This window comes from Sceloporus occidentalis, unplaced genomic scaffold, assembly GCF_023333645.1.
Source record: "Sceloporus occidentalis isolate IW3139 unplaced genomic scaffold, rSceOcc1.0.p SCAF_1, whole genome shotgun sequence".
Classification (NCBI taxonomy): Eukaryota; Metazoa; Chordata; class Lepidosauria; order Squamata; family Phrynosomatidae; genus Sceloporus; species Sceloporus occidentalis.
In genome coordinates this window covers 278,273,580-278,561,937 of record NW_028316981.1, presented here as the reverse complement: position 1 = coordinate 278,561,937, position 288,358 = coordinate 278,273,580, and the positions used below count along the sequence as shown (strand labels likewise).

Here is a 288,358-nt window from a genome sequence, read left to right as displayed (position 1 = left end):
AGTTGTAACTGTCCAGCAGGGTCAGTGCTTACAGATTAGGGTTTTGGAGTGGTGAGCCCTTCAAAGTTGTCTTAAAATAATATAAAATGAAATCTGCTTAGTTCCTGCTTAGAAACTTGGGCGGGTTATAGACCGCCCATTTGGGGCGGTCTGCACCCGCCCCTTTCCCCGGTGTATCGGGGCCTCAGCGTGCAGAGCAGCAGCCGCTGAGGCCCTGATCCGCCGCTTTTCAGGCTGCGGGGAAGCAGCAAAACGCCGCTTCCCCGCAGCCTGAAAAGGAGTGTCCCTGGGGCTTGAAGCCCCAAGGATACCCCGCAGTGGCGGGGAGAAGGAGAAAGGGCTCGCCCTGAAGGCTGCGCCCAGCGGACTAAACCAGGAAGGAGCTCCGAAACGGAGCTCCTTCCTGCTCCGTGTTCAGGGCGCACTAAGCGCCCTGGCGCGGAGCAAGGACGTCACGTCCGCGCTGCCCTGTCTAGAGGCGGCGCGGCCGTGACGTCCTCACGGCGGCGGCCGTATGGAAGGGCCGCCGCCGTTTAGTGTGTGACAAGCACGCACTAGGGTTAGGGCGGTGCAGAAGCACCGCCCTTTTGTAACCCTAGTGCGTGCTCGTCACGCACTAAAGTGCCGGTCTGTAACCGGCCTTGGTGTCCATTCTCAAAGGCCAGACACTATGAGCTGGATCTAGACTAAGGCACTGAGTGCATAGGGAGGATCCAGCCCATTCCTGCCCCCTGCACTTACCTGGTGTTCAGATGTAGAGTCTCTACTGCCTCACCCATCACAACCACCACTGCCACCCTACTTGTAGACCCCTGCTTTGGCCCATAAGGGTGGAAATGGAGCAATTGGCTTCATGTGGCCAGGCCCCCCTTCTGACATCACAGCCACAACTGGGGCCTGAAGATAGAATGGAGGCTGCAGGTAAGTGGGCATGGCCATATTGTCTATTGGTTGTTGCGGCAGAGTTTCTTGGAAACTCCATCACAAACAGCTGCTTTATTTTTTACACCAGGCTAAGGTCCAGTTGGACCAGGGTTGGACAGGATCTGCTAGAATGGCATCTGGTCTGCCTGTTCCTGGCCTGGGGCTGTTGGCTTGCATCATCACATTTGGCCTGTGTGTACAGCCCCATAGTCAGCTGAGCTGAACTTAGTTCTCATTGACATCTACAGGACAAGATCTGACTATCATTGCTAAGTTGTCCCATTGATTTCAGTGGGAGAGGGAGTGGTAGGTCAGTTCAGGTATGTCTGAGGATCCAATTCTGTGTCTCACCCTCAGTTCTGTTCAATGGGTTAATGGTGATCTATTTGTCCAACAATTATTGTAAAGATGAGAGAGATAACCACCAAAATCCTGCATCAGGGTTCCATACTGCAAATCTCTATATGGAGTTATGTGGTGATTGTGCTACACCCATCATCCAATGTTGTCCAACTGAAGAAACACTAAGTACCACCAGTTTCAGCAGCCTCAGGAGAAGCAGGAGAAGATGGACATGCATCAGGCAAGAATGCTCATCTGTTTGCACAACAGCACTGCATGTGCAACCCCACTTTTGCAACACTAAACCGAATGTTGTCATTGTACAGAGGATGAAAATGCCCTCACTATTTCTGTAGGAGAATTTTGCATCCTTAAGACACCAACAGGATTCCAGTTGCAGACACTACTACGCTTTACAAAACCTGGTGTTTCTGTGTCAGCTCTTCCATCTCAGTCTTGTAAGAGAAGTGTAATTCTCAAATTATTCTAGAGAAAAAGATTATAAATTAAGGATGGGGAATGTTTGTTCCTCCATGCCTGGAATGAGTAGAGCCATTTAATTAATTGTTAATGATCAGCCACATTGTAGGTAAATCTAATTTATTTAATAGCTTTACTCTGGTTGGAATTAACAATGGAATTTAGGTCCAGGTGTCATTTGACTGCAACTCTTATCATCCCTAGCCAGCATAGTTTATGGTGAGGATAAAAGAGGTACAGTCTAACATCTTGTTTAGCATAAGTCATTTCCAAATTATGGTTACCCTAAGGCAACCCTATCATGGGTTTTCTTGGCAAGATTTGTTCAGAGGGGGTTTGCCATTGCCTTCCCCTGAGGCTGAGAGAGTGTGACTTGTCAAGGTCACTCAGTGGGTTTCATGGCTGAGCTGGGAATCAAGCCCTGATCTCCTGAGCCATAGTCCAACACTTAAACCACAACTCTTCTACACAACCATTAAAAGTAAAGAGCCCTCTCCACTTTTCACTCTGGCAACTCTAAACTCCAAGGCTTGCATGCAGAATTTTTGGAGTAGGATTCCCAGAATCCTTCACTCAGCAGAGACAGGCCAGCTCTATGGGAATTTAAGCTGTGCCATGCTAACGGGGGATTTTAGGGAGTCGTAGTAAAACAAAGGTCCCAGAAACAACTTGAAAGTAAACAACAACAATAGAAGAGGGAATTTTAGCAGGTCTGGCTTGTTTCCCCATTGCATGGCAAGGATGCTGACATTCTTTTACACCACTGTTAAAGGTACTGCCAGAATGGTGAAGGGGTTTGAGGGTCAGACTATTACTCTGGAAACCAGAGTTCAAATCCCCGTTCAGCTATGGAAACCCCCTGGGTTACCTTGGGCAGGTCACATACTGTCAAACAAAGAAACAAAAAACCTCTGAACAAATCCTGCAGAGAAAACCCAGTGATAGGATCACCTTGGTGGTGGTGTTGTGCTTCCAAGTTCTTTATGATAACTCTAAGGAGCCCCTATTCCCAGAGTCTTCTTGGCAAGTTTCTTCCGAGGAGGTTTGCCATTGCCTTCCTCTGAGGCTGAGAGAGTGTGACTCTCCCAGGATAACCCAGTGGGCTTCATAGCTGAGCCAGGATTAGAACCCTGGTTTTCAGAGTCATTGTCCAATGCTCAGACCACTACACCATGCTGGCTACACTAGGGTCACCTTGTGTGTGTTGTGTGCCTTCATAGGGTTTGGGTTGCTTTAAGTCAGAAATGCCTTGAAGGTACAAACCACCAACAAGAAACAACAGGGTCAGTCTGGCAACCTTGGACAAGTCACACACTCTCAGCCTCAGGGAAAGCCAGGGCCAAACCTCCTCTGAACAAAACGTACCAAGAGATAGGGTTGCGCTGATTTGGAAATCACTTGAAGGCACACACGAAAAACCTAAACCTTGGACAACTCACACACACACAGCAGCCTCAGGGAAGGCCAGGGGAAGGAAGGCTCTTGGCAAGTTTCTGAACAAACACTTGCCAAGAGCCAAGGTAGGGTTGCTCTGAGTTGGAAACCACTTGAAGGCACACAAGAACAAGCACAAGAAGAAGAAAAAGAAAGAAAGTCAGCCAGTCTCTCCAGCATTTAGTCTGGCAACCTTGGTGAAGTTACACACACTTAGCCTCAGGGGAAGGCCAGGGCCAAACTTCCTTGGAGCAAAACTTGCCAAGACAGGGGTTGCCCGGGGTCAGAAATGCCTTGAAGGCACACACCAGACACCACTACCAAGAAGCAGTAGCAGCTGCCCTCTCCAGCGTTAAATCTGACAACCTTGGGCAAGTCACACACTTTCAGCCTCAGGGGAAGGCTCATGGCAAAATGTGGCAGGCAGGGTAGGGCCACAATGAGCCAGAGGCTCAGGCTGTGTGCCTTGAAGTCAAGCACATCACCAACACAACAACAAAAATAAAGCAAGAGTATGTAGAGAGATCTTGTAACCCCTTTGAGACTCTGAAAGAAAGAAGTTGGCAGTATGAGCCTTCATAGGCCTAAGTCTATTTCCTCAGATGGATTTGGTGGAGTGGAAGTCAAGGACAGACATATATATGCCATCAGTTGGTCAGTCGGTCAGTCTGTCTGTCTGTCCTGGGTTCCCATTCCACCAAATGCATCTGAGGAAGTAGACTTAAGTGTAAGAACGCTCCTGCTGCCAACTTCTTTCTTTCAGTGAGCCTCACAGGGAAACAGTGTGTGAAGAGGTCTTGTAGCCCCTTTGAGGGTCACTGAAAGAAAAAAGTTGGCACCATGAGCCTTCCTAGACTGAAGTCTACTTCCTCAAAAATCCTGTACGAAAGCTCATGTTGCGACTTCTTTCTTTCAGTGAGTCTCAAAGGTGCTACAAGATCCCTGTAGATACTGATTCTACAGACGAACACGGCTATATCTTTGGATTCTAGCGCTGTTAGTCTGCAAAACCAGTCTGGAAAGAGAGTCCCTGAAAGAAAAAGGAAAAAAGGTTGGCAGCATGAGTTTCCCTAGACTTCGGTCTCCTTCCTCAGATGCGTTTGGGCACAAATAGAAATGCATCTGAGGAACTAGACTGAAGTCCCACTTCTTTCTGTCTCCAGGGGTGCTGCCCTCCTCCTCCTCCTCCTCCGTGGGTCCTCTGCCCTCCGGAGCGATGGAGGGCTGCCCCGGAGGCCGCGGGGGCGAGGTTCCGGGGCTGCCCCGCTCCCCCTCCTCCTCCTCCTCCTCCCCCCGAAAGGAGCCTCATTAGCGCCCCTTAATGAGACCCCTTGGCTCCGTGACGTGCAGCCGCTCCATCTCATTAAGGAAATCGCTCTTCAATGCTGATTATTTTATTTGCAGCCATAATTATATTTCTTTCGGCTAAATCACGGTTTAATGGAGCCCACATGGAGGGCAGGGCAGGAGGAAGGGGGCGCTATGCCAGGAGGCGGAGGGGGGCAGAGGCGGGACGGGAGCGGGGGTCCGCACGCGCCTCTTGGCCCCGGAGCAGAAGGAGGGAAGGAGGAAGGAAGGAAGGAAGGAAGGAAGGAAGGAAGGAGAGAGGGGAAGGAGGGCGGCGCGGGGGGAAAGGTGGCCTGGAACACAACAACTTATTACTTCTAATTCCCCGACTGTCACCAAATCACCTGCACGAAACAAGAATCTAATTTGTTAAGCTGGCATTTCTGCAGATGGAAGATCGATTTTCTCTTTAGATTTCTCTAATTGAGTGAATATAGACGCCCCGAATTAGCCGCACCTTCAGGGCTGGAGGAAGAGGAGGAGGGAGGAAGGAGAGGAAGAGGAAGAGGGACAGGGAGGAAGGAGAGGAGGAAGAGGGAGAGAAGGAAGGAAGGAAGGAAGGAAGGAAGGAAGGAAGGAAGGAAGGGGGGAGGAAGAGGAGGGAGAGGGAGGAAGGAGAGGAGGAAGAGGAAGAGGAGGAAGAGGAAGAAGGACAGGGAGGTAGGAGAGGAGGAAGAGGGAGCGAAGGAAGGAAGGAAGGAAGAGGGGGAGGGAGAGGAGGGAGAGGGAGTAAGGAGAGGAGGGAGAGGAAGGAGAGGAAGAAAAGGGGAGGAAGAGGGAGGGAGGAAAAGGAGGGGAGGAGGAGGAGGAAGAGGAAGAGGAAGTAGAGGGAGGGAGGGAGGGAGGGGAGAGACAGGAGGGAGGGAGAAGGAGAGGAAGAGGAAGACAAGGAGGAGGAGGAGGGAGGAGGGAGGGAGGGGAGGAAAGGAAGAGGAAGGAGAGAGGGAGGAAGAGGAGGAAGAAGAGGGGGAAGAAGAGGAGGACAAGGAAGAGAGGGAGGGGAAGGGAGGAAGATGAGGAGGCGAGGAAAGGGGGGATGAGAGGAGAAGGCAAAGGAAAGAAGAAGGGAAGAATGAAGAAGAGGGGGAGGAAGAGAGAGATGGAGCGGGATGGCTGTGGCGGGGGCTGTGGAGGGGAGCTGGGGGAAAAGTCAACCCAAGCCATCCTTGTAAACTAAGCCGCCTTGCCTCTCCCCCCCCCCCCCCGCGGCCTGCCCCCTCCTTCCCGCCCAGAGTCCCCAAATCTGAAAGGGCGCCGGATCGAAAGGTCCGGAGGCTGAGTGACAGCCATATTCCTGGCGCTAACTGGGTTTTAAAAGGAAAGGTTTAGGACGGCAGGAGAATACTAACCAAGCGGGAAAGAGAGAGAAGGAGGGAGGGAGACAAGAAAGAGAAAGGAGGGGGGGTTGATCTCTGAAATTGCTTACAGAATTACATTTGTTTTTTCTTGTGATTTTATTAAAAGTCACTCCTCATCTCCAGAATGCGTGAAAATATCTACTTTCCACTCAGATACACCGCATTAACTTGTTGGAGGCGAATTTGTTTGTTTGTCTATTTTATTTCTTTGGCTAGATAAGATTGATGCAGTCTTATTAGCGCTATATCTAGTTATGGCGAGAGATAAGGATGAGATGTTTTCTTTTTATTCCAATTACGAGCCTTGTCACCGAACGGAATAACTGATATATGATTATTTATCCTGAGCAAATAGAAATCAGGAAAGCGGCCCAACTTAACACAGACAAACCAAAATGTGTATGTTTCTGATTATAGCCAACCCGGGTAATTGGCCCGATTAACAAGGAGGGAAAGAGAGAGAGAGAAAGAGAGAGAAAGAGAGGGAGGCTCAAAGGAGAGGAAGGAGAGGAGGCTGTTTTAGGAGGATCCCCCCCCCCAGAAACATCGGGGGCCTGGCTTCCCTCCCAAAAAAGAAAGAGAGAGAAAGAGAAACGGAAAAAGAAAAAGAAAAAGAAAGGAAAAACCCGACATCAGGAGGGCCGGCCTGGTCGGGTTTACACACCTCTCCATCTGTCCAGAAAGAAAGAAAGAAAGAAAGAAAAGAGGAGGAGAAACCCGTCTACTCGGGGAAGAACTGGAACTACTTGTAATTACTAGGACATCCCTAGATAAATAGATCTAAATGTAGATATAGACATAGTTTGGGGAAGATATATACAGTACAGTATGTATGTGTGTGTGTGTACACACACATATATTTTCATACACACACACACATATATATATTTATGCATATATATATATATATATGCAAACACACACACATATATACACAAATATATACATATGCATATATATGCAAACACACACGTATATTCACATAAATACACACATAAATATACATACACACACATATACACTCATAAACATAGACATATATTCATACACATATACATATGCATATACATAAACATACACACACACACCCACACACACACACACACATATATATACATGCAAATATACGTGTGTGTGTGGGTGTGTGTATGTATATATATATATATATATATATGTAAACAAATACAGACACACACACACACACATACATTGGCATATATACATACATATATGCATCTTTAGATATACGGACAGAAACACATACATATACACACACACATATACACATATACATATAGCCGCACACACACATATATACTACACACACACATATCTTTATACACCTACATCTCTATTTCCTCAGGCGTCACACCTACACACTTATTGATGCCTTTACACTCCCGGAGGGAAGAGGGCTTGCCAGCAAGCTCACAACAGTCATGATGGCCATAATGCCAGTGCTCCATGTTAAGAGGCTTCTTGGGGGGTGCCTTTGGGGGGGAGGCGACCCGGCGGCGGGGCTGGAGGGGGGGCAGCGAGGACGGAATGAGACCCGACTTCGATTAAAACAGCTTTTTCCCCGCTCGAAATCCGACTGATGAAAAATTAATTGAAAGGAGGCAGCCTTTTGGAAAGCAAACAGCCTCGCCTGGCCAGAAAGAGGCCCCTCATCCCAGGCCCCCGTCTGTCCCCGGGAAAGGCCTCTGGGGTCAGAGGGAGAGGAGGGAGAGGAAGGCTAGGAAGAAGAGGAAGACAAAGGAGAAGAGGAGGAGGAGGAGGAGAAGAGCAGGAGGAAGAGGAAGAAGAAGAGAAGGAGGGGAAGAGGAAGGAGAAGAAGGACAAGAGGAGAAGGAGGAAAAATCAGAAGAGGAGGAGAAGGAAGAGAAGAGGAAAAAAGAAGAAAGAGGAGAAGAAGAGGAAGAGGAGCAAGAAGAAGAGAAGAGGGACAAAGAAGAAAGAGAAGAAGAGGAAGAGGAGAGGAAAAAGAAGAAAGAGAAGAAGAGGAGGAAGAAGAAGAAGAAGAGGAAGAAAAAGAAGAGAAGTAAAAGAAGGTGGAGGAGGAGGAAGAAGAACGAGATGGCCTTTTGCCTTATGCCTTATCTGGGACAACAGCAGCCATTTTTTGAGGGGCAGTTAAGGCAAAGACAGACAGAAAAGCCCCTCTCTGTTCCGGGGGGTGGTCCTTAAGGTGGGCTTGGTACCCCTCCATCTTCCTCTTGGAAGCTCCGCTCTGGGGCACCACAAACGACAATTCCCAGAATTCCACACCATTGAGCAGGGACAGTTAAAGCGGTGTCAAACCAGGTTATTTCCCCAGTGCGGATGCAGAGGGACCGAATCTGAGGAAGATGTGAGAGGAAGCACTGAGAAGCGAGGATTTCCCAGCGTTTTCCCTTCAGCCCTTTGGCAGGCCTTGTCCTACCAAATTCAATCTCCTTGCGAGATATATATATAGATATAGATATATATGAACGAGGGGTGTGTGTTTTTTCTTTCTTTTCTGATGAGAGGTAAACCATCTAAATAAATGCCATTAGGGGCAGCCAATATCTGTTCCCGGCCTTCTCCCCCTTTTGTTTCCCGGCGACGTGTGTCTGAGCCTCGCCAAGCCTTCATTGGAGGGGAAACCGCCGGGTCCGTCCTCCTGGAAATCCTTTTGGTTTGCTTCGGGAGGGATTGGGCTTCTTTCCTCTTTTTCCTCTCTCTTTCTTTCTGCTTTTACACAACACAGATCCCACACAAAGAGAAATCCAACCTCTCTCCTCATAAGGAAGGCATGGTTTCCAGACCCTTCACCATTTTAGTCGCCCTCCTTCGAATACACTCCAGTTCCTCAGTGTCCTTTTTGAATTGTGGTGCCCAGAACTGGGCACAATATTCCAGGTGAGGCCTGACCAGAGCAGAATATAGTGGTACTATTACTTCTCTTGATCTAGACACTATACTTCTATTGATGCAGCCTAAAATAGCATTGGCCTTTTTAGCTGCCGCATCACACTGTTCACTCATGTTCAACTTGTGGTCTACTTGGACTCCTAGATCCCTTTCACACGTAGTTTCATTCAGCCAGGTGTCACCCATCCTATATCTGTGCATTTTATTTTTCCGCCTTAAGTACAGTAACGTACATTTCTCCGTGTTGAATGTTGAAATAACCCGGTTTCTCCCCTGGCGGCTCTATGCTCTGGAATCCTGGTCTCGGGGGTTGGCTGACGCATCTCCCCTTCCCAGAATTCCATAGCAAGGAATTCTTCCTCCTCCTCCTCTCTCCCCCTCCTTCTTCAGTGGCAGGTTCAAGCTGGGATCGAACCGGGTTTAATGCTCCAGTGCGGAGGCAGACTTCGGGAAAGCCCTTTCGCACTCTGGTGGCCTAGCCAACCACCATGCCCACAATTCCAGTCAGTCAGGATCCAACCGGATTTATTTCTCCATTGTGGAAGCAGCCCATAATAATAATAATGATAATAATAATAATAATAATAATAATCATCCCACTGAAGATTACAGAGGATCCTTTCGCTCTCTGGCGCCCTTACTAACCACCTTGCCTACAATTCCAGTCAAGCGGGATCCAGCCGCATTTATTTCTCCAGTTTGGATGATGATGATCATCATCGTCATAATCATCATCATCATCCCATGGAAGATTTCTGAGGGTCTTTTTCTGTCTGGTGCCCCAATCAACCAAGGACCATGCCTCAAATGCCATAGTTCGGTTCCAGTGGGACAGAACCGGGTTATGATCTGCGGTGCGGATGCAAGCATGGGTCCTCCCTTTCTCTCTCTCTCTCCCCCCCCCCCCCAACCCTTCTCTCTCTTCCCTCTCCCCCCGCAGCCCCTGGCGCTTTGAAGCCTCGGAAGGAATGATTTAGTTTGTTTATCCTGCTATAAAAATCAAGAGCAATAGAAAAGTCATAAAAGGGAGCGCGCCATCCATCACGCCGCCGCCTGCGCCTCCTGCGCCTCCTTTCCCCGCCGCTCCTAAGCGAGATGGATCAGCCCCAGCATAGAGCCAGGATGCCTCCCAGGATGCCCATTAAAGGGAGGACGCCCAGGACTGGCTCTGCGGAAGGCTAAGGCTCTCGGGGGCCCACTGGGAAGGAAGGAATAAAAACCTGGGGTTTGTGTGGGGTCTTCCGGCTATGTGGGTCATGTTCTAGAAGAGTTTATTCCTGACGGTTTCACAGCATCTGTGGTTGGCATCTTCAGAGAATGCTGGCATGGAAGAGAGTGGGGTAGAGATAGAGACAGACAGACAGGCAGACAGACAGACAGAGAGCGTGGCCCTGGGCTGGACAGAGTGATTTCCATGTTAATCTGTGTATAGTTCTGTTGTTGAATGGCAAGGCCTCAGGGAGGGAGGATATGCAAAGAGGGTTTGTGTCTCTTTAATTAGAGATCCGCTGTCTGCTGGGAAAACCCCCTGACCCTGAGTGGTTTTCATTTGCATTTGCTGGGTCTTGATCTTAGTGTTTTTCAGTCCTCGGTGTCTCTTGTGTTCCTTGAGTCGCAGTAGCAGAACTTGTTATAAACCATCCTGGGCATAGAATGCTGTTTGGAAATGCTGAAATTCTGGAACGTGCCAACAACTATCAGGTCAGAATGCAGAAGGAAGCCATTGAAATCCACAAACACCTGGGCAACTTTAACAGGAAAGAAGAAACTCTTAACCCTGCTCACTTCCATGCCAGTATTCTCTGACGATGCCAGCCACAGATGCTGCGAAAACCACAAAAAGCTATGGATGCCAGCCATGAAAGCCTTCGACTTCACAAAACCCAGGGAATTAGGCTGGGAAGAAGGGGCTCTATGCAAAGCCAGGGTCACTTTGCAGAGCCCCCCGAGGAAACTGGGCTCTAGCTTCATCTGTGGAACTCCAGGAGACTTGATGCTCTCCATGAATCGCTTGTAGCCCTTCCTCTTCGGCCAGCCTGAGAGGGGAGGAGAGAGCCAAGGGGGGGGGGGGGGCAAATGGCAGCCTCTTCCCATTAGGAGGACCCCCCCCCCGCCAGCATCTTCAGTTCGCCCTCCTCCCTGGCTCCTTGGGGGCGATCTCCTAGTGGGAAAGGGGCTGCCATTTGGCTTCCAGTCTTTGGAAAAGGGGGGAGGCTTAGGCTGGGCCTCATTCCTTTGGCCTGTGAGAATAAAATAGTAGAATCATAGGCTCATAGTTGGAAGAAACTTATTATTATTATTATTATTATTATTATTCGGGTAGGCTTTTTAAAACGCCACCACTGGTAGATGGGTATTATTTGTTTATTTAGTTAGTTATTCAAAGATATAGCCATGTTAGTCACTAGAATCGGTATATAGAGAGCTCTTGTAGCCCCTTTGAGTCTCACTGAAAGAAAGAAATTGGCAGCATGAGCTTTCCTAGGCTTTAGTCTACTTCCTCAGATGCATTTTTATATGGCGCGCGCGTGTGTGTGTGTGGGGGGGTTTAAAGCAAAGATATAGCCATGTTAGTCTCTAGAATCGGTAGGTAGAGAGATCTTGTAGCAGCCCCTTTGACACGAGTTTCAAAGGCCCTACAGGATCTCTCTACACACTGTGTGTGTGTGTGTGTGTTTTAGTTATGTTTCAAAACTTCCGTATGGGGTTTCAAATACTCATTGTGTACTGCTTTAACCCGACGATTTTCATGGCTTTTTTTAAAAAAAATTGTGGTCAAGTTTTTAAAGTGGTCTTTTTTTTAAATCTTGTGAGCCGCCTCGAGTCCTTTTCTGGGGAAAAAGGTGGCATAAATAAATGAAATAAATAACTAAATAAATAATTGTGAGGAAAAGAGAAGCCAAGGACAAAACGGCATTAAAAGGAGGGGGAAATGGTCTTGATCTCCTACCCATTGCATCCTAGATTCATCTCCCATCACCCAACACCCATAAAACCCTAGTAAACTGGGAAGACCCTCTCTCTCTCTCTCTCTCTCTCTCTCTCTTCCCAGTCCTAGTTTTAAAAAGTGCCAAAGGGAGATGGATGCAAACTGGAAGGCAAGGGGCGGGGTGGAAACCTCCCCTCTCCCTCCTGCCATTCTGGATGGGTACCATGCCCCTGGAAGGACCCTGGCCCCTATAGGATCAGGGTGACCAGACGCCCTCCATTGCCAGGACAAGTCCATTTCAACCTTTTGTCCAGGAGGGATTCCAAAGGGGTTTGGAGCACGGATCTATAGGTCTAGGAGCGGAAGAAGAGGAGATGTATAGCTCTGGGAGCGTATCTTCTTGGTTGCATTTCTCCTGAAGGTCCTCCATTTAGCGGTGCCTGGTCCTCCTCGGACATTTGGGTCACCTTACTACAGGATAGGGACCCCCCCTTCTTGATCCTAAACCCCAGGTCCAATAAAGACCACGTCCTTCTGCCAAGAGAAATACCCCTGGCATCCTTAGAGATGGTACTTTTTGGGGTGAAGGGGTTGCTTCCCCCCCCCAGCCCTCTCTTCCCCCTTGTTCTTGAACGGAGGATCGCCCACTTTATGAAATGTATATAACACACACACAAAACACACAACACACACCCAAGTTCTGGCTTCCAGGGAGCTGGCGGCTTACGTATAATAAGCCTGATTTTTGTACTAAATGAATAATCTTAATTGCATCACTTTCCGAATTAAAAATCAATGTTAATCAAGATGGAAGGAGGAAATATCACTTTTCATTGTGGCTGGCTTTGGTGGCAATGCCTCCCTTTCTCTCTCTCTCTCTCTCTCTCTCTCTCTCTCTCTCTTTCTTCTGAGGAATGGGGCGGGGGAGAAGGGGAGAAAACGGAGAGAGAATCAAATAACTTGAAAAGGCCATTTCTGTTCTGCTGCAAATACAATTGAAACGGATTGTTTAGGAACGGATCAGAAACGGCACAGGGTTTTTCCCCCCCTCTCTTTTCTTTTTGCACTTAATTCCCCCCCCCCCCCGTTATCATTTACAACGAGAACCTCTCGCCTTGACAGCCGACTCTAAACAGTAGTAAATTAGTACAAATTTATACTGATTTTTACTCTAATAATCGTAATAAAAGCTTATAGATTTGGCACTAATTACATAAATGCCTAATGATCTTGAAAATTACTCTGGTTAGAAATATATTACTAATCTAAACTTTGTTGTTGGCTGGCTTTGAAAAATCAGAACATTAGGAATGGTTCGCTTCCCTTTGTGCAAAAAAGGAAAAGAAGAAAAGCCCTTGGAATTGTTGGGATAGTTGCAACGGATCAGGGAGGGAATTCGGGTCGGGGTTCATGTTTATGTTCATGTTTATGTATATGTTTACAAAAGCATTTATTTACTGCCTTAAAATTTAGTTTGGAGGCAAACTGAGCTTGTAAACTTCCCCCAAGTGAAGGCAAAGAGGCGACTGGAGATCTCTTTTGCCCTCTTTGCCTTAAATCTAAGACAACAGCTGGGATTATTTCTATTTTATTCAAATGTATAGTTCATGGGGAGTTGAGATCTTTGCTGCAGAAATATATGAAGGAGGCAAAGCACGGTGCAAGGGCCCAAATCAGTGCAAAAAAGTCATTGTCGGGTGTCCAGAGACTCTGCATTTTAATCCTTTGCATGCTTTCTTTGCAACCAAGGCTGGTCCCCAGGACTGGAGATCAATAAAGCCATCCCTCTTCTCCCCCCCTCCTCTTCCAAAACCTCAAAGCAGAGGCAAAGGTTTTGGTGGAAAAGGGGGGGGGGGGTTGCTTTGTGGATTTGGGGCGGGGAAGGAAAAGAAAGCCCCATCCCTCCCTCCATAGGGACACCCAAGATCCCAGCCATTTCACACTCAGACCCTTCCCAGGGTGGCCAGCAGTCCTCCTTTCCGCCCTCCATTTCCACCAGGAGCGATACCAAAAAGTCCTCCATCATTTGGAGCCACCAGGAGGTCCTCCATCATTTCAAGCCGGACTCAGAAGCGTCAATCGACACTTCCAGGAGCGTTCTGTGGCTTTTCTTTGCTCAGATCCTCCATACATACATACATTCTCCCTCCTGGAAGGTCCTCCACTTTATGGTGGTGGGTGGTCCTCCTTGGCGGGAAGGACACCTGGTCACCCTGCCTCCTCTCTTTCAAGCCCCCCAATATTGAATATTGTATTTATTAATTTCTGAGTTGTTTTCCACTCTTTAGATCAGGAGGTCACTTTGGTCAGGAGAAGAAACAAAAAGAGAATAAGAAGCAAAGAGAGGGAGGGATGAGTGGGTTGGGGTCCTCCATTTTTTTTGGTCCTTCTTGGCGGAGAGGACACCTGGTCACCCTGCCTCCAGTTTTTCAAGCCCCCAAGCTATATTTGTGCTTTTGGCTTGGGCTGGCTTTCTGAGTCCTTTTCAACTCATGGGATCCGGGGGTCACTTTTGTTTGGAGAAGAAGAAAAAGAGAGAATAAAGAAAAGAGGAAAAGAGAGAGAGAGAAGAGGAGGAGGAATGGAGTTGAGGGTCCTCCATTTTTGGATGTATGGTCCTTCTTGGCGGGCAGGCCATTTGGTCACTCTCCAGTCTTTCAAGCCCCCTTATATACTGTATATATGCGCCTTTGCCTTGGGTTGGCTTTTCTGGGTCCTTTTCAACCCGTGCCACCAGGAGGAGGTCACTTTTGTTTGGAGAAGAAGAAAACAAAGAGGGAGAGAGAATAAGTGAAAGAGGAAGAGAGAGGGAAGGAGGGATGGATTGCGGGGGGGGGGGGGGGCGATCCTTCACTTTTTGTGATGCCAAGACCCTGCCTCCAACCTTTCATGCCCCCCCCCCCAAATATATTTTGCGCCGTTGCTTTTCTGAGTCGTGCGATGAGAAAGAGGGAAAAAAAGAAAGAGAGGGTGAGAGAGAGAAAGAGGGAGGAGAAGAAGGAGAGAGAGAAGAAGGAGAGACGGGTGGTGGGGTTTGAGGGGGTCCTGAATTTTTTGTGGTGCGAAGACCCTGCATCTAACCTTTCAGACCCCCAAATATATTTGTGCCTTGGCTTTTCTGAGTTGCGTTTCGATCAGGGGGAGTTAAGAAAAGAAAGAGAGGGAGAGAGAGAAGAAGTAAAAGAAGAGAGAGAGAAAGAGAGAGAGAGAGAGAGAAGAAGGGATGGGTGGGTGGGTTGGGGAGAGAGAGAAGAAATAAAAGAAGAAGAAGAAGAGAGAAGGAGGGATGGGTGGGTGGGTGGGGGTGGGCCAGGTGCCCTCCCAGGCCATCGCTCGGCCTAAGGGAGAGAGAGCAGGGCCTCGGGAAGCCCATGCCGGGGCTGGGGCTGGGGCTGGGGCTGGGGCTGGGGCTGGGGCTGGTGGCGGCGCCGGGGCCGGTGTCCGGGCGGGTGGAGCGGGTGGAGCGGGGCTTCTTTGGGCGCCGCTGCTGACATTTCCCGGCCGCCCTCCTGATTGGTCCCTTCTCCGAGCTGCTGACGGGTTCACTGGAGTGTTAAGCACCTCCCCGTCTCTCTAAAGGACATTATAATGCAAGACACACACCGAATTTTCTTTCATTTAGGCGATCTATATATATATATATATATATATATATAATCTATGTGATCTTGAGAGAGAGAGGGAGAGAGAGGGAGAGGGATCGAGCCCGAGCCCTAGTGCAACTTTATTTGTTTTCTTATTAAAAAGGCCCCCACCCAACCGCTAAAATTTGGGGGGGAACGGCTTTCGCCCTGGAGCGGTGCGCGATGCTCTCTCACGCCGACCTCCTGGACGCCCGGCTCGGTGAGTTGGCCCCCCAAAACGCCTCCCTTCCTCCTCCCTCCTTTTTCTTCCTCTTCTTCTTCCTTTCCTCCCCTCTTCCTCTGCCCCCCATCGGCCTCTGCAACCCAGGCAGCGGCGGCGGAGGAGGAGAAGCTCAGCGCAGGAAATTGACAATTTGGGCCTCATTTCGCCTTAATGCCTCTAAATGGGCTAATTTCTTTAAAAGTAATTGTACTGTATTAAAGTTTAATTTGATTTAACATCGCCTCAAAAAAAATAATTCGGTGGGATATGCCCGGGTTGTTGTTTCCCCCCCTCCTTTTTTCCCACTTCTTCCTTCTATCCTTTCTCTTCCTCCGTTGTTTTATTTTATTTTAAGCGATTTTCCCGCTTTCTCCTGAAAGGACCGACTCTTCAGTCACCCGTTCAGATATATCTATACTTATATCTACATGTATCTATATCTAACTATATTTATTTATATAGATAAATTTGATATATCTAGAATAGATATAGAAGATATAGATAAATAGACAGATCTATCTAGATATATCAAATTTATTTCATTCAGATTTAGATCTAGATCTGGCTCCCAACTAGATCATCTATATCTTTAAATCATATACATATACATACATACATATATATATATATATATTAGTGATATGATCTAATTGGGAGCCGGGTCTATCTCTAGATCTAAATCTGAATGAAATAAATGTGGATTCCTATATCATTTATATCTATATATAGATGCCTGTGGATAGATATCAAATTTATTTCATTCAGATTTAAATCTAAATCTAGACCCGGCGCACAGCTATGTCACCTGTATGTATATCTATATCATCTACATCTATATCTAATAATTGGGAGCGGTTCTATTTCTAGGTCTAAACCCGCGTGAAATAAATTAGAGTTCCTATATAATGTATATCTATATAAATGATAGATGATCTAGTTGGGAGCCGGGTCTAGCTCTAGCCAACTACATCATCTACAGCTATAGATGATATAGATGTAGATGATATAGGTACCCAATTTTATTTCACTAAATCTGAGTGAAATAAATTCGGGTTCCTATATCATGTATATCTATGTCTAAAGCATTTGTATCTATATCTATACGTGATCTAGTTGGGAAACGGGAATAGCTGCGGATCTAAACCTGTATGAAATAAATGTGGGTCCCTATATTATTTATACCCATCTATAGTTGATCTAGTTGGGAGCCGGGAAGAGTTTTGGATCTAAATCAGTGTGAAATAAACCTGGGTTCCTATATCAGCTATATCTATAGCTATAGATTATAGTTGATCTAGTTGGGAGCCGGGCATACCCTTGGATCTAAACTGGTGTGAAATAAATTTGGGTTCCTATATTATCTCTATATCTATAGATGATCTAGTTGGGAGCTGAGCATAGCTTTGGATCTAAACTTGTATTAAATAAATTTAGGTTCTTATATTATCTATACCTATGGATGTTCTAATTGGGAGTCGGGAAGAGCTATAAATCTAAACCTGTGAGAAATAAATTTAGGTTCCTATATCAACTATATCTATATCTATATGGACGATAGATGATCTAGTTGGGAGCCGGGTCTGTCTGTCTGTCTGTCTGTCTGTCTCTCTCTCTCTCTCTAAGCCTGAGGGCAATACACGGGGGTTCCTGTATCCATTATACCTCTAACTATCGATGGTAGTTGATCTAGTCGGGAGCTGGGTCTGTCTGTAGCTCCAAGCCCGAGGGCAATACATGGGGGTCTTGGGGGGCTCTTTGGAGGAACTGGGTCCAGTGGGTCTGAGGGGGCTGCTCTTCCTCTTCCTCTTCCTCTTCCTCCTCCTCCTTCCTAGGGATGAAGGACGCCGCCGAGCTGCTGGGCCACCGGGAGGCGGTGAAGTGCCGCCTGGGCGTCGGAGGGGCCGAGCCCGGAGGGCGCCACCCGGGAGACCTGGCCCCCAACTCGGACCCAGTGGAAGGGGCCACCCTGCTGCCTGGGGAGGACATCGCCGCCGTCGGATCCACGCCCGGAGCCCTGGTCGCCGCCGCAGCCGCCAAGGACCCGGAGAAGGGCCCCCCTGGAGCCCCCGGGGGCCAGGGCGCCGGAGGACAGGCCCAGGGCCAGCAAGGGCCGGCGGGAGCAGGAGGAGGAGGCGGCGGCGGCGGCGGAGGGGGGCAGCAGGGCGGGCAGCAGAAGCAGAAGCGCCACCGCACTCGCTTCACCCCGGCGCAGCTCAACGAGCTCGAGCGCAGCTTCGCCAAGACCCACTACCCGGACATCTTCATGCGCGAGGAGCTGGCCCTCCGCATCGGACTCACCGAGTCCCGCGTCCAGGTACCAGCACACGCCCCCCACCAGCCCCGGCAGCACTCCTGCCCCCTGCCTGCCTGCCTGCCTTGCCCTAGATCAACTATCGGGACCCAACCGGGCCAGAAAAACTTCTCTGCCTACCTCTTTCCTCTTTCTTTCTCCTCTCCTCTCCTCTCCTCTCCTCTCCTCTCCTCTCCTCTCCTCTCCTCTCCTCTCCTCTCCTCTCCTCTCCTCTCCTCTCCTCCCCTCTTCCTTCCCTTCCTTCCCCTCCCCTAGATCGTTGGCTTCCCTTCTCCCACCCACGGAGCCTTCGGGGCCCAGCCCGGCTACTCAGTCCAGAACAAGTTGTCCGTCTGCTTAACAATAGCATTTTGCTTGTTTGCTTATTTCCCCCTTCCTTCCTTCCTTCCTTCCTTCCTTCCTTCCTTCCTTCCCTCACCTACGCAAGTGCTATAAGCTTGCTTTTGTTAGTGTTGTTATTGTATAAACAGTGCCTTATTGTTTAGACAGTGTCTTTCTTTTACCCTCACACGGGGAGACAGACATCGGGGCCTAACCAGGCCACTCCAGAACAACTTGCCCGCCTGCCTGTTTCCCCCGCCTGCCTGCCTGCCCTTCTTTCCTTTCCCGTTCTCTTCTCTTCCCCTTCCTTCCTTCCTTCCTTCCTTCCTTCCTTCCTTCCTTCCTTCTTTCCTTCCTTCCTTTAAGTCATTTCCCCCCTTCTACTCACGGATCCATGGGGCCCAACCCGACCATTCCAGAAAAAAACTTGTCTGCCTACCTGTTTTCACTCCCTTCCTCCTTTCTTTCCCCCTTCCCCTTCTCCTTCCGTCCTTCCTTCGATGATCAATTTCCTCCCTTCTCAACCACGAGCCATGAGGGCCCGACTAGGCCACTCACTCTAGAACCACTTGCCTGCCTGCCTATTTTTCCTCTTCCTTCCTTCCTTCCTTCCTTCCTTCCTTCCTTCCTTCCTCCCTCCCTCCCTCCCTCCCTCCCTCCCTCCCTTCCTCCTTTCCTCCCTTCCTCCCTCCCTTCCATGTCCACCAGGCCTCCCCTCCCTCCCGCAAGCAAAGAGTAATTGAACAGCCGCCTGACCTGAAATGACTTCCAAAGTAATAACAATAACTGATTAATCAGGATCATTAAGCTGCTCAGGCTAGGGACCCAAAAAAGAAAGAAAGAAAAAAGAGGACTAAAGTTAGCAAACACAAATTCTAACTAAGCTTTTTCCCCCAAGCAGACTGCAAAGAGAAACAAACGTGGATTATTGTGAGTTGTGCTGTGTCTTCGTTTTGCTTTGACGTTGTCTCAAAAAGCGGAGAGGCTTTTTAGACCTAAGGAGGAGAGGGCAGATGTTAGAGGGAAAGGATACTGCAGAGAAGAAAGGCTTGGGTCGCCAGGAGGTGGAACTGTCTGGGTTTTTTTCAAAGGGAAAATTAAAAAGCCAATCCCCCCTCCCCTTCCCTCCTTCGGCCCGATTTCAGCACTGAACAGCTCAGGCGCCTCTTTGCCAAACTTGGGTTTCTTTCTAGCAACCTGAGAATTTCGGTTCCGTCAATTCAATAATAAAAGTGGCAAGGCGGGCAGATAGATTTCTAATGCAGCAGACTGACAGGACGATCCCAGGCACCTTTATCTGATTTCTCTGGCATTGATTTCAATGGGATCTCTGTCTCCCCAGAAAGGCCTTTGGGAAAGGAGAGGGGAGAAATATTCGGAAGATGACCAAGTGAAATCCCCAGCCCCAACAACATGTTTAGTTATATTATCGTTTCATGTTTAGGACTGTTGGATAACCGCGCTTCCAGTTCACCAAGGGAGAGGTTTAATGCGTTTCAGAAAAGGAAAAGGAAAAGGAAAAGAAGGAAATTACTTCTGGACGCATTAATCATAAAGAATTCAAATCGAGATCTTTCTCTTTTTTTCTTGCTAGTTTTCCTAAAGTCGGACTCCCAGTTTCAATCTCGGATTAATAAAAGCGCCTATCCGCTGTCCTGAAGTTTTCCTTTCTGATGCTTTTTTTAAAAACCCAGTTTGGGTTATTCTAGTTGAAACTATTCACATCTAAAGAGAAAGGATTACAACTATTTTAATAAACTGGAACTATATTTCCATGGATCCCTCTTTATTTTAGTGGTGTTTTTTTAAAAAAAAGACCTTAAAAAGACTTGTTAAATACAGCAATCGCTTTAGTTTGATATTATAAACAGGCGTGTAAGGAACGTAGTTACATGGAAATCTAAGAGATTTACTTGCAAATAAGACTCTAATTTATTTATAGTCTAAAAATAAAGAAGATTATTGAGGAGATGAATCCAAGTTTAGGATTTAGGAAATAGTGTTTTAAATTCCTAGATTATTTTTTCGTGTAGTTTTTATAGAAGCCATTCAAAAACGGGTTATGGCATCAAGACCTAACCAAAGTAATTTTAATTAAGTAAAATAAAATATTTTTTCTATTTTAAAATTTAAAATTTAAATTTTATTTTAAATTTTAAAATTAAATCATAATTTGATATGCAAAAATATTATGTTTTCTTTACAATATGGTTATTTATTTGACACACTTTTTTTCTGGAGCTCGTATGCAAAATGAATTATTTAAAATTAACACCAAATTAGGTTTTAAATAAAACGTAATTGGACAAAGGACTGGAAGGAGGAAAGCGAAAGGAAAGTCTATTAAACTGCACTAAAGTTTCTCCAGAGGCTAATGATAGCAATTTCATTATCAGGAATGTGATCAACGAAGCGAAATGTATAAAATGGGATGGAAATTCTTATTCCTCGCCCGTTTCTCTTTTCCCTCCCTGAAGGCGGGAGACCATTCTCAAGCCAATAATCACCTAGGCCTTTTACTGATACTAAAAGGAATAAAAGCAAATTGAGAAGAGTTCAAGGATTTAATTTTTGGTTTCATGAATGCATACATATCCATGTTCGAATTTTCAATCGGTAGCAAAGCAAAATAAAATACAGAAGTCCCAATAAATATGCGTTCAAAAGCCCTTTAATCGTTTTCCACGGTTCCCAATCTTGAGTGGGAAAAACCAGATTAAAATATAATCGGTTTCCTCGATTATTGCCTTTCTTTCCAGGTAAAGGCGAGCAGAATCTTTACCCAAGCCTTTTCTTAACCCTATTTTACTCTTCTGGTTTCGAGCTTTCCTTGTAAATTAGGTCCAAGACGCACTGCAGAAATAATCCAGTTTGAAACCGCTTTAACCGCCCTGGTTCAGTCCCGACAATTCTGGGAACTGTAATTTTGTGAGACGTTTAGTCTTCTCTCTCAGAGAGCTCTGGTGCCACGATAAACCACAGTTCCCAGGATTTCCTAGCACTCAGCCAGGGCAGTTAAAGCGGTCTCAAACTGGATTATCCTTGCAGTGTGTTTCGGACCCTGGTCCAAAATCCCATCCCAATGGGATTTGCCTCCGAAATTAAAAAAGGAAGGCTCTTTAATGCCCTCCGCATAATCCGACCCGCCGTTAATGGCTTCAGGCGGCTGCGTGGAAGAGTTTAATCGAGTGGCAATTTAAATATTCTTTACAATAATGTTCTGCAGTTTAAAAAGTAATCAAATCAACATAACCCTTCTTAATGAACACTTCAGGATGATTGAATGATTGGTGTAAGCGCGGGCAAAGAAAAAAAAGAAAGGAAAATAAATGTCGGGAAAAGATATTTACTTCCCAGTTCATTGTATTCTTTGCTCCTTGACCGAATGGGAACGGAAGAGTAATAATGGATGGGTTTTATGGGTCTGGTTTACACAAGTTTTCGGCTCCACGTCGATCCGAAAAGGCTCCTTTAGTGTGTAATAAATTATTTCTTGTTTAAAATCATTTTCCTATCGACGTGTTTTAAAAAAGCGACTCAAAAGAGGAGGCCTTGTTCCCTTTCCCTTTTTATTCTCCCACCCCCCCCCAAAAAAACCCTCTTTCCAGACCGAGTGTAATAAAAACCATTCTCTCTTTTTTAATTTTTTTTATAGTATGCCATTATTAGAAACCAATTTCGGAATTATTTATAACCCGGGACGGCTTATTAAGCAGCAATGCGAGAATCATGCAAATGACAGCGATCCGAAGGCAATATAATAAGCATAATCATTAGTCTCCCGCGCTGATTAATTAACTTTCAATATTTTATTTACATAAAAAGCAAATCAGCGGAATAACTCCTTGCACCAGCCAAAGGCTTAGCCTTTCGAGGCTTTTCTACACTAAAAAATAATGGCCTGGGGGGCTCCATTGACCGCGCCTGCCCCCTCCTCAGTCCCTTCGGCCGTGTCACCTGCCACGTCTTAATAGGGACAAGCCGAGAGTATTTTCTAGTTTTCTAATGGAATGAGAAATTGCATTTTTCTCCCTCTCTCCTACTCCTACTCCCAGCAACTATTAAAGCGTAATGAATTCGGCCTAGAGTTTCACGGCTGGCTGAGCGAAATGAACCTGAGATCTGAGGTTTTTTAATGCAGCTCCCTAGATTTCCGACCAAATCTTCGCATTAATCATCAGCTGGATTCCAATGAGATCTTCATTATATATATATATATATATATATAGAGAGAGAGAGAGAGAGAGAGAGAGAGAGAGAGAGAGAAGGGGGGGAAGACCCCCAAAAATAATAATAAAAGGGAAAGTAATATCCTCTCTCTTCTTCTTCTTCTTCTTCTTCTTCTTCTTCTTCTTCTTCTTCTTCTTCTTCTTCTTCTTCTTCTTCTTCTTCTTCTTTCTCCTCCGTTTATAGCCGGGGGAATTAAACGGGCTATATATTTCCAAATACATTTACAGTATGTCTATATTACTGGAACAGCCGGGATCATAAGGAGTAGAGCTGGAAATTGCAAACTCCATTAGAGCCTCAGTCTTTTGGATTAATACTCTCCAATAGTGTTGCTGGTGGACAACTTGCCCAAAGGATTGCGGGTCATAGATTCCCAGTTTGGACCAGTTCTCAAGGGAGGGAGGGAGGGCTTTGGAAAAACTCCTTTTCGTCGGTCGGGCTCCGGTTTCCCGACTGGATCGGTTTCCGATCCAATATTGCATTGGATCGCGGTCATTTTCAGCTGATTGAGAGGCTTTTACAGCCCCAGGAAACCGGAGCGAAGAGAAAGGGTTTATAAAGATGGACCCTAAAACATCAAGGAACAAGAGTCGTCCTCTCTTTCTCCCCCGGAAAAGGAAGAAAGAGGATCTATCTATCTATCTATCTATCTATCTATCTATCTATCTATCTATCTATCTCCCGGCCCCATCTATGCTGGATAGGAAGAAAGGGGATATCTATATCTATATAAATCCCCTTTCTTCCTTTCCAGTATATATAAATATATATGGGGCCGGGAGGAGGAAGATATAGCTATAGATATCCCTCTTTCTTCCTTTCGATTATTATTCCTATAACATTTTGGGTCCTTAACAGCTGTTCCTTGGAGCTCAGGGCTGAGTATATTTTCCCCTTTAAAGGAATGCATGGAAAGGATGGTGATATTTTTCCAGACTCCTTCCACTCAATGCTAGGCTTGCTTTTTATTCTTTCTTTCTTTCTTTAGGGGATTTATATCCCTCCTTTCCCCCTCCACAATGGGATGGCTTTATGCAAGGGCCCCTGAGCTTGCCTCCCAGAGCCACCAGTAAACCGAACCCTAAGTCGAAATAGATGAATCCTCTCTTTTTAGCAGCCTTTTGACTGCAGGAGGACAAATTAAATGGGTATACAACCCAATTCGCAGTCGTCATAGTAATATAGTAGTATAGTATTAGATATAGATTCCTCAGCCTCCTCCTTGGAATAAAGTGTGGCTGGCTCTGGGGCATATAGTGGGATGAAGCCAAGATTTGTCTATGGGACGGATAAGGCGCAATCTAGCGCCAGAGCCATGATCCTCCATGGATGAGACTAAAGTTCCTGTGAATTCGTTACTCAAGGGAGTAACGGGAGCTAAGCTTCAAAGCAGAGCGAGACAATGGGGAAAAGGGAGAAAGATCCAAGCCAGGAAACAATGGAAACAGGGGGTCGGATCCATCTAGGGAAGAAAGGTATCTGGTCAGAAACATCCTATAGACTAAACCCATAGACGTGATCAATTCGCTTATTATATATCATTTCTTAATGCTTAGACCAAACGCCATGTGCATTCAAAGTGTTACAGTACAATGCATAATACAACATGTAGGAACAGCATAATAAAAACACAACGTAAAATAAATTACGTACACAATAATCTTGCATGTAAAAGGATTAAAATTATCTTAGTATTAGGCATCTGTAATATTTGTGTCGCTGAATTCAAAGACAGAGTCGCGTTAGTCTGTAGAATCAGATCTTGTAGCACCCTTGTATATATATTGGGGTGTGTGTGTGTGTGTGTGTGTGTGTGTATCTGTGCCTGGCTTCCATTTGTGTTGTTGTTGTTACTGTTGTTGTTGTGTGCCCCCAAATCCTTTCCGATTTATGGGGTGGGGTTTTCTTGACAAGATTTATTCAGGGAAGGTTTGCCTTTGCCATCCTTGGAGTAATATTTCTAATAATACTATTTCTAATAAGATTTCTAATAATATGGATACCTAATGGATAAACCTGGAGGGAGAAGTGTGTGTCGGATGCATGCGTGGAAATTAAACGGACAAAGAAAAGGAAATAATAAGAACTGAAACGTAAAGGGAGAACTTAAGAGTCTCTTGGCCATTCGTGCAGCCTGATTTTAAGTAAGGTTATTCCGGAGTTAAACTGAGCCTGTTCGGGAGTGGAGCCTAAACCTGGGACCTCCTTAAGTCTGTTTAGGGCTGCTGTCCCCATCCTTTTGGTTTTGCACCATTCCCTCAGCCTCCTTAACCAAGGAAGGATATACTGAAGGGAAGCCAGACTGGTGGGTTTTTCTTTTAATTTTATTATTATTATTTAATGCTCGGGTTTAATGGCTGAATGGAAAATCAGAAGCGGCTGGCAGAGAGGAGCACAACAGAAGCTGAGGCTGATGAAAGCTCGCTTGATTAACGAAGGCATCCAAAGGAAACCTAAAACCAAATGCTTCCCGGTTATAGCAGCGGCCAAGCGCTTGGAGGCAATGGTTTTAATGCAAGGTCCTTGTCGCATCTCCCGAACGAGGCGTTGGGGCTTCACTCCCAGGGGCACCCCGATATTTTTTGTAAAACCCCAAAATGGGAAAGGAAAGAGGTCAGCTTCTCTCAGCTTTCAGCCTTTTGGATGTAAATCTCTAAAGATGTTTCGTTTCCCCCCACAGCTCAGTGAAAGTTTGTTTCAGCCGAAGGAAATTTAAATGGCAGAACGCCCTAAAGGAAGTGAATTATGATTTTTCCCTTTACAACTCAACAACAACTACAACGTGGAAGCTTATATAAAACAAATTAATACCCCCCCCCCCTTTCCCTATCCAACTGGATTCTCTAGAAGGCTGGAGATGGGGATAAATGTTGGCTCCTGTCTAGATACTTGTTTCCAAACAAATTTCGGGATCCATTTGAACGTGGTGTGTGTGTGTGTGTGTGTCTATATATATATGGTATATAGATTCTTGATAAAGGGCCAAATCAGCTGAAAGTTGGGTGAAAAGCTCATGGTTCCATACTCTTTATGCATCTGGACGTTTCCTTCAATTAATCTAGCTTTATATGTAATTGCATCGATCTATTCCATCTTGGGTCCAGGGACCATCTTTTGGGTCTTATTTCCATGGATAAGGCAAATAACATTCCTTTGGTCTTCAAGAAGCCAGGGGGAAAACATCTAAGAACATAAATTCTTTCATCTTTATGTAGATAACAGTATATCCCACCGATTCCAGCATAACATACATCAGGTAGTAGCAGGACTAGTCGTGGCAGAACCACTGGGCTGAAAAGGGCTGGTGAATGCTAGTGAGCTATTGTCTATTGGAACCTGCAAATTAACAATTTAAGCTACTCTGGGAGCATTTTTTTTGTCTGAAGAGCAGGATATAAATACACTAAATAAGTAAATACTGCACTCAGACAACCCAACTAGCAATATACATGCAGGTGTATAGTGCATGGTCATATTAGTACCAAAGTACTAAAGGAAACTTCTGGACGTTTTCCCTTGTTGTCTTGGGTGTATATCTGCAATAGGGTGCTAGGTGTGCAAATATTTGATGTCAGTGATAGCTATGTATGTGATTTCCTAGTCTTGGGACTGAGAACCATACAGTAGTACCCAACCATGGAGTAGTACTCAACTACATGGTCAGCACAGGTGGAATATGGATGCAGTTTGTGGATGCATCTATGGATCTATGGAGAATGCCAAGCAATAGCTTATGCACCACTAGTTCCTCATAATTACCTTTTAATATACACACATGCACACACATATAGGCAAAATACATATAGGTGCTGACACTGGCGTTAACACACCAGACAATTTTGTACATTGCCTTGAAGGGCAAGGAATATCTGATGTATATTCTGTGGGGCGACTTGAAATGTATGGGACTAATAATATAGTCAAAGCAAGCATAGCTTATCTTGAGAAAAAGTGTTTCACATACTATGGGTAGAGCCTAGGGTACCTATGTGCTTACTTCACTGTTTGCATTGGCCATCCTTCATATGCCATCAATTGATCATTTGGTAGTGTTTTAACTCCAAAGAATCCAAATGGTCAGCAAAAGAGCTTTCTTACAAATTTCAGCCACAAATTGGTTTGTCCTGATTTCCTACAAGATAAATTAGGCTGAATGAAGAGCTGGCAAGGCTTAGGGATTCAGGTGTTAATGCATACCCCTAGTGAAAGCCATAGCACTCGTGTATATTTGAAAAAGAAACATCCCACTCTAAACATATTTACTTTGCTAGTGATTTGGGTGAAAAGCTTAATTACAAGCAGGACTTCAGTGGCTCTCATGTTGAAATAATTGCAACCTGAAGTCACAACTGCCCCATAAAAGTGTCACTTCCTCCTTTCGTATTGGTGTCTCATATATAGCCAGGCTTCTTAAGACTAATGGCATCGGTGCTTAAATAAATCTAAACCAATAAAAAGTAAATAATAGGTGCAACAAAATTATTTTTTTAAAAATAACAATGACAGGATTGTTGAATGAAGTCCGCACAACCAGAACTTGCTACACAATTCTTTTATTTATGCTTTTTAAAAACAACAACAACCAAGTACTATAATTACAGAATGTAATTAAATATATTTTATTTCATTCTGACTTGAGAGTGGGCCTTTGTTTTAAGAAGTCTCCTTCTTCCTCTTAATTTAATTTTAGTGGCCTGTCGTCAAGAGGTGAAAGAAAAGATATGGCTGCTTTAAAAATGGAGTAAATTCAAAGTGTCACAGAAGCTATAAATGCTACTTCATCACAACCAATAATCTGTACTGTATATGACAGCAGTACATTTTTGTGGGGATGGTGGATTGAGTGTTGGACTGTGACTCTGGAGACCAGGGTTCAAATCCGTCAGCCATGTAAACCCACTGGGTGACTTTGGGCAAGTCACACTCTCTCAGCCTCTGAGGATGGCAAGGGAAAACCTCCTCTGAAGAAACTTGCCAAGAAAACCCCAAGATAGGTTCGCCTTTGCTGTTGCTATTGTGTGCCTTCAAGTACAGGGACTCTGAGGAGAATCTATCCCAGGGTTTTCTTGGCAAGTTTCTTCAGAGAAGGTTTGCCCATGCCTTCCTCTGAGGCTGAGAGAGTGTGACCCGCCCAAGGTCACCCAGTGGGTTTCCCTACTCCAACCAGGATTCGAACCCTGCTCTCCAGAGTCATAGTCCAATACAGTACTAAGACCTCCACACCATAATGGCTCTCAAGGTTGTGATAAGGTTGCCACACAACTTGGGAGGCACAAGGCAACAAAATGGTTGCCTCAAGTGGTCCTCTCAGGCAAAGGGAAGGGCACACTGGCCCCAGAGTCACAAGCTGTCCTCCTTTTCCAGGACATGTCTTTCAACATTTCAGCCTTCTGCCCAGGAGGAATTCCAAAATGTCCTCCATTTTGACCATGACTAAGAAACATGGATTTATAGTGATATGAATATTTTTAGCCTTTGTCACAGCCTACATTTCAACCTTCTGTCCAGGAGGAATTCCACAATGTCCTTCATTTTGGAGCATGACCAAGAAATATAAATTTATAGTGATATAAGTATTTTTAGCTTTTATTTTGTCATGGCCTACACTTCAACTTTCTGTCCAGAAGGAATTCCAAAGCATTCTCCATTTTGGAGCATGACTAAGAGGCATGGATTTATAGTGATGTTTTTAGCATTCAAAGACACAGCCGTTTCAGTTTATATAGAATCAGAGATGTAGAGATCTTGTAGCCCCCTTTGAGACTAATTGAAAGAAAGACATTGGCAGCTTGGGCCTTTGTAGACCTAAGTATACTTCTTCAGATGCATTTGGTGGAGACAGAAGCCAGGGACAAACATATATATGCCATTGGTGTATGTGTGTGTATTACATACTGTAGAAATAGTGTGTGAAGAGATCTTGTAGCCCCTTTGAGACTAACTTAAAGAAGTTGGCAGCATGAGCTTTCCTAGACTAAGGTCTACTTCCTCAGAGTGTTTTTAGTGTTTATTTTGTCATGGCCTACACTTCAACCTTCTGTCCAGGACGAATTCCACAACGTCCTTCATTTTGGAGCATGGCTAAGCAGCATTCATTTATAGCAATATGAGTGGTTTTGAGCTTTTATTTTGTCACGGCCTACACTTCGACCTTCTATCCAGAAGGAATTACAGAACGTCCTCCATTTTGGAACATGACTAAGAAGCATGGATTAATAGTGACATGAGTTTTTTAGCATCCAAAGATATAGCCCTGTCAGTCTATATAGAATCAGGGATGTAGAGAGAGATCTTTGAGACTGAAAGAAAAAAGATGGCAGCAAGAGCTTTCCTGGACCAAGGTCTACTTCCTCAAGAGTGTTTTTAGCGTTTATTTTGTCATAGTCTAGGCTTCAACCTTGTGCGAAGGAGGAATTCCTCCTCCAAATGGAACGTCCTCCATTTTGGATCACAACCAAGACGCATTTTCATGTACAGGAGTGTTTTTAAAACTTTTTTATTTGGCAATGTCCCTTCAGTTTTCCCCTCGAACGCCCCCCATTTTCCTTTGAGGCAGTTAGGCGTGGGCAAATCTGGGCGCCAAACAAAATGGCCGCCTGAGGGGCGGGAAAAGGAATCCTCTCTCTCAGGCGAGGCGAGGCGAGGAGGGCGCAGTTAGGGTTGCCATCTTCCTCAACCTATTAACCCCTTTCTGCCTTCCTTGTCTCCTCTTTCCCTCCCCTGCCCAGGTGTGGTTCCAGAACCGCCGCGCCAAGTGGAAGAAGCGCAAGAAGACGACGAACGTGTTCCGCGCCCCGGGGACCCTGCTCCCGACGCCGGGGCTGCCCCAGTTCCCCTCGGCCGCCGCCGCCGCCGCGGCCGCCATGGGCGACAGCCTGTGCTCCTTCCACGCCAACGACACCCGCTGGGCGGCGGCCGCCATGCCGGGCGTGTCGCAGCTGCCTCTGCCGCCGGCGCTGGGCAGGCAGCAGGCCATGGCCCAGTCGCTCTCGCAGTGCAGCCTGGCCGCCGGCCCGCCGCCCAACTCCATGGGCCTCTCCAACAGCCTCGGCGGCACCAACGGCGCCGGCCTCCAGTCCCACCTCTACCAGCCCGCCTTCCCCGGCATGGTGCCCGCCTCCCTGCAGGGGCCCAGCAACGTCACGGGGTCCCCGCAGCTCTGCAGCTCCCCGGACAGCAGCGACGTGTGGCGGGGAACCAGCATCGCCTCCCTCCGCCGAAAGGCGCTAGAGCACACAGTCTCCATGAGCTTCACCTAATGGCGCCCCAAGAACAACGACGACGACGACGACGCCTCCGCCGCCTTCTTTCCCTCCCTCCCTCACGCTTTCCCGCCCTTTTCTTCCCCTCAGAGCCAGGCCTCCGCCGCCATTTTGTAAAACCAACAACCACAACAACACAACCCAAAAGGAGGGGTGGTGGTGAAGGTGGTTGAAACAAAATAAAGAATAAAACAGGGAGTCGAACTCAGGATCTGGAAGCAGTGGACTGGATTTTTTTGTGGGCAAGAGAAAAACACACAACACACACACACACACTATGAAGTCGAAGGCATCTGTGGCCGGCATCCATAGTTTTTCTGGCTATGTGGCCATGTTCAAGCAAGTGCACATATATACACAATCGCAACTATTTGTCCCCCATATCCACCTTGTTTTTGCCCCTCAAGAGATAGAGGAGTGTTTTTAGTGTTTATTTTACCAGCAATAGCAAGTACATTTGTATAGTGCTTAGCAGTGCACTTAAGCACTCCCTAAGTGGTTTACAATGTGTAAGCTAATAATAATAAATGTATTTATATTGCCAAGGCCTACATTTTAACCTTCTGTCCAGGAGGAGTTCCAAAACTTCCTCCACTTTGACCATGACTAAGAAGCATGGATTTATAGTGATATGTTTTTAGCTTTTATTGTTTTATGGCCTACATTTCAACCTTCTGTCCAAAACATCCTCCATTTTAGAACGCACTACAGAAATAATCCTAGTTTGAGACCACTTTTAACTGCCTTGGCTCAATGCTAGGGAATTCTGGGAACTGTAGTTTTGTGAGACATTGAGCTTTCTGTCAGAGAGAGCTCTGGTGCCACAATAAACTACAATTCCCAGCATTCCCTCCTTTGATTTCTTCCCCTCCTCTCCCTTCAACCCAACTCCACAACCATGAATGATCTGTTGTTAGGCTTCTTAATTTTGAAGAGAAAGCACAAGAACCCACAAGATATATGTACCTCGTCCAAAATCTCAAATATAATGAAGTCCAAAATGTGAAGTTCAAAATCTCTTAAATGTCACAGTTTTGGGAGCACTGAATATATATATATATATATATATATATATATATATATATAGTCAGTGCTCCTCAAACTGCCCTTTGAGAGATTTTGGACTTCAGCTCCCAGAAGCCTCAGCCATGTTGGCCAGAAGTCTGGGATTTTGGGAGCTGAAGTGCAAAATCCCTGAAAGAGCAAAGTTTGGGGGCTACTGATAGATAGTCTCTATATAATGATCCAAGTTTGTGACAAGGATTTTTTTTTTCTTTTTTTGATAGAAGGTTTTTCTTAAAGGGCGAGCTTGACCCTTTTTGGGGGGCTGTGAGGCAAGAATGAGGATGTGGGGGGAGGGGGAGAAAAGGGAAAAAAGTTTTTAAAAGCGAAGGGGGAAGGAGAGTGGAATGAATTTAAGAGGTTTTTATAAAAGATAAACTTGTCCCCTTGCCCCTCAAACACCACCCTCCCAGTTTTCCTTTTGATTTCTAGAACAATCTCCATTGCAAAAAATTATGTGGCTCTTTTCCTTTCTTTCGGTGGTTGTCCCCACAAAGACCTTCTTGGCGGACGTGGACTTAAAAAGACATCTCCAACCCAACAAAAAGAAAAAAAAAGGAAAAAAAAGACTTTGTACAGATAAAAAATAAAATAAAACACACAACAATCAGCTATTTTTTCCCCTTCCTTTCTGCATGTTGCTGGTCCACTCCCAGAGAACAGAAGAAGCTCTTTCGGAAGAATGAACAAACTGTGAAAATAGGATGTTTTGTGTAGATAAAGCATTCTTGTTACATACTGGTCGATTTTTGTGATATGTTTAAAAAAAAAACAAAAGAAGAAGAAGAAAAAAAACTTTACCTGTCTGTGCTTATTTATTATGGAATTTTTGGGTTTCTTTAATAAATGTTTGAGGCTACTATTAAAAAAAGCATATGGTTTGACTCCCTCCCCCTCGACACGTTTATATCAAGTTAAATGTAAATGGATAAAATAAAATCATTTTCAATATGTGATGATGAGAACGATGGTGGTGTGCCGTGAAATAAGAGGCGTTTTACACAAGAAAGAGGGGGTTTCTTTTGTTATGATTATGATTTTAGAGCGGGGAGGTTGTCCTTCATTTGGAAATAGTTCCTTTAGCTGAACTTTGCGATGAAGCCTTTTATTGATTGATACTTCGTATGAATAAACTTTTTAATCTGTCTGAGCAAATGACCTTTAAACTCTATGGAACAAGGCTCTCATGAAAATAGCAGCAGCCAAAACCAATTGAAGCTGCTTGGCCTGGGAAAGGAATAGAAAGAGGCAAAAAACCAAAAACCAGGAGTCCTTTGTACTCAATTGTTTTACTTTTTTTGAAACTAAAAAACAAAATGTATCTGGTTAGTTTCGGATAAGACCAATTCATTTTGCAGACAACGGGAACGGCTTCCTGTCAGATCAGTAGTCCTTACAATTCTCCACAGCAAAAAAATAAATGCGATTAACATATATATATTCTTGCCGATTGCAATGGCTCTAGATTCTGAAATGGAGAAGAAAATAGGCACAGCCCCATTTCTTGCTATAGAAAGCCAAAGAGAATTGCTAATGAAATAAAACGAGGTTGGATGAGATAGGCTGGGTTATTAGTTGTTGCATTTGTGTTGATGCAAGGCAGTAGAGAGGGTGAAAGGGCATTTGGTAGGGGAACCCTCCCCCCCAAACAAACCAAGGTGCATTTTGCAATAGATTGTTTTCCCCTCAGCCTGCTTCTGTTATTGTGGTTCTCTTGGTAGTAAAAGCATCCTCTTCCTTCCTCTGTGGACTTTGCAAAAAAGTTGGGCTCCAGGAGAGAAGAGAGGAGGTGGCTAAAGAGTGGGCAGAAAAGGATCCCTGTCCTTGCCATTGGATTCAAGCAGATAGTTTTGTTTGCATATGAATTAAGCCTCTCTTAGTTAGACACCTGAGAGTACCCAAGTACAGAGCCTTTCTCAGAAGGGCCCTTGTTTGCCCCCACCCCCCAGCACATATTACAGAAGCTTCCTTCATTAAAAACAGAACTAAAACCCAAATGATAATGAAAGGGTCCAGTATGGGAATGTGAGCTCTTTGGTGACCTGGAGAAGCCACACGTTTTGGATAACCTTTGCCCTTTCTATCTCATGATCACTCTACAAGCTGACAGAAGGGCTGAGAGAAGGGAGGTGTTCCCTTTTAAATGGTGGGTTTTGTGCTGAAACAGGAGGTAAACATCATTAGGCATCTCACATACGGCCCACACAGTGCTGATGTTCAAACATATGCAGCCATTTTGGAAATAAATTCTTTGTGCTCCCTCTGCATCCAGCAGCAACGACACTCCAGAGCTCCACTGGCCTAGGAAATGACGGCTCTTGAAAATTTTTATGATGCTGTTTGTTAAACTAGAATCCCATATCTGCTTCAACAGTGAGCTGCATGTTTATTCAGTGGCTTTAACTGAACATGCCGCATTACACCCTTGGTCTTGGGAATATACATTTAGAGGCAAATCTTATTTCGCTACTGAGCTTTGCATTTCCCTCTAAACTCTGCAAAGCCAAGAACCCCACCCGTTGATGCACACCATCTTTTTGTGTGTGTCTAATGTCATTCTGGTTGCTACTTGGGGTCTCGGATGGCTTCTAAATTTCACTGTCTATTTGATCTTTAGCCCTGAACATCATAATAGTTTTCAGAGTAACTAATGGAGAGTCTTTATTTCAGTAGTCCCTAGTTTGGTATCACTCTCCATAGGTGCCATCCTTCCAGGCTGCCCTTTGTCTTTTAATCAATATCACAGTACCCTTATTATCTGCTTCATGCTTTTATTTCTAGCTTGTCTTTTATCTGACTTACAATGTATTTTTCCCCAATTAAAAAAAACCCAAACCATTTCCTTCCTCTCCAAATCTTGTTTTGTTTGATGCCGAGAGCAAGAAAGATCCCACTACTGAGCATTTTTCTTCTACTAAGCGCTTTTGATTACATTTTTAAAAATTCCTTTTTTGTCTTGGGAGAAAAATGCTGTGGTGGCAGGTTTAATTGTGGGGAAAGTGGAAGATACATACTGGCTAAGACTGTGAGCAGGGAAACCTTAGGTGAAATTCTAGCCTCAGCCATGAAAGCATAGACAAGGCTCAATTATTTCAGTTTCTGAGCTTGTTCAGACAAGGCAAAGGTCCATTCACCAAGGAACTACAGCCACCCATGGCTGTCTGAGTGGCATCCCTGTATATCACATGTTTTAAAATGCATTTATTACATCCATGGATCCAGTCCTTGAGTGCACATTTGAAATGCATTTCCCCCAAAGTGTAAGGTATAAAGTGGCCAAGAGCTCCTTTGTCCTTTGGATGTTCATATGGGAATAATATGGTTTACTTGCCTTATTGAGATAGTATAGATGATGTGTTTTGAACACTCAGCTCTCTTTCTTTCTTACTATCTAAAGCCTGAACAGCTCATCTTATAAACCAGTTAATTCACAGGTGTTGGGCTAAATCTGAGGCACAGTGAGATTGCATTTGTAAGTGAATACCATTGAAATCAATCAGTTTTACAGCTATGTGCAACCATTTAGGATTAAAATGTTAGTCTAATGGAAGTCAATTGGTCTAGCATTGTATAATCTGATGCTTCAAAGTATCAAGATTTTGTTGATGGCTTTGATAATAGCTAATCCTGGGGGCTGACTGATGCAGATCAAAAAGTGCACAGGCTGCAGCCCTACAAAGTTTAATTAAAGAGCGTGTGCTATTGTCATTATCAGGTACTATAAATTAAGTGACTTCAGGACTAAAGTACTGCTCTTTTTATTTTAATGGAAATAAGTCTGGCCGACTCCAGCTCTTAAAACTTTCAAAGGCCATCCAGCACTGATGATGTAGTAGTTTCAGCCTGAAATCCCACACATGTTTACCTGACAGTGGTGTCTGAGCCAGTGTGGCATAGTGGTTTGAGTGTTGGACTGTGACTCTGGAGACCAGGGTTCAAATCCTGGCTCAGCCATGGAAACCCACTGGGAGACCTTGTGCAAGTCACCTGCTTTCAGCCCCAGAGGAAGGCAATGGCAAACCCCATCTGAAGAAACTTGCCAAGAAAACCCCATGATAGGTTGCCTTGGGGTTGCCATAAGTCAGAAATGACTTGAAGGCAAACAACAACAACAACAACAACAACAACAGAGAGTGTGGTGTGGTGTAGTAGTTTGCATGTTGGACCGGGACACTGGGAGATCAGGGTTCAAATCCACTTTTGGCTATAGAAGCCCATTGGGTGAACTTGAGCAAGTCATACTTTCTCATCCTCAGAGGAAGGGAAGGACAAACCCCTCTGAACAAATTCTGGGAAGAAAACCCCGTGATAGGATCGTCATAAGTCAGAAATGACTTGAAGGCACACAACAACAACAACAACAAAAGCTCCTAAATGTAGTGTAACTTACATGTGAATACGTATGGTTAGCACTGTGCTGTTATTGAAATAGATGGAGTCATGTCAGCATAAGGTGTGTGTGTGTGTGTGTGTGTGTGTGTGTGTGTTTACATAACACACATTTGTCATTCTATTTGAAATCCTGCATAAGAGGCATAACTCACTTCACATTTAGGTGTTCTTCGCAAATCTACTGCTTCTTCTCAAAGTGCAGGAAAGGCTGTTTACAAGCATGTTAATTTTACAGCCCTTTTATATAGCTTTAAGCGAGACAGGTTTATGATGTAGGCATGTAATAAAATAGAGTCTACAATGGCTTAAAAAACAACCAACCAGCATGTGTTTTAAGGCTTTAGGTGGAAATGGGCTCTTAGGCTGGAATTGGGGGGGGGGGGGGGGATGCCAAGCCAAAAGGTATGACTCCTTTCACTAATGGAAAAATGGTAAAGCACCTCAAAGACACTTTCATTTAATTATTGCCCACCAAAATATCCATCATGTTCTCAGGGGTTTAATGAAAAATGTCCTGGTTCTGAATGAAGCTCCATGGCCTCACACAACCTGGATGTAACATTTGTTTCCATGGCAATGGATGTTTCGCCTCCACGAAGGCCTGGAAATTTGTGGTACCACGCATATCTGGGATACCTAGAGAAGTTCTGCTTCCACTAATCCTGGGTGCACTTAATTCTGGAATGTGATGAAGGGGAAAAAATGTGACAAAAACATGTTCGTCATAACTACTAGACACATTGGTACTTTGTAAAGTACATTATAAAATGTATGTCTTTTGCATTCCCATTCATAGCACAAGAGCGTTGTAAAGCTCTTGTTTCTTTATCATTCACTGTATATTTTACGGAGGAGGAACTGAGACTGATAGCTTCTGGCTCAAGTAGTTTCAGAGTTCATAGATAGCAGTAATGCAAGTGACAATCCTAAACACTCTCTAAAGATGCCAGCCACAGATGCTGGTGAAACGTCAGGAATAAACTCTTCTAGAACATGGCCGCATAGCCTGAAAAACCCACAAAAAACTATAGATGCTGGCCATGAAAGCCTTCAACACTCACAATCTATGTTGGTCTAACACAGAACTGGAGAACCTATGGCCCTCCAGATACTGAGTTTCCAGTTTGCATTTGTTCCTGACAAGATAGACAATAGTGTGGGAGGACAGGCATAACAATTCATACAGAGCTTGCAAATGTTACTTGTTGGACTACAATGGGAACTCTAATTAGGAGATTATGGGAATAGTAATCCAAAAATGATTTTTTTCAAGTTCTGAATTCATTAGCATGTATATAGTAACAAATTTGTAAACTGACCTAACAGCTTGTGGTGTGTTAATGTAATAAGAATATTTTCTGTATCTTATGGACTGTATTGATGTATTTCTTATTTTACTCAATGGCAAGTCACAACCAGTCATGGCTTCCCATGATGTGTGTACACAGCAAAAATCCCATGAGTAACATTAGCAGATGGGATTATCTGCATTTGTATTTCATGCTTACTTTCATGTTTACTGAAGGGCCTTGAGATGATAGACCCAAACGTATTGTGAAGTGTGTTTTGTTTCAAAATCAGTGTCACCCTTAAAATGTTAACCACCAAAACATTCTTACACAATTAAGTACATTAAAATAAACATATAAATAAAAGCCTATATATTAAACAGAGTTTGGAAAAGTTTCTTTTTAGGACCACAGTTCTCTAAAACTCCCTGCTAGCACAACCAAAGGTGGTGGTGGTGGGGAACTAGGATATTTTGGGAGTTGCAGTTTCGATTGGAATAAAGGTAATTTCCCTAAGCTCTGATATTAACTATATCGAGGAGCTTGTTCGAAGTGAGAATGATCAGGACACATTCTCAGCCTCACCTGTGGGTTTAACTGAATGGCATTGAACAGGCACTTTCTCTTTTTCTAAGTTCTCTTTCTAGAAAGTGGGACGGAAAGTGACCTTTCACAATTATTGCAAGGACATGCAATACACTGATCCAGCTCTCCCTCTGTACAGCTAGATATTTGCAATGATGAGTGATTGCAGATTACGATTCCTGTATGACTCCAAGCATATATCCAGCCAGTTTACCAGTGATGTTCAGATGTACCAGCATCAAATGTGCCTCAACATGAGGAACTCCCTTGTTGGACAGGACTGAGAGATTATAATGCATTATCTATTAAGAGAGTAATAGAAGTGACTCAACATGTATGTTCACTTTACACATACAAAAGAATTTCTATATTTAGCCTACTTTTACCTTTATGGAAGCTTCCTGTTTGCTATAGAGTATTACTGTTTGACTAGGTGTGTAGACAATGGGCCTATTTGCCTGACTTAGCATTAATATTTATACTCTTTTAAACAGATTCATTTATTAGCATGTAAATATTGATTAATTGCCATGTGAATATGCCTGAAAACATGTTTATTCTCCTTTATGTTTATTAAATATTATATCACTCTTAAGTCTTATAAATGGTTGCACAATTATTCATTTTTTTAAAAAATTCCTTTTATTAATATGTTATACCACTGGTGAGGAAGTATTACCAGTGTGCTAAGAAAAACCATAGGATACCAGTTCAGTAATACTCAGTGAATCACACCCAGTTCTACTATCAAGACAGAATCAGGGATTTGCATTTTCTGGAGGAAGGGGAGAGGAAAAGTAATGCACTGTATTAATAAAAATAAACAAAATATGCTGCCTAATTATACAACCATTTGTAGGTTGGGCTGGTGATATTCAAGCAAATCTTAACTAACCTGGGACAACAGAGAAGAATTACACTAGACAGCATTTCATGCTATCACCTCCTGCTTTATGGTTCTATAACTACCTCTGGTGAGCAATAATTAACAGTTGTGGAAACTTTGGGAAAGGGATGCTGCAGAATAGATTATGCCTTTTTAGTATCAGCAGCAATCATCCTTGCCACTGGCAACAAAAATGTGTATTAATTTGTGTTGTGCACTTTAAATTTTCATGTTCAGAATAAAAACCTCAGAACATGAAAATGTCTCTTCCAGTAATGGAGTGACGGCAGTTAACCTGTCAGATGAAAGTGCATAACCTTCCTTTTCTCCTTTTCATGACAAAGATAATCTCATCTGAGGACATTTATGTGAAGAAATAGAACCATGGCATGGGGAGACCCCTGGATCATTAATCCTGGCATCTACTTCCTACAGAGTTCTTTGATTAGTTAGATTCATTCATTGGATGTTTCACAGCAGTTTTTTCCTCCATTTGTCACTATTGGCTAGGTTCACCGAGTTCAGGCTAAACTGAGACAGAAGCAATGTTTATTAGTAATTTGGTAATATAGACCACCCTAATAATTCAGCACAAATATATCATCTGAAAAGGAGGAGGAAAAAGCAGCAGCCATTTGCTGGTGTATCTTAATACAGGTTACAACAGCCATGTTGTGAGAGAAGTAGAAAGGACAAAAGTGACTGGGAATGTATTTTCTATATTACATGAGGGCTAATGACTGAGCCATCTTTGTAGCTAAGGAAATGTATATATAATTAATGAATTGGCATAAAATGAGCATCTTTACTGTGGCCTTAATATAGATCATATTCATGTAAGTCCGTGCAGCAAATTAGGTCTTTTTCATATTTCATTTTTTTTAAATTATGGAGAGAGGGCAAAAGGCACAAAGTACTGAAATTTTCTCCTGCACCCACTGAAATGGGCTACATGTGTTCTCCTCTAATTTTAATTGGGTTGCACAGAATTTCCCAGTGTATTGTATTTACAAAGTGATTTCTGTTTTGTCTAATGTTGGATAGAAAATGTACAGTATATACAATAGTATATAACTAAAAATTTAACAATGCCACTAACGATTCATTATCAGTTGTCATATAGGCACGGAACAGAGTAGGGTTAGGGAGAATGGAGCAACCTCACGCTCCCAAACCCTAGTGCGTGGTGGTGGTGCCATCATGGCGGCTTCTGGTCCATTATGACACAAGCACAGGGCAGCACCATGCTTGCATCATTGATGTGCCACAGTGCGCCAATGGTGCACTCATGGTGTCCACTGTAGGAATCAAAAAGAACTTTTAGTGGGTTCTTTTTGGTGCAGAGGAATGCCATGTGGTTTGGCTGCTGCAGCATCCCCCACTAGCATAATCGGGTGCCTCCAGGGCAGTCTGTCAAGTCCCATATTCACTTATTCATTGGCAATTGTCAGTCCCAATACTGTATTTATGGCCTATAATTCATATATTCAGCAGTTGAAATACAGTAGGTTGAGAATGATATGAGGTTCCAATCTGATATTTATCTGCACAGTTTTAAAAAAACAGTATGCATTTATTTAAGTAGCCAATCTGGTTTATCCTGAGAACTCAAGAAAGGAAGCAATCAGGACCAGCCAAAGCCATTTTGCCCAAGAGCATTGACATGATGGTTTCTCAGCATATACAAAAGCTGACCAAATTGCCTGTCAACAAATTAGGAGAAACAATATCTTCCAATGCTCTTGAAGGCAGCAGGATAGCCTAGAAGATTCAGAGCATCCCTTGTCACACACACTGTCCTGGTCTCCCTGTTGTTGGACATCTGTTTCCCAGTCAGTCCTAGAAATAATAAATAGATGCACACATATTCATGCTTCTTAGCTTGCCTCACTCCATCCCCTTGAAAACTTATTAAAAAATCTTTGTTGTCATTTCCCACCCTTTTAACACCCCCATGAAAGCTGTTAGTACATGCCATGCTTAATTTTTGTCCTATCTTGTCTTTTTGCATTGTCTCCAAAGTTGTCCCTCATATGATTTCCCCTTGTTCTGGCTGCCATTGTGACAGAGAGATGAGAGAAAGACCCTGAAAATATTCTGTCTCAAAAGTGTCCAGTGGTTAAACTACATCTGTGCTACAGATTTAGATAAGGTTGGAAATCAATTTTATTTTCATGGATTTTTCTGAAGGACCCCTAGAGTCTAGAGTTTTGAGGAGGTGCTGAGAATTCAGACCATTGACAATTTAGCAATTGGACTGGGGCCAGCTTGTGCAGGAAACATGGCTTCAGTTCATTGCCACATTTTAAACCTATCAGCAACCTGGTTCTGTGGGTATTGCATTCTGTATTACAGTACTTTAAAGATTTTGGCTCTTTAACCCTGTCTTTTGGTCTTCTGAGACTCCACATGTTTCTTTTATTTGCACACCAGTCACAAAACTGGCATAATATCTGGAATTATCTTTTTGCACTGAAGATCAATTGGCATAGGCCTCTGCTTGGGGAATTGAAAAGTTTGCTTATAGTGCAATTCCATGCTGAAAATGTTGCACTTGTCTCCAATGTGTGAATATATATATAGTTGGCCCTCCACATTTGCAGCTTTGACTTTTGCGTATTTGATTATTTGCGGTTTTGATTAATATGTTCTCTCTAGAAATCTCTAGGTCCTCCAGTACAACTCTGCCAGAAGTTGACCATAGAGTTGTGCTGGAGAACCTAGACGTTCCTAAAGGAAACACTTCTCTAGGCATTTGTAGGTCCTCCAGCATGATTCTATGTTGTACTGTGAAAATGAATGGAATAAAATTTGGGAACAAAGACATTTGAAAAATCTATCAGTACGAATTAAGGAAAATTATTATAAACTGATTTGGAAATGGTATTTGACAACATTGAGATTACATAATATAAATAATTCAAAATAGTGTTGGAGAGGATGTAATGACCTAGGATCATATATATACATATGTGGTGGCAATGTAAATATGTAAAAAGAAATTTGGGAAACTGTAATATTAGAAATAGAAAACATTATTAATATAAAAATAGATAGAAAACCAAATATAGTATTATTATCACTATATAATGTAGCAGAATGGAAAAAAGAAGAAAGAAATCTTGTAACAAACTTGCTTACAGCAGTGAGATTAATTATAGCAAGAAGTTGGAAAATGAAAATAAATGTGGAACTGGAGGATTGGTATAAAGAAGTCTCGCAAATAACGATTAATGATAAATTAACATGTAAATTGAAAGTGAAAAAAGGATTATGGAAAAGAAATGATTTTGATGAAACATGGAAAAAATTTATTGAAAAAGTATTAAGAAAAGAAGATGGAAAATTATCTTCACGAGACAAACTAAAATTTTGGTTGGAGTATATAGATGGGAATGACTCCGGGGAAGGGATGCACTGAGGTGATATTTAGTATAATATAAGTAAAGTGTAAAGGCATAGATTTGTACGAAGAATGGGTTATAATTTGAATTATAAAATTTTAAAATACTAATAAAAAAAGAGAGAAGTGTTCTCTTTGTTCAAAAGAATATTGTTTTTTCTTTATTGGTATTCCCACATTCACAGAGGTCCTTCACATCTAACCCCAGAGAACGTGGAGGGATAACTGTAATATGTATATGTGGTGTGTGTGTGTGTGTGTGTGTGTGTGTGTGTGTGTGTGCGCGCACAGCTTTAACAGCCTGTGTCACAGAGATGCCTCATAACTTCGATTTCTATGTGGTAGTGCTTCTGTTCCTGTTTGCATCCAAACTTTAGAGGCACCATTGAAAGGTCATCCCCAACCAAAATATTTTCAGCCCCTTGGATAGCTGCTTAAAAAGTTCAAACTAAAACCTGAGCAGATTCAAAGCTTTCCTGTGATGGAAGCCACCAACCATCACTGTTGTGTTGCCAGACATATTCCAGGCTCATTTTATTACAATATTTTAAAATGAATTTATTTGAGAATAAATTTGTTTACATTGTTTTCTTTTTGAAAACATGTCACTTACTATGTCAGTCACAGAAGTCAGATCTACATTTTCAAAAATGGTTACTGATATTTAATTGCTTACACTGACCAGACTCAAGGTCAGATTTGTAGAGGTTCTGATGAATAGCACTTCTTGTTGAGTGAACATTGAGCCACAGTGCTTGAAAGAAAATTCTGGGTGTCTCAGATAGATCTCCAAAAGGGAGATACTAAAGAGGTCTGAAGCATCCTTGACAGTGGAAATCTGTATGCAAAGCTTTACTACTCTTGCAAGATGCCTGAAGCCAAAATAAAAACTATACTTGTTTAGTAAAAATATACTTTCTGAATGATGACATCCAATTTCTGAAATTCACTGACTGTTCACATTCACACTTGTTACTTCATTAGTGGTGACATAAAATTTGGTAGTATGCAGGTGTCAGTCTGTTTGGTGATTGCACCCAATACTTCCTAGTTTTCCTCTTTATAGTCTCTTTGGTGTCACTACCAGCCTCTGCCAGTTGTGTCACTCTACTGCACCATTTTGTCCCATGCTCATCAATTTACCTTGTACACACTGTAAACCATGTAGGGAGTGCTTAGTTCACTATGAAGCTGTATAAAATGTAAATGCTATTGCTAAAGCTTGTAGGTAAAAGTAAGGTAAAGGTAGTCTTTTGACATGAATGTCTAGACGTCACTGACTGTACGGGGTGGTGCTCATCTCCATCACTAAGCTGAAGAGCCAGTGTTGTCCAAAGACGAACCCAGTGGTCATGTAGCCAGCATGACTGCACTGAACGCTGTTATCTTCCCACTGAAGTGGTACCTATTTATTTACTTGCATTTGCATGCTTTTGAACTGCTAGGCTGGCAGAAGCTGGGACTAGCAATGGGAGCTCACCCCATCATGCAGCACTCGGGCCTCCAACTGTCAACCTTCCAACCTTCTGTTCTTCGGAACTGGCATCTTAACCACTAAGCCATTGCATCCCCCTCATGCTTGTACTTCGTCCATAATGACTTGAAACTAATAGTTATATGCAGTGCTCAAAGGGTGGGGGGTGCATTGAGGCTTCGGACTGTATATTATAACTTTGTAAGCCACCCCAGTTGCATTTTGTAGAGAGGCGGGATATAAATATTATTATTATTATTATTATTATTATTATTATTATTATTATATTCTGTTTTACATACTGTGGTTATATTCATACAGCCTGAACATATGTGACCACTTCAAATGTTGTCCATTCTGTGCTGGATGGGTACATGTGTACACCATCACAATTGAAGTATCTGTGCACATTTATTCAACCAGATATAGATGCAGCCTGGGATCTGGACTTGCCTGTGTGTGTTTAATGGGGGGAGAAAAGCTAAATGTAGTGCATATATTGACTTTTCAAAGTAGCCCCAGTAAGTTTCTAGGACAGAAGCAATAATAAGGTTTTCCTACAAACTGTATTGCTGTTATTTTCAGGCTAACCTGAAGGAAGAGGCTCCTCCCTCCATAACTGTCATCTTCCGGCCTGCGAGGGAGTGAACAGGCAGGCCCTGCTCCATCAGGACTAGCCTGAAGGAAGAGACTCCTCCTTCCATAACTGCCATCCTCTGGCCTGCAAGGGAGTGACCAGGCAGGCCCAGCTCCATCAGGGCTAGCCTGAAGAAGAAGAGCCCTCCCTCCAGTCCATCTGCCTTGGTCCAGGCCTCAGAGGGAGAGAAGAACCACTGGACCTCATCCCCTTTCCCACCACCATTCCCTTCTCCTTTTGTGTCGTGTCTTTTAGATTGTAAGCCTGAGGGCAGGGAACTGTCTAATTAAAAATAATAATTGTAAGCCGCTCTGATAGCCTTTAGGGCTGAGAGGCGGGGTATAAATACCATAAATAAATGAAAATTAAAAAAATATTTCATATTAGTACCATGAATTTCAAGAGCCAGTATGGCATAGCGGTTTGAACATTGGACTATGATTCTGGAGACCAGAGTTCAATTCCCCCACTTGGCCACAGAAACTCACTGGGCGAGTCATACACTTTCACCCTCCAGAAAACCCCATTATAGATCAGAGTCACCATGACCCTGAGTCCAAAATTAATTGAAGGCACACAACAACTAACCACAAATTTCAAAATGCTTGAAGCCTGTCATTAATTGGAAAAGTGATAAAACAACTCAAAGCCAGTATGCTTGTCCTTATCTACTCCACTGCCCATATGAGAAAATGGCACCAAGTGTGTGTGTGTGTGAGAGAGAGAGATGTGCCTTTAAATAATTTCCAACTTATGGTGACTCTGCACTAAATGTTTTTCTTAAAAAAAAAAAAGCAATATTCTTGCCAGCCATGTCCCCTGTTCCCAAGGAACCATAAATAAGAACTGATACATTAAAGGAAGTGAGCCAGTGTGGTTCAAGTGTTAGACTGTGACTGTGACTCCGGAAGATTCAAATCCCAGCTCTGCCATGTAAACCTACTGGGTGTCCTTGAGGAAGTCGCACTCTCTCAGCTTCAGATGATGGCAATTTCAAACCCACTCTGAAGGAACCTGCCAAGAAAATCCTTAGGGTCGCCCAACCAGAAGACACAACAACAACAACAACAACAACAACAACAACAACATATCAAAGGGAAGAAAAACTAAAGATTTTTTAAAACCCTATTTAGTCCTGGGTTCTGTTTCCACAGCGGTGAAATGGATGCCTTTCGGAAGAGCACATGCATGGCATAGGGCAGTAGCACCTTTCACCTTTTGTACGCCTTCATTTCAGAACAGCTTACTCACATTGTGTCAGCTACTACTGTACAAAAAACACAAGTGCAAAGCTGATTTTGGGGTATATGAAACAGTCATTACTGTTATTTAAATCCTGGGCAATGGGTGCACAACCCTTCCTGTATGTTTTGCTGGCAGGAGATCTTTGCTTCTTTATTTATAACAAAATGTAAAGTTTAAACGAATATCAGCAGTTCATCAATTTGATTTGAATCAGACCTTTAATGTGGACTAAAGGTAGAATGATAAACACAGCTTGATTGGGAAGGCATTTAACTACAGATGAATATTGGAAGTGCAAAGTTCAGACTCTGTTCTTTTACCCACTGCATGGTATGGTAATTGCACATTCTGAGCCATCGTACAACTTCTTTAATAAAATGAGGTAATATGAAATTGGGTAGTTTTCTCTCACTCCCTACTTTCAACTTCAGTGAAAATACAATAATTAAACTCTCGGTACAATGATTTTCAAAGCTCTATGTAGTTTCGCACCCACACCCCCTCCCAACCTCTCCACTGTCTGGATAATAAATCCTTATGGAAACTGCTTCCACAAGCAAGATGGGTTGAGAAATTGTTTAATAATGTTGATGCAGGTGGTAATACCACTTTGGAACTATTGTTTATTTATTATTGTACCATCTCGAAGTATAGCAGTAGAACGGCCAAAACAAGCCATGATGTCAGAGAGGTTTGTTGTGAGAATCAGGAGAGGATGCTTATCATTGAAAGATGAAGATGAAAGATCATACTAAGGACAGCGTATTTATTCTTTGACAAACCACATCATAAGCTCCTCTCATTATTTTTTATCTCATCTTTAATGCTATCCCATAGATGCTGGATAACACTAGCATCCCTGGAATACTGTAGTATCTTTGACAGCTCAAATCCAACTAACAGAAACTAACATTTAACAAAACAACAAAAGAAACAGAAGAGAAAGAGTGAGAAAAAGAAGACATATGACTTCCAACTTACTAGCTGGTGGTTGTAAATATCAAATTATTATACTTCCTCTAAGTACACATAAATGTTTATATGGTTTGCAGAAGTAGTTAGTTTTAAGTTTGTGACTTGGGTGTATGAGTGGCTTTTTTTTTTTGGTAGTTTCACCTTATATGTTGTTTTATATTATCAAAATGTATGTGTTAATAAAAATATTTAAAAAATATGTAAAAGCAGTCCCTTTTGTTTGTTGCTATTTGCCATCGATTCAGTTTCAGTTTATGGTGGCCTGATGAACGAGTGATTGCCAAAAGCAACAGTTATCCACAGCTCTGCTCAGGTCTTGCAGACTCAGGGCTGTGGCTCCCTTGGTTGAGTTAATCTATTTGTAATGTGGTCTTCCTCTTTTCCTACTGTCATCAGTTTCAGAACAAGGGGGATGGAAGAGTTTGAACCTGAAGTACAACAGACACAGCTTAGTCCAGGGGTAGACAACCTTTTTGAGCCAGGGGCCGGGTTGCTGTCCCTCAGACAACCGGGGGGGCCAAACTCAAAATGGTGCCCGGAGCGGCACGGAAGCTGCGGCAGGGGCGACAATCAGCGGCAGCACCGGGCTGGGGCTGGTCCCAAGGCTTTGCCGGGCCGGATCCGGCCCACGGGCCGTAGGTTGCCAACCCCTGGCTTAGTCATTTTGGCCTTAAGTATGAGTTCAGGCTTTATTTGCTTGGAACCCATTGAGTGGGGAGCTGGCAATGAGGTTAGAATGGATTAAGAAGGAGAAAAAATATTTAAAATTATTCTCCAAGGACAGAAACATAGCTGTGTTCATCTGGACTATCAGTATGCAAAGGGATCTTGTAGCATCTTTGACACTGTGTGGAAGAAGTGGTAGCATAATCTAGCTAGATCTGATGCAAGGGCAAGCAGCCTCTCCAAGAACAGGCAGCTGAAGGCTTGAGAACTGGCATGTTGTCCTAGTTCAATAAACTGCCCATTCTTTAAAAGGGCTATACAGTGCTACCTCGGGTTACGAAATTAATTCGTTCTGCGGCGCCGTTCGTAACCCGATACATTTCGCAACCCGAAAAGGCTTTCCGTTAGCGCTGGAAAGCCGCTAGCCGCGCTTCGCATTTAAATTTCGCGCCGAAATGAATTTCGTAACCCGAAAAATCTTTCGTTACCCGGAACAGTTTTTTCCAATCTAACTTTTTCGTACCCCGGAAATTTCGTAACGCGATCAATTCGTATCCCGGGGTACCACTGTATATGATGTTGAACCTTAGCTGCCAAACAGTTCAGCACGCTGGAGAGCTCCACATTTGCTGTAAAACCTGAAGCAGATTAGCTGCCTCGTCAAAATTAGAAATGGGCAAGATACACAGTAGAATGAAAGACTGCAAGCTGCTTGAGACATCTTCCCAGCCGGTGGTGTACAAAAGCTATGGATCACAGAGTTTAAAATGTTCGGATTCTGAGTACTAAGCAGAAGACATCAGCTGTCAACTCCCTTAGACTTCTGTGTTTCATCTTAGCTACAGCTCTCACAGCAGCCTGTGACTGAGAGAACTGATTTCCCCAACAACAACATATCACTGTAAGGTATTCCAGTCGTAATGCAAAGTGTTTAGGGTGACTTGTTATTGGATGGGCAGTTAGGATCATTAGGTTTACAGAAGCCCTGCTCCTAGCAGATCTGAAAACTGCTAGAACTGGTTTATTGATTTTGAGATGAAATGTTTCCCCCTGGTGATGTGAAAATATACTTCTTGACATGGTAAGGAAAACAGGCATTTTTAAAAAGAAAAGCACTGAACATGTGGGCTTACTCCTCTGACCATAACCAAAAATTATTTTCATATGTCATACAGTAGATCAGATTGGACTGACACTATTACTTAGGCTCAGCCACATTTCCAAAAATCTCATGGGTTGTATGGGAGTTGTCGTCCAAACATAACTTTCCCAAGCTCTGGATATGCATTATATCCTATGAATCCTTCTTTATAAAATGAGTATTTTCGTAAAGTAAAAGGATTTAATAAAGTATTATCCCACTTCACCAGATTAAATGTATTAAAAATAAATGAAATATGAAATAAAAGTGCACCATGTCCTACTTAAAGCTTCATCTGGAAGAAACACCACAGAAATTTAATCCTAATTTTGAGAACACTAGAGCTGGAAAAAATACTACCAGTAGTAACAGATGTGAAATTACATTAGATAAATATAATCATTAGTTTCAGTCTCACCCTGGTTAATTTGTTTGTGGAAATGTGCAACCCATTATTCATTAGGTAATTTTTCACACATTTATTAGAAAGCCATGTCGAATTGTGATCCCAGCACATTTGAACTTACCTATCTCACAGTGAACTGTACCACTTACAATAGTGGAAATGGGGGACAAAATGTTTATCTCAGGCTGATTTTGTGCCAATAAATAAAGTAAATCAATAGCCAGTGAAGTGTGAACGACATTTTTCTGCTGTATAATATGGTTTTGGGGGCAATTTGACATGCTACAAGGGGAAACAAGGGTCTTGAACAGAAAGGTAATAAAAGCAAATCATGCTGGTAACTGTTATTGAAGTCCTGTGTTTTTCTATACTTGGACAGCTTTAGGATGTGAAAAATAATGCACATAAAATTATCAAAACAATGAGACACTCCCCAGTTTATAATCACATTGGATCTTATTCAGACAATCCAAATGGAGAGGGCATGAAAAGGATTCCGCCCCCCCCCCCCCCCACTGGGAGCAATGCAGGATTCCTCATTTCCCAGTTAACGGTTTTCGTTTTTCTTTTGTTTTGTTTTTGAGAGGCATATTAAATCAATGAATTTATTTTGGCCCATGAGATTTCACTTACCATTTCCCATACTTTTAAAGATAGACTTATAACAAATGCTAGTCCGATTGTTTGTAGATTCTGAGGCCAAGGTATTTAGCCTTTTGAAACAGGTCCATATGTCCAATCACATAAGAGATGTCCATCCTAAATGTTCTACTCAGGAGATGTAAACTAACAGGATCCTTGCAACTTCATTAGAGATGAGCAGGTTTTTCACAAGATGAGATAATGAACCAACAATCATAATACTGTACCTGGGAGTGCTTCCTTAGAAAATTCTGACGTTTTTCTTTTGTCAGTTGTAGGCCAAGGATAAAAGGAGGGCATTAGACCATGAAAAATACAGGGAAGCACCTGTTTCTTGATAATGCTTACTTTAACTAATATGTTTCTTTATAGTGTATTTTTTCATACTAGGATGTTCAGCTATTATTTTTTTCTTAAAACTGTCCCTTAATGCCTTTCATTCACCTTTGTCCCATTAAAAAGCTGAAGAGATAGTATGAGTGGGGTGAGGCTTGGTGGGAGGAGAAAGGAGAGGCCCCCGTTGGTTTGTTTTTTAGAAACAATTAAAATTTGAAATTTCAAAAATATTATTATTTTATTTTTCCAAATTAATTTTTAAATTGTTTTTAAAATTCTTTAAAAACATCACATTTTTACCAAATTTTCACTCTAAGCATATGGAACTGTGTCTATGTAAATACATTTAGGCTTTGTGTATGATATTGTAATTTAAAAGTATAGTTTTAATTGTGCTAGTTGTTTATGTCACAACTATCACCATTACATTTAGTGATATATGGGAATGATGATTTATGAGTAAAATTATCACAAAAACATCACTAAGGATTATATAAATTGTGGTATAGGAGGAGATCAATGGGGGGGGGGTTGACACCATGAGTTATGGCACTGGGTGACATCAATCCTAGTGACGCCACTGTGTCATCTGGTCGCTTCCACTGAGAGGATGGGGGAGGACGCTTTATTTGGCTCATGCAAACAGGGCCCTAAGGTGCCCTGTGACTAGGAGAGGGCTGGACACAACGTTAATCTCCACCCAGTGACTCACAAATGGCTTGTGGGGAGTTGGGGGAGAACAAGGCTTCTTAGTATGATTCAGAGAGCACTTTCAGTGATTGCAATTGAGCAAAGACATTAATTTGAATAACTGCAATGCTGTAATTATTGAGCAGGATGCCAGCTGTCATTTTTTGTTACAAGTGAAACTACTAGGCCTTGTAAGGAACTGTAAGGAACCCAGATGTAGTCTGTACAGTGTGTGGAATAGTTCCTGGCTAATGCAAATGAACATGGTCAACATAAACCATGGTTTAGCAAGACACGTGAATGCAGCCACAAAGTTCTTTGGTGAAATGAGTGTGACAGAATGTAAGTCATTGCTAGTTTTGGTTACTGTAATTGCTTTGATGAGTGGCCTTTGTCATTTCTTTTTCATGTGTTCATGAAGTGATAATGACCTGCTACATGTGTGAAACAGTCAATGCAGAATGACAAAGCTTTTTAAAGTCCCACATCAAATGCAGAATTTTCCAGAGGAAAATTCAATCTACTTATTCAGCAGTGAACCACTGAATAATGAGACATCAAATGCTGTATCACCAATTGATGTACATACACTAGAGAATCACTGCTGCTTAGTCAGATGAAACTTGAAAAGTGTGGTGACATTTCTTAATTTCTGAACAATGTCCTGCCACATTTCTAAGAGACAGTGGAACTGTGTCAGTTTTTGTGGCTATGGAATAAATATGTAACACTATTCCCATTTAGTGAATGAATCCAAAAAAGTTCAGATGCAAAAAAACAAAAACAAAACCTTAATATATTTCTCCTTAAACTAATTTGCTTGTTTACGTTTCAAATGTTTCCACAAAGAAAACCACCAAGATCTAAATTTTTCACTTAATACTATTATTATCCATTAAAACGGTGTTTCCTAAACTTTAGTCTTTCAAGTGTTTTGGACTTCAGTTTCCAGAAGCCCTAGCCAGTTGGGCCAACAATCAGGAATTCTGGAAGCTGAAGTCCAAACTTCTGGAGGACCAAAGTTTGGGAAACACTGCATTAAAATGTTCTTGTGAGTTACAGAGAAGTACAGTCAAAAGGAAGCCAAGCTATCCAAAGAAAAGCATATTAGAATTTACAAGGGCTGATTTACCAAGGGACCATTCAGACTACCTTTTACCCCAGATCAGAACCTGGATTAAGCACGGGAAGTTCATATTTGCCCCAAATCTCCCATAAGCAAATATGAGGCTTGCACACCTGTTGAGAGGCAAATGCCCCTTAGTGTGGGTCTTTTGAAAGCGGAGCAAAAGCTGTATCTTTTGAAAAAAACCGGGTCTGGTGAATATGAACTTGTCCCCGATCATGATTGGGTCAAGTTCAGGGGAGGGATTTATTCCTCCCCTTCATCCGAGAAGGAGGAGGAAGAGGAGGAGAAGGAAGGAGCCAGGGGAAAGAAGGGTGCCATGGAGGACAGCATCGGAAGGAGGAAGAGGAGGAGGAGGTGAAGGAAGGAGTCGGAGGAAGGATGAAAAGGGCAATCGGGGAGCAAGAGGAGGAGGAGGAAGGAGCCAGAGGAAGGGTGCCAAAGGGAGATCGGGGGTAACGAGCAAGAGGAGGAGGAGAAAGGGTGCCAAGGGAAATTGGGGTAACATAGCAGGAGCAGGAGGAGAAGGAAAGAGCCTTGGAGAAAGGGTGCCAAGAGACGGAGAAGGAGGAGGAGGAGGATGAAGGAGCTGGGGGAAAGAAGGGGGCCACGAAGGGCAATTGGGGTAATGGATCAGGAGGAGGAGAAGGAAGGAGCAAGATGAAGGGTCAAGTTCAGGGGAGGGAATTAGGTCAGAGGGAGGGCACAGAACGGAACAAGCTTCCCTCTCGCACCAGGCAGCTTTCTCTCTTTTTATTTTTTATTTTTGACAGACTATGCGCATGCTTTTTGCTGCAGGTAGATACATATATAGATAGAATGTGTGTCTGCTTGTGCTACTTTCCCTTTCATTTCCTTGCTCACAGCATGGCACTTTGCAATAGGCTTTTTTTTCTAATTTATTTTTTATATGCGAATGCTACAATGCAAATGTTACAAATGTTTCTCTTTCAATCTGGCAACTTCATACAGAATGCTTTTGCTACTGTATGTGTCTGTAAGGAATTCTGGGGTGGCTGAGGGAAAGCAAAGGATGCAGAGATGCCATTTGGGGTGAGGAATTATTTATTTATTTATTTATTTATTTATTGTATGTGTATGAGGCATTCTGGGGTCGCAAGGAGGGAGGATGCAGAGATGACATTAGATTGCATTTTGGGGTTGAAAATGGAGGCAGAGGAAGATCCATAATCTGTAGTGACCCAAATACACACACCACACACGCACACACACCTGGAGGTTTTTAAATTTGACAAAATATGCACATACTGCCGCCAATTTTTTTTTTAAAAAAGCAGGGGGGAAACACACATCCAATTGCCCAGTTGGTGTAGGAAACATCACCTTGACGAAAGCGGAACTGAACTTGATTGACAGCAAAGGCGCCTTCATTTTAAACTGTCTCCGCAAATGTGAACTCTCCACAAGAGCTGCAATGGAATTCAGGGTTAAATTACCCTGATTGAGGTAAATTATTAATGGGCACTTGCTTCCGGAGGGATTCGGGGGGGGGGGGGGGGACCGAATCTGCCCAGTTCCATCCAGCGCAAATAGGTGAGTCGGAATGGGGCCCAAATTTTCATTGATTCAGTGGATCTGCCTGAGTTGGGATTAACAATTACATTTAGGGCTTCAGTGGGAATAGATCACTTCAAACTCAGTGAAATCTAATTCTGAATAGGCATGCGTAAGACTGTACTGTTAATTGTATTAAACATGAAATAAACATTTATAAAACCTAAATGGCAGCCAGTGCTTGTTAGTTAGTGCTATGATATTTGCTTCTAGCAATGCATTTGAAAGCAAGAGCAGAACTGCTTATCACTGAACAGTTGATCTGAGAATTCTGCCTGAAGGCTCTTCCTCATAGTTCCACAAATAAGGAGGTCTATAGACTTGTTATTTCTTTTAAAATGAAAGTTGACAAATGAGGGAAGAGGCTTGCAGTATTCTACCATGTGTGTGTGTAAAATCTAAAATCTCACTAGGCATACCCAAGGCCTTAAATATGCTTAAAGGAGCTCTTTGGACCCTGGCCTTATAAACTGTTTCCAGTTGCTGCTTGAGGCCTCAGATGTTTTCTTTCTAATCCAGACTAAAATAATTTGAAGTTTCCACATAATGCAGGCTGCATTAAAGCAATTAAAATTTAATTAAAAACAGGTTTTCTTCAGCAGGTCAGATTGTGAAGGGCTTAGCGCTTGTTGCCATAGAAAGGGAGAAGGAGGGAACGCTTGAGTTGTTTGGTTTCCAAAGAAGGAGCAGCTGTATTGTAGCTTTGACAGGCTAAAATCACTGTTGGAAGGACTTCTGGAGCCAAAGGAAAAGAGGTTGTCAGTGTCACAGAGACCATTTAATGTGATGTGAGAATGTCATTTTCTTTACAAATTCCATGCATTGTTGTGGCTAGAGGGATTTTAATTGCTCTGCAACGAGAGATCTAAAATCCACTCTGGCACAAAGGAAATTAATTTAATTCATTGGCCTGAGGTCTCTTTAAAATTCTAAATAAAAAGATTGTGGTTTCTTTTCCAGAACTTCGTTTTCATCATTTGTGTGTCTGTGCCTTCAAGTCACCTGTCGACTTAAGAAGATGTCCCCATGAATTCCATAGGGTTTTCCTAGGCAAGGAATATTCAGGTGATTTTGCCTGTTCCTTTCTCTGAAATTTAGCCAACAGCACCTAGTATTCATTGATGGTGTCCCATCCAGTTACTAACCAGGAAGATCTATATTTCTCACTTAGTATTATTAGGATCCATCAAAATGTCCTTTGTAAGACCCTGGTTAGCTTCCAAAATCAGAGGGGTTTATGGAGGTCTGTAGGACATTTAGGCTGGATTTAAAAAACAACAACACCTTATTCCCCCCCCCCCCAACCCCACTTTCCACAGCCTGTGCATATAATGAAGCAATATGCGTCACCTTCAGTTGTTTATGAAACACTCTTTTGTTTATTACATAATATCAGCAGTGCTATAGTGGACAAAGGGCTCCTAGGGATGAAGTGACAGGATATTTTGTTGACCAGGAATGGTCATGTAATTTGTCACTTCATTCAGGTTTTCTGTCTCTTCTGAGTTTAGCTGCAATCCATACAGTAGCTAGAAGCAAAATGGGTTTCCCTAGCAACAATATAGTTTTGTGAACCATCCCTGTCATATTGCAAAGGATTTCGTGGTGGCTTGTTCTTAAAAGGGCAGTTAAGAACCATTTGCTTTTCTGAAGTCTTCTGGTGGAGAGGAAAACTGCTAGAACTGGTGTGCAGTTAACACAGCTTTGTGAACTTTTGGATTCTCTGTGGCAGATGCATCTATGGAGATGTGATGATCAGCACTTCAAAATGTACTATTTCTTCTTGGTTTATCACACACACCAAGGCTTGACATAGGAGCATCTGGTTCAGAGGGTATGTCAAGGCCAAAGTTGCCATAGTCCAAGCCATAATGTTAGAATCCTAAACTAGACTCCCTCCAGGTTTATCTTTAGATGAAATTGCCCCAGGCTCTGAAAAGGTAAGACTTCCCAAAGCCACCCTGCAAATTCAGGTTGAATTAATATGTTCTGCTTTTAAAAGGTATCAATCAGTCACACAGTCCACTATGGATGGTGCATCATGGGAATGTAAATGGTTGGATGTAGTCCTGCTATGAGCTTACTAAAGCCATAATTTGAAATCTTTGCTCATTATCAGTTACAAAAATGTTTACTAAGATACAGAATGTTCCACAGGCAAATTTTCAGAACTTTCAAAGTTTAGATCCAATAGAAAACCTTCACTTAGATTTGAAAGAGAGCTTAGAAATATTTTTTTGGCTGGGGGAATCTGGCAAAATGTATGTATGTGTGTGTATGCGTACATGTGCACATGTGTGCTTTCAAGTCACTTACCAATTTATGGCGACCCCATGAATTTGATATAGTTTTCTTAGGCAAGGAATACCCAGAAGTAGTTTTGCGAGATCCTTCCTCTGAAATATAGCCCAAAGCACCTAGTGTTTGTTGGTGGTTCCCATTCAAATACTAAACAGAGCTGACACTGCTTAGCTTCCAAGATCAGATGGGATCTGGTGACTTTAGGGCTTCTAAATTCTGAAGATTCTCAGAGGATACACATGACCATGGTCCATCTCATCTTTCATCATAAGCATACTGATGATCCATGATAGGAACAGCTCTGTTCATGGGAGCAGATTGGTGTTGTAACTGTTAACTGTCTAGCATGGTCTGCAACTTCTATAAACATTACATGCAAGCATGATTGTGTGTATTTACCCACCTGCATAGGACAATGTGATATTTATTTGTCCTAGTGAGATCTATTTCAAAGACATTAAGAGCCCCAGGACATTTAATGTTGCTTGTAAGCTGACTATGGAAGGCCCATATGCTGTAAATTGACTACCATGGCTTTCCCGCCACACTTTCATTTTTCTTTTGTTTCAGCATTATTATAAAAAATTGATATACTGATAAGATTACAAGTCCAGGGCAAAACTAATCATACGTTTAGTGTAAGGACATTTAAATATTTAAACAGATGGTTCCCCGTGACCTTACACGTCTCCTTTATAAATGTATGTACTGTCTTATAGAACCATCTGCATCCTAATATGCAGGTCATATGTTTCCAAGTGTTTCCTCGTTAGCCAGCAGAAAACTCCAGCTCCATCTCATGCCTGCCACTGGTTCAAATATTACTCTCCATTACTTTGGTGTGACTTCGATTGACACCATGTGGAAATGGGCACTGTAAATTATACCTGAGTGTCATATAGCTCACATGTTTTCTAATGTAGTGCTTATCCAGTATTTATCTGTGATTCAATAGCGGCACACTTTCATATGCTTGGATTTTCTTAATTAAATCCGAGAAATTTCTTGCTTGAAAATAAACTGGAGAATTATCATTCATTCATTCTTGAGAAGTGCTGAGACATGCATTTTCACACATGAGGCTTCAAGTTGCACATTGCTTTGCTCAGGTTAATAAAATGAATGTAACACCTATATTGGTGAGAATGTCAGTTCAGATCTTCCAAATTCTGTGGTGAGAATATTCATAGAAGTAAGGTTAAATTCTTTGTCTCTTTCTCTCTGTACATATATCCTGAAAGATGTCAACTTGATATGACTTCATAGCAGGGGTGTAGCTGTGTGGGTAGAGTAATGAGGGGTCTTGTTGTTAACTCCTGTCACATCGACTTTGACTTCTGGTGACTCTATGAATGGGAGACCTCTAAGTCACCCTGTAATCAAAAGCCCTACTCAGGTCTTGCAAACTCAGGGCCATGGCTTGCTTGCTTAAGCCTACCGACTTGTAATGGGATCTTCCTCTTCTACTACTGCCATATACCTTGCCAAGCATCATTGTCTTTTCTAATGAGTCATGCCTTCCCATGATATGTCCAAAATACAACAGTATCCATTTAATCATCTTGACTTCCAGGGAAGGTTCGGTTTTGATTTGATCTAGGACAAATTTATTTCCTTTTGGCAGTCCATGATAACTGCACAACTTTTCTACAACACTACATCTTTCCCATTGTCCAGCTTTCACAACCTTACATAGAAATTGCAAATATAATGGCATGGACAATCCTGACTTTGGAATTCAATTATATATCTTTACATTTCAGGATTTTGTCTAGTTCCTTCCCAGCTGCCCTTCCTAGTCTTCTGATTTCTTGACTGCAGTCTCTGATTTTGATGACTGAGCCAAGGTATAGTGTTCTCTGCATATCTTAAACTTTTCCTTCCTGAATGTTCACACCTCCTTCCTCAATATCTAATCCAACTTTGTGTATATGTTCAGCATACAAGTTAAACAGATACGGTGATAAAATACAGCTTTGCATGACCCTTTTGCCAATTGGAAACAATTCTGTTTTCCCATTCTGCTTCCCTATATATTTTTCCTACTGAAGGAAAATTTTATAGAAAGGCATAATTCTATTGAGGGCACAAAGACATTATTATAGATCCATTCCCCATGAAATATCTATGCTGAGAATTATCTTGAAACACCTATGGTGACAGCTTCCCCCCATAAAAATTATGCCCTCAGTTCCCACATTTCTAGCATTGCACAGAGTGAAACTTTAAAAACTGTTCACACCTAGAAGTATTATATTTGTTGTGTTCTCATTTCCTTGGTAACTTTTCCTGCTCCTTTCCTATTAGTGCCTTAATTGTACTGCGAGCCCTTCCCTTACGCGGGGTATCTGTTCCAGATCTCCCTGTGTTAGGGGAAATCCAAGTATGCTCGTGCCCCATTGCAAACAATTGCATGCGTGCTTGCGGATTGGGACAGCACATGAGTGCCATGGGCACACGCACCATTACTTTAGTTGTTGCATGGCTTCCACATAAGCTGGAAGTTGCATATAGTGCACCCACATATGGCACAGGCACACTGTATTTCTAAATGTTTAGCTGAAGTTACAAGTTGCTGCAATACTACCAAAGGAACATTTCATGGAAGGGGTGACAAACTTTTTATTTGGGGGAGGCAGTACCTTCATTTTGCTCCTCCCATGGCTAAACCATTGTTTGAGAGCCAAAGTATTTGGATTTTTATTTCTTGCTTGGTCTTATTAATTGTAGTTGTACTAATGTTGAGATTCATAGAATCATGTCTGAAGGGCCTAACTGAGGTGTAACTGATTGGCTTCAGTAAACCATTGTACCTTTGACATGCAATAATAATAATAATTTATTTTTATCCCGCCTCTCCAATGGATCGAGGCGGGTTACAACAGTTAAAAAATACAGTAATAAAAACAATAATAAAATACATACATACACCATCAACATTATAAAATCATATTAAAATCACGAAAACATCATAATTTGCAGGAGACAACTTGGGATCGTCAGGGTAATCCATATCAGTGGGAGTAAGATGATCAGTCAGGGAAGGCATCCCATGTAAACTGGCAACAGACTAAAATACAACAGCATTGCTTCTCTCCTCATTGATCCAGCACAGCATGCTGCTTTGGCTGCAGTAGCACAAAACATTGATGTTATCCATCAGACTGGACTGTTAGCCGAAATAAGTTTCAGCTACATACTTCTAGTGAATCAGTTTAACCGGTAGGGGCCCGTAGTTTAATAGTAGAGTGCTTGCTTTCCATTCATATGGCCCTGAACTCAGTGCCTGGAGTTTTCAGTTAAATGACTTCTGGTAGCAGGCTGTGAAAGACAAAAGTCTGATAACTCAGAAAGTCACAGCTAGTCGAGGGGAGGAAATAGCAGGAGCCCAGTCACACTATACCATTATAATGTGACATCCCACTTTAACTGCAGTGGAATGTAGCACGAGCACATTCATAATTCTCAGCCAGAGTGCTCCATTACCTCTGATCAAACTACAAGCCCCAGAAATCCAGAAGATGGAACCATGGCTGTTAAAGTGGAATCATAGTGCTATGACTGTATATCATACAGTTCTAAGACCACATTGGTTATGCTCATTGGGTCATCTTTAGAGCTATTATTTAGCATATATACAGATCCAAGACAAGATAGTCCCTGCCTACTGATTTAGCATGTAAAACAAATGGTTTTTAAACCTTGGTCCTTCTGTTATTTTGTACTTCAACTCTCAGAAGCTCCAGCCAGCTTGACCAGTGGTCAGGGATTCTGGTAACTGAAGTCCAAAACATCTGGAAGACCAAAGGTGGAGAGCCACAGATCAAAAAGACATCAAAAAGGGTGGAGGAAGATGCAAGGAAAGAAGAGTGCATTAGAAAGCACAGCACCCATTTCTTGTAATGATCAGCTAGAATAAAACCAGTTCAAGGAAAGGAGGAGCCAAGTGGCAGCTGATCTGTCACCTGAGCTCATGGAATAACCCATACTCTCCCATCTCTCGCTCTTTTCATTAGTAAAGTAAACATTGCAGGATTTCAGGACAGCTAGTATACAGTTTCTCATTGCAAAATATTGACTTTTGGACAACTCCTTTACAGATAAAGCAGTATATTCACATAGCTATATATTCAAATGATATTATAGATCAAGATGCCTCAGCAAAACAGCAAACATTTTAGTTATCTATCTGGATTTATTTCCCATTTCTTCATGCTGCTCTTTCTTTCTCGGTACTGGTGACAATGATGGTGAATGACAATGTGGGATTTCCATGAAAAATTTGCCTGTGAAAGATATGCACTTTCTCCTCTGAGTAAGAGGCTGGGAAGGCATGAACAGACATTGGCATGCCACTAATTTATATTCCAATTAGAAACAAAATGCCAGGAATGGGTCATATGAGAAACGGCCAAGAGTTGTGCAGAAGATTGTGTTTTAAGACTGACTGTAGATCTATGCTGGTGGTTAGGAGAAAGAGCATAATTAGCACCCATATTCTCAGTCATATCAGACGAAAGGTAATGGGGTGTAAGAAATGGTTCATTAGATTCTTTCAAGTACGTTTTACTGTGTCCATACTATTTATACCAGCAAAAGGGGGCAGGGGAATCACTATCTTTAAATATCAAGTCTGCTTCTGGACTCTCTTGCTTCAAAGCTTTGCATCAAGTAATGATTATCTCATAACATCAGATGGGAAACATACCCTGCTGCAAACCGAAGACTCTCACCCTTTTTAATAATCACTAGTTGTCACTTGGAACTGACATACAAATGAAAAAAGCTCTATCTATCTATCTATCTATCTATCTATCTATCTATCTATCTATCTATCTATCTATCTATCCTCTGTGTCTAACATGTGTCCATGCATAGAAGGACATTCTAGAAAAGCTAGTACAGCAGTAATGCTTGAAATGGACTGCAGACTGTATAGATATTGACGCAGTGAGCTTTTGAGTGGTTGCAAAGCTTAGCAGAATTGTTGTCTGGGTGTCTACTTGACACCCATTGAGTTGGGTGGGACTTATCTAACAGAGAAAATGTGTAAGATTGCAGTCTAAAAGTAATGCTGGGTATCTGCCATGCCAGTAGTGAATCTGTTCTGAATTTTAGCCTAAACTTTAAAGGCACCGAGTCCTGTCCTCAGGACATGCACATCACCTTGGATTGCTCCTTTAAAGTCTCAATTTAAATCTGGAGTGAATTCCCCATCCCAATAACATGGGACTCACTGGCTGTTACTATTTACATTTGCAATCCTGTGCACATTTAACTGGGAAGATGTCCCACTGAACACTGTAGTTGTGATTCTATGCAGACATAAATTATGTGCTGCATGTAAAGAACATAAGGCATTTTTCATCTCTGTGTGGAGGGTCCAGAGCATGGAAAAGTTATTCATGACATCTGCGAGATTCTAGGCGTGGCAATCACAGATGTAATTTTTCCTGATTCTGGTGCAGCATGATCTACACTACCTCTTGCAGTTCTGTGGGTTCAATATACTCAGGGCCAGGATATGAGAGACAGCATGACTAAGAAAACATCTATGAGAGGAGTAAATGAGAGAGATTGTAGGGAAAAGCATAGGATGAAATATGAACTGCAGGATGAAATATCTCAATAAGGCACATTTATTTATTTATCCCTGGTTTCTAAAGGGGGCAGGTTTAGGTACATGCACTTAGGACCAAAGAATAAAATCAGGTTAAAATGTATGGGTTGGAGAGGAATGAAACACTTGAACATTACATGGTTGTGGATCAAAGTGCATGTCTAGGGGGAAAAGCTCTAAGTAGGAGTAATGGCATAAAATTAAGAAAAGGAAAATTTAAGTTAAACATCATGAAAAGCTTCCTGACAGTCAGATCTATACCACTGTGGAGCCATCTCTCAGGGGAAGGTGTGAAGCTTCATCACATAAGATGTTTAAAATGAAACTGGACAAAGCTTTTGAAAAAAAGGAGAGAGAAGGGAATTCTACAGCACAGGCATTTGGGGAGATTCAGTGGCTTCAAATAGTTTAATATGAAAAGTCTTCACTTTCTGGGATTGTGCTACAGCTATGCAAGACAACTATCTAGATGTGTAAACAGAACAAGACTGCAACTCCCAGAATCCCCCTTATCAAGCTCTGCAAAAAGCCCAACTGTCAGTACAACCAGCTCATGCTCTAGTATCTTGTCAGGCTGAAACTTCAGCCAGGGAGCTGCCTGGACTGAGCTTTGCAACTGGCTTTTGGTAGTGGTGGGTGGTGGTTCCCATGCTGGTGGAATGGTGAATCCATGTCAGGCTTTAGCCTAAATTTTAAAGATGCTCTCCAAGGTACTGGACCTGTTTGGGGGAACAGGATTAAGGGTAGATCCTTTAAAGTACAGGCTAAGGGTCTGTCTACACTGTAGAAATAATGCAGTTTGACATAACTTTAAGTGCCATAGCTCCATCCTACAGAATACTGGGATTTGTAGGTTTGTGAGGCACCAGCACCCTTTGGCAAAGAAAGCTAAAGACCTTGTAATACTACAAATCTCAGCATTTGATAGGATGGAGCACTTAAAGTGGTGTCAAACTGCATTAGTTCTACAGTATAAATGCATCCTATCACCTGGATCTGATTCACCATGTCACTAACCATGTCCACTGGCTGTTAGTGATAGGCAGGGCCAGCTAAAAACGTGTTGCTAAAGGGATAGTGTCATCCTCTTTCATTCCAGACATTTCAGCCTTACTTTTGCAGTGGCAAGGAGTAGATCTTCCATCACACCTCAGGGCACCAGGACTGTATGGAGGATCCACACAGCTCTCTCCAATCTCTCAAAAGAAGTGATAAAATAAATATTTTTTAAAAAAACCCTCATTAGGAACTGTAGAGTAGTTTACTGTATATATCTGACTACAAATCAATCTCAGGTATAAGTCAAGGGCAGGTTTTGGGATCAAAATTATAGATTTTGATATGACCTATGGATAAGTCAAGGCTAAAAGTTAGAGGCATCTAACAAATGATGTAAAGGATGAATCAAAGGATAACAATGCCAAAGAACTTACAAATTTCCAGCAGGCATAACTGTTTGTGCTCATGCCAAAGTCTGGATGGATGAGAAAATAGAGGGGGGTTCAGTGATTCCAGGGCACATGATACTCTTGCTTTTCACCAGGGGATGGTTCCTTTTTAAAATGAAAGTTAAAGTACAGTACCTACATTGACCCATGGTTAGGTTGGCTCAGTTTTTTGGGGTCAATTTTTGACCTAAATTTCTTGACTTATACATGAGTATGTACAGTAAGTTTCCTAAGGCTTCGGCCTTTGGTAAGGAAACAAAAATATTGAATATCAAAAATGCCAAAGCCAAGCCTGTTAGGGTCTAGCTTTAAAATAGCAGACTAACAGAAATGTGCTCTTGCCTAGCTATGCTTCCCTAAGAACTGAGACTGACTCCAAAAACAACACAAGTAGCTTGCAGTTCAAAACAAAAGTTTACTACTGGCTTTAGTCTATATGTACATAAAAGGCTATATCCTAATCTAGCTAGTGAATAGTTCAGGTAAAAAGAAATCTTTATCTCACCATCTTTCCAAATAAAATTGAGAGAGGAGGAAGATGTAAAACATGCAGTTCAGTTGAAAATCTTGAGAGCATTTTTTAGTCCCAAAGGGGGAGTAACCTAAATCACATGGTTAGTTTGAATGAAAGAGAGAGAGAGGAATTTATCAAACGGGAGGAATTTCTCTTAAATTCAAATGAAAAGAAAGTGGGGACAGAATGTGTTCACTTAAAGTCGCTAGTTTCATGCAATTACGTGAATATGCATTGCGTTTCAACTGGCTCCCCATTGCCCGAAAATAGCATACCATTGTCCAAATTTTTGTGTGGCAGTCTGTCATGCAATAACGTGAAACCACATGATTGCATTCAGACTGACTTCCCATTGCCCAAATTTGTGTTTAGTGGGTTATCACACAATAACGTGAAACTCCATGATTGCGTTCAGATTGCCATCGGATTATACTTCCAGTTCCCCTTGTCTGATAAACTCCAGAGAGAGAGAGGAGTTTGCATGCAGGAAATCCCTATCTATCTAAGGAGAGGAGGAAGAGAATGTACAAATCTTCCAAGAGGAACAGCTCTTGGGGTGCCGATTTTGCTCTTTGCCCTTCCAGCATGTGCCACCTGAGAGGTGTGGGTTTACCTCACTCTCCCTAGTGATACTGGCTGAACTCCAGATATATGAAACCATAAAAAAGAGCATGGGCATCACTAGGGTGGTGTGTGTGTGTGAGGGTGTGGGGCACACCAAGTGACACCCTAAGCAGGGGGATGACACCACTGCTCCCTAAAACACCTGCCTTTTGACAGAAACAGGCTATAACATTCACTTGCATCCCATTAAAATGCTGGAGATCAGGAGAAAAGATGGGGCGAATGGGGCGAGGCTCAGTGGAAGCAGAAAGGAGAGGCCTCAAGGGGTTTTTTTTAAAATAAAATTTAAAATATTAAAAAATATTTATTCTTTTAAAATTTTATTTAAAAACATCACATCTTACCAAATTTTCACTTTAGTTACATGAAACACATAAATACATTTAGGCTGTGCATATTATAGTATAATTCAAAGGTATAATTTAAATATTGCTGGTTCTTTATGTCACAATTATTGCCATTATATTCTGTGATGTATGGGAATTACAATTTATGAGTAATGTTAGTACAAAAAATATTACTAAGAATTCTGTATGGTGTGGTACGGAAAGAGGTCAATGGGGGTGTGTGACACTATGATTTACCACACTTGGTGATGCCAACCTTAGTGATGTCATTGATAAAGAGTGCGTATATGTGTGCAGATGGAACATTACCTTACCAAGAGCAACAGCCATCTAGCATGGAGTGGAGATAAAAGCAGCTTTCTCTAAGCTAGTACTCTCCATCATCTTCATGGTCTTCACATCCCATCATCTACAGTCAGCAGAAGATAATGGTTGTGCTGTTCGGATATTTTGGAAGTTACAGTTCAAGAAATCTGAAAGGCAGCAGGGTGGAGAAGGCTAGCTTGGAGTGTCAGGGAAAGACTTAAGGAGACCAAGATTCAAAATCTGTCATTGCCACAAACTTCACTGTTCAGTGTTGGAGGTTATGCATTTTGCTATGTGACTCCATATTTGCACAAATTCATTAGTGAGGATCTGAGACCTCTGTTTTGCCTGTGCCCATTTCTACTCTAGCATGGGTGACTAAGGGAAAGCTAAACACAGCCGCTCTAACATTCATAATGTGATGTATCATGTCGACAATACAAGGATAAGGAGTACAGTACTGTACAATGTTATGCTATGAGAGGCAGAACTTTTATCAGTGTGCTTTTGATGGGGGGGGGAGTCAAGGGAGGGAGCTACATAAATAATTCAGAACATCTGCAGGATAACCTGTTTTCAATTGATCTATCTAAGAGATTGGCCTGTTGGCCATACTGTATAAGGACAGGTAGGACAACCAGCTACTTAACATACAGACAGTGAATATCCTCAACCAGAATGAATACACAATTAGGACATCCTGACTAATTTGATTATTTCAAGATGGGAAGATAATGGCAAATTTGCATCTTCTGAAAGAAGTGTGAGTATAATTGCCTGGTTAGACACAAAATGAATATGAGACACATCTCAAGGCTATTTTAAAAGTACCACAACAATTTTGTGTGTCTTAAAATCTGAAACACTAGAGCTGCCAATGTTTTAATTGGCTATTGTTCCTCTGCTTTTAGCAGTGGCTTCTTCCACACTCCTTAGCCAGGATGATATGAACATCTAACCCTGCTGATTTCTACAGACCAAGCTGCTCTTAAAAGATGTGGAGTGAGGAGCATAAGCCCTCTTTTTATTTGTTTTATCCAGTGCCTACTGACTCAGTGAAACAAAGGGTGAGGGTTTATCAATCCTGACATTTTTTTTACACCAGCAAAAATGGGAAGCTATTTGTAGAATCTTTGGTGAAATGTTACAGTCTTTACATAATATTTTCACATCTAAACACTAACCTGATTGCTTTAACATTCCAGTGATTAGCAAACAAAATAATATGCCAGATGTGAGCTTAAATGACTTCAGTTCAAATTTGCATAGATACTGCTAGTCCTGAAGTTACGCTTCAACATGGCCCAGATTTGAGTCCATTCTGAGATATGATAAATTCATCTTGGAATCTATCCAACCTGGGTCCCATCTTGGGAGAAAAGGGGAATATTTTTATATAATAATAATAATAATAATAATAATAATAATAATTTATTTATATGCCACCTCTCCCTGTAGGATTGAGGCAGCTTACAACATCCAGTGATCTCTAGACGGCATGCAATAAAATAAATGTAGAGCAATTTAAAACAATAGTAGTTATTAAAAAGACTAATCCAAGAACATAATTTCCCTATTATTTGGACTGGGCTTCTTATGGTTGGGAGTCAGAACCTGCTTTAACTACAAATGCATGTCATTGTTTGTAGCTCTGAAGGCGGCCAATCCAAGACATTTTGATAGCTGGAGGCAAGGCCAAAGTAGTACCAGATTCACTGAATTTTCAGATGCTGACTGGATTTGTGGTTCAATCCATAGGCATGGAATAAAGTCCTCTGGTACGGCCAAATGGAGTGGGACCAAGATGTCTATATGGAGATAGAACAGCTAGAGAGCTCAGCTACAAATGGCTGAGGGCTGGGGAGTTGCCACGGCTGTCCCTGGGAACCTGCCACTGGAGGCAATTGCCTCATGATGCCTAATGGTAGAGCCAACTCTGCATTGGAATCAGCTTTGTAGAGTGGGCTGCCAACTCATACCAGAAAGGAATTAGGATCTTCAGTATGTTTGTGCTTTTATGGGGAAAGTGTGTGTGTGTGGGGGGGGGGTCAACTGTGCGATGTACTTCTGGGTGCTGTCCTATTCATATTCACAATTTTATTCCAAATGTACTTTGGGCAATTTTTTAAAATGAGTACAATGAAAATGATTATGCACAAGCATTTCCAATTATAATCCTTCTGATCATTTTGACAGAATTTCTAATAATTTTATGCTGTGTCACTTCTGAATAGAAATCATTTTTATAAGCTGTTTACAAGCTTTTCCTATCTATAATCTCTTCTCCTTTTCATCCTAAAATTCAGGGGAATTCCAACACATTTTGCAATTAGTTAAGGATTATATTTCCTTATTTTTTTATTAATTTTATGTAAAGTGGGATTTATCAGTGGAGCATTCATTGACACTGACTTCAATTTATTCTGATGAAACTGACTGACATCTGTGTGTGCTGTTCATCAGTCATAATTTAAACCATTCTTAATTGCATTAAATGTAAATTAAGACATTCAATTTCAGCCATTATTTTTCATAAAACACTGTGAACTGAATTTTAGTGGGTCATGAGATCTTACGTTCAAGATAAATAGGGTAAATTCAAAACTTACCATTGATGTTCATATTTCACCCTTTGTCGACTGCATTTCTTCCGTAGCTTACTAGATTGGAACAATTAATTTTAGCTGTGATGGGAACATTACTGGATAAGAATTATGTAGCTGAATTTTCTTGTGAAAACAAATGAATTTCTCATTCTTGGGCTATGTTTATTACTGAAAAGGATGGCACATTTTAATTATATTTTATCTCGAGGAAAAAGCAAATATTAAAATATGAATAGTCAAGAAGTTTAGAAGTAAGAGTGTTTTAAAGAGAGACTTTTCATGGTAAAAACCAAAGCTATTGGGATAGTCTGGGTATGGTGGTGTATGATAAAGTAAGAGTGAGGTATGAATAAGGTTAGAATCCAAAATGGCTTTGATACCACTCCTTAAATGAACAATGAGGGGAAAGTGGCAAACTTTTATGTGGCACAGAACTGTTCTATACTACCTAAGGAAAATGTTTGTTTAACCCAAATACATAATATCAGTTCAGTTATTATAAGTGGTGGCTGGCATTGTCTTCATCATTTATGATGTCATACATTAGAATTATGACCTTGTAACTATTTCCTCTTCATGTTTACAATCGTGGTACCATTGGCATAATTGTTTGTTTGTTTCATTTGTATACTGCCTTTCTTTCAGAGTAGGACCCAAGGCAGCTCCCAGAGAGAATCAGTTAAAACCCTTTGCTATAAAATTTCAAATGTCCCTGAATTCCACCTTAAAATCCAGCCACATTCACCAAGAGGTGGAGTTCTGAGGCACTAGTAAGTGGGACACTGGAGGATAACAGCCTTCTCTTGGATGCCAGGGATGGAGAAAGGGTAGATTTGGAATAAACCAGGGAAGGAAGAACATTTGATAATTTTCAGTAGATTGTTGATTTTTGATAGCTTAACAACAGCAAGCAACATTACAAGAGAAGAAGGTCTCTGTCCTAACATTACTATTAACTGGATAGAACCACAGGATCTTAGACGTGGAAAGGGTTACTATAAGGCCATCTAGTTCAACTCCTATCATGCAGGTACTGAACTAGAATATTCCTGAAAGATGGCTATCCAACCTCTGTTTAAAAATCTCCAAAGAAGGAGAACCTACAATCTTCTAAGACAACCTATTCTGCTGTCAAACAGTTCTTACAGTAAGTAGGTTCTGCCTAATGTTTAGGTGGAATCTCTTTTCTAGTAATTTGAATCTGTTTGTTTGTGCTGTAGTCTCTGGAGCAACAGAAAAACAAGCTCACTTCATCTTTTACATAACATCCCTTCAGATATGTAAAGATGGGTATTATGTCACCTCTCTCAGTCTTCTCTACTTCAAATTCAACATACCCAGCTCCTCATTCTTCACAAGGTCTGGTTTCAGTACCTTTGACCCTCTTGGTCATCCTTCTCTGGGCATGTTCAAGCTTGTCAATATCCTTCTTAAAGGATCTGGCGGTCTGAATAAAGCAGAATAGAGTGGCACTACTGCTTCTTTTATTTTGGACACTATGTTTCTGTTGATGCCTATGATGATGTCTTTGTTCCACCTTTGCTGGTCAATTTGAGAATTTTGCACTAGAAATTTAGATTTGAAATAACTCAAATACACATTCGCATTTGCATATAAAGGTCATTCTCTGTCTGGCTCAAGGGCTACAGAAGGACATTGGTGCTACACCAGAGCTTGGGTAAGTTAGTTTTAAATTATAACTCCTAGAATTCCCCTAGCCAGTAGCCACGTTGGCTAAAGGGTTCTGGCAACTGTAATCTAAAAGAGTAATAATTCTGGTAAAATAGAAGGCAGCTTTTGGGCTGAGATTAATTTGGGCCCCAAACTGCTGAAAACAGTGCATCTTGGCTTCTCACCTTCTGTAGTAATTTTTTTTATCTGACTATTATATACGACATTTACATTCCCATGTCAGTTGAACTGATGGAGAATGAAGTGTTGCAATAAGTCTGGAGATGGGTAGTGATGCAATCATCCTCCCCGTTTCTTGCTATTAATATATGTCTCTTACTCATTTTTAAAGATAGCCTAAATGAGAGTACTGAATATAAATGGCTTTTGTAAGTCATTCAGCTCAGTGAAGCATGTCATTGTTTGCATCTAGAGTTCCACGAAAGCCCCAGCTAGATGATAGGCACACTATATATTTTTCTCATAGATTAGAAAAAAAAGCCCACAAACAATATTCAGTGTGTTTAATGAAAATTAGAAAAGAATATTGTCTACAGTGAATTTCCAAAGACAGAACTAGTTGCAAATGTTTTCAGGGTTTGACCTTACTAGATCATCCTTTGAATGGGACGGGATGCCTATATATGCCAGCAACGTATAAATTATTTATCTGCCTATGCATTAGCAAACATTTGATTATGATTTATTTTGGGGTTCCCTGAAAGATGAAAGGAGTTCTTTCTAATATTAGCATTACTAATGATTTTAATGAGGCATTAAAATGTTGCAGGATTCTAGGAACATTTTTCTTTTTAAATATTATTTCATTAATAGTTTGCATGAACATTCATTCAGAGTTGATGAAGAAACCTGAAAGAATTATCAACCAAGTGTCAGTGCATTTAATATAGTAGTAATAGTAGCACTACTATCGCCAGCGGTAGCATTAGTAGTTATAATAACAAACATTTCACAGAATGATTGACATTTAGAATGTTGTTGGCAAACCAAAGCTCTGTATGTCACCTTATACACTAAAAACCCAGGCTCAACATGGAACTTATGAATTATAAGTAATGGGATTATTGGTGTAATGAGAGGATAATGGTTATTTTTAAAATCAAGGTTTTAATGTTAGTGACAGTGGCAATTTATTTTGTGTAATCAGTAAATTTTACTAGGTTTTTACTCCCAACAGTAACAAATAAAAGTAAAAGTAATGTGTTTAAAAAAACGTCTCGCCCACTTTGTTCTTAATGTTTTAGATTTTAAGGAACTGAAAAGCGACACAAATAACAAGTAATAGAATGAACAATACAAAGAATTACTTTGAAATACTGTAATCTTAACAATGAATTATTTTTTTTAAAAAGTGACTTTGCATAGGGATGCTATAAGAATACATTTTTTGTGTCTTATGGTTATTCAGTATTGTTTTCACTGGTTTTAAATTTTCTGCTTTTAATTGAGAAACTAATATATTTTAAATCTTTTAAACCTCTTGTCATTCTTGGTTGTTTTAAATTGATTTTATTGTAAGCTATCTCAAGATCTTCAGATAAAGGGCAATAAGTAAATATTTTAATAACTAAATAAAGTCAAATATCAACTGACTTGACCTGTAGTTTCTTACCCAATGCGGGTATCAGAACTTGGTTACTCTTTGAATTTCATGGTACTCAAAATGTTGCAATGCAGTTCTCAGCTCAACAAATGTGCTAAAAGGCATTTACAAAGGCATAGTTTTAAATAAATTATATATTTGAAAGAAAATTACATTCAGAAATGTGTATCTTATTTATGTTATCATACTCAGTTCATTTGAAATGTGGTGCTGGAGGAGAGCTTTGTGGATACCATGGACTGCCAAAAAGACAAATAAAACCAAATCAACCATGAGGTCTGAGACCAAAGCAACCATGAACTCTCATTGGAAGTCAAAATGACTAAACTAAGGCTATCATACTTTGGATATACCATGGGACAACATGACTCACTGGAAAAGACGATGATGCTTGATAATATTTGAATAGGAAAACAGGAAGACCTCATTACAGATAACTCAAGAAAGGAAGCCACAGCCCTGAGCAAGGCTGCTGAAGACTGGAGCTCTTGGAGATTTAGGGTCACCATAAGTTGTTATCTAGATGGAAAAATAAGAACAATGTTGTTGTTCATTGTGTTTAAACATGTCTTTCAATCAACTTGTTAATTGCCTACTTCCAGTTATATTTTACAAAACGATGAAAACATGAAATATATTACATTAAAAAAATGCTAATGATGGCCAGAATCCTGTTGGAAATTTATGTCTTTGCTGGGAATTTCTGTCTGATCATAGTGCATCCCCACCCGTCATTTAAATTTCTCTTTGAATTCCCAGATCTTATTGAAGAGGTCTCTTGTTCTTCCTTTTTTGTTGTTGTCTTCTATTTCTCTGCATGTAGCAATTCTTTTTATCCTTGCTCATTAACTGTTGGACAGTAGCATTCATGATTTTGATTATTTTTCTATTTTCCTTTTTTAATTCCTTCTTGTTTTTTTTAAACTGCTTTAACTTTAACTGCTCAAATCATTTTGTCTGTCATCCCATGTTTCTTCTTCTTCTTTTTGACTGCAGATTTCTTTCTGCATTCCTCTCGGACTATGTTCCTGACCTCTGTCCATAGTTCTTCTGTTTCCTGGTCACTAGGCTTAATAGTGGCTGCTGTTATGTTATTGCATAGGAAGTCGGCAAAGTGAGCAATATGCAATGGAGCTCCTAAATCTCCTTTGCATGTACTGTTGTCAAGCCAGGTGCCACCCATCCCATATATGTACATTTCATTTTCTCTGCTGAGGTATAGTACCTTAGATCCAGCTCTCTGTTTTGAATTTTGATCCTATCTTCTGGGGTATTAGCTACCCCTCCTAATTTGGTGTCATCTGCAGAACTGATAAGCACGCCCTATATTTTTTTATTCAAGTCATTGATAAAAATGTTGAATAGTACTGGACCCAAGACAAAACCATGTGACACCCTATTAGTCACTTCTCTCCAGGATGAAGAAGTGCCTTTGGTGACTTCCCTTTGGTTTCAGTCAGTCAACCAACTACAAATCTACCGGACAGTTGCATTGTCTAGCCCATATTTTACTAGTTTTTCTGTAAGGATATCATAGGAGCCCTTGGCAAAGGCCTTACTGACACAGCATTCCCTTCAAGTACCAAGCTTGTAGCTAACAAAAAAAGAGATAAGCTTAGTCTGGCTTGACATGTTTTTGAGAAGCCCATGTTGATTTTTAGTGATCACAGCATTCCTTTCTAAATGCCTACAGATTGTCTGTTTCTCTGGTATTCCTGTACACAACTAGTTGGACACTATGTGAACAGAAAGTTAGCCTGGATAGTTCTTTGTCTGATCCAATGTATCTGTGCTTATGTTCTTCAATGAGCCCTACAGTTGAAGACTCAAGAAAATTTCTGTGAAGGTTTAAAGAACTCTTAAAATTAAATAGAAAAATCAAGAACATAGGAAAAATGTAGCATGTAAAAGCAGAGTTTAAGGAAGAGTGGGAGCCTCTTTGTGCTCTAGGCAAAGGGTGGCAAAAGATGGACTTTCTTGTCCTTTCTGGGAGATGGGAATTGGCCTTCACCTCATGCAGTTGTCAACTGTTGCTCTATGCTAGTGAAGCTTTCCTGCATCCCCTTTGATTCTCTCTTACTGGTACTGTGGAAAATATCCCAGTTAAAAATTGCTCCTGCGTTGATTGATCAAGCTACCACTATGGCTACACAACAATCAACTGTTTTTAATTTTTTGAGAGACTAAGAGTTTATGTACAACATATTAATATACAACACAGTCTTTGGGCCCATACAGACAGGCCAAAATAAAGCTGTTTTGGGTCACTTTGGAAGTATGCTGTTTAAATGACACACACATCTTAAGAGGCCAGAAGCTGCGCCAAAGTTGCACTCCAGTTTTTAGGACTGGAGCGTGGATTTGACACGGCTTTTGGACTCTTAGGATGCATGCATCATTTAAAAAGCATACCTCCAAAGTGACCCAAAGCAGCTTTATTTTGGCTTGTCTGTATGGGGCCTTTGTCTCTCTACATCAGGTATATTTTCACTCAGAGGATTGCCTTGAATGATGGTAGACTCTCTTTTGTTGAAGGCTTTTAAGCAGAAGTTGGATGGCCATTTGTGAGGGATGCTTTATCTGTGGATTCCTGCACAGCAGGGAGTTGGAGTAAGTGATCATTGGGGCCCCTTCCAACTCTTTGATTCCTTGACTCAATTCTGAGGGCATGGCAGTCCACCTCCTGCTGTGATCAAACTCTCCAGTCAGTTTATAACAGTTATCATAGTGCCTGAGCCAAAGGAAGGGCAAATTATTTTTCCCATCTATTTTCACTCACTCTTATAAGTGCTATATGTACTTAGAAGTTCCCTCGCTATGTTCAGTGCCACTTATTCCCAAGCAAGTGTGCACAAGACTGACGGCATGCAGTCTTTGCAATTTTTTGAAAGAATCAACTACAACTCCTGTGTTAACATATTGTGAGCATGTATGTGCAACTGATAATTTAGAACACCTCTGTTTGATATAAGGGGGCACAGCTACACAGGTGTCTTCGTGGTCCAGTTTTGGATAGCCATGGGGGGGGGGGGGGCTGGCAAACATAGAATAGTTTCAGAGGGGCTGATGTCCTTCTGCTGCTTCCCTACATACATTCTGGGATCTGTGTTTGTTCCTGGTGGGAATAAAAATGCTAAGAACTGATTTGTTGCTTTTTCAAACTTCAGTGAATTATTATTTCTCCTCATTCCTCAATAGAGATTAAATTAGCAGTAGTGGATGGGAAGTGAAATCTAACAACATTTGGAGGGCCACTGGTCCTTCTGCCTGGCCCCTACTGTAAGTGGCAGTGTTGGGGAATTAATTAATTAATTAAGCCAATTAGTTTCCAGGCAAGGTAAATAGTGTTGGTTAATGACCTTTAAAGCCACACATGGTATGGGTCCAGGTTACCTTCAAGATTGCCTTCTCCCATACAGTCTGCCCTGTGGGACATTAACTTGAGTCTGCCAGAACTAGGTTGGCAACTGTCACCCTGTTTTAATTGTCCTGGCTTAGGGCTAGGGAATCTTGGGAATTGTAGTTTATTTGTGGTACCAAAGCTCTCTGGCAGAGAAGGCTAAATGTCTCACAAAACTATAGTTTCCACAATTCCCTAGCATTGAGCCAAGGCAGTCAAAGTGATCTCACACTGGATTATTTCTGCAGTATGCTTTGGACCTAAGAGGACCTTTACTTTAGCCACTCCTAGACATGGAATGACCTACCGAAAGAGATCTGACAGCTGAATACACTGTCCAAATTTAAGAAAACATGAAAGACCAGTCTCTTCCAGCAGACTTATCCAGATGATTTAAAATTGTAAATTGTAAATTTTAAATGATGAATTTTAAATACTGATTGTTTTAATATGTATGTATCTTGTCTGTTCTTTTAATGGATATGTATTTTTAATTGGATCCTGTAATTCTGTGGTTTCTTTCCAAACCAGTTCATAGAAAGAGCAGTCCTACAAACACAAAGCAATTTTTCATTCATGAAAAAATCTCAATTGAAGTGTATTGGTGCTGATACCAAATTCTGTTGTACTCATCCTACTTCTCCACGTGCTGAAAAGCTCCAAGGATGCAGTGGTTACCTAGGTTTGGTTTCCTCTGAAAGGTGGACATGGCTGGCTCATTAGCATTTTGTAATACATCTGTTTGTTGACAAAATACACAAGTTATGTGAGCAGTGATGTACAAGTGAAACATTGCAACAAAGATGCCCCCCCCCCCAAATGCTGCTCATTTACACATAGAATCTCAACTATCAGCTATCCGTGTCTGTGTAGTTCTTCAAATTGCACTCTCATTTTTGTTTTCCATTTAGACATAGAGTTTGCTTGCCTCCTTCTCTCTCTGGCTAAAGAGTGGGAGTAAGGCTGAATCATCTCCACTTGTGGCTTCTGCTGCTTTGGGCCATTTTAGTTCCCATGGCAACATATCACAGGGCCATAAACCTAATAAAGTTAAACGCCAGGCTAGTTTTTGACAATTACTTGTTGTTGTTGCTGCTATTATTATTATTATTGTTATTATTATTAAACATGATGATTAAAAAGAAAACAGCAAATAAACAGTACAGCACATTCTGAAATACCCTTTCTCCCCTGAGCATAAATAATCAAAACCCTGCTGCAACAAAGAGGTCTTCATCTTCTATAGAAGAATAATAGGGAGGGCACCCAGCTTCTCCCAGTTTGAGAAGTTAGGAGCAGGCACCAAGAAGGCCTTCTCTTGTGTTCAGTCAGATGTACTTGGGAGGGTGGCAGGACAGAAAGAAGGGCCTCCCCAGAATATCCCAAAATACAGAGACACTCATATGGCAGAATATGATTCTTTAGATAACCTAGATGTGAGATATTGTGATGATCCCTGGGGTGCAAGCTTCCAACACAGCCACCCTGTTCTTGGCCTTAGCCCCAGGGGATCCCTTAAAAATTCCCCTAGAGTCTCCTGGGTCTCTGTTCCCACTCCCTGCTGAGCTGAATGAGATCCCCTGAGATCCTCTAGTCAAGCTGCCACCACCCAGTGAATTTTCAATGAATTCCCCTTAGCACACACTGGGACTTGCTAAGGACTTAAGTTCCTTCCCTTGCTAACCTGAGCAAGCAGTAACCAAGCTAAGACACATGTACAGGAGCAAAGAGACAGCAGATACTTTTAAAGAAAGATATTTATTCTAAATAGACAGAATACAGCAAGAAGATATCATTCATGCAAGGCCTCCTTGCCTTGCAGGTACAGAATGCATAGTTACAAGATGTTCATTTCAGGCAAGCTATTAGATAAACATAACAAAAGTCTAGACACACTAGCTAACACATTTCCTAAGCTACTCACACAGAGTTGGAATTTGCAGTCCTTGATGGGTTTTTGGATGCAAGGAGCTGGCCCTCCTTGCCTAGCTCCAACCACATCCCTTAAGCCTGCCTTTTGGCACAAACTCAACAGCTGGGCTAACAAAACACAAAAATGAAGACCAAAGGCCACATGGCCTAGGGGCTTTTTAAAGCCCTCTGATGGAATGTTCTTGAAAGACCCGGTCCAGCTCTGCTGATTGGTCAGTTGGGCCTTAGGTCAGCTATGATGTAACTTCTCATTAGCATGTGATGTAAGCTCTCATTAGCACGTACCTCCCCCCAGCTTAACCCTTTGTGGTTTGAGAGGAGTCCTCAAATGACTGGAGGCCCAGTCATTACACACCCCCAAACCTCGGATGGTTTGGAAGAGACTGCAAGTTGAAACCAAACTGGCTGAGATTTCATCTTGTAGAAAGAAAGAAGATAAACGGACATGTAACACGCCCCCCAAATTCTAATTGGTCTGGGAACACTGGGCATGGCCGGTCGCAGTGTGATGTCCACTTCTGACCTACAAAGAAAGGGGTAAGGCAGAAACATAACACAAGTGTTACAAGTTAACTAGAACAACCTAAATGAGAGACATGAAAAGCAAAATAACATAGTAAGTTCAGTTGGTCCGGAGATATGAAGTTTCGTTGTCATTAGTGGCCCACCAGCCCCCTGCGGGAGAGGCAGTCAGCCACAACATGAGAGGTTCCGGCCACGTGTTGAATGTCAAAGTCGCCCAGTCATTACAGCTGTGTAGTACTTTATATGTCATAACCATCTCATTGAATTGTGCACAAAAGTAGACCAGCAGCCAATGGACCAAGGACGTTGCCGGGGGGGAGAGGTGTCTGTGGGGTTCTGACCTCCCCTTCCGTTAGATACAATGAATTGCGTGTGCTGCTATGCCACCGCACCCAAGCCCCATTATAATGGTGGTACTTAGTCTGGACCCCCCCCCCTCCCAAAGTCCTGGCTACGTCTCTGAATGAACCCATTACAATGAGGGAATTTTTATAAATCAAACTAAATGAGGTTCACCTTAGGGTCGCCATAAGTCCAACAACTTGAAGGCACACAAGAACAAGAAATGTATTGTTAAGATGCAAGAAAGCTATTCAAATAATTCAGTTTTCTCTTTAGGTTTCTAAATGCTGTTAATAATTCCAGCAGCTTGCAGTTGTGTGTGAGAGAGGTATTCAGTAACAACTGCAGGGAAAGGAGCTTCCCTTGGGCCTTATTTGTATTGACATGTGACTGTTGACTGGCCACTCACATTGTGTGTGCAGGAAGGCTGACATCTTTGACCTATACTCCTGAAAGGGACTGCTGACTTGTCAAAGTCTTTTACACTTGTCAGGGCTCACTTCGCCACCTGCTCCAGGACCAGCTCAGGACCTTTTGCTGCCTGAGTCAAGATAGCAAATGGTGCGCCCTTTAGTCATCCAGACATGATACCCAATTCCAGCCATATGGTGTGATGCACGAAACAGGACATTCTGCCAACCACCTCTCCCCATTCTTGGCCATAAAAATATAATCATGAAAAGTGAATTGATGAACAATTTGCAGCCCTTTCGTGACATCCAAAATCTGCTACATCAGGTAGCAACTATTTTACTCTCTAATGGTCAGACCAGCCCTCACATGCTTCTTCCACAATGATCTTCCAATACCCATTGAGAAGGATTTGGGAATTCCTTTTCAGCTATGATATCCAACTGCTGCTTGGGTGCTGCTAATGAAGAAACCATACATTGTTTAAATATTGTTTTACATTATCACATTGTTTCAAATTGTTTGTCGCCTGGTGCCGCTGCTGAGCTTACAATAAAGTGTCCATGTTATCAACCCTGGGCACCTCATTCTGACCTCAGAGTGACTTGCACTTGCCATGGCAGTATCATGCAGCTTGCAGGGACTTTGTAGAAAAGCAGTCACCCATCATTGCTAAAGACAGAGCTGAAAAGCAGGAGCAAAAGGCAAAGTTTTTAAACTTGGGTTAAGGGGAGGAAAGGCCAAATCAGGTGCAGACGTCATGAAGATGGCCCATGCCTAATGCAGAGGTTTGCCCTGCATCGTGTAAAAAGGACACAATGAACTAAGGAGGAATTCACAGTAAATAAACCATGTAGACAACCCCTCAGAAGGAATGTTGGTTGAAATATTCTGGGAGTTGTAGTGCAGAAATAACTCTTCCAAGTTCTGCTTTTAATGATGCCAGGGACCTAGCATTCCAGGTTACCTTTGTTGACCTCAAGAAAAAGGCAGTCCATGTTTAAATCCCAGTGTAGGTTTGTTTAAACCAAATACAATGATTTGTGACTTTACAGTGCGTATGAAGACATCTTAATATTTCATAATTATTCCTGCAAGCAGTAGCTAGCAGTTCATAAAATATAGAGCATATTCAGATGTTTAAACAGTGTGGAGATATGTGTTTAAAATAACATTAGAGTTACTTTCAAAAATAATTTTAGATTTTTTTGTACAGTCTTCTCTCTCTTCTAAAAATGGTATACTGTATTATGTTGTGCAAAAACAAAACAAAAAAATCTGTATTTCTGGGAAAATATCAACCTTGGAGTGGTGTTTAATCCCACTAAATATAAAATTCCAAAACTAAGGTATGCCAGTAAATATGCAAGCCTTCCTAATTTAGGTTTGGGATGGCATGCAAAATAATCTGATGATTTCTTACAAGGCAAAATTTCTGGTTGGATTCATTTTGCCTCCTCTCTACCCCCGCAGCTGAATATATCATTAAGGAACAAAATTTATTAGCAACTTTAGATGCATCAGTGGACACATAAGCACAAACCCTTCCCCAATGAGATTCCCTTCATTTGAACCGTGTTTCATACAGCATCTTGAACATATATACTGTTATCCCTCTCCTATTAAATGAAGATATATTATCAGTATTTGTCTTAAGCATTCTGTTTTAACACTCTGCATATATATTCATTAGCACCTGGAATAAGAGTGGGTCTGCACTTTTACAATTCTCAGTTATTTATTTCCCAGCACCGATCTGGGTGCAAGAGCTCAGTATTCCTTCCCCATATGCAATTTCAGTGTCTGTCATTCACATGTAGAAAACTCAGCTCTCTATTTAACACATTGCTGGTGAAAGATAGACATTTACAGGGCCCCTCTGCCCTTGAGCTGTTCCATTAGTGCATGGAAAGCACCTTGCAGCCTGTGACAAGCGCAGCAGATCGGCACTAAATCAAAAATCAGTGCCAGCCAGGGATCTAAGCCACCATGAAGGTCACAGCCATCAACTGCATGCCATCTCAATCCAAACAAAACACATTGGATACAGGGGGATTTTCACAACTCACAATAGGAGGCAAACATGTCATGTTAGAATAATCCCCTGTAAACTGACCTTTAAAAAAATAAAATAAAAGAAGCACTTTAGAGTATTTAATCAAACTTTGAAGAAGGGTTGTCGTAATTTGGGGGTAATTTTTATACTGCAGCTAAGACTCTGGCTCTCAGCCACTGTAAATCACACTTAGAACAAAAGGATTTTCTTTTAGTGTATTATTATTATTATTATTATTATTATTTTCATCCTTAAAATATTATTGAATCATATATGATACAAAAAGTAATAAACATGTATTCATCTTTTAATTAAGTAATGAAGTAACGTGTCTGTTTGCTCATTTATATTATTTTATTTTATTAATTATTATGTGTGGATGGAAAGATGGATAGTTAGATAGATTGTTATTGTTGTGTGCCCTCAAGTCAATTCCAATTTATCGTGAGCCATAAGGTGAACCTTTCATAGAGTTTTCTTTCTTCAGAGGGGATTTGCCATTGCCATCCTCTGAGGCTGAGAGCATGTGACTTACCCAAGGTCACCCAGTGGGTTTCATAGCCAAACCAGGATTCGAACCCTGGTCTCCTGAGTAATCATCCAACATTATATAGCATGACATATGTTTTCAGTAGGTGTCCCCCACCCATCCTCAGCCCCCGGTAATGCTAGTAATGCTCGAGGAACTCAGTCTTTGCAAAATCTTCTATAAAATGATCTGATCCTCAACTCCTGGAATAGTACATGTATTAAGTTGTAATTATCCTCTGGATAATTTTTTGTGATATAATTTAGTGTTGCAGCTTTCAGATTTTAAAAAAGTGTTAAAATATGTCATGTGAATGAAACATCATCCTAAATGTATATTTTGGAAGAAAAGACACATTTAAATTATGGCTTGGAAAGAAATTTGTTTGGTCTGCATTTTCGAACAACCCAGTTTCCTGAACAAAGGAACAAAGTTATCCCTTGGGCACTTCTTCAAATTTTGTGATACAGTGTTTGGCTCAGGCATTGCAAACAAGATTCCATATCTCCCTCCACGTGTACTTTGAGGATGGAAGGTATGGTCAGAGGAAACAGAGAAGATGAAAGAGAAGTGGCAGATGATATTTTCATCCCTGATAATTAAAACATCCTGTTGCCTCAGTCCTGTGAATCCTGGCTCCACTGCACCACTGAGCTTGGACTATACAGTCAGCTCTTTTTATCCACAGATTTTTTACCCGCAGATTCAAGCATCCACAGATTGAAAATATTCATAAAAAGTATAAATTCCAAATAGCAAATCTTTGATTTTCCATTGTATATAAGAGACACCATTTTGTTATGCCATTTTATTGAATGGGACTTGAGCATCCTCAAATTTTATTATCCACAGCGGGTCCTGGAACCAAATCCCAGAAGATAACAAGGGCCTACTGTAGTACTGTTTCTCCCCTTGGCTGACCAGACAGGTGATTCTATGAGTGCAGAATGTCTTTGTGCTTGCCACTTTAAAGGATACTATTGGTGCACTGATATGTGTTGGTATCCTACCTGAGGCCAATCATGAATATCTTTCTTGCTATATTGTTGCTCCATCCTAACAACTTTAGGTCACGTATTAGGTGAAAAAATTGCATTAATTGGTCTGATTTGAAAGTGCCTGAAAAGCTTCTAGATACTCCAGAAAGGAACTTTTGGTATTCTTACCTGGACACCACTGATTCCTGCCCATTGATATGCCATGACATAATCCTTGGTACTAACTGTCCCTATTGTGACAGTATGTCAGCAATGCATACTACTGTCAACATGATACAAGGCAATGACAAGTACATAACAATATGGCTAACCTCATTTTGAGAAGTGTAATGTTCAAAATAAACTGTTTAGTGGAGAAATCATCTTAAATTCAAGACAGATTAACTGTTTTGTAGGACATAGTGAAGTTCAGTTGTCATGGAAAACATAACCCTATTGGATTGTACCCTGTGCATTCTATACAGTAGCACTGTGATAAATGGATGCCTCTCATATTGGTACATAGTACTGCAGTAAAAGGATATGAAGGTAAAGTGGAAAAATGGAAGAGGGATGATGTGATGAAGCTGTTCAGGAGAGCAATTTTTTAAAGCCAAACTTTCAAATGTGAGAGCAAGAAATAAAAATAGAAGCCTTTAATTTTCTACAGACAGACAATTGTTGAATTTTGAGAAGTGGAAGACTGAATATATTACTCTGCTCCTGTATATTTAATTTTCTGAAAAGATGTACCAAAATTCAGTGGCTGAGATAAGAGTCTTGCACATGAAGAGACCTCTTTGTACTGTAGATAGTTGCACCAGGACAGCTTTCTTAGTACCCATTCAAATAAGTGACCTTCTGACTTCAACTATCTGACTTTTCAGAGAAGCGTAGGGGCCAGTGGAATAAAAAAAGGGGGCCCTGTTCTTTTCTGTAGCTAGCAGTGAATCCAGCTGTCATGCTCAGTATCAGAGGTAGTATGCTCCTGACTGAGTACTAGTTGCTGGGGCACATAAGCAAAATGGTGCTATAACACTCATACCCTCCTTGAAGATCTCCCCATAGATACCTGATTGGCCTTCATGGGATGAGAGAGCTGAATGAATAAAAGCCATTATTCTGATGAAGCATTCTTATATTCTTATGCTAATGGAATATTTTTCTCTCTGCCTGAATCCAGTCTTGGCTGCCATGTGTTTCTTTCTGGATTGGAACATCCTTGGGGCAGAAAGAACCTATCCTTTCCTTCTTTGTAAAGCATCATGTATGTTGTTGTTGTTGTTGTTGTTCTGTGCCTCCAAGTCAATTTTGACTCATGGCAACCCTAAGGCCATCATAGGGTTTTCTTGGCAAATTTTTTCAGAGGTAGTTTACTATTGCCATCATCTGAGGCTGAGAAAGTATGACTTGTCCAGGTGTCACTCAGTGGGTTTTTCTGCTCGAGCAGGGATTTGAACACTGGGCTCCAGAGTCACAGACCAAAGCAAAAACCTCTATCCCACACTGGCACTATAGATGATGCTGTATTAATAGCAATATTGCCAGCCAGCATGGGAAATTTTTGTGCTGTTGTCATGCATGTCATTAGATAGTCTTGCAGAGATGTCACATAGCCTTTGTGGCTATAGTATCAACATAAAGGGATGGAGTGTGTTGATTAAGGCTGGGCTTTAACTGGTCTGCCATCCTATATTCACTTATATCAGGTTAGACTCTTTGAACTCAGAGACACTGTATAGTATTATACTGCTAGTTTCTTAAAGTATCAAAAAATTTATCTGTCAGAGCAGAAATCTCTGCAATGGTCTATGCACAGTCCAGCACACTTTAATTGCGAGAGGGGGGAAAAACCAAAAAAGGAAATTTTAGTTACTGCTTTCCCTTAGTACCTAAAAAACACATTAGGGTGACTATAAGTGCCACCAAGAATGAGTCAAGGCATGGGAGAGTAAAGATATTGGTTGTAGGAGTCCCACTCGATAAAGCAGAGTTGACATTAGGGTGGGGAGCTGCAGTGGGGAGCCAATATTGGAAGTTTGAAAATGGAATAAGCCACATTTTGTGAGATTTCTCCATTCACACACTTTTAAACCTTTTGATTTGGGCAGGATATTTTTTCCTTTGTCACAATGTCAGCCAAGAATGTCTCTATTATTTCCAAATGCATACATGTGTTTTAACCTAATATTTCTTTGACAGAACATTTAGCAGGGACCTGAACAAGTTTGTGTGTGCGTATTTATATTTTTATAGAGTTGTGCATTCAAGCCCCAGTATCTCAATTTAGAGAAGGTGAATCAATGAAGTTATGAAGGACTGTGGCCTAAGACTTTGTGGAGCCTGGGCCAGTGCCAGTTGGACCAGCCAACAGATGGCCAGTTCTCCTCAGTCAAGATTGTTATCATGGAGTGTTACAGGTGTTGTCTGCTTCCCCAGAAAGGCAAAACCAGCTCCTTTTGAAAGTTTAATTTTGGATGAAATACATTAGCCTACACTAGCCCTTCGCTGGCAGTGGCTTATGGGGGCTTTCTTGGTGGTGGCTTCTTTACCACAGGAATACACAGCTTGTCTCTTACATATAGCATGGCAATATGGGGCCTAAAAACATAAATAAATAACCGTCATATCAACTGCTAACCTTTCTCAAAATCTCAAGAAAGCAACTGTCTCATTTAACAATCACCAAACAAAATCCAGTGGTTGGATTGTGTATTCCTGCATGGGAAGGGGTTGGGCTTGATGGCCCTTGTGGTCTCTTCCAACTCTATGATTTTATGTTTCTGTGAGCTCTTTCTTTAGTACTCTTTCATGTAGACAGTGTTTTTCAGACTTTCTGTCACATCTCTTTTCTACAGGAAAAAAAATCCAGCTCAATATTAGGAAGAACATTGTAACAGCAAGAGCTGTTTGAAGGTGGAGCACACTCCCTTAGAGAGTGATGGAGTCTCCTTCTTTGGAGGTTTTTAAACAGAGGCTGGATGGCTGTCTGTTGGGAGTGCTTTGATTGTGGGTTCCTGCATGGCAGGGGGTTGGGCTGGATGGCCCTTGGGGTCTCTTCCAACTCTATGATTCTGTAAGTCTATGCTCATTTTAAGTGTGACCCAAAACCTGTGTTTCAGACATATACAGTTGGCCCCCTGTATCCACAGATTCAACCATCTATGGCTTATATATATTCTGAAAGACAAACCTTGATTTTGCTATTTTATATAAGGGACACCATTCTACTATCCTTTTTTAAAATGGGACTTGAGCATCCAGGGACTTTTGAATCCACGGGGGGGGGGGGGATCCTGGAACCAGACCCTAGTGGATACCAAGGGCTCTCACTGTAATAATTTCATACATATTGTCACCTGCAAATAGTTCAGCATGATATAAGCACTGCTTAATTTAACTGTTATTGAAGATCTTCATTTGTGTTTGTAAGGGAAGATGGCTGCCCAAGGTTTAAAGCCAACTCAGACAATAAAATCAGATTCTCCTCAGCAATTTTAACAGAATACTTAACAATAGCCATTGGTAACCTCAGCCTCCATAATTACATACATTTATGTGTGTGCATGTGCCTTCAAGTTGCCTGTCAACTTATGGCAACTCCATTAATTTCACAGGGTTTTCCTAGGCAAGGAATACTCAGAGGTGTTTTTGCTCATTCCTTCCTCTGAAATATTGCCTACAGCACTTGATATCCATTGGTGGTCTTACCTGGCCCAATACTTCACAGTGTAGCTATAATTCCCTAAAGAAGCATATGAAAAGCCACCTTATTTCCATTGGCCTTCGCCAAACTGATGGTCTGGACTCTCCACTCCAGCCCATGTCTCTGCAGAAATAGGCTCAAGTCCATGCCCCCAGTTTCTTTCTTTCAGTTCGCCTAAAAGGGTCTACAAGATCCCTTTGCATACTGATTTCCCAGACTAACAGGGCTATGTCTTTGAAATCTACCAAACAAAAAGGCTGACCATATCCAAGACCAGGCACAAACATGCTTTATCTGATGCTCCACAGCTTTTCATTTCAGACAGTGCAGAAATAGGGGAGGGATAGAGGGAAATAGTGGTGGTTTGGGTATTGGGCTATGACTCTGGAGGGCAGGGTTCGATTCCTTCTGGGGCATGAAACCCACTGGTGACCTTGGGCAAGCCACACTCTCTCAGCCTCAGGCAAAAGGCCATGGCAAACCTCATCTGAAGAAATCTTGCCAAGAAAATCCCGTGATAGGGTCACCATAAGTCCGAAATGACTTGAAGGCACATGGCAACAAAGAGGCACGTACAGGTTGGATCAGATGTCTTAACCGCAAAGGAGGACAAGGCACCATAAGGTGTAGGATATTCAAGAATGGACCTTACCAAATAAAAAGCTAGAAACACTGATATATAAATGTAAACTTGTGCTTCTTAGACAGGCTCAAAAGGGAGGACATTTCAGAATTCCTTCTGGGCTGAAGGCCGAAATGTAGGGCATGTCCTGGAAAAGGAGGACATATCTGGTCACCCTGGGCAAATAATGTATCTTAAAGGTATCACTGTTTTGTGGACATTGGATGCTATGGTCCTTTGCTAGGTAGCCAACAGGGCTCCCCTGGAAACGTATCTTATGGTACAGTGCCATCTAGTGGCGAGTCTGCATACATGCCACCTTCAAGATGGAGAAGAGCTTTGAAATGGATGGAGCAGGCAATGAATGGAAGAAGTTTGCTAGATTTGCCTGCTTTCTCTGGGCTTGTTTTTCCTTCTCTGCCTTCCCCTCCTCATTTTCCATCCCCGCTTTTTCCAGTGCGATCTGCAGTCTGCTGTCAAGATTTTGTCGTTTATCTGTGCTACAGCTTTCATTAAAGTGAAGCACACCTTTGAGCTACATTATTCATTTTAAATTAACTTTATTACCAGCTTCATGGAACCATTAGCAAAGAAAGCTCTTGGAAAAAAAGAAGAAGAAGGGAAAGCTAGGCTCCAAAGGCCTCCCTCATCTAACCCCCCCTTGTCAATTAACAAACTTTTTCTAGTCATCAGTCATCAGGCGTCAACCAGCGAGTCTGTTCTATTTAAATGCGCTCGCTTTTTCTCCCCTTTTCCATTTAATGCATCCCATCTGTTTCTGAAATAAATTGCAATAATCCGTGTTTAATGTTAATCAATGTATTACTAAATATGCAAATTATATTAAAAGACGTGGTTTGAAAAAGCTTTCATTTGTAAATATGGCCTCTCAAAAGAAGAAGCATAGCTAAAAGCCATTTAGCTACAGTAGCCTAACTCGTAACACTGTGGCGGATTCATAAAGCGGTTCGCAAGTTGATCTTTCTCCCACAAGGGGATATGTAAAACTGTTGCATATCAGATGTTGTTAACATCTGATGGGCTAGTGCTAACAGTGTAAGAGCCTAATTTCCTTCGGCATGTCTTTTATATTTAAATTAATCTTATTCCAGCTTTCTGAGTTGTTTATTTATTTATTTATGTGGGTGCTCACTCTGAACACTGGGATGTGCAGGAGGAGTTTATGAATCATGGGGAAAACAACTGCAACAAGCTTTTAAATTAATGAGGTTTGTTTTGTTTGGCTTGTTTTGTTGTCACTGTTGCTAGCAGCCCTTGAGTCTTGCAAACTTTGGCTTGCCAACTCACATTGTCTGTATTCATGGAGACCCTGTGGATGAGACATCTCCAAAACCTATCTACTAACATCCTGCTCAGGTCCTGCAGACTTAGGCCCATGGCCTCCCTGACTGAGTCTAGCTATCTGGCTTGTGGTCTTCCTCTCTTTCTGTGACCTTCCACTTTTCCCACCACCACTGTCTTTTTCTTTCTTTCTTTTTGATTCAGGTCACATGGGATGTGAAAGGGTAACATTACATAAAAACAGGGATGGACTCAGAACACAGAGATACCTTCTTTGCAACAGTTCAATCGTCGAAAGGGAATCATATTACAAAGGAAGGCCCACTTCTGCTCCAATGTTGTTGAGATAAGATATAAGTGGGGACCATCGTTCTTCAAAAGACAGAGGAAGATTCCACCCCCGCAACCTTCTAGACTGATCAGTGAGCTTTTCCATAAACCAAAAATTCCAAAATCATGGTCTTTTCTATTCAATGTTTCCTTCTCATGGTGTGTCCAAAGTACGGCAGCCTCAGTTTAGTCATCCTGGCTTCCATGGAGAGTTCAGGTGTTATCTGTTCTAGCACCCATTTGTTCATTATATTGGCCATCCACAGCATCCTCTGCACTCTTCTCCAGCACCACATCTCAACGAGTTGATTTTCTTCTTATCTTCTTTCTTCACTATCCAGCTCTCACATTCCTACATGGTGACAGCTTGCATGACCCTACCTTTACTATTCAGTAGAATTCAAAGATATAGCTGTGTTATTCTGTAGAATCAGTACGTAGGGAGATCTTGTAACACCTTTGAGAGTACCTGAAAGAAAGAAATTGGCAGCATGAGCTTTCATAGACTTCAGTCTAGTTTCTCAGATGCATTTGGTGGAGTGGAAGCCAGGTACAGACATATATATGTTCATTTCCATACACAAAGGACTTGTAATTTGTATTGACATCATCACAAAGCAATGGCATATATATCTCTGTACTTGGCTTCCACTCCACCAGATATATCTGAGGAAGTAGATTAAAGTCTACACAAGCTCATGCTGCCAATTTCTTTCTTTCAGTTAGTCTCAAAGATGCTACAAGATCTCTTTAGTATTCAGTGTTATGCCTTTGCACTTTAGGAGCTTGTCTAGTTCTTTCATAGCTGCCCTTCCCAGTCTTTTGCTGTAAATGCACTGGAGAAATAATCTGGTTTGACACCACTTTAGTGGCCAGGGCTCAATGTGATGGAATTCTGTAGTTTGTTGCGAAGTTACACTTCAACAAACTACGTAGATTACCACACTACATTCTTACAATGCTGCTATTCCACTTTTATTGCTCTGGCTGCCTCTTGTTGCATTTGTAGTCCAGTGAGGCCTAAGAGCTCTCTGGATGAGAATACTAAATGCCCTGCCATAAACTGCAAATCCCAGAATGCAAAAGGAGGCAGCCAGAGCAGTAAAAGTGGAATAGCAGCGCTATATGAGTGTAGTGTGGTGATCTCCTACAATTCCTAGAATTCCATCACATTCAACCACAACCATTAAAGTGGTGTCAACTGGATTATTTCTCCAGTGCGCATACAGCCCTAGTCTTTTTCTGATTTCTTGACTGCAGTCTCCACTCTGATCAGTGTTTGATCCCTGGTACGTGAATTCTTTGACTATTTCTATTTCGTTATATTTCATTATGTTTGTTTTAAACACAGTGTTTCCAGTCATCCCACAATGGAAGATTCATCTCAGACCAGCCCAACTGTTATGCAAGGTAAGGTGACTGCCTCAGGCAGCCAGTGCTGAGGGGCAGGGAGCAGCAATCAAAAAATGTTAGCTCTAGTCCAAAACCCACTGCAGAAATAATCCAGTTTGAGACTGCTTTAACTACCCTGGCTCAGTGGTAGGGAATCCTGGGAATTGTAGTTTATTGTGGCACCAGAACTCTCTGACAGAGAAGGCTAAATGTCTCACAAAATTACAGTTCCCAGAATTCCCTAGTATTGAGCCAGGGCAGTTGAAGAAGTCTCAAACTGGATTATTTCTGCAGTGTGTTTCAGACCTCTGAGACCTTGACTGTTTCCTTCTACTGGAGGAAGGAGCTGTTTCTTACATGATTGGTCCTGGCTCCTGGGACCCAAAACTAGGCTGCTATCTCATATGCGCTATTCCTCACTGGTGTTAGATTTTAAGTGTCAGTTTAGTTGATTTTTCTACATTGGACGTGAGGGGGCATTATGTTGTCCTTCATCACTGGGTCAGGTCTGGGATTCTTATGGAATCCTGCTGCATGGACTCTTTCCCTCTACCATTAATTTATGGAGGGCTAGAGAATATTATTTCATTATTTCATTCATACATTCATTTGACTTATATGCTGCCTTTCGTGGAGGACTGAGACTCAGGGTAGCTCACAAGAAGATTAAGACAGATTCAGGGAAAACATTTTTTTTTAAAAAAAATTACAAATAAAAACAGACAGAAGGTTATAATGCTAAAGCACAACTACAGTACTAAAACACCATAGTACTAAAACACTGATTGCAAGATCGACAGTTTGGCAGTTCAAGGCCCAACTACTGTATGATAGAGTGAGCTCCCATCACTACTAGTCCCAGCTTCTGCCAACCTGGCACCATGCAAATGCAAATAGATAAATAGGTACCACTCCGGTGGGAAGGTAAACAGCGTTCTGTGCAATCATACTGGCCACATGATCACAAAGTAGTCTCTGACAATGTTGGCTCTTCAGCTTAGTAATGGAGATTAGCAACGTCCCTACGGTTGGACAAGACTTGACAACCTTGTCAATGGGTTATACCTTTACCTTTACCTTTAATGTTCAAGGCAGTAGGAAAAGTGGATGACCACATTACACATGGATAGATTTAATCAAGGAATCTACGGGGCTCAACAGATGGGTAGCTCCATGCTGCCTGTCTTTGCCTCGCATCGTTGCCATAGCTATCAAATGGCGTGGCAACGATGCGCTAACAGAAAGAAGCTGCCTAGAGCAGCTTCTTTTTTGTGGCATCATAAGCACCAAATGGCACTGCCATGATGCCACTTCCTGCCAGCAGTCGTTTGGGTGCTTCGTGATCCTCGCACCATCATGGAGCCATGATGGCGGCCTCCTCGTGAACTAGGGCTGCTGGGCATGTAAATGCTCAGCCTCATCTAGCCCTAGTTTGCTGGAGGATGCCACAAAATGCCCGTCTGTACCGGGCCTATAGTCCCATGTTTGCAAGACCTTAGTAAGACTGTTAGTAACAAGGTTTCCTGGAAGTCTCTGATTCATAAGGTTACCATAAGTCAAAGCCAACTTAATGGCAATTAAAAACAACTATTAGTTCTGTGGTTACCACTATTAGCACTGTTTGGAAACTTTAGCACATGTACGTTTTCAGTCAAACTGAAAAGGGCTTGGCTCTTTTATCATACTTTAACCATGATACTTTGGCAGGAGTGGCACAGCAGAGTGTGGTGTGGAATTAAAGGATAATAAAAACTTGTATTTATTTTGAGTATTGTTATCCAAAAGAAAGGAACTGGGTAGCGGGTCCCCACCAAATGTATCAGCTTCTCTTTTAAAAGTTGGAGGAATTTGCTGAGCTTAGGGAAGCTTATGAGAGGCTGGGTAATGTGAGGATCGTTTCCACCTATGTATTCCAGTAGTAACCAAGAAAGACTCCAGGTTTGGGTGAATAAGAAGATTTTTATTTTTAAATATGCAAGAATGCAATCAAACTCACGATAGTCGTTCAAACAAACACACCATCCAGAGGTAACCAAAACAGAGGTATGGAACTGATTAGGAAAGTTTTAGAGTTGTAGAAGAGTTAATAGTTACCTATCCTGGAGAGGTGACCATGGAAAGTAGGATGTGGATCAGAGAGGGTCGGAGGGAGGCACAGTGAGCCGAAGGGATTCCCTGGGCACACTGTACTCTGTATGCTCTGTGTTTGAAGAACCTAGGCTTTGGGACTAATATTTATTTCTCAGATCCTAGCGTCAAGGGGTGGTACGTGCTATCTTGCAATGTAATAAAGACTTGATGATCTTCCCAGGGATTGACAATAGGATTCCAGAATGACTGATGGCTTTAACTTTGAAGTAACAAAAACAGCAGTTAGATTTAGAACAACACCATAGTAGATAGATAGTGAGCCTGGCTGGAAAAACATCAGGAGGTAGGTAGGAAACATTGGTTTACTGCCTTCATCTTTTGTTTCTGTTGTGAGAGGATATGTGGAGAGACTTGCGAGGAGTGATCAGCAAACCCATTCAGCTTTTATCTTGGAATTACCTGGATCCTTCATATGCTTTTCTGATCTCCATGTCTTTCCCATGCGAAATTCACTTGGTGTTCCAAAGGTCATTGTGACCTTTTAAGAACATGTCTGGCACCAAATATGAAAATATGGAGGCCCCAAATATAATATGGGGTATGTCAGATATGCTAATAGTATTTACTCCAAGGTGTGTGTGTGTGTGTTTGGGTCCCCCTCCCCCCCCAGTAGTACAGCTTCCAGGAATCCCCAGACAGAATGGCCACTAGCTATGATGCCAAGGGAATTTTGATTCAAACAGGTAGATTTTCCACAGTCTGATAATGGCAGAAAATCACCAGGATCATGTGTAGAGGTTTCCTCCTACCTTTGCTACCTAAGAGCCTCTTTGACTGTAAATGATAGTGGATAAGGTGGGTGATGGGTGGAATTTATTAAATGAAAATCTTTCATTATGCCATGAGATAGAAAGAATACTTCAGATGTCAGCAAATAAGGATGCCAGTGTAATTATTAAAAGAACTGGCCTTTTCTATGACAGGTTGAGTCGTCCAGTTTTTCCTCCTACGATATCTAATTGGCTAATCTATAACAATCCTGTATAGATTTCATGATTATATAGCATCAGTTTAATATTCATGTGTAATAAAACCTTAGTAGTAATTGAATCCACACTTTTCTCATAAAGCTGTTGGAATGTAACTAATTTGACTATAGTTATAATCTTTAAAATCTGAATGGTGCTTTTTACTGAAGGTTTGCTGCAGGACTTCATTATTTTGTAGACTTTAATGCACTGAATACAGTTAAGGGACATGATTTCATTTCTCATGGATGAGTTCACAGCTATTGCACTGGAGTACCAGAGATGTGTACAAATTGGAGTCTTCAAAAACAAACAGAAGAAGGTACAATGTAATTCCTTTGTTCATATCCACCAAAACTAGGCTCAAATCACAGTGGAGAGTCCTCCATTAAGAAAGCAAATACAGTGGAAAAAGAAGATTATAATGCCACCTGTGGGTGCATTGAAATATCACAGCTACTCTCCATTGACACGTCTTCCATAGAATGCTGATTCGATAGCCACACTGACAGCCAAAGCAACCTACACTGAACTCCATTAACAAAGCTGCATTTGAATATATGAACAGCTTTGAAATATTACAAATAACCCGGTCAAAACAAAACAGAGCATTCTATGCCAGCTTGTTACTCTCTGGATGTAATAGACTATAGTTCCCATCAGGACAACAGGCACAAGCAATGTCTGAGGATTATAGAGGCAGTAGTACAAAACATCCAGAAGGCACCAGGTTGAGGGAGACTGTTCTATGAGATAGTCAGTAAACCTTTTAATGTTTCTAATGTTTCATCGTTGACTGTGCACAGTCGGTGCCAATATGCCATTAGCTAAAAAGCCTGCATTGGAATGAGGCGATAGATAATATATGGTATATTTCTATCATCACCAAAACACTCATTAGGAATACTATAATTATGAATGAAAAGCTATTAGGGATACTGTGGGAGAGATCAGTTCAATTTTCTACTACGGCATGTCTCTTGGCTCCCATTAAGCAATCTACAATTTCTTCCTAGAATACAAAAATGGTGACAAAAAGAAGGGCTCAATTAAGTCACCAAGACATATACTGGTGAAAGCTCCTCTCAGCTCATTTGCATTAAGAGTGTTCCCATCAATAGCAATTTTCTTTAAACACAAGGGATGGAACAGACGTTTTGCTTGCCAGCTCACCTTTAGCTGCATTTTGAGTGCACTGTGGGCTGTGAAGGGTGTGAGCTAAGATGTTCTAGTTCAGTATTTAGAATTTCTGCCTCTGAATGTATACCAAATTCAAATATAATTTTCTGAAGGATGTATATGGGCAGATGTGTTTTAACTCAATAGCTGCCATTCCCACGTGGGTGTCCTCTGGATGTATTGTACTACAACTCCTATCATCCTTAGCCAGCACAACTGACTGGAGATAGTAGCAATTGTAGCCCATTTCATCTGGAGGGTGCCAGGTTGAAGAAGGCTGCTCTAGGGTACATGCACATGAATGCATTTACGTTGATGCAAAGTGCCAGTGAAATAATTTCCATTCCACTCTATTGATATCAATCCAAACATTAAGTGTTGCTCATGAGGAAAAGTTATTTTATATAGAAACAGATCTATCAGAAAATAACATACCCAACTGTCCTGATTTGGCAAGGCTAGTCCCAATTAACCCCACTTTTTCAGCTGCTTTTAAAATGTCCAAATTTCTCTCCTTCTCTCTCCTCCTCCCACTCCCCCCCCCCTTTGCTCCTTAGCTTAATTCAGTTGCTTCAAAGTGAGTTTGCACTCAATTAACTATGAAGAGGAAAAGGCAGGCTCTTGCCCTTCCCAGGAGGCTCAGGCAAATGCAAACTGCTGCAACCTCTCCTAGTTCTTGTGTTTCTCTTTATTAATAGCTTTCCTTATGTACAGACTTTGGAATTTACAGATTCTAACAGAATTTTATGCTCTCAACCATTTGTACATAAGGGATGTTGTTGTTGTTGTTGCTGCTGCTGCATGCCTTCAAGTCATTTCCAACTTCTGAACACTGTAAGGTGAATCTATCATGGGGTTCGCTTGGCAAGTTTCTTCATAGGGAGTTTGCCATGCTCTGAGCCTGAGAGAGTGGATTTCCATGGCTGAGCTGGGATTCAAAACCTGGTCTTCAGAGTTGTAGTTCAATGTTCAAACCACATTGATTTTCAGGTGGGAAAAAAAGCCGGGAGTAATAGGCATACTCCCAGCATAATCATGTGATCGCACTGAAGATTTTCAGACACATCGCTCTCATCCAGGACTTATCCAGTGAAATTCCAGGAATGTTCCAGTGACAAAAAAAATCATGGGATTTCCCCCCAAAATGATAAAATGCTTCAAAAACACCCTTTAAAAGTAACTAAACATTGTTATTTGTTACAAAGATGATACTTCTTCAGTCTTATTTGTTACTTTTTTAAAAAATTCATTCCATCCTCAGTAATCCCCCACAAAGTAAACCATTACAGGTAAAATTCAAAGATATAGTCGTGTTTGTCTGTAGAATCAGTATGTAGAGAGATCTTGTAGCACCTTTGAGACTAACTGTAAGAAACTGGCAGCATGAGCTTTTGTAGACTTCATGCATCGGAAGAAGTAGACTGAAGTCTACGAAAGCTCATGTTGCCAATTTCTTTCTTTCAGTTTGTCTCAAAGGTGCTGCAAGATCTCTCTATGTTCCATTACAGGTAAGTATTGTTCTTTGTGGCCTGTTAGTGCCAAGTGTTTTTTCTTCTTTCCCATGCTATCTTCAACCAGATTACTATAGTTCTTATTTAATTTTACCTGCACAATAACCTCATGACATTGAGACAGCCACAAGAGATAGAGTAACTTATTCAAGGCCATTGATAAGTTTCACATCCAAGTAGGACTGGACCAAACTTAAGGTTGGACCCAAACCTGTACTAAGCCTATAATAACTACAAGCCCATATAAACTGAATGTACAAGCCTCACTGATTATTTGTACTTGCATGAAATAATTCGTCACAGTCACTTTTTCTGGTCCCACAAAGATTTTGTAGAAATGATGTTTGGATTTCTTTGGAAGTGAAATCCTGGTGCCCTGCAAGGATCTTTGCCTGCAGTCGGGGACAAATATCTGCTCCAATAACCCTCCAAACCATATATATAAGTGACTTAAAAAAGAGGAGAAAAGACTCTCTAACCTACCTGCAACATCAGAGGTCTCTAGTTCATTCTCTTGAATCTATTTTTTCTCTCTTACAGCATCCAGAACGTGTCCAAAGGAGGGCGACTAAAATGGTGAAGGGCCTGTAAACCATGCCCTAGGCTATGAGGAGCAACTCAGGGAGCAGGTGATGTTTAGTCTGGAGAAGAGAAGGTTAAGAGGTGATATTATTGCCCTGTTTAAATACTTGAAGGAATGTCATATTGAGGAGGGAGCAAGCTTGTTTTCTGCTGCTCCAGAGAACAGGACCCAGAGCAATGGATGCAAGCTGCAGGAAAAGAGATTCCACCTCAACTAAGAGGAACTTCCTGACAGTAAGGGCTATTTGACAGTGGAACATACTCCCTCGGAGTGTAGTGGAGTTTCCTTCTTTGGAGGTCTTTAAGCAGAGGCTGGATGACCATCTGTCAGGTATGCTTTGATTGGGATTTCCTGCATGGCAGGGGCTTGGACTGGATGGCCCTTGTGGTCTCTTCCAACTCTATGATTTTATGATTCTATGATTCCACAGCTTTTATATATTCTTATTTCTCAGGTTTCTCCTTGCTCATTTTTCAAACGCTTCAGCTTTTTTTTTTTCCTTTTGTCCTGCTTTATTTTTTCTACTTGTCCCTGAACATTTGGCAATGACTACACAAGGTTTTCTTTCTCCCAGGAAATCACACAAGAAGTACTGGAGTATATCTGTTTCAAGGGGCGGGCAACAGTGGAAGGCCAGGGGGGAAGCATTAGCCCCCTCAGGGACTTTGGGCAACCATATCTATTCCCATTAAATAAATAAAAGTCAAAATTTATGTTTTAGGTTTCAAAAAAGGCCTAAATTGGCATTAGGGGGGTGGGGCAGAATGTGGGTTAAAATGCACCCTGCACCCCATTTGGGAGCAAAGAAAAAAAAGACTTCTAGGCAGCCCAGAGGGCCTCTAAACAGTGGAAATGCACTCCACATTTTCTTATTATTATTATTATTATTATATTTATTTAATCCTGCTCTTTTCCCAAAACTGGGACCCAGAGTGATTTACAAAATTAAAAACTGTAAAATTAAAAACATAGAAAAATGCTACATTAAAACAGAATTAAATTATTACAATATTAAAAGTCATTTACGAGTTACGTTGCCCCTCAGGTGAACCTACTATGGGATGTTCTTGGCAAATTTGTTTAGTGGGGGTTTGCCATTGCCTTCCTCTGAGGCTGAGAGTGTGTGACTTGATCAAGGTCACGCAGTGGGTTTTCATGGCTAAGCCAGGATTCGAACCCTGGTCTCCAGAGTCATAGTCCAATGCTTAGACCACAACACCATGCTGGCCATACCTCCTTGAGTGCCTTTGGGAGTATTCTGTAGCACACACATACACACAAAGATATATTCAAAGATATAGCCATGTTAGTCTATAGATTCAGTATGTAGAGAGATCTTGTAGCACCTTTGAGACTTATTGAAAGAAAGAAGTTGGCAGCATGAGCTTTTGTAGACTTCAGTCTACTTCCTCAGATGTTTTTGGTGGAGTGGAAGCCAGGGACAGACATATATATGCCACTGGTGTGTGTGTGTGTGTGTGTATGTATGTCTATATGTCTGTGTGTGTGTGCCTGTCTGTCCCTGGATTCCACTGCTGCACCAAAAGCATCTGAGGAAGTAGACTGAAGTCTAGGAAAGCTCATGCCGCCAACATCTTTCTTTCAGTGAGTCTCAAAGGCGCTACAAGATCTCTCTACATAAAAATACAAATTGTAAGTTTTAAAACCCCTGGAGGGCCCTTGGGGCCACATGCACTTTGACCGCTCCCTTTTCTAAATGGACACCTGCTCCTAGTACTACCAGTCAAAATGGATTAAATGATTTACAGTAAGAAAAAGCAACATGAACTAATTCAGTTTAAAAACTGAGAGCGTGTGTGTTGTAGTGGTTTGAGTGTTGGACGCAGTGGGAGACCAGGATTCAGATCCCGACTCGGCCCTAGAGCCCACTGGGTGACCTTGGGCAAGGGACACTCTCTCAGCCCCCGAAGAAGGCAAGGGCAAGCCTCCTCTGAGCAAATTCTGTAAACAAAACCCTGTGATTAGGTTGGCCTTAGGGTAAGTCAGAAGTGACTTGAAGACACAGAACTATCGAAACAAAACAAAACCAAGGAAAGAACTAGCAAAATACAGAGAATGGGCAGAAAACCAATAAAAGCATTCCTGCGGCTTGATTTTCTGCTTATTAAACAGTTGCTTTTCTCTGGGTGCATCAACACAGGAGGGATAATGCAGTTTGACACCCCGTTTGAACAGTGTAGCTCCATCCTACGGAATCCTGGGATTTGTAGTTTTACAAGGTCTCTCTCTAGCCTTCTCTGGCAAAGAGTGCTAGTGCCTCATCAAACTATAAATACCATGGTTCGGTAGGCTGGAGCCAACTGCATTATTTCTATTGTGTGGCTCTATATTAAGAATTAGTGCATCTACAGCCTCCTTAAACAGAGGCTGGATGGCCATCTGTCAGGGATGCTTTGATTATGAGTTCCTGCATGGCAAGAGGTTGGTCCAGATGGCCCTTGGGGGTCTCTTCCAACGCTAGAATCCCAGGATTCTACACTATAGAAATAATGCAGCTTGATGCCACTTTTAAGTGTTGCAAACCCATCCTATGGTATTCTGGGATCTGTAGTTTTTATAAGGTCTCTCGAGCCTTCTCTGCTGAAGAGTACCTCACAAAACTACAGATCCCAGGGTTCTGTAGGATGGAGCCATGGCAGTTAAGGCGGTGCGAAACTGCGTTATTTCTACAGTGTAGATGCACCCACGGAGTGGAGAATGTGCGACGCCGCCACAAATATTTTGAACTGCAGCTCCCAGAATTCCTAACCATCGTTTGTGACAAACTGGAATTTATGGAAACTGTAGGCCCTGGTATAAATTATGATGCTTCCAACATGGCTGCATGATCCAAACTGCAGAAATAATCCAATTTTGACACCACTTTTAATTGCCAGGGCTCCATGCTATGGAATTCTGGGAATGGAACTACCATTATTATGGTAAAACTGGATTATTTCTGCAGTGCGAATGAGCTAAAACAGCTGTGCCTCGCCTTTCATATACGAAGGCGCCATAATGGCGGTTTTTAAAGGACTATTTATTTATTTATTTGTGTATTTTCATTTGTATGCCGCCTTTTCTCCCAAGGGACCCAAGGCGGCTAAAAAAACCTGATCGCTCGCTCGGAGCTCTAATAATTTTGCCTAGCTGCTTTGCTCCGCAAAGAGACGTCCGCGAGGCGCGTGCGCGTTTTCCCCTCGCTCCCGACGGATCGGGGATCGATTAGCCTTCCCTGTTCGAACTTAGCTGCTTGCATCCCCTCATCCGGTGTTTGTGGCGGTGATACTGAACTACGGATAGCGAAGAGGGACAAACCTCGAGTCATGTCATGTGACTTTTTTTGATGTAGCTGGAGTGGCGATGCTGCGGTGGCTGATAGGAGGCGGAGGACGGGAGCCTCAGGGGCTGGCAGAGGTAACGAGGAAGGGAAGGAAGGGAGGAAGGAAGGAAGGAAGGAAGGAAGGAAGGAAGGAAGGAAGGAAGGAAGGGAAGCCCAGAGGCTGGGAGGCTGTTGTGTGCCTTCAAGCCTTTCCTGACTCATGGCTTTCCTTGGCAAGACTTGTTCAGAGGAGGCTTTCTCACTGCCTTCCTCTGAGGCTGAGAGAGTGTGACTTCTTTCTTCCCCAAGGCCACCCAGTGGGTTCCCTTGGCCGAGTGGTGTCTCCCTCACTCGGCTAAGGGAGAAGCTATCATACGGTGCTATAGTCATTGAAATCAACGTGTGGTTTAATTAATTGTATTCAACATTAATTATGTTTGGTGATGAAAGCTGTTTCTGTGATGATGAAATTATCGTTAGCATTATCATTATGTTCAATAATAATAATAATAATAATAATAATGTTATTCTCACCCCACCATTCCTTCTAGATCTAGGCAGCGTACAACCCTGGTAATACAACACAATACAACACAAAATAAACCTCTACATCCCTTCCCGCTACAAACAATACCAACGTAATAACAATTTAAAATCATTAAAATGTCATATAGTCATTAAAACCAATATTAAAACACGGAGACAGGACAACAGGATTACCTGGGGAACAGTAGAATGGTGAGAGAGTGAGTCCTTCCGGGAAGGCCTTCCGAAAGAGATCCGTCTTGATGGCTTCTTTAAAACTGCCAAGATTAGTAATACGCCAGATCTCCTTCTTCCCAGTACAGGGACTCAAGGCGACTTACAGATCTAAAAAGCACAAGTGCTGCGTGGGTACACAACACGTGTGTGCGTAGGTGTGGATGTTCCCTGTTGCGGTGTGGAATAAGGTTGCTTTCCATGGGGTCATGCGCTGGGTGGCCTCTGGCAAGTCACAATCTCTCAGCCTCAGAGAGATGGTAGTCCCTTGGAAACTCACCGAAAGAAAGAGGTTGGGCAGTATGATCTTTCACAGACTTCAGTCTACTTCCTCAGATGCATTTATACACAAATAGAAATGTAGACTGAAGTCTACGAAAGCTCATGCTGCCAATTTCCTTCTTTCAGTGTGTCTCAAAGGTGCTACACGATCTCTCTGCGTTTTGTGGAAGAACCTGTAGCTTCAGTTTTCGTAGACTTGGGCTGAATCCACACTGCAGAAATAATCCAACTTGGCACTTTTGTTGTTAGCTGCCCTCAAGTCGGCCTCTGCCCATGGTGTCCCTGTGGATGAGACACCTCCAAGACCCTCTATTCTCTTCCGTTCTTCTCAGGTCCTTCAGGCTGAGACTCATGGCCTCCTTGATGAGTCTATCCATCTGGAAGATGGTCTTCCTCTCTTCTTACTGCCTTCCACCTTTCCCAGCATTATTGCCTTTTCTAGTGAGTCATGCCTTCCCATGATGTGGCCAAAGTACAAGAGCCTCAATTTAATCATCTTGCCTTTTAGGGGGTATTTTGGGCCTGATCAGTACAAGGACCTTTGTTTGTTCTTTTGGCTGCCCATGGAATCCTCAGCACTCTTCTCCAGCACCTCAAATGAGTTGATTGTCTTCCTATCTTCTTTCTTCACTGTCCAGCGCTCACATCCTTACATGGTAACAGGGAATACAATGGCTTGGATGATCCAGCTTTAGTGCTCTGTTGAACACGGCCATGGTTCAATGCTCTGGAATACTGGGATTTGTAGTTTGTTATGGCACCAGAGCTTTCTGACAGAGAAGGCTAAATGTCTCACAAATCTCAGAATTCCTTAGCATTGAGCCATGGCAGTTAAAGTGGTGTCAAGCTGGATTATTTCTGTAGTGCAGATGGAGCCTTGGTCTGTTTCCTGAAATGTGTCTCAGCTTATGATACAACTTCTTTCGCGTAGTTAGTCTCAAAGGTACTACACCATCCATTTATGTACTGTAATAACGATGATGTCAATAATATCCAGACACCCAGGCAAAGCATGTCTTTTACATCACCTGGTAGGGCTCAGTCGCAGACACTTATTATTTGCCTTCAAGTCAACTGTGATTTATGGCTCCCTTTGAGTGAGTGAGAGACCCTCAAGTGCTCCGATCCTCTGAAGGCCTGCTCTGCTCGCGTCTTTGCTGTGGCCTCTTTTATCTAGTCAACAACCCATTTGTAATGTGGTCTTCCTCTTTTCTTCCTGCCTTGCTCTTTACCAAGCATTATTGTCTTTTCAAATTAGTCACTTCATCTCATGATATTTATTATTATTTATTTATTTATATCCTGCCTTTCTACTGATACAGGGACTCAAGGTGACTAAGAACAAATATGATATGGTCAAAGGATTATGGCTACATTTTAGTCCCAATTTGCTCTAGCTTTTGTTTTTCTGCAGAGGCTCAAGGATATAGAAATACAATCTCAGTTAGCTGAGGTTAAGGTTTGTTAGTCTAATAATTTTTATGCTCCTTTCATTCCTCTATGTCTTTCACTTCCAAGGTACCTGGCAGATTTGTCAAACATTAAGATGAGATTAAACATCTTTTAATCAGACAAGATTAAACATTCTCCCTTTGGCAGATTGGATTAATCACAAAAGGGGATAGAATATGCATTTGAGATTCTCTGTCTATCAATTACTCATGTGATTTTGGATTGTTCCAATTCTAGTAAAATTAGATATAATTATATCCAGTCACAGTTAAAATCACTGAAGATTAGGTAGTATTCTGTAAAAGTTTGTTTTTTGCTGTTTAATGTTGATAAATATACATGTTTTAGAACATCTAAATTTCTTGTCAATGCTTTGCAGCTGAATAATGCAAAACCTGAAGGCTGTACACAAAATTACCCAACACTTTATATCCCATAGAAACAATTTTAAATTTTTTAATACTATAATGCTTTATATGCCATGTTTTAAATCTGTATAATGGCAAATTGCTAAATTACAATAAACTTCTTGCTTTCCTGTTATCTGACTTGCATCTTCCCTTTCTCCCAGGTGACTCAAGATGGATCACCACAAGATTTAAATAGTTACAGATAAAAGTATGTAGAGATAAAAAAGGAACAGAAATTATAATGATAAAAACACAATTGAATTAAAAATTAAAGCACAAAAATACATAGCAAATAAAATTTGTAGTACAGGTTCAGTCTCCCTTATTCAAAATGGTTGGGACCGGAAGTGTTTCGGATTTCAGATTTTAAATTTTTTTTTTTAAATACCTGTATTTACATATATGTAAATCTTGGAGATGGAACCCAAGTTTAAACACAAAATTTCTGTTTTGTATACAGCTTGTATGCATAGCCTGAAGGTAATTTTATACGGTATTTTAAACAATTTTGTGTATAAAACAAAGATTGCCTACACTGAACAATCAGAAAGCAAAGGTGACACTATATCATTAAACACAGTTTGTAAGCACTTAGAAAGAATGCCACGATTACTAGAAGACAGTATGGCTTTCTCAAAAACAAGTCATGCCAGACAAAATTTAACAACTTTTTCTTGATGGAGCCACAAGTTTGGTAGATGAAGGGAATGCTGTCTATGTAGTGTATTTTGATTTCAGTAAGGCCTTTGACAAGGTTCCCCATCATATACTTGTAAAAAAGCTAGTAAAAAGTGAGCTAGACAATGTGAATGTTAGGTGGATTTGTAATTGGTTGACTAACCAAGCTCAAATGGTTCCTCTTCATCCTGGAGAGAAGTGATTAGTGGGGTGCCATAGGGTTGTGTTCTGAGCCCAGTGCTATTCAACATCTTTATCAGTGATCTGGATGATGGAATAAAGGGCATGCTTATCAAATTTGCAGGTAGCACTAAATTAGGTAAGAATAGGATCAGAATTCAAAATGACTTTAACAGATTAGAGAGTTGAGCCAAAACTAACAAAATGAATTTTAAAAGGAAGAAGTGTAGGATATTACACTTGGGCAGTAAAAATGAAATGTACAGATGCAGGATGAGTGACACTTGGCTTGACGGCAGTTCATGCAAAAGGATTCTAGGAGTCTTAATGGACCACAGTCTGAATATGAGTCACCAATGTGATATGGCAGCTAAGAAAGCCAATGCAATTGTAGGCTGCATCAATAGGAGTATAGTGTTTAGATCAAGGGAAGTAACTGTAACACTCTATTTTGCTTGGGCCAGACCTCATCTGGAATATTGTGTCAAATTCTGGTTACCACAGTTCAAAAGAGATGTTGACAAGCTGGAACCTGTTTAGAGGGGGAATGACCAAAATAGTGAAAGGTATGGAAACCATGCCCTATGAGGAGAGGTGTAGGAAGCCGGGTATGTTTAGCCAGGGGAAGAGAAGGTGAAGTGATGTCATGAGAGCCCACATATTTGAAGGGATATCATATTGAGGATGGAGCAAGATTATTTTTGGCTGCTCCAGAAACTATGACATGGAGCAGTGGATTTAAGCTCCAGGAACTGAGACTCCACCTAAACATTAAGAACATCCTGATGGTAAGAGCTGTTTAACAGTGGAACATGCTGCCTCAGTGTGGTGGAATCTCCTCGTTTGGAGGTTTTAAAACAGACTAGGTGGCCATTTGTCAGGAGTGCTTTGGTTATGTATTCCTCCATGGCAGGGGATTGGACTGGGTAGCCCTTGTGATCTCTTCCAACTCTGATTCTATGATCGGCCAGCCATGAAAAAAGTTTTGGTTTCTAGAATATTTCGGATTTTGAAATTCTGTATAAGAGAGATTCAACCTATACTTATTCATTATATGTGCTTGCCTGAGCTCTGAATGAAAGGAGAGGTTTTTCTCAGTCCCATCAAGGTCACAGGTATACATGGTGAGGACATATGAGAGAGCCTTCTTGGTGACTGCTCCCAGGCTGTGGAATTTCCTCTAGGTTAGGTTAGCCCCCTTTCTGCTGACCTTTCTATATGAACAAGCATTTTGTGACTAACTGGCTATTCATTCGGGCTTTTTACAGGGCTGTGTGTGCTGTATTTGTAATTTTACTGTTGTATTTTAAAATGGTTTTAAAGGTACATAGGCAGTGTACAGACCGCCCAAAAAGGGCAGTCTGCCGCTGCCTCCATTTCCGCTAGCAGGAAGCCTCAGCCTCCAAACGACGAGGCTTCCCAGTGGCGGAAAAAGAAGCCACTAAAAGCGGCTTCTTTTTGCAACGCGCAAGTGATACCGTAGTGCGCCATTGGTGCACTTGCGACGTCACCTGGGCGCTGCGACGTGCAGACACTAGGCATCCACTACATCAAAATGGCGGTGCCCATGTGAACAGGGTGCCGCCATTTTGTACGTACTCCATACATATCAGGGTTGCGGGCATCTAAAAGAGATGCCCCCAGGCAACCCTAGTACGTACGGAGTACATACTTGGGTGCTCATCTGTACAGGGCCATAGTTGTAGTTTAAAAAGTAGTTTATTTGATTAGTTTAAATTATCAGATTTTAGATTATCTTGTTTTAATTCATGTTGTGACTTTGAGTCTTGTTTCATGAGAAAAGCAGGATATAATTAAATAAATAAAATTGAAGGCTCCCTTGTCAACAGCCAGCCAGTTGGCAAAATTCTGCCTGACAATAGAAAAAGGGGCAACCTTAACCTCTGATAAAAGCCCATGGGGAGAGAGTTCAACAGCCTCAGAAAAAGACTTTGTGACTGATCTCCTGCAAAGCTTCTATATGCACATTGTTCACAATTACACTTGGTTACGTATCACTCATATACATGGAGAATTCACATATGCTGTTTGAACAGGCATTTAACACTTTATTTCTTTCAAGTATTTTAAAGCCACTTATTAGGACGATTCCCTTGAAAACCACTGTATAAAATTAAATGTCTGAAAAGGTACAGTTTAAAGATAATTATAACAAATCAGTTCCCCAGAACTACTTTGTGAAGCTGTTCTTCGGAGCTAACCTATAATATCAGTCAAAGTTATTCTTTTATTTTAACAGGGAAGCCTTAAAGGAGCAAGGCCTGGGTCTGCTATAAAGGAGATATGAAGATAGTTTTTTGTGGTTTTTTCTGGCTATGTGGCCATGTTCTAGAAGAGTTTCATCCAGATGTTTCGCCGGCATCTGTGGCTAGCATCTTCAGAAGATGCCAGCCACAGATTCTGGCGAAATGTCAGTAAAAAACCTTTCTAGAACATGGTCACATAGCCCAAAAAACCACAAAAAACTATGAATGCTGGCCATGAAATCCTTCGACTTCACATGAGATATGAAGACTTAGGACTATTACTAGGAAGGTCCTGGCTGCAGTGGAGAGTGAGCTGAATTTGATCCAGACAAGCTAGTTGGATGCCACATGCCAGCAGTGGCCAGGATTTACTTATTTATTTGCTTATTTGTCATCTCAGCCTGCCAAATTTCCTGAGGCAATTTACAGAAAATCAGATAAAACAAGTAAAAACACTTTAAGAGAAGGCTAAAACACTTTTAAAATACTTATTTAAAAAGTGCATACACCTAAAATTAACTTTCAATTTAGCATGCATGCCTCTGAGACTGAATCTTATCAAAAAGGAAATGTTATTACCCAAATATTAGTTGTTTATATTCTAATGTCTAAAATCATTTTCTTTTCTAAGGGCCACAGTACTATTCCCTTAAAGAAGGACATTCCCCACCCACCCATTCCGGAGTAATTTATTGCTGTCAAAATCCAGATCTTCAGATTCACCCTGCTTTTACTAGCTATGGCAAGCAAGGATTCAGAGAATTACTTCCAAGTGATGTTAAAGTGTAAAGATATATCATTGACTACAAAAATTAGGATTGTCTATGCCATTGTATTTCCAGATTCTGTGTATGGTTGTAAAAGCTGGACTGTAAAGAAAGCTGAGAAGAAGAAAATTAGCTTATTTGAAATGGTGCTGGAGAAGAATTTATGGATACCTTGGACTGCTAAAAAGACAAATAAATGGGTCTTAGAGCAAATCAAGCCTGATTTATCCCTAGAAGCCAAGATGACTAAACCGAGACTGTCATACTTTGACCATATCATGAGAAGACATGACTTACTAGAAAAGACAATAAGGTAGAAGACAGTAGGAAAAGTTTAAATGAGCCATGTTTAAATATTTGAAGGACTGTCATATTGAGGATGGACCAAGCTTGTTTTCTGCTGCTCCAGAGATTAGGACACGGAGCAATGAATTCAAGTTACAGGAAAAGAGATTCCACCTAAACTTTAGGAAGAATTGGATGGTAAAACCTGTTTGACTGTGGAACATATGGCCTTACAGAATGGTGGAGTCTCCTTTGGAGGTTTTTAATTGGAGGCTAGATGGCCATCTGTCAAGAGGGTTTTGATTGTGTATTTCTGCATGGCAGGGGATCGGACTAGATGGCCTTTGTGGTCTCTTCCAACTCTATGATTCTAGGAAGACTGCATTCCAGATAGATAGACTCAATCAAGAAAGCCAAGGGCCTGAATCTGCAAGACCTGAGCAGAGGTGTTGATAAGAGGGTGAATTGGAGGTCTCTCATAAGTCAAAGTCAACTTGACAGCAGTAAACAACAAAGTTTGTCCATATCTTGTGAGCAAGATGAAAGATATCCAAACAACCTGGCACACTGGTAACTTGGCTGCCTCCAGTATTGATGCCATGTTAACTGTGGCATCCAACTCAGTGCAAATGGGAGTGATTTACCATAAAACACTTGCCAATTAGTCACACTTTAGTTATACTTTGAAGGCAACATTTCTATGCAGAGTTACTATGGGGAATGTCCTGTTGCAAATAGGAGACTTACTTCCAAGTAAACACTCTTAGAATTCGATTAATCATTTTAAGAATTTTATTGATAGAGTTTAATTTCAGGTGGGGCAAAACCTACCTCCTTTTAAAGCTGTTCGTATGTTTGGTAGTCTCTAATCACACAAGAAAAATGTTGGGTTTAGTATAATTTTCTTAAATAGGGATTCACTAATACTGTATATACTCATGTATAAGTCTAGAAATTTTAGTCAAAAAATTGACTCCCAAAACCTGGATTGGCTTATCCACAAATAAGGTAAAAAAAAGGAACCACTTTCTTTGAGTAGAGTGGCAAAAGGCAAGAGCTTTGTCCAATCCAAGAGCACCCAAAAGAAGCCCCAACCCCTTCTAATGGCTCCACTTCTGACCTTTTTGAATGTCTGGATTGGAAAAGCACAAACATTTATGCTGCCAGAATTTTGGAAGTTCTTTGGCATGGTTTTCTTTAGCTTCATCCTTTATATTATTTGTTATGTGCCTTTAAGTTTTACCCTCAACGTATCTATGGGTTAGATCAAAATCCGTGGTTTTGGCCCCAAAATGTGCCCTCGACTTTTAGATGAGGTCGACTTATTGTCGAGTATATACGGTATATGGACTATTACAGTTAAAGTTACTGTACGTTGTTGGTAGGATCAAACAAACCAAAGTCCCTGTAACCAAAAAACAAACAAACAAACAAAACCCCAAAGATATAACAAAACACAACCACCAAAGGGTTCTAGTAAATACTAAAAAAGAATAACAACACCCTGGAGCAGAAAAACAATGTAATGTCTAAAAGGGTTAAAAATACCCCACTGAAAGATTTAAAATGCTAAGGGTGAATAAAATATCCAAAATACTTGGAAATTATTCTAAATTATTTATAAAACAAAAGGCCAGACGCGTTTCGACCTATGTCTTCCTCAGTGGCCTGTAAAAATATAAAAAGTATAATAGCACCTTAGCAAACAATGTGACTTTGCTCAATTCAAAAGCTGCAAACCTTTATTTTTCTTACTCTATATGGATTTCTAGAAATCTGTCCAGCCCATTGGTGAAGAACAAACACAAAATCCTTATACTGAGCTCCTTGTATTGAAAGGGCATCACGATATAGTGCGATTTTTAGTGGCAATAGATGATTACAGGTAAGATATTACTTTTCTAATTTTTCTCTTTTACACCATAAATTTCAATGGGTGTCTTTAAAACAAAATATTTTATTTTTTCTCTTAAAAGCATTCTAGGCAAAGTAGCTCTTAAATGTAGGTGGTGACAGGAAATTCTTCAAAACCCTTATCTGAAATCTGGTTAACATATGGCTATCACAGAGTTTAAATTAAACAGAATCCTTAAATCATTGCAGTTAAAATACTAAAGCAGTGATGGGCAGTCTGTGGTTCTCCATTGACTGTGTCTTGTATATTTTCTTCAGTGCAGTATCAGTGCAGTACTGAATCAGTTCTTATGTTCTTCATTACATCTTACATTTGGCTGCAAGTTGTTTCCACTTGTTCCAAAGCAATACTGTCTGCAAGCGTTATCCTTGGACTGCTGTACAATTTTTGGAGGCTGATGCCTTTACTTCACTACATCAGCTTGGATCCAGGGATTTATTGGCAGAACAAGGTAGGCAGAAGATGCTTTTCCTGATGCTCCTGCTTCCAGGAGGTTCTTCTGCCCAGTTTCCAGTAATTATAGAAGAGGCAGCATATGTTCTACAAACAAATCTGAGCCACATATTTCTGGAAATACTGAAAATTTCTGTCACAAATTGATTCATAGTCTTTCTGTGTCTAAAGCTTGGCACGAAGATTCCATGGAAAGAATGATTTCCAGACTCTGAATAGCGGCACCTACTGATTCTTGCATATACTGAAGCCCTTGGATAAGAATTCAGTTTTCATTCATGCAGTTAGGCTCCTAAAGATATACCTAAAATGTGCAAGAAAAGTGCAAAGCAGTTTCAAAATATGCAGTGTTTTACAGCCAGAAAAAAAAGTTACCAAAGAAAAGGTATATTTATGTATAAATAAATAAAAGAATATATATTCTTTTAACAGTTTTATCTGCTTTTTAATATCTGATATGCTTGATGATTAAGAGCAGTATTAAACCAGGCACCACCACTTTATTTGATTCTTTCCAATAACATTAGTTTCTTACTTAGTTTCTGAAATGGTTTTATTTAGTTTTCATAGTTCTTTCATTGCATTTTTGTCAACTGTTGTAAGCCAGGTTTCACGCTTCAGCTCTTTAGATAATATCATCTTTTTGAGAATTTTGCAGAAGGATTTTCTTGTTTTCTCGGTGGCTCAACTAAAACCAGTGAGTGGAAAATTTTCTCAGATTGGTTTCTGAAGATACTAAATAAATCCTGTATCAACCTAACAGACAGCTGCTTTTCACTTCTTTTCTTTTGTGTTTTTGAACATGAAGAGAGGGTCATATTGATTGCAAGATCACTAAAGAAGGCTAAGCCTCAGCAAGAGTCTTCCAGAAATTGGAATGAGATAAAATTGCAAGTAATACTCTAGCATTTGACACATTAAACTAGACTGAATTCATAACACACTTTAAGAATAGCTTTCTCTGTTGCTCGTTTGACCATTTCTTGCTCCTCCAGGAAACAGACAAGGTTATAGAGGATGGTGATCATGACTGGAAAAGAATCAGGTGACCCATGAAACACCAGCTTGGTGAAAAGAATCCATTTGAGGAATTGATAGTTCTGCTGTGAGCTTTTCACATGAAACCTGGGCTTCATATTTCTAATTATTATTTTTTTAAAAAATCTAGCCCTTCTGTATGTTGAGAGACAAATAGCTTTGTTCAATAAAATTTAGAAATCAATCCCAGTTTATGACACACAAATAACATTTTATTGCTTATAAAGTTTCAGATTTCAATTCAGCTTGTAAGAGACTCCTTTGTTAACTGATGTTTATAATTTGGACTCCGTTTTGTGCCACTTCATCCATCCATTTTAAAAATGTTTTAATTGACAAACATTATTTTCTATTGTGTATCATAAAATCACATTGATAAACAAGCTTCATTTATATACCACTTCATGCTGCCTAAGCAGTGTCTAAGCAGTTTACAACTGTAAGCTAATTTGCCCCCAACAATATGGGTACTCATTTTAGCGACCTCGGAAGGATGCAAGCCTGAGTCAAGCTTGAGCCCTTTTGCTGGTCTTGAACTCACAACCTTGTGGTTTTGAGTGAGCGGCTGCAGTACAGGCATTTAACCACTTGCCACCAGGGCTCCTTCTGCTGAGTGCACACTAGGAGATAAACCTGAGTTCATGTCCTTGTGTTTTGTGGAGACTATCCTTACACTACAGGTATTGTGTCCTGAGCCACTGCATGTTTTCTTTGCCCTTTTACTGGTTTGTACTAGTCATTTACTTCAGTTAACACTGTTATATGTCAGGCAGGGACTTGCACCTTACGTGCAAATCTACAGCACTATATTAATAAAGCATAATAATAACAATAATGACAAGTAGCAACACTGCAAGCAGGGGAGGTTGAAAATGTCATAGTCTGAATTACACAGTCCTACACATTGCTGTTTTATGAGTTCCTATCTTATAGACAACTATGGGGCGAAACAGATGACCCTGAAGGTGCAGTGTTACCTAGGGAGCCAGACTGGGGCGGCAGCCCCACTCCAGCCAGCTTCCACCCCAAATAGGAGCTGAAAAAGTCCGCTTCTATTTCGGGCAGAAAAAAGCTGCCCCTTTGCTGGCTCTGGGGTGAGTGGCATCTGAACGCCACACCCCAAGTCACCTGGAAGCCGGCTGTCAGACTTTCAGGGCTGTCTGTTTCAGCCCATCGTTAATGTAAGAAATAGCCCCTTGAGGTGGTAAAAGACCAAATAAATGGAATGCTTTGAAATAGGAAGGAGAAGTAAATAGACAACTTATGATGTATTGAGAAAACAAGGCCTTGTGTCTCAGGCTTATAGATGGATGAAGTGAAGAAAGAATCACCATCCTAAGTAGATGTTAATTAAACTTACTATGTGGTTTTGGGGTGTTTGGATTTCAATTCTGTAAAAAAATAATGTGTCTGTAGCTGATGGTGTTTTGTGGAAGGGTGGGGGAAAGTTTAAGTCTATTTTGTTCATGTTGGGCTTACATTTTATTGTATGCGAATTAATACAAACATAATTTTGAAATTTTAAATATACCTTTGAAAGATTAGTTTCTTTTACCTCTGCATTTGCCAGTGCCCTAATTTAAAGAGTTATTTTTAATGAGCATTCTTAGGCTATTTCAATATGAATAGATGTGTTTTTCTTTAAATTAACTATTCTAAAAATTTACTTGTTGTTTATTAGGTTTGCATCAGCTGGTGATGATGGAATTGTTTGCTTGTGGAATGTTCAGGTTTGTTTTTGTGTAGCAATTCAATCCCTGTGGGTTGTTGTTGTGTGCCTTCATGTCAATTCTGACTTATGGCAACCCTATCATGAGATTTTCTTGGCAGAATTTGTTCATTTGCCCTTGTTTTCTCCTGAGGCTAAGAGAGTGTGATTTGCCCAGGAGGGGGGGATTCAAACCATCATCTCCCAGTGTCTTAGTTCAACACTCAAAACCACTACACCACACTGTCACTTGTAAACCATATGGGTGTGGTTTGCAATCTAAAAGACACAAAAGGGAAAAGGATTGGGAAGAAGGGGGGAGTATATCTAGGCACTAGGGCAGCTTTTCTAATCCTTTTTACTTGGAGAAGCCTTGAAATAATATTCAGGTTTCAGGGAACGACTGCATGAAATTACTATACTATCTACATTTAAATTTTTTTAAAAACCTTTTTTCAATCACAGTCTTGCAGACCTAGCAACCTCTTGTGGAATCCTAGGGTTCCAAGGAACCCTGGTTGAGAAACCCTACTATAGGATCTTAGAGACAATCTTCTTTCTGGCAGACAAAGACAAACCAACTCTCTGAAGCTGTTCCTCCCCTGGCTGGTGTATAGACCAGACTGGTTTCTCTCTGCCTTGATGTATTTTTTGAGAAACAGAAGGTATAGCCACTTGATGAACTAAGCTAGTATACACTGCAGCTCTGCAGTCCTGTGGCTACCGTTCCAGGGAGCTTAGTGTTGTTTCTGACAGGCAGGTGTAAAACATATTCCCTTCAGTTACTGGTCACCTTGCCAGGATGTGGCTGTTGATCCTAGGATCTAATGAGTATACAGCTTTCTTCCTAGTTATACTGCATAGTCATAGATGCTTTGAGATTTTTTTTAAAAAATGTGAGCATCTTTCACATTCAAGGTAGCATTGTCAGAAGTATGTGGAGTTTCACCGAATTAAAACTCAAGTACCAATCCACATCTTACAAATCTCAGCTTTCAGTTTTTAAAAAACATGTTATCTCACAAGTCCATAAAAATGGGTGTGAAAGTGTATCCACGGTATCCACTGAAATCTAAGAAGCAGGTGGAAAAGATGGGGCAAGCCAAGCAGAATATTCAGCTGAATCTTTGATCCTTCCCCATGCCTTGCAGAAACAGAATAAATTAAGCCTGACGCTGGTAACCTGATATTGGTCGGGTGTTTGGATGTCAAATCCTATAGTATGTGACCATTGTTCATTCTGTTTGAGATGCATGAGAGTTATAATCCATAGCACTTAGAAGGCACTATGTTGCCTGTCATTGATTTAAATTATATATACACGATGACTTAATTTTGTCATTTTGTATTGCTTGCAGATTTCAGATTTTTTAATGATGAAAATGCTAATTTGCAAAGAGTACTGTATATACAGCCTCAGTTGTATAATGTTCATTGTTATTAACTCAATAATTTGTACCATTGAGAGAAAGATAATTATAACTCCTTTCAGCTACTGCTGTTGCAAATGGTTGCAAAGGAATTGAAGCCATAGCTCAGTAGAAAAACATGCTTTGCGTGTAGGAAGACCCAGATTCAATTCCAGCATCTTTAGGCAAGGCTGGAAAAGACTATGTCTGAAACCCCAGAGAGTTGTAAGTGTAACCAATGGGGCAAAGAACCTTTGGCACTTCAGATGTTTTGGACTATATCTCCCACAATCCTTTATCATTGGCTAAGCTGACTGGGCCTTCTGAGAAGTGAAGACCAAAACATGTTATAGTGCTGAATTGAATGGACCAGTGGTCTGATTTCATGTAAAGGGGTCCTTAACTTTTTATTTCATACTTTTAATTACAGTGGGCCCTTCCCTTACTTGGGGATCTGTCCTTGAACCCACCCACCCCCCGCATAAGCGAAATCCCGCATATGCTGGAGCCCCATTAAAAATAATGTGGCTCATGCCTGCGGTGTGGTATGGTGCATGCCCCATTATTTCTTCCGGGGCGCACCATGGCTTTTTCCAGCACAGCTTCCAACGTATGCTGAAAGCTGCATATATCACGGCCGCTTATGATGCAGGCGCACTGTACTTAAATCACATCTTAATGGATTATTCCAATTATTTGTGTTTATTCTTCATTATATTTTCTATTATTTTCATTTATCAGTTTTGTTCTGTTTTTCAGACTGGAGAGAAACTATTTGAGCTACATGCGCACACACAAAAAATTACAGCTCTTGCAGCTTTTCCTCTGTCAGATACTTGTGAAGAAAAATGCCACATGATTTTGACAGCAGCTGCTGATAGGACTGTTGTAGTATCCTTTAATGGGAACATCATTGGGCAACATTTTGATAGAAGAAATAAAGAAATGAGCTAGGCAGACCAATGGATGGTGACTGCTGTGGTAGAGACAGGACGTGACAAAGGAGTGCTAGTGCTTAATTTTCTTAACCCAAGTCTATCAACACATCATCCTGAGGAAACCTGAAAGAGTGCAGATTTCCTTCATCTCAGGTATAAAAAGGCTGCTGGGGTTAGTTATAGAGTCCTTTGCTACAAGCTATATGCACAGAAGGGATCTCTGTCAAGTGCTCTTGTATATTTACTTCTCCAGTGCATGCCCTCCACCTTTATATAGGAGGAAAATGTGGTACATACATCCCTCCCACTGCTTATTTGGCAAGGTTTGGATCAAGGCCATAGAAATTAAGCCATTATTCAAGTGTGTGTCTCCATCTTTAGAGTTCTAACACTGGATTTATATACATAAACATGTCCTTAATAAATAAAAACAGGTATGGGATTGTGATAGTGGCAGGCAAATTCACAAAGTATCCTGCTTTCATTCTACTGTAAAGGTAAGTGGAAATGGAAGTTACACTGATGTTGGGTATTGGATGCATTCAGTTTACTGCAATTCTGTTACAATTCCCCTGAATATTTTGGGTCATTATGGGCTGCCTGAATTTTCAAATGATCTATTCTGCTCTCAGGGTGCACGTTGCCTGCATATTTTTCTGGCTTCTCCCAAATCAGGCCATATTATACTTGGTTGCATTTAATCACTTAGTTCATTTACACTGTATTCATTCATTCATGTTGTCAGTTTAACGTGACCTTGGGAGCCTCTAGCTCCCAGCCCAGCAACACCTGCCATCTTTGAAATTGTATCCTGGAAGTTATGAAGGTGGTCACCATTGAAATCTGCAAAACACACTCATATTTCTAGTTACTTAAATTACAATATTGTGAGTTAAGAAAGCAGCTGAAAGTAACTTGTAAACTTCCTTGTAACGCAGTCTCTTCCTGTCTTCCTCCTTTGAATGAATCCATGAATGCAACAACTTCAGTGCTAGTCTTCAAAATAGTCCTTGTGTTTTGGTTAACTGCTGTCAGTTTGTGTCACAGAGTAATGCTGAAATAGCATGACCAGGGTGACAAAGTACTTCTACAAACATAATAAATTATATTTAGACTTCTGGATTTAGACATAACTTTTCAAGAGACAAGGGCCTGTTACAGACTGCCAAAATAAAGCTGCTTCGGGTCTCTTTGGAGGTATGCTGTTTAAATGACGCATGCATCCTAAGAATCCGGAAGCTGCACCAAAGCTGCACTCCAGTGCTTAGGAATGGAGTGTGGCTTTGGCATGACCTCCGGACTCTTAGGACCCATGCATCATTTAAATAGCATACCTCCAAAGAGACTCGAAGCAGCTTTATTTTGGCAGTCTGTAACAGACCAAGGCTTCACTGGTGATGTTTGAATTCACACTAGCAGAGGTTTTTTCTTGATATAGCTGTGTCACCCTCTCTTATATCTTTCAGGGGTATGATATGAAAGGGAGGGGAATTGCCTTTTGTGATAAAATTGTTTGTTGTAAAATCTTTGAAGTATTTGTGTCTTAAAGCAGCAGGTCTCCTTCAATATCATCTTGAAGCATAAAGCACTTCTGTTCTGCCCTTATTAATTATAAATGTGCGAAAATAATGTTGCCAGATGTAGTTCTTACTAAGTAAACTTGATAACATTATTGCATGAAAATTCCCTGATGAAATTTGTTATGGAGTGTTCATCTGATTGTCTAATTTGGCTCTACAGTGTTTGACAGTTCTTCAAAGACTAGATGTATGGCTGTCAGGAGGGAGTGATCTCTGTGTTTGGAACCGAAAATTAGATCTCTTGTGTAAGACAAGTCATCTTATTGATGCAGGTAAAAATGTAAATGGCTCATTATAGCAGCTAAAATGTGAGTGAAATGGATCTATATAATGAAACAAAATCAACTTGGCAAAGTCTATTTAATTCTAAAGATAACATATATTAAAGTTGACCTCTATTTTCAAAATGTCAATGTAATAATTTTTGAGTTAAGAAGACTTGGAGCCTCCTGTGCCCTATGAATTTTAGAGTATGTCAAACTTCAATAACTGTATGTTAACTTAAGTGAGCTGGGTAGGTATATATTAATTACCAAATGAATATATATATCCCTTTAGAAATGAAATTAGACCCTTCCAGGTATGCTTGTATTAGGATGATCAGTGTTAAATAAGAGCTTCTATCTAAGACTGTAAACACAATATAAGTTTGAAATACTGAAGTAAAATACATTAAAGATACATATTGCACTTAACATTTTAACCAACTGTGCTTAAAAATGTTTACTGAGTTGATTGTGTGTGTGCGTGTGTGTGTTGTGTACCTTCAAGTCACTTCTTACTTATGGCCACCCTATCATGGGGTTTTCCTGGCAAGATTTGTTCAGAGTAGGTGTTCCATTACAAACTGAGGCTGAGAGCATGTGACTTGCCCAAGGTCACCCAGTAGCTTTCATGGCTGAGCTGGGAATTGAACTCTGAAACAAGAATAGTAGTCCAACACTCAAACGACTATGCCACGCTGGCTGTCAATGAGTTTATTGTGATGGTTAAAAAAGTTTTGCACTTTAGAATCCAGTCGTTTTTGTTTACAAGGAAGAACAGACATCATGCTGTACTAAAAGCAGAACACGGGGATATATCCAATTAGCCCATCCTACTTATGGAAACTGTTCCATCAGAAGAAGGGGGAGAGTACTGAGGACCCCCACAGATAATACTGAGTGGGGCGGGGAGATTGCAAGGGGGAGGAGAGAAATGGAAAATACCATTGGTGCAAGCACAAATTGGTTCACATGACACTATTTCACACAAATATTCTATGTCCTATGGAAATAAAAGTAAGTTTGTACAGCTTAATTTTCTACTTCATAGATTTAATATTTTTCTTAGGAAAAATTAAGATCCGGGATATGGGATCTCATATGTGGGATACAATGTTCCATAACTGGCTAGAAATAATGGTAACTGTGTGGTAACTACTCATAAGCAATCATCTGATTATATATTTTTTGTTTTCTGCCTGAAAGATATTACTGCTATGATTGAACTACCAAAAAACTGTGTGGCAGCAGCGGTTGGTAAAGAACTGAGTAAGTATTTATGTTCTGCCCTTCACACATAAATGGAACTAAAACGCACACAAGAAGTTATTTTGATAAAACACATTTATAGAAATTATGATTTCAAAGCACAATGAAATTAAGTGTATCTTCACTAAGGTTGCCAGAGTGTAAACTGGAGAGGGCTTCTGTGTCTTAAATGGTTTTGTAGAAGGGGGAATTTAAGCAGATGCTGCTTGTTACTTGGTTGTGCCTTTGGCAACACCTGCTGAAATTCCCTCTTCTATAGAATTTGACGCAATAATTTGTTGCAGGCTCCATTTGTAAAATATTTCTAGACATAGTTTGTATTTTAGAAATGTTACTTTTTTCTAAGTAATTTTTAGATTGAAAACTTCCAGAGATGGAACTGAATGGGATGTCTTTGAAGTGAAACGCCTTCTTGACCATCAAGACAATATTGTATCGTTGGTCAGTGTCAGTGGTAAGAGTGCTGTCAATTTTATTGTTAGTAAATAATGATATATTTTTATTTCACCGTTTCTTGTTTTTTCACTTTCCCCCAAATATGAATAGTGGTTTTGTTACATTTTAAAACTTATTAAGTTGATTTGTTTTAAAAAGTTCTGGGAACTTCTCAGATTGAATGGACTTATATTATTTTAAAGTATCTTAGGGTAAAACTTTCTGTTATAATGCATTGTAACAGCATTCTTTGCACAAATTAAGCTTTCTGCTTTTGATTAAATTTTTATCTAATTCTGGAAGGAAGTTTTTGAATGATACCATTAATACTTCCCTTGGTTGTATTAACATTAACAGCTGTTACTTGTGTTAACATTTTAATCACATCCTTTGTCTAAGAAGCTATGAGCGGTATGCATGGCTCTCTCTCATGTCAATTGTATCCTCCCAATAACCATGTGAGTAGGTTAGGATGAGAGAGTTTGACTAGCTGAAGGTCATGCTGTGCGCTTCATGGTTGAGTTCCAAATTGAATCAGGGTTTCACCTGTCCTAGTCTAACCACTACAGAGCACTGGTTCTCATAGTTTTGAGGCCTTTATAATACAGATCATGACTTCCATCCATAAAGGACTCTGTGTGAAAGTAGGGTTCCGCTGCAAGAGAAGCACTGCTGTGGGCTGAACAGCATTCACGACATTCCACCAAGTTATGGATAAGATACTACTTTGTAGCACAGTTGTTAATTCCACTTTAGGAAAGGCATTAAAAATTACACTGGTTTCCTAACTTCTTTCTTATGCCTGTTGATGGCTGTCTCTTTCAGTTGTGAAAATGAATTTGTGTTAATTTTCTTTTGTTGGGTTTTCAAGGGATTAAAACAGCTAATTAGATATAGTAATTATACATATATTTTCCCATCCCACAAGGAAGAAATCTCTCCAGGCAGCCAGAAAGAAGGTTGGATTGCATCTACCAAAATTTGTAACCATTGGTTATGCTGGCTAGGGTTGCATGGAGTAGCAGTTGAACAGCAGCTGAAGGGGTAGATAATCCCTATTTCTCTTTTATATTCAGACTACCAAAAAATGACTAGATACAACTGACCCTCCTTATCCACAGATTCTTTATCCATGGATTCAAGCATCCACAACTTGAAAATATTCCAAAAAAGTATAAATTCCAAACAGCAAACCTTGATTTTCCATTTCATATAAGGAACACCATTATGCTGTGCCATTATATTTAATGGGACTTGAGCATTTATTTATTTATTTACTTACTTACAGTAGGGCCCTTCAGCCCTAAAGGCTCTCAGAGCGGTTTACAATTATTATTTTAATTAGACGGTTCCCTGCCCTCAGGCTTACAATCTAAAAAGACATGACACAAAAGGAGAAGGGAATGATGGTGGGGAAGGGGAGCATTCACGGATTTTGTTATCCATAGGGATAACAACCTCCAGTGGATAACAAGGAGCCACTGTATATGTAGATGGGAAAGCAAGCCTAAAGATATTCTTGTAGGCCAGGGATAGGCAGCTTTGGAAGCCTTGGCAAACATATTTTGGCTTCTTGGACTTTTTAGGCTGAATTAGGCCTCAAATGCTAAAATAATCTGGAAAAAAATAAGAACCAGAAGTGACCTCCAATCCAGTTAAAAAGGGGGTTGGAGTTCTCCTGAAATTGTTGTCCTCAAATACAAAACCACTACCTGTGCTGATTGTTTCACTTTACCCAAGTGCAGGGGAAGACAGTGGGGAAGGCTCTGGTGAGTCCTCATACCGCCCCCAGCACTTTTATTAGCATTAATGTGGCTAATTTCATGCTTTTGTTGCAAAGCCTAATTCTAGGAAAGGGTGTAGGATGTTAAATTAGTGGGAAGAGAAGTGCCTATGTTGGTCTTTTGTGGTGTTCTAATAAAGAATGTGGAATTGTTATTTGTTAGCAGCTTGTATTTTTCCAGGAGAGGGGAATGCGGGGGAGCTGATGAAGCTACAGGCAGATGTTTGATGATGGCACCATATGGTGGCCCATTAGCAGGCTATGGTTACCTTATGTATTATCAGTCAGTAGCCTGTGGTAGCAGAATGCTCCACAGCCCTTCTAACAATTTTAAAAACAAGACAAAAATTGAGGATTGAGGCCTGCTTCCTCTGTACCCTACCAATGAAATCAATACTCACTGTGAAGACATGGGAGATGGCCTTCTTAGATCTGGCACCCAATTGTGGAGGCCTGATTGTACCAAAGCTGATTTCATTTAGATACCAAATAAAAGCATGGCTATTTATTAAAGCCACTGATTTACTTCAAATGCTACACACAGGGTTTAAAAATCATTTCAGTCTTTCAAATCTGTTTTAATTGTGTTCGATATGTTTTTGGTACCTAGAACTGATTTTTGCCACTGGCTCCTATGTGGGAGAGCTGATTGTTTGGGATTCATTGGACTGGACTATGCAAGCCTATGAATGCAATTGGGATGCATCTCTTCATGTGGACCCACAACAAGAAATTAAATTATCACACAGTCAAAATGAAGTGTCAGTTCAACATTTAGCTTCTGATGAGGAGGTAAAAACTTCTATGATATAAAAGATCTGTAAAGTACATTTCCCCTTCTGTTTCTGGTTAGTAAACACTTATTTAATATGTATTTGGGTTTTCATTTTGTATTAAGTTTTATTATTCACATTTCATATGGCAATGTTGATTAATCAGTCCTCAGTAAACGGCTATCAAAAATCTTATCTTTAACTTGCTGATTTTAATAACCCACTTTTTAAATGAAGGGTCTATTCAGTGAGTCTGGAGCGTTTGATATATAACCTTCTGACCATGACAAATGTGATTCCTGAACGACATTAGTTTTCATTTGTTCTCATTAGTGCAAAAGTTTGACCGTAGTTCTGCTTCAGCATTCTTTTTGTTTCCCATAGCATGCAGGCCACGCTAATCATATTTACTGGTAATTCATGCCTACTTTACTACTTTGCATAAATCATTCTGTTGAATTTGGGTGGCTAAGTGTCAGTAAACTGGTCCTAGTCATGGTGTCAAGGTCCGAGATGGTGCAGCTATTTTGCTGATAGTTAACCAATTTTCTTTGCTCACAATGATGGTTGACATTCTTTACCAGTTGTCCAACAACCAAAATCCCCCCCTCCCAAACCCATCTTTGAAGTGATGCTGCTATTTTCATGTAGCTGGATGGACTGCAAAGGCATTATCTGCAGGGACATCTGAGGATACCAGGAGGTTCTTGCAGATGTCATTTGCAGTGCACCCAGTTACAGGAAAATAGTTGGATGCATTGGCCTTGATTCACCCTGCTCTTCAGTGACAGAAATGACCATGTTGTAGATGTGTGTGTAGATGATGTGTTGCTTAAAAGGTGAATTTGGGGAGGAAGTAGCACCAGGAGATGTAGCTATGGCAGTGTAACTTTATGCTAGACGTATGTCTCTTTATGCAGGCTCCTGGGTAATGTTTCTGTTCACAAGGACACTCAAAGCAGGTCACTATAAAAGACTATAAAGACAATTTAAGCATAGTAACAAAATATGCATACAGTTTAAACCCCCATAAAATAAAGTACCAGTAAGTAATCAACTGGTTTCATGCAGTAAACCATAGGGGCCTAATGGGATGAAACTGACCAACTCAGCCATGAAAGGCCTAGGAGAACAAGGTTTTTGCAGATCTTCTAAAGCCCTTGAAGAGAGGTTGGAACAAAAACAATTGCCTGTACTGTTGGATGTCACTAGCAATTGGATTGTAGCATTTATATGAATTTAGGCATAATGTACCATTCTTTGTGTGTGATTATACTGGTAATTACAGTTTAAAGGGCTATGTACTGCTTACCTTCCCAGTCATTTGGCTTAGACTGAAAAGTAACAGTGTCACAGTTCTACTAGAAATCCATTACACCATGTAATATGTCTGTTTTCTTATGAGGTTCTATTACATTTTCTTTCCAGTGTGTGTTTGCTGCTGTTGGAAAGGGCATATACGTGTATAACCTTCAGATGAAGCGTGTGATTGCCTTTCAGAAGACTGCTCATGACTCCACTGTTCTGCACATTACAACAGTTCCAAACAGGTGCAAGTTACACTCACTTTTTCTTGCACTGTAAGCATCAAAAAGATGAATAGGGGCATACTTTTTATCTTCTTTCCTCTTCTACCTACCCTTCCAAAATATTGTCCCCGCCATTTTTAGTTCTTGCAGTAAGAAAAAATTCAGTCTTTAGACTGAATTGCCCTTTTTGAAATGCAATTTTCTTTTAAATGTGCTATTGTGGTTTTGATGAGGTGATAGCAAAAAGAAAAATATTATGTTTAGTGAACATGATGAGTTGGGTTTAGGTTTAGTCAGAGTACACCAATTGAACTCAGTAGGACTTAGTCATAGTCCCATTGACTAACTAATATAACTAAGATACTGTGGGTGTACTCCAAGTCCAGATTCACACCATTGTATTAATTATGACTAAATCTTATTTCAACCATTATGTTAAAAGAATTACACTTTCTCCCCCCCCCCAAAAAAAGGACAATAAGCTGTCCATAACCTGAATTAAATACAGTTATATCAGAGATTTAACTTCTTAAATTTCCATGTTGTTGATGGAATTGATGTTCACTATCAAATAGTATGCACGCACATAGTTTAACATGCCAGATGTCTTTGTTTGTGATTTAAGTGTTTCCAGTCACACTAGAACTTGACTTGAAAATTAGCACACATTGTTCCGTTTTCGTATTGTTTTAACTTGGTGGTGTTGGCACACCATGCTAATGTATTCTTGATTATAACATATGACCCAGATTCAGATTGCCCTATATGTGAGTTGAAAGAATTTGGTGTGTATGAAATCTCTGGCTGTATCCCAACAAGAATCCAGAGAGTCTTCTGGAAGATACAAGATTCTGCAGAGGAAAAAAAAAAACTATTGTTTTTTTTAAAACTTGGTGCATGTGTGAATTGCTTTATGTAGCTTTTTGGATTCTGTCTTGTACTTATCAGTTAATACCACACATATCAAGGTCAAGATCTCAGGTCATGATAACAATGTTACAAAACTTAGATCAATTCCTGTTTTTATGGAGTTTTATATCTGAAAATCATTTGAAGCAGTTGTAAAAGTAGATGGAATTTTATTTTTATTTGTTATGTTAGGAAATCAGAATAACAACATGAAAAATTGTAGTGCACTGTACACTAAAAAAAACCCTTAAAATGCTTTTACAGTTCTCAGAATGAAATCAAACATTTAGCCAATCCTAAAAGCGCTTCCTATAGTACTTACTTTTGGCCCGCAACTGAAATGTCAGTAGAGTTGTGTCTAGCTATGTGTTCCAAAGCACAGGTGCTATGACAGAGAAAGTGCTGTTACATACTGTTGCTGCTTTCACTTCTGTAAAATCTAGTACAGTATGTATGCCTCCCATGCTGATATGAAGAAATAGGAAGACTTATGGAAGGAGAAGTTGCTGAAGTAAGCAGGCAACAAGCCATGTGTGCTTTAAAGATCATTCACAGCACTTTGCACTGGTTCCAGGAGTATATAGTAGTCAATAAATGAGGTTTCCAAAACAAGAATGGCTGAGGCCGTATGTCTGTTGAAACAGACAAAAGCGGCTCATGCCTAAGAAGGTTTCCCTGACCTCTGTAAACATGTGAGGATCCAGCAGCAAAAGTGTATACTAAGGAAACTATTGTACCTGATCCTTTTATAAGGAATCTTACCTTGTCCAGAATAGGCAAACCTTTTGACAAAGCCTTCTGGTGACACCTGAGTCATCCACACTGATTTAAATGGAGCTGGAGCTCAGTGAGATATCTTATTCAAAGCATATTTAGTATCAGCCTTCATACTAAATCTTGAGTATGCCTTGGTTTTGTGCAGTTGGACAAATAAGCTTCTGCAGAATTTTCCATTTGTGTGTAAATAATACTGGATCTGGTTTTACCAGGCAGCTAATCTCCTGTTCAGAAGATGGCAGTGTTCGAATATGGGAGTTAAGAGAGAAGCAGCAACTTACTGCTGAGCCAGTTCCATCAGGTCTGTATCCATGAAGTGAAAATTGGCTGCATAAAAAAGTGAGAGACAAATTTGGAGAGCTTCATAGATGGTCCTTTCAGTGTTTCTACACATAAAAATAGACATACCCTGTGTATTATTTATATGAAAGCAAAAAAGAGCTATTTTGAATGTGTTTCTAGCCAATATTTGGTTTTAGAATTGAGCAACAGAAAATGTAAATAGGCAGTTAGAAGCAAGACTAAAACCTGACATCTATAGTGCTGTTTTTTCTCGTTCATTAAGTTGGTCTCATAAAAATTATTGTTACATTTTGGAATTATTATTTCATTTGGCTGGCGACTTACTGTGGCTGTTTGAACAGTAGCAGAAACAAATACAAACAGACACAGGAAAAAAACTGCTCTAGTCTGCTTTCAGAACATGATGTCCTTTGATTGGATGCCCAGTTCTTAGAGAATGTTTGCAATGGTCAGAGTGGGGACTAAGCAGGACAAGATCTGAGAATGCGAATTTGACACGATGCTTTTTAATTTTTATTTTAACATTGTTTATCTTCCAGGTTTTTTCAGTATCTGGGGATTTGGAAGGACAAACAAGCAAGTCAATCACATAACTAAAAAGACACCAGAAAGCACCACTGTTTTCTCCTTGGATCTTATTGGGGATTTGATTGGCCATTCTTCAGCTGTACAGGTGTTGTAACAAACTGTTGATGTCATTCTTGTAATTGTGAAACATACTGCTTCTTTATGGTCTTTGTGCCTCACACAAATGGGTTTTTACATCTGCAGAGACCAAGTAGGAATGTTCTAGAGCTGAGTGGCTTGGTGGGAACGCTGCCAAGTCAGTCTGCCAAACTGTTCTTCAGCGGTCTTTGCAATACAGACAACTAGCATGCAAGCATGTATGTTGGCTTGCAAATGCTTCTTATGGGAGAAGAAGTTAGCCTTCATCCCCGATCTCCTGAGGATCAAAGAAATGCATTGTTGCTCTTCTAGCAGAAAGCCCATTCCCTGGCAGGGCAATACATACAGTCAGCTTGCCACTCTGCTAACTGCACTTCCAAAGTAATATCAGAGGCAGTTGCAATTGGCTACACTCTGCTGGACTTTCTGAAGATACCAGCAACCACATCAAGGATTTACTGTTTGATGGAGAGGGGCCTGTTTAACTGGAAGACCTACAATGTTATGGATTATCTTTTCAGGGCTAGGTTGGCAGTAGAAAAGATGGGTTCTGGCATACAACATCATCAACAGCAGCAATACCGACTTCCTTGTAAAAACCTCTGAACATCATCTTTTTCTAGATCTAAATCTCTGTCTAGATCAGTGGTTATTTATCTATGGTCCCCAGATCCCCAGGGGGGCTGTAGTCACTTCACAGAGGGTCCATGAAGGCTTGGAGAAATTTTACTAGCTTTTACAGTTAAAAGTTCTAAGTCTGAACTGCAAAAGCTCATAACATTTCTTAGAATCTAAGATAAAAGGAGAGGGAGTCGGAGAAATCAGCTGCTCAGGCACCTTCTCTTTTCCCTCCCATCCTGTGATTGACCATTTCCCTCTCTCATGCAGGCACCATGAGTTCTGCCATGGGCCTTCTCTTCCAGTGTTCAGCTTCAAGTCTGTCAAGCCCTGGTGGCGCAGTGGTTAAATGCCTGTACTGCAGCCATTCGCTCAAAACCACAAGGTTGCAAGTTCAAGACCAGCAAAAGGGCCCAAGCTCGACTCAGGCTTGCATCCTTCTGAGGTCGCTAAAATGAGTACCCAGACTGTTGGGGGCAAATTAGCTTACTTGCTGTTCACCGCTATGATCTTTGGAATAGTGGTATATAAATAAAAACAAAAACAAAAACAAAAAAAATTGCCTGTGGAGATGGAGATTGAGTGGAATGCATGATATGTGCCAACACACATCCATTACACCCCCCCCCCCCCACACACACAAACTTTTTGTTAGGAGTGAATCTTTGGGGAAGGAGAATGGAGAAACCTGTAGAACAGCCCAGCTTATGTTCTTGCTTGCCGACAGAGCTCTGTCCCCTCCTTTTCAGTCTTATGTGGCCATTCCATCAGCACCACTACCAGACCCTATCAGAGCCTTGAGTGGCATAAGTAAAAAAGGAAGGGTGCATGAACCTCTCCATGTTTCTCTTGCCCACCCCAGGTCTTCTGGTTGGAATCGTAACAGTTCTGGCCCAGGAGGTTTGCAGTGGGTGAGAAGAGTGTGGAGACGTCAATTTAAAAAAAAACACAAGAGAGAGGAGGCACAAGTGGTGTCTCACAAGGACGAGCAAAAAAAAAGAAGAGTGTGTGAGCTTTTCTGTACTCCTCTCACCCCCGCCCCCAAGCCTTTCTAGACTGGAGTCACATAAAGTGCAGCCTGAAAGGGCTGGAGTGGATGAGAAGACTATGAAGAGGTTTGCATGCCCTTCTTTTTTGTTCACATTATTTGTGGGGTGCAACTTTTGCCTTTTTTTCTTTGTGGACGGGCCATCTTAGTACCCCATGTCAATAGGCAGATGATCAAGTTGGTTCTGGAGCAGATCAAGCAGGACGCCACAGTGGTGTCCAGCAATAGGGACCTCAATGGTAGGGAGGAGGGGAAAAGGAAAAGGCTCTGCTGGCAGCAGCATTGCTCCAATCTTTCTACAGAGGGGCTTGGAAAAAGGTGAACTACTAGGGTGCCCATCCTGTTGGTCAAGGCTTGAGAGGGCTGGGCACAGAGCCCACTTCTTTTTCCTTGTAGAACTCATTCCCACAAATGGCCTCTCCCAGGTGTAGGTTACGAAAGAAAACCACTACACCAAAAAGACACGGTCTCATCTGATTTTGGAAAGCAGGCAGGGTCATAGTTGACAGTAATTTTCTTGAATTGATATGTATGATTAACGTAAACAAGAAGGGTGTGCAAAACTTTTCATGCTCTTCTCACCCTTGGAGTTATATAAATGTTATACTGTACTAAGGATCTTATGAGGTGCAGTTTGTGCCCCCCTTCCTTTGTGGAAAGGCATTTGATGCACTTTTAAGATTTTTAATCTTAAGTCTTTGTGGTCCCCAGCAACAAAAGATATTTAAAGGGGCCTCATTGTGAATAAAGGATGAAGAACCACTGGTCTACAGAGGTGGCTCAACACTTGATGCTGCCCTACATTGTATATTTTACCATTCTATTTTTTGTCTCCTTCTTTTGACTAGCCAGTTTGATTTGTTGTCCATATAAATGATTTCTGAAGGACTTGCATTAATTTGAGTTTACCATGTTGGAGAGGGTGTTATCTTATTTAAGTATGTGTGTGTGTATAGAAAAAGTCAAATAACTGGATATATTAGGTTTGACAATATAGTTTTCCTTGCAGATGTTCCTGTTCTTCACTGAACATGGCCTGGCAACATGCTCTGCTGATAACTTCATTATTTTGTGGAAAGATGGAGAACGGGAATCTAGACTGCGCAGCTTAATGCTATTTCATAAATTAGAACACAGTGAAGATTTGCAGCTTAGGATCTAAGATGCCTTAAATGTGAATAACTGTATGGAAGTATGAGTGACTGCAATAAGCTGTTTGAAATCTTACGTATTTAAAATAACATGGTGTATAATGTTGTTCTTGAATTTTATATGTGTGTGTGTGTGTGTATTGTTCTATAGAAACTAGATAATTTTGTGCATTTGAAACATTGGCTGTATTCTTCTTGGTGATTTACATATGTGTAATAATAATAATAATAATAATAATAATAATAATAATAAAATTTTATTTCTATACCGCTATGCCAGCAATCACAGCGGTGTACATCAAAGAGTAAGACAATTAAAACATCAGCATGACAATAATACAAAGTTAACAATTAAGAACAGTAAAAACTAACAACACCCTATGCAAGTGGCTGTGTAGAATGGAATACACAAAAACTTTGCCAAGGGGAAGAGAATGACCACAAGGCTCACTGGGGGAAAGCCTGGCGGAACAAAAAAGTCTTCAAGTTCTTCTTGAAAGCATCGAGGGAGGTGGAAGTACGGAGCTCATTGGGGAGGGAGTTCCAGAGCTGAGGGGCTGAAATAGAGAAAGCCCTCTGAGCTGATACATATCGAGCGTCTGGAACTCTTAAAAGATGTCTTTCACCCGACCTGAGAGTGCGGGGCGGATTGTATGGGGAGAGGCGGTCCTCCAAGTACCCTGGGCCCAAGCCATTTAGAGTTTTATAGGTGATAACCAACACCTTGTATTCGGCCCGGAAGCGAATAGGCAGCCAATGGAGATCTTTTAGGACTGGTTTTATATGGCTGGCCCTGGAACATCCAGTAACCAGCCGAGCAGCCATATTCTGCACTAATTGAAGCTTCCGGGTTTGGTACAAGGGTTGCCCCATGTAAAGTGCATTACAGAAATCTAATCGAGAGGTTACCAGAGCATGTATAACGGTTTCAAGGTCCCCCCGGCCAAGGAAGGGTCGCAGTTGGCGTATCAGCCGAAGCTGATAACAGGTGCTCTTGACCACCGCATCCACCTGAGCAGTAAGGTGAAGCGACGAGTCCAGAAGCACCCCCAAACTGCGAACAGAGTCCTTCACAGGAAGCGTGACCCCATTTAGGACAGGTGGAAAAATTTCCTTACCCGGGCCAGGAGAGCCAATCACCAGTACTTCCGTTTTCTCTGGATTCAGGCTGAGTCTTTTCCCTCATCCAGCCCATTACCGACTCCAAGCAAGCATTAAGAGGAGAGATGCCATCCCTAGTTACTGCATCAGTAAGACACAGAGAAAACTATTTGGGTGTCATCAGCGTACTGATAACTCCGCGCCCCGTGTCTCCGGATGATCTCTCCCAGCGGCTTCATGTAAATGTTAAAAAGCATAGGGGACAAAATCGCTCCCTGAGGGACCCCAGATGTCAGGGCCCTCCTATCGGAGCGATAGTCCCCCAGCTGCACCATCTGGGATCTGCCCGAGAGGTAGGAACGGAACCACTGCAAAGCAGAGCCCCCGATACCCAACTCCCTCAGGCGACCCAGAAGGATACCATGGTCGATGGTATCGAAGGCCGCTGAGATGTCCAAGAGCACTAACAGGGACATACCCAGATGGAGATCATCAACTAAGGTGACCATAGCAGTCTCAACTCCATAGCCCGCCCGGAAGCCGGTTTGAAATGGGTCCAGATAATCTGTCTCATCCAAGATCCCTTGAAGCTGAAAGGCAACTGCCCTCTCGATCACCTTCCCTAAAAATGGCAGCAGCGAGACAGGCCGATAATTGTTCCGAATTAGGGGGTCAAGGGAGGGCTTTTTCAACAAAGGTTTAACAATGGCCGTCTTCAAAGTTGATGGAAACTGCCCATCCCTGAAGGATGTATTGATAATACGGTGCAACATATTAGTCACAACCGTTCCCCCTTGTAAGTTTTCCTAACAGCAATGGGACAATTTTCTCTGATACTACTGTAAATGTCTGCATTTAGTTCAAAGTGACAGAAGTGGAATTGAGCATCTGGCCTAGTTGTACATGCAGAATTGCACTCTTGGCTGATGGATATTAATTGACTTCTGCTGCAAGTTGTGATAGTAGTCCTTTGGTTTTGCGTTAGATTGTGCATTCAGTTATACAACCTAATAAATAGTACAATCAGCAGGTCATGCTACATACAGAGATTTACTTCACACATTCTTAGTGTAGAATTTTGGCTGAGAGTAATCTACATTAGCAGATGTTAAAACAAATAAGACTAGTAAAGGAATAGCATTTTATGAGAAGTGGTGTGAGCAATTAATTTAAACTTCATCTTGTAGTTCTGGCTTTTTTTTATTGCACTGCTGAAGCACATCATATGTTGCAATGTCTGCCAAAATCTAGAATGCTTGCCAAATTCTGGGAGTCCAAACAGATAAATTATGCAGTGGCTTTCCAGGGAAACTCACAGATGCTCCACATTCTGTCTGGCTATGGAAGGTGTAGTACTGCTGCCTGTCAGCCTCTACAAAAGTTTGTGGTCTGTGCCTGGCAGGTAGAACTGTTCTTGTCCCATGGAAATCACTCCTATATGCAGTCAGCCAATTTATCCAGCGTCTATGGGAATGAATGGAAGAGGGTATCTAATTTTGAGGAAGCAGCCACTTCAAAAAAGTATTAAATTTAGCCAGTGAAATATTTGTTTAGGAGAGTAGAGATGTTTTGACAAAGCTGCTTCCTCATTCATGAAAGCATACATTTCCATGGGACAATCCAAGTAAGCTGAAGAGAAACCCAGAGAGAGAGAGATGCCTTCAAAGTGTGTTCTAAGAGAGAAATTTAATACATTGAGGTTCTTTGCTAATGAAGCCCTAGAATTAGACAGAATATATGAAGGTATGTCATTTCTTTGAACCCCAAACCTTTTGTTATGTATGTGATATTTACATTGTTCCAGTCTCTGTCACTGTTTATTTTGTGACTGAAGAAAAATTAAACTGAGCAGACAAAACACCAGGTGTGTGCAGGTGCAGATGTGTATGAAGAATAAAGGGTTGGATGCAGCCTTTATTTCACAGGCAGACGCAAGCCCTGAGTGTAATTTTCTCAGAAAGCCCCCATGAACAAAAGAAGGGGGGAAGGATATCTTGGCCAATTCCTTCATCCACAGCACTAACACCTCCAAAGTGTCACCAGATCTCTGGAAGTTTTGGAGTTGGCACAAGGGGATGGTGACTTGAACATGATTGAACATTTCCCATTTGCTTGAAAAGGATTCTTCAACTGAAATGGAAGCCTACACAGGTAAAAGGAGCTCTTCTCTTCTCTTCTTCCCATAGAGTTTAGACTCATCTATGATAAATAAAACTAGAGCTAAAACTATGTGAATAAAAATTAAATTAAAATTTAATCAGATTTAGGCCTTGATAGTAGTACATAACAGAAATTAAGAATATTGCAATGAATACAGTTATTGAAACAGCACAATGTAGCGTTATAATACATAGCAAAGTAAGTTCAGTGTTAGAATTTAACAAAAATATAGCTTATATACATTTCTGTGACTGGAAATTATGAGCGTTTTACATTATTTTACATAACTTGATACAAAACATTGAAAAAATGTTGGCACATTATGTAAGCTACAATCATTGTCATTTTTTCAGAAGTTTACTTCACCTGGTTTACTGACCTGGACTACAAAACTTAAAAGTCTTGTCCTTTTTAATGGGCAGTGTAATACTTGATGTAAAATTATGTACATTTCATCCTTTGAAGAGTCTTTTCTAATGTACAGTGCTAAATATCAGTCAGATGGTTAGAAAGTCTTTGTGAACAACTACTAATAATTGATGATTGTCTAAACTAGTGACTTTATTTAAGAAGTCTACTGGTCCAAAGCTAGTCTCGTGCTTTCCAGGGAAAAGTAGCACTATTTGTGAGAAATAACTCCTGTGAGAGCCCTATTTCAGTGTATGGCAATTATGTAACTTCCATTTACTATGGAGTTTTCACAGGACAATCTCAGCGTTTGAGTACAATGAGTATAAAGACTTTTGTGCTTTGGCATCTGAAACAAAAATTCCATCCTTCCAGTGGGAACGTTCAACATTCAATTTCTTTATCACAATTAAAATGAATTTTATTAGGGCTACATTATTCTGCTTTTATTTAGCTCTTGAACAAATATTGATACAAAGTATCAGTGTGGTTTTAATTTTTTTTTTACGGAACTCCGGGTTTAGGATATACATGGTTTTGTTTCTTAAAGTTATGGTCAGTGTCTTAAGACTACTTACAGTGGTGAAAGTCCAGGTTATCAAGGCACAGGGGGGTTCCTATCCTCTTGTTTGGGAAACACTGTGCATCAACATCTATCTCCCATCTAGAAAGTGAAGAGGAGACCTCTGCACAGATGTGGATTCCAGAGACCTTTTTTAATATGGCTCACGTGTGTATGTACAGTGTACCCTTGCTGTCCATGGGGATCTGTTCCGGACCCCCTCACAGATAGAAAAAAATGTAAGACCTTATGTCCTGTACTTGTCAATGGGCACGTGCTCCAACTTGCACCACCGCGTGTGCCCGTGCACATTGAAAAAGCCAGGGCTTGCCATCCACAGAAGCTCAAAACTGCAAGCGCACTGTATTATATATTTTTAAATATAAAAGCAGGATTTCTTTTTCTTACAGCTCACACGCATCTAATAAAGATTGCTCCTCAGACCTGCTGCAGCTATTTCCATTTTAAACATGTATGTGGACAACCCAAACTGTATAACAACATGGAACAGGGTGCTGCTGTTGTGACAAACCAAGACCAATACTGAATACAGTTCCTGTGATTGTGGAAGCAGCCTCCATGAATGCAAGTGTCAGTAGCTGCCCTACTTTCTAAAAACCTTAAAACGTGCTCTGGTGACTTTGGAAACTCCAGAACAGCTTTTTAATGTCAGAAAAAACTGCAGAGGGTACACAATTGTGGCACTGTGGTGAACATCATACTGGATTTAAGCCTGGTATTTTAGGATTGGATGTCAGTACTTCATTTCAGATGTCTTCATAATATGGCTCACTCAGCTATTTGAAGGCAGAAGAAAGTGTGAATTTGCTCTCCAATTTACTTTTAGAAAAATGTTGGTTGAACAAACAAAACATCTAAAGACTCTCTGTATGCACAAAAAACAGTGCCCCCAGTTAATGGCAATGGTCTGCTCTGTATGTACATACTGACTGCCTCCGATGCCACTGAAGCTTATGGAGGAAATTCTCATGGACTGGTTTGGATCTCTGCAACGGTCCCTCTGAAACTGAACAATATTTAATGGCATATAATGGCTGACATAAAACAGCTGACAGTATTTTCTGACAAAACTGAAGCTACATTTAAATAAATGATTGCTCTTAAAACAGTCATTTCTTCTTACTTAAGCACAACTGAATTTGCTGGTTTCCCCAAGTTTCTAGCTCTGCTCTTTTAAAGGCTCTTACTTTATGGAAACGATACTTGCTGTAAGCAAGGATTTCCTAAAATGACAAGTTTTATCAAATATTGTTGGTAGTTATTCCAACCAAAGAATATAGTTTTCTTTAGCATGACAGCCTCATACGGTGTTCATATGTATAACCAATTTTCATTTGCAAATAAAATTATACCAATTCTATCATCTGATAAATTATAACAATTTTATAAAATTACCTTTAAAAGAATCTATTGTGTCAGAAAAGAGGATAGCTTTATAAAGCATTTATTGGTCTCTAGATTATCACCAGTATAAAAACAAAGTTTTGTAGAATGTAGAACTTATCTAAAGTTGAGAAACAACAATCATCTCTTTGTTGACCTCTTGGTTACTTCTTTGTAAAGGAAAGTCTGCCCCTTTTGGGTCCATACCAGTAAATGGTTCACAGTGTGAGTGGTAGGCTATGATGTTCCATTTCCTTCCTTCAGCTTCCATTATTGTTCTCTGAAGGAAGCTTGAGGTTCCTACACTTCGACTCATCTAATGTTTTCCAGTGTTTGTAGTTATTTGCCAAGTGTTGCATCAGGACAGGTATATGAGCAAATGCTTGAAGAGAGAAAGAGAGAAATAATGCTGCAAATTTTATTTTACAAATGGTCAGTTTCATAAAACATTTCTTGGAACAGTATTTATCATCCTTTATGATGAGAATTCAAGTGAGAATGGGACTTTGCAACAAAGGGCTGAAGCAGATTGGTAGCCATGTAACTTTCCAGAATACTCCATTTAAGATTGGAAAGGTCAGTTAATTTTTATATCCGATCAGTTTTGCATTTATAAGTACATTAAATGCCCCTGCCGCATGAAGTTGGTGATGTTCTTGTAGAGAATTCTCAGATTCATATTTACAGTACATGCATATTCTTAAATACACTGCACCTGTGTCATACACGGGCACTTTTTACACTGTTTTCAGCATATGCTGAAAGCCCTGCGCCATTTCCTGAATGGCGTGTCCGCTTGCGATGCCCACGCCATGGTGCACTATGAGCACAAGCTCCATTATTCTGAATGGGGCTCGAGCATAGGCGGAACTTGCCTTACGTGGCAGCGTCTGGAACGGATCCCCTGCATAAGGCAAGGGTCCACTGTATATTCCAAAGATATAGGCTGGAATTCATGATTGCAGTTATGAATGTGTAACCCAGAGTTACACATCCATAATTTGTATTCACTACCCCTACATATTTGATAGTGTAGGGAATATGTATGGATTATAAAATTCTTCCAATCTTAACTTACCAGGCATCATCTGCTGCAAGTGATGGGGATCTGTTCTGGTGACAGGGACACAGCAGAATATTGCTTCCACCATCTTCTCACAAGCAATTTCCAGTGTAAGGAGAAATCACAACAGTGATCCTCCTTCTGATTGTCACACTGGCAATTGTTTGCAGGAGGGTGGTGGAAAGGTCAGTCAACAGCATCCTGACTGATAGGAGAACAGACCCCCAGCCCTCACAGTGGCTGTTGCCCAGTAAGTCAGAATTGGGGCTGGGTCAGTAGACACTATTTAGTTAAATAGCTGATCTACAATCATGCCCTATATTCCTAAATATATTTTACTTTGAAATATGTATTTATAAATGTATTTAATCTGAAAATGCACATTTTAACAAAATTGAACTAAAACTACTTTAAGAAATTTGGGGAACTGCTAAATCTGAACGACAGTTAATTTTCAATCGAAATGTTTGTGTGGAAGGCTCAAATTGTGTTAGTTTGCATCATAATTTGCACATACTGAATTCCTCAAATATCTCTAGCTCCACTGGCTGTGTTGTATATGAAGGGAAGGAGAAGCTTCCATCCCTAGTGAAAGACTGCTCCTGCTTGCCTCATTGCTGGAATGAGCCTTGGTGCATAATGCAACCGATCTGTGCCTAGAGATTACTGTGTGCCAAATTGGGGACTTTGTGGGAAAAGATACTGGATACCTCCTCCTGCAAGGTTTGCAAAGGGATATATGCAGACATAGTCTCTAGTTATACCTGCATATGACACCAATATTACTGTGAGGCTCAGGCGTAGTAATTTCAGCCTTGTCCCATCTGAACCCTCCAAATGCAATTAGAGTGTAGTTCCCAGAATGACAAGGTTGCATTCCAACACATCTGCTGGATACCACGTTGGAGAACGTTAAATCAAATACAAAAGCTAGAAAGTCTCTTTGCCCACTTCTGTTCACCATTAATACTACACAACCAGCATGAACAAAACATTTCCAAGTATCCTCCTGCCTGAATAATGATGTTCTTGCTAGCATGAATCCCCCATGGTGTTAGCTATATATAGTGAAGGGGTATTCTTTAATACAAAATTCCTGGATTGATGGATTTGAATTTACATACTCTACTGGATTTTTGGTGAAATAATACAACAGGAAAAAAAAGAGAAGTGGAATTTCTTACCATCCCAAGCATCAAACATGTCCATTATGAAATAATCAATAAAGGATATCTGAGACTTGGGAATACTACAGGTGTTTCGATCAAATACGGGCATAACCACTGGTAGTCCCTGTCTTTTCTCTTCATCAGTCTGTGAAAACAACAAAATAATTTTATATAAATTGTATGTTATCTAAATTGTATGTTAAACATAGTTTATTTCTATTAGACATAATAACATGCAGAATTGACATCTGGGGCAGGGTACCTCTAAATACCAGATGCTAGGAAAAAGCAGATTTGACAGAGGCGTATCTCTAGCTCCTATGAGAAATAACATGTTGGATTATGTGGCCCTTTGGTTTAACCTAGCACTGTTATGTGAAGTCGAAGGCTTTCACAGCTGGCATCCAGTTTTTTTGCAGGTTTTTCAGGCTATGTGTGCCAGCCACAGATGCTGGTGAAACATTAGGAATAAACTCTTCCAGAACATGGCTACATAGCCCGACAAACCCACAAAAAACTAGCACTGTTACTTTTTTGAAGTAATTTTGAATATCCCCCACAAGTTTGCTAGGGAATTCTGGGAGCTAGTCCAAAAGAATGACTTTATCATGCTCTGGTTTTCTATGTATACAGGGATGATGTTGATATGAAGCACCACAAACTGTCTGTCCAAGGCAGAATTGCTTGGAAACTTAAAAATAGTAACAACAAACAGAACCTAGAATAGAGCCCTCAATAAATATAGTGTAAGTTTCAGACCCTCAGCATGGTGTTCACTGGCATCAATGTCCCCCAACATCACCTTTCTCTGGTGTTCAGCAAGGTTCCCTGACTTAATTTTTTAAATTACTTATACTACAAGCAAATTTCATAATGCTACATTAACTGGCTACTGATGACACAAACAAGAAAAAAGTACTATTAATACATGCTTTCTAGTAATCTGCAAGGCCAGTTTTAAGCATTAAAAATACTGTAGTAATGTATGCCTTTATTTTAATTTGATTACTGTACTTACCATTTGCTGAGCATGGGATGGTTTCAGATTTAGACAAAAGGCATACTGAAGTCAATGAGAATCTAGTACTGTAAATTATTACTGAAAGCCTCATTGATTTCAATGGGACTGCTTTAAGCAGTACTAATGTAGACCAGAGGAAGAAAATGGCAAAACTATCTCTGAGTGTTCCTTGCCTGAAGTGTTTCTTGACTATGAAATTCATAGGTTCACCATAAGTCAGCAGGCGACTAAAAGGCACATACAGTGTAGATCCAATCCATTGCATTCGTTTTTCGTATGAGAAAATAAGTGTGTCTTCTCAGATAGTATGAAATAATAATTACAATAAAGCCATACCTGTGCAAAATATTCTTCTGAAATTCTCCCTGCCCATTCAATGCACAATTCTAGAGGGCGACATGGATTTGCAACATCTGCACATTTGATCATCATGCGTTTGATCAGTGTCTGGTTATCTGGAAAGTTCTTGAGATTGGTTGTACATTCACTGCCCTCATTCTGGAAAACAGGCACTCAGTTATAGTGCTGTTCAGTAAGTTTCTCACAGCCATTATGAAAATGTCATGACATTAAAAAAAAACTTACAATATAAGAGAGATCAGCTATCATAATTACTTAGTAGCCTAGAAGGAAATCTATGAATTAAGATTAAACAAGTGAAACTGAAGAAATGAAGAGAAACAAAATGTAGAATTTAAAAAGAAGAACAGAAATAAGAAGGGTTAGGTTCATATTTATATACTGGTATATGTGCTCAGTGATCAGATGCAGAGGCACATTCAGTGCTCATTGAAGCCCTCTCAACTACAAAGGTGCTGAGGTCTGGTATCTGGTTGGCATTAGTCCTGTATCCATACAGTGTGCAACATACAAAAGTTTTTGGGGTTTTTGGAGGACAATATTCACACAACCCCCAGCTAACATGATAACTGTGTGGTACGTACTGCAGGATTCTATGGACAGCCATTTAATTGTCTCAGAATCCATGCTTTACTGGTAGCGCACATAGTAGATACTGCAAGATTTCCACAAATAGTATGGCTATATAGTTCTTGAAGGCAATTCACTGGCAGAACATGTGCTAGATAATGCAAGATTCTATGCACAATGTGGTTATATATGTAGTTACCAGTGGGGAGAAAAGCTCATAGATCATGCATACAGCACATGCACAGCTAGCTTCAATCCTTTGCTTTTCCAGTTAACATACATCAGATAAACAGTGCCAGTTGCAGGAAACCATAGCTGGCTGGATGAACCCATGCGAGAGACTATGTTATATACTCTTATACCATTAGGAAGGTCTTGAAATACAGTGATTCATAATTTCCATGATTTTTATTTATTCAAGAGATAGTTTTGGATGATCCAGTGACCAAATTTTAATCTCCAGGGTCCTCCGTGGACCATGCTAGCCTTGAAAAAAATAATAAAAAGTAGCTTTTAGTGTACAGTACTTCTATTTTGTTTAACAGAGGGTGCAGGGGGTTGAGGCTCTGAGAGCCGCCCTAGTCCTTCACATCTGATAAACATTTCTTGAAGCCTCCAAGAGGGGGTATAAAATCACATTTTGATGGTGGGGGGGGGGGGACAGAAGCTTCAGTGGAGGGGTGTTGGAGGTAGATGGAGGCAATGGCAGCAAAAGAGGTCCTGGGAGTGGTGTGCATCTGGTGGCCCCACTGCCAGTTTCTGATTTAAGAGATTTCTTCCCATCTCTCTCCATTTTTGTAAAATTTCTAAAGCAGTATACAAACTCAAGAGGAATGTACAGAATGTGAAGATAACAGCATTTAAAGATATAAAAACTGCAACAGATTGAAAAGAAGGGAAGAGACAGTGTGGTGTAGTGGTTTGAGTGTTGGACTTTGACTCAGGAGACCAGGGTTCAATTACTGCTCGGCCATGAAACCCACTCAGTGATTTTGGACAAGTCATGTACTCTCAACATCGGAGGAAAGCAATGGGAAACCTCTGAAAAAATCTTGCCAAGAAAACTCCATGATAGGTTCACCTTAGAGTTGCTGTAAGTTGGAAATGACTTGAAGGTACACAACAACAAGCAAGAACAGCAACAGAATATTTTACCAAAATCATGGGCGCCATGGCCTTCTGCCTTTTGATTCCTCCTAATAGCATGAAATACAGATAGTGTTTTGGGGTATTTTAGAATGAAAACAAATATTTAAAAACTATCCATAGCAAAGCATACGAAAGGTATCAACTAACAAACCAAACTGCATTCTGGAACTTACAGTCATATTGGTTTCCTCAGAGGCCATGGGTTTAGTGATGCTGTTCACAAATTTGTTTACGTGTTCAAAGTGCTTGGTCATTTCTGTTGCCAAAACCATGTCAATAATTGCCTGGCGAAGAGTTCGATAATGATTTCTGGAAAGAGGAAAAGCAACTCGGAGAATCCTCTCTCTTTGTTGTTCTCCCATGACTACTGTCCATAACATATTTATGGTTTTTTATGTGACTGCTATGGCATCTACTTGAAGAGTAATAGTTAAGTGCAACCCAGCAATACAGAAGTCCCCAATTTCCTGCCCCCTGATATGCACTGGACTATAACTCCCAGAATTCTGCAGCCAGCTATCCCCACATAGTTGGCTGAGAAATCTGGAAGTTGTAGTCTAATGCAGTTGAGTTTCTGGTACGCCTTGGTTGACTTGTAATACCGTTGTTTTTTGTATTAGAGTAAAATATTTATTATTAACTGCTGCCTTTCTTCTTGGAAATTAACAATGTCTAAATTCAGGCATTTCCACACTTTTTAGACGTACACTAGTGAATACTTATAATCATAGTTAAGTGACTTGCCTAGAGAATTTCAGACACAGATGAATTTTGGGAAAGACAGATTTCATGCATATAGGTAATTATTCAGACACATGTCACATTTACAAAACAAAGTAGAAGCTAACCTGTTGAGATTCTTAAAAATGTTGCACTTGTTCTCTTTTGCTGTGAGCTGGAAAGCCAGAGCAGTGTGATGGCTTTCCAATACGGCAGTGTCATTATACAGAACAGCTAGCTCACTGCCTGCATTGCACAGAAAAGAGTTGGTCCGTCCTGGGTGATCCACATCATGGACTGTTGCAGCTATTAAAGCAGCCACTTCATCTAAATGATCAAGGCTTCCCTGTAAGAAAGAGTTTAATCTTACTCACCTATATTTACAAAAATAAAACATAACACTCATCAGTGGGGCACATGCGCACAGCCAAGTGTGGATGAATTTGTATAACCCCTATTTCTATTTTAGAGAACTTGGAGATGATACTCCCAACAGTTCTTTGATAATTATTTGTTCTTGGAAATAGACCCTTCGGTGTAGTGGTTCTCAGACTTTTTACCCTTGTTACCCCTTTTGGATCTACGTATAGACATCACATCCCACTGCTCAATGTAGTATATGAATACAAATACTCTGTTCGTTTAGTGTGCCTATATTCATTTGCACATTCATGTATATTCATGAATATACATGAATATATTAATGTAGCAGCAGCTCATCACAAGAACTGGGGCAGTGATGGGATGGGTGAGAGAAGACGTAGTAATGACTGAGGGGGTGCATCCCACCACACAATTTGAGAACCACTGCTTTAGTGAATTCCATGCACAACTATGTGGAATGCAAAATCAGTTTTTAACAGTGACGTATTTGCAACTCAGTTCTATCCACTGAGAATGCAACAAAATAATTACTTGGAAATGCACCTCATTATGACATTTCTCTATAAAGCTTATTGCACAAAATTGCATCATTTGTAGAAGACTGTATAGTGAGGGACTTCTTTCCATTAACGGGCTTTCAGAGAACATACTTAATTCTACAATCTGCCTGCTTCATTAATGGACTTTTACTGGGGTCAGTATGTCATTGGCAGACTGAGAATTTTACAAAATGTTTTATAAATGCAGTGACAACAAGATTGGAGAAATCCTGATTTAATGCTATAAATATTTGTTTTAGTTGTCTTCATGCTGCTCTATGACTAATACGTCTTTTACTTGTATCAGATCAGGCAGACCCAGCAACATCAGGGACTGCATGAAGGAAGAGGCTCCTCCCTCCTCAACTGTCATCTTGGCCTCAGAGGGAGCAATCAGGCAGACCCAGCAACATCAGGGACTGCCTGAAGGACGAGACTTCTCCCTCCTTTGTCACCTTGTATTTTGTATTGCATTATGATTTTTACTGTACACCGCTATGATCATTGCGGAATAGCAGTCTATAAATAAAACATATTATTATTATTATTGTTACTATGCTTCCCAACACTTAATCAAAATCTATCTTCCTGCCTTATTTTTCCTCTCTTCCTTCTGATAAATCTTTTTAAATACTCAAAAATGAATTAATGAGCTAACAATGGACTAACAGGGATATCAAAGTCCCAGCAGAAATGTTACCTTAACTCTGTCCTTCCCCAGAAAGAATGCCGTAGCATGTAAGACATCAGCTGCATGAGTGGAGTTGTGGTAGGAATTGGAGGAGTGGTAGTTGGCTTCAATCACTTGGAACCAGGCTCGTAGTATAGCTTCTGAACAGTTTAAAAACTCACAGACACCAAAGCGGGCAAAAATTTTCAAACCCAGGTAAACCAGTGGCCTGAAAAAGAATCAGAGAGGAAATCAGAAAACTATACTAGAAAATCAATTCCACCCACCTGTGTTTGATTAGAAATAGACAAATGATACCATGATAATTACACATGCTGCTGTATAAAGAACAGAGAACTACATTCTTATCAAAGGAAGACTGTCTTCAACATTTTGGTAGTGGCATGATATGGTGGGCTCACACTCAAGTGTGTTCAGGATGGCATATTGAGCTTCGTCCTACAGAATCCTGAGATTTGTAATTTGGTGAGATACTTAGTATTCCCTGCTAGAGTGTTCGACTCCATTCCCATGAACTACAGTAAATGCAAGGTATTCTAAGAACTTCACAAAACTACAAATCCCAGGATTCCATAGGATGGAGCCACAGCAGTTAAAGTGGTATTATACTGCTTTAACACTGTAGTGTTGCAGGTATACTCTGGGTACTGAATGTTGCTTGTCTGACTAGGTAATGGTAATAGCCAAAATGGTTTTAGTATAAAATTAAATTTAAAGTTCTTATAGTTGGCTTCATGGAATTTGAAGGAAGAGAGAGAAGTGGAGCATAAAAGGTACAATCCAAAAGGATGGATCCAAACAGTGGAGCATTGTCATCTTTGTTCTGCAGCAAAACATTTAATGTAGGATAAAGAAGAGCACGTTGGCACTTTCAGAGTATACACCCACTTTATATATTAACCAGGAAACAGAGAGGAAGCACAAGTTACTCAAGACTGTCTGTGTCAACAGTCATATCTACTGCCAGGGACAGTTTGTTACAAAGGCTTCATTCCTGTCTCAGCTTTTTTAGCAACGGCTTTCAATTACTACTTCTGTCCAGTCTTCTAATATACACAAAAAGAAGGCTTGCCTTTTATTTGTAATAGCTTCCAATTCAAAAATGTTGAAGTCCCAGCTCTCCTCGTTCTCCAGCAAGCGCACAATGCAGGGTGGGATGTCATTGATGGTAACTGGCACTGAAAGGTGACCATGGCTCTGGTTTGTATCTGTCCAAATGACAAAGAGACAAGTTTGGCCTTTGCATCAGTTCTGAAGAACCCTCAGTAGACCCTGGCTAGATTTCTGTTGATTACTAATGCCAACATAGTGGCAAGGAATAATGGCGCAAGACACTATTTTGTGATGGGCATCTTTTCCTGAGCAGATCACAGCCAGAAAGACAGGCTTATCTCACAATGAAGATGAATTTTACTGCCCTCCTGGCCATTATTGCTATGCTCTCTGTCACTTTCCCTGACACTGCCGTGCCATTTCTGTCACTGTTTCTGCCTATGCCGATGCAGTTATGGATCTTGGCGATTAAGTTTTAGGTTGCATCCCAGTTTGACACCACTTTAACTGCCATGGCTCAATGCTACAGAATTCTGGGAATTGCAGTTTGTTGTGGCACAAGAGCTCTCTAACAGGGAAGAATAAATATCTAACAAAAGCATTGAGCCAAGGTAGTTAAAGTGGTGTCAGTCTGGATTATTTCTGCAGTGTGGATGTAGCTTTCATCCTAAACTAGGCAATTCCATGTGTTTAAGCCAGCATTTGGAAATTTTCATGCCCTTCTTTAAACATGAAATTGTCTCAATCTTGTAGATAGTTTGTATATTTAAAAAAAGCATGCAGGTAAGGAGTCCAGTACATTTTCCCCTGCACTGGGTCACCTACCTGCAGTTTTTATGCCTGGCTCATTTCTCCCTTGTACATGCCTAAAATGGGTTTAGCTGGGGTGGGGTGGGCAGCTGGAAAGTGCAGCTGCAGGGAGACAAGATGTAAACTGGCACAGGGTTCTATGCTCCTCGCTCATGTTCCTTTTCTGCTACTCCTTCTTTCTATGTGATCAAGGCAGCTTTATGTGCAATTTATCACTGACAGCACATTTACTTTGGCCCTCACATCCTCCTAGTGTAGATTTTAGAATGTCCTGATATCATAACTAAGCTACGTATGAAAAAGAAAACATATCTCATCTTGTATTTTCCTCAGCTGGCAATTCTTGTGTCTAGTCATGGGCAATGAGTTGTGAACAGGGATGTAGAAGCCCATCAGATGATGCAGCAAGCTGGTTCAGCAGGATTCTAAGCACCATGATGTAGATGAGCACCAATATGTAGATACATGGATCACCCTTACTGGACTGGAGCTTTTGCTTGAAAATCATCATACTAAGAAACTGAGGCCAAGAACTTACTCAGTTCCTTCACTGGACACTGGCACCTAGATTACAATGGCAGGATATATGCCTGTGACAAGGGGTGCTATTGGTGGCAACAACAGGAAGAGAAGGCTGTCAATTCTGAGCTACTGATTCTTCCCATGCATGGCTTCTGGGCAATTGTCTGCTCTCATCCCTGCACAAGCATGGATGGAACTGTGAATGTAATGGACTATTCCACAACCTACCAACAGAATACCAGGCTAAGACTATAATAATGACCCTAATCTTTATGAACAGGCCCTTTAAACACAGAATTTTGAATGGTCTTGTTTGTGGTTGCTGGTGAGTCAGTGAAAAGGACCATTTTTCATGGTACAGCAAAGATGCTTTTCTGTGTATTCCCAAAGGGTTAATAGCCTCTGTTCTGTAAGTAATAAGGAGCTTTGGAAACAGGAAATTGTGAATAATAATAAACTGCTGTAAGAGAACTGACCGTTTTCATGTAGGAAGTTCAAAGGATAGTTTATTGTTAAAGGCAAGAACAAATTTAATTCCAGCTAAAGTAAATGCACTGAAACTGAAACTGATTGTAGATAAGTTTTGACATACCAAGATATCATTAATTGAATTGATGTGCTCTACATAGGAGTAGCAATTGGATCTAGGCCACAGAACAGGCATTTGAGTGATTCTTTGTATCTTTGATTTTGAGTAAGATTAAACTGTTCCACAGTACTACCAACTAATTTGGGGGAGGGGGGAGAGCATACAAGAGTTTGACATGTGAACTTACTTTTAGAAAATACATATTCATTTCCTGACAACCTTCTCAAGCCATCCTGAAATAAAGTAAAACACAAGCTGTACAATGCAGCATTTCAAATCTCAAGGATAAAACACAGAAAAGTACACTCTCAACTGATATTGCAGTTAAAGAAGCAAAAGGTTAAGGATAAAGTAGTATTGAGTTTATATACCATGCAATATAAATCACATAAATATCTATACTAAAGTGTGCAAGTGCTTGTTTATATAAATATTAGATGGTTTTCGGTATTGTTATGGATTTTTAATCTAGAGTTAGAGATTTGTAACTCAGTAAAACGATATACTCTCACTTTAAGCTACATAAATGCCTACCTTAAGAGCCAGTTGCCACATCAGGCAAAGGAAGTCTGTGCAATTTCTGTCTGGGGTACAAGGAGGATGATATTTCCATTCCTTCACACCAGCAAGTGATGCTGTGGCCATCATAGGAAGGGCCCCTGTCACAAGTCCTTGCCACAGCCACTGGTGGGAAGGAGAAGCTGACTGTATCTCCTTTGCCCAATCCTCTGGCCCTTCCCCACTGCTTTACTGTGAATCATACAAACCATCAAATATTTTCCAAGGGTTGATTCCTAACACTAGCATTAAGATAAAGATGATGCCATATTTTCCACCAAGTGAGAAAGCAGCTACAGTACTTCTCACACACTTTGCATGGCTGCTAGAATTGAAAACTGGTGTCTTCAGAAAGTTATATGTCAGTTTAAGTAGATGATATGATTACTTTCATGGCTGGAGTGTCAACATGGTACTTGGAGAGTCCAGAATCAAGTCCTCACTAAATCATGAAACTCACTGAGTGACCTTTGGCTAGTTACTCCCTCTCAGTCAGTGTTGTTGAAATGATAAAGTTGGAAGTGGAAGAGCCATATACTCCAGATTGAGTTTGTTGAAGGACAGGCAGGACATATAGTGAGTCCTTGATATCCAAGACCCCCATGGATAACACAATATAGGGATGCTACCATATTAAGTCTCATTATATACAATGAGGTGGTAAAACAGTGCCCCTAATATATAATGGCAAAATCAAGGTTTGTTTTTCAGATGGGGAGGGATACATATTTTCAAGCTGTGGATGGTTGAATCCATGGATGTAATATGAAAACTTTGGAAGTACTTATGAATAAAATGATGATGTATTACATGCCACTCTATCTTTTTAAAACTTATTACTCTACTAACTGTTCTGTTGTACATCTTTGAAAAAAAATATATTTGGTTTTGGAGTTTTTTGTATTTTCTCCACAATAAATCTGCTTTGAAGACCCAGAACAAAGTTCAAGATGTTCTTATGACTGTGCACTGTGTATTCTTTAAGTTATTTTTATAAAGTATATCATAAGATGGAACAGAATTTCAGAGAGTTACAGTTCATATCTACAGTTCTTGCTTATACACAGAGAATAGTATGATATTCCTCCATTTAACCCTACTGAAGTGTGTCTAGCCAGGAATGATAAAATAAAATAATAAAAAGCTAAAATAAAATGCAATGAAGTATAGATTTTCAGCATGATATTTAGGACATATCACTATTTCCCATATTTAGGAATGCAAACACAGTAATCATCATTTGTGAATGTTGCATGTGTTTGTCATACTGTCTGGCATCAACATCCTCCTTATAGAATGATCTCCTCTGAGATCACTTGCAGCATGTGTTGGGATATTTTTGGCACCAGATAAAGACCTTTTTATTTTCCCAGATTTTTGGATGATGTTTTTTGGGAATTTTTAGATCCTGGAAGCAATTATATCCCCCCTGTAGTGGTTTTAGGTTGTTTTTCAAAATATAAAATTTATGCTGTTGCTTACAATTTTTGTATTGGTTGTGTTAATATTTATGAGGGTTGGCATTCTGTATTGTAGTCATGGATTCATAACCTAAAGTTATGGATTTGTAACTGCTTCGTACACAGTCTCACTGTGCTATACTGATCAAAAGAAGTCTGTTTAGCTGCTAAATGCAAGGATGGTGACATTTCCAGCCCCCTCCCACCACTGAGTGATGCTGTGAAAATCAGGAGGAAGATACCATTACAACTGTAGCACTGAATACTGTATGACACTGATTGGTTCATTTTACGTTTTCTTACTCACAGTCATCAGCCCTCCGACAAGATCACTAGTGTGAGGATCTTCATCTTTGGTACCTAGTTGAGGGGAATAAAGTTCTGTTGTCCGTAAGATTTCCAAAACCCTATCCAAGGCCTCTGCTACAGTTACAGGGCTGTTTTCTTGAGCTGAATTGATAATATTAATGACCTGCAGGGTTACAAATAAAAAGGAAGGTCAGATATAGCAAAGGCATTGCTACTTTGAAATCATCACATGTTTTTTTTAATGTGCATGATAGTATTAAGGAAGTAACATAGAAAAGAGCTGTCAACTGGATAAAGCAGTCTTGCTTCTTAAAAGACTGCATTAAAATATGTCTGCAAATTATTGACATTTCAATATAGATGCCTGCTTGAAGATGTATGAAATAAGAATATCATAGACTTAAATCTAGTGGGAGGCAGGAGCACTAGGATTTTTATTCTGCATGCAGACTTTCAAGCACAAGAAAGCTGCCTCTAGAGGGATTCATTGTCCTAAGGAGCAGATCTGTAGAATGGAAGGGGAGAGCAAACTTCTGCTGCTTCTGTTGGTAGAAGCAGTTTTCTCAATAGAAATGCAATTAATACTAGCCATATTTTAACTAGAAGCTACTTATTATTATAGAAAATAGCTTTCTAACTTTTTAAACCATTCCATATTCTAATTATAGCAAAATAACTACAAAACAAAAACAAATGTGTCCTTAATCTTCAAAACAACTGAGACCAATTTTCCTATATGATCAAAATTGGTCTCACTTACAAATCAACTCAAAGATTGGTTGATAATGGCTTAAGTCTGCAGTTACCAGCCTAAATTTCAGTTGTTAATCCCAGCTAGAGAAAATCCACTGAATGTGCTGTTGGGTGTTAGATCAACAATTGCATTGATCCAATGGGCCTAATTATTAGATAATTACTAGATATATAGATAACTACTCTAGAAGAACAATTGAATTTAGGTCATAGTCAGCATGGTGTAGCGGTTTGAATGTTGGAATATGACTTTGGAGACCAGGGTTTGAGTCCCAGCTCAGCCACGAAACCTACTGGGTGACCCACTTTAGGCAAGTAACACTCCCTCAATCTCATGGGAAGGCAATGACAAAACTCCTCTGAACACATCGTGCCAAGAAAACCCCATGATGTATACACTTTAAGGTTGTTGTCAGATACAACTTGAAGGCACACAACAACAAATGCAATGATTCGTGAAAATAAAGCACTAACTACTTTTGAAAAAAGACCTCTGGTCTATTTTAGATTGTAAGCCTAAGGTCAGGGAACTGTCTAATTGAAAATAATAATTGTAAGCCACTCTGATAGCCTTTATGGCTGAAGGGCGGGGTATAAATACCATAAATAAATAAATAAATTTCATATGGGTTTACAGGAACGTTTGGCTACATGATTGCCTACTAAATGAAGGTACATGTTTAGAGGCAATTAGGGACTTTTGAATGAATAAATAATGCTTGCTAGCATTCATGAATATAAAAAGCTACAAGTCAAACTTAAAATGGCTTTAACCTCTTTACTCCGATGTTCATAATCTTAGTGGGACACTGTGAAACATCCTGTGAAGAATCTCAGGATATGACAAGATATCCTTGATAAACCTTGCTGTACCGCTTTCTGGTAAATGACTGTTGGCATATACAAAATTACACCAGAACATTTTGGACTTTTACCTTTGTGATTGGGGCTTCTATTGTCATAGAGTGGATTCTTGCCATTGATGAATATCGATGATTCTGTAAACTTGAGGCTGCCAATCAAAATAAACATTTTGGCTTGTTAAACAAAGCCAAATAAAAATGTACCCTATCACATCTTATGGTTTTAGATTAATGAGCCCACATAACAAGTTATAGTCTTATGCTACAGGGGAATATAAAATTGTTTGCTTCTACTCAAAATAATTCCATTGTTAAATTATTCCGATTCCTCTTCTTGCTACTCTCAACAGTCAAGGTATTTGAAAGGTGAATGAAATAAACCCTGAAAGATAATTCAAATGCCCCTTACTCAATTCAACATTATAAAACATTGCTCCTACTGCTCATTTTAAGGCAGATCCCCATTTGTCAAAATATGCCAATCACTTATGACTTTAATAGTAGGAAAAATAGCCACAATTGGTTTTCTTACCATCACTGCTTCGAGAAGTTATTGATTTGACATCACTGGATTCTTTCCTCCTGTTCTTGCATCTGAAGGAGTGAGATTCTATAAATATTACAGGAAGGTGTTTTAAAAGTGGTCAGTATATATTTTCATAGCCACATTTGTCCCTTTGTAAAGAGTACGAATTTTAAATTGATTTTTTACATTTACAGATTGATTAAAACACTTCATGATCTTCAATCACCTTACCACAGTGGTCATATTGGTTGGGGTATTCTGGGAATTGTATTCCAAAAAATAACTTTTCCAGAACTGGATATAGCATATGGGCCAAATGGATTCTCAGTGACCATGCTGGCTGGGGGACTGAAGGAGCTATTGTCCCAAAAAATAACTTTCCCAAGCTCTGGCTTTAGCCATATTGAAGCTAATACAATGGACAGGTGCAAAGATGTATCTCCCGTAGCTTTAATAATTATTAATTTTCTTCTCTTGGAGAAAGAGAAATGTATTCCTTGACTTGTACAGCACAATGGTTGTGAACCAACATCAAGAGAACTATCATATAGTTTCATCCACATCAATATGATGTTTCCCTTCCTACACCAGCACAGGACTCACCTTCTTCCTGAACCCCCTGAATGGTAGAGAATGGATCATATTGGAGATATGTCTAGCTATGTTGACATCATCCTTCAGGATCTCTGGAAGACACTAAAAGGTCCCAGGGATGACTTTCTTGTTCTGCATTTGGCAACAGGCACATAGCCAGATGCCTGGCCACTAAATGGCCATGGAGTGTGAACCCTGCAGGAGGAAGATAAGTTCTGCAGGACCTTTGGTTGTGTGAGAGAATTCTTCACAACCACCAAAAATGTTCAATATGCAGATGTACTTTTTTAGCATGCACGTCACTAGCAGGAATTAAGTATGTGTGTACATATGTATGCATGTATTTGATTTATATTGTGCCTTTCTCTCAATGGGACTCAAAGTTCTGTCGTGTTCATTCGACTGGATTTGATCTTCAGCATCATACTCCCCCCAGTTGCTTGCCATGAAGTCTCCTCTCTTTGTTGGTCTGCTCAAATGATGCAGAAAAAAAATGGGAATGAAAAGCCTAACATAATGGTAAGTCTTCATATCTTCTGGGGACCATTGATAAAGTCTTCTCAATGGAAGCTGGTTATAGCTTGCCACTCTTTAGTTTCAAAGCTTTCAGACTTTGCAGAACAAGAAACCACTGCTAAATATGTGGGCTTCTTGACCACCCACCATTATATCAGCCATTCTCCAGTCTGAGAGCTGGACTACTACTGCATGATCAAATGATGTCAAATAAGGAAAGTGAAGAAAATGTATTTTCCAACCTGACTGAAACTGGTCTCCTGCACACTTTTCATCATGATGGGTCCTGTGTATCTGGTGTTATACGACAAAAAGAAAAGGAAAACAGACACATAAACATCCTAGACCTTAATGTAGAGCAAAACAGAAAGGAGACTGGAATTTTTGGTTGCTCTCTTGAGTGATTTATGACAGATCAGCAAGGTCTTTCAATTCAACAATAGCCAAGCTTCACTATCACAGTTCCTAAACTGAAATAAAATTTCTTGCTTTCACCTCATTCTGCAATTATATGCCTGCCATCTTGTGCTACTATTTTTCAATCAGCTTTGGTTGGTGGACTTTGGTAGATTAGTGATAACAATGTAGATCCTGCATGCTGAAAGTCTGCTTACCTGCCTCCATCTTAACATATACATAAATTTATTATATTGCATTAATTGTGCATATCCTTACACCTCTAGTAGCAGCTGTAAACGATTTAGCAGAGGGGACTTATGGTCTGAGCAGATAGGGTGCTCAAAGTGGAAAGTAAGATGTCTCCCTTCCCACTCAGACCATGAACCACTGATACAGTTAGTTCTCTGTATGGATAAAGATGGGGCTACTTTTCGATTTTTGCTAGAGAATGTGTCCTGTGTCATTTCAAAGAGCAACCCACTAGCAAAAGCTGTCCCAGCATAGAATAGCGTGAACATCCCTTTTCCTTGTGAAATGTCCCCTTCAAAACATATACAAAGTTTTGGGAAGTAAAATAAAAATGGCAGGCATTGAATTAAAATCCATCTTTGAAATACTTGTCTATCACCTTAACTTGATTCATTAAGTTACTTCTTGACAGTTGAACTTTTAAAGACAGCTTGATGTAACATATTTTAAGGAGATTACTACACATGGCTTTTAAACCACAATTACACCAGGGGAAAAAAGCAGCTTTGGCTTATTGCACGACATACTTATTACACCACAACGCCTCCAACCCATAGCTGCTCTGTCCCCAACACATCCGTTTTTATTGATGGGATAATCCATCAATGACCTCTCAGCTGCACAAGCCCCAAGTGCAAAATGTCGCTGCTGGGACAGTTGCATGGTTAGTTGTCATGTGGTGCACATGTCCCCTTCTCCCCTGTCCCCCTTGCTATTCCCAAGCAGCCTAATTCCTTGAGGCTTTCCCCCCCCCCCTCTATTTTTTTTAAAAAATCTCAGAATCTCAGAATAACAGAGTTCTGGAAGTGTGTGAAATAAAAGGGGGGTGGTGGTGGGGTGGGGTGGTGGTGTTAAAATTTAAAAACAACAACTGAAAGGTATGCTGGATAGGGCATAAGGCAGTGAAGCAGGGATAAGGGAGAGTTGGGAAGAGAGCACAATGACGGGGGCAGCCCCCATCTTGTGAATGAGAAGAAGTGCAGTGACGGCTGCTCTGAAAGAGGTATGTTGCCTTTTTCCTTTCTTCTTCTTCTTCTTCTTCTTCTTTTTTACTAATGTGACTGCAGCGAGAACTGGACTTCTGCAGTAAAACCTTAACCATTATGTAATACTCAAACAATGTTAAGAAAAACAGTTGCTAATACAAGGGTGACAAGCAGGTTATGTATTACAAGGGGAACAGCATACCTGTCTGTTGCTATCATTGGTACAGCACAGTTTCTTGATTGACACAAAATGTCGGATTTTCCTACCAATATAAAAAAAAATAATCTGCCTTATTACATACTATAATTATATAACTAAAGGTAAAGGTAGTCCCTTGACATGAATGCCTAGTCACAACTGATTGTAGGGGGCAGTGACCAGCATGACTGCACTGAACGTTGTTACCTTCCCACCAAAGCGGTACCTATTTATCTACTTGCATTTGCATGCTTTTGAACTGCTAGGTTGGCAGAAGCTGCGACTAGTGGCAGGAGCTCATCCCATCATGCAGCACTCAGGCCTCAAACTTCCAACCTTCTGATCTTCCGATCATCAGAACTGGCGTCTTAGCCACTAAGCCACCACATCCCTCCAATATGTTATGTGACATATAACTATAATATTTATTTATATTTATATAAATATTATATAACTTACATAATATAATATAATATAATTATAATATATTATATAATATTAGAAATATACGTATTGATATTTAAATTAATATATTGCCAGTCATTTATAAAGCAAAAAAAGTTTTAAGCAGTTTATTACAAATCCTGTAATTATTATTAGCTGTTTATAAGAATTAACTGAGGAGCATTCCGCATCAAGCTATATCTAACTTTGAATTTCATAATTGCCAGTGGAATCCTATGTGAGTACAGTAGTACTAAAAATACACCACTGTTGTTGATTTTCCTTTTCATAATTTTTCTCTAGTCTAAAGAGCCATGAAATGCTATCTGCAAACTGAGGCTCTATACAGACTGGCCAGAAAGGCCGGCCTGTGGGTGGAGTCAGGGTTTAGCGTCTTGATGCCCTGACACTGCCCCCAGGGCATCATGATGCTGCACGCTGTTCCAGATGGCGTGCAGCATCATAGTGCGCTGCATCCAGATTATGCAGCGCCAAAGGGGTGCCATACAGCCACATGTCGTGGCTATAGCACCCTTTGGAGGGTGCCCTCCAGAGGCTGGATCGGGGCGGTTGTCACGGCCTCGATCCAGCCAGGAAAGGGGTGGTCTGTATAGCCCCTGAGATAAATCAAATTGCACTGAATACCAAGAAGTGTTCACTTATATTCAATTCAATAGCACATTAATAGCATTCAAGGAATTAATGATGATTCTTCCAAATTCAAATGAATACCAAAAAGGTGTTTGAGAACAATACATATGCATATACCCAACTGCATAAGTATATCAATGCAGAACCAGATTCTATCTATTTATAGATGCGTGTATAACAGAGAAACTTATTAAAATATAGTTCATTTTTCAGTTAATACACTTACCCTCCTTGGCCAGCGACGGGTGTTATTTTTACATGCTGCTGAATACTATCTCCTGATTTTCTTCGTGCATAATAAACTCCTTGCCACTCCTGAATAAGTCAAGTGAAAGCAATATTCAGGAATTTCCTTTTTTAAAATAATGCATTTTGTGACAGTAGAGACATTTAATGTGGGGGAATCATGGGTATATTTCATTTCTAGAAATGGGACTCTTCACTGTTCATCTTTCAGAATTCTGAAACTGACCACTTAAATCTCTCTTCCCCTTCATGGCCCTGATAGAGAGATAATCTGCACAAAAGAATTGTCATGCATGGAATAATTCCACCTGTAGTACTAAAACCATGGTACAAGATTTATCCTAGAGATGTGATTGCCATCCTTACCTTACCAAAAGGCCTTTTGATAGCACACAGTTATAGCACTATGATCCCACTTTAACTACTATGGTTGCATTGTGTGGAATCTTTGTCATTTATAGTTACAGAAGAACTAGATCTCTCTGGCTGAGAATTCTAAATGGCCCTCCCTAAACAGCAGTCCCAGGATTTTCATATGATGCTACTATGGGTGTTAAAGGGGAATCACAGCATTGTATTTGTGTAATGTGAAAGAGCTGAAAATATGGAGAGCTCATTTAGGTGCACAGATGGACTGACTGACAAATGGGTGCCTACCAAGTCTGACTTTGGAGGTAGTAAAGAAATGACACTGCCTAGTGCAAGCACTGATACCAACTGATGTGTTAGCACTACTCTCTGGCTTTGGTGATTCAGCAGATGTGAAAACAAAGGGACTGCACTGTCCAGGAAAGAGGCATTTCTGCATAGAGGCCATATCATGCTTATGAGTGTAATAAAGGGAGGGTCAGCCTATCATCCTTGTAACACAGCAACTCTCAAGTTAAGGATCATGAAACAGGGCTTAGAGCAGGAATGGGGAAACTTTAGTTCTTTATATGTTGCTGAACTGCAAGTCCCAGCACACCTGACCTGACTATTCTATCTGAAGCTGATAAGAGCTGGAGTCCAACAACATCTTTGGGACCACATTTTCCTGGGACAAATCTCTCTAGAAACACCCTAGGGTAAGAGAGCATAACTATAAACATCTATCTTTCCCCAAAGGAATTGAAGACATAGTGACCTGTATTCTCCAACAAAGTTAAAGTTACAAGGAGTTCTGTTCTTTACTTGTTATATACAGTCGCCCCTCCTAACTCACAGATCTCAGATCCGCAACCATGAAAATCCGCAGAGGAGCAACCTCCGCTATTTTTAATGGGGTGCACCCTCACACACACACACGAGCCCCATTCCACCCTATGAGGCTGGAATATGGACGAGCCTCCATTTTCGCAGTGGGAAATGAGGGGGGGAAGGTCGAGAGAGTAAACTGAGAGGAATGATTTTGAACATTAATAGAAACAGAGCAGAATAATTCAAGGCTGCAGGTGGATTTTATCTTGTCACCTACTTTTCCTCTTTTGATGCATGTGTTGATTGTGTCAAGCAGGTCTGCACGGTTTTTGTCACTTTTTGGAAGCTCAGTCAGCTCCTTTCCTATTAGTTCTCCCTTCTGGTAGCCCATCATCCGTTCAAAGGCTGGGTTAACATACTGCAGGGCAAAGAAAAAACATGAGCAACTAAGGTATGGTAAGCTTCAACTTTAAAATGCATGCAACTCATGTGGATTCAGCAGCCAGCATACACATTTCATTGCCCTCATTGACAAAAAATTAAAAAGTGCAAGAACCTATTAAAACTCTGCTCACATAGACCTCATAAACCAAATGGTGGTTTATTTTCATTAATAGATATGAATACACCGTTATTAACAGATAGGAATAAACTGTTAATGTTATAGCCATACCTGAATTATATGGTCTTCGCTAGTTATTTCTATGGCTTCATGACAGTGTTCTAGTGCTGTGAATACCGAATTACAAGCCCTGCAATTAGCAAATGAGTATACAGTATTAACTTCTGTAAATACAGGAAAGGGTAACATGAAGGCGTGAATATCACACACACACACACACACACACACACACACACACACACAAGGAAACATGGAACGCTTGCTATAAAAACATGTTTCTTTTAAAAAGTTATTCAATCAATCAATACAATTTATTGAGTAGCCCAAGGGCCATTTCAAAATACTAGTAACATAATAAAAAGCAGTATCACACATCTATATATAAAATGTAAATATTGTGCACTAGGTGCAATAAATCTCCATACAATATAAATACATATGCATAACCTAAGCGTGCACCAGGACCAGAACATGCACTACTTGTATACAGCTTATATATATCTAAAAGATATACAATATGTGCTAAAGGATATACTAATAAACAGATAAAATAAAATGGTTAACAATTAAACAGTAATATGTAAGATAGTTACCATAGGAAGTAAAGCAGAATTAAAATTGGAATTGAAATGGGAGGCAGAAGTAACATAAAATAACCGTCGACGTACGTCAAATCTGTTCATCCCCCTTACAATTAACACCAATCATTCCTACATATCTAGATCTCAACAGCGATGCTTTATGAAGGAACCGAGCTGTGGCAATAGAGATTTTTGATTCTTGTCCACTCATAAAGTATGATGTTCTGATGTGGGTATCCCAGAATATTGTTCGTTTAATATAGGGATGAAGATATTGATCCCTTTCTACTTGGTACAAATTACATCTAAACAAAATGTGTGCTAGATCCTCAATTTCATGATCCCCACAAATACAAATTCGTTCGTTTTAAGGGATACCCTGGAATCTTCCATGTCTTACCATGGTATCAAGTTGGTCGAATCTTGCTCGGGTAAATGCCTCTCTGAGATGTTTAGGGATCTGTATTTTTAGATAAGATGGCATTTGAAAGGACTGTTTGTATTGGCTCAACCATTTTAAATTGCCTACCCTACTGAGTGTGGCTATGTCTTCTTGAGCCGCAATGTCCAAAATTCTCTGTCTTGCACCCTTTCTTGCTTGATTATTCATAGTACAAGTTACAGGGAGGCCACAACTCTTTATAAAGTTTAACAGTTGCCTGGACCATGAAGATTGTAATTGAGAGTGCAACTGTTCTAATAAGCATAATCTAGGGAGTCTGTTTGGCTCCATTTCATTAATTTTACACCAGTAATTGAACACTCTGATTTTAGCTTGAGAGCAGATAGAATAAATTTCTAATTCCGCTCTTACAGCAGCTGCTGAGGTCCTTTTATCTACTCCTAGGATACTTCTCAGATGTTTCTTCTAAAAAGTTATTGATTTAATGTATTTCCGATATAATGCTATATGGAGTTTATAGAACTCCAAAATAAACTGCCAAATTCTATTTAAATGGAAACAGCTACCTACATCTGAGGAAGATGAGTGAAAAACATGGGTCCTATGTAATTCAATGGCCCACAATGTTTTCTTATGGCCTAGTACAAACCACCGCTTTGCGGCTGCCTGGGACCAATTCTAGGGTTCCAGAGTGCACAGCATCCGCACGCTCCAGAACCCTAGAACATATGGACGGTGCCATTTTTACATGGCACCATCCATATGGGCGCGCGTGCATGATGCAAGCATGGCGCTGTGTTTGCATCTCCGGGTGCTGTGCTTCTGTCATGGACACACCACAGTACACCAATGGTGCACTGATGACGACGTCCCCATGTGCCAAGAAGAACCCGTTTTTTTCTGGGTTCTTTTTTGTCCAGAGGGATGCAGCGCAGTTTGACTGCTGCAGCGTCCCTCCAGAGGAAAACTGCGTGTCTCTATTAGCCTTCACTGATGGTGTGCCAGTCAAAGGAGCTGACCAGCAATGAGGAATGATGGTAGATGTAGCCCAATCCTTCTGGGAGGGGACATCAGATTGTGGAAAGTCACTGTATACAGTTCGTTAATTAATATGATCATATTAGTTTTTCTCGTGGCTGGATCAATATTTATGGAGAGAGAAGTTTGTAAGATGTACTCACAAGGTGAAAGTAAACGAAAACTAGACTTATATATTTATTCTGCCTTTAAGGGTACATCTACATTGTAAAAAATAATGCAGTTTGACACCATTTTAAGTTTGTAGTTCTATCCTCTAGAATCCTAAGATCTGTAGTTTTACAAGGTCTTTCGCCATCTCTGCCAAAGAGTGCTGGTGTCTCACAAAACTACAAATCCCATGATTATGTAGGATGGAGCCATGGCAGTTAAAGTAGTGTCAAACAATGTTATTACTACAGTATAGATACAGCATCATTTTCCCCTAGAAATGTTTCTTCTGGCTATTTTAAATTTTCCCCTCACCACAATCAGATATAAGATTGCTTGATAGAAAAATGCTTAGGAGAAGGATTAGCAAATAAAGTACAGGTTAAGTAATACTCCCCTGTAAGTCTTCCCTCCTCAATTCCCCCATTCTTGTTAAAATGGCAAGTCTTAATTTGAGAATATACTTTTGCTGAGATCCCCAGAATTATTATTCAATACAAAATGTTTCATCGAGGTGAGAAATATTCTGATCAGGAAAAACTAGAGTGCCAACAGAAGAATGAATTGGACATTACAGTATGAATGAGGCATTGTAGTAGAAGCAAAAACTGCGGGAGAGAAACAGTTGATTCCCCGTGGAAAGCCTTCACATGACTCTGACTCCTACAAGACAGCTAATTATTTACTCACACTCTCTGAATCGTGGAATTAGGCTTATTTGGGCAATAACAGATATAAACTTTCAGTTTAAAATCTCTGAAAAGCATATTAGACTTAGGTCAACACACAGGTAATAGAGTGAAATTATGCCTGATCCATGAAGCCAATTACCCAATACACTATTATAAATCTGGCACTACCATCAAGGAGATGAAATTTTTCCACATACCGTAGTTTGAACTGTGATCGTACTTCACTGTGTTCTATCTGAATCAGTTCATTGTAACAAGCAACAATACTGCTGTTCTCCAAAAATCGCTGGGGGGGGGGGAGGGGGGAAAATAACAAAACAACATAGACACAGTCAAAAAATGGACCCAAAAAACCTGAGTCAACTTATCCACGGGTCAATGTAAGTACTGTACTTTAACTCTTATAAAAAAAGGAACTGTCCCCTAGTGAAAGGCAAGAGTGTAATCTGTCCTGGGAGCACTGACCTCTCTCTACTCTCTCATCCATTCAGTCTTTAGTGTGAACTCATACAGTTATGTCTGCTGGAATTTTGTAAGTTTTTCAATAGTGTTTGCCTTTGCTTAGTTCCTTTGTTACATGCTCCTAAGTCTTACCCTCAACTTAGCCACTGGTTATGGCAAAATCCATAATTTTGGCCCCCAAACCTGCCCTCGACTTATGCATAAGGTTGACTTATAGTTGAGTATATACAGTAAATTTAAATTGCATTAAAGCCTAAAACAACTGCTTTCACTGTGAAAATGGTTGTATATCATGTGTTCCAACAGCACAGGAAGTGAGGTGGGTATACTTCAATAGAAGTATAGTGTCTAGATCAAGGGAAGTAATAGTGCCACTATATTCTGCTCTGGTCAGGCCCCACCTGGAATATTGTGTCCAGTTCTGGGCGCCACAATTCAAAAAGGACATTGAGAAACTGGTGCATGTCCAAAGGAGGGCAACTAAAATGGTGAAAGGTCTGGAAACCATGCCCTATGAGGAACGCCTTAGGGAGCTGGGTATGTTTAGCCTGGAGAAAAGAAGGTTAAGAGGTGATATGATAGCCCTGTTTAAATATTTGAAGGGATGTCATATTGAGGAGGGAGCAAGCTTGTTTTCTGCTGCTCCAGAGACTAGGACCCGGAGCAATGGATGCAAGCTGCAGGAAAAGAGATTCCACCTCAACATTAGGAGGAACTTCTTGACAGTAAGGGCTGTTCGACAGTGGAACACACTTCCTCGGAGTGTAGTGGAGTCTCCCTCCTTGGAGGTCTTCAAACGGAGGCTGGATGGCCATCTGTCGGGGATGCTTTGATCTGGATTTCCTGCATGGCAGGGGGTTGGACTGGATGGCCCTTGCAGTCTCTTCCAACTCTATGATTCTATGGTATGGATTTTTTTTGCTAGTGTGGATCCAGCTAAAGTCTTTCTATATGCACGTAGCAGGTCAAAAATCTCTATCATGACTCAACGTAACAAAAGTACCTAATTCTGAAATCAATTATTTATAAATAGTCTTAATTAAAGATTGTAGAGAAAATCCTAATCCTCTCCCTGGCTATGAGATTAAAATCCTTGCAAGGTCTCTAACAATGCTGAGTGCAGACTGGGAAATAGAAGGAAAGAAGAATTCATACAACACTAGACTCAAAATAAGCATGGTTGCATAGTATCCATTTGGTTCTCATTTGTGATTATAGCCTTATGCCAGTAAAATGGCTAATTGCAGCCTATATCTGAAAAAGAAAATCCTCTTTTTAAGTGCAGACACAGACTTTGATGGCGTGCCCAACAGATGATACTTTCTGATGTTATTTGCCCTACAGAAAAACAAACAGTTCTGAGGTCAGCAAACAAACCTTTGAAGGAACTTCAAAGGCTCATGCTGCAGGAAAGACAACAGGAAGACTACGTCATGCAGTCCCACACCCCCCACAAGGTATTAGTTCTAACTTCATTTTCAGGGGTTTGCTTATTTTAAACAATCCCCATTGACAGATTTTAAAATATTGAGTATTTGAACAACTTTTCAACACTAAAGGAGGGAGAGAAGAATGATCTGTTGGGGATGCTTTGATTGAGATTCCTGCATGGCAGGGGGTTGGACTGGATGGCCCTTGTGGTCTCTTCCAACTCTATGATTCTATGATCTGCTCCACCAGTGTATTCCATGGGAAACCAGCAGCAGAAGACAGTTTAAAAGAATGTAGTTTGACATCACTCAACTGTCATGGCTCTATCCTATGGCATCTTGGGATTTGTAGTTTGTTATGGCACCAGAACACTGTGACAGAGAAGACCAAATACTTCATAAAATTACAAATCCCAGGATTCCAGTGCATGGAGCCATGGCAGCTAAAGTGGTGCAGAACTGCATTAATTGTGCAGTGTAAATACAGCCATTCTTCAGTATACTTAACTAGGTAGCTGACACAGAATACTGGATTTAGTGAGAAAGTGGAGTGGGTAGGTGGGAGTAAACCTAACTCCCTGTGCATTTCCATCCTGCTGGCAACAGCTCAGTAGGGGTTTTAGGCTGATCAGATAGACTCCAGTGTTGGATCTCTCTGTCCTTTTGGCTTCTCAATCACTTCCTTAATGGTGTTCACAGAAGGACTGTTTTCCATTCTCTCTTCCACCCAGCAGTTCCCAGCCATGCTGCATCACACATAGTTCAGGACACCCCTGTCATCATCCCTCCAAGGAAGCATTTTGGACTGCAGCAGTGTGGCGGGTGGAAACAGGCAGTTTTCCTTCTATAACCCTCCCTAAGTTGACTTGTGTAAGGATCCAAGACAATGACCTGACTCTTGTTGGGCAAAATTCAGAGACACAGCCATGTTAGCCTGGAATATGGTATGCAAAGGGATCTTGTAACATCTTTAATACTAACTGTGCAAAAGAAGTTGTAGCATAAGCTTTCATAGACTAAGGCTACATCTGCACTGCAGAAATAATGCAGTTTGACACCACTTTAACTGCCATGGCTCAATGCTGTGGAATTCTGGAATCTGTAGTTTTGTGAGATATTTAGCCTTCTCTGTCAGACAGCTGTGTGCCACAACAAACTATAAACCCCAGGATTTCATAGGATGGAGACATGACAGTTAACATAATGCAAACTGCATTAATGCTGCAGTGCAAGTGCAGCCATGGTCTGCTTATTCAGATGCGTAGAGTGAACTGGTGCTTGAATCTTGTTAGTTAGGACCATTTAGAGTAGACCTACTGAATCAACTACTGACTGGGGAGTCAACACACAGGTAAATCCCATTGATTGAACAATCTACTCTATTCAGGATTAATAATAATATTCTGAGTTGGCCAGGTGCCATAAATCAAATTCAATTCAATAATAATATTCAGCCCAGTGTTTTAATCCACTTTGGTAACAAACTGTTAACATATTTGTTATATATGCTGTTTAACCTCCCAGGAACTGCACACTGACAGAAGGACAGGGAGTACTGCGGAAAAGGACAGGTCTCTTTCCCTTGGGCTCCTCTGCGCACAGTTCAGAATCAATTTATTCAGTTATTTATATTTATTTAATGTATAACTCCTTCTTCCTCCCCATATGGGATATATCCAGAGTTTGGTGAAACTACTTATTTGGACGGCCACTTCCAGAATCTCTCATGTTTGCTTAAGGATTATTGGAGTGGTAATCCAAATCCCCCTCCCCACTATCTCAAGGTAATCCCACAGGTGCTCTTGTGATCCATGTGGGTTGGTGGAAGACCAGAAGAAGCAAAAACCTGCTCACATAGACTACAAAGAAGGGATGTTTCCAGGCCCTAAAATAAATGTCATGCAGATGTGCTTGTAATTAAAGTGTTGTTCACTGTCAGCCTTATAGGAAATTTGTGTTTTTCACAATCATAGTTGCTACCAAACAGATAGGCAAGGAAATCCCTGAGGTTGGAAGGATGGGAATCATAGATGAAATTGACCTCCAAGAACTCTTCTTTGTAATCAGCCTTCAACTATAAGGGTTTTTTAAATTAAAAAATGGTGCCACAAACACCATGAAAGTGCATTTAAGAACTTCCTTTGTGAGAATTTACAATAGGGACATGATAAAAAAGCAGATATAGCAATTTCAAAACTAGAATGTTGTCAAGTACTCTTCCACTAAGAGGACGAGGAATGGATAGGGAGTTCAAGTCAGCCGGAACGGTTAAGTTAAGGGAGACCAATGAATTTCATAGGATTTTCTTACACAAGGGATGCTCAGAGGCAGTTTTGCCAGTTCCTTCCTTTGAAATAGTGGTTCCCAAACTTTTGTCTTGCAATTGTTTGGACTTCAGCTCCCAAAATTCCTGACTGTTGGACAAGCTGGCTGGGGCTTCTGGGAGTGAAAGTCCAAAACACCTGGAGGACCAAAGTTTGGGGATCAATGCTCTGAAATATAGCCTACAGCACCTGATATTCACTGGCAGTCCTCCATCCAAGTACTAACCAGGACTGATCCTGCTTAGTTTCTAAGATCTGACAGGATCTGCCCCCTTGCGTACATTCATTTGTAGGGAGGAGGGGATATCACCAAATGAATAGCAGTATCAGACACATGCTGCTTTTCTAAAATGCAAGGACAGCTCCAGATCTCTGCCCCTTCACAAGGAGTGGAGGATGAAGCAAAAAAAAAAAAAAAAAAAAAAAAATCCTTACCTGCACCCCACAGTTCAGTCAAAACTGCAGTGTTGTCTGCTCATTTGGCAAGGAGAAGTGGTGGTTGGCTCCTGAAGATGAGGCCCATTTAAGGAAGCCTCTCTCTTAGCTTTGATCTCTTGGCTGCTGATGATTTCACAGCCCACAGCACCCATGCTTTCTATAACCTTCTGATGGTATGAATATACCTTAGCTGTTGATTCCCAAATATAGGAAGGAAGGAAGAAATTTTACCCATTAGCTGAGTGTCTGAGCTTGACAAGAGTGGGGTTTTGCCTTTGCCACAGCAAATGGATATGTGAATAATGTTGCTTTACCTTTTCATACCAGTCAAGTGTTGGAGGCACTGGGTCAGATCCATTTTGAAGAGAACTGGCAATGTGGAACTCTACTCCCTATGATGGTGCAAGTATGGGGAAACAAGGGATCCTGGAGTGTGGAGGCAAAAGACTTGACTATTTAGGAACTGTCCAAGTCTTCCCATCACTTTGAGTGATAGGAAGGGTCCCTGTGATTGGTACAAGCCATGTAGGGCTCTGACAATCCTGTCAATCCCAGTAAGCAAGAAAAGCAGCCAGCTGGCAGTTTACCAAGCCCTATTCCATGCAAAGCATATGTAATCTGTAACCAGTAAAATCTGGGGCCAATCAAGGTCTATTTCTGTATGGTTACTGGTTTTGCCCTTCACAAGCAGCACTGAAGAGTTCAAGGCTTGTGGTTTTTTTTTTTTTTTTAACGTTTTAGAAAAGCTGTGTGTCTGATACTGCTATTCATTTGGTGATATTCCCTCCTCCCTGCAACTGAATGCACTCAAAGCATCAGATACTGTCAGATCTTGGAAACTAAACAGGGTCAGCCCTGGTTAGTACTTGGATGGGGGACTGCAATGAATATCAGGTGCTGTAGGCTATATTTCACAGTAATGATTCCCAAACTTTGGTCCTCCAGGTGTTTTGGACTTCCACTTCCAGAAGCTATAGCCAGCTTGGCCAATTTCTACACAGAATTTCTGCACTGAAGAAATAATGCAGTTTGATATGTTTTTAATTGCCATGGATCTATCCTATTAAATTCTGGGATTTGTAATCTGTTGAGGCACCAGAGCTCTCTGACTGAGAAAGCTAAATATCTCATGAAATTACAAATCCCTGAATTAGATAGCATTGAGCCTCGACAGTTAAAGTGTCGTCAAACTGCATTATTTCTGCAGTACGGAATAGACCATAGTGCAAAATTGGCTAGTGTGACAGGACCCCAGGAGGTTTTTTTTTCTCTGAAGCCCAGGAGGTGTCCATGAAGCATAGAACATGACTGTGCCAGCCATTCAGTGTTATGTGAAACCTGGTTCTTTCATGTTTTTCCTGTAACCTAAAACAATGCCAACAATAAATACTTATAACACATAATCTAAATATGGCAAAGAGACCATGCAGTGGGATTCTGCTTGAACAAGCTGATTGTAATTATTTTTGCATTGATGGCAGGTCCACAAATATGTAAGAGGGAGATAAGAAAGAAAACGAGTTGGCACTGATAGTTGGGTGAATCATGCTAACATAAAATGTAGACATAGCTCAGAGATGATTCACAAGCCCAAATCGAGGAGCTCAGATTATTATTATTATTAACCTTTATTTATAAAGCACTGTAAATTTACACAGCGCTGTACATACAATCTTTTCATTTATTTCTTCATTCATTCATAAGTAGAATCCATTTCTCTGCTCCTGGAGCTCAAGGAACTTAAAATCCAGTTCTATATATGTCTGGTGCCACTACTCAACCAGCCCTCACATTAAGCACAATGACTCAATAGCTTAAGGCAGCACACGTTGAATGACAGCAGGGAAAGCTCCCAGATGTTCCTATGAGCCCTCTGGCCATTTTCTTCTCTTGAAGCACAGTTATATTTGACCTTCAATCTGTTCTGGATCCCTCTAACAAGGTCCTGTCTTCATCAGGATTGGTGAAGAAAACTGTCCCACTGCTGGCGTTTAGGTAAGCTTCAAGAGCTAGTCTAGTTAATTTTGGTACATGGGCTGAGAAGGCGGCACCAACATGTTCTTCAGTTCAAGCAGCAAAATGACTTTGGCTAGCCTTTGTAGCCTTCTGAACTGTGGATTGCTGATAGCAGGACAGATGGAGGATCAATTTCTGAGCAAATGCATTATAGTATTGCATGAAATTGCTGGCTTCAAGGAGAAGCCAGCTGTAATCCAGACCAATTCCATTGTTATTTTTGTGAATCAATCCTAAATCATCTCATCATCACTACACTTTTCAAAAATTGGCAAAATTTAGGCATGATAGCACTATATTAATGCCACACTAGCAGTGATGTGGACACCTAGTGCAGATCTTTAACACCCCCTTCCACAAAATGGAGGGGGGTGTTAAGAAGCACCAAGTCCTCCACATTTCTGCCACTGGCAGTGTATGTCTCTTTGGGATGCTGCAGCCTATCAAAGCGATGGGTTATCAGCAGGGGTGACAGGCCAAGTCTACCATGTTTTTGTCACAACTGCCACTAATGTTCATTTCTTTGGGTCACTCAGCTCATCAGAGGTTATCAGAAGTGGCAGCAGGGGTAGTGGGAAGAGTTCAGGCCTGCCTCTGCACAGCCCAACCAAGCCTCCAGCCTACTGTGACCAGTGGAGAGTAGCCTGGCATCTCAACTGGGTAGCGAAGAGGTAGGCAGATGTGGAGACTCCTCCACCTGTCTGCCTCCCCGCTGCCCAGCCAAGGCACCATGTTACTGCCGCTACTGAAGAGTAGCCTCTCGTCTCCACCGAGTAACACGGAAGCAGGTAGGCAAGGATACTCCTCTCCCTGCCTCCCTGCTGCATTATAACTCTGGTGATCGGAGTTTAAGTCCTTCCTTGGCCATGGAAGCCCACTAGCTGACCTTGGACAAGTCACATTTTCTCAGCTCATACAAAGGCAATGGCAAATCCACTCTATTTTGTCAAGAAAATCATGTAATAGGTTTGCTTTACGGTTGCTGTAAGTCAGAAATGACTTCAAGGCACAAAATGAAAATAATGACGACAATCTCTTTCCATCTCATCATCTTTTAAAGTACAGCACACCCACTTCATATGCAGGCGGCCATATGCGGCTTCTGCTTTATGCCGAAGCTGTGCTTTAATACTTTCAGTGGCACATGCAGCTGCCACGCACGCGCGCTGCACCACCACATGCACAAGCCCCATTCACTCTAATGGGGCTTGAGCATAGGCGGAATTTACCTTATGTGGGGGGGGGGGGCGGAACGGATCCCCCAAGTAAGGCAAGATTCCACTGTAAATAAAAGTAACACCCTGTTCTAAAAACATTGAGTTCAGTGGGTCTTTGGTATCTACTAAGGCAGTGATGGTGAACCTATGGCACACGTGCCAGAGGTGGCACTCAGAGCCCTCTCTGTGGGCACACATGCTGTCGTCCTAGCACAGAGTTTGCCACAGTTTCATACTAGAAAGCTAGAGGGATGTGGCACTTTGCAATAAATAAGTGGGGTCTGGGTTGTGTTTTGGGCACTCGGTATGTAAAAGGTTCACCATTACTGTACTAGGGTTTGGTTCCAGGGTCCTCCATAGATAACAACATTTGTTGATGCTCAAGTCCCATTATATACAATGGCAGAGTAAAATGGTGTCCTTTATATACCATTTATACTTGACTATAAGTCAAGAAATTTATGCCCCAAAATAAGACACCATAATCATGGGTCAACTTATATAAGTCAATACTGCTTATAAAGTTCCTAAAAGAAGTGCCCACCCTTCTGTCATAGCCAGGGATCTTTAAACAGCTCCCCATTTGAGTCCCCACTCTCTCTCTCTGTGTGTGTTTTATCCTTCAGCCTTCCCTTGCAGACAGAGCTAGTAAACAGCTGCTGAGGCAAGAGAGAGAAAGAGGGAGAGTTTGCCTCCTTGTTTGAATCCCTGTGCACTCTCCTCTGTGTGTTTGTGTGTGTGTCTTATCCCTCAGCCCTTCTTCATAGCCAGAGCTAACAGCTGGTGAGGCAAGGGAGAGAGAATATGCTGAGGTTTGTACCCTGTTTTGCAAGCCATGAGGTTTGGAAATCCTGGGGCTGAAGGGAAGAAAAAGAGAGGGATTTGTACCCAATTTTGCAAGTCATGAGCCTTGGAAATCCTGGTGGTAAAAGGAGAGGGAGGTTTGTACGCTGTTTTCCAAGCCATGAGTCTTGGAAAGTCTGGTGATAAAGGGAGTGGGGAGAGAGAGAGAGAGAGGTTTGTATCCCGTTTTGCAAACCATGAACCTTGGAAATCTTGGGGGTGAAGGAAGGGGGAAAGTTTGTGTGTGTGTGTGTGTGTGCGCGCGCTGAAGTTTGTTTCCCCATTTTCCATGCCAAGACTGTGACCCATGGGAGAGGTCCAGAGAGGGAGAAGGAGAGAAAGAAATGGTGCTTTGTTTCTCCCTTTAGATCTTTTGTAACATGTCCCAGTGTTTGACTCTCGACTTATCCACGGGTCATATCAAAATCTATGATTTTGGCCCCCAAAACTGCCCTCGACTAATACATGAGGTTGACTTATACATGAGTATTTATGGCAAGATGGCAAAATCAAGATTTGCTTTTTGGATTTTTAAGAATACTTTCAAGTTATGGTTGGCTAAATCTGTGGATGCAAAATCTGTGGATACAGAGGACTGAATGTAACAGTAAGGAATTACCAGGAAGGTGGGACCAGTGAGTAGCAAATTGTTTGTTAAAATAATATTACAAGGAGATGAGGAACTGAATTAGAAATCAGAGTTAGACCATTTGCATCAAATGGAAATCCCATTTTCTCCATGTTTTTTTTTAAATGCAAATCTTTCTGAAGCCACAGTTCTCAACTATGAACAGGGCTTCTTTATGGACCCAAGGCTGTTGTTACTTGCACCATTAAGTTTCCTCCCCTGTTCAGTTCCATTTTTTGTTTACATAATGATTTTGTAGGCAAAGTGTTGCCACAGTCCTTCTCTAACCACTGCTGGCTATCCTGCATCACTAAGCAGAGAGGTCCAGGCAGTTATAGATGTTTATTATGATATCGCTAGAGAGCCCTAAAGAAAATATGTCATGTTCAGGCTTGTAGAAACTTATTTGTCACTTTCCTTTCTTCTCCTGAAACACCCATCTGCAGCAGTAGTCCACAATATGTTTTCCTCACTTTCGCTGCTTAGGACTCATACGTAGGAGTCAGGCAGATTTTGTAGTTGGCATGTGATATAAATATATGGGTGAATAATTCACTATGTTAAAATAATAACAGAGAGAAATAGTGGCTGAAGATTGATCACAACATGAACAGTTAATAATACAAGCAATTAATAATTGGTAGAAAACAATGGCTTGAGATTGATACATTGTTTATCATGTAAGTAAAGAAAATTGAAATAACTTTTACATACCCTATTAAAACCTGCATGCAGAAGGGGAAGCACAGAGGGTTCTTCTTGGCCAGCAGGACTACAGAAATGCAGAATAAGCTGTCACTTAAGAGACCTGAAATATTCTGATATAATAATAATATTTTTTAAATTTATATTTCCCGCCTCTCCCTGTGACCAAGACTGGATTACAACAATAAAAACAACAATTACAAAATTAAAACTACAATGTCATATAAAATACACTCAATAAAACAATATACCATTACCAATACAATGTATTGACTAAATCATAATTTAAAATACATATCATTACAAATAGAGGTGGAGTATTTCTAACTCTCTTATAACAGATTGGGTGGACAGGCCTGCCGGAAGAGATCCTTCTTAAGTACCTTCTTAAAGGCATCTAAGGTCGTAAGAAGATGGATCTCCTCCGGCAAGTCGTTCCACAGTTTGGGGGCTACAGCTGTAAACGCTCTGTTTATTAACCTGGTCTTAGCATATTCCAATAGCTGCTTTCTGGATGTTCTGAGAGTGTGGGGCGGATTGTGTAGGGAGAGGTGTTCCCTCAAGTAACTTGGGCCCAAGCCATGTATGGCTTTAAAGGTAATGACCAACACTTTGTACTGTGCCCGGAAGGTAATTGGCAGCCAATGAAGAGATTTTAGTACTGGTGTTTTATGGTCAGACCTAGATGTTCCAGTGACCAATCTGGCTGAACCAACTGAAGCTTCTGAACTTGATACAGAGGTAGTCCCATGAAGAGCGCATTACATAAACCTAAACGAGAGATTACCAGTGTGTGTACCACTGCTTCAAGGTCCTTTTGGTCCAGGTAGGGACGCAGTTGGCGTATCAACCGAATTGGTACCAAGCACTCTTGGCCGTTGCATCCACTTGAGATGACAATTGTAGCAACGAGTCCAGGAGTACTCACAAACTGCGAACTTCGTCCTTTAGGGGAAGTGTGACCCCGTCCAGGACTGGTTGACAAATCTCCATCCCTGGGCTTGAGGTACCTATCGCAAGTACCTCCATTTTCTCTGGATTCAGCTTGAGTTTGTTTTCCCTCATCCAGCCCATTACCAACTCAAGGCAGGCATGCAGAGAAGAGATGCCATCCTTAGTCACTGCAGCAGTCAGAGACATAGAGAAATAAATGTGGGTGTCATCAGAGTACTGATAACACCACACCCCATGTCTCTGGATGATCTCACCCAACGGCTTCATGTAAATGATAAACAGCATGGGGAACAGGATAGCACCCTGAGGGACGCCAGATGTCAGCTCTCTTTTAGAAGAGCAGCTGTCCCCCAGCATCACCATCTGGAATCTGCCCGAGAGTAGGAAAGGAGCCACTGGAGTGCAGTGCCTCCAATACCTAACTCCCTCAGGCGTTCCAGAAGCATACCATGGTATCGAAGGTCGCTGAGATGTCCAAGAGCACCAACAGGGTCACATGTTCCCTATCGATGTCCAGATGGAGATCATTGACTAAGGCAATCAAGGCAGTCTAAACACCGTATCCCGCCCTGAAGCCAATTTGAAATGGGTCCAGATAATCAGCTTCCTCCAAGATATCTCAGAGAAATAAAAAACACTCATGCATAGGGAGGGGGCATAATTCACTCTTGCCTTCCCACACATCTTTTTTCCCCCCAAAAACCTCACATTCCTTTCAACTGTGCATGCTGGCAAATGATTCCAAAACAAACTGAAATGAAGTTCTCTCCCACCTCTATCAGCCAAACTCAATACAAAAAGGGTTTTTAGGCATAGGTAGGATCATGTTGTAGGGGTCTTACACATTTGTCATAGATAGTGAGTTTCTCATGAAATAGAAGAGGCAACCCTAATTCACAATTAATGTAGCAGGCCAAGCTAGATTTTAAGGACTGAGTGCTCAAATCCATGGACATGGGTGGATGAATTTGTCAATTTTAGTATCTCTCATGTTTATGTGTGATTGAGTGAATGAGTGTGTTTACATTTTTGCATAAAATATATTTAGCTATAGTTCTTTCAGTTATCCAACTAATATCTGTTTTCCAGATGTAGTATTTCCTTATTTTTCTTTTATGTATTGCCAATTGAGCCTTACAAGATTCAAATATCTCAATTGCACAGTATATGTTGGATAAAGAGGTGAATTCATCACATTCTTGATAAGCTTTAATGTTCTTCTTCCTGAGTACAATATTCTTTCAAACCCTTTCTCAATTACATGCTGACTAGAGATGGTGTAAATTGCAGTCCAACACATCTGAAAAATGTCTAGTTGGGGAAGGCTGTCTGATTTGCTTAGACTTTTTGGCAAGTGTAAATAATACAACAACCAATCACATTCTGAAATGAATTAATCTTGTCTGCCATTCTCTTTGTGTGTGTGTGGTGAGATTTTCATATAGACTTCTATATTTTCTATGCTTTCATATGAGACGTTTATACAATATACTAAAAAAAAAGCTAGGAAGCTCTGCAACACTTCTAAAATAATTTCTGAAAAATTAGCGTAGATCACCTACAAGATTCTGCATTATAATGAAGATTTTTCCATAGCATGTATGAACAGTAGTTTTATGGATGTTTTAAGGTTAAGATAAACATATCTACTTAAAAACAGTATCATCAAGTTTCACTTTCAAAAATACTTACATTTGTGGAATAACACCGAGAATTACAGTATGTTCTGCAGGCTTTGTAGCACGAATTGCCCTGAAATTAGGAAATACCTTATCATATCTAATTAAACACTTTTAAGTAACAATTAAAAAAACACCTACAGTGTTTTAACATATGCATGTATGCACGCAGGAGAACTTAACACACAATACGGTTCTCTCTACATCAGTTATTAGTTCTAAAAAGACAAGGCATGTCTCAAAGCAAAACTGTGTCTTGTCGCTTCAGCAATGAGAACTACTGCAGAAGAAACAAAAAACAAAGTCATGCCAATGTGGATGTCTTTGGATCCTAGCCTATAGCGTGGATAATGGAAAACTGTATCTGATAGAATCTGTAACTTTTAGACAGTGAGATTAAGGAAGAAACTGTCAGTTTCTGTCATGCTAATATAAAAAACAAGGTTTCGAACCTATATTGCAGTCTTTGTTGAATAATTTTATGTATATTTAGTTACATAGCGGAGCTGCTAAAGAACCTTCCCAGTGAATTGCAAAGATGCAGATGAGGGCACTGACAAGAATGCCTCAAAGAACAATAGGCTCTGCTAATACACACTGGCATTCCCTGCCTTGATTAGATTCTGTTGTGCATCACTCCCGATGCACAATGTTCACTTTGCTGGCTCACCTACAAAGTAATGTAACAACAACCCCTGGCTGAATATGGAATTGCAAATCTACTCAATTCTACTTCCCACAGATGTATGTCCACTTACAAAGACATTAAGTCTACACATTAATTCCAGCCAGTGACGTTTACAACTAACTCTGTAGATGGTTTTTCAGGTCACTTGATTGCTCCAGCATGCAATAAGCTACTGTATGTGTCCACTTGTTTCTACTCTTGTATAACAAGATGGTTGCTAAGTTAAACCTGTCTTTAGTTCCCTGCAACATTTCCATTCTTAGCAGCTAAAGCAAAGTATTGATTTTGGTTTGTACAGGACTACTTTCCAGATTTCAAGCATTTCTTTATGCCTATTATTCCTGCTGTCACAGGCCTCCAGTCAAAAAGACCATCAGACTCACATAAACAAATATTCCTCCCTTCATACACAAACTCTCTCCACATAAAACTCTAGCTTCTTCTTGAGATCTTTTGGTATACAGGGATTATTTATTCTGTATGGAAGAATATACATCATGTGACACCTCTCCTCCTGCAATCTAAAGTGGCATAGATATATTACTACCACTGTAGAAGCAAGTGGAAATGGTAACATTGCATTTATTTAAAAGAAACAGTTCTCCAAGGTTGATATGAAGCACAAGGACAATTAATTACCTACAGATGGCTTCTGCATCAAAGTATCTGGAATTTCTATGATCTATGACTATTATTTCATGATGTTTATCAAGAAAGCATTCAAGTGCTGATTCTGGTGTCCGAGCAATGTTACACCTATATCCAGCTCTATCACAAGCCCACCAGAATCCATCACTCTGTTTGTCTTCTTTTGCAAAGATCAGCAATACCTGTGAATACAAAATACAATCTCACATTACAATTAAAGCAACTTCCAGTTACACTTAAATAAATAAATAAATAAATAAATATTTTTTAATTTTTATCCCGCTTTTCTGTGACGAGACAATCAAAGCGGCTCACAACACAAAGCGCACTTCATATTTTAAACAATGATAGTCTAGTATTAAAAGACAACAGTACCTTAAAAAAAAATTCCCACAACTCCTTCCCACCTCAATAAAGTGCAGGAGAATGTCATCAACGCAACTGTTCAGCACCTTGTATTTTGGAAAAAGAAGACTACTGGAATAATCAGCAGAAACAAAATGAAGAGGACAACAAAAAGGAAAAACAAGAGACCTATTCCACAACATCCTAGAAATCAAAGGAAAATTTAAACTCAGAGTAGGGATGCTGTATGTCCAAAAGGGGAACTATATTATCAGAACAAAATAAAAAGACAATGGAAGTAATACATTGAGGAGCTGTACAGAAGAGATTAAAGGAAGGCAGACTGTTTCCAAGAACTTTTGATGAAGAACCTACAATATTTAGAAAGTGAAGTAGAAGAGATCTTAAAACACTTGGAAGAAATAAATCACCATGAAAAGATGGCATGAGCTAATTCAAGGTACAGAGACAAAATACATGCAAATTCTATTCAAAAAATGACAAATATATGAAAAATTAAACAATGACTCACAGACTGAAAACACACCCACAAACACCTACATAAACACCATGAATCACCAAAAATGCAGACAAGTGGATAGTAGAGCAAATCAACCCTGGACTTTCAAAATAACTAATTTGAGGCAATTGTATTTTGGTCATATGAGATATGCAATACAATAGCAAGTACATTTCTATACTGCTTATCAGTGCACTTAAGCACTCCCTAAGCAATTTACAGTGTGTAAGCTAATTGCCCCCAACAAGATGGGTACTCATGTTAGCGGCCTAAGGAAAGATGCAAGGCTCAGTGGACCCTGAGCCTCTGGCTGGAATTGAACTCACAACCTTGTGACTGTGAATGAGTGCATTGTTCCAGCATTTAACCACTACACTAACAGGATTCACTGGAAAAGACAATAGTGGCCCGGTACAGACGGGCCCTGAATGATGCCCCATCACGTGCTAGGGTTGCCTCAGGGTGGAGCACCCACACGCCCCGCAACCCTAGCACACGACGAGGGCGTCATCACTGCGCAGCGCTGTATAGACGGCGTGCGCAGCGATGACTTGCTGCTGCACTGCATCCAAATGGAGCAGTGCAGCAGTGATGTTTTTGCGCTGCCACAGGCTGCTTGCAGCGGTGCAAAAAGGAGCCGCTTTTTAGTGTTCCTTTTTTGCTGTGCAGCAGCACCGCACAATTTGGTTGCTGCAGCGCTGCTGCGTAGCAATGAAAGACGGCCCCAGTCCACCCTTTCGGGCCCATCTGTACCGGGCCAATGTTTGGTAAGGTTGGAGGTAGTAGAAAAAGAGGAAGATTGCATCCCAGATGGATAGATTCAAGGAAGCCACAATGCTACGCTTGCAATACTTCAGCAGGGCTGTTCCTAATAGGGTCTCCTGGAGGTTCCTCATTCATAGGTCACAATAAGTCAGCAAGTCAACTTGTTTGCATATAATAATGATAATACTTCTGAATCACTATCTTGTGTTACTTCAGAAAGTGTTTCCCTCCAGAAGCTGCTGAACTGGATATCCCATCAGATCCAGTCAGCACAGCTAATTGTTGAGAGACCAAGGGAGATACAATCCAATAATATCTGGGAGGGAACACTCATTCATCAGCAGCACTAAGATAGTCATTTAAAAGCCACATTTAACTTGTACAGTTACATTATATAGTTAGGATCAAAACTAATATTTCCCAGACTTTGGAAAGGTTACCTTTTGGGACTACAGCTCCCAAAATCTCTTACAGGTGGTCCTCCTGACAGGGGGAATTTGGGAATTGTAGCCCCCAAAAGAAACTTTTTCCTGCTTTGATATTTTTCAACTTTGGGAAGAACTGAGTAATCAATCTACTGCCAGAGAACTAAAGGGATACAATCAATCAGATCTATTCCCTTTTCAGCAACCTCCTCATTGGTTCAGGACTTAATACTCCAAAGCACACTACACCCTTTTCCACATGGCCTCCAGACAGGTTGTACTTTGGTGAGCCAGCATACCATAATGGTTTGAGTATTGGGCTATGACTCTGGAGATCAGGGTTCAGTTCTCAGCTTGGCCATGAAACCTTTGGGTGACACTGGACAAGTCACATGCTCTCAGCCTAAGGGGGAGGCAATGGCAAATCTCCTCTGGATAAATCTTGCCAAGAAAACCCCATGATAGGTTTGCCCTAGGGTAGGTATAAGTCAGAAACAATTTGAAGGCAGACAACAACAGAGATCATGCTCTGTTTGACAACTGAACATAATTAATCACAGCAATCTATCATTTACTATGTAGCAGACTGAAAGAAAGAAAGAAAGAAAGAAAGAAAGAAAGAAAGAAAGAAAGAGCAAGCTTTAGAAAAATGTCAGTTTCAGCATTCACATGCTTTGTCAAGAATCATTCAAACTACCCTCCTGTAATGTAAATGTCAAAGGTTGTGAAGTCCCATGTATTTCATATGAAAAGATTGTCTTGTTTGTTTCCTTGGCATACCCTGTATAGGTGGAAGTAAGATTGATTCTATGGGGTTTTTTTTGTTTGTTTGTTTTAAATGTCAGGCTGATAGCCATGGTGTCACCATGTGAAAATCAACACATTTAGTCCAGGGGCTTGACAAGGTGACCCTGATTTCATTTTATCTTAATGGCTGGTTTTCCAACAATAAGTGATATGATAATTAATACTACAATTGTAACACCATGTATGTCACGATATGACTTATCTAGAAAGAAAGCTAGGTGTTTGCAGCTGAATACAATCAGCATCCCCATGCAGACTGGGGATTCTGAAAAGGGAAGTCTAAAAAAAGTAACAATTACAAACTTTGGTTCTGAATCTGGTCAGTACCTGAGAGAGAACTACACAGAAGAGTTTGATTTAACACACATTTCTGTAACTGAGCTTGCACAGACTGGCTATTCTTGACAAACCATTCTAGATGGTATGGAACTGTGTTAATTGCTTAGAACCATGTAGTTCTGTATCATGGTACTCAAATCTGTTGGCTTCCCTATTAACCTATTTTTAAATAGCTAAAAAGTCTGTAGGTGCTAACCTTGAATCCTCCCAGACCTAAAGCCACAGGTCTAAAAAGGCTGGAGCATACCACCCTAAAGATGTTGCAGAGAGAGGTATGAATCATTCTGTGATACCTATACTGAATTTATTTTTTAAGTTGTACTTTTTTGGTCAAATTGTTATAGTAAGTGCACTATGTTTTCCTTCATCATTAACTGATGGTAGAAATATAATCTCTGTGTAGGCAGAATTTCTGTGACTGATGAAAAAAAGAGCTAGAGATGTCAGACAGTTAAAGTGTAAAAATTATGTAAACTCTAACCATATTCTTGAAAAACAGTTTTAGTGGGTTTATAGTGTGAAGCATGCTAGTTCAAAATTTGAACTTCACACAGTTTCTTGAATATTTTGAGACAGAGGCTTACATTACAAACTGTTTAATGCTAACTATTAACAATGGCATCACAAGAATACTCACATTTTAAAATGTACAGCTCTCATCATTTCAGTTCAAATATATGAAAAAAATATATACTTCTGGAGCTGAGAACTGAAGAAGTTGGTTGACCTTTAACGTCAAACATAGCAATTACTGCTAAAGCAAAACAAAACCTTACCTGAATAGGATCTTGTGTCAGTTTCATGGGCCCAATTTCTGTCTCAGTAGCTGAAGCCTGCTAAATGAAAGCAGCATGAAAGATTTATTGTCAGTCCATGTTAACAGCATTTCACTGAAGAGATTAAACAAGGTAATGAAAACATAATTTATGCCAACCAATAAATCACAAGATATACTTAACACTAGGTCCTGATTAAACATACCATTGCCAAGGGTGCATAGATTATCCATTTGGGAGGGCACAAAAATAACCTTTGGGTTTCTACTGCACATTAGTATAAGTATTACAAACCCAGATGTCCACTATACATTATACTTGTGGTAGATGAATGTACACTAGCTCAAGGCACACAGCAAACAACCGTAAGATGTTTCCTTCCCAATGATAGCCAGTGTAAGGACACAATTTCACCCTAAAAGATATTTCATCCTTACAAATCACAACTGAATAGCTTACACTACTCAAGAAAATTGCTCCTTCTTGAAGAGCCTTTATTTCCAATGTACAGGGGCCCTTAGTATCTGCTGGGGTTTGGTTCCAGGACCCGCTTGTGGATGCCAAAATCTGTGGATAATCAAGTCTCATTATATACAGTACAATGGTATCCCTTACATAATATACCAAAATCAAAGTTTGTTTTTTGGATTTTTAAAAAACATTTTCAAGCTGTAGATGGTTGAATCCATGGATACAGAATATATGGATACAAAGGGCCAACTGTACAATACCACTATGATTTTGCATGCCTGTAGAATGAATGCTTTGCTTCACAGTCAAATGGCAGAGTAGTCAACAGCCATATTTGGAGTAAGCCCCATTAAATTCACTGGTACTCAATCCCAAACTGATGATAATGGGAATGATGATGACAGCGCAAACAATAATAACAGCAACTGAGCCTGAATATATTCATTTCAAATGAACACAGCTAGGACTTCTTTGGGTTTCAGAAACCACAATTTATTTCACATCATTTTATTATTTTAACATGCCAGCCTAATCTCCTACTGCTCCAAAAATCAGCTTCATTTAAGTATTAAATGGTAAATGGACTTATGATTCCACTCAACAGAATCATAAATGATAACCATAAATGGCCCAATCAGTGGAATTAGGATTTAACATTTTTTGTTAAAATTATGGCCATGGGTGCATATGGGAATCAACCTGTTTTTATCACAATCACAGGAAGAAACACTTCCACGATTCTAGTGTAATGCATCTTTTTTTTTTTAAAGGCACTCAAGCGAACTCATGTAGGATGCATGAATACTCAGCATGTCACCCCATAGCCTGATCCTTGATCAATGATCTGCCTCAAGTCTGCTCCTTGAGTGGTATCTAAGTGTAAATTTATTCATTGTAATATTTATAACCTTTTCAGTTAGGCTCTCAGAGTGAGTTACAGCAGAAGTACAATCCAGATAATTTCCATGGAACTTAAGTGCATTTGATCAACACTGTCAGTAATATGTAGGAAAGTATTTACCATAACTACAGTTTGCTAGAATGACACTTCAAAGAGTCGTGACTGCACTACACACAGCAATGTGACATATTACAATGCCACTAAATTTGTGTTGACTTTTGTCCAACCTTTAAGATTAATATTACTGTGAGATTACCTCCACCTTTTCCCTTAAAGGCAGACTTTACTTACTGTTAAAAGATAAAACTACAAAGGCTTACCCTGAGGACATTGGACAAGTACTCCATAAAATTACTCTAAATGACAAAATAACTACATGCCAAAGTCAGATTTGTGGATTTTTAAACTGAAACATAATGGTTTAGGAGAAAACAGCTCTAAACTAGAACAGGAGCCTCTACCTGTCTAGCATTTGAGGTAAACATGAGGTTCAAAGCTTCCAACAGAACATTATTTTTTAACAGAAAACCAGAGTAGGGTCCTGACCCACAGCCTATTTTAGATTTGGTCCACAGTTGCTTTTTCTCCAAAATCAAAGTCTGTTTGAAGATGAAGTGAGTTGTAACTCAACACACAATTAGGGTTTCTCAGATAAGGAATATTCAGAAGTGGTTTTGACAGTTCCTTCCTCTGAAATAGAGCCTCCACCAGCACCTGGGGTTCCTTGTTTGCACTACATCTCCCATAAAGTAGCCTTGGTAGTGCAGTGATTAAATGCCAGTACTGTAGCCACAGCACTGTAAGTTCGATCCTAGAGGAGGGCTCCAAGGTCCACTCGGCCTTCCATCCTTTCTTAGGTCAGAAAAATGAGTACCCAGCTTGTTGGGGACAATTGGCTCACACATTTTAAACTGCTTAGGGAATGCTAGTTCACCGATAAGTGGTATAGAAATGTACTTGCTACTGCGATTGCTATAATCCCACAGCCAGTGGCTGCAGAATTCTGGGACTCATAGTCCCCTCCCCCCTTTTTTTAACTCCCAAGCTCAGTTGCTTGTTTGTTTTTTCAAAGATACCACTTCTGCCTCTAACATTAACAATCCAAAGTTATTAGGCTCGGATATGATTTACATCTTTCAGTAAAACACCAATGTTTACTTTTTATTATCCTATTAAATCTGAATATATGTAGGATATACATAATAAAACATATAAAGAACTTTGATAGATGAATATAAGAATACGTTAATGTTATACATTAGTCCTACTTATTATGTATAATTAAATCTGAAGAAATAGCAATAGAAAAATGCAAAAGCATTTTTCAGAGAAACACAAAACAAAAAAGTTAAGCATTAGCACTGGCACTAAACACTTTGAATAAAAACACTAGTTTAGAGGCCTTTCAGATGTTCAGATGTTATGGCCTTTAGCTTAAATAATAATAACTCGTTTTTTAAAGTGCTCTTCTAAAGCTTGTAAATTTACTTTCCAGAAGTAATTAGTTACAGTTTCATTTCTGAACCCACAAAAGTAGTTAGCCATAATTTTAGCTATACATTTTCAGTTAACTATTTTCTTTCTCGTTATTCAAAAGTAACTGGAACCATCATCATCGTCGTCGTCGTCGTTGTATTTTATTTTGTGCGATCAGTGAACATGGTGCTTTACAAGTAAAAGAACAAGAAAAAACAGCCCTGTAAAAGGCATACAATTTAATACACATATACACACATGCACACACACAGAGGAGATGGAAGGAGTAACAGAAATATAAAACTATGCAATACAATTGTAAAACAAGTTATCTATACAGAAATCCAATCAGCCCTCTGCATTCACAGGTTTAACATTTGCAGATTTGATTATTTGTGAATCCCTCATGGGTAGCCATGCTCCCCATTGCATGGCCAGGAAGAATACATGCATGCTCCTCCTCCATCCTGGACTTTTCCCATATTCATGGTTTTTCATTTTCAAGGGGGTCTTGTGCACCTAACCCTGGTGAATATGGAGGGCAGACTGTACTAAAACAATATAATATAATATAATATAAAGAAAACTGACAAGTAGATATAACCAAAATAGAAAGTTTTTAAAGACACTTGAATTGAATCCTAAAAAGAATAGGGAACCAATACAGTGGTGTTAAACATGGTGTGATGTGATTAGAATGATGGGTCAAAAAGATTATCTTAGCAGTAGATTGCTGAATGGAAAGAGGATGAAGATTAAATAATGGAAGACCAGTCAAAAGAAAATTACTTTAACCAAGACATGAACTAAAGTCTTTGCAGAGGAAGCAGATAGATTTTGGCAATCTTACAAAGAAAAAAGTGACTTGACTTTGCAACAGCCACAATATGAGGGATAAAAGATAGGGAAGAATGAAAAATAAAACCAAGACCGCATGCTTCCTTTACAGAATAAATGGGAACGTTATTAACATTGATGGAGAATGTATGTTGTAATGGTTTTGGATATTAAGCATTAGGCAACCATGCAGCATCCATGCTGAAATAACTGAAAGACATGCTGTAATACAATGTTCAATATCAGAAAAACGTTCTGCAGCAGAGGAGAATTACAGCTGAGTATGATACTGAAAATCATAAGAATGAATAAGATCACCAAAAGATAACATAGAAAGAGAAAGCAACAAAGTGTCAAGAACAGAACCCTGTGGAATCCCAACCAAAAGGGGAAAAGAAGAAGATACACCACCTTCAGCTACCACATCAAGTGACCAGTCTAAGACATAAAACATGAACCAGCTGAGGACTGCATTAGTAAACCCTAGGTGATGAAGGGAATCCAACAGGACAGCATGATCAACTGTGTCAAAGGCTAAAGAGAAATGATGAAGAATGAGGATGACTAAATATACTTGGCTGGAACGTGATCATCTGTGACCTTCATAAAAGCTATCTCCACAGAGTGCAAAAGGCAAAATCCAGATTGAAAACGATCCATTACAGAAATACAAAAAAGAAAGTCAAGACACTGTATATAAACAGAACATTCCAAAATGTGAAGTCAAAGGCTTTCACGGCTGGCATCCATAGTTTTTTGTGGGTTTTCCCAGCTATGTGGCCATGTTCTGGAAGAATTTATCCCTAACATTTCATCTGTATCTGTGGCTGGCATCTTCAGAGATTGGTGGCATGGAAGTGAGTGGGATATATATATATATACTGTGTGACTCTTGGTTGGGAGGAAGTGAATTACATGTTAATCTGTGTGTTGGACTGTTGCTGAATGGCAAGGCCTCAGGGTGGGAGGATATGCAGGAGGATATGTGTGTCTATTTAATTAGCAATCCATTTTCTGAAGGGAAACCCCGACCCTGGGTGATGTTCATTTCCACATGCTGAGTCTAGATTTTGGTGTTTTTCAGGATTGGTAGCCACACTTTGGTTATTTTAAGGGTTTCCTCTTTCCTGTTGAAGTTGTCCAGGTGTTTGTGGATTTCAATGGTTTTCCTGTGCAAAGGTATTTTCCCACTGACCAAGCTGGCAACAAGCAGTGACATTTTCAGTCCAGGGGACCTGTTGCCAAGGGTATCCAAACTAGTTAGGATGGGAAACAGTTTGGGAATAGCCAACACCCTTATCTCTCATCACACTGCAACCATAACATGACCTGATTATGCCTTTGATCACTTAATTACAGATAATATGCATTTTGTAATAAATTATTTTCAAGATCTGAACACTGGATCAAACATTAAAATAATGTTCTCCTCATTTTCCTTTTGTACTAAACCAGCACTAGCATACATCCAGTCCTGCATTAAAAGCTGAGGGAGGGAACAACACAAGTCCTACCACCACTGTCCATTTTGCTTCTGAGATGATGATCATGATGATGACGATAATTTGCTCTGTGCCTAACACACAACGCTCACCCACCTTGCCACCTCCTATGCTTAAGGGGAATACGTTTCTGCACATTCTAAAAACTGTCCCTAAAATAAAAGGATTTAGAAAGGCAAAGAACATTGAAACAAAATTGCTAGCAATTTAAGGCAGCTCCTCAAAATAGCAAGCTAATGTCCGTCAGAGTGCTTTAATGGAACTGATTATGCTCTTTTTTCTATGTCGGGCCTGAAATGACAGACAAAAGAACACAGCATCCTATTAAGGTCTATTGTAACAGGACATAAAACTTACTAGAAATGCATTATTATAATTCCTTAAGGTGGAAAAAAATCACTAGGAAGACAGATTTATACTAGTTTAGGAACTGTTTTTAAAATGTAATTCCGAACATGATTTGTCCATTACTTTGACTGAGACAGTAGACCATTCTCCAGAAGATGTGAGAAGCCAGTTATTCTTGATTCATGTCAATGCTAAATGCATTCGGACCCATGTATGCAGGTCACAGAATCATAGAATTGGAAAAGGCCACAAGGGCCATCCAGTCCAACCCTCTGCCAGGGTACACAATGAAAGCACTCCTGACAGCTGGCTACAGCCCATAAATTAGGCTGACCCTAAATAAAAAACCAACAATGTAACCAGGTGCAAAGCACAGCAAATAGAAAACAGGTAAACAGAAAAATTATCCTTTTATCATGCTCATGGCCTCTCAATTCAGATTTAATGTGGCGATTCTACTATCAAGCACACGCACAATGCTAATTTTATACCCCATTCTACCAATTGAACTGCTATAATCCACAGATATAGATTCAAATACTGTATAGTTATAACTAAAATCTGCCAACAAATAAGGAAAGCAAAGCAGTGGCCCACAGATTGGAGGAGACCAATATATATTCCTGTCCACAAAACAGGATACAACAAAAGATTGCAGTAACTACAGAACCACTGCACTAATTGCCCATGAAAGCAAGGTCATATTCAAAATTGTGCAGCAATGGAGTGAGAAATCCCAGAGGTGCGAGATGAATTAAGAAAAAGAAGAGGCACTAGGGATTATGTTGCAAACATATGACGGTTAATGGAGTGCACCAGGGAATTTCAGAAGAAAATCTGTGTGAGCTTTATTGACTACAGCAAAGCCTTCGACTACATGGATATGGAAAAGCTATGGCTTGCTTTTAGAGTAATTGGAGTGCCACAACATCTGATTGTCCTGCTGTGTAACCTGTACTCAGGACAAAAAGCTGCCATTAGAAAAGAATACAGATATCAAAGATTGATCTGAATAGAGGCTGCAGTCAAGAAGACTGCAAAGGGCAGTTATGAAAGAACTAGACAAGATCCTAAAGTGAAAAGATATAACTATAAACACTAAAGTGAGGATTGTCCAAGCCATTGTATTCCCCATCACTTCGTACGGATGTGAGAACTGGACAGAGAAGAAAACTGATAGAAAATCAACTTATTTGAGTTGTGGTGCTGGAGAAGAGTGCTGAGGATTCCAGCAACAGCGAAGAAGACAAACAAATGGGTTCTAAAATAGATCAAGCCTGAACTCTTTCTGGAAGCCAGGATGACTAAACTGAGATGTGACATACTTTAGTCATATCATGAGAAGCCATAATTCATTAGAAAATACAATGTTGCTGGGAAAGGCAGAGGGCAGTAGAAAGAGAGGAAAAACATACACCAGATAGCATAATTCCTTCCAATTATTATCTTGGCCTGTATTTGTATTTTTAAAAATATCTAAAGCGTATTATACCAACTGATTAATAATTTCAAAATAAGAATTTACTAGGTTAAAAAAAAAAGAAGAAGATAGGGCCCAACTATGTAGACCTTTACTCATAAAGAAGAACTATGCTATTTTTTCTTCTTGTTGTTGTAGCACCTTATACTACTGCCAGAGCCATTTGTGAATGTTGGGGAATTTCCTATGTGTTTTGTCACATAGGAACTGCAAAATTGTTCTCCCATTCTGCCTATAGAAACTGACCAGACAGATAGCTCAGAGTTATTTCTTCACCCACTACATCACCTGAGTGCAGCTGGCCCTAGCTTAGAAAGTGCAGGCAGGCCATGTCAAATGCACAACTCTGTCCCTCAACAGATGGGAACATCCAAGAATTACTGGCATTGTGTCAATCATAACATCTATCACCTGCTGCCCAACAGAATTGCCAGCCCTAACTAACATACAAAAGGGAAATTAAACAGAAATACAAAAAAACAAAACAAAACAAAACAAACAAACAAAAAAAACTTTAAGAGAAAAGAAAACCTTTAATGAGAGGACTGCCCAATGAAGTCACCATTAAATGCTAGTTGATTATTTCTAGAGTGTTGGAAAGAGATGAAAAGGGAGATGAGGGAGATGATGGAACAGAGTTTCCTTGAAGAGGAACCATGAACTCCCATACACCAGCATCTTATTGCACTATATCCTGTTTCCAACAGCTTGGAATTATGCCCCATATCATGTAAACATTATGGTCTTCTCATATGGAAGGCAACATTTTTGAAACAGGAAAAATAAAGATAACAATTTAATTTATTGAATGATAAATTAATGATCTAATTTGGAAAAGCGGTATATAAATAAACATTATTATTATTATTATTATTATTATTATTATTATTATTAACAATTAAAGGACTCTGTAATGTGAGCCTATTACTTTCCCACTTTATTAAGAAAGGCTAATAATGTACAATGGGCCCTTGATATCCACTGGGGTTGAGGTTTTGATACCAAAATCTGTGGATGCTCAAGTTTCATTATATACAGTACAATGGTGTAGTAAAACGGTGTCCCTTATATAAAATGGCAAAATCAATGTTTGCTTTTTGGAATTTTAAAAAAATACTTTCCAATTGTGGATGGTTGAATCCATGGATACAGAGTGCTGACTGTACTCCTCCTCAAGAATTAGTTCTCATTTGATCTCCCCATTCATCAGGGGCTGACTTATGTATTACAACTGCATCACTGTTTTAAGCTGTAACAATAATTTTCTTAGAACTCAATAGGCCAGCAAGCATGTAGCTATCCAATATCCCTTGCTCAGATTGAAAACCATATAATAACAATAATTATTATTATTATCCTGCCCCTCTGCGCAACGCAATCGGGGCAGCTTACAGAATTAAAATATACAATTCCACATCCCCAATCCCACCCACCCATTAAAATTCAGTTAAACAGATTACAATATAAAACATAATTTAAAATATTAAATAATAAACAATAACTGCAGTAAGAAATTGGGGTCCAGGGAGTTAGATTTTCTGTTTTTGGTGGCTGGGTATCTATTCAGGAAAGGCCTGCCAGAAGAGATCCATCTTCACAGCTTTTTTGAAGCTGCTTAAGGTAGTTATGTGATGGATCTCTTCCGGCAGGCCGTTCCATAATCTGGAAGCGGTTGCCGAAAAGGTCCTCTGGGTGGTAGCAAACAGTCTCATATGGAATGCCACAATTAAGCTCTTTTCTTGAAGAGTAACTGTCCCAGAGCATCACCCTCTGGAATCTGCCCAAGAGGAAGGAACAGAACCACTGCAATGCAGTGCCTCCAATTCCTAACCTTCTCAGGCGATCCAAGAGGATGTTATGGTCTATTGTATCAAAAGTCGCTGAGAGGCCCAACAGCACCAAAAGGGTCACATTACCCCTGTCAATACTCAGATGAAGGTCATCAGCTAAGGCAACCATGGTGGTCTTGACTCCATATCCTGTCCTAAAGACATATCTTCTGGAGTTGCCAGAGGAAAAATGTCCTTTTATCCTGACACATAGGAGGGGACACTAAAGTACCCAAAGGAAACCCACAACATATTGCATCTGCACTTGTGTTGGCTACCACTTCTCATAAGAACTGCGTCATAAACAAATGCCTGGGAATTATGCAGCTCTTCAGATGTTGTTAGACAGAAATTCCCAGCAACCTTAGCCAGAAAAGCCAATGTTGAGGAATGCTAAAAGATGCGGTCCCACAACAGCTAGAGGACTGCATGAGTTCTACGCCTGCTTCATGTTACAAATATTTTTCTAAAATAAAATTTGCTTATATATAAAAAAGATGCATAGCCGAAGGGGCTAGAGCAACCCTACCCATTCTTAAATCCCCTGGCTGTCTAGAGTGTGACTTCCAGAACTACTGTCCATTTTCCATGCATTTGGGGTTAATGAAAGCTGATGTCCACAGCATCAGTAGTTGCAGCAGATTGCAAGAGGTGGGCTAAACCCTACAGGTATTATAATCTTTAGAGCATGGTTCAATGTAGCCTGGACCTTTAACTTTTAACATCCAGTATATATAGGTGCTTACAACAGTGATGCTGTGCACTAGCAGTGTCTATAAGGAATGAACTGCAATGGTTGACATACAAAACACTACAGAAATAATCCAGTTTGAGACCACTTTAACTGCCTTGGCTCAGTCCTAGGGAATTCTGGGAACTGTAGTTTTGCGAGACATTTCGCCTCAGAGAGTTCTGGTGCCACAGTAAACTACAGTTCCCAGGAGGAACCAGGGCAGTAAACGTGGTCTGAGATTTTCTATGGTCTCAGTGTGTTTTTTACTGTAGAAACCAGACCATATTTTAAAGATTTAGGAGGAACCCAAATACATTATTTGAAAGGCAAGCATGTAAGGATTTCTATTAAAAAGTAATTCAAAACTAACCTCTTCAGAAATCATTGCAAGTTGTTGAGTTTTAACTTGCATATTCCACATGATATGATTCAAATTATTTTCATGATACCTTGAAAAATTCTCTGTTTGTGTCGATAATAAATCTCTTGTAATTGCTCTCAGAAAGGAAAGAAAGAAAACATGACCTCAGAAAAACCTGCTTCCCAGAACCCACAGCATTTATAGAATACATTTAAATATTTTATACAGACTCAGGACATTTTTATTAACACCATTACACTATTTTCTAGATCACTCTCAATGCAATACTATAAAGGACAGTCACTGCCTAAGTAATGGATTTCAGTCTAAAAGATGGCACACATGGTGCCATGGAAAATGGCTGGAATAAAACATAATTAGTTAATAGAATCATAATAATGATTTCCAAGTAGATGAATGCACAAAAGCAGTAATGTTGATGGCAAGGAGAACAAAGAAGTGAAGGTATTTTGTTGCAAGTAAACTTAACATAAAACTCCATCTGACAGTTTTATATCAAGTTTAAATTGTTTCTCATACAAAGCAGCAATTGTTGTCACAACTGCAGACCCCTGTTCTGGAATATTCCTCCCTTGGAGGCCTATTAGGAATCAACATTGGCTTCATTTGGATGTCAAGTTGGCTACTTACATAAACATTCAAGGCCTGGTGATCACACCTCTATTTTTGGTATACTATAGATTTTTATTTTGATCTGTTTAAAAATGTTTTAAATACTTTAAATTTCTTTCTAATTGCATGCAGTCCAGAGATGGTCCTTTCACTACCACATCAATTGGTTCTCATACCTTAAGGACAGGCAACTATGCCAGAGGCAGGGACTGTTTTTACCACCCCATACTGCCAATGGGCTGTACTACAATGCTAAAACCACAAATGATGTGATGTCTCTTCAGTTTTATTTTAATACATCTTTTGTCTTGGGAGATGTGAAAGCAGCAGTACATTTTATAGCAGAGTTAACACCTTTGGGGAAACTTGGCGGCCAAATAGGGGGAGATCTGGGGATTTGTGGGCTGGGGAAAAAGGCTTTGAGAATCACATTTCCTCCCACCCTGTTATATCTATGTAAGGCTTGTCTTACTTCCTGCTCAGAATACCTGGAAAATATAATAGAGAATGTATGGCTGACTCAAGGTCACCCAGTCAATTTAGGTAATCAATTTAGGCACCACAATTCAAAAAGGACATTGAGAAACAGGAGCATGTCCAAAGGAGGGCGACTAAAATGGTGAAAGGTCTGAAAACCATGTCCTATGAGGAACGACTTAGGGAGCTGGGGATGTTTAGCCTGGTGAAGAGAAGGTTAAGAGGTGATATGATAGCTATGTTTAAATATTTGAAAGGATGTCATTTTGAGGAGGGAGCAAGCTTGTTTTCTGCTGCTCCAGGGAACAGGACCCGGAACAATGGACGCAAGCTGCAGGAAAAGAGATTCCACCTCAAAATTAGGAGGAACTTCCTGACACTAAGGGCTGTTCGACAGTGGAACAAACTCCCTCGGAGTGTAATGGCGTCTCCTTCCTTTGAGGTCTTCAAGCAGAGGCTGGATGGCCATCAGTTGGGGATGCTTTGATTGAGAGTTCCTGCATGGCAGAATGGGGTTGGACTGGATGGCCCTTGTGGTCTCTTCCAACTCTACAACTGTATGAGTCTGTTACCGAACCCCCAAAATATGTTTATTTGCTTAATTTAGCAAATGCTACTTGTTAACCTTAAGAGTAAAATTCTCTTCTGCCCCTCTGGTTTAACAACAGAGTTCAGAAATCTAGAGTGGTGGACCAACCTCTTCCTGTCTGTTCCCTAGTTCTGCTGTGGTAGGAATGAGCAACCTGTAGCTCTCTAGGTGTCATTGAAATGTACTTCCCATCATCTCTCACACCTGACTATGGCATCTGGGGCTGATGGGAGTTGCATTCCCCCAACATCTGGACGGTCACAAGTTGACCACCTCTACACTGTGACACAGAATACATCCAGCAACTGGATGAAGCACCCACAATTCATGTTTTGAATGAAAATGCTAACATAAATTATAATGAATCAGCAAGTGATGCAGAATGTATTTCTCCCCTTGGCTTTTATGGTGACCTTTGATGAAATCTGGCCTCCATAGACTCCCAATTAATTAATTATTTACATTTTCTCCCACTGTTAATTTTTAAATGCTTTATCAAGTTCAATGTGTGCTATTTGTTTTTAAAGATCATTTATAATCATATGTGCCACACTGAGCCAGTTTTCCCAGAAACTAGGAAATATTTTTCAAATAATTCAAATGTCCTATTGAATGTAATTGGTGGATTAGAATTGCTTGTCCTACTACACCTAACAACCCCACTACCAGACTCATATCAAACACAAACATTAAAGCCATTGTACAACCGAAGGCAAACATATTTAATTCTCATTGATTTGAGTGATCTGACCATGTGCTGAATGGAAATAAATACAGCTTAAAAGTGTTGGCTAGACTGTGCCCTAGGAATGAGTAGTGTCTTGCATACGTATTCTCACACACCTGTTGCCTTTTCAAATGTTGTTATGTTAATACCTGGAATTGAAACAGATTGAACAAGCCTTGTTGCCACTTGATGCACACAAGAAATTCAGCACTGTGAAGGTGCAAAGTATTTTGACTGTAACACAAAGGTTAAATGTTTTTGCTCAAAAATATTTTTATTTAGGACGGCTTTAAACATAATAATCATGACAGCGTGGTTTTTATATGGGGTGTGTGTTTTAGTTATGTTTTTAACTCTTTGTATGTTTTTACGTTAATGTTATACTGCTTTAATTAGATGTTTTAAAATTCTTATTGTAAAGTTTCTAAAATGTTTTTATCTTGTGAGCCACCTTGGGTCCCTTTCTGGGAGAAAGGTGGCATTAGAATGAAATAAATAAATAAATAAAATTCTAGTTCTGCACAGATCATGCAATAAAACATGACTCTGAGGACTGACCACCCATTCAGGTACATGAAGTACAAGAGAGGAATGGGAACTGTGGAGCCTTCCATCAGCCTTAGCCAGCATAGCCAATGGTATTGAGAGTTTTCATCTAGCCCAGCTAAACGCAAAGGACAACATTATATTGGTCTACAATATGCAGGTACAGCAGTGGCAGCAAGAGGAAAAGGGTTGTGTGTGCAACAGCCATGAATAAGGCAATGGGGATAGGCTGCTTGTAGGGGACTGGTTTTGTCTGCCTCCCCTGACCACTGATGTTCAACCCTGGAAAAGGTGTGGCAGATGGTGTAGTAATAGGATGTGCAACTCACAGACCAAAGTGTCAGAAAGTGAAACGCCCTTAGAGTGTTTGCCACTTAAAATGATCAGAGTCCACATCATTCTGTTTCCCTGTCTAACAAAAGATTGAAGACATCCTCTACCAAATTCTCACTTGTTACCAAATGCACTCAGTATAAAAATATATGAGATACAATTTTTATGTTCAGTAAAGCATCCTCCAAATGGTGGCACAAAGAAATGAACACTGAATTCACAGGCTTTCCAGTATGATTCCAATAAAAGCTATGATAAGATCACACTGAAGAATTAAGCATGAAGTCCCTTCAAATAGCTAACTACTGTAGTTTTTTTTTTATTATTATAATGTTTATTGCAATTTTTATATACATTAAAAAAAGTATCTTACTCTCTGATTTTGTATTAAGTCATTATGTTCACAACCAGAAAGGGGAGAAAAAAAACAATTTCCAGTTCCAAATAGCTAACTACCGTAGTTACTTTAAAACAACTATTGTCCCAGACTGAAGTCAAAATGTGTGTATTTCATTTTATTCCATAGTGTTTATGTTTTATCTTACCAGATTTCCCCTCAAATTTACAACCCACAACCAGTTATAAGACACAAGTAGCAAACCCAGATTATTGCAGAAATTATAAATAGGCATGGCCCTCTTTTTTCTTTGTGCATCAACACCAATGTCTCAGTTTGTGTTTCTTCACCTTCTTTTCTACCTGTAAGACTCCCTAACCTTGAGAAGTACAATCTAGATGACTGGTTACGTCTTACTACATTTCCCAGAAATAGTATTATATGGCAGGGTGCTATATGTCATCCACTTTGATTCAGTTAATAGGCTTCACTGCTTCCACACAGTTGTCAGAGCTGCAACATCATTTCAAGGACACAGGAGCTCAGACAAAGCTGAGACAAGATAAGCATTTTGTTGCTTTGTATCTCATCAGTCTACGTTTTGTGTCCAGTATTTTCCAGAGCACCTCTTAACAAATAAAGAGCTCCCACTTGTGCTCAAAAATGCCATACATAATTTCTGGTATTTCACAACACAATAAGCCATGCAACCAACTTTATACCTATCATAGCATTGGAGATGGCCAACAGCAGCCCACTGCAAGAATATGTATGTATGTATGGACATCCCGTAGCATTTTTGAGACTAACTGAAATAAAGAAGTTGGCAGTATGAGCTTTTGTAGACTTCAGTCTACTTCCTCAGATGCATTCTTTCAGTTAGTCTCAAAGTACTACAAGATCTCTCTACATACTGATTCCACAGACTAACATATATATGTATGTATGTGTATGTGAAAACTGTTATTCAAAAGGAGGCAAACACACACACACACAGAATTCCTGGGCAAACTTGCAAGAATGACCCCCATATACTGTATGTGTAATGACACCAGAGAATTTGGGCAGGGGCGGTTTGCAGTTCTGAAAGACCATTCACTGTCTCAGATCTCCAGAGGGTATGAGAGATCTTTTCAGACCACAACACTGTGGCTGGATAATACTTGGGAGGCCTCCAGGCCCCTGGCTGTTAACTGGCCATTGGAATATGTCCTGCTGCTACTGAGCTGAGTTGTGAATGGGGAGGAGGTAGCATTGCATAAAGAGGTGTTCAATATTTCCTGGGAAAGCACATTTCCTCGTTTAATGGAAGGTTATACCAGAATATGTCACCAGCAGAATTGTGGCTACTGTATCATAAAAGAAGTGTAACCACACCAAGGTGTATCTAGAGCAGAAAGCTGAATGGGGGGAGCTAATCTGCACAAACAGGAGATGGCATTCCATCTTGATCCATTAACCTGCCTTACCTGATATTGTATGGAAAATATAAATTTATTAAAAAAACTGAGTATGAAGCAACTGTTCTTCTGAACATATGGAAATAAGCTTGCATTGTATACGGAAACTGCTCAAGTTGTATATTATGAAACAAGGCTGTACCCATAGTGGAACGTTAGTGATACACAAGACACACCACTTGCTCCACCATAATGACTGTTAATAATCAAAATAACTGAAGGGCAAAATTGCTCATGCAATCACAGAATCATAGAATCCTAGAGTTGGAAGAGACCGCAAGGGCTATCTAGTCCAACCCCGTGCCATGCAGGAACTCACAATCAAAGCACCCCCAACAGATGGTCATCCAGCCCCTGTTTAAAAACCTCCAAAGAAGGAGACTACACCACACTCTGAAGAAGTGTATTCCACTGTCAAACAGCTGTTGCTGTCAGAATCTTCCTCCTAATGTTTAGGCGGAATCTCTTTTCCTGTAGCTTGCATCCATTGTTCTGGGTCCTATTCTCTGGAACAGCAGAAAACAAGCTCGCTCCATCCTCAATATGACTCTCCTTCAAATATTTAAACAGGGCTATTGTTTAATCTATTCCACATAGGACATCAAACAGTTTCTGGCACAGATGCTGGACCCTGGGGAAGCTGCCTGAGCCTAGAAATAATTACTTTTAGTTTTAGGAAGTTTTAATCTTTAAACTGGTTTGCAAACTGGTTTATAACATAGTGTGAACGGCCCCTAAAACGTCCAGAATCCCACTGTTAATATGATCATGATTCTGGGACTTGCTGTCCAAAATGAATTATTTTTCTGTGTTCTAGATATGAAAATAATTGTAGGATAGGTAAAGCAATCATGTAGCTCAATCAAAGTTAAACCACCTTCTCAGTTCTATTAATTTCAAAATGAATTAAACACATGCTTAACTTTGGCAGAATCATGCCCCCAGTAGTCTCATGCAAGACAAACTCAAGTAGAAAAAGTCAGCAAGAAGTTATAGATCACATAATAGAGAGTTCTTTTGTAGTTTGTCCAAATACCCATACACCTGGAAGGACTTTTCTGGCTTTGTTTTCTATTTGAATAGTAGTCCCCACATACTGATACACTGGAAAGTACACAACATGGCTTTCAGATAACATTTGAGAGCCCACTGGCCCTCTGGCCACTGAATACTCATGGCAGTGCATGTTCGTGCTGGTGAGCTGTGTTTTGCCACCAGAAATGGCCACAAAGAATCAAGAAACTAGGCAGACATTAGCTGGTAGAGATAGATGCTCAGCCAGATGCAAATGGGTAGGTGTAACAACCTTCTGCTGTTCTGCAGACACTTCCCTGTCCTCAGTTTATATACAGAAATATATTGCTTAATGCCATTTTTGTCCTCATTATCTATCTTAGTGGTCCCCAAACTTTTTTGTACTACCACCCCCTTTTCTTTGGGGCAGCAACCCTAGCACCCCGCTCCTTCAGTGCAGTTGCTGCTCCCTTTGCATCCAGTCACCTTGGGAGCAGCAACCAAGCAGCTGGCTGAGCAGTGACCAAGAAGCTTCTTGCTTGAGCCAGCCTTGTAGCTAAGGCCAGCACAGGCAAGAAGCTTCTTGGTTGCTGTTTGACAGGCTGCTCAGTCGCTGTTTCATTTGCACCCTGTCATCCTGTGAGCAGCAACTGAGCAGCTGGCTGAACAGAGACAGAGAAGCCTCTCACCTGTGGCAGCCTTGTAGCAAAAGGCCAGTGCGGAGAAGAGGCCTATTAGTTGCTGCTCAGCCAGCTGCTCAATTGCTACTCTCAGGATGACCATGTGCAAGGGTGAAGCTTCTCCCTAGAGAGGAGGAACTCTCATTCCTTCATTGGGGCAGAGAAAGGCAGAGACGGTGTGTGTGTAGGAGGTTTACAAAGGCCACATGCTCTGGATCGGAGACCGGTGTGGACAGGAAAGGGAGAAATTTTAACTATAGGAGCTGCTCCAAGACAAAATACTCTTTCCAAGAATCAAGCACAGAGACAAATCTTCCCACACAGCTTCAAGTGTCCACTCTCCCACAAAAAAAAAAGTTTCTTCTGCTACCTCTTCTCTCTGCCTGTCTCATGAAAGAAAGCAGGAGCAGCAGTGCAACTCCAACCTGCTAGCCAAGTCCCAGCTAAGCTCACTAAGCTGAAACAGGGTCCCAAATTTGAAAGCTCCCTTTTGCTGCCAGTTCTCCCCCACCATCTAACTCTTTGCTCCAGTCTGTCCCAAAATGGTACCACTCTGAGCCACAGAAGCATTGCCCTGTGCCCCAGCTTTACACAAGTTTCCCAACTGCCACTGCTAGTGAAAGACACCAGTAAGGGAGTGAACTCACATGGGCAGGCAAAGAGTGGGAGACACCACCACACAAAATGATCAGTGGGGCTATGTGGTGGTTTTCTGGAGACCCTGAAAAGAAGTGTAATGTAATCCTCATCCACACCATGGTCCTAAAGACTGCTGGTTCCCTTTGTCTATCCTGCACACCAAAAGTTTGACTGAAAGCCCCCTTGTCACCTGGTTTTCCCCTCACTGCCCCCTTTCTACCTCAACCCCCTGATCTTTCCATCACCCCCAGGGAATCACTGATCTATTTTGAAGTTTTTTTTTAGTGGCATGAGTACCAGAAGAATGATGTAGGAGGGCTGGAGAAACACAAAACCCATTGTCAGGTTTCAACAGAGTATCTGCAATAAACAAAACTTAAACTGGGAAAGAATGGGATTCTACTCAGGCAAATTCTACTGCAGTTGTGTGTGCCAGTCCACACCAGGCAAGGTAAACAAAAGCTGGCTCCAATATCCCTTATGACACATGTGTAAACAGTAAAACAGAGAGAAAAAGGGAGATCAGATAAGCCTGCTTCACCAACTACCCCCACCATGTTGAAAAAGAACAGATCTCTACATTTGGCCACTAAAATAGAAATCATAAGAAAAGGGGAGGCTGGAGAAAGAAAAAGTCATCCTTTGGTACATTTTGGAAAAACCTTTCAATTGGTTGAGTTCAAACAAATGCATACTTGGTTGTTTCTTTTACCACATGCATATTGTTAGTTTTGAAGAAACTCTGGTACCAAATGTTCGGTTAAAGAAGTAAAGTTCCAAAACACATCTACTACATTAACTGAGGCACACTGGTACTTGAAACATGCTACTACTTTTACTAAAATGAAGAATCCTTCTTCAGTTTTCTTCTGAACGAAAGGTAGTTGTGTCTCCTGTTACTTCGGAGTGTGATCAACTCCTTCCTCTCATCACTCTACTCCTTTCCTTATTGTACTACTTACTTACTGTATTTACTGTTTGAAATATTAAGACTAGACCTACATTCTGTGAAGGGAAGTAAAATGCTTACAACATCTTGTGCCCTAATTCCTCTAGTCTCATACTCTGCATTTGGGAATAAACCTCACTTTGTTCAATCCAACTTTCTTTTCCACCAATTTATACAAGTCTGCCGCCTTGGTCCAATCATCCCTTCACCACAATGCTCAAAGTGTATGCTAGGAGGAGGCAGGAGAACTAATTTTCTGCTTCAGGGGCTTCTATGCACCTTGAGAAATAAAGCTGCCATATTCTATATATCCACCACCATGGGCATTATCACACAAGCCTTGGTCTTGCTACAATCACATTAGTAAAAGAAAATGGAAACATGTTGGTTTAGGAGCATTCAATTATCGCACATCTCTGCAATAGTGCTGTTTTTGCCATCAATGGTCCTTGCCTTGAACTCTTTTTTGCACTCTTCCTTAACCCTGCCTTCCTGCTCTATACCTTACCCAGCATGTCTTTGGGGTTTTTATTTTTATTTTTAAAGCAGTTCCAGTGTTATGCTAAAGTGATTTTTTTTAAAAGAAAAGAAATGGAAAATACAAGGAAAACAGCTTCCGTGGGAATAGCAAGGGGGAGGGAGAAGAGAAGACACTGACACCATGTGACTGGCAATATCACAACTGCTATGGAAGCAGCATATTGCACCTGCGGAGTAATGAAAAAGCAGAGCAACTAGGAGCTTATTGATGGATTTTCCCCATCAATAAAAAGAGATGCTCTTAACAATGCTTCACAGCCATAGCAGTAACAACATCGTGCCGTAAGTATTTTAAAAAATGCTATGCTCCCACTTTCATTGTGGTTTAAAAGCCTCATGTGGTGATATCCTATTTGTACCCTGAAGAGCCAGCATGGTGTCTGAGCACTGGATTACAACTCTGGAGGCCAAGTGTGTTAATCCCTACTAGGCCATTGAAACCCACTGGGAGTCACACTCTCTCAGTCTCAAGGGGAAGGCAAAGGCAAACCCCTTCTGGCTAATTCTTGCCAAGAATCCCCTGTGATAGGGTCACCATAGGATCACTATAAGTTGGAAAGGACTTGAAGGCAAACAACAACAATAACAACAACAGCTGACATGGGGACAAACCTGTACAGCAGAGATGAAAATTATGTAGCCCTCCATAAGGTATTGCTGGACTGCAGCTTCTAGCAGCCCTAGCCAGCACAGCCAGTGGTAAGAAATGCTGGGAGTTGCAGGCCATCAAAATCTGGAACGCTGCAGTGATTTGTTATATAGCATTATTCCCCTGCCTTTCAGCTAATAAAGAGTAACAAAGGAAGGAATAAGGATGTACTTAGATTGTCTGCCTCTGGCACAGTACAGCTGACAAGTGCAGGAAAATCACCACTGCTTAGATATCTCATCCTCATACCCTAAAAGAGACCCTTAAGCAGAGATGGGAAACCTCGGGCCCTCAACCTGGCCCTTTTGAGATCACAATCTGGCCCTCTGAGGTCCATCACACAGCCTTTCATCCCTCCCATGACACCATTGCTTTACACAGTTGGTTTCTCCATTCTTCAACAAAAGCTGAAATGCCTCTCCTTATTTACTGGCAATAATAGCTTTAAATTACAACACCCTGGCATTTTTGGTCTCATACTTTTGTCTTTGGGCTTACCAATCTCTGGAACAGAGGATATGAAAACTGGTTTCAGCTTGGGGACTGGAAGAGATTGTCCCTCCTTGACCTGAAGTCGGGGTTGGAAATTGAGCAGTCTTGCAAAAGTTGTAAAACTGCAACTTCCAGAATCCCTCACTACTGGCTATGTTGGCCAGGGCTGCAGGGAACTGCTATATACAATATATGTACAGCTGCACAATTGCCTCCTCTCTCCTAAAGAAATGTAGTGGGATGCCTGAAAAACAGTCTTAACTGGCTGTTCTGGACTTGCAAGAAAGAAGTTGGTCACCTATTGTCCGGAGAGCTGACTGGAAATACACACACACGTCAATTTTTACATTAAACAAAATCAGTTCTGAAGCACACCTACAAGGGGGAAATATCTTCACCTGGGTGTGAAGTTGCTGTCATTCCTGGTATGTGCCTTCAAGTCAACTCCAACTTATGGTGCCTTATCTTAGGATTTTTCTGGTGTATGCCACTGCCTTCCTATAAGGCTGGGAGGGTATGACTTGCCCAAGGTAACCCAGTGGGTTTCCATGGCTGATTGAGATTCGAACCTTTATTTCCTGGTATCCCAGTGCAACATTCTAACCACCTTCTAATATTTGGAGAGTTCATTTGTTTTTATTTCCCCTTTCAGGTGTCTTGAAAATTAGCATTTCATATCCTCAATGATATTGAGAAACTGCAAGTGTGGAATGCTCATCAGAATCATAAAACATTTAAGAGATTTTTGTTTACTCCAACAAACTTTCTCATTTCAGTAGTCTTCCTTCCACACAAGTAAATGCTTCAGCATAAAATGTTGAGAGTTGCAATGTTCTCAATTCTTCCTGTCTCACCCTAGGTTATAATATGAGATGGCAAATGTTCACACTGTTCTTTATTCAGCTATAATGCTATATTAAAGACTTAAATACAGCAGACAGAGGCATAATTGTCTTGTTCCTACTTGGGAAGATTTTATTTCTAAGAAACTTACATAACCAGTAGCTAGAGATGTTCAAAATGACTGTAATTGGCAACACTTAACTCAACTAACAACCCTTTTAATGGCAATCCTATGCAAAGCCTTTTACATTATGTGCAAAATAAAACAGATGTACACCAGATTTTCTGGAAGAAATCTTTTTGTGAACTCACTTTTTCATGAAACTGGGTAATAGAACCCTTTCACATTTAATACAATACACATCAAGCAGATCAATACATTGATTTGTCCTGACTGTTGAAAGATGGGACTTTTAATCAGTGGTATAGGGATCTAGGGCTCATGGGATCAGAGGGCCAAGACTTTAGTATGCAGAAGCAATGGCATCATCTACCATCTCCCTCAGGCTTCCCTTTTGTCTTTGATTTGAGCTGCAATCATCATAGCAGCTGTTGGGAAAATGATTTTTTTAACAGCAAAAATATCTTCTTGTGACCTATTGTAATGAAAAATACCTTGGAGTTTCTTGGCCTTGGATGGACAATTAAGATCCTTTACTTTTACAAAAGATCTGCTCTTGGAGATGTGAAAAGGCTGAAACTAGTTTGTTGATAGATCAATGCAGCTATGTGCACTTTTGTCCTTGGAATTTTGACCGTGAAAAGTGTTATCTTAAGTGCCTCTCCTTCAATATTTACCTCTATAACACTGCTTGCAATGAAACCATAGCTGAACAAGAACAAATAACTACAATGTATATATAATGTTTGGATGCAAAAAGTGGACAGTGAAGAAAGCAGATAGGAAGAGTATTAACTCATTAACTCCTCTCTCTACACAATATATATATATATAAAAGGTGTCTTCACTCTTCCTGAATCTTAACATCCCATTCAACTGAGCTACTAAGCAATCTCCAATCCACTTTCCTCTTTTTAATTTATTTTAAAAATATTTTTCAGAATACAGTGGTAGGCAAAAACATAGACCAAAGTTGCAATCTGACACATTCAATTTGTCCAGAATTTCAGCTTGCATCCTCCTGATCAGTGCTTTCATTTGAAAAGTTAGCTGGATTAACATCCTGACAACCTAAATACCCTAAGGCACCAGATCCTATCTTGTAAGGTATATAGTTAGTACATGGATGGGAGACTACCAAAGAATACCAGGTGCTATAGGCTATATTTTTGAGGAATGAAGTGGCAAAACTACCTCTGAGTATTCCTTGCCTAATAAAACCATATGAAATTCATGGGGTCACCATAAGTTGAGAAGCGACATGAAGGTACATATTCACACACAAGCAACATCCTTGAGTACAAAGATTTCCTGCCAATAAACATTTGCACTGGATCACTGAGTGATCCTTTTTATTCACTTAAGAACAGAAGGAAAAAACATGTTGGATCAGATCAAAGGCCTATCTAGCCAGCATTTTGTTCCCACTGTGGCCAGCCATGTGCCTACAGCAAGCTCCCAAAGAGAGTATGAGAACATGCCACCTTCTGGCACATTGGACATAATAAATATCAATTACACTAATAGCCATTTAACTACCCAGTAAAACACCATGCCCATAAACATACAACACAATGATACAAATGTGCACATAGGTAGATACACGGAGAAGGAATTACTGGATGTGTGTTCTTCATGAGTTGTCATAGTGGGCTAAGGATTGTTTTGGTTTAACCTTATAAAAACTCAATTTGTGGCTCTTAGTTCTAGTGCAGGAGTAGGCAACCTTTTTGAGCCGGGGGTCGGGTTGCTGTCCCTCAGACAACTGGGGGGGGCGAAGCCAAAAAATAAATAATTAAATAATTTTTAAAAAAAAATTAATTAAATAAATAAACCGGGACAAGTGTAGGACAAAATTTTCAAATGGTGGACACTTTTTTTAAAAAAATGGAGGACACGCAAAAAAATTTGCTGATTTTTTAAAAAATGTTAATATAAATGCATGTTTTGGATGCTTCTATAGACAACTGCCCCCCTTGCCTGCCGCTTGCCCCCCTTGCCCGCCTCCTCCTGATAGACCAAAGGCTCTGGTGGCAATCGGCGGCAGGACCGGGCTGGGGCCGGTCCCAAGGCCTTGCCGGGCCGCATCCGGCCCGCAGGCCGCAGGTTGCCTACCCCTGTTCTAGTGTATCAACTCACTGGCACTGAGAATGGTATTTGAGGATATATAATGCTAAAAAGAGCCAGCATGGCATAGTGGTTTGTGTGTTGGACTATGTCTCTGGAGACCAGGGTTTGATTCCCCGCTCAGCCATGAAACCCACTGGGTGACCTTGGGCAAGTCACACTATCTCAACCTCTGGGGAAGGCAATGGCAAACCTCCTCTGAACAAATCTTGCTAAGAAAACCGCATGATAGGTTCACCTTAGGGTCTCCACAAGTCAGAAACAACTTGAAAGAGCACAACACACCTGCACAATGCTAAATAACCCAAAGGCAGTAGATTCCATCTGATCTCAGAAGCTAAGCAGGGTCAGACCCTGTTAGTACTTGGATAGGAGACCACCAACAAAGACCAAGTGCTGAAGGCTATATTTCAGCAGCAAAACTGGTAAAACCACCTCTGAATATTCCTTGCTTGAGAAAACCCTATGAAAGCTATGGGGTCACCACAAATTGACAGACAACTTAAAGACACATACACTATTATTCTGCCTAGAAAGCTGCTCAGAGCCTCAACGGTATATGAACTCTTTCCCTACAATCAGCCGTAGTTTCATCTACCCTAGATCCCTGTGTCCACATTTATTCTGTGCTCAGTCATGCTTCATTCTTGTCCTATGAGCCTGCATGCTTACTACTGTCCTCACTACCTCTTGCCACTCTCCTCATATTGTCCAATTCGGGGTCAGGGAATCTGTGGCTCTCTGGATGTTGCTGAACTCCAGTTCCCATCAGCTCTGGCAAGTCTGGACAAGAGTGAAGTATGACAGAAGCAGCAATTCAGAGGGTTGAAAATTCCCCAACTTGCTGTAACTGGTCTGATCCTCTGTTCAAGCCACTGGCCTCTTATCATTTTCCTATTCTTCATTTTTAGTCCAGAATCTATTTTAAAATGTTGCTACGAGACTTATCTTAATGGATCTGAAATAGCTAGAAACACAATAGTTAGTAACACAAGGTGCCTGATTAATGTCCTTAATTATTTCTCACAATTATATCCTATCCTAAGTTAAAAGATTTTAAGGAGATAACTATATGATTACTCTCCTCTCCCATTTTATCCTAAAAACAAATTGTGCTTTGAAATTGTGACTATTCCAAGTGAACTTCATGGGAGACAGGGATTTGAACTCTGGTTTCCTTTGTTCAAACTCTATATTGTAGTCTGGTTATATATATATTTGATCCTGCCAAATTGCAGTTTTTCTCAGTCTGGCAGGAACACCTGTGTAACAGATCCTGACTACCTACAGCCTAAACTGTTGCCTGTAGCCATAATCTGACACTATTTTTAAGAATAGTGTCAGCTCTCCCTCTTCATCCAGAATATTGAAAAGCTGGGAGAGGGAGCAAACACCCGAGTTAGTTTGTGTTTAAAGGAATACAAATTTGCACTAATCCATCCTGGAAATTTTATGTTTGAGAACCACATCAACACATGTTGGGGGTGTTTTCTCGTCATTAAGAGCAAATGGCCTGACACTTCTGCCCTGAAGCCTTATGGGACACATAGAACTTTGACCCTGAACTTCAGCATTGTTGCCGCTTGCCAAGATACGTGAGTGCAGTGGCAGATGTGCATGTACCAGAGCTTGGCCAGAATGGGAGGGACCTGAAGCAGGAATGAGTCATCGGATGCCATGGCAACTGTTCCTTTTCAGCTGCATCCCATGTGCATCTGCAGCAGCAGCAGCAGCATCTCTGCTCAGCACTAGTGGTTGTCTGTCAGCTGTATCCTCCTTCCCTCCCTCCGTCTGTCCCTTCTTCTGTTGATCAGGTATGGGTTTCTTACTGCCAGTCCCAATAGTACCGTGCAGGAAATGCAAAACACACAGCTACAACTGACACCACTTCCTTCTCCTTAGTCCCTTTTGTGGCTCTTGTTTGCTGCTCATCTCCTGGGAAACAAATGAAAAACTAGGCCCAAGTAGCCAAATGCACCTTTCTAGGCAGCCCTCTCAGTGAATTTCCACCATGTACTCACACAAGCAGACAAGCACATACCAACTTCCCTCTTTTAAAATTCAAGATAGGGTGGTAAACCTTCAAGGAACCACCCTCTGAACTGGGGGAGAGGCAAGGTGAGATGGCTCTATGACGGTCTTCTTTTTTCTGCAACCCCAAGTTCCAGAGAAAATAGTTTCTCTCTCCTTGTTGGTGGTAGTGTGGACCTTCAAGTCATTTTCAACTTATGGTGACTCTAAAGTGAAATTATCATGATTTGATCCTAAAAGGATTTGTTCAGAGGATGTTTTCCATTGCCTTTTCCCTGAGGCTGAGAGAGTGTGACTTGCCCAAGTGGGTTTCATGGTTGAGAAAGGAATTGAACTCTAGTCTCCAGAGTCATTGGAGTTTATCACACGGGAGGAATTTCTCTTAATTTTGAATGAAAAGAAAGTGGGGCCAGAACGCATTCACATGAATTCGTCAGTTCAGTGAATTTATGTGAATTCGAATTGCGTTCGGACTGACTTCCCATTGCCCGAAATTGCATGTGGTAGTCTATCACGCAATAACGTGAAGCCCCATGATTGCCTTCAGATTGCCATTGGATTATACTTCCAATTTCCCTTGTCTGATAATGTCCATAGTCCAATGCTCAAGCCACTACACCACACTGTCTCTCTTGACTGTCTGACTACATGCTAACTTGTACCGCAGGTGGCCTCAATGAAGAAAGAAAAGGCTTGTTGCCAGGCCAAGTTCCAGCTTGGTGTGAATAGGCCTCAATTGACCTCCCAAGATCATTTTTGGTGGGGGTGCTGCTAGGGCAGTTATTCCAAGCAGCCCCCTCGACCCAAAATGATGAGGGGTCCTTGACTGTGGGGAGGAAAGAAAGGAGCTCTCTTTTGTCACATTATGGCTTTCCTTGAGGCCCTGCAGTGGTGGGAGGTGCATCTATCTCCCCAGGGAGAGCAGAGGTCCTCCTTTTCCAGGACATGCCCAACATTTCAAGCTTCTGTCCAGCAGGGATTCCAAAATGTCCTCCATTAGGAGCATGATGAAGGAGTGTGAATTTATATTGATATATGTGTTTTGAGCTAAAGTTAACTTTTAACATAATAAGGTTGCCCTTGTTGAAGACATGTTTTCTGAAACTGAAGACTTCTAAGTACATTCAGTGAACCCCTGATTCTCAAGTGGATTTTGAAAAAAATGACCCAGTCTGTGTCACTGAGAAGTTGGCTTCCCGGTGAAGGAAGAGAAGGGCTCTCTCTCAGCCTGAAAGGAAGGCAATGGCAACCTCCTCTGAACAAATCTTGCCAAGAAAACCCTTGTGATGAGGGTGACCACATGCCCTCCTCCTTTTCCAGGACAAGTCCCACATTCCAGCCTTCTCTCCAGGAGGAATTCCAAAAGGCTCTCCATTTGGAGAATGACTAAGAAGCATGCATTGATATTGATATGTGTGTGTATTGCAGCTTTCCTTTGGTCATGTCCTACATCTTCTGTGCTATGTTCATGGTGACCAGATGTCCTAACCACAAAGGAGGACGAGGCACCACAAAATGTAGGGCACGACAACATAAAAGTGAGAAACACTAATATAAATGTATATTCAGAGACCCAGCATGGTATAGTAGTGTGGGCATTGGACTAGGAGACCAAGGGACCAGGGTTCGAATCCCAGCTTGGCCACAGAAACCCACTGGGTGACCTTGGGCGAGTCACACTCTCTCAGTCTCAGAGGAAGGCAAGGGCAAACCCCACACTGAAGAAACCTGCCAAGAAATCCCTGTGATAGCTTCACCTTAGGGACACCATAAGTTGGAAAGGACTTGAAGACACCCAATTTATGCTTCTCAGTCACGCTAAAAATGGAGGGCATTTTGGGATTCCTCCTGGACAGAAGGTGGAAATGTAGGCCATGTCAAAATCAATGCTAAAAACACTCATAAAGGCACGATACTCGTGGCTAAAAAGACTCCTCGATAGTAATAAACGCACGCTCCTTAGCCATGCGAAGAATGGCGGGCATTTGGGGATTTGGGGACACATGTCACTAGGAGTGTCTTCAGCGTTTGTTTTGTCATGGCCCACATTTCCAGCTTCTGCCCCCACATTCCAAAATGCCCTCCACTCTTAGCCCCCCCACATCCCCCCCCACATCTATATCTATATCTATCTCTCAAGCAGCCAGAGCGATAAAAAACCCATGCTCCAAAATGGGGGAGGGGCATTTGGGGCGTCCTCCTGGAGGGAAGGCTGAAAGGGAGGGGGCCGAGGGGGCTCTCCTCCATTTCGGGGGTGCCTTGTCCTCCTTTGCGAGGAAGCTATCTGCTCCCGGCGAAGGAATGAAGGAAGGGAGGGAGGGAGGGGACGCCGGAGCCGGGGGGGGGGACTTTACCTTGAGGCTGCTCTGGCTGGTCTGGGTCTGGGCCTCGACCCCTCCTCCGCCCGGGGCTGCTGCCTCGGGGCCGCTTCCTTGCCGTCGGTGGGGGCAGCAGCTCTGCGGCGGAGGGCGGCTCTGGTAGGCGAGCACCGGAGGGTCCCCCGCCTGGGCCTCGCTCTGGAGGAAGAGGGCGCCCCCGCGGAGGACGGCGGCGGCGGCGGAGGAGGAGGAGGAGGAAGAGGAAGGGGCCCCGGAGGCGGAGGGGGGCGCCCCTGCTGCTGCCTGGCAGAGCGGGGCGCCGGCGGTAGCGGCGGTCTGCTGCGGGGAAGTGGACTCCTCCGAGTCCCGGCAATAAATCACGCCGCTCTGGGAGACGTGGATGCTGGGGGCGCAGCCCATCCCTCGGCCAGCCCCACCAGGACAGCCCCCTCCAGGGAGGAAGGCCGGGGGCTAGTGGCCGGGGTCTCCTTCCCCTGCGGAGCCCACCCAGGAAGGGGCCCCAGCCCTCAGCAGCACCGCCTCAGCACCAGCCCCGGCAAGGAGAGGGCTCTGGGCATCTCCGCTTCCCGCCTCGCAGGAGGGCTGCCTGAGGGACAGCAGGGGCTCCTGGCCATGGCCTCCTCCTCCTCCTCCTCCTCCTCCTCTTCTTCTTCCCGCGCAGACAGCAGCAGGAGCCCCAAGAGGGCCATTAGGACATCCTCCTCCTTCCCCACTCCCTACTCCCAGAGAGAGAGAGAGAGAGCGAGAGACCAGGCAGAGGAGGCTGGCCTGGGGGGGGGGCTGTCTCTCCTCCCACTGCCCCCAAAGGCCACCCAAGGAGCCCCTATGATATTCCCTATGGGCAAGTATCCCCTAATGATTCCCTATGGGCAAATATCCCCCAATGATTCCCTATGGGCAAGTATACCCCAATGATTCCCTATGGGCAAGTATACCCCAATGATTCCCTATGGGCAAGTATCCCCCAATGATTCTCTATGGGCAAATATTCCCCAAAGATTCCCTATGGGCAAGTATACCCCAATGATTCTCTATGGGCAAGTATTCCCCAATGATTCTCTATGGGCAAGTATCCCCCAATGATTCCCTATGGGCAAGTATACCCCAATGATTCCCTATGGGCAAGTATTCCCCTATGATTCTCTATGGGCAAATATCCCCCAATGATTCCCTATGGGCAAGTATTCCCCTATGATTCCCTATGGGCAAGTATTCCCCTATGATTCTCTATGGGCAAATATCCCCCAATGATTCCCTATGGGCAAGTATACCCCAATGATTCCCTATGGGCAAGTATCCCCCAATGATTCTCTATGGGCAAATATTCCCCAAAGATTCCCTATGGGCAAGTATACCCCAATGATTCTCTATGGGCAAGTATTCCCCAATGATTCTCTATGGGCAAGTATCCCCCAATGATTCCCTATGGGCAAGTATACCCCAATGATTCCCTATGGGCAAGTATTCCCCTATGATTCTCTATGGGCAAATATCCCCCAATGATTCCCTATGGGCAAGTATTCCCCTATGATTCCCTATGGGCAAGTATTCCCCTATGATTCTCTATGGGCAAATATCCCCCAATGATTCCCTATGGGCAAGTATTCCCCTATGATTCTCTATGGGCAAATATCCCCCAATGATTCCCTATGGGCAAGTATTCCCCTATGATTCCCTATGGGCAAGTATTCCTCTATGATTCCCTATGGGCAAGTATTCCCCTATGATTCCCTATGGGCAAGTATTCCCCTATGATTCTCAATGGGCACGTATTCCTCTATGATTCTCTATACCAGGGTTAGGCAACCTTTTTGAGCCGGGGGCCAGGTTGCTGTCCCTCAGACAACTGGGGGGCTGAAGCCAAAAATTAAATAAATAATTAAAATAAATAAATAAATAAACCGGGACAAGTGTAGGCCCTCACGCGAGAGGCCAAAGGCTCCGGCGGCAATCGGCGGCAGGACCGGGCGGGGGCCGGTCCCAAGGCCTTGCCGGGCCGCATCCGGCCCGCGGGCCGCAGGTTGCCTACCCCTGCTCTATACCGAAGTATTCCCCAATTTTTATGGGCAAGTATTCTCCTATGATTCTCTATGGGCAAGTGTTCCCCAATGATTCCCTATGGGCAAGTATTCCCCTATGATTCCCTATGGGCAAGTATTCCCCTATGATTCTCTATGGGCAAATATCCCCCAATGATTCCCTATGGGCAAGTGTTCCCCAATGATTCCCTATGGGCAAGTATTCCCCTACGATTCCCTATGGGCAAGTATTCCCCTATGATTCTCAATGGGCAAGTATTCCTCGATGATTCCCTATGGGCAAGTATTCCCCTATGATTCTCAATGGGCAAGTATTCCTCTATGATTCCCTATGGGCAAGTATTCCCCTATGATTCTTAATGGGCAAGTATTCCTCTATTATTCCCTATGGGCAAGTATTCCCCTATGATTCTCAATGGGCAAGTATTCCTCTATGATTCCCTATGGGCAAGTATTCCCCTATGATTCTTAATGGGCAAGTATTCCTCTATTATTCCCTATGGGCAAGTATTCCCCTATGATTCTCAATGGGCAAGTATTCCCCTATGATTCCCTATGGGCAAGTATTCCACTATGATTCTTAATGGGCAAGTATTCCTCGATGATTCCCTATGGGCAAGTATTCCCCTATGATTCTCAATGGGCAAGTATTCCTCTATGATTCCCTATGGGCAAGTATCCCCCTATGATTCTCAATGGGCAAGTATTCCTCTATGATTCCCTATGGGCAAGTATTCCCCTATGATTCTCAATGAGAAAGTATTCCTCTATGTTTCTCTATACCAAAGTATTCCCCAGTTTTTATGGGCAAGTATTCCCCAATGACTCTCTATGGGCAAATATTCCCCAATGATTCCCTATGGGCAAGTATACCCCAATGATTCTCTATGGGCAAGTATTCCCCAATGATTCTCTATGGGCAAGTATCCCCCAATGATTCCCTATGGGCAAGTAGACCCCAATGATTCCCTATGGGCAAGTATTCCCCTATGATTCTCTATGGGCAAATATCCCCCAATGATTCCCTATGGGCAAGTATTCCCCTATGATTCCCTATGGGCAAGTATTCCCCTATGATTCTCTATGGGCAAATATCCCCCAATGATTCCCTATGGGCAAGTATTCCCCTATGATTCCCTATGGGCAAGTATTCCCCTATGATTGTCTATGGGCAAATATCCCCCAATGATTCCCTATGGGCAAGTGTTCCCCAATGATTCCCTATGGGCAAGTATTCCCCTATGATTCTCTATGGGCAAATATTCCCCTATGATTCCCTATGGGCAAGTATTCCCCTATGATTCTCTATGGGCAAATATCCCCCAATGACTCCCTATGGGCAAGTATTCCCCAATGATTCCCTATGGGCAAGTATACCCCAATGATTCCCTATGGGCAAGCATTCCCCTATGATTCCCTATGGGCAAGTATTCCCCTATGATACTCTATGGGCAAATATTCCCCTATGATTCCCTATGGGCAAGTATACACCAATGATTCTCTATGGGCAAGTATTCCCCTATGATTCTCTATGGGCAAATATCCCCCAATGATTCCCTATGGGCAAGTATTCCCCTATGATTCCCTATGGGCAAGTATTCCCCTATGATTCTCTATGGGCAAGTGTTCCCCAATGATTCCCTATGGGCAAGTATTCCCCTATGATTCTCTATGGGCAAATATCCCCCAATGATTCCCTATGGGCAGGTGTTCCCCAATGATTCCCTATGGGCAAATATTCCCCAATGATTCCCTATGGGCAAGTATTCCCCTATGATTCTCTATGGGCAAGTATCCCCCTATGATTCTCTATGGGCAAGTATTCCCCAATGATTCCCTATGGGCAAGTATTCCCCTATGATTCTCTATGGGCAAATATTCCCCAATGATTCCCTATGGGCAAGTATACCCCAATGATTCTCTATGGGCAAGTATCCCCCAATGATTCTCTATGGGCAAATATTCCCCAATGATTCCCTATGGGCAAGTATACCCCAATGATTCCCTATGGGCAAGTATCCCCCAATGATTCTCTATGGGCAAATATTCCCCAATGATTCCCTATGGGCAAGTATACCCCAATGATTCCCTATGGGCAATTATCCCCCAATGATTCTCTATGGGCAAATATTCCCCAATGATTCCCTATGGGCAAGTATTCCCCTATGATTCCCTATGGGCAAGTATTCCCCTATGATTCTCTATGGACAAATATCCCCCAATGATTCCCTATGGGCAAGTATTCCCCTATGATTCCCTATGGGCAAGTATTCCCCTATGATTCTCTATGGGCAAGTATCCCCCAATGATTCTCTATGGGCAAATATTCCCCAATGATTCCCTATGGGCAAGTATACTCCAATGATTCTCTATGGGCAAGTATTCCCTTAAGATTCTCTATGGGCAAATATTCCCCAATGATTCCCTATGGGCAAGTATACCCCAATGATTCTCTATGGGCACGTATCCCCCAATGATTCTCTAGGGCAAATATTCCCCAATGATTCCCTATGGGCAAGTATACCCCAATGATTCCCTATGGGCAAGTATCCCCCAATGATTCTCTATGGGCAAATATTCCCCTATGATTCCCTATGGGCAAGTATACCCCAATGATTCTCTATGGGCAAGTATTCCCCTATGATTCTCTATGGGCACGTATACCCCAATGATTCTCTATGGGCAAGTATCCCCCAATGATTCTCTATGGGCAAATGATTCCCTATGAACATTCTGCAATGATCTGTATGGGCATGTATATCCTAATGTATTCTTATAGGAAAGTATTTTACAATGTATCCCTATAGGCAAGCATTCTACAGTGATTTTCTATGGGCAAATATTCTCCAATGATTTTCTATGGACAAGTATTCTCCAATGATTTGGCTCTCCTAATTTTTTGGACTTCAACTCCCAGAAGTCTCAGCCAGCTTGCCCAAATGATCAGGGATGCTGGGAGCTGAAGTCTAAAATGCCTGGAGGACCCAAGGTTGAGAACCACTGCTCTATGGGCACGTATTCTCCAATGATTCCCTATGGGCAAGTATGGTTTCCGTATGGGCAAGTACTGTCATTTGTTTTAGTACGTCCTGGAAGAAAGAGCCAGGTCAAGGAAGGGAATGAACTGATGGGAATTGAAGGTTGTGAGACTCTGAGGCTTCCCTTCAGAGTTTTTAAAAAATTATTATCATTCTGTGGGGAGGAACCAGGGGGAGCAGACATCCTAAGCGCCAAGGTGGCGGCACAAAATGTAGGAGGTTCAAGAGAAATGTAATGCCCTATGTTTCATGTCCTAATGTTCCAATGTCATGTCCTACTGGCCTATGTGTCCTGTTGGAAAGGCACCACAAAATGTAGGATGTTAAGAGAAAATGTAAATAAATAAATAAATAAAAATGTAATGTCCTAATGTCCTACTGCAAAGGCACCACAAAATGTAGGAGGTCCAAGAAAAAAAATGTAATGTTCTGCATTCTTCATGTCCTAATATCCCAATGTAATGACCTACTGGCTGACTTGCCCTACTGCCAAGGCACCACAAAATGTAGGACATTCCAGAAAAATGTAATGTCCTATGTTTCATGTCCCGATGTCCCAAGGTAATGTCCTACTGCAAAGGCACCCCAAAATGTAAAACGTTAAAAAAATTGTAATGTCCTAATGACCTTCAGAGCGGCTTTTAGTCTACAGAAATGAACCAGGAGGACCAGTCGTCATAAACTGCAAAAGCACCACAAAATGAAGGAGGTTCAAGAAAAATGTAGGACATTAGAACATTAAATGTAGGACATTACATTTAATGGCAGGTTGTGGAGGGGCTGGGGCTTTATCTCTGAGCTATTTTTTATTGTGCAGAAATGAACTAGAGGGACCAGACATCCTAACCGCAAAGGAGGATAAGGCACCACAATAATGGAGGGCATTCTCCAGAGTAATGTGGGGTCATGACCAAAGATATGCTCAAAGCATGAATACCAATTCCTCTATGATTCCCTATGGGCAAGTATTCCCCTATATTTATTCCATATGGTTAAGTTGTTGTTGTTGTTGCTGTGTGCCTTCAAGTTGTTTCCAACTTATAGCAACCCTAATATGAACCTCTCATGGGGTTTTCTTGGCAAGATTTGTTCAGAGGAGTTTTGCCATTGCCTTCCTCTGAGGCTGAGAAAGTGTGACTTACCCAAGGTCACCCAATGGATTTTGTAACTGAGCGGGGAATTGAATCCTGGTCTCCAACAGTCAAACCATTATGCCACACTGGCTCTGAAGACAAACACTTAAAATGTACAGTACTTTACTACCAACAAACCCCTCAACTGAATCTACAATAAAATTATTCCTTTCATTTGTCCATTGTACTGAAATGAAGGGAAGAATGCTTTCATCATTTGCACTGTGTCCTCAAGCAGCTCATTGCCTAAAATGCTTGCTGTCCTTTCCCCTTCCAATAAATGAACATGACCCAAGATCTGGAAGCAAGTCTTGTGTTCTACTGGTCCTAGGAAAAAAGAACTTCAGAAGGATCCATCCTATCCCTCTATTTGCAGCAAAGACATGCTGCTAAGTAGGCACATTTCTTGAAGGGGAACAGCAAGTTGTGTTACTCAATGAGCTTCTTAATGATGCTTATAATGGAGGACATTTTGGAATTCTTCCTGGACAGAAGGCTGAAATGTAGGACATGCCCTGGAAAAGGAGGCTGTCTGGTTGCCCTGAAATGAACACACCCTTAATTAACTTCAGCTATTATTTTTTTCATAGGAGTTTATCACACGGGGGAAAATTGGAAGTATAAATGGTGATTAACCTGTGATTATCTTGCAATTGTGCGAATGGTTTTCACACAACATTGTGATAAAATATGATTAAAGTGCCATTATCCCATGAATAACCAGGCAAGAAACAACAGGAAGGTCATTCACGGAATTTTCCTGTGAATGACTTTTTGCTGTTTCTTACCTGGTTATTCCCTGGTTTTTCACAAGATAATGGCATTTGTGTTAATGTCATTTTAAACATGTTTTAATGTCAATTGTGTGATTTTCAGGGTTAATCATTGTTTAAACTCCTATTTTCTCCTGTGTGATAAACTTCATAGAGAAGGCTGCCAGAATACCATTCATTTCTGCAAGTGTTTGTGTGTGTGTGTGGGGGGGGGCATTCCTTCAGTTTGTACTACAGTCAGCCCTCTGAATCTATGGATTCTTTATGTATGGATTCACTCATCCATGGTTTGGAAATATTTTTAAAAATTATAAAGAAACCTTGCATTTGCCATTTTATATAAGGGACAACATTTTACTATCCATTGTATTTAATGGGACCTGAGTATCCATGGATTTTGGTATCCATGGAGGGTCCTGGGGCCAAAACCCAGTAGATATCAAGGACCCACTGTCTTACCACATTTTGGATGGCTAGACTAACCTTCCCTAGCCTGACCATATGCATCTTAGGAAATAGACTTTAGTCTATGAAAGCTCATGCAGCCAACTTCTTTCTTTCAGTCTCAAAGGTGCTATAAATGTCTCCACATAACATCCCCTAACCTGGTGCATTTTAAATGTATTAGACTTCAACTCCCACAACCTTCAGTCAGTTTCCATAGGAAAAACAAGTTAGAGAGAGAAATGCAATGCTGTTTCCAAACCCATGAAAGGGCCAAGACAGATGGGTGGAGAAACGCCAGCCTTTTTGGCTGTGCAGCATTACCGCAGCAACCAAATGGCATGGTACCGCTGTGCAGCAAAAAAAGGAGCCCCCTAGAGCGGCTCCTTTTTTGTGCCATCATAAGGGCTGTGATGCAGCCCTATGATGGCGCTTTCTGTAGAAGACATGTGGACACTGAGACGCCCACACATCATAGACATCCCCTCCATGTGGGTGGTGCCGCACAATTATGGCACTGCCTGCACATAGTAGGGCTCGGGACTGTGTGGTTGGTGCGTGGTCCCAAGCCCTACTATCGCCACCAGGACACCCCTTCTTGGCAGTGTGTACTGGGCCATAGTAATGTTTAAATAGACAGTGGGCTTCTGTACAGGAAACCCTGGCTTCAGCAGTTTATTTGGTGGCCTTGCAAATATTTTTCAAAGTTCTCATCCCATCTTTCTACTCCCATCTGACTTAAAAGCGGACAGTACCAGGTACAAAATATGTTTTGAAACTTCCTGAAAATTGTCAACAGCAAAATGAAAGCAGCAAACCTAATACAATATTTTTTAAATAGCAGCAATATTCAAAGTTAAGACCACCTAAATAAAACTGCATTTTCTGTTTGGCTCAAAGCAGACAGTGATGGAGCCAAACCAGTTTTTTGAGGAAGCTATTGCAAATCGTTGGAGCCACAGTTGAAAGGTGCCCACTCTCAGGTACCCACTTGCCATCTCTCAGGCTGGAGCAGAACTGAAATATCAGGGTAGACTGATATTGGGGGAACTGTAGTTCCTAAATTGCACCCAGGCTGCTTGCTGCTGTTGTTATGTGCCATCAAGTTGGGTCCAGGTTATCTACAGGATCACCTTCTCCTATATAATCCATCATGTACAAATAGGTCCTCTGGGAGACATCTACTGTTATTAACCAAAACTCAGCTGACTGTTACCCAGAGGACATTCTCTTTAGCCAACCCCAGATTGTGGAATTACCAGTTGGAAAAGATTTGTCAGCTCAAGATGCTGTCTGACTTTAAATCAGCAGTAAAGACCACTCTCTTTTGGCAGGCATATCCAGATTATTTTTTAAATTATGATTTTAAGTATATATTGATGTATATTAATTTGTATTGGTTTTATATGCTTTCAGACATGCTCTACAATTATAAAATCATGTATATGGTTTTATAAATGTTGTATTATTTGTTGTTGTTCCTTGCCTCACTCCATAAGGAGAGGCAGGTAAGAAATAATAACAACAATATCATAGTTTTGTCTGGGACTTTTGGGCTATGTGGCCATGTTCCAGAATAGTTTGTTTCTGGTGTTTTGCCAGCATCTGTGGCTGGCATCTTCAGAGAATGCTGGCATGGAGGAGAGTGGTGTGTGTGTGTGTGTGTGTGTGTATTGTGTGATCCTGGGTTGGGAGGAGTGATTTCCATGTTAATCTGTGTATTGTTATGTTGTTGAATAGCAAGGCCTCAGGGTGGGAGGATATGCAAAGAGGATTACCGTCTGCTTAATTAGTGGTCCATTATCTACTGGGAAAGCTCCTGACCATGAGTGATTTCTCATTTGCATGTGCCAGGTCTTGATTTTGGTGTTTTTCAGGACTGGTAGCCAAACTTTGTTCACTTTAAGGGTTTCCTTCTTTCCTGTTGAAGTTGTCCAAGATGTTAATGGGTTTCAATGGCTTCCCTGTACATTCTGACCTGATAGCTGTTGGAATGATCCAGAATTTCATTATTTTCAAACAGCATTTTATGCCCAGGATGGTTTATAACATGTTCTGCTACTGCTACATGGCCACATAGCCCAAAAAAACCAACAAAAAAGTATGGACACCTTCAGTTTCACAAACAACAATATTAGCTATTCTTGTTACTGTTTTCATTCCAAGATACCCTATTATCAACTCTTTGTTCAGGTCTTGCAAACTAATGGCCATGGCTTCCTCAGTTGAATCAATCCAGCTACAATGAGGCTTTCTCTTTTCCTACTGCCTTTATCAAGCATTTTCAATGAATCATGTTATCTCATTATATCGTGAAAGTGAGAGTTCAGGAAAGAATTGGCAGGCCATACTATCCACTGAAGTCCCCTCCAGCACTGCATTTCAAATGAGTTGGCATTTTTCCTGTCAAATTTCTTCACTGGACAGCAATCACATCAATACACACAGTAGTCAGAAACACTACAGCATGGATGACTCTGAGTTTGGTATTCAATATGTCTTTAGTCTTGAGTATGTTATTCTAGTTCCTTAATAGCTGCTCTTCTTAGTCCTAGGGCTAATCAGCACTGCAGAAATAATATAGTTCAGTGATGGAGAACCTTTTAGAGACCAAGTGCCCAAACTGCAACCCAAACCCCACTTATTTATTGCAAAGTGCCGCGTCCCTCTGGATTTCTAGTGACAAATTCTAGTGAAGTCTGTGTTGGGATGATGATGCGTGTCCCCACAGAGAGGGCTCTGAGTGCCACCTCTGGCACGCGTGCCATAGGTTCGCCACCACTGATATAGTTTGACACCCTTTTAACTGCGATGGCTCAATACCATAGGAACCTTGGATTGAGGTCTCTGACAGAGAAGGCTAAATATCACACAAAACTACAAATCCCAGAATTCAGAAGCATTAAGACAGGGCAGTTAAAGCAATGTCAAACTGCTTTATTTCTGTAGTGCAGATTCGACATTACTCTGATTTCTTGACTAAAGTCCCCATTTTGAAAAATGACTGAGCCAAAGCATTGAAAATCTTTAATTACTTTGATGCCTTCATCATCTACTTTAAAACTATGTAAATAATCCATGATCATTATTTTTATTTTCTTAGTATTCAGATGTCTGTGTGTCCTCCTTTAACAGTCATTCCAAATCTTTGCTATTTTCTGTTGGTAATATGGCTTCATCTGCCTATCTTAAGTTGTTAATGTTCCTTCTGACAGTTTTCACCCTTTCTTCTTTTGAGTCTAATCCTGCCTTCCATCTGATATTTTGTACATATAAATTAAGCATATTTTGTACATATAAATTCCAATAATCCTACAACGTCTTGCTTCAACTCTCTTCTAGCTTCTTTTGGCCTCTAACCACACTCCAAATCTCCAACTCATTCTCTTGGTCACTGTCTTGACTTGGTTCTTGCTGCAAACTGTGCCATTTCTGACTACCTGGCACTTGACTTTCCACTATCTGACCATCACTTAATCGCCTTTGCTCTCACTTATACTCCACCTCCTCATCACACAGTTCAACGCTATTTTCGTGATCTTCAATCTGTTGATTCTAACCATCTTGGTCAGACTCTGGATTCATCTCTCTCTTCCCTAAATTCTGCTGACTCAGAAATGTCTTTATTTAACTCCACTCTTTCCTCGACTCTTGACCGCTTTGCCCCTGTCTCTGTACGCACTTCTTCCTCTAAGACTAGGCCTCAGCCCTGGCTTACCCCCCTCATTAAGTTTCTCCGGTCCTGCTCTAGAGCGGCCGAACGTCTTTGGAGAAAGTCCAAACAGTGGGCTGATTTTATCCATTACAAATTTGTTCTTTCGTCCTTCTCACGTGCCCTGTCTATGGCAAAACAGAATTATTACAAATCATTGATCTCTGCCAGTGAGAGGCGCCCACAGTGTTTGTTCTCCACCTTCAACACTTTGCTTAAACCTCCCTCTCCTGCTGTCTCTTCATCATTCTCTCCTAATGACTTTGCTAACTATTTCATCTCTAAGATTACCACTATTCGCTCTGAGATAGTCCCTCCCGATTCTTCTTCTGCTCACAATCTTCTATTGCCCTCGCTTAAAAATTTTTCTGTGTTTCCTCCTGCTTCTTTGGACTCTCTACACTTCTGAACTCTTCCAAACCTGCAACCTGTTCCCTTGATCCAATTCCTACCCATCTTCTAATTTCTATAGCATTCTCTTTTCTGCCCTCGCTTCTCCATATCTTCAATCTCTCTCTCTCCACAGGCTCCTTCCCGTTAGACTTCAAACATGCTCTCATTTCCCCAATTCTGAAAAAACCTTCTCTCGACCCCTCCTCTTTGTCTAGCTATCGTCCGATTTCTCTTCTTCCCTTTCTTTCTAAGGTTTTGGAACGGGTTGTTTATTCACGCTGTCTTGAGTTTCTTGAAGCCAACTCCATCCTCGATCCCTTTCAGTCTGGTTTCTGCCCAAGGCATTCCACAGAGACAGCTCTCACTAAGATCTCGAATGACCTTTTACGGGCCAAGGCTAATGGCCTTTACTCTGTTCTCATCCTTCTTGATTTGTCTGCAGCCTTTGACACTGTTGATCACTCTCTTCTAGTTGATATACTTTCTGACCTTGCATTCTCAGACTCCGTTCTCGACTGGTTTAGATCTTATTTGTCAGACAGATCTTTTGCAGTGGTTGCAGGTGGTCAGACTTCATCTCCTGTTCCCTTATCTGTTGGAGTTCCCCAGGGCTCTGTTCTGGGTCCCTTTCTGTTTTCTCTCTACACACTGTCCTTAGGTAAACTCATTAGCTCTTTTGGTTTTTCCTACCATCTATATGCCGATGATACTCAGTTGTATCTTTCCACCCCTGACCTTTCTCCAAGGCTTGAACAGCAAGTTTCGTCTTGTCTCACAGCTGTCTCCCAGTGGATGCGTCATCGGTGTTTGAAGCTCAACATGTCCAAGACGGAGCTTCTTGTCTTTCCTCCTAAGCCCACCCTTCAACACTCTTTTTCTGTCTCTGTGGACAACATTTCTATTCAACCAGTCCAGCAAGCCCGCAGTCTTGGTTTTATCTTTGATTCTTCTCTGTCGTGTATCCCTCAGATCCAGACTACAGCCAAGGCTTGTAGATTCTTTCTATACAATATTGCCAAAATCCGACCATATCTCTACTGCCAAGATCCTGGTCCATGCCCTAGTGGTCTCACAACTTGATTACTGTAACGTCCTCCTGGCTGGGCTTCCTCTTTCTCACCTCCGTCCTTTAATTTCTGTCCAGCATTCAGCTGCACGCATTATCACTTCCGCCCACCACTCTGACCACATCTCTTCTGTGTTGGCATCCCTTCACTGGCTCCCCCTCCCTTTCCGCATTCAGTATAAGCTCCTGCTGTCCACATTTAAAGCCCTCCATGGGCTGGCCCCTCCTTACTTATCAGACCTTCTTTCTCCTCACCTTCCCACTCGGGCCCTCCGCTCTGGTAGTCAAGGTCTGCTGTCACAGCCCAGGATTTCCTCTGCCCCATCTTGGATTCGCCCCTTTTCACTCGCTGCCCCTCACTCCTGGAACCTTTTTCCCCCGCGAGCATGAGCCATCACCTCTTTAACCAGCTTCAAAACGGAGTTGAAGACCATCCTGTTCAGGGAAGCGTTCCCAGGCATTGCATAACTGTCACTTGCTATTTGATGTTCTTTTGTTGCCTGTTTTATTGAATCATTTCCTGTATTGCTATGTATTTTATATGTATTATCCTACTAGACAGGCCCCTTCCCCACCACCACTCCCTTTGTGTTGCGTCTTTTTAGATTGTAAGCCTGAGGGCAGGGAACCGTCCAATTAAAAAGATTGTATGTACAGCGCTGTGCAAATTTACAGTGCTTTATAAATAAGGGTTAATAATAATAATAATAATAATAATAATAATAATAATAATAATAAGCAGCAGCAGCAGCAGCAGACTGGGCAGTAAAATGGACCCTTGTCTGTCCTCCTTGACAATTGAAAACCATCACCCAGGATAAAAAGGAAGCACAATCAAAACACTGGTAGACCAAGCAAAATGCATCTGCGAACCCCACTTCTTGGAAGATGAACTGAAGCACTTGGACCGGGCTCTACAGGCCAATGGTTATTCCAGCTCAGACATCAGAAAGGCTGCCAGGCCCAGGAAAACCCAGAAAAGTGAAGACAAGCAGCCCCCCCAAAGGGAAGGTATTTTTACCATACATCAAAGGAGTCACAGACATAGGCAAAGTGGTGAGGAAGCACAACCTTCAAATGGTTTACAAACTGACGAAAAAAATCCAGCAAATGCTTCACTCAGCCAAGGACCAGAGAGACCCTCTCACAGCTGCAGGAGTTTACAGCATACCATGCAGCTGCGGACAAGTCTACATAGGGACCAACAAACGCAGTGTGCAAACCAGAATCAAGGAACACGAGAGGCACTGCAGACTGGGTCAGCCAGAAAAATCAGCAGTAGCAGAACATGTCACAAACCATCCTGGGCATAAAATACTGTTTGAAAACACTGAAGTTCTGGACCATGCCAACCACTACCATGTCAGGATGCACAGGGAAGCCATTGAAATCCACAAACACTTGGACAATTTCAACAGAAAAGAGGAAACCCTTAAAGTAAACAAGGTTTGGCTACCAGTCCTGAAAGACAGCAAGACAAAGACTCAACAAATACAAATTAGAAATCTCCCAGCAGACAATGAGCACTGTCAAGCAGACATCAATTCTCTTTTGCAGACCCTCCAACCTGAGGCCTACCATTAGCAACAAAAACAATATACATGCAAATTCACTCCTCCCTTTCCAGGTCACACATTATATATACCCAAGGCCTTTCCAGGAAAACATTCTCTGAAGATGCCAGCCACAGATGCTGGCGAAACGTCAAGAAGAAACTTTTCTGGAACATGGCCACATAGCCCGAAAAACCCACAAAAAACTAAGAATAATTTGCTGTTACTCCAACTTGTATTTCTAGTGTGTGTGCATACACGCACGCACACACACACACACACACACACACACACACAGAGAGAGGTAATGTTTTAATTATCTTTAGGTTTTGTCTTAAAATGATGCCTGGTTATAATCCAAGATTAGACAAAAGAGTCTAATATTGAGAAATATTACAGTGATGGAATTTGCGAGAGCTCTACTTGGATACTTTACTTCTGTGTGAGAAATGCACCTTTATTCATCATGAACTCCTAATAAAAATCTGGTATTCCCTTTCAAAATTTATAACAAATTTTAGTGCTACATGCCACATTTTCTATATGTTGAATACAAAACCCATCATCCTTTATGACTGACCATGCTGTCTGGGGGGATGGAATTTGCAGGCTGACAACACTTGAGGACCAAAAACTGAGAAAGGCTGTTTAGTGTATTCCTAAATGCTGAAAAATATTTAATCTGTGTTTTAAAATTCAGAGACAGTGAGAGAGAAGAACTGGAGTAGCTGTGAGTTGGACAAAGACAAAGTGCAGGGTCTGTGTATCTTCCTGGGGTCTGAAAGCAGGAAATAGTATCTGCTGCCTTCTTTAGAATGCTTGTCTGTTTCCACATACTCTGCCGGCATACTTGCAAATAAAGCAAATAGGGCAAAAGTTGCAGAGGTGCTATAAGTATCCTTTTCTCCTTCGATACCATTGACCACGGTATCCTTCTGGAGTGCCTGAGAGAGTTAGGTATCGGAGGCACTGCATTGCAGTGGCCCTGATTCTACTTCTCGGGTAGATTCCAGATGGTGATGCTGGGGGACAGCTGCTCTTGTAAAAGAGAGCTGTCAACTGGCATCCCCCAGGGTGCCATCCTGTCCCCCATGCTGTTTAACATTTACACGAAGCCACTGGGAGAGATCATCCGGAAACAATATACTGATGACCCCCAAATTCATTTCTCTATGTCTCTGACTGTTGCAGTAACTAAGGAAGGCATCTCTCCTCTGAACGCCTGTCTCGAGGGAAAACAAACTGAAGTTGAATCCAGAGAAAATGGAGGTACTTGTGATAGGTACCCCTGGCCCAGGGAAGGAGATTTGTCAACCAGTCCTGGACGGGGTCACACTTCCCCTAAAGGATGAAGTTTGCAGTCTGGGAGTGCTCCTGGACTCGTCTCTACAGTTGACATCTTATGTGGAGGCGACGGCCAGGAGCACCTGGTACCAACTTCGGTTGATACGCCAGCTGTGTCCCTACCTGGCCCAGAAGGAACTTGAAACAGTGGTATATGCACTGGTAACCTCTAGCTTAGATTTCTGTAGTGCGCTCTACATGGGGCTAACTTTGTACCAAGTTCGGAAGCTTCAATTAATCCAAAATGCAGCAGCCAGACTGATCACAAGAACACCCAGATCAGATCATATTACACCAGTACTAAGATCTTTACATTGGCTGCCTATCAGCTTCCGGGTGCAATACAAAGTGTTGGTCATTACTTTTAAAGCCCTACATGGCTCGGGCCCGAGTTACTTAAGGGAATGTCTCTCCCTACACAATCCGCCCCGCAATCTCAGAACATCAGGGAAGAGCTTACTAGAATACTCAAAAACAAGATTAATAACAACTTCCTATAAGGCATTTGTGGCCGCAGCTCCCAATTTATGGAACAATCTGCTGGAAGAGATCCGTCTTATTACCACCTTAGATACTTTCAAGAAAGCACTTAAGACGGATCTCTTCCGGCAGGCCTACCCACCCAATCTCCTATGAATAATTTTAGAATGATCCCTACTCTTGACAAAAACAGAATGGTAAACAGATGGCAAATCAGTTTTTTTATTAATAATGTAATAATTGTCATAATTTTATTGAATGATTGTATTTGTATTGTTGTTTTAACTGCTGTAATCCTGCCTCGATCTGAAGGGAGAGGTGGGAAATATAAATAGAATATTATTATTATTATTATTATTATTATTGAAAGGAAACAACTTGGGGAGTTTTGAGGGCATACAACAGTAGTTTCTACAAGTGTTTTGCATATGATGAGATAAGTCTGAATACAAACAGTGGGAGAGAGCCATGAACTGATGGATTTACATGGGCGAAAGCCCAACATTGTGCAGTAAACAAAGTCCGTAGCAAGAGAAGCATAAAACAGTGTCTTTGTTTTTTTAAGAGGCTTTACTGATTGGTAGTTTTGCAGTCTGAAGCTGCAACTGGAGCACGTGGGTTGGACTGGGGAGATAAATTGACAGAAGCAAAATAATAGCAACCACAGGAGTAACAACAATAAGAGGTTGAATTTACTGTCTTTGTATGACTGGGAAGGGCTTTGTGGTTGTGAAAACGGAGGTACTGTATCAACATTTCACCAATCCCTCTCCCTACTGTTATCTCATAGTGCTCTAGAAGGTCCACCAGCTCTTGGAAAGAGCAGGGTTGCGGGGTGAAATGGGAAGATTAATTGAACATGGGTTTCCCTCATGAAAACCACTTTCCTCAAGCTGCTATTGCATGCAGATTATTATTACCATGAACATTAATTCTAATAACAATCTTCAGCATTATTGTTATTGCAGCACACACACAGACAGGTATGGTGAAGTACCTTATCACCTGACTAGTGTTATTGCTGGGCATTTTCTTTTTAACAATTGACAAATCTTAATTGGCTCAACTTACAGACAGATGCCTGTCTGGGTAATTCTCATACATAAAGAACATAATGCAACCTGAAATTTTGAGCAATTAAAAAAAATCAACACTGAATCCAACACTTGAAACTCTTTGATCCCATTCCTTACTTGTCACTTCAATGGAATTACATGGCAAATTAAAAAGCATTAAGATTAATATAATTACCATCAGAATTCTGGACCTGAAGGTGTTTTATTAACTTCTCCTTGCCAATCTAGTGAATCACCGGTCCCTTTGGCTTCTTTTCCTGCTTTCCTGCAGCAGCTCCTTGTGGCTACTCCCATTCACTTTAAATAGGTTTGTTGTGACGTCACACTGCAAGCAAAATTACACAAGTGATGTAAATGTTTCATTTCAAGTCAAAGGGGTTCTGCTTCTACCTCTGCCTCTGCTCTGAAGGTGATTTATGGTCAAGTTGGTATGAACAATGTGATCCAGCTCAAGGAGTGGAACTTCGTCTCAGGTAACAGAATAGAAACTTTGATTATATGTTTCTACCTTTAGGGTTTGTTATCTCTATTCCTCCTCCTACCGACCTTCCAGTGCTTGCCTCCACTTACTGACCTACTGGCTCTCAGAGTCCTTCCTATTTATGCCAAAGCTATGTAGAAGACCCAGTGTCCTTTCATGCGATCACTGTTTCCTAGTGATTCACATCCACACAACAACTGTTTTATTAAGCAATAATACAGGCCAGTTCCACATTACTGTCTGCAAGCAAGCAAAATTTACAGATTCGCCCATTCAGCCCACAGGGCTCTCTGAGTGACTGCCTTTTTAAAGTCTTTGTTGGAATGCGTTCATCCTTGGTTTGTAGTGCTTTTTTTCCCTAGCAGGTTCCTCTTCTGTAGGTGTATCTGTACTGCATGGTTGCATCAGTTTTATGCTATGTTGTAATTCCATTCTAAAACATCGTGAAACCTGTACTTTTTGAAATACTTAGAAGGCTCGACTCAAGAGGGGGAAAAAGGCATTGATGGTTAAATTAATTTTGTTCTGTTCTATAAACAGGTATTCAGGGTTCCTGGAGTACTGTAGATCAAGGAGACACATTGGAGCTTTCTAGCAGAGAATTCTAAGTACTTTGCCAAACTACAACTCTCAAGAGTCTTTAGGGAGGAACTATGACAAAGTGATAGATCTGTAATGTAGACACATTTTTTAATGTGGGGTAAGGAACCAGATCCTGTCTGATCTTGGAAGCAAAGCAGGGTCAGACCTAGTTAGTACTTGGATGGGAGACCACCAATAAAATACCAGGTGCTGTAGGCTGTATTTCAAGGGAAGGTACTGGCAAAACCATCTCTGAGTAATGGTTGCCTAAGAAAATCCTGTGAAATTCATGTCATCACCATAGGTTCACAGGTAATTTGAAGGCACACATACGCACACACAGGAACATGCCAGGGGTTGATGGGCTAATTTCAGGCCCTCTAGATATTCAGCAGGCCAGATGTGACATTCCAGGAACTACAAGTCACTTCACATTGCTCCCAGACATTTTAGGAGGCATTTTAGGTGACTTGGGATACTCCCCACAAGGTAGGGGTGTGTGTGTGTGTATAAACATTTTAAAAATGTCAAGGTCCAGTGGGATACCTGGAGGTGTCATGGCATAGGTGCAACTATAAGGGGGGCAAAATTAGGGCATTGCACCTTCAGATAAGAATGCTGCCCCCCCCTGAAATTTTCCTTCAGTTCCCAAACACTGCAGTAACTTAAAACCAAAGTTGAGTATTTAGAAATAGAATTTAGGCATCCAGAGATAAGGAGCAGGCACAGAAATATGAACACAGCAAATAGAGTTCTAGGTGTGAATAATTTTCAATGTCTCACTTTCTACAATGTTAGAAATTTGGGGACTGAAGGAAAATTTCATGTGAGGGGTAGAATTCTTATTTGAGAAAAGGCACTGCCTGCTGTTTTAACAGCTGCACCCCAGGCAAGAACAACCTGGTTCCATCCATGCTGGGAATAGTTGTGTCTGTTGAATTGGACCAGTGCAGATGAATGAGAATTCTGTTTGATTTGCGGTGTGATACAAACTTACCCAAGTTCATCTACAGGATGGATAGACCATGACATTAAACAAAAATTGATAGTGGGAGGAAGACACACTGACATCCCTAGTGTAAATTTAAAACTGAACAGGCCTCACCTGGAATACTGTATCCAGTTCTGGGCACCACAATTCAGAAAGGACATTGACAAGCTGGAGCCAAAGGCTTTCATGGCTGGCATCCATAGTTTTTTGTGGGTTTTTTGGGCTATGTGGCCATGTTTGAGAAGAGTTTATTCCTGACGTTTCACCAGCATCTGTGGCTGGCATCTTCAGAGATGCCAGCCACAGATGCTGGCGAAACGTCAAGAAGAAACTCTTCTAGAACATGGCCACATAGCCCGAAAAAACCCACAAAAAACAATCTGGAGCATTTCCAGAGGAGGGTGACCAAAATGGTGAAAGGTATGGAAACTGTGCCATATGAGGAATGACATAGGAAGCTGGGTATATTTAGCTTGGAGAAGATCCCTACCTTTCCAAAGGTTTCCAAACTCTGGTCAACAGTCACAATATACCACAAAAAGCTACAAAATAATGCTTATATGGCTAAAAGTCCCAAGCCCTCAAAGACTCATCCAATGCAGAGATTAATATGTTTTTAGTGTGTTTTAAAGTTAATTTGGAGCTCTGTGGCAAAAGGGGAACAAAACACAGGCTAGATGGAATTTTCACATACAAAGCACTAACATTTCATTTTAAATGTTCATATTTCCAAATGTATCATTTGCCATTTTCTCTCTTCAGCATTTTCAGCTGTGGATAATTGGCCCACTATTTTTCTCCCATGATCCCTATAGTTTAAACCCCAATGGTAGCTGGAAGTTCCCATGTCGGTGGGATGGAGAATCTCTTTCAGCCTCTGGACAGCTCCAAAGCAGCTATCCAAGGTGCTGAACGTATTTGGTGGTATTGGGTTCAGCATTTTGAAAGACTCCTTTAAAGTCCAGATTGAAACCTGAAGTGGATGCACTACCACATTGGCCTACGTCTATGTTGCCATTGTGCTCTTTGCCTGATCTCTCCCTTAACCCTGCCTCCTGCTTTATGCCCTACCCAGCATGTCTTTAGGGTGTTATTTTGCCTCTTCTTTTTTTTCTGTGCAAATCAAAGCTCTGTTGCAACAAAGTGTTTAAAAGGAAGGAAGGAAGGAAGGAAGGAAGGAAGGAAGGGGAAAAAATTAAGTAATTAGGGCACTTCGGAATAGCAAGGGGGAGGGGGCAGAGAGGAGGAGGGAACATTGACATCACTGGCAGTTGCATGACAGCCTTGGGAGTGACATTTCACACCTAAGGATTTGTGCAATTGTAGGCTCTTTCACAGGTTTCCCCTATTAATGAAAAGGGACAGGTCAGGGGCTGCACAGCTATGGGTCAGAGGCGACAGTGTGCAATGACTATGGCCAAAGCTGCTTGATGAGTTTCAGCACTATAGTTTAAAAGCCACATATAGTAATGTCTCTAAACTGTAGAGCTCTCTAGCAGAGAATACTAAGCCCTTCTCCAAATGACAGATAATAATAATAATAATAATAATAATAATAATAATAATATATTTCTATTCCGCCTTTCCCATAGGGTCATCAATCTGCTCTAACTGTACAGTGTGGGTGCCACCCAAGACTCAAATCTGCTTGACTGAACATACAGGATCTGTTACTTGAAACCTCTGTCATATCACCATTACTGTTCTTGCAACTATCTCTAGGAAGGGGAAGAGCAACAGAGCTTTTGAAGCTAGAAAAAACAACAACAACAAATGGAAGCAAATAAGAAACAATTTTTGACCATGGAGCAATGTTAGGCAGTCAGAATTTTTGGCCATGGAACAATGTTAGGCAGTCAGAAGATTCTGTAAACTAAAGATGAGATCATCTGAGGAGTGCCAGTTGGTGACAGAATGGCCTGGCAGCAGATATAGATGTAAATGGGCCAACAAGCAGCATCCATGTGCAACTCCAGTAAAAAAAAAAAAAGACAAGACAATAAAGCTGGATAAAGTGATGTTAGTTCCAGGGGTTTGTTTGGGGTTTGCAAATAGCAGCCGTCCCCTGACACCTCACAAACTGCTTGTGAGACAGAAGGGATTCAAAAAGAGTTTTTGAAATTGCATGAAAGTCTGTTGCCTGTTGGGACAGGGATCACGCACGCACACACACACGCACATGATTTTGTGGAAGTCCTTTGGATCCTTACCCAAATATCTTAATTATGGATGTGGTGAAAGAAAATCAGCCTATTACCATTGGCTTCACACATTCAAAAATGTCTCCGGGAGCTGGGAATTAAAAAAAAAGCCTTACAAGTTGGGTTGCCCTTTTCCAGAATTCTGAAATCCAAAATATTCCAAAATCCAAAACTTTTTTCATGAGTGGCTGAGATAGTGACACTTTCTTTCTTTGAATAGCAATGTTTTATTAACCACATTAAAACATAAAAGGTACAACACTGATAAGAAGAATTTTACAAATAATAGATTAATATTATTTAATATGTTCTTTTTCATGAGTGGCTGAGATAGTGACACTTTGCTTTCTGGTAGTTCGGGTTTTGTAATGGTCATTGTGCCACAAATAGATAAACTTGATCATAGTTCAGCGTACACAACTTTTGTTTCATGCTCAAAATTATTTAAAATATTATGTATAAAATTACCTTTGGGCTATATGTGTATAAGGTGTTTATAAAACACAAATTGATGTTTTGCTAAGACTTGAGTCCCACCTCCAAGATATTTCATTAAGTATATGCAGATATTTCAAAATCTGGGGAAAAATCTGAAATTCAAAACATTCCTGATCCCAAGCATAAGGGAGATTCAACTTGTAGTATTTTGTTGTTTTCTTTGTCATTCCTAACATTCATCATACAAAGGGGAACATGGAGCAAGGGTGCCACTTACTCACAGTGTGGAACATCTATTATTTATAAAACAGAACAGGGGGTTCTTGTGCATATGAATAACCAAGATGCTGCAGAGTGGTGGGTGACAAAATAGTCAAGATAGTTTATTTTATGTTGTTATGCTATTTGCTTGTTTGTTCTACCTTCCTCCTAGAACTGGGGCCCAGAACAGAGATCAGGTTCAAGAAAGAGGAACATGAAAGCAGAAGCATGGTGAGAAAACTGGCCTAAGAGAGAACCTATGCAGCACTTGCTTAATTGGATTCCCCTAACATTGCAGCACGGGTGCCCTCTAGCGGTCGAGGTGTCTCAATGGAAGTAGTCCAGCTACAATATAGATCAGAATCAGGAATTTGTGACATGAGTTAAAACTGAACTTATCACTCCATCACCATATGTACAAGTTTTGTATTTCTATTACTGTTCACACTGACAGACTGCCTATTTATTGGTATGTTTCATCTGTGCTTGACAAGGTAGACCCAGTCTACAAAGCTTATGCTTAAAAACTTCTTTCAGGACTTTATTGCACAGTTTAAAAATCCAAATTACCGCTGCTGAATTCAGTTCAAATTTGGGTTACATCCGGATTTTATCACATGCCTTTTTAGCTGCTGCCGCCACCACCAAATGAGTACATCCCAGGTAATATCCAGCTAGAATCCGAGTTCAGCCAGCCAATTTGTAAAGCCAGGAAGCTTCCAGCTATGAAAAGAAATTCTAGAGCCAGATGTTACCTGGGATGCACCCGCCCAGTGGCGCCAGAAGCAAACACATGTGTGATAAAATCTGGACGTATCCCGAATTCAAATTGAATTTGGCAGCAGTAATTCGGATTTTTAAACTGTGTGCTAAAGTCCTCAGTCTCAAACGTGCAACAAGATCCCTTTATAGCAATAGCATTTACATTTCTATACCACTTATCAGTGAACTCAGCACTTTCTAAGCAGTTTACAATCTGTAAGCCAATTGCCCCCAACAAGCTGGGTACTTATTTTATCGACTTATGAAAGGATGGAAGGCTAAGCCAACCTTGGAGCCTTGGGATCGAATTCACAAATTTGCGGCTGCAGTACCAGTATTTTAATCACTGTGCCACCAGGGTTCCCTCTGCATGCTAGTACAGACTAACACGGCTATTTCTTTGAATACAAGTAAGGTGGGCTACAGACTGCCATTAGGGATGTCCTGAGGACGTCCCAGTTTGAAAAAGGGGCGTCTCTTCCAGATGCCCCTAACCCTATCACGGACAGAGTCCGTGACAAATGGCGGTGGCCGTTCCACACGGCCACCGCCATATTGATGTAGTGGACGCTGTGCGTCCGCACGTCGTGCCCCAGAAGTGATGCTGCGAGTGCGCGACTAGCACCTCGCGGCGTCTCTTCTGGGGCCCAGGAAGGAGCGTGATTTCCGCGCTCCTTCCTCGGAGCGTCCGGGAGCCGCGCGGTTTGGCCGCTGCGGCTCCCGGACGCTGCAAGCGGAGGCGGAGCCAGACCGCTGCAATCTGGCGGTCTGTAACGCGTCTAAATTAGGATCAGTAAAATTCATTTGAAAAGTGGTGCTGGAGAAGAATTCTGTTGATACCACTGACTGTCAAAAAACAACAACTAATAAATGGGTCAGAGAGAAAATCAAACCTGACCTCTTATTAGAAACAAAGATGACTAAACTGAGGCTGTTGTACTTTGGACATATCATGATATGACACAACTCATAGGAACTGACAGTAATGCTTGGTAAAATAAAAGGTACTAGCAAAAGAGGGAGACAGCACTACAAGGTGGATTGATCCAGTCAGGCAAGCCAAGGCGCTGAGTTTGTAAGACCTGAGCAGTGCAGCTGACAACCTGGGATCTTAGAAGTCTCTTATTTATAAGGTCACCAAAAGTTGAAATCAACTTGACAGCACATAACAGCAAAAACTCGAGGAAGGTAAGAATCCAGACAAAACTATTTATTCAGAAAATAATACAAACTCTAGGGAGGTAATAATTCAAGCTTAAGTATAGTAAAATGTGTTATAGTCTTTTTCATCCTTCTCCCATTGGACAAAAAAATTAAAGAGTGTAACTCCATTTGTGTCCACACAGAAAGAATCCTCCTTAATCTCAAAAGGATTTACTCCCATTGGGCATAGGATTGCAACATAAATATTTGCATTTTACCCAGCCAGTGAGTTCATGACTAAACACAGATTTGCCGAGATCTACAAGCCAATTTGCATTTTAATTACAGTTTATGCAAATTATGTTTGTTGCATGTTGCCAGTTTTGTAGTGAAGCCAGAGCTCAGAAAGCTGAAATGCAGGCAATCTTTCGATAGCCAGAAACACTGGCATCCTGGACTGTCCTTCTCAGCCTTCTCTATTCCTGCAGAATTTAGCTGCATTCCTCATTGTAGTTTGGGCATTCTGGAATGATTCCTATTGTATTGTAAAATATTTGGAGCATGGCTTAGTCATGGATCAGCAGTCATTATCCATTTGATTTACAAAAAGCCTGCTCTTGGATGAGAAGAAAAAAGCGAGATATGGTCCAGCACATTTATCCAAATATTTGGACTTTCCTTGCCATTGTACCACTGGGGACATAATGCTGAGCCCTACATTTCAAAATGTATTGTCCCATCAATGGTTGCAGCTGCACCACCCCCACCCCCACCCCTTTCACTACTGTACAGAAGTCCATCCTTATCCTTGTTTTCACTTTTCATGGTTTCAATTTCCCATAGTCAGCCATGGTCCAAAATATTACTGGTATAAGGTTCAGTACTATGCATGGTTTCAGGCATCCACTACGGGTAATTTTCCTGAATCATCTGCAGAGCTGGGAAAACCCAGTAACTATGCTGCTTGGGCTATTCCAGAAGGTGCAGTCTAAAAAGTAATTTTTTTCAAGCTCTGCTTAACTGTATGTTTAGAGACCCAAATTTGTCTTTCACACAAAAGAGCCAAGATCTTCACCAATATGTACTGTATCATAAATATACACCTATGTATGGGTATAAAAGATGGACAGTAAAGAAAACTAACGGGGAAAATAAGTTCATTTGAAATGTGGTGCAGGAGGAGAGTTCTACCATTGACTGCCAGAAAGGCAAATCAGCATGTCTTAGATACATTGAGAAGCAGTGGTTCTGGTCTTCCAAATGTTGGGGACTTCAAGTCCCAGAATTCTCGATCACTGGCCATACTGACCATCCCTTGGGGGAGTTGAAGTCTAAAGCATCTGGAGGACTAGAATTATGGGATCAACTGTCCTAGATCAAATTAAGCCAAAATTACTAAACTGAGGCCTTGGACATATCACGAGACAACATAACTTATTGGAAAAGTTGATAATGCTCAGTAAAGCTGAAGGCAGTAGGAAAAGAGGAAGACCACAGTATGTACAGATTTGACTCAGTAAAGAAAGCCATATCTCTGAGTTTGCAAGTCGTGGACTGTTGGCAAGGTCTCTTGTACACAGAGTCACCATGACCACATAACAATAGCAAGTATATACCAGCATATCAATATTGGATCTCACAGTTTGTAACTATTACACAGTGAATGCCATGGCCTTGAGCTATTTCACTGCGCACCCACAAAGTGAAAAGAGAGGGAGATGCTCTGTGTGTGCTTGCAAAAGGACTGGCTTCAATGAAATTATATTTACACAGTCTCAGAAAATGGGTAGCTACTGTACCTGCACCATCTGTTGGCAGATAATACTGGTGTAATACAAGTGTATCCATGACAAATGCAATTGCCAACTAATATCTCTAAATCCAATGCATTGGTAGCATAGATTTTTGGCCCTGCTCAATTTCTGCAAGTGATCTATGATGCAGTTATGATATACATGTGAATTAGGCTGACCACATTTAAAAAACAGGAGCTTTTCTTTTTCCTGCTTAGGCTGTCTCAGTTTAATCTAACATTGCAGGTACATGGAATAATATACATGTTTACTATTCTTGCTATTTTCTCCAGGAGAAACATGGCAGTGTGGAGCAGTTAGCAATGCTCAGTGAGGGGGAAAGTGAAAATCAAGAGCATGGAGAGACGTGAAATTGGAAAGGAATTGGAAAACATGATCAGAGAGGCTACATTAGAAAAAAGATCGTCTTTTAAAAAAATTCAATTTCATAGCAAGTTGTCTTTAGTTTCGCAGAACGCACCAAAGTGTAGTGGAAAATAGGGAGTCTGAATCAATCTGGACACAAGTACTACATAGTGTGGAAGTTGCTGAAGTTGGACTAATGTATTTAATTACAAAGTGCTAAGGAATTGGTGTGCGTTCTCTCAACTATTTGGCTGTATCACGGATGGAAGTGAGATCGCAAAACAACAGGAACAGTCTAGAGAGAAAAAAAGAAAATTTATTTGCATATCTTGCCCATGATATCAATGAAGAAGCAAAGAATGCACTCCACAACAGGATATGCATGAAGTAGCTTACAAAAATTGAAACTCTTGATCTTTGTTGATATATGTTCGCAAACCCTCCACAAACAGTGCGAGTCTCTTATGTAGTGCTGCAAAACTATTTTATTCCGAAACACAAAGTAGGTTGTATAAGAAAAAAAAAATCATTTCCATAATCCACAATGGGGCAATACTACTGGAAATAACACAATAATTAGGATTTACTACTTGAAACCTTTGACAAACTGTGGTCTTCCATCCTGTTACCATCTTGATTCTTAGGTCCAAAACACACTGCAGAAATAACCCAGTTTACTTTAACTACCCTGACTCATTGCTAGGGAATTCTGGGAACTGTAGTTTTGTGAGTCATTTAGCCTTTTCTGTCAGAGAGTTCTGGTGCCACAATAAACAACAGTTCCCAGGATTCCCTAGCACTGAGCCAGGGCAGTTAAAGCGGTCTCAAACTGGATTATTTCTGCAGTGTGTTTTGGACTTTAGCTTTTCTTTCTCCTCCCTCCAGCCTGTAGTTTGTTTTTATTTTATTTATTTAATATCCCAATGCCCGATTTTTATGTACTTCAAACAGAATCACTCAAGGCAGTGCCATCACAAAACTACAAAGCCATAAGCACCTATGCAGAAAATATTATGAATACACAGCAGAGAAGTAGCAGATAAAAATAACCAAAAGCTCTATGGCAAAAAAGGAGGGATGGGAGCAGTCAGCGGAAGAAAACTAGGGACAGAGATGGTTTGCAAGTGTGCTTTCTTTGAACAGCACTCCAAAGTATTCCACGCTATCAGTTATACGTGGATTTTTGTTTACTGTGCCAGTTGCCAGGTTTCCGCAGCTTTTATTAGTAAAGGTACATGTTGGCATCTCAACCCATGGCAACCCTATAATGAGACATTGCCAATATTTTCTATCCTTCACTGCTCTGATTAGTTTCTGCAAATTTATATTCATGACCTCCAAAAAGAGTCTATCCATCTAGCATGCGGTCTTCCTCTCTTTCTGCTTCCCTCCACCTTTCCTGGCATTCTGGTTTTCTCCAATGAGCCGGGCCTTCTCATGATGTGGCAAAAGTATGAAGGCCTTAGTCTAATCATCTTGGCTTCCAGAAAGATTTCTGGTTTAATCTGTTCTAGCACCCATTTGTTGGATTTCTTGGCAGTCCTCAGCAGTCTTCTGCAGCACCACATTTCAAATGAATTGATTGTCTCCTTATCTGCTTTCTTAACTGTCCAGCTCTCACATACATACATGGTAACAGGGAATACAATGGCTTATACAATTCTAATGTTTGTGCTCAGTTGTATATCTTTACATTTTAGGAATTTTTCTAGTTCATTCTTAGTCTTCTTATGATTTCTTGACTGCAGTCTCTGCTCCAATCAATGTTTGATCCTATTTGTTTGCGCATTGTCTAGGCTGAATTTGTGTAAATTCTCCATGGTCATTATCTTTGGCCCGGAACAGACCAGCATAAAAAGCTGGCTTCCACCTGACTTGAGGGTGTGACATGCGGACAATGTATGCCCCCAAGACTCCTGGAAGCTGGCTTCAAGCTGCCTGGCCGGTTACATGTTGGTCAGCTTCCAGGCACTCCAGCAGAGTGGCGTTTATTCACTGTTGCCTTCCCACAGCGGGGCAGAAAAGCTGACTTTTTGCCAGTGCTAAAAGAAGCAGCTGTTTGTCACTCCTTTTCTGGCTAGCAAAAAGTTGGATTAGGTCGTGGTGTGTGGTTGCCAGTCTTGCTATGTCACAATGGCGTTGCGATGTGCAGACGCCAAGCGTCCATTGCGTCAAAATGGCGGCAACCATCTGTACAGGGCACCGCCATTTTGACGTATGGAATACATGCTAGGGTTGCGGTGCATCTGTAAGTGACGCCCTGAGGCAACCCTAGCACGTATTCCTTCCATGCTAAAAGGCCCATCTGTACTGGGCCTTAGACATTTCCATGATTCTAATACAGCATGTGGATGTAGATGTTGAAGTAAGAATTGCTGAGCCCCCAAATAAACTGTTTCTTTAAACAAGCAAAGAAACTAACTGCACTTCTGTAATTTGTACATATAGTTGTCAACAGAAGGTGACTATTAAATCATGACAATTATGCCAGACGTTTAACGTCCTACCGCTAAAGACTGAAGCAGCTGACACATGTTTCCAGGACAAGACCCAAATGATTCATGGTCTTTAAGCATGGCAGAATAAAATGTCCTTCCTCAGCTAATTGCTATGATGTAGACAATGCAAATGAAGGGCTGTTGGACGGAGAAGGCAAGATTAAATTTGTCTTAAATGAAAAGAAAAGCTTGCAATTATATTCTTTATAATATGAAACAAAAACAGACACTTTAGTGTGCCCATGCATATAAAACAAGGAAATTGCAGTCTCTTTGCTTCCACACTGTAACTGTCAGTCTATGGGAACGCAGACTTTATTGCTGGAACTTCCCTTCCAGAGATAACATTGGTAAAGTAAAATATATTTTTAAAAGCTAGGGATCCATGGAGTCTAAAGGGGTATACTGTATTTCCTGATGAGTTGATATAGATGTAAAGCCTTAAAATATTATGCATTTTGGGAAAAGAAAATATTTAGCCTAGGAAATGTGTCAAAGGGTGATGCTGATTGTCACATTGGACAATTGCAAAAGTCCCTGTTTTTCTCTATGTGTATTGATGGTGGTTGAATTCTATGTCTGTTCTGGAGTCCAGTCTGAACATCCAAGATGATGAACTAATTTTGGTGGCAGAGTTCAGCTTCATTAAAGGTCAGGTTAAAACCCAGAGGAGATCCATCTCTGGACTGACATGGAAGCCACCAACCACCACTATGGAGTTTATCACATGGGATGGATCCTGTGCAGAAACTTGATTTAAAGTGAAAACAACCCCACAAAAGCGGCTTGTTTTTCATACAATGTTTGGGGTTAACCCGAATAGAAATTAGAAATGATCTGCAAAAGCGTAGAGTTTTTCAGACAATGTTGGCATCAATGAGAAATAATGCTACATTAATCCGAATGCAAAGTCGACAAAACCCATTCCTTTTTACCTTTGGGAACTTCCTGAAACCAAAAAGGAGTGTGTTTTGTCAACTTTGCGTCCAGATTAATGTTGTGTTATTTCTCATTGATGCCAACATGTCTGAAAAACAACCTGCAAAAGCAGGTTTTAAAACCCCATTTGTGCATGGGATTTACCAAGTTGCCTCCAAGATGCCTCTGTGTGATAAAGTTCTTTGTGTCTAAACTTTGCTTGTGACCTCGTTGTTTAGATGTGTATGTGTAAGTGGCTTCAAGGCACCTGTCGACTTATGGCAACCCCATGAATCTCACAGGGTTTTCTTAGTCAAGAAATACTCAAGAGGTGAATTTGCCAGATCCTTCCTCTGAAATACATCCTACTACAGTAGCATCTGGTATTTGTTGGTGGTCTCCTATACAAATACTAACTTGGGCTGACCTTGCTTAGCTTCCAAGATCAGACAGGATCTGGTGCCTTTAAGGTATTGATTGTTTGCAGGCCTTGCAACTTTTCTGTATACATTTAATTTAAATATTTAATTATTATTTTTAAAAACTTTTGTAATCCATTTTTTTTACTTCTGCCTTTTAAAATGATTGTAACATGCCTTAAATCCCATTGTGGGAGAAAGGTGAGATATAAATCCCTGAAATAAATAAAAATAAATAAAATGTATCAAAACCAACATACAAATATTATACGTAACCATCCATATATGAAGTTGAGAGACTTTTCATTACTGAGAAGGTATACAGACACGTACCCTCCAACATTTAGATGAAAAGCTAGGACACATTTCCCAAGCAACCTCAGAGTGTGGCCAAGAGGGCAAAAGTTATGAATGAGAAAGAACAGACAAGCGAAGGGAGGCTGCAGCAGCTTGCTTTTGCCAGGGCTTCCTGGGAAGGGCAAGGCTCTGTCTTCTCCTCTCATCTCCATCCTTAAATGATGCAAACTACTTTTCCACTTTCAGTTTGAGACTGCTTTAACTGCCCTGGCTCAGTGCTGGGGAATCCTGGGAACTGTAGTTTATTGTGGCCCACAGAGCTCTCTGACAGAAAAGGTTAAATGACTCACAAAACTACACTTCCTAGAATTCCAAAGCTTTGAGCCAGGGCAGTTAAAGCAGTCTCAAACTGGATTATATCTGCAGTGTGTTTTGGACCATAGATGAAGACCAAGAGAGGAGGAAAGAGAAACTGATGCATTTTTAAAAAGCCTCTGAAAAAGTAGGGCCTTTTTTTTTTTTTTTTTTGCTCAGGCCTGCCTCTGCACTGCAGAAATAATGCTGCTTTTTAAATTTATTATTATTAAAATAATAATAATAATAATAATTATTATTATTATTATTTCTGCAGTGTGGATGCAGCCCAACTGACCTCTTATTGCTGCCTAGAAGAGCAAACCAAAACCAGACACTGTTTCTTTAAGGAAAAGCATGTGATCATAGCTTGCATTTGGAGGAAGACAAAATGGCTCTGGATGGTTTTTGAGTCTTGCCTGCAAAGGCCCGACTTTGCTGGAAAGAAAATGGATCCTTCCAAAAAACAAACAAATGCTGCTTTTAGGTGAGGAAACCCACTGTGGAAGGAGAAGTTGTTTGCAAGTACATAGCAAAGTATAGCAAGCAAGGTAAGGCTGCAAAAGGGGGAAGAGGAGAGAGGGTGAGGGCTTTGTGTGTTTTTGTTAAACTCCAAACCAGAGTTTTATTGGTTTAAAACTATGGTTTAAACTAGTTTTGGGTGTTTTCTGTTTGTTAGTTTATTTGTTTGTTTGTATTGCATTAATGTGTAAGACTACAGCCCTATAGGGCCAAATTAAACAGCAAAATGAAATTTAAAAAGTAGCCAGTGAAGAAGCAATGTGAAGTCCAGATGCTATGGCCACTAGGTTTACATATGGTTGTTTTTAAAAAGTGCTCTTTTCAAGCAAGTGGTTGTGGTTGAGGTTGTGTTAGTTGCAGGGTTTGTTTCTGAATGGCATTTCTTGCCCTACAAACGACTGTAAAGTGATTTTAAAAAGAAGCAACAGGGGACGACTGGCCAGGAGCTGTTAAAAAGTGAACAGGTCTCCATTCAAACAGCCTTTGGGGTTCCAGAAAATAGAAATAACAACCACATGCACACAGATTAGTAACAATAGCCAGCCATATACATGTATACATAAATAATAATAGCAGGACATATCTTTCTTTCTTTCTAATCTAATCTGTTCTAATCTAAAATAATCTAATCTATTTGATCTATGTTACCTAATTTATCTTTGTATGATTATGTGTGTGTGTGTGTGTGTGTGTGTGTGTGTGTATTTATGTGTTTGGCTATTATTAGCATATATATGTGTGTGTGTATAGTATTATATTATGTATATAATATAATATAATTTAATATATGTATGTCTGTGTCTATAGATGGATGGATGAATAATATATGCCTGGCTATTATTACTATATATGTGTATGTGTAAAAAAATCAATTAATAAAACCAGAAGTGTTTTTTTAAAGTCATTTTTAAAAACCAACCTGGCTTAAACCAGGCAACCCTCCAAAGTAGTATTAAGTGTGGCTACTTGGACTGCATCTGCACTTCAGAAATAATGCAGTCTTGGACACCACTTTAGCTGCCACAGCTCAATGCAATGGAATTCAGGGATTTGTAGTTTGTTGTGGCATCAGAATGCTCTGAGAGAAGGCTAAATGTCTCACAAAACTATAATCCCCAGAATTTCATAGCACTGAGCCAGGGCAGTTAAAGTGGTGTCAAACTGGAATATTTCTGCAGTGCAGAAGCAGCCTTAGAAGTGTTGTTGTTGTTGTTGTTGTTGTTACTGCACTCAATGGGACTTGTTACCCCAGAAGCACATATTGCAGTGTCGCAAAAACCCATGAGTCAGATTTGCAGATAGAAATCAAATCTTGGGTTTTTTGGAGGGGCTTTTTTTTTTTTTAAAAAAAACTGTAATTAATTCCTTAATAGTATTGACCCAAGAGCCCATAGGCCTCTGCAGAATGTCTCTGACCATGGACAAACTTCACTCTAGAATAGAGCAGAGCTATTGCATGTTAGAGTAACTCCTTCAGTTTGAACCCATTATTGTCACTTTAGTGGTTACTGGAGAAAGAAGAGGCATGATATTGGAGCTCTACCAAAGGCCTAGTTAGTGTATATGAACATGGAGGGTTTCTTTGGACTGTATTTGTAAATGCTGGTCAAAGAAAGAATTATTTTTATTCACGTATGATTCATACCAAGCCAGCCTTCCTGCTACTGCTCAGGTTTGTTTTTAAACCCATGGGAGCTTTCAAAAAAATTTCTCTCACCTGTGTTCTGTGGCCCTTCCACACTATACAGATATAACTATGGTTGTTCAGTTGCTTTTAATTAACTTTTATATTTAAAAAGTGTTGTTAGCCCCATTGAGCCCCTTTATTGGGAGAAAGATGGTATGATGTTAATAATGTTGTGTGTTTTCAGGTCCTTTCAGACTTATGGTGACCCTAATGCAAAACTATCGTGAGGTGTTCTGGGCAAGATTTGTTCAGAGTGGGTTTGCTTTTGCCATCCTGAGGCTGAGAGCGTGTGACTTGCCCAAGATCACCCAGTGGGTTTCTGCGGCCAAGTGAGGATTCGAACCCTGGTCTCCAGCATCCAAGGCTCTCTGACAGAGAATTCTAGAAGTCCGTCCCCACAACAGGCAACTTGGAAGGCATATACACACATACAAATTCCTGCACATTCCAGGATTTGCAGGCCTCATGGAGTAAGTCTCCATTCCAGTTTTGTTCAACTGTACATGTGATGCATCTGCACTAAAGAATGCAGTTTGACACTACTTTAAGTGCTATAGCTCCATCCTATGGAAACCTAGAATCTACAAAGCTTTTAGCCTTGTCCCCCAGAGTGCTGGTGCCTCACAAAACTACAAATCCCAGGATGAGCCCAGCTTCTTTGTAATTTGTCTAAAGAAGTGGTTAGGAAATTGGTTTAATGTTGGGAGGAGGAATGGAGGGACTCCTTGCCATTTTAGTGGTACAGTATTAAGTTACCAGGTATCAATATAATTCAGGGCTTAATTGCAAAGAAGCCAGTGGATACGGTAGATTGTTTCTGGATTTGTAATTTAAGGTGTCATGTATAAGTTAGAGCTGTTCTTTTCATGGAGGCAACTGAGCTCATCTATTGCAACTAAGGAACTCTTAGCAATATAGGAAGGAGTCTTACACTGTAAATCAGGGGTAGGCAACCTTTTTGAGCCGGGGGCCGGGTTGCTGTCCCTCAGACAACTGGGGGGCCGGAGGCAAAAAATAAATAATTAAATATTTTTTTTAAAAAAAAAATTAAATAAATAAATAAACCGGGACAAATGTAGGACAAAATTTTCAAATGGAGGACACTTTTTTTTTAAATGGAGGAAACGCGAAAATATTTGTTGATTTTTTAAAAAATGTTAATATAAATGCATGTTTCTGAGGCTTCTATAGACAATTGCCCCCCTTGCCCCCTCGTGCGAGAGGCCAAAGGCCCCAGTGGCAATCGGCAGCAAGACCGGGCTGGGGCCGGTCCCAAGGCCTCGCCGGGCCAGATTCGGCCCGCGGGCCATAGGTTGCCTACCCCTGCTGTAAATTCATGCAGTATTGTCAATACTGAGCATCTGTATTTCCATCTGGAAATGCCAAGTTAAGGAATCTTGGGCTTTTCTGATGAGTCTTTCAATTGTGTTTGTAGTTGTTTTGTATTGTGTTTTTATGCAGTTTTACTGGGATTCCACTGCAGGGAAAGGTGAGCTATAATTCCAGTAAATTAAAATCTTCTTACCCAGTTTCTTGATTATGGCTGTCACTATAAATACTCACTAAAATCTTAATTACATATATGTAAATATTGTTATAGAGAGTGGTTTGAGTGTTGGACTAGGACCAGGGTTTGAATCTCCGCTTGGCCATGAAAACCCACTGGATGACCTTGGGTAAGTCACACACTCACAGCCTCAGAGGAAGGCAAAGGCAAATCCCTAACAAATTCTGTGAAGAAAACCTCCATGGTAGGTTCACTTTAGGGTTGTCATAAATCAGAAATTACTTGACAGCACACAACAAAAACTGTTATATGCATCTTTTCTTCAGTCTCAAGTGTCACATGGAGGACTGAGAAAATAAGGCAGTTGAATGTACTGCATTTATTGGTTATAACCTCCAAAATCGAAGTGGTGCAAAAGCAAATCATGTTCCTTTGACCATGTAGGAATATGGCTGCTGGTTGCATACATGCTTTTCCAAATCTATTTATTATATTATTACATTATTTATTTATACATAAGAGTCAATAGGTTTCTAAGAATTCTTAATTATTTAAAGGCATTGCTTTTGCAGACATGCTTCTGCATAAGAGAAATGGGCTATTTCTATTTCTAGTCAGATATTTTTTTAAAAAATATTTCTTTCAGCAGGTGACTAAGACATATGCGAAGTTGGACCCAAGAGCCTTGCATCAGTGAAATTCTCACGTCATGTGTACAAAAGAAAGATATGGCAACACCATCTTGTTAAAAAAAATGCTGTGCTAGCATGCCTTTAGAAGGAGCAGAGATTTTCTAAGATATATGTATCTCTATTTTCTAGAAGAACTATTAACAGTTAAGTCAGTATAGCAAATAAATAAAATCCTGCTATCTCTAATAAGCCACCGTAAATATTTGGTAAGTTTAGGGTAAACATCTGTGTGTATGCTTTCATTCTACTTTATACTTACAATGCTAACTTTAAAGATGTTTTACGTATGCATGACACTTTGTTTTGAGAGCTGTATTTCCAGATTTTCATCATGAAACTGTGTAGTCTGAACCTTACCTGAAATGTTACAGAATGATCACAACTATAATAAAATTATGAAAAACATTTTTGATTGCAGGCACTTTCAATAATGTTGTGTTTAAAGTGAAAGTTAATATTTATAAGCTGACTGCAACCGAAACACTGGAGTTCTGGGCTGGTAACAATTAGACTAAAAGCTATGGTTGGCTCAGCTCTTATTTAAGGCTTCCCCACTTTTTGACACCTCACTTTCCAACACCTTGCTCTTTCAACACTTGCAAATTACAGGCAGATTCCATTCTTTTATCAGTTCTTGCTTATGGTGCTCACTTGGGACCAATTCCAATTTATATAGTGTATTAATTTAGCTTTTGTAGACATTCAAAAGTGATATATAGTGTGTTACTTACATTTCCAGTGGCCAAAATGCATTTGTAAGCTAAAAAACATGGGTTCCACTTTTCAACCAATTCCACTGACAGTCCTCCGGTCCTTAAACAGTCAAATTAGCAAGGGCTTCCTGTACTATGAATTGTAGTTCACTTCATATGAAGTGTCATACATAAAGTGTAATCTGCTTTAATATGCGGTCCAGTAATTTTGAGGTGGTGATTCTTCCAGTAGTAAGAAAAGAATGATGTGACAGCAGCTTGATCCAAGTTGACTTATTCCTTGATTTCCTGACTTGGGAAAGGTCAGTGGCAGGAATTGTCAGAGCCAAGCAATCTGCAAATGCTGGCTTTAACAATCTCCTGTGTCACAGAAAAAGCAGTTGTCCATGTCAGCTCTCCCTGGAGTTGGTTAGCATTCCCAAAGCCAGGCATTCAAGGAATAAAGGGCACACTGCTGCATGAAATATGATAAACCACTTAGCTGTTAAGAAACAACCAGAGGGTTGTTTAAGCAATAACTGGTGCTTGAGATATTTCTGAACAGCTAAATGTAAGTTGTTAGGGCAGAGTGGAAAACTGCAGCACTTCAGCCTTCAATTGACTACAAATTAGATTTAAACACGTTTAGGATTAGGGTTGAATAATAGTCTTCTCCCAGGTGTAAATAAAAACAATAGAATGTGAGATCCAGGAACACTTCATTTAAACATTTAAAGGAATGGGATGTGCTATTTTCGCAGCTCTCAATCTCGTCATACTCTGCAGACCACCATTTTTCTGGCCAGAAAAGAGAGAACTGACTTCTGGAAGCTTCAATGAGCAACAATTCATCTTTTAAATAGACTGCAGAGTTCTTTTCCGTGGTATTTAACATGAAGTCCCAATTTTCCTAGAAGTGCTGCTAGTTTCCTACCTCTGCTTTAAGTCAGTAAGGTGGTACATATGACTGCCCCTCACATCATGTATTAGCCCACCACTCTGTTCTCGTTATATTTTTTTATTGTGTTTTTAATAGATATTTTAATTGTAACATGTTTAATCCTGTTTTAAGGGGGAGAATTTGGGAATGTGGATATTTTAATATGTTGTGAGCCGCTTTGGTTGTCTCATCACTGAAAAGCGGGATAAAAATAAGTTTTATTTATTTATTTATTTAAAGAAGAGGAAAAAAGTTCCTAGCAGTAATTAGGTTTAAGCAATTTAGCATCTTTAAATAAGCAAACTTGTAACTTTATCCTATTAGAAACTATCATAATTTTAACAAATCAGATGGGTCTACCCACAAAGACTTGCTAACAGATTATTAAAATTAAGCATGAGGTAAACCACTTCTACCCTGGAAATGCATGAATGTACACACACAAGGTAAGTTGAAAGCATTATTTTATTGACATTTCAATAAATAAGTATTGTGTTCTGAAACAGAAAGAAAAACAATATTGGGCTAAACTCCATTGCCAGCAATGGATTAAGAACAGGCCCCAGAAAGTAATAATGCTGGTCAGCAGAAAAGTTCAAGCCACTCCACTGATTTCAAAAAGATCTTCTGCCACATGACTTGAAGGTACAGGTAACAGTCTGCTTCCTACAGCTAGTCTATATGCTGCCTAGGATGCTAACGGCACTGCTCTCATGGCCTCACTTTTTGTACACTTACACAGGGAAGTGATGATAGAAGAATACGTTGCTGGCATCATCCCATTTCCTTCTTGAATGCCCAAATTATGGAGCTATCACCAGGGACAGGAAGTACAGAAAGGAGTAGCTCGGTAAATTCCAAGCCACATTCTGCTACAATATGGTCTTGTCAGGCATTCAAAAAACAAGTGGCAAAGCCAGCAGCCTCCTTACACCCTTTTCTTTTCACCATCTGTATTAGCATACATAAACCACCAGGGTAGCCAATAGGATCCTGGACTATTAAGCATAATGCAGTAGAGAACCTAGGAAGGACTGCTTCTAAATGCATAACTGAATGCTTCTACCTCAGAATTCTCTGCATATAAGAAAGTCAGCAGATATTGAAATGATCAGGCTACAGTTGTGCTTGCATGTTAGGTTTTCGAAGAGAACTCTTGAGTACAGGAAGCACATTATCCCGAATGTGGCTTCTGCAACAGTGCAACTCTAGGGCTGTACTTTCAACCCTGAATGTGTAGAACAGTTTTGGTTATCACAGCAGTTTCAAAATATGCTGCCTTGGTGAACTAAAACCTTTATACAGAACATCCAGATTCTTCACAGAAGAAAACAGCATCTTTCCAGAAAACTTTTTTTGTACATTATTTTTTCACCCCAAAGAATGATGATACGGTTAAAACAGGATGTTTGTCTGGTGAACATCTAGAAAGTCTAGTAATTTCATATTGTAGGAAGTTAAGTGGCTCACTGCTGAATCTTTCTTGCTAAAGATACCAAATTTGAGCATATACAAGGCATTCTTTTTGCATCAGTTCACAAAATCTATGAAGAGTCTAAAAACAGACTAAAATATTCTGTATTTAAGTGAGCAAATAACATCTCTCCTAAATTTCCCAGTTGTTCCACAATGTTAATCTTAAATCCCTTTAACCAAATTCTGCACCATTTTAATTCATGAATATCTTATGCTTAGAAGTAAAACAAAAACAGTAAATAAACCAAATAAATTTCAGATAAGCTTCCTATACAGTCTAAGAAATCTACTACAAGTTATCCAACTTACACTTTAGCAAAAACTGGAAAAAAAACCCAAAACAATAACCCTGTCTTAACTTTTTAAACAAGGTAATAAACTGAACTTCATTCTGCAGTTTCTCTAACCCAAGTCTGATCCTTTGGTACATTCTTCTGGGATTTAGAGTCCTGGAAATTTTCTGCAAATCTTTCTCTTGCTTTTTCCCAATTCCTTTTGTTCTTGGTGTTGGTGGTCTGAACTTCTTCAGTAGAGACAGGAATACTTGATCCTAGGCCTGCATGTTTTTTATGCAGCTGAAGCTTGATCTGTCAAATATTGAATTTTTATAAATATATGTTCAGTATGTAAGTATGCATTGAATAAACCTAAGATCATGTCAGGTCTGAGAGAGATGAACATATGGAAAAACCTGAGAACTACTTTGCTATTTGTAATATATTTGTTACTAATTTTACCCTGCCATTTTGGTTTGGGGCACCAAAGGCAGCTGGTAGCAAAGTAATGCAAAACAATGCAATTCTAAATTATTTTTTAAAGCTCAAAATGTTACATGAAGATAGATATTAACCAAAAAAAACCCCTATGTATCAGGTGATGCTATTTCCCTGTAGTTCCAAATGTCCACTTAAGACTGGACATATCAAATATCCTTTCATTTTTAACAGTTAAGTATGTAGGAAAGGCCTGAACTTAATGGGCCACTGTCAAATCTCAGTCATGTGAGCCATAACTGGTGAGAACAGCTTTAACCTTTACTAATGTGACCTGTTTGTGGCTTGCTCTCCCCTTTGAAGTCTAATTGGCATAGACATTGTTTTCATTCTGGTGCCAGGTGAAATCAAGTCTTTTTATTCAAGCTTTGAGGTTTAATTGCTTTTTTACAACGTGTAAAGGATTGCAAGCTGTTAGCCTTTCAAACTGCTTTAACCTGTTACTGTCCAACATATTTTAGTCCATTTAAATGATTTTTTTTCAACTTCTGAATTGCACTAAATGATTTAATTTTTTCTTGTTTACTGCCATGACATCTCATGATACACAGTAGGATGTAAATAATTTAACAAAATAAATAAATAGTACATCTAGTTCAAACAGCTGCCTCAGCTTACCCATACCATACATGACAAATGCTTCCCCAACCTCTTTTAGTTTCCAGTCATTTTCCTAGATGGCTTAGTCCATTGCTGAACAGCTGGGAAGACCTTTCTAGCACTTATCATATGTACTTCCCTGTAAGTTACACTAGCTGTAAATCTTACAACTCAGTCAGTGAGTAGTAAATCTAATGACAGCGAATGTTTAGTGATTTGCTTTACCAATTCAAAGATGTTTAGTAGGTTAGACTAAGAAATACAGTTTTAAACAGTATTTCTTTTGTTTTAAACAGTATTTGTCTTAGAACTATTGAGAAAGCAGAATAAATCCATTATTCAAGTTTTAAGCCTTGATCTGCCTAAATTGTAATCATGAGTGCTGTCCACCTGAGTTGAAATAAAGCTGCTTCTCTCACGTCTACAATTCCCAATGCAATCATTTATTAGTCTGTTAAGTATAAAAAGCTAAACCTACTGGAATAAGTAGCAACAATCCTTGGACACTGGCCTTTCTGATCTCATTCTACTGTCAGATAAATCCCTATTTATTCTCATAGGCTTTTGCTAACTAATTCCCTGCTGTGGAATGGGATTTTATTGTAGATGTTGCTCTCCCAACCCCATCCCAACCCACCCCCATTATGTTTAAAATACTTTTAAACTGTTTTAATTCATTGCTTTAATTTAATATGACCACTTATTTGTGTTTAAATTGTTCAAAGTTTTTAAATTATTCATTTTTACTATCAACTGGCTCTAGCTGTACAAGTTTCATTTTATTCATAATGAAAGTTGCCTTAAGTCATTCACTTGGAGGAAGGTAGGATGTAAAATAATTAATCTACTTCGTGTTTTCAACAAGGTAGCTGTCACAATCTATGATTCTAGTTGTTGCAATAAAACCAGAGCTGAAACTGATTAGTTTTCCTCAGTCTGCATGAAATAAACTATAATGTGTTCAAAACAGGAAGTAAGTACTTCGCTTCCTCTTCATAGCTATGCTAGAGAAGAACCCAAGGTTCTTTTACACAGTGTAAGGTATGTAATGTTATATCTGAAATAGCTAGTGGCCTTTTGTTTTCTTACATCCATCAGTTCTACTGAACACTTCATACAATTAATAAAACAGGTTTGTCAATCAACTCTTTTACATTCAGTAAAACAAATTTTCTAAAAGGCCACAAAAGGTAGCATAAAACATTGTTCTAACAGTACAAGGCAGAATTGGTACAAGAAGAACCGGTAAATTCAGTGATAGTTACTTAGGCACAGAAATGCAGTCTAAACATACTCTAAAGTGATATCTCCACCTCTTTCTATATGTCTGTGTATGAGTGTGAGTGTGTGCACACACATGTGTGCACCTTATATGTCTTTTCAAAATAAATTGTGATTTCATTGGGACTTGCTCTGAGTACAGGACAATTTCTGTGGAATTGGTATACTGAAAAAGACCTACCGGATCCTTTATTCCGCCACCATTCTTTCCAAGCCCTTCTCCTTTCTTCCATCCCATCTTCTCCAACATCTTATGACCTCTGTTGCTATCATTAATTTCACTTTAGAAACAAAATTAAGAACAGTGTATTATTCATCAAACATGAGGCAAAAGTGTTTCTCAAACCTCAATAAGTAAACGAGATCATTATTTCTCAGCATGTTAACCATGTTTGTTGTGTACCTTCTTAACTAGGGAAATACAACAACTTCAACATTTAAGGAACTATAGAGTATTCATCTGGAAAAGATTTTATCAATCTATTAGACTAATCAAGTTTAATTTGCACTAGAGGGCCCCATTTACAACAAAATCCACAAAACAGTGATGTCTTTATTGAGCCAATTAAAACCACAAGATACTTCATGCAAACTTCTGAAGCTTCACTGGCTTCGTCATCAGGTAAAGAGGTGAAAAACAATACAAGAGAAGAAAAGTGACAATATTAGAATCACAGACCTATATTTTGTCTCAGATGTTAGGTCTGTTGTCAGGTAAGATGGTCTAGACCCTGGTCCTCCAGATGTTTTGGCCTTCACCTCCCATAATTCCCAACTTGTTGGCCCAGGCTTCTGGAGGACCAAACGTTGGGAACTATTGGTCAAGGGGTATCAATGCAGGCAGAGGCCAGACTCTATTTAGTCATGTGCCAGGAGCAAAGGGCAGTAAATGACAAAGGTGGGATACAGAGCGCCCAAAAAGGACGGTCTGCTGCCACCTCCATTTCCGCCGGCGGGAAGCCTCAGCTGCCAAACGGCAAGGCTTCCCGGCGGCAGAAAAAGAATCTGCAAAAAGCGGGTTCTTTTTGCGTCGCGCTTGCGACACCCGAGTGTGCAAATGGCACACTCATGACGTCGCCAGTGCGATGGGACATACGAACGCTATGCGTTCGTCGCATCAAAATGGCGGCACCCGTGTACAGGGCGCTGCCATTTTGACGCCCCCATCATGTGCTAGGGATGAGGCTGGTATGGACGCTGTGTACTCGGCCAACCCCTAGCACGTGATGGGGATGGCGCAAAGACCCGTTTAAATTTCAACTCCCTTAGCAACAGAAAAACAATGTCCCTTGAGAGCCAGGTGTGAACCTAACTGCCAATTTCGTAGGAAATTCTCAATCCCAAAATGGAGGCTATAAACCAAATCAGCAAGGCATACTGGAGTGGGATCTTGTAGCACCTTTGAAGCTAACTGAGAATGTAGCTGGTAGCATAAGCTTTCGTAGATGTAAGTGTACAAAAACATATGTTACCAATTTTCTTCTCTCAGTCTCAAAGGTGCTGTAAGATTCGCTTGCATACTGATCCAGACTAATACGGCTATGTCTTTGGAGTCTACTACTGCAATGGATAGGCAACTGTCAACTTTTATTTCATAACACAGGCAATTAAACTGGTGTAACTACAGCTCTTAGCACTACAGCCCTCCCTTCCCTTTCTGTCCCGGACCCCCCACGTAAGGGAAAAGACGCGGATGCTCAAGTTCCATTCAAATGAATGGGGCTTGTGCCCAGGGTGGCGTGTGCCATTGTTTCCTTCTGGTGGCGCCTCCCTTCCTTCCGGCGCGGCTTCCAGCATATGCTGGAAGCTGTATAGAACACGCCCGCGTATAATGCGAGCGCACTGTATTAAGCTGCTTTGCACACTACTGATACCTGTTGATCTCTTTTCATTATTTTTTCCTGTATTTTAGGATCATTTGATTTGTGCTTTGGAAAACTGTATATGCGCTTAGTGAATTGCCATGACGTGTAAATGTGTAAGAATAACACCCATAATAGAAAACAAGATGACTTACACATGTACAGAGGCTGGAGCATCATCTCTGTGAAAATTTCCTTCACTTCCAACTGTCTCGCGGCGCTTTTCTGCTCTGTCTTTGTAATTTGGATTTTTCAGAACTTTATCATTTTCATATTCTGTGTTCTTTTCAAATAAAAATCATCCTCATGTTTGTATGTGTATGTATATATTCTCACAGAAAACATTCAGCAACACAAGCATGCACTTTTAGAGACTGTAAACTAATTCACTGGAAATGGTGCCATACTTCGACTGTAACTGCAGAAATGTCAGTTTTCTTAAAACCTTAAACCTATGAAAAGGGGCAGGGAAGACAATGGGAGCTTGGAATACCTTCCCTATGGGGAAAAGTTAATGGTGAGTAAAAGATGATTAATGGAGAAGGAGACATGGTAGGTTTATAAAACATGTATCAGTTTCTCCATACCAGGCATGTTATATTGTTATGAATCCACCACCAATTGAAAAAAGCATGTTTTTCACATAGTGCATAATTAATCTACAGGTTGCATGGGGTACACTAGGCATGGAGACAACCTCCTACTTTAGATGACTTTACAAAGGGTGGAGATCTAGCACCTTCTGTTTAACCATTATCCTGCCTTACCATCTTTGACACAAAACCCACTATGAGATACTGATACTGTGGCAGATCACACAATGGTATTAGCTAAAGAAAATCATAAGGGAGCTTTACATTGGTAGTATGGACAACTTTACCATTCTTTGTTCAAAGTTAAAGATGGGAAAGCAAGGTAAGTAACTGACTCTTGTGATTCACAGCCAGAAAATGCTGAGAGACGAACCACTTTGTTCAGTATCAAGAAATGTATGGCTTTGTCAAAAATAGGGATTAATATTTTTTATCGTTTGCTGCTAACTCTTAAAGATGCTGATATACAATTTCAGCCTACCTGAAGCAAAGCCCAGAGCAATGTCCTGTGATTGTGTGACATACAGTAGTCAGCATTCAGAATATAAATTAATCTTTACTTAAAGCTCACATCTTTTCAAAGACCAAAATTCTGCTCCAGTTGCTTTACTGTTTACCCATGTACCAAGTTAACTCCTGGTAGAGAAGGGAATGAAGCTCAGAGAAACTTTGGAGTTACATTCCATTCTCCCAGTAAATAGAGAGAGGAATTGAAAAGAATCCTATGGCAGGGTAAGTTTCAGACTACTGAGGGGGTGGGGATGAGATAAGAAAGTGGCGATAACTCTACTGACAAGTCAAGTCTGAGGATTCAGGGCTATGGAATGGATTTAAATGAGCTCCCACTTTCCACTTTATGTGGAACCCAAGAACTGCTCTGAGACAAGTGGATTAGAGAAATCCATGAAAAGCAAGTCTATCAATGGCTTCGAGTAATGATGGTTTTAAGAAACTCTCAGATTCCCATAGCCTTATCTAAAAAACATACAAAGTAAGGATAAAGAGGAGAAATAAAATTTATTTGAGGTCATATGGAAACCATTTATCAGTTAATGTGTATGACAAATAGCAGATTTAAATCGCCATCAGGTGAGGTTTTAGATAAATGACTAATGAAAGACATGATTAATAGATAATTAAATAGAGGTAATTTTTAAGACGATTGACAGGGAAGTGTCTTGTACAGGTTTATGATTAGAGGAGGAAGGGTGAATGAAATTTAAGGAAGCATAGATTATGATTTGTTACCGTATTATTATACTGTATATATTATAATTTTAATAAAATAATAATGAAAATAAACTTCCAGATTCAGAGGTTACTTTTTTAAAACCACTGAGTATCTGTGGCTGACAAAAGCGACACAGGAAACAATTGCCATATTTTATTCTCATTTGTAATGCTTGTAACTGACACCAAGGGCAAAATACAGTGCAACTACTAAATAATAATGATGATAATGATAATGATAATAATAATAATAATAATATATTTATATTTTATTATTAATTTATTTCATTGCTATGCCATCTTTCTCCCAGAAAGACACCCAAGGCAACTCACAAATAAACATATTTTAAAAAAGAGGTCGTCAAATCTACTTATGTATAAACTATTTTTTTTAAAAAAGAAACTTACCTGTAAGCCATATTTAACACGTATTTGTTTTAATTCTTTTCTTCTAACTAATTCCTTTTCTTCCTTTGTCAGTGAAAGGCCAACTAAAAGAATACAAAAGTAAAATGTCTATCCACAGAACAAAGAAACAGGCAGCTGGCTATCCAGGAAATAAATAAATAAATAATAAATAAAAAGTTTATTTATATACCGCCCTTCATACATCAGGGCGGTTGACAACATATATCAAAATACAATAAAAACATTCCACTAAAACCAACAATTACACAGAAAAAGAATTAAAAAACACTCATGCCAGTGGCCATGCTGACATAGAGGAAGAGGTCAGGAAGCGGTCAGGGGCTAAGAGTCAGGGGTAGGCCTGCTCGAATAATAAGGTTTTTAACCCCTTCCTGAACTGGGCTAAGGAGGCGGCAGAGCGGAGCTCGGCGGGCAGCGAGTTCCAGAGGTTCGGGGCCAAGATGGTAAAGGCCCTCCTCGAAGTAGATGTCAGCCTAGCCTCTGGAACTCTTAGAAGTTGCTGCCCAGAAGATCTGAGTGTGCGGGGTGGATTGTATGGAGAGAGGCGGTCCTCTAGATACCCTGGGCCCAAGGAACTAAAATACAAACATCTATCTAACCATTCTATGACCAAATTGTAGCTTGGTTGGAACATTCACTACTGGAATGGGAGACCAATAACAAATACCAGGTACTGTTAGGTTATATTTCAGAGAAAGGAACTGGCAAAACTGCCTCTGAGCATTCCTTGCCTAAGAAAACCCTTTGAAATTCATGGGGTTGCCATAACCCTAGTTGAAGGCACATACACAAACAAGAAAGATACTGCCTGAGTGGGGATTCTGGAGTTTTACTATAGTCCAACACACTTTACTTTGCTTTATGTTTATTTAGGCCTGAACAAACGCTAAATAAAGTGGCTTCCAGCTGCTTTGGGGGTGTGGTATTCAAATGACACATGCCCCCAAAATGGCCAGAAACTGCTCCTGTGACACCAGGAGTCCACTGCCACAAAAAAGGAGAGGAAAAAATCCAGCTCCTGGCAGCCCACTTTGGAAGAAGGCCATGCAGTCGCTGCGGTCCTAGCACGATTGCAGCCAGAAGATGCTCCTATGGGGCTGTCTGCTTTGCTCTTCAGTGAATTATTTATATTACTATGGGCCCGTACAGACAGGCCAAAATAAAGCTGCTTTGGGTCACTTTGGAGGTATGCAATTTAAATGATGCATGCGTCCTAAGAGGCCAGAGGCTGTGCCAAAGCTGTGATCCAGTCCTTAGTACTGGAGTGTGGCTTTGGTGTGGCTTCTGGTCTCTTAGGACGCATGCATCATTTAAGCAGCATACCTCAAAAGTGACCTGAAGCAGCTTTATTTTGGCCTGTCTGTATGGGCCCTAAGATACCTTATTAAGCACACAGCAGTATTACACAATGTTTTCATTGTGATTTTTTGGAGGTTGCCAATGAGATTTTTATAACCAACAAATTATCACTTACTCGATTTGTTTTTCTTATCAAGGCGAAGATGGGCTCTCACTTGCCCTGGCTCACATCCATCACAGGTTTCACTACCAGGGTGTATGTGAAAGGATAATACAGTTTCCCCAATCTTCACTTCATCACCGTGTTCCAGAACCTGGGGCTCACTTTTTGTTTTAGGCTACAGCCAAAAAGAAAGAGTCAAAAAGCAAGGCTACTGGAAGTAAGTGCTCATATAAAGACTATGGGACTACTGATTCAAAATAGGAAGATCAAGGGGTATGGAATATCATAAAGCAAATGTAAGCAGTAAAATCACAAGGACACAGAGGAATGTTCAAACAATAAAGTGGGCAACCACAGAAGAGTCAACAATACTTTTAACTTTATGCTCACCTGCAGAATTTGATTTCCATTAACCACAGTACCATTCTGACTCCCTTGATCCACAAGAACATATCTCTGCAATTCATGATCAAAATATATTTCTGCGTGAAACTAACAGAAAACAAAAATGCTTAGTCATAAACTGTTTCTTTAAGAATATATGATGTTTAAAATGCAGTAATTCAATCATTTTTGGTATTTCTTTAATAATTTTTAAATTAGACAGGATTCCAACAAGAATTAAATTACCTTACTAACACCCACTTCTGGTATCTGGAGTGTGTGTTCCATACTTTTCTCTCTATAAAAAGAAACAATTAAGAAAGAGGAGGAAATGTATCATGTAGGGACTGCCTTGAATAATCAACAGTGCAATTCCAAGAATGGAGTTAGAACTCTTATGAAGAGGACAGGAATCTCTGGTAAATAATCTTTCCAAGCTTCAAATTCTTCCCAAAATAAAAATTACAGAGCATTGCTGGAATCCTGTATGTAGTTTTAGTATGAAAGGTAATGATGGCTTTGTATAGAAACTTACTGCTGAATGGTCTACTGTAATTATATAAAACACTATTTACTGTACTGTACTGTTTTCAAAGAAAACATAGGGTGTTATATCCAAATAGTGAACTGATCCCTATGCCATATTCCAACACAATCAACAAGGTCCTCCAACCCTTAGCGTGGTATCTTGCATGGATTAGGGATAGGTTGGAAACATGGGGGGGGGGGGGAGCCCTTTCCAGCTTCCTTTTGCTGATGCACTTCTAGATAAACCCATATACCTTTGTTTTTGTTTAGCATTACCTACCTACCATTCAAACAAAATCTCATCCCACCACACAATAATTTGTTGAACAGCTCAGCACCTACTCCTCCTATACAGCTACGAGAATCAGAAAAACCTGGACAAATACTTTTTAATTTTAATGGGGGAACATGTTAAATGAAAAGTAACCAAACCACTGAATTTATTATAACCAATACATATGTCGTGTGTACTAGACATTAGAATCTTGGGCATTTGAAATAAAATGAAAAAAACAGGAAGCAAAAAGTTAATCATCACCCACTACCCAGTATCAGTTCTGTTTTCTTTTGTACACTTGCTTGCATTACCTTCCAACTGTGGCAGGTTTGACAGCTGTGATGATATACAGAGATCCCATCTGCAGTACAGGTGATCTAACTACAATCACTCTAATACAAGGTGGCCAGATTTTGTCTGCATCTAAATTAAAAAAACAAAAGCAAAATAAAGATTCTTGTGTGAAACTTTTAATGTTTAAGCTAGCAATGTCACTAAATCAGTTAAAATCATGTCTCACCCAACTGGGAGCCTTCCAGATGTTTTAGACTACAGCTTCCATCATGCCTAGCTGCTGCTGCTCTTGATGGTTGGAATGAATGGCACTGTAGTCTAAAACATGGGCCAAAATCCTGTTGGCTCTTCTAGCAGAGCTTTGAGCTGGTAGAGGTAGCAACAAGATTGGAAAGGCTGTGGGCTCAGTGGTGGCAAGAAAAAGTGAGAAAAATATTGTCATAACTCAAGAGAGGAGGCAGCTGCTTGCTGTGATGTTTAGTTCTGAATGTTTGCCTTTGGTGGAGTTCCATGAAACTGAAGCACTCTGGGAGACATGACATGAACAATCATACATGCTAAGTGACAGCTATTTGTCCAAACCATCCCTCCTGGATTAATTTAGTTCCAAGGTCGCTTCCCAGAAGTCACACATTCAGATACAGGTGGCTCATAGCTGACTGACATCATCCCATGGTCACCACAGCTTCCCTGTGCAAGTACAGAAAAAATGTAACCACTAGAATAATGGAACAGTAAGGAAGCACAATATACCAACAGGATTCCAACCAAGGAGAACACCAGATTGAGGAAAGCAGAGTTAAAGCAGATGGTCCAATGTACCATGAATTGTACAAGCATATCCATTTGAAAAACTTTGACAGGCATATTTCCAAAAGTTTGTACATCAAGCAACTCAACTAACTGACCAGCAGAACTATGCTGCTGGACTAGAGAAAAACATCTTGGTTTCTGAATTAAATATGTAAAAAAGCAGATAAAATCATTAATTAACAATTGTTTCTGGTAGCAACCAAGGCCAACAGATAGAATTTTCACTACTTCTCAAAGCAGAAAGAAAGTCAGTGCTGAATTCTCCAAGTGATGCAGTGACACTATTGTGAGAGTAGGTGTAAAAACACTTGAAAAAAGCTGCTACACCTGAGAAGACAGAGCTTTTGTGAGGAATGCTATGGATTATTTTCAGAATCTAGAAAAGCTGAAAATTCTACTAAAAGACAGCATCTAGAAACATGGAAGAGGTAGACTTTTATATTACCTACCACTGTAGGTAACATGGTCCTTGCTAACAAGCAATATGCCTCCTAACACTGGTTACAGAAAGTGGGGCAGGTTTACAAAAAGAAGAGGGTACTGTTGTCATATCCCAGAGATATCTGAGTGGCCATTGTAGGAACAGAAAGCTGGCTTAAATGGTCTTCTTGTGTGACCTAGGATCGCTATGCTTATGTTCTTATGAACAATAGTTAATGGCACTAACACTAGGATGAACCACCTTTAGGAATTCTATATTCAAAAAGCAGGTAGCAGAAGAAACATTGTATTGTTCACAGTGTGAACAAAAGAGCATCTGTATTTTTCTTAGCAGCAAGTATGAAAGTAACATTTTTTAAAAGCCTATTTCAGAAGGCTTGGCATCAAAACATCATAATTAATTATCTATGAAGATGTGTGTTTTATACATGACACATAATAAAAATGGTAGGTCTCTGTGCCATCTGCAGAACATAAAAAACAAACTTTTCTACTAACAAGTCATCCTCTGAAAATTCAGCTAAACAGTAACATAAAAAAATCTTTATTTGACAGTTTTTTACAATGGTATAATCCACATTTAGTTCAATACACTGGAAAGACTGCATTGGGCAAGTTTTGCAATTTCAGTGAAGACAATGATTTTGACAGCTATAGCAAACTTGTAGATTTCAATTTTTGCCAAGATCCTTTTTCTTCCCCAAACTGCAATTATTTAAGAATACTTGTAAAAACCAATTAATTCACCTTCGCTGTCAGTATCTTCTGAATGTATAGTGTCTTTGCTTGATACTTCATCTTCACTGCTATACTCTTCCTGTTCAGAGTCTGTAATTTCACCTTCTTCTGGTTCACTCTCTGTTTCTGTTTTACTGTCATCTGTAATAGCAGTACATTGTGTGTTCTTAAGGTATAAATTTGTACTATTTGGAGTACTTGATTCTTTGACTGTTTGGGTGTTTCTTGTATCAGTGTCCACTTTCGCTTTTTTCACATTTGGATATTCTTCATCTTCAAGAGAACATATTTCATCTGTGGTAGAAAGGCAACTCAGATTGTTGGAAGATTTTTGTTCATCTGTGTTCAAGTCCTGAAGAAGATTTATAGAGAATGAAACTTGAGGAACATTGAAAAAAAAAGTGACTGGATTTTGTAAACCACTGAAGACAAATATGTGAATAAGCTGGTATATTTAAAGATACCTCTTGTAGTTGAAGGAAACAGTAGTATCAACTGATATGTGATCATCAGTTCAATCTATTCTAAGGCATTATGGTAAAAGGTCCTCTTCAGTGATTGACTATTAAGTCAATTTACCAGCAATCTTCAGATCCCTTCATTGACATTTTAGTGACACTGCCTTTTTAAAAGCAAATGGTCCTATCCATTCTAGACATGCATTTCTAGAGATATCTATATTATCTTTTCTTCTCTCCCCCTGCCCCAACTGCAGTTCCTATGCCTAGCTGATATTCTTCAGCAGTTAAGCCACTAACTGGCCAGTATGCCAACCAACCATTATTTTCACGTTGTCAGGCAGCATATGCGAAACAGTCACAATATTTTTCCCAACAGACTTCAGGTTCCCTCCCTAAAAAAGACAGTAACCAGGCACGGAGCTCCAGCAGCCAGGCAAAAAGTAGGCAAACTTTCTACAGTGCTTGGTTGACCCACCTAGACTAAGATTTGCTGGGAGGAAGAAGAGGCTGCCAGCCAAGCAGGGTCATCCCTGGTTAGTATTTGGATGGTAGACCACCAATGTTTACCAAGTGCTGTAGGCTATATTTCAGAGGAAGGAACTGAAAAACCACCTTGGAGTATTTCTTGCATAAGAAAACCCTATGAAATTCATAAGATCATCATTAGTTGACAGGCAACTTGAAGGCACATGCATATAGAGTCCACTCTGTGCACTCAAGGAGACGTTACAGCCTATCAGGTTTTCTCATCTGAAAATGAAAGTGTACTTTATTAGTGTGAAAGACCCTCCTCATGTCAGTTTTGGAAGCTAAATATCTATCCAGCACTCAGTACTAAATCCTCATCCAAGACATTTTTCTCTGAAGGCCACCTCACTAAGAGGCACGGTTCTTCAGTTCTTCATCACAGTTCAGTGTTCCATACAGAACTGTTAGTAAACTCTCATCCAACGATGCACAATGGAGCAAACAGTAAACACAGCTATCAACTAAATACAGCCAGCCCTTCATTTTCGAGGGGGATCTGTTCCGGCCCACCTGCAAAAATGGAAACTAGCAGATATTCAAGCCCCATAGGTTTAAATGGGGGTGTGTGCCTGTGAGCAGCTGTGGATGTGTGCCTTGGGCATGCCCCCCATTTTAACCCCCTGTTTACTCCTCGCGAGTAAGCAAGGGCCGCGGATCTGAAGTCCGTGCAAATGGAGAGGCAACTGTATATTTCTTCTCAATTTCTGAAGACATCAGCTGTCATATATGTACAATGCAGCCATCTTATATTACATTAGAACAGGATCAAAATTCAAAATGACCTGAATAGACTAGAAAGCTGGGCCAAAGCTAACCAAATGAAATTCAACACGGAGAAATGTAAGGTACTGCACTTAGGGTGGAAAAATAAAATGCACAGATATAGGACGGGGGACACCTGGCTGTGTGAAAGGGATCTAGGAGTCCAAGTAGACTACAAGTTGAACATGAGTCAAGAGTGTGATGCGGCAGCTAAAAAGGCCAATGTAATTTTAGGCTGCATCAATAAAAGTATAGTGTCTAGATCAAGAGAAGTAATAGTGCCACTATATTCTGCTTTGGTCAGGCCCCACCTGGAATATGGTGTCCAGTTCTGGGGACCACAATTCAAAAAGGACATTGAGAAACTGGAGCGTGTCCAAAGGAGGGCGACTAAAATGGTGAAGGGTCTGGAAACCATGCCTTATGAGGAACGGCTTAGGGAACTGGGGATGTTTAGCCTGGAGAAAAGAAGGTTAAGAGGTGATATGATAGCCCTGTTTAAATATTTGAAGGGATGTCATATTGCGGAGGGAGCAAGCTTGTTTTCTGCTGCTCCAGAGAACAGGACCCCGAACAATGGATGCAAGCTACAAGAAAAGAGAGTTCACCTCAACATTAGGAGGAACTTCCTGACAATAAGGGCTGTTCAACAGTGGAACATATTCCCTTGGAGTGTAGTGGAGTCTCCTTCTTTGGAGGTCTTTAAGCAGAGGCTGGATGGCCATCTGTTGGGGATGCTTTGATTGAGACTTCCTGCATGGCAGGGGGTTGGACTGGATGGCCCTTGTGGTGTCTTCCAACTCTACGATTCTATGATTCTATGTGACAGTTGCTATAGTAATTCACAGTTGTACTGCAATGCTTAAAGCTAGCTACCAATTTCATATAATTTTTTCCATTTCAGTCCAAAGGTGTGCTGATAACTCTCCAAATTTCCAATACCCCAACATGTGTTTAAGATCTGACAGGTTCTTACCATTTGTATAAAGCATGCAAGTGTTTCATCTCTCCAAATATGACCACAAGCTCTAATTAGGAATCAACATCTCTTTGGATAAGCATATATTCTAATATCCTTTTTCTTAATCTCACCAAAATCCAATTTACTGTAATTATCTCTTATTATGTCATTCAAGAAGCACAGACGTTACCACTAAACACAGTAACTCTCCCTGCTCAATGCAGGAAAAAAACCTATAGCTGTAAATTCAGAAGTTTCCCTCATATTCTCACAAAACGTACCAGTATGAAATATTTTAACAAAAACAGATATCCCATTATAGTTTAACAGTGTCCTATGATACACATTAAATATTTCCTAAAATACAAAGTGGGACTTTTGGCTTCATATGTGAAAAGCTGTTAAGAAATAGCATTCTTTCTATATATAAGGTGGTGTAAGAGATTAACTACCAAGAGTTTCATTTGAGTGAATATCCTACAAATAATTCATTTTAACAAACGTTACTTTCTGAAATCACATTCACCAGTTACCCAATAATCCATCTCCCAACTTAGGCAAAGGCCTGAATTTCTAGTGGAAATATACATAAAAAGTGGGAAAATTCAACCCACAAAGCCCACTTGTACCCTTTTAATATAAACACAACACTGCTTGGAGAATGGAAATTCAACATAATCACTGATTTGAATACATCCTAAGGAAAAAAATAAATGTTTTGTTCGGGGAAAAAACCAAATTACCTAGAAAGATAAATGAAGCCTTAAGGATTCATATATCTATCATCTTCTGGCAACTGCAAGAACTGCAAGAACTACTGTTAGCCTGTTTTGCTACTTTAGCTAGAATTCCCCCCCCTCCAAAAAGAAGCCTGCCAAAGTAATTCTCAGAGATGAACTTGTACAGCTTTTATGGAGAGCACAGCTAATATATCTAGAACAGTTTTTTACTTCATGGAGATTAAGAATAATATATCTAGAACAGTTTGCAACTGATTTTCTCTTCATGGTAAGTACACAGATGTGGCAAACTACATTGGATGCCTGCATCCCTCTCCTGTCTGTTTTGCTTGCTGTTGTTGTGCCATTTTCTTTCATCATTTTTACTGTAGGCACCATGACTGGCCAAAAAGAGAGAGAGAGAGAAAGTGCTGATGCAACAGCATTCCATTTAGAAACAACAAGAATATAGAGAAAAAGTGCACATAACTGGGAAGAGAGAAGTTGGAAAAGTGTAGCAGTTGGAGAAAGAAAAATGGTAAGAGTGGCATGTGCAAACAGAAAGGAGAGGGGCAGCATTTCCCACAGTGTTATTTCAAGTAGAAGGGAATGATATAAATCAAATTAATTTATAATCAAGGGATCAGTTTAAAACATTGATCTAAGACAAGTTTACTATTTTAAAATTTACTTATTTCCTGGGCAAGCAGATTCTGACCAAGTGTTCTACCAGTAACATATTAGTCTGCATCTAAACAGAGCCTTTGTGTACCTTACAGGAACAATTCCATGCTGCTGTATTTTGCACTTGAAAATTATGTTCACTTCTAGACAAGGCATATAATATGAAACCTTCATGTTTTAATCCGACACACTTTACTGAGAAACAGGTGCTACTGAACAAAAGAAAATGCACTTAAATTGTAGCAAGCAATGGGTAATGTTTCTTTGTGAGAGAAAGAGAATGTCTGTGCAAAGCTCAGGCATTTGGATATAAAATGGAGAGTACAGTACAAATAGGAAAAATTGTTTCCAAAATACAGGATGGCATCCCCAGGCTTATCTCCTCCCTGTCAAGAAATAATATAAACATATGAACTATTGTTCTGTTTGACAAGTGACGATGTGTTCTTCCAGTTCTTTTTACACATATGAAAAAGCAGCTCTTCATAAGAGAGTCATACATTCATATTTAGAAACCAAATTTCAGAATAATCTCAGGTTTCACTTTAAACCAAGTTAACATAGCCGAAACTACTTTACAAAACCTGTCACTTTTTTAGAACTGTTCTTAATTAAAGCAAATAGATGTAAATTAGAATTTATCCAGAGTTATAACTAGAAATAATTAATTTTAATGCCTCTCAAGACCAGTGTTAAATGTCCACAGACTAACATCTTCAGCACCACAACTCTACCTTTACCAGAAGCTGCCAATCCAGAAGATGAAATCTTCAGATTAGCCATGGTTTCTGTCAAATGATGTACCTAAAGATGAACAGCAGCAAACAGTAAACAACACAATGTAAAAATGAAGTCTGTATCAAGCATTAAGGAAACATCTTGCTTCTAGACTACATAAAGATTTGTATTTCCAAGTCTTAAGAAACAAAAGGGGGGGGGGGAATCCAGTGCTAACACATGCTTCCTATGCACTAAGCATGCATGACCACAGACACAATATTTCTTTGTAGCCAAGATGTTCACAATGTTATGCATTTTGTGCAAATGATCAGGACCATAAGTCATACATCATGAGGATATCACAGTCAGTTCATGTACCAGCCTAGTACCTGTCCCCTCGCTCAAAACACAGCAGCCACTGACTGTACTGATTTATGTTTAAGCCATGTATGGTCAACACCAACAGAGAGGATGTCTCCTTGCAATGCACTGTAACATCACAGAGTGACACTGACTTCACCAGGCAAAGGTTGGTTCTCCCAAATTACTAGGCACTATCTCAGTTACTGGCTTTAGCAGAACAAGTTTCCACCTGTAGCCCTGCACCTAAACCATTAATCTATGCTACTGAGTTTATAAACTATTTTAAAACAACCTGTAGAGTTGCTAGAGAGAACACTAGATAGTAAATGTTCAGATTCTGTGATCTCATGACATTTATAGACGTGGAGAACCAGACTACCCATCTTGACTCCTGTGACAGTCAGAGAAACATCTTACTCTGTTCGCCTACCCAAACTATTAAGGATAACAGTTTGTAGCATAGTGTGCTGGAATTCTAATTTGCACAAAAACAGTTCCAGTAATGTTACACAAATGCATGTGCATTTCAAACTGATAGCCAATTCTCATACTTCTGCTCATGAGTACACACAAAGAGAAAACTTCAATTTTAATTTCAGTGTCCTCATGGATAAGGTTTAAAACAGAAGACCCCATCTGCACACAGAAATGCACTTTTGGATGCAAATTCCTCTTCCATAGAACTCTTTATCAAGCAAACCACTAGTGTTAGCATCTACTTTTGTACTGCTTTTGGCTCTTCATCTTGAACAGTGACATGACATATATCAATGATATACAGATATTTAAGAAAAACCTAGGAGCTTTTTATTCAATGTTTACTTAAAACATCTGAATACCTTGTTCATCTAATAGATACTGAGACAAACAGCAAATATATAATAGAACACTAACATCTAGAATAAAACCATACCATTACAAATACAATAAGGAGGCAACTATTAATATAAAGCAGTCTAAGTAATCCCTCAGATTGAAACTGGTTTAACCTGGCAACAAAAAGAATATAATGCACAGACATTATCTTTAGGGAGCACATTGCATAATTGGGTATCATAACCACAAATATATTCTCCAATTGTTTACTGAATTTTATTTATTTATTTAATATCTCCCCTTTCTCCTGGGACAGAACCTGGATTCTGATAAGGAAAGCATTTTAAAAGCTTTAGCATACAGCATTCAAGGTAGAAAGCTGAAAGAATATGCTTCTAATTCAGACAAATGCCAGACGCAGAACCAAATCAGGCTCATTTGGACAGTTACAGGAGATGTAAACAGCTCCAGAATTTTGAACTGGAGGGACACTGAAATACAGATAGCCTATCTTGTAATAATGATAGTTTTTTCCCCAAACTTTCTAGGGGCTTTGTGGCACTCCAGATTTTGTTTGAAGCAGTTCCAAGCATTCCTCAACACTGGGTACACTGGCAAGAACTGTTGTGAGGTTTAGCCCAGCAACATTTGGAGTGTTCTTTATGAAAGAATTTACCTGCCCCAAATTGTAAAGAACACCTGGACTCAATGGTTTTAAAAGGGAAGAAATCATCGGCATTAGCAGAACAAAGAAAACTATATTGTCTCTTCTAGTCCTCCATAATGTCAAGCAGGCAAAAAGGCCTCGATGCCACAAAAAGAAATAAGGAATGGCAATGATCTATACAAATTCCTTCCATTACAAAGATTGTAGAAATAATTTTTGGGGAGTAATATACAAGCATCTTGTCTTAAATATTTGATTTATTATTTACAAAACATTTATTCAAGGAAAGACGGGCTTCAAAAAATGAGAAGAATTTTTTCCCAATTTTTTTCTGGTTATACTTTTATGTAAGTCTAACAGCATCAGGTTCTGTCTGATCTTGGAAGCTAAGCAGTCAACCCTGGTTATTACTTGGATGGGAGACTGCCTATGATGCACCGGGTGTTGTATGCTATATTTCAGAGGAAGGAACTGGCAAAACCACCTCTTAAGTATTCCTTGCCTAAGAAAACCCTATGAAATTCATGCAGTCAGCACAGGTCAACAGATGACTTGAAAGGTCATGCACACACACATTCAGCAGTGCTACTCAGTGGTCCACAGAATGGTGCTGGTTCACAAAAAACTGGCTGCCAGTCCATGGTGCTTTTACACAAAAGAAACAGCTGCAGCAAATTTGATACAAATTTGGCATTGGCTCCTGACACAATAAAAAAGTGCCAGGCTCCCACATTAGACAGAACGAGAATCACTGATGTACAGAATCTAACCATTATATTCCTTGATTATCATTTCCATTTTACACCTCTATCCTTGAATGCTATCAAGAATAAACAGAAAGAAATGCAATCCAAAAATGGATAATTGGGCTTAGAAATGGTTCATCTATCTGTGATGTCTCTATACTAATGCACAGAGCATGGGAAATAAGCAAGATGAACTAAAACTCCTAGTACAACAAAGAAAATATGATATAATAGGCATCACTGAAACCTGATGGGAAGAGTTTCATAAGTGGAATGTAGAAATAGAGGGGTATAATCTTTTTAAGAGAAATAGGCCAAACAGGAAAGGAGCAGGAATAGCACTATATGTCAGAGATATTTACACCAGTGAAGAGATCCAGGACATCAATACTGGCAGCCAGGTAAAGAGCATCTGGATAAAAATTAAAGGGCAGGGAAACAACAAGGATGTTACTGTGGGAGTCTACTACAGACCCCCCCCCCCAGTCAGATGGAGGAATTGGATGATGCCTTTCTAGAACAGATGACTACACACTCAGAAAGGAGAGATGTAGTAGTGATGGATGACTTCAACTATCCTGATATTTGTTGGAATTCAAACTCAGTAAAATCCTCAAGGTCTAGCAAATTCCTCACTTGCCTTGAAGACAATTTCACTGTCCAAAAGGTGGAAAAGGCAACAAGGGGGTCAGCTAACCAACAAGGATGACTTGGTTAATGGGGTGTAAGTGGTGGGATCATTAGGTGGAAGTGCCCATGTTCTCCTGGAGTTTGTTATATAGTGGAAAGGAGAAGCCAGGCATAGTCAGACATGCATTCTAGACTTTAGGAGAGCAGATTTCAGTAAATTTAGAGAAGTATTGAGGGTGATCCCATGGTCAGAAATACTAAAAGAGAAGGGAGTTCAGGACGGATGGGAGTTTCTCAAAAGGGAGGTACTGAAGACACAATTTCAAACAGTTCAGTGAGAAAGAAAAATGGGAGGTGTCTCAAGAAACCAGGTTGGATGACTAAGGAACTTTCAACTGAGCTAAGTTTGAAATGGAACATGTATAAGAAATGGAAAAAGGGGGAAATCACAAAAAAGGAATTCAAAGAAATAGCAGGCATGTGTAGGGGTAAAGTCAGAAAAGCTAAAGCGTAGAATGAATTCAGGCTTGCTAGAGAGGTTAAGAACAATAAAAAGGGCTTTTTTGGATATGTCCACAGCAAAAGGAAGAAGAAGGAAATGGTAGGGCTATTGCATGGAGAAGATGGCAAAATGCTAACAGGGGCAGAGAAAAGGCAGAATTACTCAACACCTTCTTTGTCTCAGTCTTCTCAGAAAAGGCAAAGGGTGCTCAACCTGAGGATAATGGAGCAGAGGACAGAATAGGGGAATTTCAGCACAGAATAAGTAAAGAGATAGTACAGGAATATCTTGTTAATCTAAATGAATTTAAGTCTCCAGGACCAGATGAACTACCAAGGGTATTAAAAGGACTGGCAAATGTAATATCGGAGCCATTGGCAATAATCTTTGAAAACTCCTGGAGAACAGGAAAAGTCCCAGCAGACTGGAGGAGGGCAAACATTGTCCCCATCTTCAAAAAGGGGGAAAAAGAGGATCCCAACAATTATCGTCCAGTTAGTCTGACATCAATACCAGGAAAGATTCTAGAGCAGATCATTAAACAGAGAGTCTGTGAACATTTAGAAGGCAATTCCATAATCACAAAGAGTCAACATGGGTTTCAGAGAAACAAGTCATGCCAGACAAATCTTATCTCTTTCTTTGATAAAATTACCAGCTTGGTAGATGAAGGGAATGCTGTGGATATAGTATATCTTGATTTCAGTAAGGCCTTTGACAAAGTATCCCATGACATTCCTGCAAACAAGCTTGTAAAATGTGGGCTAGACAAAGTAACTGTTACATGAATTTGTAATTGGTTGACCGGCCGAACCCAAAGGGTGCTCAACAATGGCTCCTTTTCATCCTGGAGATAAGTGACCAGTGGGGTCCCACAGGGCTCTGTCCTGGGCCCAGTGCTATTCAACATCTTTATCAATGACTTGGATGACAGAATTGGGGGTATACTTATCTAATTAGCAGATGACACCAAATTAGGAGGAATAGCTAATACCCCAGAGGACAGGATCAAAATTCAAAATCACCTGAATAGATTAGAAAGCTGGGCCAAAGCTAACAAAATGAAATTTAACATGGAGAAATGTAAGGTACTACACTTATGGCAGAAAAATAAAATGCATAGATAAAGGATGGGGGACACCTGGCTTAAGGAGACTACATGTGAAAGGGATCTAGGAGTCCAAGTAGACCACAAATTGAACATGAGTCAACAGTGTGATGCGGCAGCTAAAAAGGCCAATGCAATTTTAGGCTGCATCAATAAAAGTATAGTGTCTAGATCAAGAGAAGTAATAGTGCCACTATATTCTGCTTTGGTCAGGCCCCACCTGGAATACTGTGTCCAGTTCTGGGCACCACAATTCAAAAAGGACACTGAGAAACTGGAGCATGTCCAAAGGAGGGCAACTAAAATGGTGAAGGGTCTGAAAACCATGTCCTATGAGGAACAACTTAGGGAGCTGGGGATGTTTAGCCTGGAGAAAAGAAAGTTAAGAGGTGATATGATAGCCCTGTTTAAATATTTGAAGGGATGTCATATTGAGGAGGGAGCAAGCTTGTTTTCTGCTGCTCCAGAGACTAGGACACGGAGCAATGGATGCAAGCTGCAGGAAAAGAGATTCCAGCTCAACATTAGGAGGAACCTCCTGACAATAAGGGCTGTTCAACAGTGGAACACACTCCCTTGGAGTGTGGTGGAATCTCCTTATTTGGAGGTCTTTAAGCAGAAGCTGGATGGCCATCTGTCGAGGATGCTGTGATTTGGATTTCCTGCATGGCAGGGGGTTGGACTGGATGGCCCTTGTGGTCTCTTCCAACTCTATGATTCTATGTTTGTAAGTTTTTCAGCTGATTTTTTTTCTACCAAGTAATGCACCCTTTCTTTTAAAATCAGTTTTCCCTCTACCCTCTTTCTGCTTGTTTATTTGATACACAAAAATGCCACTGAATGATTTTGTACAGAATTAAGCAATTCTCTCCTTAAGAACCAGACATTTGACCAAGACATAGAAATGTAGCAAGACCTATCCATCACTGTGCTTTGAGTTGTGTAGAACTTCAAGTCACATCCACCCTAAGATAGCAGATAATTATATTCATTAGGGAGAGGATACAATCAAACAAAAACAGCAAACAGGGCTAATACTAGAAAACATGAACTAGATTTCGCCAAGTCACATCAATGATAGCCAAGTACTAATATAGCTTTGATGGCCCTGCCACCCACATGTTTTCTGCTGACCCCTGGACAAAAGACAGTTTATTGCTATAATAATTTATAAACCATCTCTAATGATACTTGATAGTGGAAGCAAACTCCATCCTATGGCATCCTGGAATGTATCGTTTGATGAGATAGTCCAAATGCTCTGCTAGAGCTTTAACTCTGTTCCTTGAGCTACAGAACAGAATTTCAAATACTTTATGAAACAATAAATTTGAGGATTCCACAGGATGGAGCTGTGGCAGTTCCCATGATATCAAACTACTATAAATGTCTACTGGAGCCACTTTCAAATCTTTCCAGTTAAATCACGTTTCCAAAATAGATAAATCTTGAATTCTCATTTTCCTTTCTCACATCAGAAATATCTCAAAGCAGGATAATTCATTTCCTCTATAATTAAGGACAGAGTATGATACATATCAAGAAAAGAAAGTAACATGTATATTGCACCAAATGCAGTTAGATATTTCTGGATGACTCAAAGTTAAACAAACTAAACCCGTCTACAAGGAAAAGGGCAAATGTGCAATGGTCTGGAGTAGACAGGTGTGAAAGAGTGGCCCAAGTGCACCCCAGCCGCAAGCGGGTCATGGACCACTTCGACCGCATGGCCCACTCCCAAAGTGGACCGCAACCGCAGGACCCAACCTGTGCTGCTAGGAGCCAGATTATTCTGGCTCCTGTTTGCTCTGGTCCAAAGGACTGGAGTGCAGCAGCTGGAAGCTGCTTCATTTGGCTTGCCTATTCCAGGCCAATGTTGCTAATTCCCAATTATTATTTTTTTTAAATGCCATGAAAAACAACAACAGATTGACAAAATTATTCTTCCACATTCCCTGATCCAAGGCAACTAGCTTCAATTGTCAGTCTCAATGCTTATGAGAAAAGGAAAATCCTTGCTTATCAGAATAAGATATCACATACCTTTTATCATTTTATGCAGGTTAAAAAAGTAAAGCTAATTGCTCCTCAAGTCCTTCTCCTCTTTACACCTATATTAGATTTGACCCATTTATATAGTACAAATGAGCACGTTTGAGATTTTTCACTGTCAGTATATTAAAAAAACTAAGACTGCTACATATTTTTTATTTTAAATAAGATTCTTGCCATCCAAGTCATAAAATATTTAATATAAATACACCACAATCCATATTATATGTTTACTAAAAGAAAGCAGCTTTTTGAGAATGTTACCTTCTGCTCAGTTGCCCTAGGCCACTCTGCATCTTTTCTCTTCTTTTTGCCTTTTCTGTCTTTGCTGTGCTGAGCAGTTCCACTTCCATAAGACTGCAGATCTACCCGTGAATGGAACTGATACCGACCAGTTTCAACATCACAGTAGTAATAAATTCCAGTGGCTGGATCATAATACAGTTGTGATTCCTTTCAGAAAATTATTAAAAAATAAAATACATCTCTTTAAACTTCATAAACATATTATATACTATAATACTAAGATCAAAAGTGAAGTATGAACAAGTTTAGAAAGGAAATAGAAAGTAAGCAAGAATCAAGAATCAAAACAAATTTTAATCAATAAAAGCTCCAAAGGTTTCAGTATACCAAGTATACCAATATATCAGCAAGATGACAAAAAGGTTCTGGTGTAATTTATGTATGGCACAATCTGGATTAGCAGAGACATCTCATGGTCAATGCTTCACACTTCACTTTAAGAACATCCTTTGCAGAGAAATGTGACAATAATAATAATAATAATAATAATTATTATTATTATTATTATTAACTGTCATTCCACAGGTGAAGTAGAGTAGACAAAAGTAGGAGAATGGCCCCATGCAGACAGGCCAAACTAAAGCTGCTTCGTGTCACTTTGGAGGTATGCTGTTTAAATGATGCATGCGTACTAAGAGTCCGGGAGCCATGTCAAAGCCTCAATCCAGTCCTAAGGAAAACAGCGCAGCTTTGGCGCAGCTTCCAGACTCTTAGTACGCATGTGTCATTTAAACAGCATACCTCCAAAGTGACCCGAAGCAGCTTTATTTTGGCCTGTCTGTATGGGGCCAGAATGACTTTCCTACAGCTCAATTGTTATATGAAATGAAATTGCACCCACCCTCAGGTGTGTTTTAGATTGCTCTTTTTTGGATCCTATTTGAGAAATCAACTTTTTAGCTAAACCAATGTATCATAATTTTGGCTTCTGGTGAGAGCTCAAGCTCTATTTGCTCTCTGACTCATTTATTAGCAGAGAACCATCCTGGAGCATCACATTTCAAATGAGTTGATTCTATTACTCTCAGCTTTCTTCACTGTCCAGCTTTCACAATCATGTGTAGAAATTTTGTTATTTGGTGATTCTGGTTTTTTATTTAATTATATATCTTTACATGAGGGTCTTATCAAATTCCTTCATAGCTGTCCTTACAAGTCCTAGTTTTCTTCTGATTTCTTCACTATCGTCTCCATTTTAATTGATAACTGAGCCAAGGTATACAAATTTTTTTAACTACAATGTCTTCCTCTACTTAAAAGTTATGTTAATCATCTTTAGTCATTTTTCTTAACATTAGCTGTTTCTACAAGAAACGGCCATTCACAAAATATTTCTTATGAGAACTTCCATCAACAAATCCTATTAGTTTACATTTGTTAGAAAATATGTATCTATTTCACAAAATGGCAAATCAAATATTTACCGAGTTATAGTAGAATCCAGTGCTATGGTCATAATATAATCCTGTAGTTTCGTCATATATAAATCCTGTTTGTGACACAGCAGCCTCTGCAGCAGCTCTTATACTTTCTGCTAATGTACCTTCTGTTAATTCTGATTTCTAAGATTAAAAAACAACATAAATGACAACAAATGAAGTACAGAACATGTTTTGCAATTTATTTGGTTTCCCTAGTAAAAGAATACTACGAAATACAACTGTCACAGATGGGAAACAGTACACCAGAATTACTGATACTCCAAATGCTGTCCTGTGACACCCTGATGAAGCTGGGATTCAACCCCACGCAGCATTCTACTCACTGTAATGGTCTGGTTTATAAAATTTGCAAGTTCCACTTATTTTCTACATGCACAAGAGCCAAATGTTCAACCTACCCATTTGCAGTTTTTAAAATACAGTTCTATATGAAATTAATAATGAATTAATAAAACTCTTTTTTATGAAGAAGGGCTGAGAATGCTTTCATCCTCTAGTGCTGGTGCAGTACAGCTGAAATAAAAGCAAGCTGGAGAGCTCTACCTCTTTCTTCATGTAAAACTATGTTGTTGATTTAAGCAGCATCAAGGAGGAACACACTATATATCAGAACATGAAGTAACAAGAGCCAGGTAGTTATATAAGTGGAAGTTCAATTATTCCCACTTAGCTAGCATTTCATGGATTATCTTTCAACCTAAATATGTAGGGCTGTCATAAGAATAATACACAATAATCATGTACACCACCAACTACTTGGAGGAAGGACACGATGGAAATATAATAAACAAAATGCGGCTCACCGACTCATTGTGGATTGTACAGTCATGTCCCACATGCTCATCATGCTTTGTGCCATTTACACCTGGATGATCACTTAATTGTAACTCATCTACACAACTGGGGCTTGGTCCTTCATTATCTGGCTGCACTGGTACATTGGGCAAATCAGGTGGATCAGTACTGTTGTAATAATTATGGTAGTAGTAATAATCTGCAAAAAATTAGAAGGCAAAATTAGTCACTCTTTTCTTTACATATTACATAATATTTTATTTCTATAAAAATACCTTGGTCTTCCAGCACCCACACAGCAGTACAAACAGCTCACAAGAATTTAAAACCACAATAAAAACAAAATAATATGACCAATTAATAATGGAATAAAAACAGGACCATACCACCCCCACCTCCTGTGGATACCAACATCCGTGGATCCTCAAGTCCCATTAAATACAATGGCATAGTAAAATGGTGTCCCTTGTATAAAACAGCAAAATCATTCCTTCTGAAATTTATATATATATATATTTGAAGTATTTTCACATCCATGGATGGTTGAATCCATGGATAAAAAATCTGTGGACATGGAGGGCTTAGTGTACTTTCCAATCCTCAGCATTTGGCACTGATGAAATACTAATTTAAAGATTGATACCTGAATGCTATGGTAAGAACAATTCTAAAACTTTTATCTAAAGCGCTATATAAATAAAGCATAGTAATAATTTTATAATGAACCATCTAATTTACATTTGACAAAAAACTGAAAGGACCTAGTGCAGCCAGACAGTCCACATCCCCCCCTAACTCTTAAGACAGAAGTTCAGACATCAAGGAAATAAATGCAATGGACAGCAATCAGTTAACGGTCAGACTATTCTGCTTATTACTGAAGTCACACCATTTGCTACCTACCTGCATCTGACCACGCAGAAAACGCTTCCGTTTGCACTTCTGTAGTGGATGTTTCCTTCTCATTTCTTTCACCCTCACTGATTTTCTTACTGAGTTCTTCAACCTACAAAACAGGATATGTACTTAAAGTTAGACACAAGTACTGATTTTATAATGCATAGAAAATCAGAATAAATGGCAGGAGCATTTCTATAGTGGATGATCAAAAGGAAAGGGCCACACTTCAACAGTAATAGGCTGACACTAGAAGGGCCATCCAGTCCAACCCCATTCTGCCATGCAGGAACTCTCAATCAGAGCATCCCCGACAGATGGCCATCCAGCCTCTGCTTAAAGACCTCTGAGGAGGGAGATTCCACTTTACTCTGAAGAAGGAAGGAGTGTGTTCCACTGTTGAACAGCCTTTATTGTCAGGAGGTTCCTCCTAATGTTGAGGTGGAATCTCTTTTCTTGCAGCTTGCATCCATTGCTCCGTGTCCTAGTCTCTGGAGCAGCAGAAAACAAGCTTGCTCCCTCCTCAATATGACATCCCTTCAAATATTTAAACAAGGCTATCATATCACCTCTTAGCCTTCTCTTCTCCAGGCTAAACATCCCCAGCTCCCTCAGTCGTTCCTTATAGGGCATGGTTTCCAAATCCTGCACCATTTTAGTCGCCCTCCTTTGGACACGCTCCAGTTTCTCACTGTTCTTTTTGAATTGTAGTGCCCAGAACTGGACACAGTATTCCAGGTGGGGCCTGACCAAAGCAGAATATAGTGGCACTATGACTTCCCTTGATCTTGACACTATACTTTTATTGATGCAGCCTAGAATCGCATTGGCCTTGTTAGCTGCCGCATCGCATTGTTGACTCATGTTCAACTTGTGGTCTACTTGGCCTGCTAGATCCCTTTCGCATGTAGTCTCCTTAAGCCAGGTGTGCCCCATCCTATATCTGTGGAGTTCACTTTTCCTAGATCCCTTTCACACACGCTCACAATGGACAGGAGGCTGGAATGTAGGACGCGTCCGGGAAAAGGACCCCCGCATTCGCCCTTGTTCTACCTGCTTCCTCCACTTGGCGGCGCAGGCCTGGGCCCTGAGGCGCTGCTTCTCCTCCCTGGCCAGGCGGCTTCGGCAGGCGCCCAGCTCCTGCTCCAGAGCGGCCACCTTCTTTCGCAGCCCTTCCAACTCGCCGGCCGCCTCCGCCATCTTCTGCTTCCTCCTCAGAGACCGGGGCAGAGGCAGCGGGACGGGGCGCCACAACGGACACTCTTCCGAGCTTCGCGGGGTTGGCTTTTTCCGCCGCCGCCGAGGCCTCCAGGGGTAGCCATGGCAACGGTCGCGCGCAGGGCCAAAGTCGCGCCCCGCTGGCGGGGGAGGGGGAGGGGGAGGCTCAAGGGCCGAAACGGACACAACTGTCACCCCTCTGACTAGAAAACTTTCTCCAGAGCCACCAGAAGCCCCGGATGTTATTCCTAGTCAAAGAGGAAGTGACGTCACATAAGGACTCTCTAGGTCCTCCAGCCCAACTCTATGGTCAACATCAGCTCGATATTGACTGTAGAATTGAGCTGGGGCCTAGAGAAGGGTTCTCTCTAGGAATCTCTTCCAGCACAACTTCTGGTTGATGTTGACCATAGAGTTGTATTGGAGGACCAAGAGATTCCTTGTCAAAGCCACAAATCTCCCATGTTCTCCCAGTGTCAAGCGGCTTTTTCCCCTTCAGTGCAGACAAGGCTATAGAAGACTTATATTTACATACTGTATATTTCATTTACTCTCTCTCTCTAATTATTACATATCAAAACAAATAAAAATAAAAATGCAAAACACCTGTGGTTTCTACAAGCAAAAAACAAAAGCAGCCAGGCATAGCCAGATTATTTCTAAAACTGTAAATTTTAAACCATGAATTTTAAATGTAGATTGTTTCAATGCGTATGTGTCTTCTTTGTTCCTTTAAACTGACATATGTTTTAACTGATGCATATTTGTTGGTCTGTTGTTCCCTGCCTTAATCCATGGGGAGAGGTGGATAAGAAATAATAATAACAACAACAACAACAACAACAATAATAGCTTATCCACCTCTATTATTATTATTATCATTTCTTTACTAGGAGATGGACTGAAGCTAACAGTTAACAAGTGTGCAGATCAATTTCCTTGAGAATCCTGGATCAAAACCATTGTATGTCACAAAGCTGAGGCAAGCAAAGGGTGTGAGGAGGACATAGAACTGCTTTTAGGTCAAGTGATTGTACAGATGAACACCAGAGGAGTCTGGGTAAAGCCCCTTTAATAGAGGCAAGAGGGAAAATTTATTTTGGGTTGTCATGCAGGTGACAAAACACACCAAGCAGCTGCAGTGGCTGATGCTATTCCTGATCCTTGCCGTCAAATGGCCTTACCTGTGAGGGATATTTCCAGCTCCTGTGCCACTGTTGGGGTTTGCAGAAGGTTCGCCGGCAGCCAGAGGGGCCCAGGCCTATTCAACAAGGAGCCTCACAAGTCAAAGTTCAGCAGGTGCTCTTATTCTCTGCCTTGTGCAAGATAGCATGAAGATGGGACCTAGCAAATGTACTCACTAGCACTTTCCCTTCCCTCCCTCCTCCCTTTTCGGTGCAAGCCATCTTCAGTTAAGCCAGTAAGCGTTAACTCAAGCTGGCAATGAATACCAAATATACGAAGCTTCCATGCATATGAAAATCAAAGCTTTTATTTTTCCAGTGCCACTCATCCTGAGATTTGCATACCCTTCAGCATTTCACAGGTGAAAACCAGGACACCTGTGGCCAAGAAACAACAGAGCATGGTCAAAATGCCAAAAGTTATTAATGAGGAAATGCACATTGCCTAGGAGAGTTTTCTTTTACTTGAGCCTATTGGGAAGGACAAGATTACACCCCCTCCCATCTCTTCTCCACTGCTCAATAAATTGAGTGCAAATTACTTTGCACTTTGAACTCAAGGGCTGAACAGACCACACCCTAACAGGTGGCTTGCAGCTGTCCCTTTCAGCGCCAGATTGGGGCTGTGGCAACTACATGCCATGTCCCGATCTGGCCCTTTTGCACCACGGAAAGGGTGCCATAGCCACCGACGCCATAGCTTTTCAGCACTCCTTTGGCACTGCCTCATCTGGACACAGCTCCAGAGGAGTGCCTTGATGCCACTCGCCATGTGGTGGGGTGAGTGGCGTCATGCTGGCATGGGGGCGGAGTCAGGACATGCATAGTGCAGATGCCACACCCCCACTCTGCTTCGATGCCAGGTTTGTTGCTGGTCTGTCAAGGCTGTCAGTTTGCACCAACTGAAGTAAGACAAGGAGAAAAGCAGGAGAAAAGAGAAACTGGGAAATTTTTTAAAGTACCTTAAAAAGTGGGATGACAGGGGATTAACTGGCACTGTCTGTACCAAATCAGGACAGCTAGAGGGTATGAAGTATATATTTAAAATACATTAATATATGTCAAAAAGGGCAGCTCCAATCCCAGATGTTATTAGGCATCCTCTTAGTCACCATTGGGTAAAGGCTGCATCTACACTACAGAAATAATGTGGGTTGACATCACATTAACGGCCATGGCTAGGTGCTGTGGAATTCTGGGATTTGTGGTTTTGTGAGATATTTAGCCTCTGTCAGAGCTATGGTGCCACAATAAAGTACAAAGCCCAGGATTCCATAGCATTGAGTCATGTCAGATAAAGCAGTGTCGGACTGCATTATTTCTGCAGTGCAGATGCAGCCCAAAACTTGTTTATATCATAGTTATTATTATTATACATTTATTTATTGTAATTATTATTACATTTATTTATATAGCACCATAGGCTTCACATAGCGCTTTACAAAGGAGGAAAACTACAATCCAAAAATAAAAACAAAGTCTGCCTACGACATACAATCAAAAACCACAAAGACAGTTATAAAATTAATAAAATATTACTATAACAAGGTTAAAATAATACTATAAGATGTAAATTAATACAAATAATATGAATAGTTGCATTTGGAGAGCCACATGCTCCACATCTTGGGTATGAAGTGGTCTAATAAATAATAATAATTAAAACTTTTATTTGTATCCCGCTTTTCTGTGATGAGACAATCAAAGTGGCTCACAACACATTAAAATCCACATTTACAATATTGTGTCCCAAATTCCCCCCCTTAAAACAGGATTAAACATGTTACAATTAAAATATCTATTAAAACAGAATTAAATATATATATACAACGAGGACAGAGCGGTGGGCTAATACATGATGTGGGGGGCAGTTATTCTGTGGCTGGGCACTTTTATTCAGGAAAGGCCTGCCGGAAGAGATCCGTCTTGGCAGCTTTTTTAAAGCTGTCTAAGGCGCATTACAGACCGCCGAGAAGCGGCGGTCTGCTGCCACCGCCGGTTGCAGTGTCCGGGAAGCGCAGCAGCCAAACCGCGCAGTTCCCGGATGATGCACAGAAGGAGCGTGAAAATCGTGCTCCTTTCTGGGCCCCGGAAGAGACGCCGCGAGGCGCTAGTTGAGCACTCGCGGCGTCACTTTCGCCACGCGACGTGCGGATGCAGAGCGTCCGTTACCTCAAGATGGCGGCGGCCATGTGGAACGGACGCCGCCATTTGTTACAGACTCAGTCCATGCTAGGGTTAGGGGCATCTGGAAGAGACGCCCCTTTCTAACCCTAGCACGGACTGAGTCCGTCCTAGGGTGCCCGTTTATAATGGGCCCATGCTGGCAATCTGAAATATGTTTCCCTACATTTGCTTTAGATGTTTTCATAGGTGACAGCTAGCTGACAATTGCATTTACAGTTCTCTGACTGATGACCGTAGCTGCAGTGTACTATTCATCTGCAACACCATTTAGCAAATATATAGAGAAGGCATAACCAGTTTTTACACTCTATTTTATAGTGTAAACCATAAATGTATGTTCAGATTATAGTACAATCCTTTAAATCTCTATGCTTAAGCTTTTGATTTTTATCAGCAATGCTTATCCACTGATTTTAAAGGTATTTAAACTACAGTTTAAAGTACCGTATATTACTGTACATATTTTCTCTAGCGCAATGGAAGCATCCCTTTGTATTTATGCACAGCACTATTAAAACAATAGCACTAATGGCTTTTCTATTGCACCCATTTTTGTATTTGTGGTTCTAAGTCATTTTAATAGTTTGTTACATCCTAGTTGTTGAAAGCTGTGGAATAGTGATTTTTAGATATCCACTCTACTGTGATGCTAAGTTCGAGCCTGTCACTGGCGGGATACAGACCGCCCCAAAAGAGCGGTCTGCCGCCGCCTCCATTTCTGCCGGTGGGAAGCCTCAGTTGCCAAATGGTGAGGCTTCCTGGTGGCGGAAAAAGAACCTGCAAAAAGTGGGTTCTTTTTGTGTCACACTGGCGATGCCCGAGTGCGCAAATGGCGCACTCGTGATGTCGCCAGCGCAATGGGACATGTGGACGCTATGCGTCTGTCACATCAAAATGGCGGCACCCGTGTGAACAGGGCGCCACCATTTTGATGCCCCCGTCACATGCTAGGGGTGAGGTTGGTATGGACGCTGCGTCCTCGGCCAACCCCTAGCACGTGATGGGGGTGGCGCAAAGGCCCATTTAAATCGAGCCACTATCTCTCATACTGGCCCACCACACAAACTTCTTTTCAGGATAAAAATGGAACCACATCACTTCCATGAAAGAAAGGTGGTATATAAATGTAATAAATGAATAAGTTATCTCAAAGTAATTTATTCAAAATAAAGGAGGTTTATATCCCCACTGGGCTCTTGACTCTGGAGTTCAGGGTTTGATTCCCTACTGGGCCATGAAAACCAGTGGGTGGCCTTTAGGCAAGTCACACTCTCTCAGCCTTAGGGGGAAGGCAATGCAAACCTCCTCTGAACAAATCTTGCCAAGAAAATCCCATGATAGGTTCATTTTAGGATTGCCATAATTCATAACTGACTTAAAGGCACACAACAACAGCAACATACTTTAATAATAAACCGGTATTTATCTGCTAGGCTAAGAGACTACAGTTCATGTACTTACACACCTAAAACATACAGGATTATTGATGAACAATGAGAAATTTTTATATGATGGATCTATACCTTACCTTAGAAAAGACATCTTTAAAAGATACAATGTTACTACTAATAAAACAACGGTGGATATATAATAAAAATAGTATAGGTAAAAGTATGTGACCATGGGTACATCACACACTCTCAGCTTCAGAGGAAGGCAAAGGCAACCCCGCTCTGAACAAGTCTTGCCAAGAAAAATTCTTGATAGGCTTATGGTATCTTAAGTCAGAAACAACTTAAAGGCACACAACAACTACAACAAAGAAGATCCAGCCACTGCTATATTCAGTTGCCTACAGTTTTATGTTGTTTCAAAAGTACTTATAAAGCCAGTCAACTTTTTTAAAAAAAAAAATTAATTTTTTAAAATCCAGTTGCTGAATGAGGAAAAAAGGGACAGTGAATCCTTGCCTTGTTGAGATGTTCTGGAAATTTTCTTGAACTATCTTGGTGCTTCCATTAGTAACCAATAGATGGTGCTGGGGGACTATTAACCATAATGGTAAATTCTTGATTTGCATAATAGTCTTTCCACTAAGTACATTTCTTTAATGGCAAAGCACAATCAGTTTCACATAATAATAATAATAATAATAATAATAATAATAATAATAATAATAAAATTTATTTATATACCGCTATTCCATTTGATCACAGCGGTGTACAACAATTGCAATGATACAATACAAGATAAAAAATGCAATAGATAATTAAAAATTACAAAACAGTGCACAGTATACATAAAATCAACATTAAACCAAGCCAGCAATATACTCGAAGATGTTAATCATATGGGGGGGGGGCCACACATATCACGGAACATCAGGGAAGGCTTGATGAAACAAAAAGGTCTTCAGTCTCTTTTTAAAGAGATCCAGGGAGGTGGCGGTGCGGAGCTCTCGGGAAGGGTGTTCCAGATCCCAGGGGCCGAGATGGAAAATGCCCTTTGAGAGGTTGACCTATATCTTGTAGAAGGGATCCTCAATAAACTCTTCCCAGATAACCTGAGTGTGCGGGCGGATTATATGGGGAGAGGTGGTCCTCCAAGTACCCTGGGCCCAAGCCATTTAGGGCTTTATAGGTTATAACCAACACCTTGTATTGTGCCCAGTAGCGAACAGGCAGCCAATGGAGATCATCCAAAATTGGTGTTATATGGTCGGCCCTGGAGTATCCAGTGACCAGCCTAGCTGCCATATTCTGTACTAACTGAAGCTTCCGGGTTTTGTACAAGGGTTGCCCCATGTAGAGCGCATTACAGAAATCCAACTAAGAGGTTACCAGAGCATGTACCATTGTTTCAAGGTCCCCCTGGCCTAGGTAGGGTCGCAGCTGGCGTATCAGCCGAAGCTGATAGCAGGTGCTTCTGACCGTCGCATCCACCTGAGAAGTCAGCTGGAGCAACGAGTCCAAAAGCACCCCAGACTGTGAAATGAGTCCTTCAGGGGGAGCGTGATCCCGTTCAAGACCGGTGGATAAATATCCACCCCCGGGCCGGGAGAACCTATCACTAGCACTTCCATTTTCTCTGGATTCAAACTGAGTTGGTTTTCTCTCATCCAGCCCATTACCGACTCCAAGCAGGCATTTAGAGGAGAGATGCCATCCCTAGTCACTGCATCAGTCGGAGACACAGAGAAACATATTTGGGTGTCATCAGCGTACTGATAACACCGCGCCCCATGTCTCCGGATGATCTCTCCCAACGGTTTCATGTAAATGTTGAATAGCATGGGGGACAGAATGGCTCCTTGAGGGACACCAGATGTAAGCGCCCTCTTATCGGAGCAAATGTCCCCCAGCTGCACCATCGGGAATCTACCCGAGAGGTAGGAATGGAATCATGGAGCGCAGTGCCCCCAATACCTAACTCCCTCAGGCGTTCCAGAAGGATACCATGGTTAATGGTATCGAAAGCCGCTGAAATGTCCAAAAGCACTAACGAACACGCTTCCCCCATCCATGCCCAGACAGAGATCATCGACTAAGGCGACCATGGCAGTCTCAACTCCATAGCCTGCCCGGAAGCCGGTTTGAAATGGGTCTAGAAAATCTGTTTCTTCCAAGATCCCCTGAAGCTGGAAAGCAACCACTCTCTCGATCACCTTCCCCAGAAAAGACAGCAGCGAAACAGGCTGATAATTATTCCGAATCAGGGAGTCCAGGAAGGGCTTTTTTAGAAAAGGTTTTACTATTGCTGATTTTAAACTTGATGGAAAATGTCCCTCCCTGAAAGATGAATTAATTATACGGCGTAGCATAGAAGTGACCGCCGTTCCTCCCTGGGCTGCCAGCCATGAAGGATAGGGATCAAGAGAGCATGTCGTCTTCCTAACACTACGAAGAATCTTGTCCACTTCCTCGGTACTCACAAACTCAAAGTGATCCAGTTTAACAGAGTCCACGGATTCCCTGGATACCTCTCTTATAGGATCTGAAGAAGTACTGGCGTCAAAATCAGCCCTTAGCCGAGAGATTTTATCCATGAAGAAGTTGTTAAATTCGTCACAGCAGGCTTTAGAAGGATCTAGAATAGGGTTCGGGGGGGGGGGGCAGTTGTGTCAGCTCCCTCACCACCCTGAACAGCTCTGCTGGATGCGACTCCACGGACGCAATACGTGCAGCATAGAATGAATGCTTCTCCATGGTCCAGAAAAACTCTGGATTGGGGCCGCAGGGCTGCCGGTGAGGCTGCCCTGCCCCCAACCCAGAGCTAAAAGGGGCGGGTGCAGGCTGCCCCAAAGGGGCGGTATGTACCACACCAGTATTTGTGTTCTCTGCTTTCCAACCTGGGAGCTAGCTGCAGAAAATGGTCCTGGCTTCCATAGATTATATATTTGAGCTAAAATATTTACATTTCTATAGTTAATTAATGAAATCATGTTTGTTAAAATATTTATTTTAGCTGCCTTCCTCCCTAGTTCCCAGATTTACATTATGCATTCACCTTATCAATAATAAAGGATTCTGTAATTTTTAAAGCAATACCCCTGCTGGTTGGGGGCACTGTCCATTTTACAGCATGTTGATGTCTGGTTCTTGCCAATTGTATCATGAATTCTGTACCTGTTCTTTCAAACTGGGTTTACAACTCATAGATTATTGTAGCTGTTTTATTTATGGGTTTTAGTGACTACAGTACATTCATTTGTTCTTTCCAATATTTTTACATTTCGTAAATGATGGGAAGGGCACAGTTTGGCAATGCCTTTATTAGAATCAACCAAATTGCCACTAATATGTGCAGAACTGCAAGTTTTCCAGAATTCTTCTGCCTAAGTGATTTTTTAAAAAGGGGGGTGAGGATGATGCAAGAAAAATGTTTAAAAATCAGAACAGTTGTAGGAATGAGAAATGCAATTTAGATGCAGGATAGTTGCAGCACCAGAGAAAATACAGGACAGAAGGAGGATTCTGCTGGGAAAAGCACATTTATAAATGGACAAACTGCGTCACACGCTGGCAGCAAATAATAAACTAGAGGGAATATATATATTTTTAAAAAGTGCTTGGGGGACCCAAGCAGTCCATGGGCAGGACTTTGCCCATTCCTGACCAACTCAGATGATGATCTATGCTTGCAGCGGTATTTGAAAAGTGCCCTTCAAAAAATTAAGAGCCCAGATATTGATTTGGGAGAGCTCTTTCTTTGAGACTTATGCTTCTCCCACTGCCTCCCCCCAGCCAAGCTTCTGAAGGCAGATTTTCAAACTGAATTATTTAAGTCACAAGTAGATATTGCAAGTTCTGAGTTATACCTAGCAATGCAGTCTGTGGTAAATAAATAATGGATGATTTCCACTTTTGGAATAGAGACCAGCTGCAACTCGGATCTCTTTTTTGCCTTTGGTGATTTTTTAAAAAATCAATTCATTTTCTATCAAAGCTTTGATCCAACAAACTCAATGTGGCGTACTTAGTTCTCATCTTTCCCACATTATTTGCACAGCAAGCCTGAAATACTTGGGCTGAGAGAGAGTGTCCTACAGTCACAAAATGAAGTTCATGACTGGGGCTGCACCCACACTGCAGAAATAATCTGGTTTGGCCCCACTTTAACTGCCATGGCTCCATGGCATGGAATTCTGAGAATTGTAGTTTGCTGTGGCACCAGAGCTCTACCCTTGCCCTCCTGTGTAAGCATAAAGCAGAAATAAAGAAGAACATAACCACAAATATTAATTTTAGACAGTACACTAGGGAGAAAAGTCAGTTGAAGTCAAATAGCGCACAATGCCTAGTGGTTAGAGGAATGAGATTCTCAAAGGAAAGTCCCTTTTGGTGTAGTTTTCAATTACATGAAGGTCACAGGTTACGTTGTGTTCATGTTAATACATACAAGTGCTAACTTACCTGCACAAACATGCTCTCCCAAGCACTCGGCTGCTTACTGGCGGAACTATCTCCATTCTCTTGTAAACTTAGGTGCTGCCATTAACCCTACTGCATTTTTCCTTAACTTGGGAGTTTGGCAAGGTCCCTCATCAACTTGTGGAAGCAATCAATGTATGAGTCACCATGCTGACTTGACTCACACCATATCTAGTAATAACAGAAGAAAGGAACACATGCTAGGAATATTTTTATCAGCAATTACAGCTTGGGCCCTTTTCTGCAAAAGGGCTAATTTACCAGAGGATACAGAATTGATTTTTTTTTTTTTTGCCAGTTGCCATCATACAAGAATAAAAACTTATGTCCTAAAGGTATGCCTTTAAAAAGTACTGCTCAAAGTTAGCACTTTTTGGAGATAGTAGACTTGGAGAAGAGGGGGAGGGAAAATAGGATCACATATTTAAATGCTTCCCTAGACAAAATACCTACACAGCCGAACAGCAGCCATTTCACCAGGCCCTTAATTGGGAAAATTGAAGCAAAGTAGGTTCACAATCAACCTTCCCTTAAACCAACTCTGTCAATTTTTGTATCTTCCTCATTGAACTTTACCACATGGGGGAAAATCGGGGGATTCAAAAGGCATTATCGAGGGAAAATTACGTAATCATGGCTAAGATTATCTCATGCATCGCGATTAGAGAGGACTTATCCCAGGAATAACCAGGGAATAACCAGTAACAAATCATTCACGGGATTTCCTCGTGAATGATTTGTTGCTGGTTATTCCCTGGTTATTCCCAGGATAAGCCCTTTCTAATCGCGATGCGTGTGATAATATCTAATAATCACACGTGTGATAATCTGAAAAAGTCCATTGTCACCCAGCAACCATTCTGCCAGGCTGAGGAACCTTACAAAAACATGAATATTACTTTTCCTTCCTCTTCTTTTCTTTTTGTGCTTTGTCTTTTGAGATTGTAAACCTGAGAACAAGGACTGCTTTGTCCTTATAGTAAACCAGAATGGTTTAGTGGTTTGAGGGTTGGACTAGGACTCTGGAGATCAGGCTTCAAATCCCCACTCAGAACATGAGAAAACCTACTAGGTGATCTTAGGCAAGGCATACTTTCTTAGCCTCAGAGGAAGGCAATGGCAAACTCCTTCTGAACAAATCATGCCCAGAAAACCCCTGATTGGCTCACCATAGCATTATCACAAGTCAGAAACATATTGAAGGCACAGAGTAACAACAGCAACAAAAAACTATTTTCTGGAGTGACATCCTTCTGAGACATTTGTGCTATGTGTATTTTCTGACTGTATAGCTTGGCTCTAAACAAGGAAGCCATGTCCTTAGTTTATAAAACCCGACTATTTAATGACTGCAGCTCTTGGGGGGCTCTCATTCTTAGGGTTGTCATATGTTGAAATCGACTTGACAATACATAATAACATGACAACCATGCACTTGCCTTCAGTTTCCCTGCTGTAACAATGGCAATAAGCATGGCATGCCTCAACATTGTTAAGTGAAACCATTATTATCATTTTAGAACAAAGGCTCACAGCTCCTAGCAATTTCAGCAGTCTTCTCCATCACAGTTAATAGTATTGCAGAACATGTAGTCTAGAATCATCTGGAACAGTGATTCCCAAACGTTGGTCCTCCAGATGTTTTGGACTTCAGCTCCCAGAATTTCTGGCTGTTGAAAAAGTTGGCTGGGACTTCTGGGAGTTGAAATCTAAAACATCTGGAGGATCAAAGTTTGAGAACCAATGGCCTGGGGGGGGGGGGTCATAATTGCCGACTATTTCCGGGTGGCAACTACTGTGAATGTTGGGGACAGGACTCACCCTGGGATTCTCTGGGGGCTAAGCAGATTATCAAAAATTAAAATTAAAATTAAAAAATCAAAAAAAAAATATGGGGAAAAATAGAATTTTTTCAAGTGTTAAGAATAGGGGAGGGGGGCTGCAATCTATCTGAAAGGTGTATCGCTTCCAAAAAAGACAATTCACCCTTTTTGGCCCACTAGCCAAAAAAGAGCAGTCTAGGAAGTCTGGATTGGTCAAGCATTGAGGAAATAGTTTGGAGGTGTACATGGGTCAAAGTCTGGAGTTTGTCTACCCCTACCTTAGCACTTAACTAGGGGAGGTTGTAAATCATAAGCACATCACTGTCCGTTATTCAGTTCCAAATGGGAAAGATGGGTGGTTGGTAAATCTTCCATATTGTAGAAGATCAGGAAGTGTGGAGGCTATAAGCATCTTCCCCTGCATAATGGTATGCTTCTGGTATCTTTAGATTGTAGCTCTCAGCCTCTTCCTGCTACCATTTGGAAAGTCATTCCAGATGTGAAACTGTAACATTTCCACCAGGGCAGTTTAAAAATAGGAAACCTTGTTTATGATTTTATCAAAGAATTACAACAATAAATATAACAAATTGCAAAAGTAGCATGAAAAAGAATAAAATGGATGAGGAAAGATAAATTGTTGTCAAGTTAATTAAATGGAAGCTCTATTTAGTTGACTCATATTTCCCGAGAAAGTCTGTAAGTGTATCATTTATTAAGGAACAACTGGAGGTGGCATATCAGAATTTATGACATTTATAGCCATTCAAAAATATGCTTAAGTATTAATTTCCTTATCCATTATTACTGCAGGACTATAATTTAGGACAAGTTGAGTGTAAAATGTTTTAATAGGTGTGTTATGTAAAGAACCTGACCCTTTAGTTGATATGCATTATGATGACCTCAACTAAATTATTACTCTGAGGAGGCATGAGTGATTGTCTCAAAATAGTTTCAACTAAACAAAACTGGAATTCTTGCTGTGCACTCTGGATAGCAACTGGCACCAAAACCGCACTGAATTGGATTAAATCTGGCTTTTCCAGTAGATTTTAGGGAACAGTGTGCCACTTCAGACATAATTAAACCAAAGCAGCATGATTCCCATATCACACAATCATAATACAACAAAGTTCATGGAAGAAATTGTTTGCAGGAAAGGATACCACCTTTAAACATTATGTTGTTCCCTAAAGAAGAAACCTTCTGCACAATACTTAGTTTCCAGTGCTTAACAAAATGACTTTTTGGACTTCATCTCTAAGGGCTCATTTCCACTGTCAGAATAACATGGGTTGTCATTCGGATCCCCTCTTTCTCTGTAATGGATTTAAAAATATCCCTTGTTCTCACTATAAAAGGCGATTCAGCATGACTATTTGGGATTCTAGATGTTACAGTACAAAAGAGTAACTTTTCTCAGCTTTGGTAAAATATGACCATGGAGAAACAGGCTACCTTGTTTGTTGTTATGTGTTTTCAAGATGACTTTGACTTGTGGTGGTGACCTTTCATAGGGGTTTCTTGGCAAGATTTATGAATATGAATAGAGTGCATAGCACATGATGTTCACTGGAGGGCCTCCCTTTCAAGTACTAACCAGACTGGACCCTACTTATTTTCTGAGATCAGACTGGATCTTGTGCCTTCAGAATATTTAGACAAAGAAATACAGTAGGTTACTTATTTACTACATAGCCATTATCTGAAGTGAAGAGAAGCAGCACTGCAGCTGCTCTTCACTGTGTCTTGATAACTACTTGATGAGAATTAATTGATTAGCTGATCAGCATCAACTCTGGCTGCTGCAACCACTTGTTCTCTATTTCATTGTGAGAAGGAAAGAGAAGGCAGTTGGACTCTGTGTAAGGCACTACTCAATAGAACTAATCAAGCCATGAAGGTCTATTGTTCAAGGATACTTTCTCAGAGTGAAATCGGGATAACTATAATTTGCATGCTTCTGGAAGAACTATCAAATTACTGGAAAGATGGAAAGCTTGTACCAGATTTTCATTGTTAAACAATGGCACCAAAGGCTGATTCACATGAGTTTTCTCTAGACAATATTTTGTCAGTGTTTAGACTGTGATGAATGGGCTCAGTTAAGAATCTACTATGGGCTGGGACTGCAGCTTTCCAAGCATTGGTGAGGGACAGACTGCCTGAAAAGGGCAGCCTGCTAGTGGCCTAATTTCCACCAGAGGGAAGCCACAGCCACCAAACCACGCAGCTTCCCTACAGAGGAAAAAGAACCCAGAAAAGCCTGGTTCTTTTTGAGCTGCAGGGGGCAGTGTAACAAGTGCAGCAATGTGTGGATGCCACACGGCACTTATGTAACAATGGTGGCGCCCGTGTACACAGAGCGCCTCCATTGTTATGGTGCAGTGCCATTTTAGGATTAGGGACCATGCAGTTGCCACGCAGTCCCTAACACTAAAATTGGCATCAGCATGGCGCTTCATGCCCTTTTGTATCAGGCTTCTAATACCCTTCCCAAATTCTGTTGTGTGAAGAAGAGATGCTCAAACATAAATTGAGTCCATTGATCCTATATAGGACTACTGCCTTAGAAGCAAACCACATGCAAAATATAATCTGGGCCCTTATCACCTCAGATGAAATGCCTGCACCATGACAAAAAGGATTATCTGAATTTTATTTAGAAGTAACAGAAAAACTGTAAGCAGGGTCTGAAGGAGCTACAAGAGCCAACATGGCATAGTGGTTTGAACTACCAGGGTTTGAATCCCCACTCAACCATGGAAACCCACCTTGGGCATGTCACACTCTCTTAGTCTCCGAGGAAGGTAGAGGCGAACCCTCTTTGAACAAATCTTGCCAAGAAAACCCAGTTAATAGGTTTGCCTTAGGATTGCCATATATCATAAATGACTTGATGGCACACATCAACAACAAAGGAACTATATTTACATTTATGTAAATTTGTACAGTTTTCCCATGCTAATATATGTTCAAGGCATCATTTGCGGCAATTATTTTTGGCACAAAATCTTGATGAATTTCATATACAGTGTAATTTTTTAAAAGAACATAACATTTGTAAAATTGTGCATATGGTAGGCTGAACAATTCTATGAATAGCTTTAATGGATTACCTAATGAATGTATGTCATAAGTACACAATAGTATAAAAACATACAGTGTCACTCACTGTCATGTCTATTTTGAAATTGTTTCTTAACCACTGAATCATTCACGTATTAAAATTTTAGAGAAAACACCTACCATTTATACTTGATTATAAGTCAACTTCATATATAAGTTGAGGGCAGGTTTTGGGGGCAAAATTATGGATATTGAAATGACCCTTGGATAAGTCAAGGGTAAGACTTAGGGACATGGAAAAAAAGGATCTAAATGAAGAAGCAAAGGAAAACAATGCCAAAGAACCTACAATATAACAACAGGCATAACTGTTTTGGCTCACACTAAAGGCTGGATGGAAGAGATAGTAGGGGGAGGCCAGTGCTTCCAGGACAGATTGCACTCTTGTCTTTCACCAGGGAATGGTTTGCTTTTTAATAAGAGTTAAAGTACAGTATTTACATTGACCCGTGGATATGTCAACCTAGGTTTTTGGGGTCAATTTTTTGACAAAAATTTCTAGACTTATACATTTGTATATACAGTATATATTTCTTCTGATAGTGAGTAGTGGTCTGGAAGAAATGTAAACTGCTTTAGCATTGGTGTAAAATGTTCATGAAACCCACTGGGTGACCTTGGGCAAGTCACATGCTCTCAGCCTCAGAGGAAGGCAATGGCAAACCTCTTTGGAACAAATCTTATCAAGAAAACCCCATGATAGGGTTGTCATAGAGTCACCATAAGTCAAAAACAACTTAAACAACAGCAAGAATAAGATATATGTGTGTGTGTCTATATACATGTATGTGTGTGTGTATATGTATGTATGTATGTATATATGTGAATATATGTATATTTGGACACCACACTCTCGTGTGCACACATACGTGTGTACACATGCTCGAGACCACAGATGGCGGGAGTTGCGGGCATTGCTAAATTGTTGAGATACAATAAAAAATAGAATAAAATAGAAGGGAAGAAGAAACGCAAAGTAGTCATTTGTGTGAGGCTAGCATTCATGTGAAACAGGAAACAGGAAGTGGCCCCCTTCTTCACCCTGGAAGCATAAAAGTTCTCGATGCTTTCAAAGCCCCACTGAGCATGCGCAAGGGTGCCAATTCGAATTATTGAATCCGCATGGTATGATAACTTATGTTGCATCTGCTCAGCTTTGCCTCAGGAATGACCACAATTTCGCTCTTCACATGTGATAATTAATCACGTGAATTGGCTTAGATTCGAACTGAATGGTTCGGAATGGTTTTGGATTGGCGTTCCAATTTTCACATGTGATAAGGGCCAATGAAGACTTCACCTCCCCCAAATCTCATGGAATCACTGAGGTTTGCCACCAGCACTAAACCTGGTCTCCTCTCAGGGACGTAGCCAGGATTTTAGGAAGGGGGGGGGGTCCAGGCTAAGTGCCACCATTATAATGGGGCTTGGGTGTGGCGGTGCAGCAGCACACACCATTCATTTTTCTAATGGAAGGGGGGTCCGGACCCCAGGATCCCCCCCCCCCTTGGCTACATCCCTGCTCCTCTAATAGTACTCATCTCACTGCCCTCCTCGGCAGGGAGTAACTTGGTACAGAAAACTCCCTTACCTCCTTTGGCAGCAAGTGCTCATCCTCCCCTTTTTCTTTTCTTTTTTTCCTTGTCATTAAATGTTCATACCTTATTAAAGAGGTATTAATTTTCTTATACAGCCAGCATGGTATAGTGGTCCAAGAGTTTTCTTATCCTGTGTACTAGAGGACTCTCTTGCAGATGAGAAGCTCTTCCCAGAAATCTTTACAGATGACCAGCTGAAAGACTGTCAGAGAATAGTCTTTCTCTGAGAGCCTGTCAAGTTTAAAGATAAAGAACTACGAGAAAAGAGAGCAGCCGAGATTTTGAAGTTACAAATCAACACCTACATGGCAAACTGAAGAGGCAAACATGTCACTTTGTCAGTCTTCTTTCTTACGTTGCGTTATTGTAATTGTTTCTAAATTTGTGTCTTTATATCTAAATTGTTGTCATTGTCATTATCAAATGCCTTCAAATTGTTTCCAACATATGGCAAACCTAAGCTGAACCTATCATGGGGTTTTCTTGGCTAGATTTGGACATTTAGACATTCTCTGAACATGAGAGAATATGACTTGGCTCGGGTCACCCAGTGGGTTTCAATGGCTGAGAAGGAATTCAAATCCTAGTCTCCAGAGTCACAGTCCAATCCTCAAACCATTACACCACCCTAGTTTACATATCTAAATTAGTCTATGCAAATTCAATACAGATCTGTACCCCTTTTCCCCCTGGGAGAGGATGCTGTGGGAGTGGCTGCCACTATATTCTTTGTCCACACCTGGATTGTAACTGTACTCATTTTAAAAAAGTTGTTAGCGAAAGTAGTTTGGTAGATATTTTTAGTAATATTTATTCATGGAAATGACAGTGCTTACGTAGTGCACATAGGAAATGAGGACATCAAATTCAGGGTGGGAAGGAATCCTTTGCATTACAAAAAGTGATTTGCTGTGCCTTTGCGGAGCTATGTACACAGTTTACTTATAGCATGTGACGGTGAAGCAGGAAACAGAGGTTTATATTATGAGGGCACAATTTGCATTTGAGGGGGCTGATTGGGGTGCGTCATACAAATTTGGTGGGAGTTAAATTGCTGTCATTGTGGAAAAGCTACAATTTACATCCCTTCAGACATTTAACCCAAGGAAATTTGGACTGGAAAATGCTTCAGGTTTCATCCTTTATTCCCTGCCCCTCTGTTTCCATGTTTCCTCTTGTGCTATTTTCCATCTCATTTTTTGTCTCCCAGAGCTTAAATCACTACGTCAGACTGGCTCTCTGCTTGGTCATTGGGTGACCCACTGAGTCACATGGTCTCAACCTCAGGGAAAGGCAATGGTAAACCCTCTCTGAACAAAACTTGCTAAGAAAGTCTCAATGATAGGTTTGCTGTAGAGTTACCCTATGATGAGAATGACTGAAGGCATACAACAAAAACAAGGGTTTTTCAAATTAGGATGGGTAGCTAGCACTGCAGAGCACAGAATCAAAATTCAAAATAACTTAATAGACTAGAAACATGGGCCAGAACTAAGAAAATTCATTTCAGTTAATGTAGGACATTTACACATGGGCAGTAAAAATGAAATGCACAGATATAGGATGAGTGATACCTGGCTTGATAGAGTACATGTGAAACGGATCTAGGAGTCTTAGGGCTGGAACAAACAGCTGAAATATGCCTGCTTCAGGACGTCATCAGCGTGGCATTTAGACACTGCATGTTGAGATGAAGCCTTGAAGCTGACTGGAAGCCGGGTGGCCACCCATATATGGGCAGCTTCAAGGTGCTCTAGTGGTGTGGCATTTATATGTTGTATGCCGCGGAGTGGCTTGAAGCCACAATAGGACCGTGCGGGTTGGCAAAAGCCACATTTTTGCCAGTTGAAGAAGGAGTGGATCTTTGCTGCTCCTTTTTCAGTTGACTACAAGGCAGATTGGAGCTGCGGCATACGGTTGCTATGGCCCCAATCTGTCTTCAAAAGGGGTGGCTTGAAGCCACTCCTTCAGGGCCATCTGTTTCAGCCCTTAGTGGGCCACAGGTTGAACATGAATCAACAGTGTGATATAGCAGCTAAAAAGGCAATGTGATTCTAGGCTACATCAATAGAAGTATAGTGTTTAGATCAAGGGAAATAATAGTATCACTCTATTCTGCTTTGGTCAGGCTACACCTAGAATACCGTGTCCAGTTCTGGGCATCACAATTCAAGAAGGATGTTTACAAGCTGGAGTGTGTCCAGAGGAAGGTGACCAAAATGGTTCAAGGTCTGGAAACCATGCCCTATAAGGAGCAATTTATAAGGAGCTGGATATATTTAGCCTGGAGAAGAGAAAGTTAAAAGGTGATATGATAGCCCTGTTTAAACATTTGAAAGGATGTCACATTGAGGATGGAGAAAGTTTGTTTTCTGAAGCTCCAGTTTCTGGAGTCCCATCAGTTCAGTGCCCAGTTTAGGTGCTTCAGTTCATCTTCCAGGAAGTGGAGTTTGCAGATCCTTTTTGTGTGGTCTACTAGTTTCTTTATTGTGCTCCACACTTTGCCCATGCCATGCCTGATATGAGACACAGACAGTAAACAGCTTAAATTGCTTCAGGGGGGGGGATGGTCCCAGTTAACCATCTACTGTCTTGCTTTCTAAACTGCTTTTAAAATTACCTATTTTCTCTTTCCTCCCACTTGTTGCATACTGAGTTCAAAGTGAAATGCACAGCATGGGGAGAGGACAGGGCAAAGTATTGTCTTTCCAAATAAGCACATTTTGTCCCCCCCCCCCCCTTTTTAAAGTAGCTTAAGAACAGTAGCTTTGAGTGTTCTTCCCCACTGATAACTTTTGTTTCCTGGCTACATCCTTTTGACCACACTACGATTTTGCTCATGTGCTCCAGTTTTAACCTGTGAAATGTTAGACTGTATGCAGCACACAATTATAGTGCTACGATTTTACCTTAACTGCCTTTATTTTAAAAAGTACATGCAGCTCTCCTCAGTTTTTGCAGACCATTGAACTCCTACCTTGCGGAAAACTCAGCTTCAGAAAGCACAATTCTCCTGTAAACCATGGTGCATATCCTCTGTGTACATTTTTTAAAAATAGAAATAGACTTCTGGCCACTCTCTATTTGGAGGGGATATGTGGTCTATGGTGGATGGTAGGGGATGGAAATTTGCACCCTGATCCTTTGATATTGCACATCCTTTGTATAAATAGATAAGTCATCAATAGCGTTTCTATATCTCAACTCACCACCTTCTATACAGTGCTCATGGAATGTGGCTAAAGAGTAACCTTTTCTAAGCAATAAATTAATAAGATAGTTTAATGGCATTGTTACATTTTCAAGGAATTCTTATCTGCTTTCCTAGTGACATCATCACAGTTATTTCTAGCAGCACTGCAGCAAATGTGAAATGAATTACAAAGCTGAGTTAGCAGGATAAAATAGTGCTGTATAACAATAGATGGAAGAAGCTCTATTTGAAGCATTCATTTCAGAGACAGCCCACTGCCATAAGATGCATGTGTGTATGTGTGTTTTAAATTCTTAATTATGGTGGAATTGAAAAATAAAGCAAGATCATATCTAAACTGCTTGTTGAAAAGTGTGCATGGAAGGTTTTGTTTTCCCTGAAAAAGATTTTGTTTTTACAATTGCAAAAAGATTTGGGAAAGATTTTGCTAAGTGGGAATAAATTATAGCCATTATCTGGTTCACTACTTTTCTAGGCATGTTTGGAGGGAACAAGGGAGAGGGCTGTCTTGGTGGCTTGCCCCACACTTTGGATTACCCTCTCTAGGGAAGCTAGAAGGATGGCTCCATCCTTGCTCTCCCTCTGCTGGCAAGTGAAACATTTCTGTTCCATTAGGCTTTAAGAACATGATCAACTTTTGTTGATTCTTTTGTTGATTCTCTTGTTCATGTCTAATGGATTTTAAATTATTTTACTCTATAGATTGTTTAATTGTTTTTAAAACAACGTATATATCTGTATCTATATATATCTTGTGTGCTTTCAAGTACTTTCTGACTTATGGTGATCCTAAGGCAAACCTGTCACAGGGTTTTCTTGACGAGGTTTGTTCAGAGGGGATTTGCCTTTGACATTCTCTGAGGCTGAGATAATATCAGCCTCCTCGCACTAGAAAAGAAAGCCAAAATGTAGTGGGAGAGTGAGGGTTTTTCTCCATCCCTCTCTGCATGCTGTCATAGCACTTTAATTCTCTTCCCAAGGCAGATGGTTGTAAAAGTGTGGCTTTTGTCAAATACACTTTTATGACTCTCTCCCTCAGGAAGAGAATGGACATGCTACAACAGCAGGCAGAGAGGCATGGAGAAAGCCACTACTCTCCTGCTATCTTTTGACTTTCTTTCTCATGCATAAAGTTCTGATTTGCCTTATAGCCAAGATGTCAGTTATTGGACCAGATATTAGATTTTACACAAGATCCCAAAGTCGTTCAAGACGAGCAGCCTTTTGCTGATACCATTTGTGTGCCTCATTTTCAGAACCTTCATGAGATCAGATTGAGTGCTCAGAGGTCAGCCTGGACGTCCTCTTGGAGTTATTTCATTCATAGTAAACCATTGTAGCCTAGCTCTAAACAACATAGAAAGTATGCTATTTATAGATAGCAAACATTAGACCTTCAGCAGCTCCATCAAACTGTTGTTGTGTTATAATAGCACAAGCAAATCTCTAGGAGACCATTTGGAGAAAAGAGCAATTTCTGTTGGAGCAAAGTGCCATTTCAACAAAATATATTTTCAAACCACAGAGAGGCCTCACACGTTTTGTCAGCTCAAACCCTTTAAACAGGGAGCATTATTTCCCTTCCTTTTTATTTTTCATTGTAAGAATAAGAAATGTAAAGTATTGCTTACACAAAGCAATCCTGTGCATACTTCAGAATTCCTTTGGGCTTAAGGAGACTTACTCCAAGGTAAGTGTTACAGTCTTAGAAAATTGATTACAGTGCAACTTTGTACATCTCTAGTCAGAAGGAAAGCCCAATGATTTCAGTGGATCTTACATGTAAATAATTGTTCATAGACTTGTACTATAAATTTGGTTCTGAGCAAGACTCTGAATTCTTACTGGGTGACTCTGAAATTATCCCTGACTTGTATGTCATTGTGTGTGTGTAAGAGGTATCAGGGACAATAATAATGTGGAAAAAAGAAAAACGGAACTCAAATGAAAATCTAGTGTTTCTAGTTTCTAGAAAATCTAGTCTGTGATGTTTAGCTGAAAATAAGCATGAATGTTAAAAGGGCATTCCCAAGTCCCAATTAAGACTCCACCACTTGAGACTGGTGACAGTGTTATGGCAACCATCTTTAAAAAGGCCTTCCCAGTGGACACCTGTATCACTAATCTATCTCCAGCCCACAAGTTGCAACTTGTTGAGTTGCTGGTCTCGTTCTATGACAATAAAATGAAGTTGCATGTTATATTTTTCATGCTTTGGAAAAGGGAAACATAATAACAATGAAACTCCTGTGATCTAAATCCATTTGAGACTATTCTCATAATCGCAAGGGTGAATAAATTAAAAGAAAACATTATGCAGCAATGGAAGGAAAAACTGAAGTGCTTCTGGTCCCCACATCACCAAATAATTAACAGAGTTAGGGTTAGGGTTAGGCTTTGATTGCCTGGCAAAAAGCGGGATAAACATTTTAATTTTAATTTTAATTTTTTAATTTTATTATTACTGTTTTGTAAAGTAAGAGCTTAGACAATTTTTTAAAAAGTAATTCATTTCTATTGTTCATTGTGGTCTTTGAAAAGCAACTCACTCATTGCTGCTAACAATTACAGTGAGGGTTTTAGCTCACTGAGTTACTAAGTGATATTTTTAAAAAAGAAATCACGTTTGATAAAAGAATAGCATAAAGGTTGAACATTTCTTTAAACATATTACTTGAAGATAATTTTTAAAAGTAACTAGAAAACATTACTCAGTACTGTATATACCAGTAAGTAACTTTGATCCCTGTTGTTTCATTATTTTTGAAATGTGCATCCTCTTTATCTCCCTGCCAGAATAAGCTATTATAAGTAACCATATTACTTGTAATTTGTTACTTCCTTCTCTGCTTTAAACACAAAATTTTGCACATATCCAGATGACAATGTTTTTCATATATAAACACCACCATTTCTTTTGTATTTTTTTAACTACAAAAATATCTGATCAGGAAGGGGAGACAGAATATTTGTCTTGTAATTGTGCTATAGGAGCTGTCCATCTGGAAGCTTCCCAATACTGGTGTGAACTAGTAAGGATTCATTTATCAATACGAAATGGATGTCGTTTTTCACATTTATATGCTATTCTTGAGCTGATTTTGTTTCAATAGAGAAGTCTTGTTTTCCTCTATGGGTTCCAGAATGTGCTATCCCATCTTATCAAAAGTAATTTAATCAAAGAAAATTAAGAATTGCTTTAGAATGAACACAAAAAAACAAACTAAACTGCCTATTCAAGTCGGGTGCTTCTTTCAAACATGTACTTGACAATAATGCTTTTTATCAGTTCAAAAGCAACTACAGACATCAATGACCCCAGGAAGAGCCATTGTTCATTCAGGCATTAGGGAGTGCTTTTCAATTAAAAAAAGCAAACCTTATAAATAGACTTCGAAATGGGCTTCAGTCAAGAAGTGAATGAAGCTACTCAAGATTTGACAACAATAGCCACAGTGATTTGCAATCATGAATGCTGGAAGATAACGTATAATTTACATTGGTAAAAATAGAAAGATGAATGGAATTTATGCAGTTGTCCTATCTCTGTGCTGTGTCCTTTCTGAATTAACTCCTCAGTGTAAAACAAACACACACACACACACACACACACCAAAGCTTTAAAAAGTTGCTTTTGTGGCTTCAGCTCCCAGAATCCCAGATCAACCATGAATCTGATTCTGTGAGTTACAGTCCTGAAGAACTAGCCTTTGCATGCTCTTTAAAAACTATGGGAGACTGTCCAGAATTTTGTGGTGGCTTTATGTTCTCATAAATGCTGTGACACAAGTGTTTGCATTTCCTCAGAGGTTGTACAAATGTGGTATCCAGTCTAGGGTCGTTTAAACGTTGTCGAAGCAGGTGTGCTGTGTTGGAGG

General features: G+C 40.7%; 4 protein-coding genes, 1 long non-coding RNA gene and 1 other non-coding gene across 15 annotated transcripts; 4 read left to right on the top strand and 2 right to left on the bottom strand.

Moving 5' to 3' along the window:
* Positions 1–15,515: 15,515 nt before the first annotated feature.
* Positions 15,516–29,949, top strand: LOC149323951 (homeobox protein orthopedia). 3 transcript variants are annotated; one of them, XM_089512922.1, is made up of 4 exons: positions 15,516–15,552; positions 17,388–17,606; positions 17,643–17,869; positions 29,146–29,949. In XM_089512922.1, the coding sequence occupies exons 1-4, from the start codon at positions 15,516–15,518 to the stop codon at positions 29,674–29,676; spliced, it is 1,014 nt and encodes a 337-aa protein (XP_089369048.1). In that variant the 3' UTR covers positions 29,677–29,949. The 3 variants fall into 3 exon arrangements, with proteins under 3 accessions (XP_089369048.1, XP_089369057.1, XP_089369038.1); XM_089512931.1 differs by having other exon boundaries at positions 17,388–17,654; positions 17,706–17,869; XM_089512912.1 differs by having other exon boundaries at positions 17,388–17,869.
* Positions 29,950–96,431: 66,482 nt separating this feature from the next.
* On the top strand, positions 96,432–124,394 carry WDR41 (WD repeat domain 41). Of its 4 annotated transcripts, XM_089494535.1 has the most exons (14): positions 105,361–105,473; positions 106,765–106,850; positions 106,952–107,001; positions 108,676–108,724; positions 110,871–111,002; positions 111,484–111,546; positions 112,790–112,901; positions 114,099–114,161; positions 114,508–114,615; positions 116,990–117,171; positions 118,581–118,732; positions 120,580–120,668; positions 121,210–121,343; positions 124,012–124,394. In XM_089494535.1, the coding sequence occupies exons 1-14, from the start codon at positions 105,464–105,466 to the stop codon at positions 124,162–124,164; spliced, it is 1,383 nt and encodes a 460-aa protein (XP_089350661.1). In that variant the 5' UTR covers positions 105,361–105,463; the 3' UTR covers positions 124,165–124,394. The 4 variants fall into 4 exon arrangements, with proteins under 4 accessions (XP_089350678.1, XP_089350654.1, XP_089350671.1 ...); XM_089494528.1 differs by lacking the exons at positions 106,765–106,850; positions 106,952–107,001 and adding an exon at positions 96,433–96,603; XM_089494545.1 differs by lacking the exons at positions 106,765–106,850; positions 106,952–107,001 and adding an exon at positions 96,436–96,603 and having other exon boundaries at positions 118,581–118,702; positions 124,012–124,392.
* A 3,205-nt stretch (positions 124,395–127,599) lies between these two features.
* Positions 127,600–199,773, bottom strand: LOC149323949 (high affinity cAMP-specific and IBMX-insensitive 3',5'-cyclic phosphodiesterase 8B-like). The gene is made up of 22 exons (XM_089494518.1): positions 199,335–199,773; positions 171,856–171,915; positions 167,870–168,060; positions 166,556–166,615; positions 163,919–163,976; positions 154,044–154,132; positions 151,034–151,112; positions 150,638–150,778; positions 149,162–149,250; positions 147,844–147,904; positions 146,250–146,301; positions 144,904–144,981; positions 144,444–144,520; positions 142,754–142,918; positions 140,616–140,661; positions 138,527–138,662; positions 137,464–137,662; positions 135,969–136,186; positions 135,294–135,429; positions 133,378–133,539; positions 132,036–132,165; positions 127,600–130,170 (listed from the first exon to the last, which is right to left on the bottom strand). Exons 1-22 carry the CDS (start codon positions 199,716–199,718, stop codon positions 130,049–130,051), a joined length of 2,733 nt encoding a protein of 910 aa, XP_089350644.1. The 5' UTR covers positions 199,719–199,773; the 3' UTR covers positions 127,600–130,048.
* A 30,471-nt stretch (positions 199,774–230,244) lies between these two features.
* LOC149323947 (uncharacterized) lies at positions 230,245–234,647 on the top strand. Of its 3 annotated transcripts, XR_016280276.1 has the most exons (4): positions 230,245–230,425; positions 232,268–232,553; positions 233,684–233,834; positions 234,240–234,647. It is a non-coding gene; the product is annotated as an uncharacterized LOC149323947 (long non-coding RNA). The 3 variants fall into 3 exon arrangements; XR_016280274.1 differs by lacking the exon at positions 233,684–233,834; XR_016280275.1 differs by lacking the exon at positions 233,684–233,834 and having other exon boundaries at positions 234,237–234,647.
* LOC149323948 (small nucleolar RNA SNORA47) lies at positions 233,931–234,062 on the top strand. Its single transcript, XR_016279537.1, has one exon. It is a non-coding gene; the product is annotated as a small nucleolar RNA SNORA47 (small nucleolar RNA).
* A 1,718-nt stretch (positions 234,648–236,365) lies between the features above and the next one.
* LOC149323946 (angiogenic factor with G patch and FHA domains 1-like) lies at positions 236,366–265,712 on the bottom strand. 3 transcript variants are annotated; one of them, XM_089494501.1, is made up of 14 exons: positions 265,308–265,712; positions 264,261–264,363; positions 263,366–263,556; positions 262,545–262,682; positions 261,079–261,267; positions 253,945–254,014; positions 247,121–247,232; positions 246,251–246,302; positions 246,011–246,112; positions 245,633–245,795; positions 244,138–244,220; positions 242,062–242,189; positions 240,226–240,325; positions 236,366–237,977 (listed from the first exon to the last, which is right to left on the bottom strand). In XM_089494501.1, exons 1-14 carry the CDS (start codon positions 265,452–265,454, stop codon positions 237,777–237,779), a joined length of 1,779 nt encoding a protein of 592 aa, XP_089350627.1. In that variant the 5' UTR covers positions 265,455–265,712; the 3' UTR covers positions 236,366–237,776. The 3 variants fall into 3 exon arrangements, with proteins under 3 accessions (XP_089350627.1, XP_089350630.1, XP_089350626.1); XM_089494504.1 differs by having other exon boundaries at positions 253,951–254,014; XM_089494500.1 differs by lacking the exon at positions 253,945–254,014 and adding an exon at positions 249,105–249,447.
* Positions 265,713–288,358: the final 22,646 nt, after the last annotated feature.

Bases quoted from the DNA above. Each gene is read 5' to 3' on its own strand.
- WDR41 (XM_089494528.1), top strand. From the start codon at position 96,550: ATGCTGCGGTGGCTGATAGGAGGCGGAGGACGGGAGCCTCAGGGGCTG. The intron at 111,547-112,789 runs GTAAGTGGAAAT...TTGGCTCTACAG, and splicing joins GCTTTCATTCTACTGTAAAG to TGTTTGACAGTTCTTCAAAG. The intron at 121,344-124,011 runs GTGTTGTAACAA...TTTTCCTTGCAG, and splicing joins GCCATTCTTCAGCTGTACAG to ATGTTCCTGTTCTTCACTGA.
- LOC149323951 (XM_089512912.1), top strand. From the start codon at position 15,516: ATGCTCTCTCACGCCGACCTCCTGGACGCCCGGCTCG. The intron at 15,553-17,387 runs GTGAGTTGGCCC...CCTCCTTCCTAG, and splicing joins CCTCCTGGACGCCCGGCTCG to GGATGAAGGACGCCGCCGAG. The intron at 17,870-29,145 runs GTACCAGCACAC...TCCCCTGCCCAG, and splicing joins TCACCGAGTCCCGCGTCCAG to GTGTGGTTCCAGAACCGCCG.
- LOC149323946 (XM_089494500.1), bottom strand. From the start codon at position 265,454: ATGGCGGAGGCGGCCGGCGAGTTGGAAGGGCTGCGAAAGAAGGTGGCC. The intron at 245,796-246,010 runs GTGAGCATAAAG...TTTTGGCTGTAG, and splicing joins ATGGAAATCAAATTCTGCAG to CCTAAAACAAAAAGTGAGCC. The intron at 244,221-245,632 runs GTAAGTGATAAT...GTATTCTTTTAG, and splicing joins TGATAAGAAAAACAAATCGA to TTGGCCTTTCACTGACAAAG.
- LOC149323949 (XM_089494518.1), bottom strand. From the start codon at position 199,718: ATGGGCTGCGCCCCCAGCATCCACGTCTCCCAGAGCGGCGTGATTTAT. The intron at 142,919-144,443 runs GTAAAAGTCCAA...GTAACCCTGCAG, and splicing joins TAGAAGCCCCAATCACAAAG to GTCATTAATATTATCAATTC. The intron at 132,166-133,377 runs GTATGGCTTTAT...TTGTTTTCACAG, and splicing joins CAGAAGAATATTTTGCACAG to ACTGATGAAGAGAAAAGACA.